Genomic DNA, 288,358 nt, shown 5'->3' with positions numbered 1-288,358 from the left:
GAAACTATTACCTTCCTGAGTAATTAATGCAAAAAGTGCTACAATATGCTGGAAAGGCACTTGTAAATCCTTGCATACAATTAAACTCTGCAAATGCTCTCTAAAGGAGAAACTTTTATGTGATTTATATTCCTCTAAATGATGTAAAGTATTTTACAGTAGTTTAATGACATTAAAATGCTATTTAACAATACTTAACAGAAATCAAGGGCTTTCACATGATGGGCTCAAAGTGGTAGGAAAATAGCTAATTTATTAGAACATTACAACTCTAATTTAAAATTGTACCCCATATTTTTTAACAAATTATTTTTAAGCATAACTTTGGAAGAGTTAAGCAACGATGAATATTAAAAAATTGCTAGACTTTATATATCACTAAGAATGAAAGTTTTAGGAAAGTAGGGGAAAGAAAATTATTATTAGCCTGTTACTCAGACACCCAAAACAAGGTTTTACTGATGCCTCTAATACTTAATTACCATTTTGTTTTGATAAAATATGATGTGTTTGAAAGAGAATAATTTTTTATGCCATGACAACAAAATAACAAAGAACGTTCAAAATATCTGTCACCTGCCATTTTCACTTATGTTTCTAAAAATTAAACTTTTCAATAAAACCATGAAAAATGAAGCTAAGTATGAATGTAAATACTCATAATAATGCATATTTGTCAACAGCAATGACTGATCATTAATCAGATATATATATGGTATTGGTATTAAAGAGGCAAGAGTGTTTTAATATAGATAATTGACTTAGTGTAAGAAGAAATGATTTAAATTGCTCACCAATTACATGACTTTGAGTAAGAAATTTAATGCCTCTGACCTGTGGATTCATCACCTGCACAATCCAACATACATTAGCTGAGCTTGAATGTAGTTATGTTGGCTAATGATATACCGTGGGTAACATCAATTTGGGCACTGCAAAGAGCTACACAAAATAGAATATTTTACCTATAATTTGTAAGAGACCATACAAATTTATAAAATAAGTATTATTAAATTATAATTAAATAATCTTGACCAATTTTTAAAAAAAATTATTGAGATTATTTTTTGAAAGGAGTTTTACATTCACAGAACAATTGAGAAGAAGGTATGGAGATTTTCCATATATCATTTGCCTCCACACATGCATACCCTTCCCCATTATTTACATCCTGTACCAGTGTGGTACCTTTGTGACATCTGACACATTGTCAATTGTACACTACATTGACAGATATAATCACCCAAAGTCCATAGCTTACCTTAGGGTGTACTTCTAATGTTGTGTATTCTATAGGTTGGGGCATGTATCTATCATGCTGTCATACAGAGCATTTTCACTTCCCTAACAATGTTTTGTGCTCCACTTATTCATCCCTCCCCCACCCCTAAAACTATGACAACAACTGGTCTTTTTACTGTCTCCATAGTTTTGTCTTTTCAAGAATGTCATGTAGGGCTTCCCTGGTGGCGCAGTGGTTGAGAGTCCGCCTGCCAATGCAGGGGACACGGGTTCGTGCCCCGATCCGGGAAGATCCCACATGCCGCGGAGCGGCTGGGCCCGTGAGCCATGGCCGCTGAGCCTGCGCGTCCGGAGCCTGTGCTCTGCGGCGGGAGAGGCCACAGCAGTGAGAGGCCCGCGTACCGCAAAAAAAAAAAAAAAAAGAATGTCATGTAGTTGGAATCATATGGTATATAGAGTTTTCACATTGAATTTTTTCACTTAGTAATATCCACTTAAGATTCCTCTACATCTTTTCATGGCTTGATAGCTAATTTCTTTTTAGTGCTGGATAATATTCCATTATCTAGATGTACCAGTTGATTTATCCATTCACATACTGAAGGACATCTTGATTGGTTCCAAGTTCTGGCGGTTATGAATAAAGTTGCTATAAACATCCATGTGCAGGTTTTTCTGTGATATAAGTTTTCAAATACTTTGTGTAAATACTAAGGATCATGATTTCCAGAATGCATGGTAAGAATATGTTTAATTTTTCAAGAAACCACCAAATTGTCCCTCAAAATTGCTGTACGATTTTACATTTCCATCAGCAATGAATGAGAGTTACTGTTGCTCCACATCCTTGTCAGCATTTCGTGTTGTCAGTGTTCTGGATTTTTGGCCATTCTAATAGGTATTTAGCAGCATCTATTGTTTTAATTTGCATTTTTCTAATAGCTATAATTTAGACATATTTTCATATGCTTATCTGCCATCTCTCTGTATATCTTCTTTAGTGAGGTGTACGTTAAGGTCTTTGGCCCATTTTTCAATCGAGTTGTTTGATTTCTTACTGTTGAGTTTTAAGAGTTATATATTTTGATAGCAGTATTTTATCAGATATACCTTTTGAAAATATGTTTTTCCACTCTGTGGCGTGTTCTCTCATTCTATTGGCATTGCCTTGACAGAAGTTTTAAATTTCAGTGAAGTCCAGCTTATCAGTTATTTCTTTCATGAATCATGCCTTTGGTGTTGTATCTAAAAAGTCATCACCATGCCCAAAGTCATCTAGGTTTTCTCCTTTGTCATCTTTTTATAGTTTTGCATCTTACATTTAGTTCTGTGATCCATTTTGAGTTACTTTTTATGAAGGGTATAATGTCTGAGTCCAGATTCATTTTTACGTGTGGATGGCCAATTGTCCCAGCACCATTTGTTGAAAAGACTATCTTTTCTCCTTTGTGTTGCCTTTGCTCTTTTGTTAAACATCTGTTGATTATATTTATGTTGGGGTGATATTGTGATTTATGATAAGAAATACATATTTGTTACTTGTTCACTGTCCTGGTCCTAAAACTCTTGTAGTTTCCTATATAAGAGCCATAATAGCATCTTTTGTTATATTTAGCTTTGTTCACTGTTCCTAAAATATCTCCAGAGTCATATCCCTTTCAACCACACCTGAATTTATGTTATGAGGACTTTTTAAAAGCCTCTTAGGATGGTGGTTGGTTGCCAAGGCAACCAACCATGTAATTAGAGGGTTGGAACTTTGAGTCCCATCTCAGACCCTCAGGGGAAGGACAGGGACCGGAGGTTGAATCAGTCACCAAATAAATGGTCAGTGATTTAATCAGTCATGCCTGAGTAATGAAGCCTCCATAAAAACCTAAAAGGATAAGGTTCTGAGATCTTCCAAGTTGGTGCACACATGGAGATGCAGGGAGAGTAGCACATGCACCAAAAGCATGGGAGCACTAGTCCCTTCTCACATACCTTCCCGTGTGCATCTCTTCCCTCTGACTCTTCCTGGGTCATATCCTTTTTATAATAAACCAGTAATCAAGTAAGCAAATGTTTACTTGAATTCTGTGAGCCACTGTAGCAATTTAATCTAACCCAAGGAATGGGTCTTAGGAACCTCTGATTTATAGGCAATTGGTTAGAAGCACAGATAACAACACGGACTTGTAATTGACATCTGAAGTGGAGAGGGGTACAATCTTGTGGGACTGAGCCCTTAACTTGTGGGATCTGATGCTAACTCTAGGTAGACAGTGTCAGAACTGAACTGAATTGTAGGATACCAGCTGGAGTTGCAGAATTTCTTGGTGTGGAATACTACCCACAAACACTTTTGGTGTTCAGAAGTGTCAGAAATTTATTAGTTGACAGTAGATGATATACAGGAGGACTGTTTTTTCTCTTCAGTGGGTCTACTTCTGGGGTCTCTATTCTATTCCAGTGGTTTACTTGACTACTTCTTCCCCAGTGCCACATGATTACTGTGATTACGGTGATTTTCATGATTACTGTGGCTTTATAGTAAGTCTTAAAGTCAGGTAGTGTCAGTCCTCCAAATTTGTTCTTCTCCTCCAATATTGTGTTGACTATTCTGGGTCTTATGCCTCTCCATATAACCTTAGAATCAGTTTGTTGATATCCAAAAAATAACTTGCTGAGATTTTGGCTGGGATTATTTTGGATCTATAGATCTAGTTTGGAAGAACTGATGTTTTGACAATATTGAATCTTCCTATCAATGAACATGGAATATTTCTCAGTTTACTTTGTTTTCCTTTTCAGTAAGACACATGGTATTTGACAGGTTTGGTACCTATACCAATATTTAGATTTGGAAGACACTTTCTTTAATTAACTGTTTTTGAATTCAAAATTTCTTTCAGCAGGCCTCAAATGGAACTCAAAAATAGGATAACACTTTTTTTTAAAATTAAGTAACATTTATGTTGACTGTTTACTGTAATTCAGAGGCATATTAAATTAGAACCTATGCTATTTGCCCAATTTCCATTACTCCCATTTGAACTTATTTACAATTGAGTATAGCTGCAATATATACCCCAGTGCCTCACTTATTATTTCAATGGATGCAAAATCAATATTTTCTGTAGTAAATCTGATCTAAATTAAATTGTTGTAGCTATTTGATTTGAGATATATCAGAATCATCTCAAATAACTCAAAAGATAAGTTGTCTTTTGTATATATGTTGACTTATTATGTTTTGTTTTTAAACCCTTTCTGGGATGCTCATGAATTAAAATGTCCTGTGGATATGATATTTTCAAGATGACAAACTTTAGATGAAATGCTCACTTTTTTTGATTGATCTACTCCTTCTTTGAGAGTGGTGATAATCTCTATTTATTTAATTGACCTTAGGATAAAGGCCAAATTTGGTCACTGTCAGTCAAAGTCTTAAAAAATTGGTTTCAATGAAAATTTCCTGCTGTTATCTAATGAAAATAATTTGCTTATGCCAGGTCAAATTCTACACTAAATTTCCAACATATCCTGCTCATTTCCTTTAATATAAGTAATGTAAAATTGGCTTAAATAATTTATTCAGTCTTTTTTATCTTAAATAAGACTTAAAATTCATGGAATATAAATAGGATATCTATAATAATCTCAATCATTTTTAGTTACATAGAATATATATGTTTATGTAATTCATATGTTATATTAAATATTTTTTCTAAAATTAAAAAATAAAAATAAACTTTTTTCTAAAAATTTAAGTAGCATGTAATTTTTTTTTCCTGAAAGTTATTATGTAGTATATTTGGGAGGAATGTTGTCATGATCTCAAGCATCAATAGCTCCTAGAAGTTGTTCTGTGTTTCCCTAGCCACCTCTTACTTTCTCCATGGAAACTCTGTCAAAAGATCTTCTGAAAAACTCTTTTCACTTCCCTCTCTACCTTTCCCTCATTAGTGATGTTTCTTCCTATTTCGCAGAGAAAATAGATATCTTGTATCTGTAACTTCCTTCTACTAATCTATTGCTGGAGGTTTCCTAAATTGAAAAATCATTATGTGAATGACTCATTAAAATCCTTTAATTGTGACTCTTTGTGGGTGTAGGTTTGTTGCATGTGCTGTAGATGGGATCATGCAAAACATGTTCCAACTACCTTGCTTGTCTGTATTGAAGAAGCTGCATCATTAAACATTAAGATTCCCAGTCTCCTTTTCAGATAAATAGCAATGTAACGCTCTTCTGGCCCATGAGATACAGGAAAATCCCGGGGTAGGAACAATGCTTCCTCCCTTCTGGAATGAAGATCAGGTTTTTGGGTAGAGGAGGATGTTTTCAGCACAACTCCCACAAGGTTTTAAAGTGTCCCTGGCATCGTGCTAGTGTATTTATATGCTATATCACACTACTGTCACACAAATTATAGAAAGTAGGGTTACTCTTATTTCACTTTTACACATGAGAAAATATATATTTGAAAAGAAGTTAGTAACTGGCTCAGGGACATGCAGTTAATAAGTAACAAACTTGGACACATACAACAATATAACTCTATATTATAGTGCACGCTTTCTCTCTCTCTCTCTCCCCGCTCTTTTCAAATAGTATTGCATATCTCTCCATTATTTCTATAAACCCTACACCACTCTCTTTTCTTTGGGATTTGCAGATAATCATTGTTCTTCCTCACCTCTTCCCTTTCCATCTGGTAACTTTCGTGCCGTGTCTCAAATTGCCTTACCACTTAATTTGCTTACCTGTCTTCATTTTGTACTCTCATATACTCTAATATTTCTCTTATCATTGTATTTATTATTTAAAAAAAGCTTAAGAAGCTGCCTCTGACACCAGAATGTGAGCTCTGTATACCATTGTTGTTGTATTCCGAATACCTTGCTCACAGGAGTGAAGGGAAATAGACTGGCTCAGAGGAAAGAAAACAATAATCTGGAAAATTAAGATTTAATCCCCAAATGAGGTAGTAACAAGATGTTTGTTCATTTTTCTCATGTATAGATTAAATAGATTGGCCCCAAATTTTCCATTTACTTTCCAATGTGCTGTATTGTTGGCACTATTTAATTGAAACGTAGTGATAAAATTACTATAACATTTAACATTGTCATACTATTTGAGATAAAACATATTTTAATACAATGATATCCAAAACAAGTCAATGGGATATATCTAGAATGATTGTCTTTCTCAAAAACATCATATATCTAGATCTAGATCTAAATCTAGATAGATAGGTAGACAGATAAAGTGTGTATATGTATGTGTGTATATAGTGTTATATATGACAGTTTTGTAAAACTAGAACTATATAATTTGTATGAATTAGAAATTATATGAACTACATAAATTATATGAATCTTTAATATTTGTAAATTAAAGACAAATGAAAGTAAAAGCCAGAATGGTTTAAAGTTGAAAATACAAATAAAACTTTTCTCATAGTACTTTATGGAACCAAACAGAAAAATAAGATGGGTTGATCACAGCTTAAAAAAACACTTTAGAAAAACCAAAATTAAAAAGGTTTAGTTCCAGATTTCTTATACTATTTTTATTTAAACATTAATTAACATGAAGAAAATCTGTTTTTATATTCCCTAGGGACTCAAGGTTAAATTGATTTTACCATCCAAATAATTATTTTTTAATGAAATAAGTAAAAGTAAACATAATAAAATATTTTTACATGCAGAAATTCATCCCTATATTAAGCAGATTAAAAATTAAGTGGGTCATATAAAAATATTTTTATGCAAAGGGTTAGAGTATTTTGACAGATATTAAAATTATGTGAATTGTAACAAAATTAGGATTTCAGTTATCTAAAAATGTTTTACATTTTTACAAAGTTAAATAATTTTACTGGTATGACATGTTATTTGAAATGTCACCTATAAAATGTTGTTAGTACTAAGAAATTCTACTTTATGAAATTCAAGAGATGCTATGAGATTTAGGTGTAACCCATGCTTTAAGAAAACATTGCATACCTCACAAAGCCATTAGAAAATAGTCTTAATGTACTTTTGTGTAATGGTCCCTATAATATGTCCTCAAGGAAATTATGAACATCATCATATTCTAGCTATAATGTGAGGTGATGTTTATTGACAGAAAAAAGTAGCTTTATTAAAAGGCTACATGATGAAAAATAATTATTTTGTTTGAGGTTTTAACTTTATTACAGTGTACTTTGGTATGACTTAAGAAAAAAATAGGTTAATTAGCTAATATTATTTTGTTTAAATATATTCCATTAAACTTCCAGGATTACCATTTATTAGTTGGGTGATATTGGCAAGTTCTTAAAACCTTCTGACCATCAGTCTTTTTTGTTTTGTTTTGTTTTAATTTGAAGGGGGGGGGGGCAGTCAGTTGAAAGAATATACAGAAAACGTCTACCACAGTAGGAAGCATGAGTCGGCCCTTAGTGACTAACATGGTGATACAAGCCAACAAAACAAAATAGAAACATGAATTTGATCAAACCATTTTTCTGTCTTTGGTTTTCCTTTTTGATTCTTAAAAAATGTCTACCACAGTATCTGTTCACAGTAGACACTTAATAATGTAACTATTTTTATTCTGGTCATACTAAAGTGATCTAGGGCTTTCCCCAGTGGTTCATTTAATAACTGTTCTACTCATCAATATAGTATAATATCAAGAAGTTACTTTTCAGTACCAACAACTCCAAGTGACAGAAAGAATCAGAGACTTTTATTAGTATTTCTATTCCCATAGCATAGAAAACATGATGGAATTTTGACCTATGATTTCTTGGTTATCATTTATCACCTACCTGAGAAATTTAGAAGCCCAGACTATATAGTTCAACTGTAGTAAACTCCCTAAGATTTTAGAGATAGCACTGAAACTATTATTCTGGAAAACTATGAGAAGTTTAATAATGGAGAGTAGTCAGTTGACATTGCCTCAAACCTCTAGAAATTACAAAACCGTTGTTTACATGGAAGCACTACTGGTTGGGTTCCATCATGGCCGAGGAACAATTTACTTGTTGTTCACCTTTATTTCTGCAATCCTAGACTACAGCCCTTTATAGAACTAGAATATACATTTTGTTTTCCTAATCCTGCCAGGCCACTTATAACAAAGATTCTCAGCTGCCTCTGTTGGGAAAGCAAATGCTCTCAGAAAAAAGCAACCCAGACAGCTGAACTCCACTTTCTTGGTTTGTATTTTCTCAATCTTAGGTTACAAGCAGCCTCCCATTGATCATTTTATGAGTTGTATTGGACAATCACAAGATTGATATTGTCTTCTCTTCTCTTATTCTGGATTAGACCATGTCTCTAAAGGCCCAATTTCATATACATTATGTATATCTATATACATTCATGATGGCCTCTATTGGTTCAGTATGTCTTATAGATGTATTTGTTGGGCTAAGAATATGTTTTGTTGTGTTTTGTTTGAGAGACTATTTTAAATTTTGGCTTTAAGAATCTGGCTTTTAGATTTTCTTTAAAAAGTTAAGAAAGATCTTACAACCCTGAAACCAGATTCCAGCATAGTGAAAATAGGACAGAACTGCAGAGATAAGGAATACCTGCCCTTTCAGATAAAAATATGCTCTTCTATTTGCCACTATGTCCATTTTACCTACATTCTCATCAGTCCAAAGGATAATTTCCAATTATCATTTTACATCACTCTTGCATCATTGCTTTCTTTTTTTGGTGAAGACGTAATTGTCTGTATCCGTGTTCATTGCAGAGATAATTACTTGGGCCCAGTAAAATTCAAAACAGTAGGAGGGAGATCGCATGATATAGATTATGTTAAGCTTTCCTTGTTCAAATTACTGTTGGTTTCTCTTTTCTTGTTGGAATAACTGATGTAGCAAGAAAGCAGGACATGATGAACAAGCAAAACAGTATGACTAGAAGGAGTGAAAGACAACAGGGGAAAACCAAAATTGGGATATACAATATCACAGACATGAATGAAACAAAGAGTGGTCCGCTAGAATATTGAATGTCACTCATGTTAAGTATGATAACTGGAAAATGTCTGTTAGATTTTTGCGAAATTAAGGTATCTTTGTAAACTCAGGGGGGTCATTTTATTAGAGTCTTGAGTGAAGTCAAAGCAGTTTAAATTGAAAAGTGATTGGGAAGTAATAAAATGGAGACACTAGGTTTGGCGTATGTTAAGTAAGCAAAGGCAACTCATAGGGGGTGTATACACAGTTTTCTGAAACCAAGTGTGTTTTAACTGCTATTGCTTTGTTTGAATCTACCTTTTAATAATCGGGAAAAATAAAAATAAGCAGTAGTGGAACGATAATGTTAAGCGTCAATTTAGAAAAGGATTTTGAAGTCATATAACATAGTTTCAAATTTTGACACATATAGTAATGAAATGAAAAAATAAAGATTTATGCACATACAGTTAATGTTTAAAGAAATGTTAAAAGACAAGTAAGAGATAATGGTAATTTCTCACTTGGATGACTTCGTAATATTTATGGACAGAATTGTAAGAATAGATATTTGCCTAATGGAATAAAAAGGGCAAAGGAAAACACTATCTGTTTTGGTTGGAATCCTTAATGAGAAGAAACATTAATCTCCCATTTCATAAAATAAAACAATAACTTCCAGTAATATCTTAAAACTTGAATTCATATATCTTATTCATAATAATTGTCTAATCTATAAATATTGTCTCCAAAGTGAATTCCATGTATAATTAAATCTTTGCTGATATATTATCTTTATCTTAAGGAAGGTGTTTTCAATGCACCACTGTATTTAAGACATTGAGATAAGCATACAACATAGAAGCCTACGGTCCTTCTAGATCATTTATTGCAACAACATTTTGTTTACAAAGAATGTTGCCCAGACTGATTAAGTGTCTTGTACAATGCCAAACAGCTGGTGAATGTTCTGTTTCTAATTTTAAGGATTTTTGTATTGAATAAGTAATTAGCACTTTATAGAAGAAAAATTAAATAAATAATTTCAATGCAAGTTGTCATAGAAAGAGTACCAAGGACCATGTTTTTATCCACACAAACTGAAAACCACTTGATGCAGAAACTATTTTATCTTCAGACTTAATCTGCCTGTTGCTTCTGATGTGTTCACAACAGATTTGGTAATGACCTTTTATTGCTACATATTTGCATCCTGTGTGATTGTTGTAAATCCAATCTCAAGGTATAGTTTAGTTTTGCGTGGCAATGAGTCTCGAAATGGACAGAGAGTAGAACATTTAGTGTAGAATTTGGATATTTTTAGGATCTACAAGATTAATTTGTTATTAACATTTCAATAAATATATTACTGTCTATATTTTATGCATATATTTAAGTTTAAGTAATGAGCAAATAATCTCACAGAATTAAGACATGTTTCGTAGTCTGAAAATATTAGGTGTTTGGATGAAAATAAATGCTTTATAAATTAAATTTGGAGACGTAAAGTTAAGATGAGATATTTTGTTTACTCTGTTTTTTCTTTGGGTGTTTGTCCTTTATATAGAACTCAATATTTGCGAAGTCGTTATTTGAAGAAAATAAGCAAGTGCCTTTACCTGGGTAACAAAGAATTTTTGGTAGTAATTTTAGTAAGGATATAAGAATGCTGATATACTGGGTGGCATAAGGAATATTGTCTTAGACCATGATTTCCCTGTATTTCTGGGAAAGCATGCTGTTTGTTATATCATATTTTGTTTTAACTTTTGGTATAGAGATTGAATTAATCAAATTTCTAGGTTTATGATGCACTGCTGTTGGTACATTTAAGTCTTTGCTCTTGTTCAGCTCTACCCCTTCATTTCCTCCAGCTACTTCCTTTCCTTTTCTTCCAAAAGTAGTCAATTTAATGTAATAGATCTATGCAAATATGCATATTTTTAACACAAAGGGAATATTTCCTCAAGCAGGAAACTTCGGGAGATTTTTTTTAATTGAAAATATTTACTGCTGTTTTAAAATTTCTCCAAATTTGTGAAGTAAATGAACTTATTTAATATAAAATATTTAGCCCATTTTTTATAAGCTTGTTAGAAAATGCGATAATCTTTTTTGTGTGTGATAACACATTTTTCTAAAGAATTGTGAAATCCAATTTATAAAATTATGTCTCAGAGTGGTGCTATCTAATAAAACTTTCTCTAATGATTGAAATTTTTATAATATGCTAGTTGTTGAGCATAAGAAATGTGACTAGTGCAACTGAAGAACTGAATTTTTAATTAATTTAATTTAATTTTAATTTTCATAGCCATAGCTGAACAGCACAGACTTAAAATACGGGTTGCTTAAGATGTACCTATATATTATTCACATTTAATTTCTGATAGTTGCATTACAAAGAAGGAAGGACATAATGTAAAATATTAATTTTATGTCATAAGTACAGCAGGATGTTGTGTATTGTGATAATAAACTAATCAGTAAGAGGAAGAGTTTGATATAGATTAATAGTTGGCTAATTTTTCCTTGGACTACATTCAATCATAAATTTTCAATCATATTTATTATGTACTGCTTCATAGTCAATGTGTGAATTGTTCAATAGTCTTCATGTTTGACGAAGAAAACTCATTCACATCATACACAAACAATGCATTGACTACAAAATGTGTTTATAATATGCTTGAAAAATTTTGGCAATTCTCAATTAGAGAAAGGTCGGCCTTATTTTCCAAACTGGAAAAACTAGGAATGTCTATGCAAAGGATAGGATTAATTCAAGAGAATATTTTTACCTGCTGGAAGAATCTGGAAAAGTCTTTTCTGAATAGCCTAAACCTTATGCCAGGAGTGCTAATTAGCAGACTTCTAAACAAACACCAATATGATTGATTTTGAGAAACACACTATCAACTGATTAGTTATAAACAAGTTGAAAAATGATGTGGCCTTTTTGTATTTGGGGATTAGTTATTAACATGTTTTTTCTTTTATAAACACAAAGTTTTAGATGCTTTCTATAGAAAAACTGAAAATGAAGAATAGTGGAAAGAAAAGAATCAGATTTACTTGTGTATATAAAATTTTCCTCTCATGGTTTCAGGCTAAGCATCTAAAAACTGAATTTTAAAGGTAAATTTTTCTGACCCTGGGTTAGATGGGTTAAGCATAATTCTTTTGATATATAGTCTATGGGCTACCATTAGCATTATTAAATTTGTTATGACCTGTCTGAAGAACTATTTTTGTAAGTTGTTCAGGGATCTACAAATGGAAAAAAAATGGTTAAACAGTAAATTATCATTGGAATTTAGATTCTCACTGGTTGAAATTTGGCATAACCATTGGCAGTCCTGGCACTAAACTTTCCTGAATTATTTTTTTTACCTAACAGAAATTGAAAGAATGCCATCAAATCACTTTCCAATATCTCATAGCTCTCTATGCCTTATTAGTGAAGTATTAAGACATGTAAATTCTAATTTTCTAACAATTCTGATAAAAATATTGTTTACCACTCAAATATTAAGTTATCTTACCTATCTACCCTTTATTTACCAATCTCTCAGTCCATTTTTTTGAAGTATTTGAACAAATCATTGAAACCGTGTTAAAAACATTTTCTCTAAGCACGTCTCCTCTAGAAGTTCTCATCACTGAGAGTGTGATTGTGGGAAGGAGAGGGATGGCCCTCCGCTTATTTGGTTACAGTGAGAATATCAAGTTTTTCCCTCTTTTTGAGTATCAAAGTTATCCATTCATCATTTCTTCATCTGTCTAATAACACCTGATTAAGTACTATGTAAGAGATATTGTGACAGGTATTAGGCAGACATAGTTAACTGAGCTATGGTACCACCTTAAGCAATTTAGTCTACTAGAGAATAGAGCTATAAAAATGAGTGTTACACGCATATGCCACGTGTGTAGTGGAGGGTGGTAGAAAAGTTATATTGACTAATATAAAGGGTTGTGTTTTATAACAGGCATCTTGAATGTATGATGGAACATTTATGATCTGTAATAGGTCACAAGGAGAGGTAGGTAGGGAGAAAGGAATGGGTGGGTGATGAGACTTGAGAATGATCACTCTGAAGAGACTAGTTGTAGCAGTGTTTGATGTTTTGTTAAAGCTTTTTGAATGTTCTCTACAGATATGTATGCCTATTGGGTGATTTTAATAAAATTGTTATATTATGAAACTTGGGTTCTGGAAATATCTCTCCTATGTTTTTATGGAAGATGAGAAAAGGGCTTTGTTAGGTTCTGTTGGAAGACTGAAAAGGCAGTTGGTAATATAAAGTATTGTATTGGGTGTGTTACTGAACTCAGGTCTGGCTGCTCTCCACTCAGAAATCTATAGTTGAGAGGCAAGTGCTGGTAGAAAGGAAAACATTGCTTTTAATCAGAAAGCCGGAGATCTAGGGAGAAGGTGGGCTCAGTGTCCCCCAGAAACCAACTCCGAAGATTCTGCTCAGCCATGAAAGTTTTTTTTTTTTGGTTTTTTTTTTTGTTTTTTTGTGGTACACGGGCCTCTCACTGTTGTGGCCTCTCCCGTTGCGGAGCACAGGCTCTGGACGCGCAGGCTCAGTGGCCATGGCTCACGGGCCCAGCTGCTCCGCGGCATGTGGGATCCTCCCGGACCAGGGCATGAACCCGTGTACCCTGCATCGGCAGGCGGACTCTCAACCACTGTGCCACCAGGGAAGCCCCATCCATGAAAGTTTTTAAAGAGAAAGGGGAAGTAATCTTAGTTAATCATTGAGATGGTGGTCAGAGTCGTCACCATCCTCCCCTGCGTGCAGGCTTGTCGACTTCCTGTGATCTTTCTTTAGATGCTGTCTTGTTCACACAGTTTGTGAGATTACTGAAGGGGAAGCTAAGGAAGAGATCTGGTCACCTGCTAATTACTTATTCTTCATTTCTACTTCTTTATCTATGGAAAGAACCAACAGGTTAGACAAAGTATTGTGTGATCAAAAGATTTGAAAGGTGTGCTAGGGCCAGAGATGAGTAGAGCATGGGGACACCTGATTTAAAAGTTAGTTACAATTTTGCTTTGCTAAATTGACAAAAAAATGGGTTTCCTGCTGAGGGTGTTTTCCTGCAAAGAACTGCTTACAGTAGAAACAAGAACATAAGAGGTTTGAATTGGAGTATTAACAATGCTGTGGTGGACAGATGCAATCAACAATAACCAAAACAACAATTCATACTATTCTCCTCCCTTTTCTCTCTCTCTCTCTCTCTCTCTCCCTTTTTGTCGTCCCTACTACAAAAAGTTCCCCCCAAAGCTACCAGGCATATTTTTGTTTCAGTGCCTTATTTTGTTCTCCATTCATTCCACTTTCTTACATAGCTGGAACAATAAGAAATTAGACATAAACACGATTTGCAAGAATATTTTTTTAGTTCATTAACAATAACACTATAACACAATTCTGTTAAGATACAAACATCCCAGCAGCAATCATATTCCCGTCTCAAATTTTAATTGACTTCTGTAATTACGTGTTTGTTCTACTCTATTTCTATCATGGTGATGTAGTATCATCTTACAGCTTTTTAAAATGACCTCTGATATCATTATAAAGGTAGCCAATTACATTCTCCTATATATTTTTTCATATTGTGGGGAACATTCTAGTAATTTGCTAATTTTATTTTAATATCTGTATGAGTTATGATCCCTACACTTTGCCAAAAGGGGTTTTCTCAACCACATTGTCAGTTAACATCTTTCTGATTTTTTTGAGCTACATTTCCTTTTTTATTCCTCATTCTTTCTCTATAGTTAATAACTGAAAAAATATACTGCTGTTAAATGATATTGATGTAGTAAAACCCCAACTTTCTATACAAAATTTGTTTTCCCTCTTTATTAGTAGATAAGAAAAGTTCTCAAAGTTCTGAAATTAAAAAGAAATTACTGTTTAAAATCCAAGTACCCTGTAAATAAATGATCTTAAATCTAGCATTTGCTTCTATCAATTTCTGATTTCCGGAAGTCTCTAGAGAGGAACTAGCATTTATTGGGTATTACAGAAAATACTTTTTCTGAATATTCAAATAACACGTACCACCTTTATTTTATGCATAGCAAACCTAAATTTAGAGAGTTAGAACAACTGGCACACTATGAAATAGTATCTATCAAAAAATGTTCCCTGAATCTAGTCAGTGAATTTTCCAATATATTTCATTTCACTCTGTTGGTTTAGATCTGTTAATTTTAGTCAAGATACAGGAGATTTACAGTCATGCTGGTTTAAGGTATGGTTCACTCACAGGAACCTTATATTAGGTAAGTTATGAGTTTCCTATCCCATTTCATTCTTGCTGGAAAATATTTAACAAGGAAATAACCAAAAATGAATAATAATTTTATACTACATATTTTCAGAATAGAATTAGGTAACTTGATGAGCAGAAATTACTAGAGAAAATGTTTAAAGTTAAATTATAATACAAAATAAGATATTTTGTGTTTTTTACTGGATAAGAATTTCATTTGGCTGAAGATTTCCAAATAAAGAACAATTCCCAGTAAAATGAAAGCTCATGATATTGGAAGAAGCATACTGGGAAATTATTGTGTGGAAGTATTAAAAGATAGACTTCAAAGTGTGTTGCTTAGAAATCAAACTGTTCAGCTTAGAAATCAATTTCGAGAGATCTTGCTTAAATAGATTGATATGCCAAATTATCTCTCATTAAGGATGGGATAGTAGATTCCCAGAAATTTGAGGTGATGTTATTGCCGTAGTATGAATCATCAGGGTCACAGTGATAGAGAAATTTCTTTCTAAAGTCAAGTCATTGTGTTTTGGAGGCAGTTCTACAAGGATGTGATCCAAAGGCATCAGTCAAAATTTTTTTCCTTGTAGCTGTCATGTTCCAATCTTTATTCTACCCACGAAGTAAATGAAGACTAACTTCAAACCCACATCTACATTAGCAAAACTCATCAAAATTTGGGAATTCCAAGGATCCTGTAAAAGCCCTGATAATTTTAAAACATCTTATTACATTCCTTCCAAATTATTTCTTCTCCAGGTTAAAGATCCTCAAATTCTTCAACTACTGTTTTAAAATCTCTTTCCCTTTCTGGACATACTACTCTGGATAGGTTTCAGTTTTTCTCTAAGCAGAGTTGCTGCATCTGGAATTTAAGACTATATCCATGGATTTTCATATTCTCAGAGAGTATAAGACTATTTTCTTCCTGTTGTAAATTATCTTAGTCTACATATGAGTTGTTATATTCCCTGTTTATCTATAAAGAGACCACTCTCAAGTCCCCATCAGAGGCAGTCATAGGCATTACACTGGTAGGGAACAATTAAGTTATCAAATAAGGTTAAGGGACTCAGATGGTAAAGTAGTTGTAATTAGCGACAGAAAGAAAACAGGTGTAATATTAAGAACTCTGAATTATAATTCAGGATACCTGTGTTTCACTCTGAGCTGTGTCGCAAAATTATTATGTGACCTTGGACAAATCACTTAACTTTTGAGACTAAAATGAGGTTTAGAAAGATCAGTGATTCTCATTCAGACAAATACTTGGAGAATCCCTGTGGGTAATGAGACATATTACTAAAGGGAAGATGTTGCATTAGTGCAGCAGTAGAGGCACATGTTGGGAAACACTGGACTGAATAAACTTTAAACCCTTCTGGCTTTTATTTACAGTTGGCTTTCCCAGATTCCTCAGGTACAACATTTTCAACCTGTATTTCATTGACTACCAGTATCTGCTAATAGATTAGTGTGTGTCTTTCAAAAGGTGTCAATGTAAAAATAATTTTGTTTTCCTCTAGGTACTCTTCCCAGCTCTTCGAATTCAGATGATCTGCATAAAGGAACCACTAAAATCTGTCCATTACTACTATTCTCAGAGGTGCTGTTCTCACAAAATCATTTACATCACGTCATCACATAGGACACCATGTGTTTTGTTGTCATCCCTAATGTATGGTCAGGCCACTCAAGATGGCTGTTCTCTTGCTCTCTGTCCATCCCCCTGCCCGACCAGTGCCTGCTTCACTTAAACCCTACGCACATGACTGACCTTCCTACCTACTTGCCCCAGCCCCCAGCTGGTGATTGTTCTTATCAAAGGAGCGGTGAGCTATCCCTCTACTGGTTTCCCTGACAACTAATGAGCCCACCTGACATCAATTCCCCTGTAACTGGTCATCTCCCCTTCCCCCCCGGGGCAAAGACATTCGGCCTGCAGCACACAGTGGAGTATCACTCCAGGACCTTGCTTCAGACGTGTAAGCCCCCCACCATCCCTTAGACCACTGATTCTCTGTTGCTGACCCTGGGCTCTTCAGTCTTGAAGTGGGGCAAGTACAGGACTTGTAGGTCTGTGAGGTGCAGCCCAACACCTATGTTACCAAACCACTCAGAATAAAGTGAAGGTAGTGCCTACATTAATCTAAGTAAACAATTTCAGTGCTTTCAGTGCTGGAAGATAAAAAAGAAACATATTCTCTCTGTTTGTATTTACACAGTGTAATACTGCTTTGGGATAACTATACATACAGATAAAATAAAAATGAGAGCATTAAGTAGTGTGTGCTAAGTGTCAGATAGATGGAGTGATAGGTCGATAGATCCCTAGATCGATTTTATATATATTTGTATAAAATTGATGTATCTATCTATCATCTATCTACGTAATGATTTTTCATCCAAAAAATAAGTAGCGGGCTTCCCTGGTGGCGCAGTGGTTGAGAGTCCACCTGCCAATGCAGGGGACACGGGTTCGTGCTCCGGTCCGGGAGGATCCCACGTGCCGCGGAGCGGCTGGGCCCGTGAGCCATGGCCGCTGAGCCTGCGCGTCCGGAGCCTGTGCTCCGCAACAGGAGAGGCCACAGCAGTGAGAGGCCCGCGTACCGCAAAAAAAAAAAAAAAAAAAGTAGCTTAGAAAAACTTCAAGTGTGTGATAATAGTTGAACCACATAAGAATGGTAAAGGAGTTTTTTTGAAAGCATTGCAGGTGGAACAAATTGTAAAAGGGAAGAAAATTCAAGGATTGTTCTTAGATTTCGGGTTTTTGGGGTTTTTTTTTACCATTTTTCTCCATGCAAAGCCTTCCTCTGGGATTTAAACACACTCGTTTTCCTGAAGTCTTTCCTAAATCAAAAGTTTTAAACTCATATTACATTAAGGATTTAGGCAGAAGGGACTGTGCAAGGTAGGAAGATTCATTGGTCCATACTTGTTAGTTGTGTTATGAGGAACAAATAATTTGTGAAAGGCCATGGGTTGACCATATAAAGTTACATAGGAGAGTCTGGCTCTTCCATAAAATGTTCTTCTCAGTGAAGCCCTCTGTTACTCATTGTTCCAGATCCTCCTAACTTCAAATTCAGGGCTTAGGTGCATTTTCTTCTTTCCCCTGCTTCCCTACTCTTTTCCTTTCTCACCCTCATGGACATTTTAAACTAAACTGATGAATCAGTAAACCGTTGCTTCTTATAAAGTAATGCAATTTTCTCAAACGCTCCCTCCCTCCTCCTCAAATTACCTTTTTTTAAAAACAAATTTCTGATCATTCCTCTTAATTAATTAAAAACCAAGATAACTGGCATATAGCTTTCCCTTCTACAATCATGGAAATCTTATTCTTGGTTAGTGATTTCAAAGAATAGATAAGTAACCCATCCAGGAAGCCATCCTCACAGTTCCCTGACCTGTTCAATAACTTCTCCCACATGACTTTTATGACACACATTCCCCTGGTCACACCTTTAATGTATTATGATAAGAAATATTTCTACTTCCAAAATCAGATATTTCTCTCATAACACTTATTTAATTGTTTCCCAAACTGTCCTTTGAAATAACTGAGACCTCTGCATTTTTGCATAATACGTCAACCATCAACTTGTCTTTATGGCTGCTTCTATGATGTCAATATTCCATGTTTTGCCCCTTATCCAGTATCTGAGTAAATCCCATCAGCCTGCTCCAAACACTCAGCCTGGCAAACGATAACATCTAAAGAATATTTCAGAGCTAGGGATATTTGGGTGACTATAAATTAATAGTTAGCATCATCAATGGAACCCCTTAACTTGCTTAATCATTGTTAATTCACGAACATAGTCAAAAATTTTTCCTGGTCTCTTCTTGAAATATTTTAAACATTTCCCTTCTCTCTTCAGTTACTTTGCATGTTACCTTCTTTTTATTTTTTTTAAATAGATCTTTACTGGAGTATAATTGCTTCACAATACTGTGTTTCTGTTGTACACCAAAGTGAACCAGCCATATGCATACATATGTCCCCATATCCCCTCCCTCTTTTAACTTCTTGAAGGTTAGCTTACTCCTTCATCTTTGTATAACAAGTCTAACAATGTATTTTCATCTGTATCTTCCCTGTATATAGTTTTTCAAGTAATTTTTTTCTTTACAATCTAAGTTTATCCTAGATCTTATTCCCATCCACAAATTAAGGAAATTTTTGTTGTAAATTATAATTTCTCCCAACTTCATCTCATAGTATTCTCACTCTACTGACTCCATCTTACCAGTATTTAAAATACTCAAGTCTTGGTCCCTTTAAAACACTCTCCTTTTTTTCATCACTTTTTAATCACTGCCACCATTTTCTCTTCTCATGCAGAACAAAATTTCCAAAATATATTGTGCACAACTGTTGTCTACAAATTCTGTACTTCCTACTCCTTACTCAGACATTTCCATTCTGGCTTATCCCCTCTAGCACCCTCCTGAAATTATTCATGCAATTTACACTTGGATAATCTAATGAACACTTTTAAGTCTCAAGTAAATACTCAGATATCTTTGAAATGACTGTCCTTTCAGATCACCTCTTCCTCATGTCTTCCAGGACAACACTCTTTCTATGTCTGCCTTTTATATTTCTGGCAGCTCCTTTTCAGTCTTCTGTGCTGGTTTCTTCTCCAGAATGTGAGCAATTTTCAGAATTTTATCCAAGGAACTCTTCTTGGTCCACACAAAGTGATCTCATGCATTCAAATTGTTTTAATTAATCTATATGCAGACAACATTTGATCTATCTTTTCCCAGTCTTTTTTCTTGAGTTATAGAAATGTTTAGCCATACCATAGTGGATATTTCCACTTGAATATGGGCAAACAAATCAAATTCAGAATATCTAAAATATACGCATCATAATACCTTCCAAACTTCTTTAGTATTGTGTATTTCATAAAAAAGCAACAATCAACACTCATTTTCTCAAGCCAGAAATCTAAGAGTTGCTTTTGTTGCCTCCTACTCCTAATTAATCATAAGTCATATTTCTTTACCGCTTTGTGTAAAACCCTTTCTAACCCCACTGCCACTCTCCTAATCCATAACACAATCATATATTTTCTGTATTATTACAACGTGGTTCTACCTGGTTAATCCCAAATCCACTTTATTTTATTTCTAATCTATTCTTCAAATTGCATCTTGAGTTATATTTTTTAAATGAATGTATGATTATGTCCTTTCTCCTTATAAAGCTCTTCAGAAGCTTCCCATTCTCTTTTGGCTAAAAGCAAAAAGTCCTGAATATTGCTTGCAATGTCCTGCATGATTTGTTCTCTGCTCACTATTCCTTTTTTATCTCCTGACAGGTAGAAAACTGCCTCACACGTTTACGATCGATTTTGAAATAAATGCATGTTCTCAGCTAGGAAGAGTTCAGTAATTTTATTTGAAGGAATTTTGTTCATTCCTGGAATGAATACTTTTCAAGTTTTAGTCATTGAAAATAAGTTCAGTAAAGATAGCTAAGGAATGACTTCATTTTTAAGACATCACTTCAGCATGACATTTCTCTAAGATGGAATACAGTAATTTAGCCTACTTATGACAAATTTTCTTTAAAGATATTCATCACTATAAAGGAAATTCTGTATGGGTCCTTGGTTTGAAGAATTCTCTCTATTTAGCTTTAGACTCTACTCAGTCACATTTAAAAGGAGCTCAAAAGATGATCTCAAATACAATTCAATCATGGAGAAAAGGGAACTGGACAGAATTGGTTAATTGGTTAATGCATGCTTGGAAATTTGTTTAGGTAGAACAACGTCCCACATATTCAGTATCGATTTAGAAATAAATGCATGTTCCTGACATGTAAGAGTTTAGAACTGTTTCTTGAAAAAAACCTCAGTTTTCTAATACAAAATGTTTAACATCGATAGATTAATTCCAATAAATATGTACTGACTGTCTAACTGCCTTAATATTTACTTTTCTTTTGTGGGAAAAGTAATTTTATTATTTTAACTACCATATTTAAACTCTTATATAAGGCACTTGTTAATCGTATGCAGTAATATGTAAACTAAGACATGTACACCAATAACTTTATATTTTAATATTTATTCTCATAAAAATTTTTCTTTTATATTGGAGTATATTTGATTAACAATATGGTAGTCTCAAGTGTACAGCAAAGTGAATCAGGTATACATATACATGTATCCACTCTTTTTTAGATTCTTTCCCCATATAGGTCATTACAGAGTATTGTATAGAGTTCCCTGTGCTATACAGTAGGTTATTAGTTATCTATTTTATACATAGTAATGTGTATATGTCAATACCAATCTCCCTATTTATCCGTCCCCTTTTCCTCCTTGGTAACCATAAGTTTGTTTTCTACATCTGTGACTCTATTTCTGTTTTGTAAATAAGTTCTTCTGTACCATTTTTTTTAGATTCCATACATAAGTGATATCATATGATATTTGTCTTTCTCTGTCTGACTTACTTCACTCAGTGTGACAATCTCTAGGTCCATCCATGTCGCTGCAAATGGTATTGTTTCATTCTTTTTTATGGCTGAGTAATATTACATTTTATTTATCGTTTATATCTTTATCCATTTACCTGTTGATGGACGTTTAAGTTGCTTCCATGTCCTGGCTATTGTAAATAGTGCTGCAATGAACGTTGGGGTGCATGTATCTTTTTGAATTACGGTTTTCTCTGGATATATGCCCAGGAGTGGGATTGCTGGAACATAGGGTAGTTCTATTTTTAGTTTTTTAAGGAGCCTCCATATTGTTCTCCATAGTGGCTGCATCAATTTACATTCCCACCAACAGTGCAAGAGGGTTCCCTTTTTTCCACACTCTCTCCAGCATTTATTGTTTGTAAATTTTTTGATGATGGCCATTCTGACCTGTGTGAGGTGATACCTTATTGCAGTTTTGATTTGCATTTCTCTAATTCTTAGTGATGTTGAGCATCTTTTCATGTGCTTTTTGGCCATCTGTATGTCTTCTTTGGAGAAGTGTCTATTTTGGTTGTTTTTTTTTTTTTTTTTTTTTTGATATTGAGCTGCATGAACTGTTTGTATATTTTAGAGTTTAATCCCTTGTCGGTTGGTTTGTTTGCAAATATTTTCTCCCATCCTGAGGGCTGTCTTTTTGTCTTGTTTATGGTTTCCTTTGCTGTGCAAAAGCTTTTAAGTTAGGTCTGATTTGTTTATTTTTGTTTTTATTTTCATTACTCTAGGAGGTGGATCAAAAAAGATCTTGCTGTAACTTATTTCAGAGACTGTTCTGCCTATGTTTTCCTCTAAGAGTTTTATAGTATCCAGTCTTACATTTAGGTCTTTAACTCTTGTTGAGTTCATTTTTGTGCATGGTGTTAGACAGTGTTCTAATTTCATTCTTTTATATGTAGCTGTCCAGTTTTCCCAATGCGACTTATTGAAGAGACTGTCTTTTCTCCATTGTATAGTCTTGCCTCCTTTGTCATAGATTAGGTGACCATAGGTGTGTGTGGGGTTATTTCTGGGCTTTTTATCCTGTTCCACTGATCTATATTTCTGTTTTTGTGCCAGTACCATATTGTTTTGATGACTGTAGCTTTGTAGTATAGTCTGAAGTCAGTGAGAGTGATTTCTTTAACTTTAAATAACTTTAAAAAATTAAAGGAAGATATAAAAAAGAGATACGTCACAGTTGCTCAGAGGAAATTAAAATCATGTTCACCATGGGTGGTGCATAGTTTCAGGAGAATAGGTGCTATGGGAGGTATTTCTTTCAAGACAGTGTTAACTATGTGGACAAAAAGACATATAACTGATTTTTATTATGCATAGAAGTAGGCCTATCTAAATGATGACCTTTCCAGCCTTCCTTATAGCTAAATGAGGTCAATGAAATGCATGTGAAGTTTTGGTTTAGGAGTTACAGGAAAGCTCCTCATCAGGAGACAGATATTGTAAGAGCCCTTTGCCCTGTCTCCACTTCCATCAGCCATAGTCTGTAATATGGACACATTAGATAGAACTCCAGCAGGTCTCTGCCATAAAGAAATGGCTTTTAGGGAATCCCCTGGCGGTCCTATGCTTAGGACTCTTCACTTCCACAGCCGACAGTGCAGGTTCAATCCCTGGTTGGGGAAATAAGATCACACAAGCTGTGTGGTGCAGCAAAGAAAGAAAGAAAGAAATGGTTTTTAGGTGGAAGTCACTTGCTAAGTAGGGAGAAGCAGAAAGAAAGTGTAGCAATTCACCCTGGGTTTCCCTCCCCTAAATTAATTTTTATGTTGAAAAAAAAAAACCAACAAAACTCTTCCCTCTCTTGAACCATCGTTATTTCTCATTTCTGTCAATGGCAATCAAAATAAGTAATACATGTGGTTATTTCAGAAATATTTGATTTCTTTAGTGTCTATGCATCAAAATAGATTTTCTTTGGGAGTTTTGACTAAACATGTATGCAATCCTACAGAAAGCAAAGAAGTATGTTTGAATTGCTAAGACAATATTTCCTCCGATTTTCTGATCTAGAAAAATGCACTTAAATTAGTTTTGAAAATAAACCACCTCTTTTTTTTTTTTTTTTTTTTTTTGCGGTACGTGGGCCTCTCACTGTTGTGGCCTCTCCCGTTGCGGAGCACAGGCTCTGGGCGCGCATGCTCAGCGGCCATGGCTTACGGGCCCAGCCGCTCCTCAGCATGTGGGATCCTCCCGGACCGGGGCAAGAACCCGTGTCCCCTGCATCGGCAGGCGGACTCTCAACCACTGCGCCACCAGGGAAGCCCACCACCTCTTTTCTTAACATGCTTGCTCTGTTTTTTTTTTAATGCCTTTGCTTTATTCTTATGGCAAAAATAAATGGTTGGGGCTTCCCTGGTGGCGCAGTGGTGGAGAGTCTGCCTGCTGATGCAGGGGACGCGGGCTCGTGCCCTGGTCCGGGAGGATCCCACATGCTGCAGAGCAGCTGGGCCCATGAGCCATGGCCGCTAATCCTGCGTGTCCGGAGCCAGTGCTCCGCAATGGGAGAGACTACAACAGTGAGAGGCCCGCGTACCACAAAAATAAATAAATAAATGGTTGAATTCAAATTTTAAATTCTTTTTAAGAGTTTCATCCATTTTTTTCTCATTGTTATAAAATGTATACACTACTTATTAATACTTTGTAGTAGGTGATATTAGTTTATCTTCATTGAACAATATCACATGTTTGATTATGTTCACATATTGAAAAAATAGGGCACAAGGTATATAATAAAGACAAAAGTATTTACTATAATATATACCAAGCACTGTGGTAAGTACCTGATATATATTAACTCCTGTAATTCTAATGATACTTCTTCAAGGTAGAAACTAGTTACACCAGCCACCATAGGGAGGTGAGTAAACTGAAGAACAGAGATTAAGTACCTGGCCCAAGGTCGCTCAACTGGCTAACAGAACTAGAATTTGAAATTGTGCATTTAGGCCTCAGAGTCTATACTCCTAAGGACGATGCTCTCTTCACTTTTTTTTCCTCACTCTCCTTTTTAGTTCACTCTGCAGAGATGCTTCTTCAATGGGTCCTAAATTATATCATAGCTAGGCCCCTGACCCATGTCTCATGGTTTAGGTAGTACAAGCATTGCCAAATAGCTCGAGAAGTAAGTACAGTTTTAATTCATGACAACATGAGTAGCTCCTCAATAATATCCAGAAAGTACTGGCCAGTTTACAAGTTAATTGAAGTGACTGTCACTAGAAAGTTCCAACAAGTTAAAAAAAAAATGGATTGAAACTGTATGCAGTAATCTGTCTAATACTGTAGAATAAAAGTTTTACTTTTCCTTCAGTTTCATTCATTTTTTGTTTGTTTTTTAATTATCAAATGGTAAAAGAGATTACCTTTAGAAAGGCAGTAGCAACAATTAAGAGTATTATAGAGGACTTATAGACCAATGAAAAAGACTGCACAACATCAAATCTAATTATAATTATATTCTATGGGCTTTTAGTGCCATATGTATGTAGATGGTTCAGAAAATCTAGTTTTTCTTTTCTTTTACTATTCTTTTGTATTGAAGTATAGTTGATTTAAAATATTATGTTAGTTTCAAGTGTACAACATGGTGCTCCAATATTATTGTAGATTATATTCCATTTAAATTAATTACAAAATAATGGCTATATTCCCTGTGCTGTACAACATATCCTTGTAGCTTATTTTATACATAGTAGTTTGTACCTCTTAATCCCCTACTTTTATCTTGCCCCCCCACCTTCCCTCTTCCCACTGGTAACCACTAGTTTGTTCTCTGTGAGTCTGTTTCTGTTTTGTCATATTCATCTATTTGTTTTAAGTTTTAGATTCTACATATAAGTGATAATAGCGAGTATTTGCCTTTCTCTTTCTGATTTATTTTACTAAGCATAATACCCTTTAAGTCCATCCATGTCATTGCAAATGGCAGAATCACATTCTATTTTCTGGCTGAGTAACATTCTGTTGTGTGTATGTATATGTGTATGTAAATATATACACACACACATACCACATCTTCTTTATCCATTCATTTATTTGTGGACACTTAGCTTGCTTCCTTATCTTGGCTACTGTAAGTAATGCTGCTATGAACAATGGGGTGCATGTCTTTTCCAACTAGTGTTTTAATTTTCTTCAGATACGTACCCAGGTGTGGAATTTCTAGGTCATATGGTAGTTCTATTTTTAATTTTTTGAGGAACCTCCATACTGTTTTCCATAGTGACTGCACTGGTTTACATTTTCACCAGCACCGTTCTAGGGTTCCATTTTCTCCACATCCTCTCCAACATTTGGTATTTTTAGACTTTTTAATGATACCTATTCTGGCAGGTGTGAGATTGTATCTCATTGTGGTTTGATGTACATTTCTCTGATGAATAGCAATTTTGAGAATCTTTTCATGTGCCTGTTGGTCATCTGTATACCTTTGGAAAAAAGTCTATTCAGGTCTTCTGCCCATTTTTTAATCAGGTTGTTTGTTTGTTTTGATATTGAGTTGTATTAGCTGATTATATATTTTGCATATTACCCCCTTATTGGTTGTATCATTTGCAAATATTTTCTCCCATTCACTAAACTGTCTTTTCATTTTGGAAATGGTTTCCTTTGCTGTGCGAAAACTTTTAAGTTTGATTAGGTCCCATTTGTTTCTTGTTTTTTATTTTTGTGTCTGTAATTTTTTTGTTTTGATTTGTTTGTTTGCTCTTGTTTCTTTTGCTTAGGGAACTGATGTAAACTATATAATATTGCTATGATTTATATGAAAGAGTGTTCTGTCTCTGTTCTTTTCTAGGATTTTTATGATTTCAGATCTTACATTCAAATCTTTAATGCATTTTGAGTTTATTGTTGTATAAGTGTGACATTGTTCCATTTCTTTATATCATCTTCAAATTCCTTCATCAATGTTTCATAATTTTCAGAGTACAGGTCTTTACCTTCTTGGTTAAGTTTATTTTTGGTATTTATTCTTTTTGATGCAATTTTAATCTTGATTGTTTTCTTGCTTTCTCTTAGTTCATTATTAGTGTATAGTTCATTATTAGTGTATAGTTCATTCTTTCTGATAGTTCATTATTAGTGTATAGAAAAGCAAGAGATTTCTGTATATTAATCTTGTATCCAGCAATTTGACTGAATTTATTTATCAGTTTTAACAGTTTTTTGGTGGAGATTTTAGGATTATCTATATATATTATCATGACACCTACAGATACTGACAGTTTTACTTCTTCCCTTCTGATTTGGATGCCTTTTATTTCTTTTTCTTGTCTGATTGATGTGACTAGGACTTCCAATGCTATGTTCAGTAGAAGTGGTGAGAGTGGGTATCATCATCTTGTTCCTGATTTTAGAAGAAAAGCTAAAAGTTTTCCATGGTTGAGTATGATGTTAGCTGTGGGTGTGTTATAAGTCACCTTTAGTATGTTGAGATATATTCCCTCTATACTAACTTTTGATGAGAGTTTTTATTTTGAAATGATGTTGAATTTTGTCAAATGCCTTTGCTTTTGCTTTTGAAATGATTAAGTGATTTTTATCCTTTTATTAATGAGGTATATCACACTGATTGATTTGTGAATATTGAACCATCCTTGCATCCCTGGAATAAATCCCACAGGATCATGGTTTATGATCCTTCTATATGTTATTGAATTTGGTTTGCTAATATTTTATTGAGGATTATTGCATCTGTGTTCATCAGAGATATTGACCTGTAGTTTTCTTTTATTGCATCTTTGTCTGGCTTTGCTATCAGGGTAATGTTGGCTTTGTACAGTCAATTTGGGAGTGTTCCACCCTCTTCAATTTTTTGGAGTAGTTTGAGAAGTATGTGTGTTAACTCTTTTTTATATGTTTGGTAGAATTCCCCTTTGAAGCTGTCTGGTTCTGGACTTTGTTTTTTGACTAATAACTGAATTCTGTTACTAGTGATCAGTCTGTTCAGAATGTCTATTTCTTCCTGATTCTGTCTTCAACACTTTAGATGGGCTCTGGTTGCCAATGGAGCCATACTAGTAATTAGAGAGTTGGAACGTTAGCCCCACCCCCAAACCTCTGGGGAGAAGAGGGCGGAAATATGTAGGAGGTTAAATCACTTGCTAATAGCAAATGATTTAATCAATTATGCCTACATAATGAAGCCTCTATAAAACCCAAAAGGACATGGTATGGAGAGCTTTCATGGTGGTGAACAGGTGGAGATCTGGGGAGGGTGTCATGGTTGGAGAGCACATGGATGCTCTGAGCTCTTTCTCCATACCTTGCCCTTTGCATCTCTTCCATCTGGCTATTCCTGAGTTATATCTTTTTATAATGAACCAATAATCGAGCAAGTAAAATGTTTTTCTGAGTTACCAGTAATTTAGTAAGTAAAATGTTTTCTAGCAAATTAACTAAACCCAAGTAGGAAGTCATGGGAACCTCTGATTTATAGCCAGTCAGAAGCACAGGTAACAACTTAGACTTGTAACTGACATCTTAAGTGTTTGTGGAGGTAAAGTCTTATAGGACTGAACCCCTAAACTGTGGGATCTGATGCTATCTCTGGGTAGATAGTATCAGAATTTAGTTGAATTGTAGGACACCCATCTGGTGACTGAGAATTGCTTGGTGTTGTATGGGAAACCTCAATCCCACCCAACCCCACACCACACACATTGGAATTAGGCCCAGGAATCCCCAAAGAAGTCCCTTTCTAAGTAATTTTACTTTGATCCTAATTGCCATTTTATCCAAGAAATTTGACTGCCTAATATTAATAAGTGTTCTGAATTAAAGTGAGGAGTGCCCAAAGCTACTCCTCTCCACTTATACTACCTAGAGCGATTTTTCAGGATACCATTCAATACCATGTCAAGTTTAAGTTGATGACAAATTTAGGTATAAACTTAATAAATATTTTTTTAGGCAATAAAATATTTTAAACATTTTATCTACTTTCATTGAAAAAAAGTAAATGTTTCTAATAACTAAAGACACTTTAGCTTGATTGTGACATCTAATAAAATCCTATACTAGATTACAAATCATAAGAGAAGTACACAAAATGATAAAGAATATGGAATAGTCATATTTTAAAGGGTATAGGAAAAATGTCACTGGACTCTCTTTACTCCAAAAGCATAAAATGTTAACAAGAAAATGAAAAACAGTCATGAATATCCCATTTGAAGAAAATGAGGAGACATTTATAGACGGAAATACATTGTAAGAGAAAGGAGTGTCATATGCAGTGATCTAAAAAGAATGCGTGGGAAGGAGCTATCTGAGGATGCCTGTAATCCCAGGTGTGATTAAAAAGTCTGTGAAGCCCACATGGCCAAAATATGTGAATATCACATGCTTAGGAGTAGAAACAACAGTCCTCTATTGGACATAGTAGGAAGAGGTTTTGACACTTAGTGTCAGGAAGCAGAGAATGTAGAGCAAAATTAAACATATTTTTTATATGTATTCTACTTTTGAATAGGGAGAGAATGTAGTAATCATCATGAAGAGCAGAATTAAGAAAACCAAACAAAAAGAAGTAGGTAAATAAAATTGAAAGAGAGAAAAAGTGAAAAAATGGAAGGTTAGCAAATGAAAGCCAATATACACATAAATGGGCATTTTATTTGGAGCATGGCTACCCATCCAGAGAATATATTTTTCACCTTCTCTTAAAACTTAATGTGGCCAAATGACTAAATCCTTGTCATGGAAATTTGTCACTTTCCATCAAAGAGAGAACTGCTTCCCTTCCCTTCCTGATGCAGGCATATAAATCAGCCAGTTTCAATGTCCTGAGAGATTCCCAAACAATAATATTAAAGGAATCTGGTTTTTGGATAATCTTTGGAAACACAACCCACTTATTCACCATGGAGTGAAATTTGGAAGAGAAATGCACCTCTACCTTCCTTCAATCACAGTGCCTTGGATCTCTCAGTTCAGTCTGTTCAGTTGGAATCCTAATCATAACAACTTGCTCATAATATTTGAAAGGTCACACCGTGTGCCAGGAGAAAATTCTCAGAAAGAGCAACATAAGGGCAGGGCGTAATAAAGTTAGGAAACCTTAGCGGTAAAGAAGGAATCATTATTTAGTTTGTTTTTTTAATGGATTAAAAACCTGTAAAGGAAAAATCAGGCTGGTTTCAAATGTCTTTGTAACAGTCAGTGTTCTTTATAACATTCAATGCTCAATGTTCTACAAAATTGCAAAGAAAGGCTGTGTAACTCAATAGAGTTATGCTTCTCCAAATGTTTACTTAAATTTTTTTCCTTTAAGTATAAAGGAAAAATAATTGATATAATCATATAAGATTTCATTTAGAAAAGATAATTTGCTCCTATGATAAAGATCCACAATGTTAAAGCGAGCCCAAAAGAGAGAATCCTCTATATCCAAACATACCATCCTCCCTGATGGCAATTAATATTATTTGTTACTTGTGTGTTTTTAAGCAGTATTACATGATATGTACAAACGAATATGTTTATGTTTCTATTGTTTATTTAAACATAAGATTATAGGAAGGTTAAAAAACAGTTTTCATCATTTACAATATAAAAATATTGAAATAGGAAGACATTTCACAATTCTTAGAGAAATCAGAAGATAAATAACACGGCTTTCTAGACTCTAATGATGGTGGAGAAATAGTGTATTTGAAATCTCAGATTGTCTATCTCCAAATGGCTATATCCTAGATGAATTTTCTCTAATTTAAGAATTGATGAGTGAAAAATACATTTCTAATAACTAAAATAAAATACTCTATTCTTAGTGATTCAATGAGAAGTATTTTATCATGCAGAATTTTACAATAAGGAATTATTAATGGAACTCATCTGTATCACACTGTGACGGCAGTAACATGATTTAATGCTTTTGCCAAACCCATAGAACTGTGGGCTACGAAGAACAAACTTTGCTTTATAAAAAATAATTTAAAAATGAGGATGTTGGCGGAACATAGTAATGAATTCATATTATGAAAAATGAATCTATTTTTTTAACATCTTTATTGGAGTATAATTGCTTTACAATGTTCTGTTAGTTTCTGCTGTATAACAAAGTGAATCAGCTATACATATACATATGTCCCCATATCTGCTCCCTCTTACGTCCCACTCTCACCCTCCCTATCCCACCCCTCTAGGTGGTCACAAAGAATGGAGCTGATCTCCCTGTGCTATGCGGCTGCTTCCCACTAGCTATCTATTTCATGTTTGGTAGTATATATATGTAAATACCACTCTCTCACTTCGTCCCAGCTTACCCTTTCCCCTCCTCGTGTCCTCAAGTCCATTCTCTGCATATGCGTCTTTATTCCTGTCCTGCTACTGGTTCTTCAAAACTTTTTTTTTTCTTTTTTTGGATTCCATATATATGTGTTAGCATATGGTATTTGTTTTTCTCTTTCTGACTTACTTCACTCTGTATGACAGACTCTAGGTACATCCGCCTCACTACAAATGACTCAATTGCATTTCTTTTTATGACTGAGTAATATTCCATTGCATATATATGCCACATCTTCTTTATCCATTCATGTGTCAATGGACACTTAGGTTGATTCCATGTCCTGGATATTGTAAATAGTGCTGCAATGAACATTGTAATGGGAATGTTCCATGTCCTGGATATTGTAAATAGTGCTGCAATGAACATTGTGCAATGAACTCTCTTTGAATTATGGTTTTCTCAGGGTATGTGCCCAGTAGTGGGATTGCCTGGTCGTATGGTAGTTCTATTTTTAGTATTTTAAGGAACCTCCAAACTGTTCTCCATAGTGGCTGTACCAATTTACATTCCCACCAACAGTGCAAGAGGATTCCCTTTTCTCCACACCCTCTCCGGCATTTATTGTTTGTAGGTTTTTTGATGATGGCCATTTTGACTTGTGTGAGGTGATACCTCATTGTAGTTTTGATTTTCATTTCTCTAATGATTAGTGATGTTGAGCATTCTTTCATGTGTTTGTTGGTGATCTGTATATCTTCTTTGGAGAAATGTCTATTTAGGTCTTCTGCCCATTTGGGGATTGGGTTGTTTGTTTTTTTGATATTGAGCTACATGAGCTGCTTTTAAATTTTGGAGATTAATCCTTTGTCAGTTGCTTCATTTGCAAATATTTTCTCCCATTCTGAGGGTTGTCTTTTTCTCTTGTTTATGGTTTCCTTTGCTGTACAAAAGCTTTTAAGTTTCATTAGGTCCCATTTGTTCATTTTTGTGTTTATGTCCATTTCTCTAGGAGGTGAGTCAAAAAAGATTTTGCTGTGATTTACGTCATAGTGTTCTGCCTATGTTTTCTTCTAAGAGTTTTATAGTTTCGGGCCTTACATTTAGGTCTTTAATACATTTTAAGTTTATTTTTGTCTATGGTGTTAGGAAGTGTTCTAATTTCATTCTTTTACATGTAGCTGTCCAGTTTTCCCAGCCCCACTTACTGAAGAGGCTGTCTTTTCTCCATTGTATATTCTTGCCTCCTTTATCAAATATAAGGTGACCATAGGTGTGTGGGCTTATCTCTGGATGTTCTATCCTGTTCCATTGATCTATATTTCTGTTTCTGTGCTAGTACCATACTGTCTTGATTACTGCAGCTTTGTAGAATAGTCTGAGGTCAGGGAGCCTGATTGCTCCAGCTCCGTTTTTCTTTCTCAAGATTGCTTTGGTTATTCAGGGTCTTTTGTGTTTCCACACAAATTATGAAATTTTTTGTTCTAGTTCTGTGAAAAATGCCATTGGTAGTTTGATAGGGATTGCATTGAATCTGTAGATTGCTTTGGGTCCTATGGTCATTTTCACAATCTTCCAACCCAAGAACATGGTATAGCTCTCCATCTGTTTGTATCATCTTTAATTTCTTTCATCAGTGTCTTATAGTTTTCTGCATGCAGGTCTTTTGTCTCCTTAGGTAGGTTTATTCCTAGGTATATTTTTCCTCTTGTTGCTATAGTATATGGCAGTGTTTCTTAATTTCTCTTTCAAATTTTTCATTGTTAGTTTACAGGAATGCAAGAGATTTCTGTGAGTTAATTTTGTATCCTGCAGCCTCACCAAATTCACTGATTAGTTCTAGTAGTTTTCTGGTAGCCTCTTTAGGATTCTCTATGTATAGTATCATGTCATCTGCAAACAGTGACAGCTTTACTTCTTTTCCGATTTGGATTCCTTTTATTTCTTTTGCTTCTCTGATGGTTGTGGCTAAAACTTCCAAAATTATGTTAAATAATAGTGGTGAGAATGGGCAACCTTGTCTTGTTCATGATCTTAGTGGAAATGGTTTCTGTTTTTCACCATTGAGAATGATGTTGGCTGTGGGTTTGTCATATATTGCCTTATTATGTTGAGGTAAGTCCCTCTATGCCTACTTTCTGCAGGGTCTTTATCATAAATGGCTGTAGAATTTTGTCAAAAGCTTTTTCTGCATCATTTGAGATGATCATATGTTTTTTTCTGCATCATTTGAGATGATCATATGGTTTTTACCCTTCAGTTTGTTAATATGGTATATCACATTGATTGATTTTCATATATTGAAGAATCCTTGCATTCCTGGGATAAACCCCACTTGATCATGGTGTATGATCCTTTCAATGTGCTGCTGGATTCTGTTTGCTAGTATTTTGTTGAGGATTTTTGCATCTATGTTCATCAGTGATATTGGCCTGTAGTTTTCTTTTTTTGTGACATCTTTGTCTGGTTTTGGTATCAGGGTGATGGTGGCCTCATAGAATGATTTTGGGAGTGTTCCTCCCTCTGCTATATTTTGGAAGAGTTTGAGAAAGATAGGTGTTAGCTTTTCTCTAAATGTTTGATAGAATTCACCTGTGAAGCTATCTGGGCTTTTGTTTGTTGGAAGATTTTTAATCACAGTTTCAATTTTAGTACTTGTGATTGGTCTCTTTATATTTTCTATTTCTTCCTTGTTCAGTTTCGGAAGGTTGTGCTTTTCTAAGAATTTGTCCATATCTTCCAGGTTGTCTATTTTGTTGGCATATAGTTGCTTGTAGTAACTCTCATGATCCTTTGTATTTCTGCAGTGTGAGTTGTTCTCCATTTTCATTTCTAATTCTATTGAATTGAGTCTTCTCCCCTTTTTTCTTGATGAGTCTGGCTAATGGTTTATCCATTTTGTTTATCTTCTCAAAGAACCAGCTTTTTAGTTTTATTGATCTTTGCTGTTGTTTCCTTCATTTCTTTTGCATTTATTTCTTATCTGATTTTTATGATTTCTTTCCTTCTGTTAACTGTGGGTTTTTTTTTGTTGTTGTTGTTGTTCTTTCTCTAATTGCTTTAGGTGTAAGTTTAGGTTGTTTGAGATGTTTCTTCATTCTTGAGGTTGGATTGTATTGTTATAAACTTCCCTCTTAGAATGCTTTTGCTGCTTCTCATAGGTTTTGGGTCGTCGTGCTTTCATTGTCAGTTGTTTCTATGTATTTTTTGTTTTCCTCTTTGATTCCTTCAGTGATCTCTTGCTTATTTAGTAGGGTATTGTTTAGCATCCCTCTGTTTGTATTTTTTTACAGTTTATTTCTTGTAATTGATATCCAGTCTCATAGTGTTGTGGTCAGAAAAGATACTTGATACGATTTCAATTTTCTTAAATTTACCAAGGCTTGATTTGTGACCCAAGATATGATCTAAACTCTAGAATATTCCATAAGCACTTGAGAAGAAAGTGTATTCTGTTGTTTTTGGATGGAAGGTCCTGTAAATATCAATTAAGTACATCTTGTTTAATGTGTCATTTACAGCTTGTGTTTCCTTATATATTTTCATTTTGGATGATCTGTCCATTGGTGAAAGTGGGGTGTTAAAGTCCCCTACTATTATTGTGTTTCTATAGATTTCCCCTCTTATGGCTGTTAGCATTTGCCTTATGTATTGAGGAGCTCCTATGTTTGGTGCATAATTATTTACCATTGTTATATCTTCTTGGATTGATCCCTTGATCATTATGTAGAGTCCTTCTTTGTCTCTTGTAATAGTCTTTATTTTAAAGTCTATTTTATCTGATATGAGAATTGCTACTCCAGGTTTATTTGATTTCCATTTGCATGGAATATCTTTTTCCATCCCCTCACTTTCAGTCTGTATGGGTCCCTAGGTCTGAATTGAGTCTCTTGTACACAGCATATATATGGGACTTGTTTTTGTATCCATTCAGCCAGTCTATGACTTTTGGTTGGAGCATTTAATCCATTTACATTTAAGGTAATTATAGATATGTATGTTCCTATTACCATTTTCTTATATTGTTTTGGGTTTGTTTTTGTAGGTCTAGAGACAACTTCCCTGTGTGTTCTCCCAGGTAAGTTTTCCCTGGATTATGGGACCCTGGCAGTGACGGGCTGCACAGGTTCCCAGGATGGGAGTTGTGGATAGTGACATGTGCTTCTGCACAGGTTTCTTGGTGGCTGCAGTAGCAACCTTAGCGTTTCATGCCCATCTCTGCTGTCTGCACTGCTAGCCGCGGCTCATCCCCATTTTGTCGCTGGAGCTCGTTTAGGCAGTGCTCTGAATCTCCTCTTTTTTGCACCCTGAAACAGTGGTTTCTTGCCTCCTAGGAAGTTCCATACTTTCCCCCAGACTCCCTCCTGGCTAACTGTGGCACAGTAGCCCCCTTCAGACTGTTTTCACACAGCCAGCCCCAGTCCTATCCCTGGGATCTGACCTCCGAAGCCCTAGCCTCAGTTCCCAGCCCCGACCTGTCGCGGAGGGTGAGCATACCAGCCTCTCAGGCTGGTGAGTGTTGGTCGGCACTGATCCTCTGTGCGGGAATCTCTCTGCTTTGCCCTCTGCACCCCTGTTGCTGTGCTCTCCTCCATGGCTCCAAAGCTTCCCCCCTCCTCCACCCACAGCCTCCGCCCACGAAGGGGCTTCCTAGTGTGTGGAAACCTTTCCTCCTTCACGGCTCCCTCCCACTGGTGCAGGTCCCGTCCCTATTCTTTCATCTCTGTTTATTCTTTTTTATTTTGCCCTACCCAGGTACATGGGGGGGTTTCTTGTCTTTTGGGAAGTCTGACGTCTTCTGCCAGCATTCAGTAGGTGTTCTGTAGGAGCTGTTCCACATGTAGATGTATTTTTGATGTATTTGTGGGCAGGAAGGTGATCTCCATGTCTTACTCCTCTGCCATCTTGAAGGTCCTCCCCTTAATCTAATTTTATTAAAAGTATTTGACAACCTCATGGAAAGTTATGGGAAAGAGACAGCTGATTATAACTTTTTTTAAAAGAAATACTTTTTATAGACTTTTTTTTAAAAAACTGGATATTTTAAGCCAAAGGCAAAAATAACTTTCAACAAATACAATACTCTAGTTGGTAGATTTGTTTCTCACAGGTTTATATTTTTGCAGTTCTGAAGCTACTTTGCATGTATATAACAATTGAACAGATAAGTAAGTATATGGATCATGATGATAGGTTTCTCACTGTCAGAAGGAAATTACAAATAAGCAAGAAGTGGACTGCTGGAATGAAACTTGTGGTTCTGGATTAAGTATGAATAGAAGTGAGTTAAGTATGGACACATATTTAATTCAGTATATATATGTCTACATATATATGTGTGTGTATATATATAGAGAGAGAGGTACAGAAATAAATGTAGATATATGTATATACATGGATTTGTATACATACATGTATTTCCTAGTTGGTCCACTGAGAGTACCTAGCACTAAGAATTTAGTTTCTAAATACCATTCTCAGATAGAAGAAAAATTAGGGTATTAACATTAATACTTAAAAAAATAGTCATGAATCCAAGCAGAGATAAATAAATGATTGAATATACAAATACATGTGGCAGAAGGAAAAGACCCTCCTTACAGAAAAATTTATACTTGAAGAAGAAATGAAGGAAGTAGAAAATCACTATTACAACATCATAGTAATAATTGCTGCAAGCAAGATCCACTGATTGATACTAAACTTAGTGAAATTTTAAGAAGAAATAGAGTATTTGAATAGCAGCAACATTTAATCCATATTATTTATTAACAACATGTCTGTTTGGTTTTAACACATTACTGGAAATTTTTAACATCCTCCTCTAGGAGATGAAGATTTATTTACCTCCCCTTGAATGTGGTCTAGACCTAAAAAATAAGATATAGGAAGGGAAAAGAGTAATTTTTTAGAAAAGAAACCTGGCTGATACCACCCTAACCAAGTGAGCAAGTTTAGCACCTACCGTAATAAGTCACACTGATCTATGTATTACTTGACGTGATGCAGAAAGAAGGCCCTTCACTTCTGTGATCTTCTACAAAATCTGTATTCCTGTAAAATATCAGACAAACCTAAACTGGAGGACATTCTACAAAACAGCTGACTAGTAAATTTCAAATGTTTCAAGGTTGTGAAAGACATTAACTGTCACAGAATGGAGGAGTCTAAGGAGACATGATAACAATGGGATATTCAGGATTAGATTTTTAAAAGACATTTTTAAAATGTCTTTTTAAGAAAAAGACGTTAGTGGATACCCCAATGAAATAGGAGTAAAGTCTGTAGTTTAGTTACTAATTATTGTATGAATGTCAATTTGATACATGTACCATGAATATGTAAGATCTTAATGTTAGTGAAAGTTAAGTAAAAGACATACAGGAGGGCTTCCCTGGTGGCGCAGTGGTTGAGAGTCTGCCTGCCGATGCAGGGGACACAGGTTCGTGCCCCGGTCCAGGAAGATCCCACATGCCACGGAGCGGCTGGGCCCGTGAGCCGTGGCCGCTGAGCCTGCGCATCCGGAGCCTGTGCCCCGCAACAGGAGAGGCCACAACAGTTAGAGGCCCACGTACCTCAAAAAAAAAAAAAAAAAAGACATACAAGAACTCTCTGTACTATACTGTAATTCTTCAGTAAATCAAAAATTATTTCTAAATATAAAATTTTAAATAGAAAATAAGTGAAGAAAAACAAGAAGGCTAATTAAGAAATACTCTTCAGTAAAAACATGGTGGCAGATTACCTACAACTTTTAATAAGTGGCACTTTCAAGAATTTTTAGGTAAAATATGTTACTATCTGAGCTTCATTATGTTTAACAGAGGGAAACACATTCATAAATATTTCTTTCTTATTTACTTAAAAATCTATAGTATGTATTCTGTACAGTTAATGATGAAAACTCTATTCAGAAATTATTTCTATTTCTAAAAATGTGTACATAAAATATTTAGGAACACGTTATTCTATTTCTATGGGTATTAATTTTAGCTCAGTTACATGTGCTAGATTTCCACACTAACCAAACATAGAGCGTTTCTATGAAACCTTACATAAGTTGAAAGGGGATAAAGCAAAGAAGCAATTGCCTTAGGACACATCTTGCTAATGGATGCGCAAAATAAATGGAGATTAAGCACAGATGCTCACAGACACAGTTCAAAGCTGGGGTGGCTCTACACTGAGATGCTGAGTGTGGTTCCCAGGGAAGGAGCTTGGTGGTGCTGCACTCACTGCTCCTGGTGTGCTGCCTCTATAAGGGCTCCTGCAAAACAAATGCTGAGAGCTGTTTTCACTTTGCCTTTTTTTGTAACAAAAAAAATCCTCTTTGGATTTATTTTTGTTAGCAAAAACAGGTACTAATGTAGTACGCCTTTCATAAAAGTGAAGTTGCATAAGGCAAACTTTCAAGAAGTGGAGGATACCTGTACTTGGAATCTTCTGTTCATAAAATGGAGAGACACACTGAAAATTATTGTGTTCTGCTCACCACATGCTGAGTGAAAAGGTGTCTTTCCCTATCTACTTTAATAGTATTTCTTTAATGAAAGACATTTAGTTCTATAATTTCACATGGTACAAAGGGATAGTTTTCTCCTAAAAGAGCATGCTTCAGATTATGTTTCTCAAATGAAATTATAATAAGTAAATATTCATAAACAAGGAGTGTGATTACCTATACAAAAGACATTATGATATGTACAATTATTTTTATAACTCCATAGATAATCCCACCAAAATATCATTTGATGTATATATTAGTTGTCCCTTATGTTTGGGTGCAAATGAGGGGAAATCGAGAGAAGTACAAGTATAAATAAATGTTCTTTTATAAATAGTTTAGCATGCTCTTGGATAGAAACATGCCATATATATTTGACATGTTTCAAATGATGAGTTGCAGGATTATCTATCTTATAAGCTTGCTAATGCAAGGTATTAAGTCCATATAAGGTAACTCACAGTTTAAAAATAATATAATGTCTTTTCTTAACCAAACGCTTAAGGAAATTTTAGCAATTATTCAGAGCCTGCCAGTTTCAAGGCAAATGAAATAGGTAACATCTGAATAGCAAGCAATTTGTCCTCAAACTCTGTTATTTATAGTCTAGCTAGAAATCAGACCTTGTTCTCTTGGGTAGAACATAGTTTACCACAGATCCAGAGACTAGGACAACTTTCCAAATTACCAATTACCAATCAGATATTATTCTGCAAGAAATCATTTTTCTCTGCCATATCTTAAAATTGATGAACAATCTCAAAAAATGTATGACCTATACTGTGTTACATGAGGACAATAGTGGAGTCATAAACAAGTTTTGGGAACAAGCTTTCCAAGTATACTTAATATTACATAACTATTTACAAACACGTTATTCATTTATACATAATTGACTTTTCAATTTTGACTTTTTTGACTTTTCAAGATAAGAGTATCTGTAAAGACTAAATTCTAGACAATATGAAAAGCAATATATTGAGGTGAAGGATTATTTTATATGTTCTATACCTGTCTCTCCAGATATAATATTTTTATTACAGATCATTTTTCACAAAATATGTTATAACGTTGTTCATTTCTGTTAGCGTGGGATTTAGAAATTCAATATGAATTGTACCAGTGAAGAATTTTACCATTTTGAATGTTGCTACCAACTCTATCTTAGGATTTTGTAAAATATTAAATGAAAATGAGGTTCTAAAATGGCCTTAAAACCACAGCAGAATTTGAGCAATATGAAAAAGAAATTTTGAATTACATGGATTAGCACAGGATCAAATAATGGTGGTAAAGAAAGTGGGTGGTCATCTTTCAGCTCTTGACTGGTCTGTTTCCTAGGAAACAAAGTCTAAATGATTGCACAAATGACCCTATGCCTGTGGATTTAAATTGATGAAATTATATAAGACTGTAATCTATGCAGAACAAGAAAAGTAATTGTTAGGATGACTGTTTATTAGGTAAAATGGAAAAAATTTAAATACTTATTTTACTTTCCAAGAGCTTAAAAAATAGTTAAAATCTTTTGTTTATATTACTGAAGTCCTTATCCTATCAAATCACAAGATTGTAATATAATCAGTCAACAAGCATGCTGATTAAACACCTTTGTTTAAACATATCTGTACAGGAAGCTATTCACTGACTCAACTCAAGCTCCTACCAGTAGAGGTAAACTTGATTCCAGCAGACATCCAGATGGTATCAGTAGGATATCATTTTGACTAGCAGCAAAGAGTTTATTAAATGGCCTTTGTCTTCTGGACTTCCAGCAAAACTAATCCTGCATAAGCAACCACAGAGTGCCTTCACAGAGTTCGACAAATACATCTCTCTCACAAATTTTACAGTATATAAGAGCCTGGTGATGCATTACCTATGATCACTATAACTCTCTGTGAAAATATCAAGTAGTCACTAAAAGAATAAAACCATTTGCCTCCTCTTGAGAAAATCACCTTGGACTCCTCATAGAAATTCTTGTAGCAATTTAAAAAGCATATTTTTTCACAGAGGTGATTTCCTTTACAGGTTTGTTGCTACAAGAATAGTTAATGTTTCCAGTACATTGTTTCCTCTTTGAGCTCAGGTATTTCATTATAAGGTAATGGAATAAAACCTCTTGAGTTGATGATGATGATAATGAAAATAATATTAGATGATAAAATAATTTATATCTATAAATAGAATCTTTAGAAATGTTAATAGATATATACTTGAAAGTAATGAGAGTAATAATATCTTATAATAACTACTATAAAATACAGGATGTATTTATTCATTCACAAGTATTTATATGGAAGACTCTGTTCTGGGTTCTGGAAGAATATATTGATACATCCATATCTGTATCTATCTATATCTAGCTAGCTAGCTATACATATATATAATTATTATCCATAACTGATTTAGAGATGAATATTGAAATGATATAGATGAATGAAATCATATAGAAATGATCAGTTGTAGCTATTGTGATATAGCAGTTCAATACTTGATGTAATTCTTAGACGAATATATTTTATCACACTGTGCGTCACTCAAAACACTCAATACGCCTGGTGAGCATCACTCTCTCTTCCCTTTCCACCTTTTATGTAAGAAATTACACTAAAATATTTGGAGGTGAAAATGACTGAAGAGAGGAAGGTGAAAAGTTGCAGTGTTTTTTAGAAGTTTCAGATTTATAGAAAAATTTCAGAAATAGTACATAGAGTTCCCATATGCCTCGTACTCAGTTTTCCCTGTTATTAATCTCTTATATTAGCATAATACATCTGTGACAATCAAGCAGTATCCATACATTATTATCAACTAGCATCCGTACCTTACGTTTCCTTAGTTTCTACCTAACGTACTTTTTCTGCTCCAGGATTCTATCTAGTGTACCACATTACACTTGGTTGTCATATCTCTTTAGGCTCCTCTTGGCTATGGCGGCTTCTCAGAATTTTTTTTTCTTTTTATAACCTTGACAGTTTTGAGGATTACTGTTCAGATATTTTATTTAATACTGCTCAGTTGGGATTTGTCTGATTTTTTCTAATTAGAATGGGATTTTGAATTTTTTATAGGAAGATCAGAGAGGTAAAGTTCCATTCTCATTATGTTCTATCAAGGGTACTATGAAGTGCTATTTCTACTTACACCCACACTTCTGACACTAAATGTGTGGTGGTTTTCCACACTGAACAATTCACTGATTCTTTAAGGACAGCAACTGGGTGTCCACAATTCAATCTGACACTAGCTACTTGGAGTTAGTTCAGATTCCACAGGTTAAGGGCTCAATCACAAGACTACCCCCAACTGTGGACATCAATATCAAGTCATGGGTCCCCAGGTTACATACACTCTTGTGTCTGGCTTGGCTACACATCTCCCTCCTCAGGTTTGATAGTTTGCTAGAACATCTCACAGAATCCTGGGAAACACTTTCTGTTTACTGGTTTATTGTAAAGGATATTATAAATGTTCCAAATGAACAGCCAGATGAAGAGGTACATAGCATGAGGTCCAGAAGAATCCTTATTACAGGAGCTTCTATTCCCTTAGAGTTGGGGTGTGTTACCCTCCTGGCACAAGGGTTCATTTACCACCTGGCAGATCATCAAATCTCCTTGTTCCAGAGTATTTTATAGAGCTCAATCCCCAACCCTTCCCTCCCCAGAGGTCTAGTGGATGGGCTCAAAGTTCCAACCTCCTAATTACTTGGTCTTTCTGGTGACCAGCCCCATCCTGAGGGTAAGTAGGGGCCCCACCCTTAGCATAAAGTCAGGTGTGATTCAAAGTGGATCCATGTGAATAACAAAAAATACTCCTATAGCTTAGACAATTCTAAGTGTTTTAGGAGCTCTGTGGCAGAAGCCAGGAGAAATACCAAATGTATTTCTCATTTTACCATAGATACTTAATATCAACATGACTTCACTCTTGATGTTATCCTTGATCCCCTGGCGTAGGTAATGTTTGTTGTGTTTCTCCGTTGTAAATTTTTCTCTGTTTTCTTCTTTTGCATATGGTACTCTTTGGAAAGAAGTCACTTAGCCCAGCCCACAACCAAGGAGTAGGGATTTTTGCTCTCCCTCCTTAAGAGCAGAGTATCTACTTATTGTTTTTGGAAATTCTTCTGCATAGAATATTTGTCTATTTCCCACATTTATTTATTCAGCATTTAAAAAATATCAGTATTGGAGCTCTTTCGGTGGGCTATTGTGTCTTATTGACACACCTCCATTATTTTCTGTTTACCACTCCCTTATTCTCTGGGACTACCAGATGCTCCACGCCCATCTTGGACCATTTTTTGGTGCTATTACAATTGACATTTTTAAAATTTCAAATTGTCCATTACTGGTATAAAGAAAAACAATGACCTTTTGCTTATTAATCTTGATTCCTCTGAGTTTGCTATAATCTCTCACTATTTCAAGGAGTTTGTGTGTTAATTTGGAGGATTTTTACATGGACAATTATGCTATCTGTTAAAAAATTCAACTGAGTAAACTTTAAAGATCTAATTGGCTTTATTAAACAATTCCTAAATCAGGCAGTATCCCATCTGGCAACTAGAAAGTAGCTCTGTTGCGCTGTAGAGAAGAAAAGATTTTTAAAGTTGGAAAGCAGGTGAAAAAAAGGAAGTTATTAGCAAAGAATGAATTCTTTCAGGCAAGGTTGCCCTTTTAAGGGGAACAGAGAGCCTCTTAGGTGCATTACCTCTCTAGTGCTGACTAGGTATTTCCAGGCTGACTGGTTGAAGGTTATATTCCTGGGGGGTTGAGACTAACTAGGTTAGGTATTAAGTCTTGGTTTGTGGACCTGGAGTTTAGTACAGGTAACTCCATTTTGGGCCTGTTGTCTCCTTCTAAATTATTTGCCCCTCTTGATCAGGCTCTCAGCCTAACATGAGAGATGTCATCAAAATTTAAGGCATTACCACCACTCTCAGCTACCACTCTAAAGTTTTCACAAATTCTGTGGATCCTTTTATGCTGTTTTTGCTTAATCCCTGTGATCTTCAAGTTCAGCTTGGCTTCAAGTTCACAATCTTTAAGTCTGTAATTCTCTTCGTTCCTTTCTGACATTCCAGTCTCGGGGAGATCATTTGCTAGGTGGTTAGGGGCTGTGGACATGAATTTGAAACTGTTGAGAGAATACAGCGTAATAGGGAGATTATTATGGTAACTATAAGCAGGATGATTCCCAATGTCTGGAATGTATTTCAAAGCCATGGTCCTCAAGATGCAAACCAATTAAAATTAAATAAGTCAAAGAAGGACCCCCTTGAAGGAGCCACGTTTTTCTTAAAGCAAGTGGCTTGCTTAGTAGTCTTATGTAATTGAGTTTCAATTTCCCTAGGAGTGTTCATCCAGGGGCAGCAGGTCGTATTGGCCACAGCACAGATACCTCTTTTCTCAGCTAAAAAATAATCAAAGGCTATCCTACTGTTAAGAAAACTTTGGCCAGAGAGTCTAAGGATTTTGTTTTGTAGCTATTGTCTTAGCAATAGATTCTGCAGTATCTTTGAGAATTAAGGAGAGGTTTCTGATCATATCCTCATTTACATTTATTCCTAACCAGGGAAATATAGCCCTGCCAAAGGAAGTGAATCAGAGTTATAATTGCCTCCTGGTAATTTCTTTCTAACTCAAGAATGTAAATCTAGGAGAGTAAACTAATGAGGGCTTTCAGTTTGTGAGCAGTTAGGGGCAAAGTTACATAACCTAAGAGGCATTGCTCGGTTATGCAGCAGGTATCTAGGTATTCACAGGTCCAAAGGGAATGACAGCCACCACAAAGATAAATCCTGTCAGGGCACAAACCATTTCCACTTAGGTGGCACTGTTAATGGATTCATTCAGAGGGATTGTTACATTTGTCCGTTCAAGACGGGTCAGTTAGGTTTTCAGTGTATTTGAGAAGTAAATCTTCCTCCCCTGAAATAAAGAGTTGTTCTAAATTCTAGAGGTTGCCCTCTTAGCAGTGGCCTGGGAGCTACAGATGATGATATTATCTTTCCAGATCAATGCCAGAGTAAAGGAAAGAAAGAGAAGAATAAAACGTTTCATGTTTAAAGTATGAAGTCTTGGTCTAGTGTCTTGGAAGGAAGGAGTCTACCTCAATGTCAGCTGCTTCTCTTCCTAGTTGATTTGATTTGGAGATCTCCGGTGTTTGTGCATGACCAGATGTCAGGTGGTACCTTCTTTGGCTATGAGATGTATATCCAAAATTCAAGTCCCTGAAGCTTATCTGACATCTGGTTAGTGAGGAGGACCTGATATAATCCCTTCCAAGGCAGTTTAAGGGCAGTCTTGGCTCTTAGTGATTCCAAACCAGAAGGGTGGGAGTAAATTGGATATATTAACTTGGAAAATTCCAACCACAGATATTTGAGGAAACTAGAAGATCAAGATCTAGTCCAATTTATAGATATATAACAAAACCTTAAAGACAGTTAAGAGTTCTAGAATCTAGTATAGACAAAAGTGCAAACATAATTTTTCTCTCTACAATTATTCCCATTTCTTTATCAAGGATAATCACAGTAAAACTAATTTGTTTGCATTAACTTGTCCTGATTATAACTGCAGCTCTTTTTAAGGCCGATTTGCTGGAATTTTCCATAAGGAATTTTATTTTATTTTGCGGTACGCGGGCCTCTCACTGTTGTGGCCTCTCCCACTGCGGAGCACAGGCTCCCAACGCGCAGGCTCAGTGGCCATGGCTCACGGGCCCAGCCGCTCCGCGGCATGTGGGATCTTCCCGGACCGGGGCACGAACCCGTGTCCCCTGCATCGGCAGGCAGACTCTCAACCACTGCGCCACCAGGGAAGCCCTCCATAAGGAATTTTAGATTGAACTCTTAAAAGCCTCTGAGGCCAGGACTTTATTGACTCTATAAAAATCAACCTTAGTTCCTTAATGCTGTCTGGTGATATCTGGTCATATCTCAAATATGACATTCTAGTCAAAGCATCGGTAATACAACCAATGTTTCCAATTGTGTCCTGTAATAAGAAGAACAAATTCTTCCTGAAATAACATAAATAACTATAATGCTATGAAAAAGATACTTAAGAGTTTCCAAATTTTGGAGGGATCAGGTAGGGGGGAAAAAGTCAATGTTTTACCTTTGTTTACAAAGACATATCTTACCAAACTGCTGATAACTTTAAGAGAAAAGATTAAAAGTTTTCTTAAATCTAGAAAAACAAAAGAACCAGCAAAAAGTCATAAAAATTATAATCATATTTTTTAGTTCATTTTAGTCCCATGTATTTTAATTCTTGGTCTCCTTGAATCCAGTTTTCCCATTAGTTCTAAAAATAATCAACCAGTTAAGTTTTATGATCTTAAAGTTATCAAAAATCTGAGTTCTAGAGTCCTATCAGAGTTCTGTCTATAAATCTCTTTAAAGATGAAGTATTTTTACAGGAACACCTTTGCAAAGCATCAGAGTAAAACGATAACAGTTGGCTAATGACAAAAACTTAAAAATGCCCATTGTTAGAATTCATTTGATAAAGAAATAGTTATTTCTGAAATATACAACATTTCAAGACCATAACTGGAATTATGATAACATTATACCAGGACATATCAGACTTTAGGAATTTCACATAATTCTTGGAACACTTTTAACATATACCCATACAAACACAACATGAAGAAAGCTTTTTGTTACTTTTTATTTGAAAATTCTTCCCATGTAATTTAACATATTAAATAAGCCGAATTAGTTTAATATCTCCCTTTTCATAAGGAGATAGAATATATTCTTTGAGATGTTCCTGGGGCCCTCTGGAAATTTTTTAAATTAGTTCAAAGTCAGACTTTATTTGAAATTTGATTTTTTACAAGTTTGTCAAAGAACGTCAAAGGTTTTAAAACACTTGGTCAAATAGGATCATCGGTTACTGTGAAACAATTTTTAGTTATATATTTAACCATAGTGACAATAGAAGATGTTAAAAGCAAATGAAGAAAGTTAAGTAGTTTTAAAAACTTAGCTTTCTTTTTACTAGAGAAGATTCAGCTTTCTGAACACAGAAAAATATTTTAATAAGAACGTAATTCTTGTTTTCTAGACAGATTATTTTAAAAGGTAAAAGAAAGCCTTTTATAGTCTCTTATCGAGAACAGACCAATAGTCCAATAAAACTTTGCTCTATTACCAGAGAGAAAACCAAATTCTAGTTTTGCAGTAGCTTACTTTTGATATTAGAATTTACTTATTAAATTTATTCCAAGTTTAGCCAGCCCTGACCATGTATAAAATTTCTTTCTAAAGATATCTTTTCCATAAAACCTTCTGTAACTTCCCTTTTTACATTCAGATTTTGTACTGTTTTCCCTCTTACCCAGCCTCTCTTTAGGACAAAATTACTTTCTTTTCCCTCAACAAAAAAAGTGTATCTCTATTTCTCATACCTTCTTTTACCAAAAACATACATCCTACTTTGCATGCATATGGAGATGTTTCCCTTGTTATTTCTAGTAGCTTCAATAACATATATTAGAATTTTTTAACCCTTAGAAGCCCTTAATTTCCAGTGAATGCTAAGAAGTAAGTAATTGTGAACTCTTCTTTATAGTAGTATTCTGTGACTTGACAAATTTATACTTTTTATAATTTCTAAAACTGTATACTTTTTCACAGTAAATTTCTCAATATGTCATAAAATATGTTTATTTACAGACATAAATATCCTAATATTTTTGGCAATTAAAAAGTCAAAAGTAGGGCTTCCCTGGTGGCACAGTGGTTGAGAGTCCGCCTGCCGATGCAGGGGACACGGGTTCGTGCCCTGGTCCGGGAAGATCCCATGTGCCGCGGAGCGGCTGGGCCCGTGAGCCATGGCCGCTGAGCCTGCGCATCCGGAGCCTGTGCTCCACAATGGGAGAGGCCACAACAGTGAGAGGCCCGCGTACCACAAAAAAAAAAAAAAAAAAAAAAAAGTCAAAAGTAGATAAACCTTTACTAAGTTCAGTAAATAATGTTTTGATATTTTCTCTTATTTGGAAATGAGCTGGATATTAATTTAACTTATCATTTAATTTAGCAAAACTTTAAGATTTTAAGTTACCAAAAAGATTGGGGAACCACTTTAATAGTTCACCTAAAAACATTTTATCTTGCTTACATCTATTTAATTTATGTATTCCTAAGAACTATATTTCGATAACCAACAAAAACTTTGTGAAACATTAAACAAAGTTAGTCATTATCTCAAGCTATTATCATTATTATTATTATTATCAAACTTTGTATAACATTAATCCATTAAGCCAAGGTAGAATAAAAGTACTATATTTAACGCTGATAACTCTAAAGATATGCTTGTTTTAACTAAATAAACAGTCTTTAATTTACCAAACATTAATCCTAGATTATATTACCTTGAAAAGCATTTGGGTTAGTTTTTTGTTATATTTCTTCAATTCATATAAGCACTTATTTCTTTTTAAACCAATTAAATAGAGCACTTTCACAGATTATTTTTGGCGATACCATTTGGAGGTAGAAAAATACTACATACCACATATCTACAACACATATATAGACACACATAAACATATGGACAGATGAATCTAGAGACCTTATAGTTTTGTTTTAAAATATTAGCCATGAGACAGGTACAAAAATGTAAAACTCACTAGTTATAAAAGAAGTTTGATCTAAGTGTTTTTTCCTCGGGATAGAATCAGTTAAGATTACGTGCTCAGATGGCTAAAGCCCTTCACTAAGATCTGTGGAGAAAGCTCTTAAAAGATTTTCCATTCGCCCAAGGTTCAAATGCCCTTTATCCCTATTTGTTCTTCTCCTGATAAGAAAGTTCTCCCCAAAGTTTGTACTTTAACTTTCATATCTCAGAGGCACTGGGAAAGAATGCAAGTTACATGCTTTTTATGATAAATAAGGAAATTTTCGGGATTCGTAAAAGGAATAGGTATACTTTGAACTGCCTCTAGAGCTGCACTTCTAGTTTTATAAAGATTTTTTAGATAACGATAGTTGTTTTTAATTCCTCAATAAATTGGGTCGAGCCTTGAAGATAAAGGACTGGCATACCCATCCACCTATGTTGGATTATATTTCTTTTTCTCTGGGTACATCTAGCATAGAGGAGAAAGCCTAAACTTTTTTTTTTTTTTTTAATTAGGCTCTGAATATCAGCTTACAGTTTGGCCACATTTCTATTGATGAAGTTATTAAATCCTTTCAAATATCAGATTTCAGCCAGGACAAACAGTAAATATTCTGGCAATATTATACAATTCCATGGACCCAACAGATGTCCTCAGAGAGGGTGCAAAAGTTACTTCCTTCACAATATCCAGAGTGATTCCCAAAGAGAGACAGAAGAAAACCAAAAGCCAAGCCAAGCTCTTAAGACACAAAATAAAGCAAGCAAGAAGGCAATAGTTATCTCTGGGAGAGAATTAATAACAAACGGGTCTGGATTTGGAAAGGAAGGTGCAATATTAATTTCTTTTTAACATCTTTATTGGAGTATAATTGCTTTACAATGGTGTGTTAGTTTCTGCTTTATAACAAAGTGAATTAGCTATACATATACATATATCCACATATCTCCTCCCTCTTGCCTCACCCTCCCAGCTTCCCTATCCCACCCTCTAGGTGATCACAAAACCCTGAGCTGATCTCCCTGTGCTATGCGGCTGCTGCCCACTAGCTACCTGTTTTACATTTGGTAGTGTATATATATCCATGCCACTCTCTCACTTCATCCCAGATTACCCTTCCCCCTCCCCATGTCCTCAAGTCCATTCTCTACGTGTCTTTATTCCTGTCCTTCCCCTGGTTCTTCAAAACTGTATTTTTTTTTTTTTTGGATTCCATATATATGTGTTAGCATATGGTATTTGTTTTTCTCTTTCTGACTTACTTCACTCAGTATGACAGACTCTAGGTCCATCCACCTCACCACAAATAACTCAATTTCCTTTCTTTTTATGGCTGAGTAGTATTCGATTGCATATTTATGCCACATCTTTATCCATTCATCTGTCGATGGACACTAGGTTGCTTCCATGTCCTGGCTATTGTAAATACTGCTGCAATGAACATGGTGGTACATGACTCTTTGAATTATGGTTTTCTCAGGGTATATGCCCAGTAGTGGGATTGCTGGGTCATATGGTAGTTCTATTTTTAGTTTTTTAAGGAACCTCCATACTGTTCTCCATAGTGGCTGTATCAAGTTACATTCCACCAACAGTGCAAGAGAGTTCCCTTTTCTCCACACCCTCTCCTGCATTTACTGTTTGTAGATTTTTTTGATGATGGCCATTCTGACTGGTGTGAGGTGATACCTCACTGTAGTTTTGATTTGCATTTCTCTAATGATTAGTGATGTTGAGCATTCTTTCACGTGTTTGTTAGCAATCTGTATATCTTCTTTGGAGAAATGTCTATTTAGGTCTTCTGCCCATATTTGGATTGGTTTGTTTGTTTTTTTGATATTGAACTGCATGAGCTGGTTTTAAATTTTGGAGATTAATCCTTTGTCAGTTGCTTCATTTGCAAATGTTTTCTCCCATTCTGAGGGTTGTCTTTTCGTCTTGTTTATGTTTTCCTTTGCTGTGCAAAAGCTTTTAAGTTTCATTTTTGCATCTATGTTCATCAGCGATATTGGCCTGTAGTTTTCTTTCTTTGTGACATCTTTGTCTGGTTTTGGTATCAGGGTGATGGTGGTCTTGTAGAAGGAGTTTGGGAGTGTTCTTCCCTCTGCTATATTTTGGAAGAGTTTGAGAAGGATAGGTGTTAGCTGTTTTCTAAATGTTTGATGGAATTCACCTGTGAAGCTATCTGGTCCTGGGCTTTTGTTTGTTCAAAGATTTTTAATCACAGTCTCAATTTAAGTGCTTGTGATTGGTCTGTTTATATTTTCTATTTCTTCCTGGTTCAGTCTCAGAAGGTTGTGCTTTTCTAATAATTTGTCCATTTCTTCCAGGTTGTCCATTTTATTGACATAGAGTTGCTTGTAGTAATCTCTCATGATCCTTTGTGTTTCTGCAGTGTCAGTTGTTACTTCTCCTTTTTCAGTTCTAATTCTATTGATTTGAGTCTTCTCTCTTTTTTTCTTGATGAGTCTGGCTAATGGTTTATCAATTTTATTCATCTTCTCAGAGAACCAGGTTTTAGTTTTAAGTTTTCAAATCCACCAATGATAACAAGTGCTAAAAACTATACTAAAAAACCCCCAAAAACCAAAGGACAGACAGAACCCTAGGACAAATGGTAAAAGCGAAGCTATACAAAGAAGCATACACATACACACTCACAAAAAGAGAAAGTGGGAGAAAAAAACCCCAAAACCATTGCTCCCAAAGTCCACCTCCTCAATTTGAGATGATTCCTTATCTGTTTAGGTATTCCACAGATGCAGGTACTTCAAGCTGATTGTGGGGATTTAATCCGCTACTCCTGAGGCTGCTGGGAGGGATTTCCCTTTCTCTTCTTTGTTCGCACAGCTCCCGGGAGGGGAGGTGTGGAGAGTGACCTGTGCTCCTTGATGGTGGCAGTAGCAGCCTTAGCGTCTCACGCCCGTCTCTGGGGTCCGCGCTGATAGCCGTGGCTCACCCTCTTCTCTGGAGCTCCTTTAAAAAGCGGCGCTCTGAATCCCCTCTCCTTGTGCACCAGGAAACAATGTTCTCTTGCCTCTTCGGCAGCTCCAGGCCTTTTCCCGGACTCCCTCCCGGCGCCCAAAGCCCGAGCCTCAGCTCCCAGCCCCGCCCTCCCCGGCGGGTGAGCAGACAAGCCTCTCGGGCTGGTGAGTGCTGGTCGGCACTGATCCTCTGTGCGGGAACCTCTCCGCTTTGCCCTCCGCACCCCTGTTGCTGTGCTCTCCTCCACGGCTCTGAAGCTTCCCCCTCCGCCAGCCGCAGTCTCCGCCTGCGAAGGAGCTTCTAGTGTGTGGAAACTTTCCTCCTTCACAGCTCCCTCCCACTGGTGCAGGTCCCGTCCCTATCCTTTTGTCTCTGTTTATTCTTTTTTCTTTTGGCCTACCCAGGTACGTGGGGGGGGTTTCTTGCCTTTTGGGAGGTCTGAGGTCTTCTGCCAGCGTTCAGTAGGTGTTCTGTAGGAGTTGTTCCCCGTATAGAAGTATTTCTGATGTATTCGTGGGAAGGTGATCTCCGCGTCCTACTCTTCCGCCATCTTGAAGGTCTCTCTATTAAATTTTATTTTCCTCTCTCAACAGGACACTACAGGCAGAGTTTCGGGAATCCTGACCCTGGTAAGAATTCTTACACTTTGTTGACTTCTGTCAGTTTTTCCAGGGTCCCACCTGCAGGTTCTGAGTGGGGTCTAATTTGGAGAGGGTAGCTCTATTTACCAGAATTTGACAAGGGGTTTTATTTATTTTTAGTTTCCCCTTGGCTGTTGAGTAGAATAATATAGCCATTTACCATAAGATCCCTCAGAAAGTAATCAGCTCTGGAGGGGATTATTTGGGGGCCCTACTTTGAATGTAGAGATGGGGGTGTGGAGTTGATGTTGAAAAATTTGCATAGGCTATTTGAAGACAATCTCTCTTCCAGAGTCCCAGTCGATTACAAATGAGACATCAATTTCTGGGCCAGCGTTTTGATGATGGATTGTTAGGTGGGTGTAATGGGGGAGGCATGCGTGTTCATTTTGAGGTCTCTGGCCTTGAAGCTTTTGTAGCTGTAAGGCTAATCGTTTGGCAGACTTTGTTTATGGCCTTGTGTCTTTAAATTGTCATTAGCCTTTTGCCACAAGTTTGTCAGTGAAGTTAGTTTGGAATTTTGAAGTCTTTTGGAAGTTTCTGTATACCAGTAAAAATAGGTATCCCATTCTGCTTGTTTGATATAGTAACCCTGATTTCAAGTGCGCTTCTTTTTTTTTTAAAGAAGATGCTGGGGGTAGGAGTTTATTAATTAATTAATTTATTTTTGCTGTGTTGGGTCTTCGTTTCTGTGCAAGGGCTTTCTCTAGTTGTGGCAAGCGGGGGCCACCCTTTATCGCGGTGCGCGGGCCTCTCACTGTCGCGTCCTCTCTTGTTGCGGAGCACAGGCTCCAGACACGCAGGCTCAGTAGTTGTGGCACACGGGCCTGGTTGCTCTGCGGCATGTGGGATCCTCCCAGACCAGGGCTTGAACCTGTGTCCCCTGCATTAGCAGGCAGATTCTCAACAGCTGCGCCACCAGGGAAGCCTCTCAAGTGCGTTTCTTAAATGAATGATCTTCTCTAATTGGAAGGCTCCCCATAGTGGCCATTGTAATTCTAGGTTGTTTGTATAAGATTTCTTCATCTTTGTATATATATACAGCTTCTGGAGCTGCAGTTCTTACATATAAAATAAGCAGGTGTGCCAGAAGATGACACTTCATGCTGGATTTTAAGGATCCCACTTTTATTATTATTTATTTTAGCTAAGCCTTTGGGTCTCTCAAAGCCAAACTAATACATAAAAGGGATGTGCTGCTAGATTGAAAATGGTGTGATGTTTTATAGAGTACCTCATTGCACTTGAAGTTGGTGGGTGACTTACTGTCAATGGAACCTGCTTAGTGACCAACTTATCCTAATAAGAGAGTCTTTGAGTTAGGTGCCTAATGCTCAAAAAAGCTCTTAAATGCTTGATCCATGGCCACCAATTTGTTTTTAGCAGCTTTTTGGCTTCAGAGACCCTTGTTAGCAATAGTTTATTTAAACGTACATATTAACAAACCAGCAATAACCAGCAGACTGGAGCTTGGGGAAAGACCTGAGCCAGTAGACCCAAAATAATGAAGACTTCAGACTGATTCCAAATAACAGAGAACTATAGCTGCTACCAGCAATTCCTAACATGGAATCTGGGGAATAATTACAAACAGACGGCAAGCTGCAGATAAAACTGTCTAAACTTCCCAGTGTGGGATCTGCAGACAGAACCGAGAGCTGGGGTTTAGAAGTTACTGCAGACAGACAAATAGAATGTCCTGCATGTATCAGAGCAATGACTGTGGTACTTGGGACTGGGGGAAAGGGCTGAACCATTAGACCTCGACCAATGGGGACTGCAGACTCGGGGCTCCACATAAATGTGGCACTGTGAACTGGAAAGCCAATCAGATCAGGAGCTTGACACAAAGAATGCGAAGTCAGAACCAAGAGAGAACTTACCCATGACCTTCAGAAAGGGTGAGAAAGACAGTGCATTCAAAGGGTTCACAGTCACCATGCCTGTCTTTCTTGTTGACCCTGAATGCTGTCAGAAGTCTGCCTCAGTCCCACCACTGCCACCAAATCTATTAAATAACAAAATTTCATGAGAGTAAATTTTACAGATCTAATTGGCTTTATTAAACAATTCATTAATCAGGCAGTATCCTGTATAGAAATAAATAGAAAGGAGCTCCATTGAGCTGTAGAAAAGTTTTTTAAAGGCAGAAAAGGGACAGAAAAAAGAAAATTATTAGCAAAAAATGCATTGTTATAGGCAAGGTTGCCCACCTAAGGGGAACAGAAAGACCTATTGGGCAGATTACCTCCATGGGGCTGACAAGGTAATTCCAGGTTGACTGCTTAAAAGTTAGATGGGGGTTTGAGACTGCAATTAGGTTAGGTATTAAGTCTTGGTTTGCTGATGATGGGAGCACGGAGTCTTAACCACTGAACCACCAGAGAAGTCCCTCATTCAATCTTTGAGGTCCACAAGTGACTCTGTTTTGGACCTGTTGTCTCTTTTTTATACATCTGAGAATAAAAGTGTTTTATTTCTTCCTTTCCAATTGATACCATTTATTTCCTTTTCTTGTTCCAGTATGATGTTTATTAGAAGTGGTGAAAGGGCATCCTTGCCTTGTTCCCAATATTAGGCTGAAAACACCCAGTTACTAAGATTAATTAGGATATTAGCTATAGTTTTTATTATATATGCTCTTTATTAACTTGAGGAATTTCTCTAATCTTGGCTGAGAATTTTTACTTTTTATTATGAAGTTATTGGATTTTGTCAAATGCTTTTTGGTATCAATTGACATGATTATATGATTTTTCTTTATCTTGTCAATAAGGTGGATTACATTATTTGATTTTCAAATTTTCAACTAGCCTTTCATACCTAGAATAAATCCCACTTAGTCATCATATATGATTTTTCATATACATTGTTGGATTCTGTGTACTAATATTTCATTGATTTTTGCATCTGTGTTCATGAGATATATTGGTTTGTAGTTTTCCTTTATTACAATGTCTTTACCTGATTTTAGTGTTAGGATAATGGTGGTTTCATAGAATGAGTTTGTAACATTTCCCTCTGCTATATATCCTGGAAGAGACTGTAGGAAACCAATATCATTTTTTCCATAAGTGTTTGGTGTAATTCATCAGTGAAACCATTTGTGCCTCTTTCTTTCTTTTTTCAGAACATTATTTTTTATGATTCAATTTATCATAAAAATTTGAATATTGCTATTCCAGATCTCTTTTCATAAGCATTAGCATGGCATATCTTCCTCTATCTCTTTACTTATAACTTGTTTGTGTTTTTATATTTGAAATGACTTTATTATAGAAAATATATAGTTGTGTCTTTATCTTTTCTAAAAATTGATGTCTTTTAATTGATGTATATAGATCATTAACATTTGAAGAGATTTCAAATACATTTGGATTAGTATCTACCATATTTTTAAAAGTATTCTAATTATTACAATTATTCTTTGTTTTTCTCTTCTCTTCTTTGGATTTAAATGAGGCTTTTATTTGATTTTTTTTTAATCTCCTCTCTTAGGACAACAATTATACATTAAAAAAAAATTTAGTGGTTATCTTTGAGTTTGAAATCTACATTTATAACTAATCTAAGTCTACCTTCCAGTAATACTATACCACTTTATGTGTAGTGCAGATACTTTGTAGCAGAGTATTTCTAACTCCTTCCTCCTGTCTTTTTTGACATTGCTGTCATTCATTTTACTTATTAATAAACTACAATTACCCAATAGCTTGTTACCGTTGTCACTTTAAACAGTTAAAGTTTAGATCAATTGAGAATAAGGGAAATAAAATATTATATTTTACCTTCATTTAGTCCTTCTCCAATATTCTTTCTTTCATTACGTAGACCCAGGTTTCTAACCTGGATTATTTTTCTTCTCCCTGAGGAACTTCTTTTAACATTTCTCACAGGGCAGATCTGTTAGTGATTTCTTTCAGTTCTTGTACGTCTTAGAGAGTCTTCATTTTTCCTTCACTTTTGAGGAATAATTTCTCTGCATATAGAATTCAAGATCTGCAATTGGTAATATTTTGCTGCCACATTATCTGACTTATTACCTGGCATTAGCCAAACTGCTGAGTCTGTTCAAGACTTTCAAAGCAAAAGCAAATTCAGGGGTTTCCCAAAACCACACTGAGATTTCATAATTTGCTGTAAAGATTCACAGTACTTACTGCAAACTTATTTTTATGGATACATTCATTATGGAGAAAAGGAACAAATTAGAACCAGCCAAAAGAAGAAATGCAAAGGGAAGAGACTAGGAAAGGACCAAACATGGAGCTTCTGGTCATCCTCTTCCATGAAGTCATAGACAGCATTATCTACCACTAGACATACTGTGTGACTACATACATCAAGTACTGCCAACCAGGGAAGTTCATTCAATCTTTTTTTTTTTTTTAAAGTATTTATTTATTTGGCTGTGCCGGGTCTTCATTGCGGTATGTGGGATCTTTAGTTGTGACACGCAGGCTCCTTTGGTTGCAGCATGTGGGATCTTAGTTGCAGCATGTGAGATCTAGTTCCCTGACTAGCGATTGAACTTGGACCCCCCTGCACTGGGAGCACGGAGGCTTAACCACTGAACCACCAGGGAGGTCCCTCATTCAATCTTTGAGGTCCAGAGTTTTTACTGAATTTTCACTACAGTCATGGTGATTGGTTGATTTGCCATTTGGTTGAACTCAGTCTCCAGCTTCCCAACTTAGTAGAGGTTGAAATGACATTACATAGTTGGGGAGCCTACCACGAGCCACCTCCTATCACTGTCAGGTGTGATCCGTAAATAATAGACGCTCCTATCAGTGGGGAAATTCCAAGGGTTTAGAGGTTACCTCCCAGGACATGGGACCAAGCCTAGACCTTTTCTTTTTGGTTGAGACGAAATTCTTCACTTTACAACAAAAAGTCTTCATAGACTTTTAAATTTGATTATTGAAAAAAATGTAGAGTATAAAAAGATTCATACATTCATTTAGTAATCTAGCTAAATAGTAATCAGTTTCAACTTGGAAATCCCAGTTTTTCAGGCGTATTTCCAAACAGTGGCACAGGGAAATCATGGAAAAGCAGAGGGCAGCTCTATCTGGGTGGAGAATATAATCATTGTTTGAATTGCTGAGTGCAAGTTTCTAGAGCGAATATAGCAGCAAAAAAGAAATCCCTCAAAAATCTACATTATTATTTCTCTCAGTTCCATACATGTTCAGTGCTCCAAAAGACTTATTTCAGAATACTTGTTTGTGAAGCTAGAGGGCCAGTAAGAGATTTCAGAGTCCTCCTGGTGATTGAGAGACAAATTTGGACTTTGAGCTCAACCAACATGAGGTGTACAAGATGAGAACTATGTGTCTTCATTGTAGGCACTAAAATGGACATGCCTGGGATACAAATGCTCTCTTAGTCTGGGCTCTCCAAGTAAACAGAACCAATAGGATATATAATAAATATAAAGAGATTTACTATAAGAAATTGGCTCATGTGATTATGGAGGGTAAGAAGTGTCAACATCTGTAGCCAGAAATTTGCAGACCCAGAAGAGCTGATGGTTTAGTTCCAGCCTGAATCTAAGGCCTGAGAGTCAGGAAAACAAATGGTGTAAATTTCAGTCTGAGTCAGAAGGCAGGAGGATGCTGATAGCCCAGGTTGAAGACTTACGGAGAGGAAGAATTCTTACTTACTCAACCTGTAATATTCAGGCCTTCAGTGGATTGGATGAATCTCACTCACACAGGGGAGGACAATCCACTTTACTCAATCTACTGATTCAGATGTTAATCTTATCCAGAAAGACCCTCAAGGACACACCCAGAAACGATTTTTAACCAAATTCTGGATACACCATGGTTCAGTCAAGTCCACACACAAATTATCCAACAGAAGAAGCATATCTTAGAAACAAGGGCTGCATCCCATGACTACGGGGAAAACTAAAACAGACCTACATCAGCAAAGATTAACAAACACCACCAAGACTTGACAGTGTCAAGGTGATCTGCAAGCAATTTACCTACTTGCTTTTAAAAAAAGTAAGTTTTAGAGCAATGTGACATAATTAAAAAAAACAAAACTACAGTGATCATCTACAAGAGCCAATATACAATAACAACATAATGCGAAAAGAAAGGTAGATCTGAGCTTAGTATAAAAACACTTAACGATAAAAGCATACCCAGACATCATCAAAGTATTGCGGTTAGTAAAGCAGACAATATAATTATGATTAGAGTTTAAAAAAGAGAAAGAAAATATAAGATAGAGGTAAAAAGTGTAGAATTTTAACACTAATCTGAATCTATAAAAATATAAAATCTGGGCTTCCCTGGTGGCGCAGTGGTTGAGAGTCCACCTGCCGATGCAGGGGACACGGGTTCGTGCCCCAGTCCGGGAAGATCCCACATGCCATGGAGCGGCTGGGCCCGTAAGCCATGGCCGCTGAGCCTGCATGTCCAGAGCCTGTGCTCTGCAACCGGAGAGGCCACAGCAGTGAGAGGCCCGCGTATGGGGGGGAAAAGAAAAAAAAAAATATATATATATATGAAATCAGCACTATATATCTGAAGGACAATATTACCAATTAATTAGATGGACAACAGGCACAACACAAGAGAATACTGAATTTGAGACAATGAAGACAGAGGACAGAGTACAAGAGAAAAAGAATGGGAGGGGGAATGAAAACGCTGAAGGAGGTAGGTAGTACCTGGTCAGAATGTCTAATACGTGAGAAATTTTAGTCCCACGAGAGGATAGAGAGGTGCTCAGAAGGAATATTTCAAGTAATGGTGACTGAGCATTTCCAAATTGAAGGACTCAGCAAATGAGATAAATGCCTTCAATGTACGACAAAAAGAAACAGTGGAGGAACTGCCTAGCCAACCCATTAAATTGTGATAAATAATAACATATTGTTGTTTTGAGCCATCGGGTATGGGGTGATTTATTACACAAGAAGCTGCCATTAAAAAAAAAAAATAAACCAACTGGTGTTGGCATCAGGTGTCACAGGAATCTGAAAGGGTGGTGAGGGGATGCTTAAGGAAAAAAGAAATTTCAGTTAGAGGCTGAAAAAGCTAATGAGTATTGTGCAGTGGCAGAACCAAATTCCCTGGTAACTTGAAAGATAGAGCCCATCCGAATGAAGTTGTGAATCTGATTAAGATGATTTCCAGGTAGAATGCTGAAAGGTGGCTTTTTCATTTACTTGCATATGATAAAATATGGAAAGAAAGATATGAACACAAAGAAAGAAACTGTTTAGTTAACACGCAGAATTTAGAGAATGTATTGAGAGACAAGAGCATGATCTGCTGTAAAACCAAACTATCCTAATGCCCAGGCTCTCAAGCTAGCAAAAGGTTCAAGTATTGTATAAAACAGCCTTAAGGTGAAGATCAAATTAAGGGTATGACTGTAAGACTTTTGTAAATATCTCAGAAAAAGTTAAGATGATGCTTGGAACCCTCTCAGCTAGACACAAGTGGTTCTAAGACTCATAAGGACGTTGTCCCACAGCAATCTGACACTCTACCCAAAGCAGCCACAGGTCTATGCTGAGAAGAAATATAAATGTGGCTTTAAGTGTCATGCAGTAAACCACAGCCACATTTCTAAGAAAAACAAACTTATTAAGAGCGATGAATCAGATTTAACTAAAAGGGCCTCTATTTTCTATAGGCAGGAAGCAGTCTTTGTGAGATTTTTAAATGTAAACATGGGCCATTTTTCATTGTACAGGAAAGACATTTCCAAGGGTAGAACCAAGAGCAGAGAAAATAGATTGTTATGAAACCATACTCAGACGGCAGGATTATAACTAATCAAGGGATAGTCGCTACACCCAGAATCAGAGAACTGGTGGCATGTGACTGACTGGATTTCAGGGCAGCTACCACCCAGTGGACATTATGCGTTTTCTTTTCTTCTCATAGTGGAAGTGACTGAGGTGAAGTAAGGGGAATATAAATTGTCTTTCTATTTCTTGAGACTAGGAGTCAAGATGAGCCATTAAGAGGGCCTTCTCGGTATTCAGGCCAAATGCAAACCACAAGATCCTAGCTTTGAGCCAGATACCATAATTATTAGAGTCTTTTGTGAGTCTTGGTAAGATTTAAATTAATTTTACATATAAATTAAAAATTGTGATCAGAGAGAATGCAGTGGTAAAAAACACAACCACATTCTTTGCAGACCACCCCCCGCTGACCCCCTATCACGGGGTAGAGTCTATTTTTCCTCTCCTTAAATGTGGTTAGGTCTTGTGACATGCTTTTCCCTAAATGAATGCACAGATATGGGATTGTGTGACTTGATTCTAAATATTAAAACACTTTAAAGCTTTTGCTATCATTCTGTTGAAACCCTGAGATCATCATCATGCTGTGAAGAAACCCAAGATAACAGATCACTTGAAGAGAGAGCCCAGCCATTTCAAACATGCCAGCTATGGCCACAAATATGTGAATGAGATATAATAGATCAATCAACCCCAACCAAGCCACCAGCTGAATACAGCTGTTAGGGAATTTGAACAGTCCTGTATATACTAAAGGGATAGAATTTTAAATATAAAAACATTACCCAAAGAAAACTGTAGGTGCAGATATCTTCAATGTTGAATTCTATCAAGTATTTAAAGAAGATATATTTTCAATGCTACATAAATTCTTTTAAATATAGAGGAGAAAGGACTTCCATATGCATTTCCTGGGGCTAGCATTTTCCAGATTCCAAAACCAAAGAAAGACATTACAAGTAAAATTTGTATCAGTGTGCCTCATTAACGTAGGCACAAAAATTTATACAATGTTGTCACATTGATTTCAGCAATAAATAAACTAGTAATACCTCATGACCAATAAGTTTATGCAAAAAACATAAGCTCATTTTCACATTTTAAAGTCAATCGAAATAATTCAATGTGTAATACACTAAAGTAAACATCGACCACCTTAATAGACGCAGAAAAGGCATTTAAAAATTCAACACGTTTTCATATTAAAAAAAAGCTATTTTCAAAAAAAAGGAATAGAATGGAATTTCTTCAACCTGAAAAAAGTTTATCTGTGAAAGTCCTACAACCAAAGTCATTTTTAATGATGAAAAAGTGAAATGTTCTCCCTTTGTGCAGGAAAAAGGCAAAAATGTCTCCTCTCACCATTTCTATTCAACATTTTTCAGGAAGATCCAGACAATACAGTAAATTAATAAAAAGGAAAAAAAATGGCATACATGTTTGAGAGGAAGAAGTAAAACTTTCTTTATTCATAGATGACACAAACATCTGTAGAAATCCTGAGGTCTATGAAACATCTACTAAAACTAACAATTGTAGCAAGGTTATTTAATTTATGGTCTATTTTTAAAAATCAGTTGTATTTCTGTATTCTGGCATCAAAAATTGGGAAATGAAATTAAACACACCAGAAAAAAAAGAAAAATCAATGATTTAATGTAGGTATGATAATGGGCTTCATCCACATGGCAAAAATAGCTACTTCCTCCTTAGATTCTAAATATAAAACCTATACTGTTTTCTCTGAAAAGGAAGACTATGCACTCAATTATCAACTATTTGATGAAATAACTTATTTGCAAACTACCACATTAGTTCTCAAGCGGCATAAAAAAAATAATTGCACGTAATTTCATGCCTTGGGGAACTTGCATCAGGTGAGCCAAGACACATGATCTACGACATGTAGGAAGTGGCATCATTGTGCCATTAATTACCTGAAGCAGCAGAAGCTGTAGAGCTCAATGTGAATTTATTGGCAGCCCTTGACAATGTGACTAAATCTAGGGGTCATGATGGTGTGGAGACCAGAAAATCAGAGCAAGTGGTAGGGAGGGTAAGGAGATGTGCTGGAGCATCAGTTGAGATACATGGTGTCAAACAGGGATAAGCTAGTGTCCACTAAGCTAGGAAAAGCTACTACTTGGTTTTCTGAACAAGTCTGAATAAATGGCCACCTATAATCTTACATGATTTTGCTTACTCAGCAAAATACTCTTTCTCCCCAAGGCTTTTTTCTGCTTTGTAAAGTTAAATTATCCTCCCTTGCCTTAGTCTTAGAGTTTTGAGCTAGACAGCCCTGCTGCTTGGAGTAACTGATGATCCTTGTGGCCTACACCTGTTTCTGTGCTATAAATTTAATGTATATCTTGCAATTTCCATAAAATAAAAATATTGTAAACAGAGAAAGAAAACTGGATAGACAGAAAATGTATCCAATTGAGGACACTTTATCAAAAGTAAGCATCTCCTCTAACTTATCTACAATACATGTAACTAACTTTAAAATAATTTGTGAGGTTTCTTATACTGTCCAGCTATCTTTACATCTGATTTTTCCTCTTAAAGAGCAAGATTGATATGCGTCTCACAGAAGAAATTGTGTCCCATAATCACCCCTATTCTTTCTTGCACTCCCACAGTAATGAGAACTATATTTAGAAGTCAATTTAAAACACACACACACTGTTATCCTGAAAGTTAAAAAGTCCATTTTCAAATTTCATTAATTAGACGTAAGAGAAACAGAAAGGAAAAAAAGCCAGTGACTGCTTATTTCATGTCTAAAATAATCTAACAAGAGAAAAAGTTATTCAGTTATTTTTTGTCTTTAACAAATAATGGCATGTAAATAATATCCATTTATTTAAACTTTTACTGACGTTCATCTTTATATGAAAATTGGTTAATTTTAATAAGCTTAAATCACAGTAATAAATTTAATAAACAATTTTAATAAACACAAATCACAATAATGCATTGTTAATATTGAAATCAGGAAAGTATTATGATATGAGAAATGAAAAAAATGAGTTAAAAAGTGTGAGCCCCAGGGAAACACACATGATATATGGCTTGGGGTTTTATTGTCTGCGGAACTAATGAATCAAGGCAACATGTAAAGCAGGTACCTGCATCTCTGCAACTGAATATAAAAGCTGCAAACTTATGACATGTTGATGATGGAATACTCAACTGCTGCGGATCATAACCTGAAAGAGAACCATGCATACCTTGCTATAACCAATAATTTTTATTCCAGATTCTGGATGAAGTGCCCATATTTATAATACCAAGGAGGTAAAGATTAGAACCAGTGATTTCCGTAAGATAATAATAGAACCAACTGCCAGATGAGAAGTATTTCACAAACCAAGCACGATTAAGGAATCCGTACAATATAAATTACACATATAAGTATACAGAAAAAAAAATTAGGCATTTGTTGAAGTACAATTCAGGAAAAGAAGTGAAACGTACTCAGTGAAAGAGAAAATACACTAATGAACATATGGAAAAATAGAGCAAATTTGGACTTTAAAATAATAAGAGATGTATATGAAAAAATACTGGAAATAAAATTTTAGTTTAAATAATATAATATTTATAATAATAATAATAGAAAATTTTAGCATGGAGGTTAAACATTATGGTAGAGATTTCTTTTTTTTTTTTTTTTTTTGCGGTATGCGGGCCTCTCACCGTTGTGGCTTCTCCTGTTGCAGAGCACAGGCTCCGGACGCACAGGCTCAGCGGCCATGGCTCACAGGCCCAGGCGCTCCGGGCATGTGGGATCTTCCCGGACGGTGGCACGAACCCGTGTCCCCTCCATCGGCAGGCGGACTCTCAACCATTGTGCTGCCAGGGAAGCCCGTGAATTGTATGCTTTAAAGAAGTTAAATTTATAATATGTAAATTATAACTAGATAAACTTAAAAATATGGTATATGGTATACACAGTTGGAGACAGAATTAGTGAATGGAAGGTTAGGTCTGAGGAAATCAGGATTAACTATAATGAGATAAAATAAAATTATGAAAGAGAAGTTAATATATATGAAGCACAATTTTTAATAACCAAATATACACACAAGTATTGTCATAGCCAATAAATATAATAAATAACTGAGATCAAGTAATTAAAATTTTAAGTGGTGAGAAATTTCCAGAATTGAAGAATGACATGAGATTTTAGTTTCAACCTATAATATATATCAAATTCACATCCATATATAGCCTAGTAATATTAAAAGTAAATTCTTAAAAATAACAGATAAAAATGACAAATATAAAACAACATAATCAAGTGATCGGAACACTTTTCACTCTCCCTCACTGCTAAATATACCAGAAACAATAGAACAATGTAATTCTATCAATGTTAAGAATAAATACCTACTAGGGACTTCCTTCCGTGGAAAATAATAGTTTAGGATGTTTTTATGTCTAATGTGTTCACCTGTCAGCATTTATTACAGTGATCTGGCTTTTCATATCAAAATTATGTTGTGAATTATTTTTCTGTTGCCAAGTAATAAATTAGTGTCTTAAAACAATAATACTTGTAAATTCTCAGCGGATCAGAAATTTAGGTAATGCTTAGCTTAGTCTTTAGGCTCAATGTCTACCACAAGGATGCAATCAAGATGTTGACTGTGAATGTACATATTTCAAGATTCAACTAAGGGAAAATTTTCTTCCAGAGTCAAACATGGCTGTTGGAAGAATTCAGTTCTTCACTCTTTCAGCAGCTAAACATGAAAGATGGATTCTGTCAGAGCAAGTGAGAGCAAAAGAGGGAGAGCATGAAAGAAGTTAGTTTTTTATTACCATTTTTCATATAATTCATTCCTTACGAGTGAATCAGTACTCACATGCAAGGGAGCGGATTACACAAGGGCATAACTAGGAGTCGGTGATCATTGAGAGCCATGTTAGAGGCTGCCTACCACCTGATAATTAGCTGTTTACCTATCTGTCGTCTCTTCATCTTCAGTCATGGGAATATAAAATAGCTGAGGTCATTCAGTTTCTATTCTGATTTGACCATGTAATTCCAAATTATCAAGTGGGAATATTGGATGATATTCCTGGGAGTCATGAGAACCTGACCACGCTCGTGCTCTGCACACTCTCTTGTATGTCTCGTGTTCTAGCTGGTGTTGGATGAAGCTATTTGTGTCTCCTTAGTTTCATTGTGATCTGAACCTGAATCGCTGTCAAGCAGAGCAGACATTTATATCAAATCAGCTTCCATTTATTTTATTTTATTTTTCCCACTGCCTTTGGAATTCATTATTTTTCCTCAATAAGTCATTTCCATAAAAAATAATTTTTCAAATCTTCCTAGATTAAATTGGAAGTTTAAAAATTCTCTTCTTTTTCTTGGAGAATGTTAATTTTTCATAGTAAGGAATGCAAAGAAATCAGAGCTGCTTTTCTAAAATAAAATTTCTTCTCCTTTCGAGCATGCCTTAAAAGAAAATTTTAAAAAAAGAAAAGAAAACTAACAAATCAAAACTAACTCTAACCTTAGTTATGTCTTTGTGGTGTGTGCCCACACGCCATTTCATTGCCAATTTCACTTATCTTCCTAAACGTGCACACTTTAAAAATAAGTTATTAGTTATATGTTTATTGAGAGCACCCTCCTGATCAGACACATATCTACTCTTCTGTTCGTGTTTTCTCTGTGCTGCTTGCACACTTGCACACTACATCAGAACCACACTAGACTTTCAGGAGCCTTTTAATGAAATCTTAAAGATAATCGTCTCACCCACCACAGCCCCCATCCGGAGCTTTATTTGTGCTGTTCTTTCTGTTGGAAATGCCTTTCTTCCTCCTCCTGTCACTGACCTTAGATCCACAGACCTTGTGAAACTAACTGCTACTAATCATTCATGTCTTAAATTAAACGTTTACTTGCTGGGAAAAATCCTTCTCTGGCATCCTTAGAGCCGTAAATTTCCTTGAATAATAAAATCTAATAACATCTTATATATATATTTTTTATTGACGTATAATTGATTTACAATATTGTGTTTCATGTGTACAGCAAAGTGATTCAGTTACATATATATTTTTTCAGATTGTTTTCCATTATAGGTTATTAAAAGATACTGAATATAGTTCTCTGTGTTATACAGTAAATCCTTGTTGCTTGTCTATTTTATATATAGTAGTTTCTGTTAATCCCATACTCCTAATTCATCCCTCCCCCCCACCAACATCTTACATTTTTGCTAGTCCATCTTACAGTCTCTAATTAAATATTTTTCTGTAATTTTGTTATTATCTACTTAGTAACCTGTGCATTCCATGAGGACAGAAGATGTGCTGCTGCTTTTTTTTTCTTAACCATGGCAAACAGAGTGTTAGGTCAGTATCTACAAAGAGTAGATTCTCCACAAGATTGGTGGAGTGTGTAAATTAATAAATGAATGGTAAGATATAACTAAAATTTAATAGAAATACATATAAACCTACACCTCTGTTGTTGCCATTCTGCAGAGGTGAGAGAGACCTCCACCCAAAATTTAATTTGGAGTTTGAGGCTCGTGGAGCCGCACACACAATACCGTATGAAAAGATTTATTAGTTACCTAATGAAGTTTTCCGAGGAGAGCTGGGAGACTTACCAAGTTGCCCTGAAAATGACTTGAGAAGGAAAGGAAATTGCCTTGTGGTTAGGGGACTGCGGGGAGGGGTTTTGTGTCGGAGCAGGGGCTTGTGTTTTTGGAACCTACGCTTGAGCCAAAAAGGGGAGCATCCCACTTTCTCATAAGCCGACCCAGATAATGAGCAAAGGGGAAGAAGGAGGGATGAAGCATGAAAGCTGTCAGCTGTCGGATATCCAAAAAGTGGGTTCCATGTATTGTGTATTCACTAATTTATTAGTCACTGTGTTGTGTTCTTTTTATTCATTTAATCCTCCTAACAAATTTAAAGTGGCAATAATATTACTGTATTGCACAGAGGAGTAAACAAGACAGGAAAATCATTTTAGAGGATCACACTTAATCTCAGCAGAGCTAGGAGTAAAAGACAGGTATGTCTAATTCAAAAACCTATTATCTTAAACATAATTTATTCTTCCTTCTCCTGACCTGAATATTTTACCCTCTTCCTTATTCTTCTAAGATCTACATAAATATGAATATGGAGAAGAAAAGGTTATTAGGGTTAGATATTTTCATGCATAAACCGCATTGAGATTGAAAACAATCACATTAAGATAATTGTACTTTTAAAGTAGCTCCTGAGTAATGTCTATAGACTCTGCCAATCAAAACAAATCTGTGAAATGATTTAAAGCTAATATACACATGGTCCTATGACATCCTTAGTGGGATTTAGTGTTTGTAAAATATTTTTGGTCTCTCACAAGTTACTTTTTCTTTTTATTATTCTAATACTGTGTCTACATGTCCATTAGTATGTGACATACAGAAAAAAAAAATAATACCTACCTCTACTACCCATCATTTCTACTTTTTTCACATAGGTTGTAGAGTCAGAGATAATTGAGTTTAAATGCTGGCTCTGCCATTTACAAATTGTGTTATGCGACCAATCTGAATAATGTTTCCTACCTAGTAGATGTGTTTTGAGGACAGAGAAAAAATAAGTAAATACCTAGCATAACAACTGTCAAAACCATATGGTCAATAATAATTAGTTCTCTTTCTTATCTCTCTTTTTAAGTTTCTCTTTCATTGTCTCTGTGGAGTTTTTAACTTACTTATTTAGATTTCAGAGCTTTTTTGATAGATTAAAAACAGTATATACAAAATTGTTCTGGCCGTATATCTTTAGACAAAATCATATTATGTTGGTACATTTGAATCAGTAAATAATATCAGACTGATATCCTGTTAGTTAGTATTTTGTTCTTTATCTAACAGTTTAAAATGCATCTTTATTGTATGGAAGATGAATTATTTTAATTATACCTCTAACGACTTATCTTTTAGTTTCTGTTTGAACAACCCCTATAAGTGTATGAATTTACATGCTATCCTTTGTAGTGTTTATGGTGGGAAAGTTCTGCATGGCATCTGACAAAATGGATTTTGCCTAACATTCCATAACAGACTCTTCCTAAGTTTATCATTAAGTCAAAGGAAAAGAGTAAATATAAAGTAAGCATTTTGGAAATTTATTGATGGCAACCACTGTCTGCAGGATTTGGGGAGGAATTTCAATTAATTAGTGAAGTTAGATAGGACACAGAAACATAATGTTGGGCAATGACAAATTTACCTTCGGAGGTTGTAAAAGAGTATAGACTTCTCTGAATTGTTATTTCTTACTAAAAGATGCCTGATATGTGCCACAAAGAAAACCAAGCAGGCTTATTTTAAACACAGACCTTGCTTTTGGAGACAATCAACTTTATTCCCATTACATCTACGTTCTTCTTCTTCTTTTGTTTTTTAATCATTACTCTTCTGTGTTTGTATATTTCTGTTTCCCACTGGTCTAATTGACATTGATCTTTCAATATCATCAATTCTCAAATATCTCGAAGTGATCTGAAAATGCAAATATGTTTACTATTTCAACCACTTGAATAAATGCTTACAATAATTTCCTACTTCTTGGGTAAGAAGTAAAATCTCTTTAGTGGTATATTGTTATCAAATGTATATGCATTTATTAATAACAGTTTATTATATTTCTTCTATATATTTTTAATAAAAGCAATGACTTTATCAAGTTCTTCCTATATAGACAGAAACATTGCTAAACACTTTAATATTTTAATTGCATTATCTCATTGAGCTTCGTAATAACCGATGAAGTACATGCTGTTATTACAATTGCCATTATAAAGGTAATGGAATTAAAGCTTATAGAAGTTAAACAAATTGCCCAAAGATATACAACTTTTAAGCAATAAAGCTGGTATTCAAACCAAGATGGCTATAGAGATACTATATAGAGATACATACAGACTGATTTCCTATAGAAGCTTAATATGCAATACTTCTCTTGTTGAAAAAAGTGAAATTGACAGTTATATAATTATGGCTAGCAAAGTTAGATAATTGCTCAGAATTATGGGTAGGCAGTCAGCAGAACAGATTTAAATGCATGAGTAACTCTTTCAAGGTAGGACTTGCTGCCCTTTGAGTGGAATGAGCATTTTAATACAGATAATAATATCTGGAAATTAGGAATAAGTATAGAATGTTGACAAAATTTACCAAGTTAATGTCAATTTGTCTCTTAATGAAAGTGAACTATTATAATGTATTAGTGCCTGTGCTGCGTTCAAGGGGCAGACAGTTTTATTATAATCCATTAACAGCTCTAATAACAGCTGAATTACTGCATTTCATAGTGTGATACGAATTTATCTCTTTTCACCTGGAGGAGATGTACAAATATGGGCATCTCACTTTGGAATAGTTTAAATGAGTCTGGACCAGCAACTTCTGCCATTTGTACATTTCCCCCAAATTAAAAAAAAAAAATTGTCTTAAAAAAATAATACTAACGATCAGGTTCCACATGTAAGGAACCCAAAAGTCACCACTCTGTCCTACTAACAAGTAAAAAGCTGAGCAGATTGAAAATCTACAGCTCTTCTTGGATCCTTGAGACAGGAGAGAATGCAGGGAAAACCACTGCCCCCAGGGTTGGAGAGACTGACAATTTGGAGAGACTGACGATTCCGAGAGACTGACAGGTGGATACAGGGAGCCCCAGCTTACTTGAACAGAAACTACCAGGAGAGTAAGGCCTGTGCCGGGAGAGCAAACCCTGACCTCTGCTTGATGAATTGCTGGAGGTCCGGTGTGGACAGCTCGGAGAGCAGAGGCTACAGGGAGGCCCAGTTGTAGGGGACCCCACAGTATTGTAAGATTTACTGCCAGAACCTTAACCGCACTCCCACAGTATCACAGAAAAATCCCCTCAGGCTTCTGGCAGGGGTAGGGGAAAAGCAAGCATTTTGAAATACACCAGAGCACCCTTTCTTCTTAACAAGACCTGCCTTGTAAAAAGTTAACCAGAGCCTGAAGTGATGGGGTATTTTCAAACCTAACTGACCTGGGGAAGGAAAATACCCAGCTCTAGGGCCACTCTAGCCGTTCTGTCCCACCTAAAGAAGGAGAAAAAAACATGAGAAATTCTTGTGAAATTCAGTCCAGAGGCACAAGCTTACTAACTAAAAGAGTAAGACCTAATTAAAGACTATAGAATGCTTCCCTTCCCCCCCACACCTCACCACCACACTATCAAGGCCTATTTACAGCAGTTCCTTTACCCAGTACATCATGTAGCCCTCTCAAGAAAAAATTAAAACACATACCAAAAAGCAGAAACATAATTTGAAGAGAAAAAACAGGTGCTGCAGGGTTGTTGAAAGTATCAGGCCAAGAATATAAAATACTTATGATGAATATACTAAAGACTCTAGTGGATAAAGTAGACAGCATTCAATAACAGACAGGCAATGTAAGCAGACAGATGGAAATCCTAAGAACCAAAGAGAAATGCTAGATTGCAAAACTATTGTAACAGGAATCAAGAATGCCTTTAATGGGCTTATTAGTGAACTGGACATGGTTGAGGGAAGGATCTCTGAGCTAGGGAATATAATCTAGAAACCTGGAGAAATGAAACGTAAAGGCACAGACTGAAAAAAGCAGAGCAGTATCCAGGGACTGTGGGACAACTACAAAAGATATAATAGACACATAATAGGAATAGCAGCAGGAGAAGAGAGTGACAGGAACAGAAGAAATATTTGAAACAATAATTACTGAGAATTTACCCAAATTAATGTCAAACAGCAAACTACAGATCCAGCGAACTCAAAAAAATACCGAACAGGATAAAACCAAAAAAAAAGCCACACCTAGGTATATAATTTTCAAACTACAGAAAAATCAAAGATAAAAAAAAATATTCTGAAAGAAGCCAGAGGGGATAAAAGCACCTTGCTTATAGGGGAACCAAAGATAAAATTACATCCAGCTTCTCAGAAACCATGCAAGCAAGAAGAGAGTGAAGTGAAATAAAGTGCTGGGAGAAAAAAACTACCAACCTAGAAAACTCTGTACCCAGTGAAATTATCCTTCAAAAGGGAAGGAGAAATAAAGACTTTCTCAGAAAGAAAAACTCAGAGAATTTGTTGCCAGTAGACCTGCCTTTGCAAAAATGTCAAAGTAAGTTCTTCAGATAAAAGGAAGCTAACGAAGGCAGGATAAAATGAGTCAGAACATGGAGGAAGGAATTATACCTTATAAATTGTACTTTATTTGCAACATTTCATAAGTTTGAAATGAAAATTTTAAAATCTCAAGTTTTTTTTTTTTTTTTTTTTTTTTTTTTTTTTTTTGCGGTACGTGGGCCTCTCACTGTTGTGGCCTCTCCCGTTGCGGAGCACAGGCTCCGGACACGCAGGCTCAGTGGCCATGGCTCATGGGCCCAGCCGCTCCGCAGCATGTGGAATCTTCCCAGACCGGGGCATGAACCCGCGTCCCCTGCATCGGCAGGTGGACTCTCAACCACTGCGCCACCAGGGAAGCCCCGAAAATCTCAAGTTTTTAATCCTTGTTTCTTCTTCTCAACCCAGGCCTTCTCCCAGGGTAATCTCAACCAGTCTTATGGTAGAAAATATATCTAAACTTTTTAAAAGTTTGTATCTTTGACACTGCCCTCATCCTGCCTGGTGCATTTAAATACAAAATAAATATCTCTGCTTGCATGCTAAATGGTCATGATGAAACACGATTTTCAACCCCTAAAAATTGATCAGAAACTGTCCCTCTGCAGTATCTCCTTCTCAATGAATGGAAATGCTACACACCCCAGAGCTCAAGCCAATACCTTGGTTCCTACTTACCTCATTCCCCTATTGGTACCACCTTGAACATGCATCTCAACTTTTCTCCATTTTGACTACTGTTTCCCTAGCTCTTGTCCCTGTCAACTCTACTCTTTTAATGCAATGGCCTCTTGTCTCCTACTTGCAGTCTTGTTCACCTAAAATTATTTCCCCACAGAGCAATCACAAATCATAGTTTGGATCATAGCCTTTCCCTGCTTACAGGCTTTTAAAGTTTAACATGCACTGGACTGTACAGTTCAATTTGGTCCAGCTCCTGCCTACCTCTTCATCACCATGTGCTGTAATTCTCCCTTCCCCACAGTCTACATCAGCTATTCTAGCCTCCCTTCTGTTCTTCTATCATGCCAAACTTTCACTAACTTTAATCTTTTATTTTAGGTAGCAACTCCCCATTCCTTAGTTAAACATTATTGCATCACAATTTTTATTTCTTTTACAGATTGTGACCCAAATGGAAATGATCTTTTTTACTTCTTGATTACTAGTTTATTGTTCATCTCCACCCACTCAAATTAAGCTCCATGATGGCAGCAAATTGGCTCTTCTGTTTGCCATCTATCCATTAAAACTAATGAACTAAGTCCAAAATGATCTTAGGAAAGTTTAAGTTTGGATGGATATAGGAACCTGTATCATTCTGAAATTAATTCCATATTTCTCTTGTACTATTTTTATTGACCAGTCGGTGATTCATTTTAAATGACAGACACATTGTTACATTTCCTTGTGAAGCATGTGAGGATATTACATCCAGAAGACAGAGAAAAGGGAAATTAGCTGGTTGTCTATTTGACTCCAATTACTCAGCATAAGTCAGAACACAGCAAAGTGATCCTGCCAAGAAAAGAGAGAAAAGGTACAGTCTTATCATTTCTTTGCAGGTGGTCATCATTCATAGCTCACCGTGACTTTCTTGTGCCTTCAGTGTGGATAGTTTCAGAGCAGTAGATATTGATGCACTATAGAAAAGCTCACTTTTTTTCAGATGAAGAAAAAAAGATATCAACTTAAAGCATTCATTTACAATCGCAAATAAATGTTATCATCCTTTAATGTAAAGAAGAGAAAAAAACTCACCTGCCAAGAAAAAGAGAATTATTATTCCTAGGACTGGTAATGATAGTGGCAGACAACATTTAAAGATATTTAACTTACACCTCTCCTCTTCTGGAAGCACCCTTTCTTTCGGAGGCCAAGGACAGACTGCCTGAAATAGCGGAGACTGAAGTAAACATCTCAACACCTTCTGTCAGGGCAAATGTAGTGACACAGAAGTGCCTTGAGCTGCTATTTTGCAACTAGTCTCTTTCCTCAACAAACCATGTTGGGCTAGACAATATTTGTTCCTTAGTCTATTCCAAAAGAAGTGCATCTACTGTTTTATTCCTATTGAAAAGGAGATCACATTTGTTTTTTCTGTTGATATTTGTTGGAAAACTCTCTGCACTTTGTAATAAGTTAATTCATTCATTTTTTAAGTCAATCATTGAGTCACTCATCAGATATTTACTGATGTTCTCATACTGTCAGATTCTCTAGAGATGCTGCGAATAAAATTGTGAGAAAAATTGTGCTACCATCATGAAGCATAGAGTTTAGTGTGGAGACAAGTATTGATCAGATCATCACTGACATTGAAGTGCTAGAAAATGTTTAAGAGCACATAATTGCTATAATTGACCCAGACAGATTTATCATGGTTGACATAGTTAGAAAAATTTATGCCGCCATAAAATGTACTAGTAGGGAATCTGGATGAAGAATTGAGGTCTATGGCTATATCCAGTTTTTTAAATGTACCAAAATAAGACTCATATTTTAACACAATAAGAGGCAGGCATTGTGCTAGATAAGAAGTTATGATAACAGGACAAATTCCTGGTTCCTGCCAGGTCATCACTGTATGTCTTATAATGCAAGATCATAAGAAAATTAAAATACATTAAGTGGCTCACTTTGCTTTTCATGTTTGCTTAATTGTATTTAGCATTGTTTCATTTATTCTACTGCAAGACAGGAAATATTTCATCTCTGAAGATGTCATAAAGAAGTAAAAGTTTATAGCCTCTGTCCTCAGGGACCTTTTGGGACATATCAGCTTATCTTAAAGAAGGACATTTTCATTTTATGCTAATATCTTACTCATTCTTTTCCTTTAAAGGAAAAAAAATAACAAATATCCATGTAATAGTTTAGGGCAGAAATATCTCTATTATATTTTCTCATAAATTAGTTTTATTTTAAATAGAGCATAGTATCCTGTTTTATTTGTTGTTGTTCTTCTTCTTCCATTCAGTAACTTTAAATGTCAGAAAGGAAGAGAATCTTGTAAAAATATATACCTTGATTGACCAAATTAAAAATTATGTTTCACAGGCATCCAAAATTGTAAACTTCTTTCTTTATTATCGGAGTTAATGATGACACTGCTGCTGATAATACAAATATTTCTTCTATATAATTTGGGAGTTTATTTACAGCTTCTGGCAAGGAGTATTTACCTACTCTTGACTGAATAAAAGTTTTTCTTTAAATTCGGTTTTCTTGACTGGGCAGAACTGGGAGGGATGGTTATGGAGTAGTGAAAGACATCTCCTAGCCAGCGAAATTACTTCAGTCAATCCGGAAATAAATTGGGTAACAGATGTTATAGCCTCATATCCTACATTTCTATACATTCTTATATCCTGCATTTGACTATTTACAAAGACATTTTCTTCGTTTGAGATTTTTCATCGAAAACAACAAAGCTATTACAATGGATATATGTGTCCACATTTTACAGATAAATAAGCAAGACTGAGAGTTTCCTTTACTTGCCCAAGTTGACAGTGCTTGCAAATAGAGGAGGTAATAAAAAGCCAAGTTTTATGAATTGAGATCTGAGGCTGTATGGATTAAGTCACTCTGAAAGATATGAAATCCAATGTGATCACTGCTAATTTTAATCCTTCAAAACTGTGACAATTATAGTAGAGAAGGAAAAAGCTCTTAAGCCAATAAATCCTTTTGAAATGTATGCAATACAAAGTGCTTATATCTATTACTTTGGAGAAGATATAATTATGTCAGATAAGTCTAAGCAAAACATAAAGCAAAGCAAAAGCTCCCCGTCATAATTGTTATGAGGTATGTACACTTATATGAATTCAGATTTTCCACTTTCCTATGGAGTTACTCAGAAAAGCATTATGATGTACTATAAAAGATTGCTTTTCAATTTCTCTTTGTGATACCCATGGTCATATCGTACTTAAATCCCTGCTGCTATTCTGAAAACTCACGTTTTCTGAGGTAGTTAGTAGATTATCCACTACATGGAAATTATTTGTGCCAGCAGAGAGATTGACACATACCTAATCTACTCTCAGCTACATGAAACCTCTCATTTTCTTCACCATGAGCTTTCTATCAAGTGAGCTCTGGCCATCTCTTCTAGACATTACTATTGAGTAAGCACAGTGGTGGAACGTGCCATAAAATTGCCAGCAGTACTCTTGACCTATGCTCAGATTGTTTTTAGTCCATGGATTCAGTCAGTGAACTGGAACAGTTTAAGAGCTGGAAGTCTTGTTTCTGTTGACAAGCTTGATGCCTCAGATACACATATTTTCCATTTTAGAGATGACTGCCACAAAGGAGCAAAAGTAATGATTCAACTCTTCAGATGAAAGTTTGAAACCTACTTTAAATAAATTACACATCTCTTGGTGATATGAGTCATTTAAAATGAACCAAGAAAATATGCTCAATTGTGAACAACTACTTCACTGTATAATAGGAATCTTACAGAAATTCTTTGAGCTTGAAGCAAGAAGCACTAAAGACAGTGTTACATGTAAAAACTTTAAAGGTATTATGTAAGCCTTTAGGAGAGCGTTCATCAAGCAAGTTTAAAATCTGTAGATTCAAGTTTTTTGTTTTTATTTCTTGATATATTTAAATGTGCCAGTTCTGTGTGTGTGTGTGCACATTAGTAAATCAATATGCATTATTAAATAACTTGTAACCATGTGTGCCACGTGATTTACAGCTTTATGGAACTCTTAATTGTCGTTGTTGTGGTGGTTTCTGTATCTTTCCTCTTAAACAAATAAAACAGTTCATCACGGATTGGGTTTTCTCCTATTCTTTTTATCCCTAATAATGAAAAACTGTTTTCATTTTCTTACTGATTAAATGAATGAATTACTTTTCCAAACTCAACATGTTATTAAGTTATTAAGGGGGAAGAAATTCTCAAATTGTCTGGAAGGCTGTGTTTTGGTAAATATAAAATGATATTTACAAAAACTCTTGTAGAAACTGGTACATTCTGTTGAGTTTCATTATGTCATTCATTCATTGTATGTCACTCATGACATGTTATTTAGTAGTAACTGTACATAGGAAAAAATAATTTTCTCTTACACTTCTCTCTAAAATAAGGCCATATATTCCATATCTCAGCATTGGGAAAAGCCTTAAACTTAAAATAACCCTATTCTTTTTATTCAATAAGAAAGGAAATGAAGGACTATAATAACTAAACCATTTGCTCAAACTCACAGATTATTAACAGGAAATGGAGTAAGACTATTTTTTTTTAATTTTTATTTATCTTTTTATTGAAGCATAGTTGATTTACAATGTTGTGTTAATTTTTGATGTACGGCAAAGTGATGCAGTTATACATATATATACATTCTTTTTTTATTTTTATTTATTTATTTATTTTTGCGGTACGCGGGCCTCTCACTGCTGTGGCCTCTCCCGTTGCGGAGCACAGGCTCCGGACACGCAGGCTCAGCGGCCATGGCTCACAGGCCCAGCCATTCCGCGGCATGTGGGATCCTCCCGGACTGGGGCACGAACCCGTGTCCCCTGCATCGGCAGGTAGACTCTCAACCACTGCGCCACCAGGAAAGCCCCCTACATTCTTTTTTTTAAATGTTCTTTTTCATTATGGTTTATTAAGGAATATTGAATATAATTCCCTGTGCTATACAGGGGATTATAGGGGACCTTGTTGTTTATCCATTCTGTATGTAACAGTTCGCATCTGATAACCCCAAACTCCCACTCCATCCCGCTCCCACCCCCTCCCCCTTGGCAACCACAAGTCTGTTCTCTATGTCTGTGAGTCTGTTTCTGTTTCACAGATAAGTTCATTTGCGTCACATTTTAGATTCCACATATAAGTGATATCATATGGTATTTGTCTTTCTCATTCTAACTTATTTTGCTTAGTATGATAATCTCTAGGTCCATACATCTAACTGAAAATGGCATTATTTCATTCCTTTCTATGGCTGAGTTGTATTCCATTGTGTTTCTGTGTGTGTGTGTATATATATCACATCTTTAACCATTTACCTGTTGATGGACATTTAGATAGTTTCCGTGTCTTGGCTATTGTGAATAGTGCTGCTACAAATATAGGGGTGCATGTATTGTTTTTGAATTATAGTTTTGTCCAGATATATGCCCAGGAGTGGATCTGCTGGATCATATGGCAACTCTATTTTTAGTTTTTTGAGGAACCTCCATACTGTTCTCCATAGTGGCTGCACCAACTTATGTTCCCACCAACAGTGTAGGATGATTCCCTTTTCTCCACACCCTCTCCAGCATTTGTTGTTTGTAGACTTTTTAATGATAGCCATTCTGACCAGTGTGAGGTGGTACCTAACTGTAGTTTTGATTTGCATTTCTCTAATAATTAACAGTGTTGGGCATCTTTTCATGTGCTTGTTGGCCATCTGTATGTCTTCTTTGGAGAAATATCTATTTAGTTCTTCTGCCCATTTTTCAATTGGTTTGTTTGGTTTTTTTTGGTGAGCTGTATAAGCTGTTTGTATAATTCAGAAATTAAGACCTTGTTGGTAGTATCATTTGCAAATATTTTCTTCCATTCTGTAGGTTGTCTTTTCATTTTGTTTATTGTTTCATTTGCTATGCAAAAGCTTATGTTTGATTAGGTCCCATTTGTTTATGTTTACTTTTATTTCTATTGCCTTGGGAGACTAACCTAAGAAAACATTGGTATGATTTATGTTAGAGAATGTGTTGCCTACGTTTTCTTCTAGGGATTTTACAGTGTCATGTCTTATGTTTAAGTCTTTAAGCCATTTTGCATTTATTTTTGTGTATGGTATGAGGGTGTGTTCTAAATTCATTGATTTGCATGTGGCTGCCCAGCTTTCCCAACACTACTTGCTGAAGAGACTGTCTTTTCTCCATTGTGTATTCTTGCCTCCTTTGTCGAAGATTAATTGACAATAAGTGTGTGGGTTTATTTCTGGTCTCTCTGTTCTGTTCTATGTATCCATGTCTGTTTTTGTGCCAATACCATGCCATTTTGATTACTGTAGCTTTGTAGTACTGTCTGAAGCCTGGGAGGGTTGTACCTCCTGCTTTGTTCTTTTTCCTCAGGATTGCTTTGGCAATTCTGGGTCTTTTATGGTTCCATATGAATTTTGGGGTTATTTGTTCTAGTTCTGTTGAAAATGTCATGGGTAATTTGATGGGGATTGCTTAAATCTGTAGACGGCCTTGAGTAAATCTAAATATTGACTTCTTTTGTATGCCTTTTCAACTATTCCAAACTGACCTATTTAGGGAAATTTATGAAAATTATGTAACATAGTCCTGTTGGGATCATTGTGAATACCAGAAGGCTTAGAGGTGCTGTTTTGCTTAGACTGAGAGTTTCTCACTTGGGTCTCTAATTGTTATATGTAGCTATTTAACTCATTCTGCCCATATATTTAATGAAGATTAGTGAAAATGGACTTTTGGCCAGAGCATAAATTTCTGTAAAAAAGGAAATACAGGGGAAAAATCCATATGCATGGATTTTTAGGTGTTCCCAAAACCTATTGATGAAGCTAATATAAAACTAAAGCATAGAGGCCAAACACACACACACACACACATATATATATATATATCATTCCATTCCACTTTTTCACTTCAATTAATTTTACCATACTTATTAAAGTTCACCACTAAAGAAAATGAAAGATGATCTTACTAGATTACTTTTCATACTTTGATTGCATTCACCACGCTCTCTCTTCAAGCTCATGCCTATTTTCTTTATCCCATTCACCTATATACTTTAAAATTCAATTTTCATCAACCATACAACAAATAAATAATCTAAAATAAAAATCTGTTTAGAGTTTACTCCTTTTAGATAATGTAGGTCTCTATTTTTCTTTATTATAAAGAGGTAACAAAATCTACCTCTCAACTTTGCCATGATAATTGAATGGCTTACAGTAGGCATTCAGCATATCTTCCCTCTCCCTCTCCCTCCCTCTCCCTCTCCCTCCCTCTCCCTCTCCCTCCCTCTCCCTCTCCCTCCCTCTCCCTCTCCCTCCCTCCCCCTCCCCCTCCCCCTCCCCCTCCCCCCTCCCCCCTCCCCCCTCCCCCCTCCCCCTCTCCCCCTCTCCCCCTCTCCCCCTCTCCCCCTCTCCCCCTCTCCCCCTCTCTCCCTCTCCCCCTCTCTCCCTCTCTCCCTCTCTCCCTCTCTCCCTCTCTCCCTCTCTCCCTCTCTCCCTCTCTCCCTCCCTCTCTCTCATACCACTTCCACCTTCAAGGAAGATATGTTATTTTTGGACTTCAGAAAACATTTCACTTAACATAAAACACTTGGAGTGAGGTATTTTCATTCATTCCCATTATACACATGAAATAGTGAACTTAATTCTTATTTAACTCTAGACTCTATGCAACGCAAGCCTATGTTGTTATGTGTCTTTAACATATTCCTCTATCTTGACTGCTTTGTCCTTCTCCACCAAAACCATCTGAAAACTCATTTTCAAGCTAACTCATTATACTTTCTGAAATGTAGTTTCCTTTACTGTAAAAGTTTTACAAAGCCTAAAACATCCTAGATTTTTGCTTTATTTTAGACACTCTAAGTCACAACTTGTCATAACCTGAAAAGAGAACTTATTCTTTCATGTCTGTCTAAATCCTTTGCATATTAAATGCATTACTAACTACTCCACCTTCTTGTACAAAAGATGTGTCAATTAAAAATGCCAGACAAACCATCCTATATATTGTCCTTGATTTGCCATTTGCCTTGATTTGATATTTCCTCAATTTCTAATTAATTTTGTAATCCACCAACATTGGGTCATTCCTCCTTATTTCTAAAGCATGTTGGCTTATGGCTCATTTTTGCTGTAATATAATCTGTCTTAAATTTTTGTCATTTCAATATGCATATAGTGGATACCTATAGAGGATTTTCCCCTTCCTTGCATCAATTTTTTTTTTTTGTCTCTTTGATTCATTGTTTTTGTCATGCTGGTAATTTCATGCTGGTATTTCTCCCATTTTAAAACCAACCAAGAAATTAATAAGCAACTAGCCAGGGCCTCATTTTTATTTTTTCTGGTTCTTCTATTCAAAAGCAAACAAACACAAATGGATTATCTGTAGCCTTTCTCTAATTCTTCTGTTCTCTTTTGATCTCTCTCCAAATCAAGATTTCATACACTTCACCATTTGATGTAATTGTTCTTATAAACTTTAACAGTGATTTCCACTTTGCTAATTCCAATGATCAGTTATCAGTTTTTATTTTAGCTAATTTATAATCCCACCTTCTTGATATGTTTCCTCCCATTTGGCTTCCAAGGTCTCACTTTTGTGCTTTTACTCCCAGTGCTTTTCAGTCTCCATCACTTCGTTTGCCTCTTCCCGATCCATTAACATGAACCCTTCCACCTTCCTCCACCCCACTAGACACTTCCAGGGCTCAGTCCTTCATTATCTTTGTCTTTATACTCTTGCCTTTTGTTGATCCCACCTCCCAACTAGTCTATGAGATTAAATATCATCTGTAAGCCAATAATTTACAATTTCAGCACAGACATCTCACCCAAACTCCAGACCTTTGTGTTAAATTATCTAGTTGACAGTTGACATTTTAGGCTTAATACATATCTCAAAATCCGTATTTTAAAGATGACTTTTGATGTGAACCCTCAAAAACATTTCCCTCCGTCCCCCACAAACACACACACATACTTCCCTCATTTTGATGGCAGCTTTATCGTTCTAATTGTTGGAGCAAAAAACACTGGGTTCATCACTGACCTCTTGCTTTATTTCACATTCTATATCTAATGTACCAGAAAATCTTACTGTCTCTAGCTTCATATATTAGAATTTTGCCACTTCTCAATTTCTGTTCTCCTCTCCACTTTACCTTGCAGACCTGAACTTTAAGGATTATATCAAAGAAAGTTGTGTAATGTAGTTGTGTGTGTGTGTGTGTTATGCTGTCTTGACTCAGGTTTGAGGCCCTAACTAAGGACTGGCCAGTTCCCCTTTTGAGCAGCTAATGAAATTCATAGACCAACCACATCCCTGGTTGGGCTCTCACACTCTGGGCCACTATGCAATTACCCTCGTTGCCATGGGTGCAGGTACCAGACAACTGGGGACAGCTCTTTGTTGTGGAGCTAGTGAAATTATTCAAATTATTCAATCCACAGGGAGCCCAGGAAACACAGCTAACCATACCCCACTCACCATACATAAGCTGCCCACCATAACTTCAGCTTGCTGTTATCCCCTCCCCAGTACAGTCATTTGTGTAGCTCTGCTTGGCATCCTTCTTTTGTTCAGACTGTAAGTAACCAATGGTTCAGCTTTTCATCTATTTTTTTAAAATTAACTTACTTATCTATTTATTTTTGGCTGCCTTGGGACTTCATTGCTGTGCGTGGGCTTTCTCCAGTTGCTGTGAGTGGGGTCCACTCTTCGTTGCGGCACGTGGGCCTCTCACTTCTCTTGTTGCAGAGCATGGGCTCTCAGTGCGCGGGCTTCAATATTTGTGGCACGCAGGCTCGGTAGCTGTGGCTCACCGGCTCTAGAGCGCAGGCTCAGCAGCTGTGGCGCACAGCCCTAGTTGCTCCATGGCCTGCGGGATCTTCCCGGACCAGGGCTCTAACCTGTGTGCCCTGCATTGGCAGGCGGATTCCTAACCACTGTACCACCAGTGAAGCGCATCTATTGAAGTTCCATCAAAAGAACCATTAAATCTCAAAAAACAGTTTGCCCTCTGAGTTCTTCTTACTTTCTTCCGAATAGAGAAACTGACAGAAGAACAGTGGGAGAAGAAATTGGTTGGAGCATTCATTTCCCAGTTTCATCCTTGGTGGAAGAGGTTCAGAAGTGGCTATGTTTCTCTACCAAAGGGCACAGCTCCTGTAATGTAGCCTTTTTCTATAACTGGAAGTTTCCCTAAGTTCTGTACACCACTCGTTCGCCTGATCTTTTAGGTGTGGGGTAGGTGTTTTCTGCTTGGTTCACCATACCTTGTTGGTTTACTTTAAAAAAGCAAGTAATATTGTAAAAGTTTTCTTCAATACATTATATTTAATTATTACTTTGAGAGTACTACTTCTTTCCTCTGTGGACCCCGACTGGTACTATTACTGGCAGACAAACTCGAATCACCATCATATGTGCCTGGATTATAGTCTCTCAATGGGCATTCTTGCCTCTGCCATTGGTCCTTTACAAGTTCTTCTCAACAGAGCAGGCATACTGATCGGGGGGAAGAGGAAGCTGGATGAAATGAGAGAGTACCACTGACATATATACACTATCAAATGTAAAATGGATGGCTAGTGGGAAGCTACTGCATAGCACAGGGAGATCAGCTCGGTGGTTTGTGATGACTTAGAGGGATGGGATAGGGAGGGTGGGAGGGAGACACAAGAGGGAGGGGATATGGGGATATATGTATACATATAGCTGATTCACTTTGTTGTACAGTAGAAACTAATACAACATTGTAAAGCATTTATATTCCAATAAAGATGAGGAAAAAAATATATATATCTTGGATTATATTACTCCTCTGCCCAAAGCCTTCCAGTGGCTCTCCATTTCGTTTAAAATAAAAGCCAGGGCTTCCCTGGTGGCACAGTGGTTGAGAGTCCGCCTGCCGATGCAGGAGACACGGGTTCGTGCCCCGGTCCGGGAAGATCCCACATGCCGCGGAGCCGCCGGGCCTGTGATCCATGGCTGCTGAGCCTGTGCGTCCAGAGCCTGTGCTCCACGACGGGAGAGGCCACAACAGTGAGAGGCTCTCGTACCGCAAAAAAAAAAAAAAAAAAAAAAGCCAAATTTAAAAATATCTTTATATGAAGTGGACTCTATTACCACCCTGATATTAGCTCCTACTATTTTTTCTCTGTTACTTAACCTACTCCAAATACACTGGCTTCCTTGACAGCATGTTTGTACACTAGGGACCCCATAAAATCAATCCAGATTGATTCCTTAGTGTATAAGCATCTTCTGACCCTAGACAAATTTAGAATTACTTGTATAAATGTTTAAGACAATAAAATTAAAATTAATTTCATTATTTTTTATTTTAAAGAATCAATAAATATGTAATTTCAATTTGTCATTTTTGATATGTTTAAGAGAATTTAAACTATTGAGATAATAGTTCAGTCTTTTAATTCTATTTATGGTATCATTGTGCAACTGAATTATATTTGTTTAAAGTGAAATTTATATAAAGTGAAATTTTGCTGATACAATTATATAATTTTATATGCATTTCTACAAATATATACCTTCTACACACATATATATATAATAATCAAGAAGCATCTTGCTAAAATTTTTAATTTATATATTGATAAATTATTTATGTATTTTTAAGATATTATAATTAAGTCATTAAATCAGAAACATATTTGTTAAGAAAATTATCTTTAGTAAATTTAAATGCAGTTAAGAGTAATTAACAGGGCTTCCCTGGTGGTGCAGTGGTTGAGAGTCCGCCTGCCGATGCAGGGGACACGGGTTCGTGCCCCGGTCCGGGAAGATGCCACATGCCGCTGAGCCTGCACATCCGGAGCCTGTTGCTCCGCAACGGGAGAGGCCACAACAGTGAGAGGCCTGCGTACTGCCAAAAAAAAAAAAAAAAAAAGTAATTAACGGTATAAACCAATTCAGTAAATAGACCAAACACTCATGTAAGAACTTGTAAAAGTAGTTGTAAATATTTACTAGGCTCATAAATAGAAAAATAATATTTGGAAACTGAGCTTAAAAGACTTAGGATGAATTGGATTTGGGACATATACCCTGAGTCAACTGATGGTACATTTATAAGACCTAAATAACTTCTAAAAAAATTTTATTTGTACATAGAATCTGCCCTTCAGGTTTAAGCTTTAGCTTGAACTGTACAAACCTACAAAGAGCACTGCCCACCTTTAAACAAAAATAGACAATCTAAAAAAGTCACAACTTTCCTGGATCCCGTTAGAGAGGGAGAGTTGAGAGACAGGCTAAAGCTTCCACAGTCGTGCAGGCATGGGGGAGAGAAACAAAAAACATAGCAGGACAGGCTCAAACCCAGATCATTCTTCTCATTTTCCCTATGGAACAAAAGCCTTCAGCCATTGGAGAAAGGGCAGAAAACAATTCACTGTAGGTGAAGACCCATTAGATCTGAAGGAAGGTAACAACTACAAAAAAATGAGCAAATACAAGTATTTCCTTCAATCACTTTTCTGTTTTCCCCTGGAAATAAAAACATGTGCGCATGTTCCTTCTTAAAACCTAAATGAAAACAAAAATATACTTCAAAACAAGACAAAACACTGCTCCTTTTCTCTTTTATCTCTCTCTCTACTTTCTTATTCCTCTCTATCCACTCCTTGATTCAATGCAATCTGATATCACTCCCTCAGCACTCTACTGGGAATGGCAATCCTAAATGCAGCAGCAACCTCTTGGTTGTTAAAGTCCTTTTTATGCCCTACACTTTCTGTAGCACTTTGCTTTATGGAAATATTTGTACAGTTTTATTTTTAAATGTCCACTCCTTTAACTTCATTAATAGAACATTTTTTCTTGGCTTTCTACCTATCCAGTGAACTACTCACTTTCCTTCATTTGCGTGGGATTCTTTTCCTCTGACTGTCCTTACTTGGAGTTAAAATCTTAACTGTCTACTGTTCTCAGACCAACCCCTATGTGAGCTTTCTCTTGCATTCATATCATTTCATCGGCCATAGTGTGCAGATTAATTCAAGACCTATCTGTTGTGCTTTCCTGTTTAGTGTATTAACTTTTCCAAACATTTTTTATTCAATGCCTGTTATGTATAAAGCAGTGTGTTAGGCAGAGGGCATAGAAAGATGAATTAGGATATAGTTAATGCTATATAAGTAAGCTTATGGTTTATAGAAAGAAATGTTTTAATATAAAATAATACAGTTGTGATGATAGATATCTATATAATATATAATAAAGGCACAAAGATAGATTTAATTCTTCCAAGAGGAAGAGTGATCAAGAATGGTTTTTAAAAGGTGTTGATTATGGGCTTGAGTTGTAAATGATGACCGTCTTTTGTTTCCAGGTGGTCTAACTGGGTAGGGACATTCTCTAACTGATCTTGCATTCTGAACACTCCTCAAATCATTATCCACATAGTAATAAGACAGCTCTTTTAAGAGTGAAGTTCTGATATCACTCCCCAGTTTACAATCCTTCAATGATGCCCTATTTCTTTCTAAAACGTAACAGGAAGTACAATGACCACATGGATTGACCCAGTCAAAATTCCTCTCCATCCTTCCTCATTTCAGAGATACTTTCACTACCTGAAATGTGACAAGTTCTTTTTCCTGGTGACCAGAATGCTCTCCTCTGATTTTGTCACCTAACTAACTGCAGTATATCCTTCAGATTAATGTTGGTTCCTCAGAGAAGTCTTCTATAGCTCCTTAGGTAATATCACCCTTATTTATGCTGTCTTAACCGAATGTATTTGCCCTTGAAAGAAATTGTTTCTATTGCAATTCAGTACTTTTAATTATGATTTGATTTTTCTGTCTTTTATTCCCTACTTTATGCTCCACAAAGACACTAGTGATTTAGCTCAACACACAACTCTCTATATGGTGTGTACTAGACACTTGATAAATGCTGATTGAATCAATAAGGTCACAAATCATCAACACTTTAGGTCCATCATTTCATCAGCCCTTTATATATTTCAGCTCAACTGTTAATGAGATAGACATTTTAATAACAGCCTTCAGAGTAAATAAAATGCTACAAATAACTATATATGTACACAAGGGCATAAGCACATGTGCATTCACCAATATTTGGTTGAGTGATACAAAATAGAGGGGCAACTTCTAAACTTGAGACATTGATCATATTTAATTCCATCTCGTATTCACTTTGCTAAAGAGAAAAATACCTCAGGGACAACATAAGAAGTAAAATAACCAAGGATACATCAATTTTTCTTGGATGTTAAACACTGGAGAAAATGTAGTAATTCACTTCTATTGTGCTAGAAGGCATACAGATATAAGTAGTAAATTATTATATTGATAGGCAAAACATTAAAAGAACTGTCTTGATTTTTACATTGGTTATGCTATTATAGCTTACCAATGGATCATAAAACTCAGAGAAGGAGAAAATGAGGTACCGTCTATGTCATAAAACCAATGCATATTCCTTAATTATGGCTTTATTGCTTATAGAGAATACTTGCAGCAAGGTAGAAATATGAATGTGAATTCAGTTACAAATGTGTTTTTACTTGGAGTAATAAGGGTCCTCTCCCAAGTATATGTGTACAGAATCGTGCATACTGTAGAGCAGAATAATATTCTTACAATAGGCACAAAGTTTAGAATCATATTTCCTGTTAATTACTGCTCTGTCACTTACTAACAGTGTGACCTTCGTTCAGTTACTCTAACTTCTCCTATTAACTTCAACCATTTTGTTCAGCTCCCGTCCCTTCTTCCTGGTAATCACCAATCTATTCTCTGTGTCTGTGAGCTGAGGCCTTGTGTTTTTCAGTTTTATTGTTTTTTTTTTTGATTCCACATATCAGTGAGATCATATAGTATTTGTATTACTCCGACTTATTTCACTTTGCATAATGCCATAGTCCATCCATGTTGTCACAAGTGACAAAATTTCACTCCTTTTTTATGGCTGAATAATATTTCCGTGTGTGTGTTGTGTGTGTGTGTGTGTGTCAGATTTTTAAAATTTATTCATCCATCAGTGGTCACTTAGGTTTTTCCATATCTTGACTATTGTAAATAATGCTGCAGTGAACATGGGGGTGCAGATATCTTTTCAAGTTAGCGTTTTTGTTTTCTTTGGATGAATACCCAGAAGTGGAATTGCTGGACTCTCTGGCAGTTCTGTTTGTAATTTTTTGAGGAAACTTCATACTGTTTTCTGTAGTGGCTGCACCACTTTACATTACTCTTACTAATGTACTAAGTTCATCAGAGTGAATGAAAGTTCATAATTTCCTTACCATGCAAGAACTCACACATGTGAATAAAAAATACCTGAGACTCATGCAGGTGGAAAACCAGTCTGGGAAAATCATCTGGAAGTGAAAACTTTTTGTAGATCACTAAATTTATCTTGAGTACAAGCATAATTATTTTATTAATCAGGAAATGTGGAACTCATATAAATATATTCAAAGTTTTTATATTATTTGATACCAAACTAAAGATAAAAACTTACAAGACTATAAGTCTTCTGTGTAAAGTGCGTAATTTTTTCCATGTTAAATAATTCAGGTAGCAGAGCAAAAATTCCATACATTCAAATGGAATAGGTATATAACAGAGTATAAATTACATTCCCTATTTTCTTAGTATCTTACTTTTAAACAACAAATTAGTAAGGACACATTTTTATGAGGGTCATGTACCACATATTATCAAATCAGAATTGCTACAAATTATAAGATATAACATTATTTTATGTACCACTAAGACTTTGTTTTTTAAACTCCCAATTAAAGTATGTCATTTCAATGATTATAAGATGCATCATGATTCAGAGATGTTGAAATGTGGGGCATAACTGCACCTTAAAGTTTTTCATCTACATGGTAATTCAGTAATATTTCGATAGGTATAGAGAGAAAGAGCATTGAATTTGAGCCCTAATTCACAAAATGAAGTCTTTCCCTCTACCAAAAATCTTGTGCTGAAATAGTGAATTTGAATTCTTTCTGTAATTTTGTGCTTTTGTTTAAATTTAATTTTTATTTTATATTATAGTTGATTTACAATGTTGTGTTAGTTTCTTGTGTACAGCAAAGTGATTCAGTTATACATATACATATATCGACTCTTTCTCAGCTTCCTTTATCATATAGATTATTACGTTACATAATATTGAGTAGAGTTCCCTGTGCTATACAGTACGTCTTTGTTGATTATCTGTTTTATATATAGTAGTGTATATATGTTAATCCCAAACTCCTAATTTATCTCTCCCCTTCTCCAACTTTCACCTTTGGTAACCGTAAGTTTGTTTTCTACGTCTGTGAGTCTATTTTTGTGTTTGTAAATAAGTTCATTTGTATCATTTTTTTCAGATTCCTCATATAAGTGATATCATATATTTGCCTTTCTCTGTCTGACTTACTTCACTTAGTATGATAATCTCTAGATCCATCCATGTTGCTGCAAATGGCATTATTTAATTCTTTTTCATGGCTAAGTAATATGCCATTGTGTATACGTACCACATCTTTATCCATTCCCCTGTCGATGGACATTTAGTTTGCTTCCATGTCTTGGCTATTGTAAATAATGCTGCAATGAACATCGGGGTGCATGTATCTTTTCGAAGTATGGTTTTCTCCAGATATATGCCCAGGAGTGGGATTGCTGGATCATATGGTAACTCTGTTTTTAGTTTTTTAAGGAACCTCCACACTGTTCTCCATAGTGGTTGTACCAATTTACATTCCCATTAACAATGTAGGAGGGTTCCATTTCCTTTACACCCTCTCTGGAATTTACTGTTTGTAGACTTTTTGATGAGGGTCATTCTGACTGGCGTGAGGTGAAACCTCATTGTAGTTTTGACTTGCATTTCTCTAATAATTAGTGATGTTGAGCATCTTTCCATGTGCTTCTTGGCCATCTGTATGTCTTATTTGGAGAAATGTCTATTATGTTCTTCTGCCCATTTTTTGATTAGATTGTTTGTTTTTTTGATATTGAGCTGCATGAGATGTTTGTATATTTTTTGGAGATTAATCCCTTGTCAGTTGCTTCGTTTTCAAGTATTTTCTCCCATTCTGTGGGTCGACTTTTCATTTTGTTTATGGTCTCCTTTAATACCGTGATGCATAGCAAAAGTCCAATTTATTATTTTGTCATGTTAAATTTTCTGGGGGAAGCTGTGGGCACATTATAGTAAAATGGTAAGAGGTATGAAATTAAAGCATGAAGGCTATGTTGGTAAAATGAATGAAAGGTATGAACTCACTGAGTTTGAGCATCTACGTTAAAGGGTTATGAAAGATTATATCCAAAGTATGATCTCTCCTAATGGAAATCACTAAGTATATCTTGTAACTTTTTTCTCTGTTAGAAACTGCACACACACACACAAAACCACTTTTTTTTGAAATAGTTTGTGAAACTCTAACTTACTTTACTCTTTATTAAACAAAATATATATTGCACAGATTGGGGTAGGTACAATAATGCCACCCTCCTAATTTCCACATTCTAATCCTCAAAACCTAGTAATATGTTACATTACATGTCAAGGGGGAATTAAAGTTGCAGATGGGATTAAGTTTGCTAATTATCTGACCTTAAAATAAGGAGATTACTCTGGATTAGACTCAGTACAATCACAAGAATTCTTAAAAGTATAAGTGGTAGGCAAAAGCAAGTAAAAGCCAGAGTGATGCAAGGTGAGAAAGGCTGCACCAGCCACTGAGGGCTGTGAAGATGGAAAGGGGCCACTAGCTGGAAAAGGCAAGGAAACAAATTCTACTGCAGAGCTTCCACAAAGAAACTCAGCCCTGATGACAGCTTGCTTTTAGCCTGGTGGAATTATGTCAGATTTCTGACCTACAAAACTTTAAGATAATTTACGTGTTGTAACCCCTTGTGTGTGGTAATTTGATACAGCAGCAATAGGAATCTAACGCAAAGATTTTTTCCAAAGTCCCTCACAAGCATGTATTGCTTAGAGTGGTATATTTATAATTATAGTAATAACTCTGTATTGGGAAAATATTATATATTAAGCACTAGATGTTTTGTGTGATTTCATAAATCCTCATAACAGTCCTGTAAGTTAAATATTTTTAATCTCCACTTTCCAATTAAGGAAACTTTTTCAGAGATGTTAAATAAATTTCTCAAAGTGATAGCGGTACTTGACAGAGCCAAGATTTGAAATTAGGCATTTGACTCCAGATCTCATAAACACATTTGATTGACTTTTACTCTTAGTGAAAAGCATTATTTAACATGTTAGAAGGACCTTCCACTCATCCCCTGTAGAAGCTAACTGTCCAAAATAGCAGAGCAGATATAAATTCTATCACCTTTGTTTACATCCTTACATATAATGACTTCAAGATACTCTTCAGAAATCTAATTACATTTTCGTGTCCTGGAGTGTTCCTTTAAAAGATAGAATGCTATATTTATATTACTATAATAATTGCAATAATATATAATTTACAATAATAAGCTCTAAAATTGGCAGTAATAATAACTGAAACCCAGTCTTCTGATTTTTCCTTTTCAATGGTATGTGTTAATTAATCCTAAAATTCCATTCTTAAAGCATCACATTCATTTATTCATTCAAGTGTGTTATGCAGTTCTATGTTTAAAGAATTTCATGTATTTTTATTTACCCGGATTAAAAAAAGAGAACTTCATACATTTTAACTGGAAAAACTATGCCTAGGATATGATTTTAGCACTGCATAGTATTGTAGTTTTTGTTACCAAATGTCAGACTAAGTTAGAGTCCTAATATATTAATATCATATATATATGAACATTTTGTAGTTGTTATGATAATTACTAATTTAGGTAATTAGAAATAATTATAAAAAATTATGATAATAGCTTTTTAGATTTCAATTATATCTAGTGTTTTTCCCTGTGGAAATAACCTTTGTGGCTGAATTTTAGTCAAAGACTCACAAACATCCAAAAAATCAGAAAGCAATGAAAATATTCAGTTTCACAGTTAAGAAGATCCAATCCCTAAATATTAATGTTGAAGTCAAATGTCTAGACTTTAATTTCACTTCATGCACCAAACAGTTTTCTAAAATTATGAACATTTATTATTGGAGAAGTTAATCTTTATAACATAATCAGAAATATCAAATTAAGCAAGACATGAAAATAGCTGTTTTAAAATTTCTTAGAAATAATATAGTCATTTTATTAAATGTTAGCTAGCAAAATAATCAAAGATAAAACGTCAAGAGAATATAGATATCTAATCTTAGCCACAAGAGAGGGTGCAGGAGAATCTGTGTTAAAAATGTCTAATCCGGGGGCTAACATGTTCATAGAAAATGAACTCTCACCCAAATAGCCTGAAGGGATATTTAGTTATAATATTTGATATTGAAATCACATTTGAAAGGAAGAAATTATTTCCTCCTGACACAAATGTCACAAATCAAAAGACTTAAAGACCTCTACCTATTTCTGGATCTTAAGTATACTCACCCTGTGATCAAATATTGCTGTGGCAATACAAATTCACTGTTTTCTAATGCATACTATTGGTCATGAATGTCAAAGGAAGAGAAATATATGACTCAGTTCAACGTTTTCAACTACCGCCAGTAAGCAACTAAGAGAATGCTGCTATTTATTTCAAGAACATATTTGCATACCTAGTTACACTGTGGAGTAAGACGCCTGCTACTTGTCAGAATGAAAGTTACATTAATAAACCAGGAATTGTTTATGATGATACATGTATATGGCATGGTAAATGGGAGTAACAGATGGACAACTGAAAATTATTCTAGGAATAATTTCTTTGATTGTCTGGAGTTTATATCTAGAACATCTTAACAAATATAAAGATCAAGGAAAATAGAAAAGGGGGAAAAAAAGCATTTCTTTCAAAATATGAAAGAAAAATGCTGCTTTAACTTGTTTGTGTGGTACTTGGTGTGATATGCCACTAAATATTTTCACAACATTCACAAGGGATCAATGTTTATAAAAGCTCTTTTAAATGGAAAATGTCAAGTTATTTTAGGGACCTTTATCAAATAAGCTTTCAAGATAATAGGTAACACATAGCTGTGTTTAATTAGAAGATCACCTATTCCTTTATGATAACAGATGATACTGTCTGATAGCTTGACTGGGACCTATTTCTTGACCTTTAGGGAACAGCGTCTTAAATATATTCCTGTTATTTCTTATGCTATCTGGTTAATCAGAGACTTATTTTAAGCAATCTTAAACATTATACCATATTCTATAAAGTTTTATGGAGAAGTTTAGAATAATATTATAGAATATAAATGAAGTCATTCTCATTTAAGTAGAGTCATAGAAAAGGTCACAATGGAGAATGGTATGTGAAAAGAAAATCTCAATATTGTCCTGAATTTATTGAGTTATTTTATATGCCCCTGAGAAACAAACAACCAAAAACAATCTACACCAGTAGCCTTGTCAAATGTCATTGATATTAGTATTATTCAATTAATAATATTGTAATGTTCTTTGTGATTTCTGTACTAAAGTTACGCTCCTTCATTGACTACCATTGATCACAAAAAAAGGGCAGACATGAAGTCAATAGTATTCCAAGATCTTTTTAGATCAAGTTGTATGTTTGTAATGTTTGTCTTTTTATGACAAAGTCTAGGTTCTTTTTTAACTTTTTCAGAGATTACTGGGCCCTAGAGCTACTGTATTTTTTATTTTATCAGATGTTACCAAGTTTTCTCTCTTTGCTATGAATAGCCAATTTGTCAAATCCAGTGTCTGCAGAAGATGCTAACAAGATTATTACATGGTACAGGTGTTAGTGAGCATCACATTATATTGCTTGAGATGAAACGTAATGCCTCTATTTGCTCAGGAAATCTTAACTGGAAATCGTATAAAGCTTTCCATTGCATGTTTTCCTCTGAATGTTTTCAATACTGGACACAGAAGCAGTCCCAAGGCATTCAGCTTATGTGTAAGCTTCAAAACCAGATAGCAGCCAACTCAATAGGAATGACTCTTAAAAAGAAGACTGATGTTAAATGAATCAATGCTTATACAGTTGGAAAGCATATTTGATCTTGAAATTCTTAAAAGTTCTCAAAGTGTAAATCAAGCAAATGAAACAAAATTATGCCAGTTTTGATGTCAGTGTATTACTAAACACAGAAAAACTATAACACGAATACAACTTTCTTCAAAAGTGTTTTGAAAGTATCTTAATTTTCATCCAAATGATTAAAGAAGATCTAATAATTCCCCACACATAACAAATAGAGTAACAAACGGTGTAAAGATCTTATGAAGTCAGAATACAAATGACTGAATTATTCATGATTCAGCAAAGGATACATATAAATACAAGGAGATTCTTTTCCTGAATAATGACAAGTTAAGCACAAAAAAAAAAAAAGCAAAAGCAAAGGGAAGTGGAGAGTTTAATAGTTATCTCCTCTCCACCAAGGGCAATCTACTTAGAGAGCTAAAGAAACATAGTAGTTTAAGCATGAATCTTGCATTTAAACTGCCTGGGTTCAAGCCTTAGATCCACCAACTTTACTAGCATTAAACTTTGGAGAGGTAAGTGAACTTCTATGTGCATCCATTGCCTCATGATAGGCAAAGTAGTGACAATAATATCACTACCTCATGGGGTTGTTATGAAAACTAAATAACACAACATTGCTTTTGTTTCCTTGTAAGTGCTCATTTAAGCTTAATTTGGTAGTAGTAATAGTAGAGGATAAAATAATGTGCATTCTGTGATTGTTTTAGCATACATCTCCCTCATTTCTCCATAAGGGTAACAATTCTATGTTTTTGTATTTCTAACTATTTTTCAATATAAATCATTTATTGGAGTCAGTTTTGTAACTTGAAAAATGTACTTATTAATATTATAATAAACTATAACTTAATTAGCTAACTAATTAAGTTATAATTATAGTTAATACTTTCATAAATGATACAAGAAAGGTGAGACAAGCATGTGCATTTATAGTATCGCATGTGAGTCATGCCAGATCCCTGTGGAGGAATTCCCAGCAAGACCTCATCCTTTCTTGAGGACACAGAGCAGTCCTTGTTTAGACATACATATTCATCTATTTGTCCAGTGTGGTCACCACTCCATTTCTTTTTTTTTTCTTTTTAATATATGTTTCCAGCTTTATTTTATTTTTTTTTAGAGTTATGTGACTAGTAAATGCGCAAAGACTTTTCAGATCAAAATGTACTTTTAAAAAATTGAAATATAGGTGATATACAAAGAGTACTTTTAAAATTGTTTGCCTGCACCGTTTTTTTGGGGAAAAAAAAAGGATTTTGTGTGCTTTGTCATTAATTATTCTTTTATCCTCTTTTATTTTAGTTTTTATTTATTTTTTAAAGTTTCGGCAGAAAAAATTTCTTTTAAATTTTTCTTTGGGTATACTTGATTTACAATGTTGTGTTGGTTTCAGGTGTACGGCAAAGTGAATCTGTTATACAAAGACATATACCCACTCATTTTTAGATTCTTTTCCCATATAACCATTACAGAGTGTAGCACTCCAATTTTGATGGTTTCCTCCTGCTGTGAATGTCCACATGCTTCTTTTTTTTTAATTTAATTTAATTTTTTATACAGCAGGTTCCACATGCTTCTTAGAGACCACATTTACCTTCCTCATCTGCCGGCCATTGGAAGAGGACCAGGGTCATGTAGATGATTAATTCGACCCACTTTTCTGGAGTCATAAAACAAATCATTTATTGGAGAGCTCCTTTAGATTCCAGGTAGCTTTCCTACATAATTTAATGATTTTAGGCAGAATTTAACTGGTTTAGGATTCATCAGAACAGGAGCTTGGCAAAGTCATGAAGATAGAGACCTTTCTTCCCACCCACCCTGCTTAGCTGACATTTGCCTGTGATCCTCTCCCACCTCTCTCTGCACTGCTCTCTCCCCTCCACCCAACCCGCCAGGCTATGTCATCTGCACCCACATATTTGACTTCCACTATCATGAACCTGCTGATGACACCACATCTGTATGATCTCTTTCTCTGATCCCCAAGGTGGGAGGTAGATGATGTTCTGACATGCTCCCTGAGCACATGTACTTACCTCTAACAAAGCACTTCACATACTGCATGGCCACAACTGATTTATTTTTCTTTTCCCAAACCAATCGGAATCTGAGTCTCTGAAAGCAAGACTATGTATGTCTTGGGATCCCCAGCACATCATAAATATGTAGCTCTGATTGGTCAGTTAGTCAGACTATATGGTATAGAACCAGCACCTCGCTCCTAAGATGGCAGGGTGTGGTGGTATGAGCGTGGGCATTGAGATTAGACAGACTTGGGGCCAAATCTTCACTTTACCACTCAGTAGCTGTGTGACCCTGGGCAAGTGTCTTAATCTCTGTTACCCTCAGTTGCCTAATGTATAAATGGGAATGAATGGGGGTGTGTGTGGGGATTAGGGTTTGGAATATATGATCTTGTGCTGCAGGAGTTTTAGGTAAAATCCTGTGCTGATTATGCTTCAAAATTTTTGATAAGACTGAACAAAACAAGAAGCCCACAAAAGAAACAAACAAACAAACAAACAAAAACACAAGAGTTCATGTTTTGGGATATACTGGCTCATGCCTAAATCCAGTGTTTCAAAAAATATATAACATATTTTAATTCACTCTCAAGGTAATTAGCTATGTATTAAGAGGTGTTAAATACTTTGCAATTTGTTTTTAAATTTTTATTTTTTAAATCCTTTTATTCTCTTAAGGATATAGCTCTCAGTTTGGTGCTAGCATGTCATAATACCTCTTTAATATTTGCTAATTTTACTTTTTTATGAAGAGAGAGAGCCTCAGGCTGAGAGCTTTGCTTTGCCACCTAGATTCGAAAACTACTTTTTAGTTAATTTGTATCTATTTTTACAACTTTGTTTATGTCATGTGCTACTAGTTTTCCAATTTAAGACAACTATTAAAGTTTCCTTTAAAAATAAACATATTAAATTTTTTTTAAAAGGTGAGCTTACTTAGAAAGTGTTAAGTTGTTAAGAAATTAATTACTAGAAAAATTAAAATTGGCAAAATATCATAAAGGTAGAAAGTAATTCAAGTCAGGAAATAGTCTTGTTTAAATATTCTTACTATGAATCACTAGGTAACTGAACTTGGTACTGTACTTTCTGCTCCCCATCTGTTTTGTGTTTTTCTGTGTGTTCACAGGGAACTCGGATTTTTAGGATCACATATAACATGGAGATACCTATTGGAATACACAGAGCTAGCCCTACTCATTTACCTTGCAGATTGGGCTGCTATATTTAAATTCTAAGTGTTTGGGGGCAGTTTTACTTTGAGGCAACTAACAATGCTTTTTATGCATACTGAACTTTCATTCAGAGCATCAGAAGGCATAATATTCAATCACTACAAAGAAGTCATATCATACAGGCATCTAGAAAGAAAAAAAGGAATAAAGTTCGCAATGTATCCATAGAATCTGACCTGTCTTAAAAGGACTGACTCTGAAAAGTTATTGTAGAGGTCCTAATAATTGGCTTACATTTACAAGTTTCTTCCACGTTTACACTGTCACCTATCAGCTTTGGTTGCATGGGGGTCTGATTTCCTTACTCAAGCTCATAAGCTTACATGTTACTAAAATCCTAGCAGGAGGGAACAAGCTTTATGTCTATGATCAACAGTATTCTACCATCCCTGCTTGCATTTTACAAGACTTTCCTTTTCCTCCTAAATATACACCTTTGGATTCTTTTGGAACCTCTCTACTTGAATTTACCAGATGGAACTTTTTCCAGTCAGCACTCTGAGATGTACATTCTGTGATAGAGTCTTTTATTTCAGTCAAGATACACACTTTTAATTTAGTCTATATTATTTGCTATATTTGAGTACTTAGAATATAGGATACTGTCTCTTTCAAAGGAGGAAGTTTACAAATTGGAGAAGAACAATTATCCAAGAGGAAAGTTACGTTACTAAGTGAATGAATGAATGAGTGAAAGAGTGATAAAGTGTGATAAAATGTGATAAATGATTTCTCACATTTTGAGAAATGTAGCTTAGAGCCACAAAGAAATTAAAGGGGTTTCAAGGGCTCAGATTTCTGGACAGTAGTTCAAGAGCAACTTGTCAGATAGTAACAAGCTATTGATTCTAAGATATAACTGCAAGGTCACAGTGGTATAATAACAACTGAAAAAGGTAGAAAACTAAGCTTAAATTCCAAAGTCAGTGTTAATCATCATCCCAATGCAAAATATTCTCAACTATCTTTCTCTTTCTCATTTCTTCATGCTTCCTTATTTAAACCACAGTGTTGGACAGTTTACCTGTCTTCTCTATGCTTAGCCTCATGCAGCTGAGTTTGGCTGGGAAAAAAATTACATATAATCACAGTTTCACTTCAACTTCATTGTTATTAATGTGAAGTGAGCTTGTGATTCTGCACAGAAATCATATTTTCCTTAAACCTTTAACTCCCCCACTAATTTTTAAAATCCCTTTCTCTTCTCAAACCATCACTTTCATCTGGTGAACATTATTAGTGCAAAAAAAAAAAACTTGAATCAGAAGTCTATTTCTTAGAGTTTTTTTCACTGCAAATATACATCCATCCACATCTTTGCTAATGAACTATAATTTGTTTCCTCATATAGATGAGGTGCACTTGATCCTCAATAGAATTAACCCCACTACTTGTGTACTTGACCCTCTTTTCTACTCAAAATCATTGCTTTAGCCATTCTCCAAGACATCATCAGTTTACTTTCTTTATTAATAAGTAATAATAATGTATTAATGCAAATTTATTAGCATTAATTTAAGATATCAATCATAATATCAAGGTCAACTACTAAAAAATCATGTCAACCTTACTGTTAATCTTAGATCTGAAGATCACCTGTATGTGATCTTCAGAGAATAGATTTTCTCTTGCAACTTTCAAGATTTTCTCCTTGTCTCCATCTTTCAGCAGTTTGATTATGATGTATCTATTTATGAATGTCTGTTTTCCTATTTTGAGTTCATTCGAGCTTCTTGGATGTGTAGAATGATCACTTTCATCAAATTTGGAAAATTTTTGGCCATTATTTCTTCAAATATTCTACTCATTTTTCTCCTTACCTCTATTTATATGTTGCCACTCTTGATGATTTCCCACAGATCTCAGATACTCTTCATTCTTTTTTTTTTTTCCTGTTCCTCAGATTGAATAATCTCTATTGAACTAAATTTAAATTGGCCTGTTTTTTCTTCTACCAGATTAAATCTACCAGTTTGTCCCTGTAGTGAATTTTTCTTTTCATATATTATATTTTGGAACTTTAGAATTTCTATTTTGTTTTTCTAAATATATAATTTCCACCTCTTTATTTATATTGTATATTTGGTGAGATATCATTGTCATACTTTTTTTCCCTAATTCTTTAAATGTAGTTTTCTTTAAATACATTTACATATACTTATAACGGGTATAGTCTTTGTCTAGTAAGTCCAACATTGGGCCTCATCAGGCATAGATTCTACTGACCAGGTTTAGTTTTGTTTTGCTTTGTTGTTTAATTCTCTGTTTGGGCCATATGTTCCTGTGTCTTTGCCTGTCTCATGATTTTATTATTGTTGTTAAAAACCTGACACTTTATAATATAATATGGCAACTCCAGAAATTAGATGCTGCTCCCTCATCTTTCTTTAGATACCTTTTTTCTTTTGAGCTGATTGTATGGTTGTTTTGTTTTTCTTTTATTTCTTTAGTGAAAATCCTGTTATTTTTTTCAGGGAAAAGTCTATATTCCCTGTTGTGTGCAGCCACTGCACTGCTATGTCTGCTTTATTGACTTAGTTGTTAGCTAATTATTGGCCAAAGATTTCACAAAAGAAATTGACATAATAAGCTTTCCACCATTTTTTGAGAAACTCTGTCTGTGTGGGCATAGTTTCAGGGCTCATGCCATTTACTACTCTGCCTAAGCTTTTTCTTCTTGCTTGTACAGGGCCTTAAGGCCAGCCAGATGTGAGATATTTGGACTCTTTCATGCCTTTCCTCACGTGCACAGCCCTGCACATGTGTTTAGCCTCTGGATTCCTAGTAATATGTCAGAACTTTCAAATTCCCTTGTGGACATTCTTCTCCTCAGAGCTTCCTTTTCAGTTTTTCACTGGACTCTTGCATGCCCCAGTTGTCATTGCAGCCAGCAGTGATGCACAGTAACTGTGGCTGATATTTCTTCTAGCTAATTCTTGGCAAAAGAAGATTCCCCATGGAGTGAGCTCCCTGTAAGGTCAAATGATGAAAACTCCCTGCAAATGTTTCTTCTCCAGAGAACTGCAAGTCAAGCCAAAGAGTAGCAGTATTCTGGGGATAGGCCTTTTGGTGGAAGTAAAAACCTGGCTTCAATGCTGCTAGTTTTCATAGCTGCTGTGGTTGCAAAGTTACTGGTATTTAAGGATGTCATAGATCTGGAGAGAGAGGAAATGGGAGTGGGCTGTGTTAAAATGCCATAAAATTCCACTGTTCAGCAGCTCAGCAGTTTCTCTTCAATAAGCAATCCTCAGATTGCAAGTCTGGTTAATTTCCATAATTCTGAATAAGTTGACAATTTCATCAGTATTTTTGTTGATTTTATGGAAGAAGAGATTTACAGAGGTACTCTCTCCACCATCCCAGAAGTTCTGTCCTCTATGATGTAGTTGTCAAAAAATAATAATAAATAACTGAAACCCTCCCTATATATTCTATTCCTAGTCTATGCAAAATTAGGAATATAAACAAAACTGAAGGATAAAAATGTGGCATTGTCTGTATTTAATTCTATACCATTTAAAATGTACTTTGTGTGAGATAAATATATAAATACTGGCATAATTTTTTTCAATAATAAATTTCCAGACAAATATATTTCAGGCTTAAGAAGCGATACATCCATGTGCAAGGTAATTCAACAAAATACAAGGCAATAGTGAATGTATGTGTGTGTATAGATATACACACATACACATTGGGTGGGGATACGGCAATAGTATCTAATATTCTCTGCTTTAGAGTTACTTTTTATAGAAAACAATAGTTACAGAAACATATCTATTTTTACCCAACAATTCAGATATATAAAAATTTTATTCTTTGTCTTTCTGTGGTCTTTCAGCTTTACAATTATTTGATAGCTCCAAATGTCTCTCATCTCCACTAACTCTACCTTGTTTGTTTCATTTATACCATTGTCACAATCTAATTTCATAAAAAATGTTTCTGCATTTGCTACGTACAAAATTAGATTATTAAGTTCTTGAGGATAGTTAGCTTTTTACCCACTGCTGTACACTCATTGCAGGAAAAATGTTACATAATAATGATTTATGAAATTTTGTGAATAAATTAATGAGTGAATAAATTACTCTTAATTATACCACATTTTAATATTTGATGCCTAGTAATATTTAACATTTATCAAATAATGTTTTGAATTTACAAGGTACATTCTGATAGGAATTTTGTATTAATAGGAATTGAGTGCAATATATTTTTCCATAGTTTATAATAAAAAATTGCTTTAACAATGTGTGGATTACTTAATTCTCCATAGTGTTATTAAGCAATATTATAAACCAAAAAATGGAATGTAAATGTAGTGTAAAAATATCCAATAAAGAGGAATGTTAGAATTAAAAACATACAATTGAACTTTGAAACTTTTCCAGTTATGTTTCTAACTGACTTATGGTTAGAAATTGAACTTCAAGGCAGTTTGTATTCATATGAAAATATAATAATCAGTAATAAAATTAATTTTACTAAATATATTCATAACACAAAACTAATGAACATAATGTTTCTTTTCTCATGAGTATTAATCATCAGTGTTGATGATATGCCCATATGTTAGGTAAATTGTATTGACTATTTCATCTCTAGTCCAAATGTGTTCTATTGTTTCATAACCAGTGATTCTTAAGAATATTCTCTGCAAGATTACACATTTAATGCTTCTCCTAAAAACTCTCATCAAAACACAAGCATGTTGTTTCAATACTTATTTAAATTTTAGGCTTTTTGCCTATAAGAGAAATAAGTATTCCTAATGTCTGTTATAAAATTCAACTAAAAGGATATTCAATTTATTATTATAACACTTAACTGACAAACAGTAATTGCCTTTTCTGACATGCTGTTTACTTTGGGAGATCACTATTTAGAGAATTACTTTTTCTGCAGCTAATATGCAAAAATCAGTAGATAGCAGCATGCAGTAAAATAAAATGCAATAAGTATGGCAGTTCTTACAATCCGCATTCTAATTTACTATGTTAAACAACCTAAAATGATTAGGTGAAACAATCATCTTTGCATGTAGCTGTGCTTGACTCTTAATATTAGAGGTCATTTTAACAACTTAATTCTCCTTTCCCATTTTTTATAATAACAATCTTATCTTGTTCTCTTTTCTTTTTAATTATTTTAAACAAAGAACTTAAACCCACTGGATTCCCAGCAGTTTCAGATAATTTGTGCTGAGTAAAGTTTATTGTTCTATAAAAAATAAGGGGAAAAAAAGTATCCCAGCCCATTATTTTCAGACTGTAATACTATTTCAAAGTTAAAAATTAAGAATTTCAAAGCTTGCAGTGTATTGTTCTTACTTGAATGATATAATTGGGAACCTTCTTGGAAATATTTTCTATTTGGTTTTAAGAAGACAATAGTAAAGAAGTTGATATATTTTTTAAAGACAATATCAGCTAAAGTTTTTGGAATTGTATTTATCTAAAATATGATTTTTACTTTATATGTACCTCTAGAATCTAGTTGGGAAAATGTGTGTCATATAGATGTTAATATTATTAATTTCTATTATCTTCTAAATTTATTTTGACCATTAGGCAATGCACATTAAATTTAAATAAAATTTAAACTTTTTTTTTTTTTTTTTTTTTTTTTGCGGTACGCGGGCCTCTCACTGTTGTGGCCTCTCCCGTTGCGGAGCACAGGCTCCAGACTTGCAGGCTCAGTGGCCATGGCTCACGGGCCCAGCCGCTCCGCGGCACGTGGGATCTTCCCAGACCAGGGCGCGAACCCGCGTCCGCTGCATCGGCAGGCGGACTCTCAACCACTGCGCCACCAGGGAAGCCCCAAAATTTAAACTTTTAATGCAACACAGACTCAAATACACTTATACAATGCTCTAACATGTTTTCTTGTTTCTACTCCAAATGATACCTCAAATCTATTAACTTTTAAAAAATTCCACTGCCACTACCTTAGTCTCTATTATCTTTTCTTCCCAGATGAGAGAATTTCGCTCCTCTTCTCTTCTCATACATTCTGTACCCAGATGTATGAATCATTTTTAAAATATTTAAATTGATTATCTTATTCAAGCATTATAATGCCTTCTGAGTGCACTTAAAGTCACATCTCTAGTCCTGGAAGTTATGAATCATTCTCCTGCCTTCCTCCCCGACTTCATCATGCCATGCTTCCCCTGGATCAGTATATGCTCCCGGCAGCACTGCCCTTCTTACAGTTCCTTCAGACTGAACATCTCCTCAATTCTGTTTGTGCTCACAGAATTCATCACCTGGCAATTTCTTCACTTTGACCCTTGTTCTCCTCCAGTGATGAATGCCCTCCAGTTTCCCCCACCCCATTATTCTCTCGTACTGTCTACTTTATAGCATCTATTAAAATATGCAATCATATATCTAGGTATTTTTTTATGATTTTTATGGTTTTACATCTTTTTCTACCAGTGCTTCAGGGAAGTAACATGTCTATTGTGCACACTGTTGTGCCCTAGTAACTAATGCAAGGTTTGGCAGACATGCTTGTGAAATGAGTGAAAGTATGAATAAGGAAATTAATGACAATTTCTGTGACCCCCATCTTCTCTTGTGTCTTTTCACTAGGACTAGCAATTCCTTTTCTTAAGTGAATCAATCATTTTCTCTCTCTTTCATTTTGTTTTTGAAGTTTCAGTATCTCCCTCTCTAATGAATTTTTCATTAACCTTCACTCTACTTTTTAATCAAAAGCAATAAAGAAAAAAACCCACCTTTTCACTAAACCATGAACAAATAGCATATCTCCTATGATATCTAAACTTATGAAAACATCAAGCTCAACTAAAACTTTTATTGAGTTCTACTCTCCAAACTAAGCTTCTAGATTTTATATATTTCCTCTGAGTGTTTTCAACGTTGGAGATTGTTTTCTTCCATCTGTCTGCACACAGCTCACCTATTCTCTCATGCCAATCCCAAATACAACCAACTTCATAAAATTATTTCTCATTATTACAGGTAAAAGTTATTTCTCATTTGTTTTTCCATAAAATTTTTATCTATATAAATATATTTACTCTTCTATTACCCAATAAAATATGTCTTTTTGTTCTTGTAACAAAAGGGAAAAAAATCAGAATCAAAAAAAATCTTGTAGTAATTGAAGGCCTTGACACAACAGAACCAGAACAAAACTCTCTAATTACCTTCTTCAAATATCTCTCCCCCAAATCGGAAATTCAAAGAGTTTAATGAAACTATTTCTCACCCCTTGGTTAATCTGCTTATTTATTCTTTTCTTTTTTATTGAGATATAATTAATATATAGCATTATATTAGTTTCAGGTGTACAACATAATGATTCAGTATTTGTATAGATTGCAAAATGATCACAACAATGTCTAGATAAGATTCATCACCACATATAGCTTTTTTTTTCTTGTGATAAGGTTTTTTTTGTGATATACATTTTTTTTTCTTGTGAAATAGGTATTTTTTCTTGTGATAAGAACCTTTAATATCTGCTCTCTTAACAACTTTCAAATATACAATACATTGTTACTAACTATAGTCAGTGTGCTGTACATCTCCAGAACTTTTCTTTTTAATTTCTTTTCTTCCGTGGGGCCTTATTTCAAAATCCAACTGTATCGGTGTGATTTTGTCATCTTTTGAAGATCTTGGGGAGTATAGGCAGTCTCTTCATCTAATGACAGTTGTAATTGCTACACAGATATGTAGATGAAAGTCCTATCACTATTACTATATTGTTAGCTTACTCAAAACAAAATTTGACCTCATCATTGTTTCTCAAGCTCTCTGTTCAATATCAATTCCAGAGCTATAGGAGTAAAATAATCCAGTACGTTTTAATGAGTGGTTAACATTTGGTTTTTCCCAAACTGTGTATGCTTATAAACTTACATAGACCTTCCAGACCTTATAGACCTTCCAGAAAGGAAGCATTTTTTTTTTGCAAGAGAGGAAATCTTGATCTACTGTCATGAAATTTGTAAAGAAAATATAAAAGTATTAATTTCAGAATCCATACATTAGAAAAATTAAATTTCCCCAAGGGAGTACTTAATTCAAAAAGCTGATTAAATTCCTTTCACACAATACTCTATGTGTATACAAGAATAGATATACTCAAACCACCACAAAAAGTTGACAGTATTAGGAAGTACTCATGGTATATAGTTATTCTTGCTTGAATTGTTTTGGAAATTAATGGTCTTCTTGTTATTCATGTATTGAATAATGAAATTTTGTAGCCTGACCTTAAAAATCAGTAATATTTATTTTTTTGAATTTCTGAATTTTATTTTATTTATTTATTTTTTATGCAGCAGGTTCTTATTAGTTATCTATTTTATATCTATCAGTGTATATATGTCAATCCCAGTCTCCCAGTTCATCTCACCCACCCCGCCACTTTCCCCCATCGGTGTCCATACATTTGTTCTCTACATCTGTGTCTCCATTTCTGCCTTGCAAACCGGTTCATCTGTATTATTTTTCTAGATTCCACATATGTGCGTTAATACATGATATTGTTTTTCTCTTTCTGACTTACTTTACTCTGTATCACAATCTCTAACTCCATCCACATCTCTGCAAATGACCCAGTTTTGTTCCTTTTTATGGCCGAATAATAGTCCATTGTATATATGTACCACATCTTCTTTATCATTTGTCTGTCGACGGGCATTTAGGTTGCTTCCATGTCCTGGCTATTGTAAATAGTGCTGCAGTGAACATTGGGGTGAATGTGTCTTTTTGATTTATGGTTTTCTCTGGTTATACGCCCAGTAGTGGGATTGCTGGGTCATATGGTAATTCTATTTTAAGTTTTTTAAGGAACCTCCATACTGTTCTCCATAGTGGCTGTATCAATTTACATTCCCACCAACAGTGCAAGAGGGTTCCCTTTTCTCCACACCCTCTCCAGCATTTGTTGTTTGTACATTTTCTGATGATGCCCATTCTAACCGGTGTGAGGTGATGCCTCATTGTAGATTTGATTTGCATTTTTCTAATAATTAGTGATTTTCAGCAGCTTTTCATGTGCCTCTTGGCCACCTGTATGTCTTCTTTGGATAGATGTCTATTTAGGTCTTCTGCCCATTTTTTAATTGGGTAGTTTGTTTTTTTAATATTGAGCTGCATGAGCTGTTTATATGTTTTGGAGATTAATCCTTTGTCCGTTGATTCATTTGCAAATATTTTCTCCCATTTTGAGGGTTGTCTTTTCATCTTGTTTATGGTTTCCTTTACAGTCCAAAAGCTTTTAAGTTTCATTATGTCCCATTTGTTTATTTTTGTTTTTATTTCCATTATTCTGGGAGGTGATCAAAAAAGATCTTGCTGTGATTTATGTCAAAGAGTGTTCTGCCTATGTTTTCCTATAAGAGTTTTACAGTGTCAGGTCTTACATTTAGGTCTCCAATCCATTTTGAGTTTATTTTTGTATATGGTGTTAGGGAGTGTTCTAATTTCCTTCTTTTGCATGTAGCTGTCCAGTTTTCCCAGAAACACTTACTGAAGAGACTGTCTTCTCCATTGTATATTCTTGCTTCCTTTGTCATAAATGAGTTGACCATAGGTGCATGAGTTTATCTCTGGGCTTTCTATCTTGTTCCATTGATCTATGTTTCTGTTTTTGTGCCAGTACCATATTGTCTTGATTACTGTAGCTTTGTAGTATAGTCTGAAGTCAGGGAGTCTGATTCCTCCAGCTCCATTTTTTTTTCCCCTCAAGACCTCTTTGGCTATTTGGGGTCTTTTGTGTCTCCATAAAAAATTTAAGATTTTTAATTCTAGTTCTATTAAAAAAATGCCATTGGTAACGATAGGGATTGCATTGAATCTGTAGATTGCTCTGGGTAGTATAGTCATTTTCACAATATTGATTCTTCCAGTTCAAGAACATGGTATATCTCTCCATCTGTTTGTGTCATCTTTGATTTCTTTCATCAGTGTCTTATAGTTTTCTGAGTACAGGTCTTTTACCTCCTTAAGTAGGTTTATTCCTAGGTATTTTATTCTTCTTGTTGCAATGGTGAATGGGATTCTTTCCTTAATTTCTCTTTCTGATCTTTCTTTGTTAGTGTATAGGAATTCAAGAGATTTCTGTGCATTAACTTTGTATCCTGCAAATTTACCAAATTCATTGATTAGCTCTAATAGTTTTCTGGTGGCATCTTTAGGATTCTCTGTGTATAGTATCATGTCATCTGCAAACAGTGACAGTTTTACTTCTTCTTTTCCAATTTGTATTCCTTTTATTTCTTTTTGTTCTCTGATTGCCATGGCTAGGACTTCCAAAACTATGTTGAGTAATAGTGATGAGAGTGGACATCCTTGTCTTTTTCCTGATCTTAGAGGAAATGCTTTCAGTTTTTCACCATTGAGAATGATGTTTGCTGTGGGTTTGTTATATATGGCCTTTATTATTTTGAGGTAGGTTACCTCTATGCCCTCTTTCTGGAGAGTTTTTATTGTGTGGAATTTTGTCAAAAGCTTTTCCTGCATCTATTAAGATGATCATATGGTTTTTATTCCTTAATTTGTTAATATAATGCATCACATTGATTGATTTGAATATACTGAAGAAGCCTTCCATCCCTGGGATAAATCCCACTTGATCATGATGTATGATCCTTTTAATGCGTTATTGGATTCTGTTTGCTAGTATTTTGTTGAGGATTTTTTCTTCTATATTCATCAGTGTTATTGGTCTGTAATTTTTTTTTTTTTTTGTAGTATCTCTGTCTGGTTTTGGTATCAGGGTGATGGTGGCCTTGTAGAATGAGTTTGGGTGTGTCCCTTCCTCTGTAATTTTTTGGAAGATTTTGAGAAGGATGGGTGTTATCTCTTCTCTAAACATTTGATAGAATTCACCTGTGAAGCCATCTGGTCCTGGACTTTTGTTGTTGGAAAATTTCTAATCACAGTTTAAATTTTGTTACCTGTGATTGGCATGTTCATATTTTCTATTTCAGCCTGGGTCAGTCTTGGAAGGTTTTACCTTTCTGAGAATTTGTCCATTTTACTGGTATAGAGTTGCTTGTAGTAGTCTCTTATGATGCTTTGTATTTTTGCAGTGTCTGCTGTAACTTCTTTTTCATTTCTAATTTTATTGATTTGAGTCCTCTCCCTCTTTTGCTTGATGACTCTGGCTAAAGGTTGATCAGTTTTGTTTACCTTCTCAAAGAACCAATTTTTAGTTTTACTTATCTTTACTGTTGTTTTCTTTGTTTCTATTTCATTTATTTCTCCTCTGAGCTTTATAATTTCTTTCCTTCTACTAACTGACTTTGGCGTTTGTTTGTTCTTCTTTATCTAGTTCCTTTAGGTATAAAGTTAGATTGTTTATTTGACATTTTTCTTGTTTCTGGAGGTAGGATTGTATTGCTATAAACTTCCCTCTTAGAACTGCTTTTGCTGCATCCCATAGGTTTTGGATCGTCATGTTTACGTTTTTATTTGTTTCTAGGTATTTTTTGAATTCCTCTTTGATTTTTTCAGTGATTTCTTGGTTATTTAGTAACGTATTGTTTAGCCTTCATGTTTTTGTGTTTTTATGTTTTTTTCCCTGTAATTGATTTCTAATCTCACAGTGTTGCGGTCTGAAAATATGCTTGATATGATTTCAGTTTTCTTAAATTTACTGAGGCTTGATTTGTGACCCAAGATGTGATCTATCCTGGAGAATGTTCCATGTGCACTTGAGAAGAAAGTGTAATCTGCTGCTTTTGGATGGAATATCCTATAAATATCAATTAAACCTATCTGGTCTATGTGTCATTTAAGGCTTGTTTTTCCTTATTAATTTTCTGTTTGGATGATCGGTCCATTGGTGAAAGTGGGGTACTAAAGTCCCCCGCTATTATTGTGTTACTGTCAATTTCCCCTTTTATGGCTGTTAGCAGCCTTATGGGGGAAAGCAGCCTATGTTTTGAAGTGCTCTTATGTTGGGTGCATATATATTTATAATTGTTATATCTTCTTCTTCTTGGATTGACCCCTTGATCTTATGTAGTGTCCTTCCTTATCTCTTGTAACATTCTTTATTTTAAAGTCTATATTATCTGATACGAGTATTGCTACTCCAGCTTTCTTTTGATTTCCTTTTGCATGGACTATCTTTTTCCATCCCCTCACTTTCAGTCTGTGTGTGTCCCTAGGTCTGAAGTGGATCTCTTGTAGACAGCATATATATGGGTATTGTTTTTGTATCCATTCAGAGAGCCTGTGTCTTTTGGTTGTAGCGTTTAATCCACTCACATTTACGGTAATTTTCGATATGTACGTTCCTTTTACCATTTTCTTAATTTTTATGGGTTTGTTTTTATAGGTCCTTTTCTTCTCCTGTGTTTCCTACTTAGAGAAGTTCCTTTAGTATTTGTTGTAGAGCTGGTTTGGTGGTGCTGATTTCTCTTAGTTTTTGCTTGTCTGTAAAGCTGTTGGTTTCTCCATTGAATCTGAGTGAGATCCTTGCTGGGTAGAGTAATCTCAGTTGTAGATTCTTCCCTTTCATCACTTTAAATATATCATGCCACTCCCTTCTGGCTTGTAGAGTTTCTGCTGAGAAATCAGCTATTAATCTTACGGGAGTTTCCCTGTATGTTATGTCATTTTTCCCTTGTTTCTTTCAATAATTTTTCTTTGTCTTTAATTTTTGTCAATTTGATTACTATGTGTCTCGGCATGTTTATTCTCGGGTTTATCCTGCCTGGGACTCTCTGCGCTTCCTGGACTTGGATGGTTATTTCCTTTCCCATGTGAGGGAAGTTTTCGACTATAATCTCTTCAAATATTTTCTCTGGTCCTTTCTCTCTCTCTTCTCCTTCTGGGACCCCTATAATGGGTATGTTGTTCCATTTAATGTTGTCCCAGAGGTCTCTTAGGCTGTCTTCATTTCTTTCATTCTTTTTTCTTCTGTTCCATGGCAGTGCATTCCACCATTCTGTCTTCCAGGTCACTTATCTGTTCTTCTGCCTCAGTTAGTCTGCTATTGATTCCTTCTAGTGTATTTTTCAGTTCAGTTATTGTATTGTTCATGTCTGTTTGTTCTTTAATTCTTCTAGGTCTTTGTTAAACATTTCTTGCATCTTCTAGATCTTTGCCTCCTTTCTTTTCCCAAGGTCCTGGATTATCTTCCCTATCATTATTCTGAATTCTTTTGCTGGAAGGTTGGCCATCTCCACTTCATTTAGTTGTTTTTCTGGGGATTTATCTTGTTCTGTCATCTGGTACATAGTCCTCTGCCTTTTCATTTTGTCTGTCTTTCTGTGAATGTGGTTTTCATTCCACAGGCTGCAGAATTGTAATTCTTCTTTCTTCTGCTGTCTGCTCTCTGGTGGATGAGGCTATCTAAGAAGCTTGTGCAAGTTTCCTGATGGGAGGGACTGGTGGTGGGTAGAGCTTTGAGTTGCTCTGATGGGGAAAGCTCAGTAAAACTTTAATCAGCTTGTCTGCTGATGGGTGGATCTGGGTTCCCTCCCTTTTGGTTGTTTGGCCTGAGGCGACCCAGCACTGGAGCCTACCCAGCTCTTTGGTGGGGCTAATAGCAGACTCTGGGAGGGCTCATGCCAAGGAGTACTTCCCAGAACTTTTGCTGCCTATGTCCTTGTCCCCATGGTGAGCCACAGCCACCCACCACCTCTGCAGGAGACCCACCAACACTAGCAGGTAGGTCTGGTTCAGTCTCCTATGCGGTCACTGCTCCTTCCCCTGGGTCCTGATGCGCATACTACTTTGTGTGTGCCCTCCAAGAGTGGAGTTTCTGTTTCCCCCAATCCTGTCAAATCCTGCAATCAAATCCTGCTAGGCTTCGAAGTCTGATTCTGTGGGAATTCCTCCTGCCATTGCCAGATCCCCAGTTTAGGAAGCCTGATGTGGGGCTCAGAACCTTCACTCTAGTGTTGGACTTCTGTGATATAAGTGTTCTCCAGTTTGTGAGTCACCCACCCAGCAGTTATGGGATTTGATTTTATTGTGGTTGCACCCCTCCTATCATCTCATTGTGGCTTCTCCTTTGTCTTTGGATGTGGGGTATCTTTTTTGGTGAGTTCCAGTGTCTTCCTGTTGATGATTGTTCCACAGTTAGTTGTGATTCTGATGCTCTTGCAAGAGGGAGTGAGTGCATGTCCTTCTACTCCACCACCTTGAACCAATCTCAAAAATGCAGTGATGTTTAAGTGACAGACTCAACAATAGGGTTTCCTACTGATAAGGTTAAAGACCAGACAATATTATTTGGTTCCCACTAAATTACAGTTTTCTAACAATACTACTGCTACTAACACACTAGTATACAGATACTATTATAATTTAGCATTCATTGTGCTTATTCTAAAAGTTATGTAGTATTAATTCTTTATGGGTCCAGTTTTTCTCCTCTCCCATCAGTTCTACCCATTAGAACCAGATCTCTCTCCATAGAGGCAGGCTTTGGTCATAGTTATGATATCATACAAAACACTTCTTTGAAATTCAAATCCCTGTAGGAAAAAAGGTAAATGAGATATCAAGCTTTCCTAATTCTGCCATTCCTCATATCCACAGAAGATTAGAGTAATATCCCATTGTTACCTTTTACTTGTTCTATGTTCCAGCTCTTTACATAACTTTTTCTGCCTTAACATTTTTTTTTTTTTTTTTTTTTTTTGCGGTACGCGGGCCTCTCACCATTGTGGCCTCTCCGGTTGCGGGGCACAGGCTCCGGACGCGCAGGCTCAGCGGCCATGGCTCACAGGCCCAGCCACTATGCGGCATGTGGAATCTTCCCAGACCAGGGCACGAACCCGCGTCCCCTGCATCAGCAGGCGGACTCTCAACCACTGCGCCACCAGGGAAGCCCTGCCTTAACATATTTTTGTCAATTATTCTCCTTTCAAATGACTACCTTTCTGCATCATGTCTTCATATACAAATATCACCCAACTTTCAGAGAAAAATACGCCAATCTCTTCATAATGTTCTTGTTGATTCTATAAGAAAACAAGGCTTTTTTGTCTTCAAAACTCCTCGGATATTTATTCAGTGTTTCTCTTACAACACTTGCCACATTCTACTCAGTTTTCAGAATTTGTCCCCCAAATAATCTTTCCCATTAGACAAATGCGATGTATATTGTGAGCATTTTATTTCATGTTTTTGTACTTTCTAGTTCCCAGTACATTGTACATAAAATTTCTTTATAAATGTTTGTTGAATAAAGGCATAGAAATATAAACACATTCAAATAATGAGAAAGTGTTATGACATATAAGCCTTATTTTTTTCTCAGTTACCTTTTAATTATACTGGTGTATCCCTGTTGAATTAAAAAAAAACTTCAGCGTATCTAAATTTAGCCAAATATTTCTTAGCTCATGGAAGGCTCATCAGGTCCCCTTAGGGATGTTTCAGTTTCAGGTAACACAGTACCACAATAAACCTTCCATAAAACTCAGCAGAGCTGCTTAGAGAGACTCAGAGCTGTCATGCCAGGATCCAGCTCTGAGCAGAATGGCCGGCAGCTTTCTAAGCAAAATGCTTTAGCACAGAAGTGTAGCAGCTTTTCTTGGAGAATAAGCAAATGCAGCTCTCATTTTCTTCTAGTACTTATTTCCTATGCTTAATATTTCAGATAATAATTGACAGCACCACTTTTCTGTCTTTACCACTCTATTGTAAACTTCTTAAAAGGGTCTGTGTATCTGTATCATTGATCCTGAGCACATGGTAGGTTCTCAAAAAATATAAATTGAATACATGAATACTCTAGCAGAATACATTGAAGAAAAATGCAGCTTCACAAATGCCATCCTACATGGGTCTGACTAGTAGCTGGAATTTATAGAAGTAGAGTGGTTGAAGGCAAAAAAAGAAAATTGTTCAAGGGGTCAGCAAATCCAGTATAAAAATTAAGAGGTAAGATAAATCATTAGTTCAGAACACACAAGAGAATCCCCATATGAGGATAGGAAAAGAGAGAAAGAGAAGGGGACAGAGAAAGAGAGAGAGGGACAGGAAGAAAGAGGGAGAGGACCCAAACAATTTCAAAACCAATACATTTTTTCTTAATTTGATGTGGATAAAGCCTTCACTGATTCTTATTGAAGAAAGACTTAGTTATTATTTGAAGGAATTGTATAGCATATACAGATTGCTAGGAAAATTGATCAGTAATAACTATTGAACTAATAGTAAATTAAGCAATCTTTATTTTGATTTAAAGATTCTTTTGGGAATTGTGTGGACATTTCCAACAAAGGTGGACTGTAAATGATATTTGATGGCAAAATTTTGCTGCCTTATTTTATATTCTTATTATACAAGGCCCATTGTTTCTTTATGTGACATAAATTATTTCATCTTGATTGTTTGAGACTTGACCTGAATGTCCATAAATCTGCACCATTTAGAAATTCTGCTTTATAAATGTTTAAATTATCCATATATCTCAGACTTTATGTTTGGCTTTTACTGAAAATTAATTAATTAACTAATTAAAATTAAATAAATCTAAGGGAAAATTAAGTGTGGCATTATGAAAATCAGCATGCACAATTAATTCATTGTCTACTTGGCTTATAAATTTCTCCAAAAATAACCTTTATTTTCTAGTCTTCATGAGTCTAGGAGGTATATTCTATATCATAGCCATATTTCTGTATTATTAGGATTTAGAATTCAAATATATCTGTGTTAATTCTGCATAGAAGTAGATCATAAATTTTTAAATATGCTAATATTTGAACTCAAAACTAAATGCATATTCTAAGACTCAAAATAAATACCTAAAGGAGGTAGAGAATAAAAGTGGTTTCTGATGATTCAAGGCAGTAAGCCATCTAGTATGGAGGGTGAAAGAAGAATGGTCAATAACACACAAGGAGATGAATAATGGACACATATAAGCTTACACATATCACTGAGTGTATCACCTAGAGGTTCTTTCATCTGCAAAAATCATTAACTTGCCCATTTAATCGTCATGGAAATAAACAGGAGTGTTATTTGTTTATTTTTGAGTAATAGAAAGCTGAGGATATGTGTTCTTGCCAGTGGCTTAAAATTGTGAGAACCAACTTTTCTGTGATTCTCTCACCTTCTCTTTATGATAGCAAATGATTGCTAAATTTCCAAGTATTATTAACATGTTCAATGCAGGAGGAAGTGTTAAGGTACAGAGCTAGCTTAATGAGATGCCTCCTAAGGGGTAAAAATTTTTAAATGGCCTTTCACAAACCCATGATCAGAGTTGAATTTCTTAGTAATGGGTCTGGGGAAAATATTTCTATGACTCAAATTCACATATAATAGAAGCATTGTACATTTTTAAGTGGGTGAATTATATGGCATGTGAACTCAATAGAGCTCTTACAAAAAATAATGAAGAACTCTATGAACTGTTATGTAGACATTTTCCTGCTATATCATTAAGAGAACAAAAAATGGCACCTTTTTTTTGCTTTGTATATATTATAATATGCTATATTTGATTAAGAAAGAAGAGGAAATAAGAATGCACAGATTTTTTTGAAACCCAGAAGTATATAACAGAAATTAAGGAAAGCAAATACCTATAAGAGTTGAGTGGGAATTGGGTATAAGAATGGGAAAGAAATGGGAATACTCTCAGTAAACCATATTCATAGATTTTAAATGCTATTAATATAACCAAGATAAGAAATATAATACAAATGAATAGAAATAGAAATTAGGAAACCTAATATCTTGTTGATATCATTACCCCACATACAAATGGATAATAAGAGCATTATTCCAAGTAAATTTTGACCACACTACTCTTATAACTGAAAAGTTGTATTGAGTTTTATTAATAGTTTTGTCTGTGGGAGTGATGTTGTTATTTTATCTGCAATGTAAGATTCAGTATGTGAGTAAGTATCAGTATATTATTGTTGTTGAGAATCAATCTTTTAACTGTGAGTTAATTAGAATGATAATACAGAATGAAAAGAAACAGCGATGCTTAATTGGATTTGGAAGCTCATGATTTAAAGTATTTTCTGAGATATATCCCCTGAGAAATTCTAGTATCAGTGACACCCCAGTTTTTCCAATAGCAATATGGACACTTAGTCTATGTACCCTTTTCCACAGAAAAGGAATCATATATCTGTGGAAAATAGATGATTCCTGGACTGGGCTAAGAAATCTCAAGGTAATTTTGGAGTCAGAAGATAAAGTGCTAAAAATATATAGAAACAAAGGAGATAGCTGGAGGAGTGCTCGCTAGTCAAATGTGCAACAGGTTGAAGATCATCATGAATAGAATGGATTATAAAGCACTGACTAAAAAACAGTTTCTGAGTTCTTAAAGTATTTTTTATAGACTGTTTTTCAGAGCAGTTTCAGGTCCACAGCAAAATTGAGTGGAAAGTATAAAGGGCTCCATGTGCCCCCTATTCAGCCCTCACTCCCCCCACCCCACAACCTCTCTGTCACATCCCACACCAGAGTGGAACATGTTATATCAATGAACAAACATTGCCACATTATTATCACCCCAAGTCCATAGGGCACACTTTGACAAATGTATAATGACATATACCCACTATTATAGTATCATGCAGAATACTGTCGCTGCTGAAGAGCCCTCTGTGCTCCACCTATTCACCAACGCCCAACCCCCAGCAAACATTGACTTTTTTTTTTTTTTTTTTTTTTTACTGTCTCTATACTTTCAGCTTTCCCAGAGTACCATATAGTTGGAATCATATAGTATGTAGGCTTTTAGACTGGCTTCTTTCACTTACTAATACACAGTTAAGTTTCATTCATGTATTTTGTGGCTTGATAGTCCATCTTTAATTAGTAATGAATAATATTCCATTATCTGGATTTAGATAATGGGGTATCTGGATGTAGTACAGTTTATTTATCCATTCACCTAACTGAAGGACATTTTTGTTGCTTCCAAGTTTGGCAATTATGAATAAAGTTTTGGCTGCTCTAAATATCTGTGTGCAGGTTTTTGTGTAGACATAAGTTTTCAATTTACTAACTTGGGTAAATACCGAAGATTGCAGTTAGTGGATCACGTGGTAAGAATATGCTTCGTTTTATAAGAAACCACCAAACTATCTTCCAGAGTGGCTGTACCATTTTGCATTCCCACCAGCATTTGGTGTTGTGAATGTTCTAAATTTCAGATATTTCAATAGATGTATAGTAGTATCTCATTGTTATAATTTGCAAGTTCCCAGTGATATATGATGCCCAGCATTTTTTATATGCTTCTTTTACATCTGTGTATCTTCTTTGGTGAGATGGCTGTTAGGATCTTCTGCTTTTCCAATTGGGTTATTTGTTTTTATCTGGTTGAGTTTTAAGATTTTTTTGAATGTATTTTGGCTGAGAGTCCTTTTTCATATATACATTTTGCAAATATCTTCTTCTAGTCTGTGGTTTGTCTTATTTTCCTGATAATATCTTTGCAGAGCAGAAATTTTTAATTTTAAGGAAATTTAACTTATTCAGCTCTCTTTCATGGAATGATTCAAAGATCAATTTACTATATTTGTGTGGATCTATTTCTGGGCTTTCTATTCTTTTCCGTTGACCTATTTGTCTATTCTTTCACCAATATCACACTACCTTGATTAATGTAGATTTAAGTCTTGAAGTCAGGTATATCAATTTTGCAACTTTGTTACATTAAATTGTTGCCTCTTTTATATTTATAGGTTGATTCTTTTCCTAACATTATAAGGAGGTTGTAAGTCAAAAAAATAGGACAACAAAACCTGTTTTTAGTCTACCCTCTTAATTAGACACTCAAATATTATAATATATAATGTTATCCAGCAGATTGCTATAATGAACATTTGTAATTTTTTTACAATTTTTTATAATTTTTTTCCATTTCTTATTCCAAACAGCACATTTTCCTGAGTAGAAATGACCATTCCTTCATTTATAAGTCTTAGTGGTACTGTCAGAGGTTAGAGGAGTGATTGAAAAGATATCTAAATATCTTTTCTATGAATAGAACTACATAAGAATGAATAAAGGAAACTCAAACCAAAATATGTTGAAAACCTTGCATTCTAGTGATGACATTTCAAAAAATATGTCTACTGTCTACTCAACTGAGATGGTATTGTTCTCATTCTGTTTCCAGGCCTACTTTTCCTGCCTCTTGACCATTTTAATAATTGTTAGTTTTACTTAGTCAAATAGTCATTTACTGTTACTTTCCTTAGACATTCCTGATAGAACAAATGTAAATATATCTTATGAATTTGATATGCATTTATAAGTTAAAAAACAAAATGGAACATTTAATATATTTGTAATTGCCTTTATGCTAACTGATAATTCATGCCCTATGCCAATATATATGTTGGATTTTCAGATTTTTTCTTATATGTTTCTTAAAATTTAAGCTCATTGAAAAGACTTTTTTTCTTCCAATCCTATTTTTTTTAAAAATAATGGGGTAATTGGGCTTGTAGCATAGTGGCTAAGATATATTATTCAAAAACAAGTACGCTAGGAATACAAATTCTGATATTTCTGATTTCCACTTAACAGGAATGAATTTGCTATTGCTAAGGTTTTAAAATATAGCTAAATATAGTAAATGTTCAATGTGAGTTGAATCCTCAGAATTTGTCAGAGTTGAATAGTCACAGCCCAGATGATAAATGACTAAAGAAGTTTTTAATAGGACAAAGATAAAAGGAGAACTTAAAACTGTTAACGAAACAGTGAACCATTTTTAACATTTACCTGGACTATATTTGTTAATGGACTAAGGAAAAGACCTAAATATATCAAGTAAATGCTGTAATTATCTATTATTTGTATTATTAGCATCTGGGGACATTTATTTCTGGGTAACAGAAGATATCATCAAGATCTAAATTTGATACTATGTGTTTTTCATCACAATGTTGAAGATAAAACAATATTAGCTGGCATAAAATGTATTTAAATTTATTTAAATACAAGGATCTACCACAACAATGAGGAATTGTAGGACCAACAACTAGAAGAGACAGAAAGCATAAATATGTAGGTTATTTTGGGGTCCTCCTCTCCCCTATTGAGGATTACTCTGAATCTCTTAGATGCTGCTGGGAAGCTGAGGAATTCTGATAGACTCATAAGGCTACAGGAGACAAGAGTTGGAGTTCAGGGCTTGCAAAGGAGAAGCATCTCTGATAAACAAAGCAGATTTTAGAATGGGATCCCAAAGAGACACACCTTATAATCATCTCAAACCTTGACTACATACATCTCAAGCCTTGTGGGATGCCTTGTACCTCTTCTACGGCTGACTGTTTTTAATTGTGTTGTCCAATATGGTAGCCACTAGCTACACATGGCTGTTTAAATTATCTAAAATAAAATATGTATCCCTTTCTGAAACTTTAGAATTTGAAAATGTAGAATCTGAACATTGCTCATGTTTTTTTATTGTCATTAGAAATATCATATCATTCTGAACAAAGCCCAGTAGTTGATTTTTACAGCTGGCGCTTACTTTCTTAGAATTATGTCATGCCCTCAGAATGTCACAGAAAATTCCAATTATTCTTCCCTGAAAGAGGCTGGTATTGTCTCTATTAGATCATCCTTAACTGCAAGAATGAATGGGTTGCTTCACAAAGCATTGCTTTTACCTACTGTCCTTTTTCTGTTCCAGGATGTCATGCATGATGCCGTAACTACATTTACATTTCATGTCTCCTTGGACTCCTCTTGGCTGTGGCAGTTCCATCTGACTTTTGCAGAAGCCATAGAGGTAAATTGAAAAGGGATTTGATAGAGAGTCCAGGTCTGCATCCTTTAAATCTTTGGTGATGTCTCTAAACTCTACAAATCTTCCCAGGGTATGCTACTGCTTTGGATTTATTATCTTCATCAAGGATTTGGGGACATTTAAGAGATTTCCACTTGGGCCTTCCTGTCATATGGGTACATGCTTTTCTTTAAGTCAAATCCTTAGAGAATTTGTTCCTGCCCTTACTCTATCTGATCATTAACCAAATATATTCTCACATTTTTTCCTACTTAAAAAATGGATTAGAAAATTGTCGATGCCTTAATACTGTTGGAAACATAGAAATTATAGTTACATATTTAATCAGGGAAAATAATACTGTAAAGTAGAAAGACTAATTTTTTTCACAACTTGTTCCCTATATTTTGTTCCTATCCTATAGTAGAATACACTGAAGCATAAGCCTTTCATAAAGAATAAGCTAACTATGCACACAAAACAGTGTGATTAGATCAGCACTTAAACTATTAATGCACGTAATAATAATACTAAAGTTTTCTTTAAAAAGGATATTCAGTGTTCTAATTTTGGGCAAAAACAAGTTAAATCAACTTACAGTGGTTTGTTTACCTCAGAAAATTCCATAATATTTAATATAAGAATGTAATATAATAATTATATGTGTTTGTGTGTGTGTGTGCGCACATGTGTGTGTGTATACAAGTGTGTCCAAGTTGGGCATACGTTAGGCAAAATCTTTTAAAATTTCTTGAAAGTAATACTTGCTTTAGTTTTAATTCACAAACACATTCTTTTATAATCATTGAATTAAAAAATATTTTGGGTTTTAGTGCTTGTTTTTAGGTATGCTCATTTAAATAGGTCTCAAAATGAATATTAGCACCTTCAAATATGTGAGAATTGCTTTAAATTTTTCCATTGTATTCTAAATTTCTATATATGACGGAGTTTAGTTTTGCTGTACTTAATTTAGCCTATAAATAACATCTTATATTTGATAATTGTTTTTACCACTTTATTAAAGTTATTTTTTAATCAGAAATCACTGAAATCAGCAACTATGATAGATCTCACAGGGTTAAGAATGAGTCTCTACGTATTATTGATTCAAAATTTTGTAGAGTAATATATAAATGTTTATTATTATTTTTTTTTTGCAGTACGCGGGCCTCTCACTGTTGTGGCCTCTCCCGTTGCGGAGCGCAGGCTCAGCGGCCATGGCTCACGGGCCCAGCCGCTCTGCGGCATGTGGGATCCTCCCGGACCAGGGCACGAACCCATGTCCCCTGCATCGGCAGGCAGACTCTCAACCACTGAGCCACCAGGGAAGCCCAAGAATGTTTATTATTTTAATAACAGATGACAAATATTTAATACATTTACTGAGTCAAGTCTACTTAGGGAACCCAAGGTATAAAGCATAATTTTTAAGCACCACCATTATAATATTATTAATTCTTATTTATGTTATATTTATTATTATTAATGTTGGTAATTGTGTTAGGAAGACCTCTTCGACAATCTAATAAGTGGTTAAATTAATTAGGTTAGAAAGTGAACCCCATTTAACATCCCCTCCCTCAAAATGAATAATTACATAAATAAATGAATAAAATCATATTTTATCATACCTACAGAATTTAGCATTTGATTTCAAGGTGTTGGCACATTCCTCTGAAGACCAATCTTGGACCTCAGTTTAATTTTGAAAATATATCAGAAGAATGGCTTAGACATAGGAAAATAACATTCTTTGGATACAAAATAGACAGATGTTAGTACTCCATGTAATATACATATTTTTTCGTTATTTTAAGTTTAGATCATTAGAAACCTCGATATTTTAAGACTTCTCATTCACAAGTACATTCAAAATCAATTATTGAATAAATGTTACAGAATATTCACAGGATGGGGACTCCTTAGTAACATAGAAAGAAGTGATATCTATGTCAGTAGACTTTATAATCTAACGGCTCATGCAACCAGCCAGACTATAGATTTTAACTGTTATTTCAATTAAGTATTAAGCATTTCCCTCATAGTCATAACAATGATCACAAAGTAACATTCGCAGATTTCCTATGAATTATTTAACATATAACTATTTTTAAAAGGGGCTCTTAGTTCAACACAAACATACCTGTTAGCTCTCTAACTTTTCTTCTCTTTTAGTTTTGTGTTTCCCAAGTGCCAAAATTAGAAGTTTTACAATACAAATAGTAGCATGAGGTAATAATCAGATAAGCTTACAAATTTCTGTTCCACCACAAATTGCCACGTACAGATTAGACCTGGATTTATGAAAGACTAAATGTACACTTCACAATTTTGCTTCAAAGAGATTCACTCACTTAAAGTAGAGTGAAGCAAAAAGTCAAGACAGTGTTAAAATAAACACCTGAACTTAAAAAAAATCTAGAAGAAAATGAAGTAATATGTTTATAAATATGAATTAGGCAAGGCTTTAATCAAAACAAAATGCATACAGGAAACTGTTAATAAATACATTAAACACTAGTGAGAGTTTTTTGCCCCAACATATACCTTATATAAAAATAACTTACTCAGGGCTTCCCTGGTGGCGCAGTGGTTGAGAGTCCGCCTGCCCATGCAGGGGACGCGGGTTCCTGCCCCGGTCCGGGAAGATCCCACGTGCCGCGGAGCGGCTGGGCCCGTGAGCCATGGCCGCTGAGCCTGCGCGTCCGGAGCCGGTGCTCCGCAACGGAAGAGACCACAACAGTGAGAGGCCCGCGTACCAAAAACAAAAAACAAAAAAAACCCTTAAATTTGTAAGAAAATTATACTTCATACTAAATAATAAAGAACAAAAGATGTGTACAGACTCTTCACAGAAGAAATGTATATGGGTTATACTAATAGAAAAAAACACCACCACTAGTAACAAGGAAATGGGAGTTACAGCAGAGTAACATGTTTTTGTACATCAGACTGGCAAATGTGAAAAAAAATAACATCAAAGCTTACTGAAATTTTAAGGAGAGAGGTATTTTATATAAACGCTTAGGGATATAAACTAATGTAGCAGAGTTTTCAAAATCTATTAAAATAAATAATATGTGTACTCACTGACTCAGCAATCCCATGTCTATATATAACCACTAGCAAATCTCATTGATCACTCCAATACTAGTAAAAGAGAACTGTTGGAAACAATAAAACTGTTCATCAATACAGATAATTTTAAATAAATTATGACATATTCATATTATACAATGATATTCAGTCATTAAAAAAGTGAGAACTGATAAGGCTAGGTTTCCAAAATACTTTGTGAAATGAAAAATGCATATGGAAGGACAATAGACACAGGATCTTATACTTTTTGAAAGAATAGATACAAAAATAGCTACATATATGTGTGTGTGTATATATATATATATACACAGTTAGTATAAATTTTTGCCTTACCTGATAAGAATATTGAGACTATCTCTATGTTTATTTTGAATTTATCCACTTCAAATGATTATGACTTACATTTCACCTTGATGGGATACAAACTCAGTCATTTAAATTATGATCACAGGATCAGGAGACTGTGCAGCTACTATTTAACTATGTAATCTGTGGACATTAATCTTTCGGTACTAGAGTTTCTCATTTATAACTTAGATAAAATTGCAGTTGTTGTGAGGTTTCTATAATATACATAATGAGCTTCAAAAGAAGTTATTAGTATATATTAATTGTTCAAATATACTCTTTTTGCCGTTGTTACTGTTATTGACCTTTTAAATATTAACGTTTTTAGGACTTCCTCCTTTTATTCTATCCAAACAATAGAATAACCTCTCAAGTTTTCTTTTGCCATGGAAAGGATTCTAACCAATCTGGTTCCTACCAAGATGCTCACTGTCTAAGACTGCATATTCCTTCCAAGTCCAGTAATTCTTTTGCTTCCATCACATGTTTCAGGGATCCACAATCCTTGAAAATTTGAGAACCCATTTCCTAAGTTCAGTCTCTCTAGGAAATCCAATGCAGCCATTCCCTCTAAGGCATTACTTGTCTCCAGAGGTACTGCCATAGATGGGGCTGCAGACCACAGCTTTTCTGTGGACCAATGGACTTCAATACACTTTGAAGTCTTATTTCATCACTTGCTGCTCTTTGGATGCCCTTCAATACACTTTTCACTTCTCTCTCTCATTTTTTCTTACAAATTTTGTTGAAAAAAACTGGATCACTTGTATTATATCATTTCTCATAATCTGGATATTGCAGATTACATTTCCATAGTTTCTTTTGATACATTCTTTGATATTTGTATTAATTGTAAATTGGTACTTTGACCCAGAGCTCTGCTGGCAAACATATTTGCCAGTAGCTACATGTGACCATTTAAGTCTAAATTTAGGTTATTTAACATTAAATGCAATTAAAATTTCAGTTTCTCGGTTACACTAGCTATGTTCGACTACTCAGTAGCCTCATGTGGCTAATGGCTTCTATAGTGGACAGTGTGGATATAGAATATTTCCATCATTACAAAGCCACCTATTTTATTGCAATGCGAGTGGCCTAGGAATATAGACAGAACAAAAATATATACTCAACTACATTGAATTCATAACAGTAGTTATATCTGAGAAGACTGGAATTGCAAAGGTATAGGAGGAATGCAGCTTTATCTATAGTGTTTAAATTTTTTACAGAAAGTTTTAAAATAATGAATTATGTAAATAGACACCTATTGCCAAATATTTGATTAACCTTATATTTAATAGATATAATAAATTCTTCGAATCAGTTTAAATTGAAGTTTATCAATCATTAAATTATATCTCTACATAAATAGCATTTTTTAAATGCTAATGAATTATACAACTAAATAATATATGCCATATTACATGATTTGGAAAAGAAAAAAAATAGAAGAAAGAGTTAACAGACATTTGCTACCAAGAGGCATAATTAGGTTAAAGGCCTCTTATGTCTGACAGGATTTGGAACGGTCATCAACTTTACCATGTTCTTGTTGTGTAAGCCAGAATCAGTTTCCTCATGACTCAAATGATAATAATGAGAGCCATCTCACAGAATTAAGATTAGCTAGTATAATGAATCTAAAACACTTAGCACAGTAACACTTTCATATAATAAGGGTCAAATAATTAGTATTGATATTGATACTCAGAAATACTAAGGGTCATTAATGTTTTATTACATACACTATAATAAATTGTCTGTAACCTAAATTGAAAATGACCAAATTAAAAAGAATATGTACATGAAAAAATATACTTTTGATGGCACGGTATAATTTTTATAGCCTTTTAAAATGTGTGTAATGTTTTCAGATTGGTTTTAATTAAGAATATTTATGGTTGAGGAAAGGACACAAAAATAGGAGTTGTGGTGATTGCAATGACCACCTTAATATATTTCAAAATCTCGCATGCCAAACAGGGTTTGTCTTCATACAGTATTCTATTATAAAAAAATCTTTGAAGTTAATGTGGCTCCCTCTGTGTCAGGTGAAATCAATGTCAGTACTATTCCTAGGACAGGCATCATCCCTATCTTGTTTGTGATTCTGTATTACTGAAATGAAGCAGATTCTTCTCTTCTTCTTCATTTGTGCGTCACAGGAATGGACAGAGCTCTAATATAGTAGAATATAATGAATAGGAGTAGTTTTATATGGTGAAAAAATATAATTAGAATTTAAGTAGCTGATTTTTAGAAATTTTTTTGGTGTCCGGCAGATTTAAGTAGAAAGGGATTTTGCTATTCAGCAATTCTCCTTTATCTCAGGACAAGTGATAAAGTGCAGTTTATTGTAAATTGAACATATCTCAAACACTAGTTGCAAGGTGGGCAATTAATAATACTAAACTGACGGGTGTTAAAGTAAATGGGTAAGAGAGGAGGACTGGGGTTCAGTAATTGGTTAATGGCCACAGTTCTAAGGTATAGAACCTGATTTATTAGGTCTTATGGAGAGAAATGTTTTGATGGACACTATAACAATCATCCAGTCTCAAGATACGAGACATTTAACCTCATCCTAAAAGAATGCATTAAACTGAGAGCTCTCCAATAAAGTGATGTAAGTGTAACTGACGTCAAAAGCATATGTCCCTTATCACCAAATGGTATTACTCTCATTAAATCCAAACATATTTTTTGAAAGCAGTGGTTCCTCACCGTTTAAGCTAGAGTTTAAGACCCAGAAATACCAAGTTTACAGAAATTCTATTTCCTCAATAGGCAAACTGTGGAAATTATTTACTTATAATTTAATAAAGACCATTTTCTACACTGTTCGATCACACTCAGTACCAGAATTGGGGCTTGTCCTTTCACAATGACACTATTCATTTTGGGAAAAGAGATACCAATGTTTGGAAGAGTTTGCTTCTTAGAGTCTTGGGCTATTAACAAGGAGAGGACAGGTTGAACAGAGGACTTTGAGACACAGGTGACAACAAGAAAACCATGGCTGAAGGAAGGTGACTTGGTGGCTTGCTCACTTGGAGTCTCTGCTTCCATTTGGTTTCTTGGCCCTATTTCTAGAAAGTACAGTGTATTCTTTGAATTGGGTTATGAGCTGCACTGCGTTCTCCCAATATTTATATGCTGAAGTCAGTACCTCAGCATGTGACTGTAGTTAAAGGTAGAGTGTGTCAGAGTTAATTAAGGTAAAATGAGATCATATGGATGGACCTTAATCTAACAGGATTTGAGACCTTATACAAAGAGATATTAGGATACATGAAGACACTGGAGGAAGATAGCCACCTACAGACCAAGGAGGGATATCTTAGAAGAAACCAACTCTCGTGACACCTTCTTCTTACACTTCAAGCCTCCAGAATTGTGAGAAAATAGATTTCTGTTGTCTAAGCCACTTGGTCTGTGGTGCTTTGTCGTGACGACCCTAGCAGATGAATACAAACTCTGAGTCCTTTCCCTCACGGTGATCTCCCCAAATCAGAAATCTTATTCTCTAGCCTCTGACATTTTTCAAACTCAAAACCTCAAACTCTTTGTTTCCCCTTACTTCTAATCCAGTAAATATTATCTAGTCTTTTTAGGAGAGGGTCGTCGTCTTCTCTCCCCACCATCCTCCCAATTTCTTTTAAAGCCATATACTCCTATTCTGCTCTTTAAAACCTGCTGTTTTGATTCTCAGCATAATTTGAAAACAAGCAGAAAGCCTGAATTTTAACAAATCTAATTCTCATTTAGACTTTGTGGATGCCTCAAACTGATGAAAAGGAGGGAAAACATTGGTGGAGGGGAGACAAAATTAGCATTTAAAGACCTTAAAACTCATTACAAAATAGCTCTTTAGAATTATTTCTTTAATTTATTAAAATTTTATTTTCTGCTTTCACACACACATAGCACATACAGACTATGATTTTGCAAGATATGATTTGATATTAAGTGGTAGGAAATGACCAAATGTTGTTTAGAATAGTTACAACTTCATTAAGAGGAAGAGAACTCCTTCGTTTGTTTTCTGTTCAAAATGTTATTGCTCTAGAAATAATGCTGTGCAAATACCCAAGGTGATTGACAGTCTGCCTGATTTCATGAACAGGACATGCTGCATCTCATTGTAGTGCATTTCTAGTAGCAATTATTCTCCCTTGTCTATAGAGACTGTTGTGAATGATAGTATTTCTCATATACTTCAATTTATGGCTTGTCAGGCCAGTATATCTGACACTTCTTTTTTTCCTAGAAACATTTCTTGGTGGTGTTGCACTTTTCCTTTATTTTCTTGAATAAAAGCCATATAATTCAAATGTTTCATTAATGTAACTGCTAAGTCTTTTTTTTTTACTTCATTAAGACAATACTCTAAATAGGAAAATTAGAACTAAGGCTTCATGAAGAATAAAAATCCTAAAAATGTACATTTGAAATACTAGAGCAAATAGGAATTAAATGTTTACTCTGAATGTAGACTCTTATAATACTTATTCCAGTGTCAGCCATGAAGCTAAGGACCCTGGGTTACCTCTGAGGCATAAAGTAATTCCTGTGGCTCAAGCCACAGTGCAAACGCCTGAGGAAAATGCATAATTGTTCTCGTATACAAACATTTTCTTCACAACACAGAGACGTATATTCCCTTAAGATAAAGAAAAACCAAGAGCAATAATAAAGCAAACAGTGAATGAATGCTTTGTAACATTTAAAATGTTAAATAGGCTCTCATAACTCAATTTTAGCTAATATACACTGTTGCATTATAGCTTGGAAAATTTATTTAACAAATTTGAAATGCAATCTGAATTGTATCCAAAATACAGTTATTTTAAGTTTTCTTTCTATTTATATTCACTTTATGGATTTCTCCCCATCCTTATTGATTTAATTTTATTGTTTAAATATGTACAACACTAATCTATTTCCAAAAGTCAGAGCTATCACAAAAAGTGGACAAACAGATCAGTGAAACAAATTAGGGGGTCCAGCAACAGAACCCCACAGACATTTTCAATATAAATTTGGCAAAGGTGCCAAGGCATTTTAAAGAGTAAAGGAGGGAATTCTCAACAAATAATATTGGACAGACTGGTTATACACATAAAATAAAACACTAATCATAATGCTAACCCCATACTACCTGTGAAGATGAATTTGAGATGAAACATGGATATACATATATAAGCTAAGAAAGCAAGCCACTAGAAATAGGTTTTTTTTTATGTTCAAATCCAGTTTTATTAAAATTATTCGGCAATTCTGGCAGCAGGATAAAGTTTTTGACCACTGGACACATTAGACATGAGTTTATAATTTTGGTTTGTTGTGGGTTTGGGTACATGTACTTTTCTAAATTTTCTGCCCTTCATTACCAAATGCCAAAGCGCCTTAAGTTTCTTTATCTACAATGCCCTGTTATTTATAGAATGGGAATTTGTAAAATAAGATTGAAAAAACAAAATGCACAGATTCAAAAATATTCAATATTTTTGAATATTGAATATTCAAATTTCTTCAACTATTAAGAACATACAAAGTATATTGAAGACATCTACATTTAGTCCTCCAAGTAACAAGGTGGGGGGGGGGTTGATGTCTTGTTTTTATTGATTCTTTGTGAACTTGAGGTAGACAAAAAATTCTTAGGACACAAAAAGCACTAAGTATAAGATTTCAAATAGTTAAACTGGACTTTATCAAAATTATATACATATATACAAAATTATATATATAATTATATACAATATTATATACATACATTTATATTTGTAAGTATGTAAATATTTAGGAAAACACTAGCATCCAGTGTGTAAAAGACTTCTAGAAATCAGTTAAAAATAAAAAAATAATAATAAAATAGGCAAGCGACATGGATATATATTTCTTAACATAAGATTAGGAATGGTCACTAATAATGTAGAAAGGTATGCTCAGTATCACTAGTCAGCAAGGAAATGCAAATTAGAATCACAGTAAGATATATGTCACACCCACTGAAATAGCTGAATTTTTAAGACTGACAGTACTATGTTTATGAGGTTGTGAAACAATTGGAACCATCAGTCACTGCGGGTGGGTCAGTGTAATTATTCAACCACATTGATAAACATTTTGGCAGTTTCTCATACATTGAAACATACAGCTCCCTATGCAGGAAGGAGATAAAGGAACAGGGGTTAGAATGATGACTGCAAGGGAAGAAGAGAAGAAAATTGACCCAGTCTAAATTCCTTTCAACATGATAACTGACCCACAGGACTTGAAGTGAAGTTTTGCTAGGTGGATGGTCTTCATCCATGGATTGTTTTTAAAAGGATATTCCCGTTTAGAGAAGGTTTACACAAATATACCCAGAATCTGTGTATTCTTGAAACATGGCTCCTTGAAAATATGTGAGCTAGAATATAAAATGGAGATGTTTCAAGGATTAAACTCTCTCCTCCAAAAGCTGCAAAAAATCACTTGGAGTCTGCATCTATTTTTCTTGGGGAGAGAGAGATGCCTGTGTAGAAAGGAAGGACTTGGGACAGTTGCCACTGATGTTCCAGACCCCTTCCTACTGATTTGTCTGTGTCTTTGAAATTATTAGAAATGCTTGATATTAAGTATGAATTCTGATTTATTTGAATCTGATTTGACTTTCTATCATTTGATCCTTTGTAGTGAATCAGTAACCTAGGCCAGCAATTCCATTCCAAGATTTTTAAACAAGAGGAATTAAAACATAGCATTATGACTCTTAAACTAGAGGTGAAATGCCCTCTGCTTCGGTTGCTGAATGCATGGCTCCGACCTGATTCAGGCACTCCCCACCCTTCCTTCTGTGTTCTTTATTCTGCTGGTCCTTTTCATTGCCCTTTGGTGTTCTTTCCCCCATTTGCCATATTTTGGGGCATGTGTGTTTCAGTACCTTATCTTAGTTTGTATTTTATACTTGAAATTGCTCAAACTTTACTTTGTGTGACTTTATTGGAAAATGGCATCCTGTTCTACACATTTCGTAAAATGTTTTACTATTTAGCATGGTAACAATTTAAAAAAATACCTTTCATCTTCATGTTTAATGCTGTAGTTTTCTTTCTTTCCTATTTGTGTTCTTTAGATCCTGATCATTGTTCACTGCTTAATGTATATATAGAAACAGATTATAATCCCCTGTTGGAGGATAAATTAATCACCTTAAAAAAGATTCCTGCATATTGCCATGCTATTTCAGCTATATTTTAATGTTCTATCATCCAAAGTCCTAGATACTGTTATTTTCAAGTGAATCTATGATAATATCTCCCAAGATGTAAAATTACTTATTAAGCTTTAGTTGTGCATTTGCGTTGCTGTCTTTCCAATAGAAAATCATGAAGGACAAGGATTATACTTCATTAATTTTTTTTTTCCCCAGCGTCCTTAAATCATAGTAGATGTAGAGGGTATCTGGTCTCTTTTTCCTTCCATCCAATTTTTCTAGAATGATTGGAAATTTTTTCTTTGGAAATCACTCCTCTCTCTCAGCCTGTGCTATCCATAGTCACTTGTTCCTAACTTAGTTCTGGCCAATCAGAATATTCCATGTCCCTAGACACAATCACTGACTCAGTATTAGCTACCGGATTCAATCCAGACCACTAAGATTTATTATGCAAATATACTCTTTTCTGAAAAGAATGTCAGCCATGATTTTCACTTTTATGAACCAATCAATTCGTTGTTTTCTTCTGTTTAATTTAATTTTAGTTGTTTTTCTGCAATTTAGAGTATGAGCCCTATCTAATCTAAGTTTATACATTATCATAATTAACATACTTTTTCCACTTTCTATTATAATGTTTTAGTATAAAAGATAGTATTTATAATGAAACAACACCAGGTTTTCTCTCAACACAATTGCCTTTGAAAAGTCTACCTTTCTTCCAACATATTGATAGAAACTTTCTACTGAAAAGTAAGACAAATCCTGGTTGTGCATTAGAATAATTTTCGACCTAGTTGGGTGGGATGGGGGTGGGGTGGGAGGGAGGTGCAAGAGGGAGGGGATATATGTATACATATAGCTGATTCACTTCACTGTACAGCAGAAACTAACACAACATTGTAAAGCAATTATACTTCAATTAAAAAAATAAATAAAATTAAAAAATAATAATTTTATAATTGACCACTAGAAAAAGACTCAGTTGATTTCATGTTCTTAATAGTTTAAAAATTTATCTAAATGAAAGCATCTATATGTGGAAATCTATATTTATAGCTTAGAATCTGTAAACAGAGTGAAAGTGGTGTGCTAAATTTCAATTACATTTCAGTAGAAATTATTTTAGAGAAATAGAGCATTTTAAAGAAATTTGTATATTTATAAATGTCACCAATTAACCTACTACATGTTAAAACATTATTATTTGGCAATGTCCACATGAAATATATTTAGGTTGCATCATATTAAATTTTCTCCCTTCTTCTGTAATGGGAATTGTGCAGAAAACTTTTGTTGTATGTCATATAGATAATCATGCAGAGAGTAACAAATTTGTTTTAATAGTCTGCTATTTATTTAAAGGAGGAAATTCCAATAATGCTGAATGCATATTTCCCCCACATGGTCTATAGCTTTCTTTTTAACTGAACTGAGAAACTTACATGATTATTAAAATGTTTTATTTACTGAAATAATTATTTGAGATTGAGTGAATCGAATTTGTGTTTGCACATTTAAATCATGTTTGAATCTTTGTTTCTTAGCTAAATATACACAAGGAATTAAGGGGAAATTTTAGTTATTTGGAGGATTAACAATCAAATATTTTTTGTCCTTTATTTTATAAGAAATCATGAAGTCTTCAAACGTAGCAAGATACTATTATGTATATTTGTCTAAACTCTGAATAGCAAAACACACTCAAAAATATTAACCATGCCTTTTTGCGTATACATTTTCTTATTTTTCCATTAACAGCAAAATGCCTTAATACAGATTTGTACTGTATTTCATTAAATAGAAAGTTTAATATACAGTGTGTACCCTATTAGGAAAATGGGTCAAGTGAGAGAAGTCAGAGATTCGTGATTTTTAACACAGTACATATAAGGCAAAGAGGCTTACAGATTAATCCTTTCAGTGATTTGATTATTACTTTTGGAAGCTCTAAATCAAATGTATTAACAAAGTCAATAATAGATGACATATACAAAAGACTTCGGCCTTATCAGACTCATGAACTGAGAGATCCTCTGACTTATTTTTCAATTTTACGACTTTTATCTTGTAAGGAGTACAGTATTTTGTCAGTAAGTAATTAACCTCAAAGTATAGGTATAGTTGGTCTCATTCAAGAGAGGAAAAGCTGACCTTTGCTCCCTTAAAGCCCTGAATACTATTACAGATACAGGAAGAGTTCAGTTCTTTATGTGATTTCATTCCAAATGAACAATCTTAAAAATTTTTCTTACTAAAACACCAATTCAAATCTATTTGGGGGAAAAAAAGTAGGTCTATTGAAACATGCTCTACATAAGCGTGATTAACTTGAAAAAAATGATGACCTGTGACAAAATAGAGAGTATTTTAAAATGAGTATTACACAAAAAGAATCTGTAAGAAAGAAATAATTGGGCACGAATGGGAGTTTTAGTAAATCTTTAGTGGAAATTAATCATGGTTGGCAAGCTTTTCTTCTTTCAAAGTGTTAGAGATTAAGTCAATAAAGTATCAATATAAGGCAAGATATCTAAAATAGTGGAGGGGATTCCTTTTCTACATTTTTGAGAAATTGAAGTATATTTAACATACAATTTATATTAGTTTTATGTGTACAACATAGTGATTCAACATTTGTATACACTGTGAAATGATCACTACAATAAGTTTAGTTACTGCCTGTCACCATACAAAGTTAATGTAATGCTATTGACTATTTCCCCATGCTGCACATTACAGCTTATTTAATTTATAACTGGAAATTTGTATGTCTTGATCTCATTCACCCATTTTGCCCCCTGCCCCAACCACCAATTTGTACTCTGTATCCATGAGTCTGGGTTTTGTTTTGTTTTGTTTGTTTGTATGTTTTATTTTTTAGATTCTACATATAAATAAAATCCTGCAGTGTTTGTCTTTCTCTGTCTGACTTATTTCACTAGGCATAATACTCTCAAGGTCCATCCATGTTGCTGCAAATGGCAAGATTTTTTTCTTTTTAATGGGCTGAGTAGTATTCCATTGTATATAAATATACCACATCTTCTTTATCTATTCATCCATCAATAGGCACTTAGATTTTTCCCATATCTTGGCTATTGTAAATAATACTACAGTGAGCACAGGGGTACATAATATCTTTTTCAGCCTATATTTTTGTTTTCTTCACATAGCTACCTACAGGTGGAATTGCTGGATCATATGGTAGTTCTATTTTTCATTTTTTAATGAACCTCCTTTCTGTTCGCCGTAGTGGTTGTACCAATTTACATTCCCACCAACAGAGCATGAGTGTTCCCTTTTCTCTGATTCCAGACAACATTTGCTAGTTCATGTCTTTTTGCTGATAGCCAGTCTGACAGTTATGAGATGATATGTCATTGTGGCTTTAGTTTGCATTTCCCTGATGATTAGTGATGTTGAGCATATTTTCATATGTCTGATGATCATATGTATATTTTCTTTGGAAATATGTCTATTCAGATCCTCTGCCCATTATTTAATTGGTTTGGTTTTTTTGTCATTAAGTTGTATGCCTTCCTTATATGTTTTAGATATTAACCCTTTATTGGATATATGCTTTGCAAATATCTTCTTCCAGTCAGTAGGTTGCCTTTTATTTTTATCCTTTAATTTTATTTTTATTTTTTTGCTCTGCAGAAGCTTTTTAGTTTGTTATAGTCCAATTTGTTTATTTTTCTTTTGTTGCCCTTGTCTTTGGAGTCAGATCCAAAAAGCATCACTACAACCACTGTCAAGGAGCTTACTGCCTGCACTTTCTTCTATGATTTTTATGGTTTCAGGTCTTTTTTTTTTTTTTTTTTTTTTTTTTTTGCGGTACGCAGGCCTCTCACAGTTGCGGCCTCTCCTGTTGTGGAGCACTGGCTCCGGACATGCAGGCTCAGCGGCCATGGCTCACGGGCCTAGCCGCTCCACAGCATGTGGGATCTTCCCAGACCGGGGCATGAACCTGTGTCCCCTGCATCGGCAGGCAGACTCTCAACCACTGCACCACCAAGGAAGCCCCTGGTTTCAAGTCTTATATTTAAGTGTTTAATCCACTTTGAGTTAATTTTTGTATGTGGTGTAAGGTAGTGGCCCAGTTTTATACTTTTGCATGTAGCTGTCCAGTTTTTCCAGCACCATTTATTGAAGAGTCTGTCTTTCCCCACTGTATATTTTTGCCTCCTTTGTCATAGATTTATTGAACATATGTGTGTGGGTTTATTTCTGGGCTCTCTATTCTGTTCCATTGATCTATGTGTCTGTTTTTATGTCAGTACCATACTGTTTTGATTACTATAACTTTGTTGTATAGTTTGAAATCAGGGAGTGTGATACCTCTAGCTTCTTTCTTCTTTCTCAAGATTGCTTTAGCTATTTAGGGTCTTTTGTGACTCCATACAAACTTTGCAATTATTTGTCTGGTTCTGTGAATAATGCCATTGGACTTTTGATAGGGATTTCATTGTATGTGTAGATTGCTTTGGTTAGGATGGACACTTTAACAATATTTATTCTTCCCATCCACTTCTATTTTTAAAATTTTCTTTGTTTCATCAATGTCATAGATTTCACCTCTTTGGTTAAATTTATTCCTAGCCATTTTATTCATTTTGATGTAAGAGTAAATGGTATTGTTTTCCTGATTTATCTTTCTTATAGTTATTAGTGTATAGAAATTCAGCAGATTTTTGTATATTAATTTTTTATCCTGTAACTTCACTGAATTTATTAGTTCTAATGATTTTTTGCTGGATTCTTTAGGATTTTTATATACAGTATCATGTTATCAGCAAATAGTGATAGTTTTACTTCTTCCTTTCCAATTTGGATATCTTTTATTTCTTTTTTTTTTCTTGCCTAGTTTGTGTGGCTAGAACATCCAATACTATATTGAATAAAAGTAAACTTCCCTCTTACGACTGGTTTTGCTGCATCCCATATATTTTGGTATATTGTATTTCTTTTCATTTGTCTCTGGGAAGTTTTTGATTTCTCCTTTGATTTCTTCCATGAACATTGGTTGTTTAGTAGCATGTTATTTAATCTCCACATTTTGTGGTTTTTTTCCAGTTGTCTTCTTGTAATTGATTTCTAGTTTTACACCATTCCGATCAGAAAAGATGCTTAATATGATTTCAGTCTTGTTGAATTTATTGAGACTTGTTTTGTGGGCTAACATGTGATTTATCCTGCAGAATGTTTCATGTGCACTTGAAAAGAATGTGTATTCTGCTGCTTTGCAGGAGATGTTCTATATATATTTATTAACTCCATATGCCCTAATGTGTCTTTTAAAGCCAGTGTTTCCTTATTGATTTTCTGCCTTGATGTAAGTGGGCTGTTAAAGTCCCCTACTATTATTTTGTTGCTGTCAATTTCTCCCTTTAGATCAGTTAATATTTGCTTTATATATTTTGATGCTCCTGTGTTGGATGTATGTATATTTATAAACATTATATCTTCTTGCTGGGTTTAGCTTTTTATCATTATATAATGCCCTTTTTGTCTTCTATTACAGTCTTTGTTTTAAAGTCTATTTAGTCTGATATGAGTATAGCTATGCCTGCTTTCTTTTTGTTTCTGTTTTCATGGAATATCTTACTCCATTCTTTCACTTTCTGTCTGTGTGTGCCCTTATTTCTGAAGTGAGTCTCTTATAGGCAGCATATAAATGAGTCTCTTTTTTTTCCCCATTGAGTCGCTACATCTTTTGATTGGAGAATTTAATCCATTTACATTTAAAGTAATTATTGATAGGTATGTATTTATTGTCATTTTGTTAATTGGTTTCTGGCTGTTTTTGTAGTTTTTCACTATACCTTTCTTCTATTTCTCTCTTCACTTTTTATTTGATGACTTTCTTTACTGTTATGTTTAGATTCCTTTCTTATTTGTGTGTGTGTGTTTTTACTGTAAGTTTTACCTTTGTGGTTACTGTGTGTTCACATATAATATCTTATGTATATAACAGTCTATTTTAAGTTGTATTAGGCAAAACAGCTGCCTTTCCCAGTCTTGGATGAATCACCTTGTATAGGAGATGGCCCATTGTATAGGAGATGGCCCATTGGGTCCAGAAGCGTAATCCTCTCTAGCACCAGAGCCAGGCACTGAAGGGGTGTCCCCTCTGTGGGCAGTGCTCACCCAGCCAACTGTGGCATGGTTGCAGCATAGAGTGAACAGGGTGTTCACCGTGACTGACTGTGGCATGGCTGTAGCATGGGGGGCAGAGTGTGGGAGAGAGCCAAAATGGCACCTGTTCAGTGCTGGCACAAACAAGGTAGAGTGTGACAGCAAAAATAGCATCCACCAGTGCCTCTGTCCCCAGAAGAGAGTCCCAGCAGTTTCCTGCTTCTCTGGCAGACATTTAAGATTAGTAAGTAGGTCTCCTTCACTTATGGTCCAGGCAGTTTTCAACCTGTTACCTTTGTGCTGGGTCCCAGGGCAAGTGAGTCTGTGTGTGACCCCTTTAAGTGTGGGTTCTCTATTCCCTATAGTTCTGTGGGTCTCCTGGACAAAATCCCCATTGGTTTTTAAAGCCAGACATTTTGGGGGCTTGTCTCTCCAGTGCTGGACCCAAGGATTGGGCTGCTTGATGTGGGCACAAATTCCTCAGCTCCTCAGGGAAAAGTCCATATTTTTGAGATCTCAGTTGTGGGTTTCCATTCCTGGGGTGTGTTTCTTGGTAAGACTGTGTATCTCTGTCTCTCCTACCTATCTCAGTATGACCCTTTAATCTTCTGTTGTTGTGGTGCTTCTCAGGTACTTTTCAAATCTTTTTCAAAGGAAATTATTCCAGGTATAGCTGTAGGCTGGTTGTGTCTGTGGGAAGAGGTGAGTTCAGGGTCTTCCTATGCTGCCATTTTGAACTTCCTCTCTGGGGGGGATTTGTTTTTGTTTTTTTTTTTTTGGAAATAGGCTCATTTCAAACTTTGACGAAAACTACAGACCCTCTTCCTCAGGAAAAAAAAATGTGTGCATCCCTAAATTTCTCAGGGGGACCTCTCCTTACTTGTTTTCACCTCAGTGATTTTGGTCTAAGGAATGTGAAGTTTTGATAGTAATGAAGAATTACCTATTTTTTAACAAAGGCTAGGTTTTTAACATGAATTCTTCATTAACATCTTGGGAATTTATTTACTTTAAAAAATAGAAAACTGAATACTAAAATACAAAATACACTTACTTTGATCTAAGTGGCTATTAAGAACAGAAGAATGGATATAAAACAGTATAATCATGAATATATATATAGTATATGCCCTGTGGGTGTGGGGTCTGATACTTGGAGAAAGGAGTTCTGAGACTTGGAAGACACTCAAACTTATTTACTACAGCAATCACTGAAGAACATCTTGTTTATTTCCATTTAAACACCATAGTGAATCTTAGCAAGTTTAATTCTTTTGCCTATTCTTTACAATGTATACAGTCTTAAATAGGATAAGTGAAATTGTTATGGCTTTGTAAAAAAAAAAGAAACTGGAATGAGTTTTGACAAAATTTTATAAAATGTTAACAATATTTAAACCTAGAATGGTGTTAACTGTCACTTGTCTCTTAAATGAATAGTGGTTGGTTAGTTATTTATTATACATTTTTCCATTTTGTTGACAATGTACCAGGATGAGGTTTGCACAAGGAAGAGATGACAAATTATTTTGCAAAAAATAAGTATAGCCATGATCTATGATCTACATAAAGATGGAAGAGAGAATATGAATGGCACATGGGATGGTGAAAAATACAGCTAGGTTCCTTCATGAACAAAGCATTATTGGTGTGGGGTTCTAAAGAAAGTAAGCTGAAAAGTTAGAAGGTGGTGGTCAGAGTTCTAGATTCATAAAATATAGCCGGTCAAAATAGTGTATAGATCATATTGCAAAGATATAGAGTAGGATCTTGAGAATAAGTGTTTGAGGTGGAATGATCCAAAGGGTCAGTGAAATTGAAAAAGTAAAAGCATTGTTAGGGGTTTTATTAGTTATCTAGTCAAATGCAGAATTACCCAGAGTGGAGGTTGTGTAAAGAGATGGCTATTGTACTGAAAAATATATTATTTTCAAGGAATTGATGTCCATGGCAAAAGAAGCAAACATAAAATGGGTTTTGGAGCAAAAGAAGTAATTGTGAAAAAAAGGTCAAATAGCATATAAATTTCATGGATAAGAGATCAATAAGCCAGATGTGAGAAAGATTGACTAATAAATACTGCAAAATCTGTATTCATTTTGGTCATGTAAATCAATGAAAAAGAAGTCTGAAGTAGATCAGGGATACTCCTTCTTCTCAAGGTGTTTATAATCTGTGAGTTAAAGGATCAAGGGAAGGGAAACAAGAGTACACTTCTAAGACAGAAAAGTAGAAGAGACATCAATGTCATCATTTAATTGCTTAGTTTAAGAATATACACCTATATTTGCTTCAAAAATTGTATCTATCTATAGAGTCTCAACTTGATTAAAAGCATGTAATGGAAAATACACCTTAATTTGATTATAAAATTCTATTTGTATTATGAAAAAGAAACTGCACATGCAGAGATAGGGCATGTGATAAAGAATATGCACACATATAGCTTGATTATGTAGAAAAAATAACCACATTAAACATATAAAGCATTTTTGCAGTTAGCTCTTCTATACTACAAAGGTATTCCCTCAGAATTTTAAAAATTAAGAATTTATAACTCTAAGACTATCTCTACATATATACTCAAAGTTTTGAAAAATTATATTTTTGTTAATAATACCTAGAGATAATGCAACCACCATTGTGCTTATATATTTTGAAGATAAACAGTATACACTATTATGATTTTGCAATCTTTTTCTGTTTTGATATATTAAAATATGTAGTTATGTGAATGCTCTTATGCTCTTCCCGAATGTATCTTATATGTTCTGGGGTTAGAACACTTGGAGATTTCAATAATAGAAAAATTACTAGAAAATGTGCCAGGTGTCACAACAAATGGAGATTGCAGAGACAAGACAGAAATACTTGTCTTGATATCTGGATCAAACAGTTGGAATAAGAAAAAAAATAATAATGAACAGAAGAATCTACTTTCTGAGAGATTTTTCAGTGACCAAAAAGTACACAAGATCATGACAAATTCATATCCTTTTTCAGTATATGGAACAATATTCACTTTATCAGAGGAGACATTTAGGACCAAAGAATTTGAAAGTAGACTATTTTCATAAACTGGGCACGAGAAGATTCAATGAGAAGTTGAAGCAAAGCTCAAAATTCAGCAAAGTTATAAATAGTGAGTTACCATATCAAGAAGAAATTAGTCAAATGAATGCTGCTGAGTTATATGAATTGAGAATGGTCTAATGTTGAGGCCTTGTACATAGATACTATTCAACAGATGATTATATCAAAATGAGTAATTTTTTAAAAATTGTAAACATAAATTACATAGTAGCAACGCAATAATTTATCTTGTATCATTTAAATACTATGAGTGTTTGGAATAGAGGACTGTTGGACGTCATTGGTTTTTTTAAAACATCTTTATTGGAGTATAATTGCTTTACAGTGTTGTGTTAGTCTGCTGTATAACAAAGTGAATCACCTATACATACACATACATCCCCATATCGCCTCCCTCTTGCGTCTCCCTCCCACCCTCCCTATCCCACCCCTCTAGGTGGTCACAAAGCACCGAGCTGATCTCCCTGTGCTATGCGGCTACTTCCCACTAGCTATCGGTTTTACATTTGGTAGTGTATATATGTGGACATCATTTTAAAAAAGAAAACAGAGTAGGAAATCCAGGAAAAAAATTAAAATACCAATAATAACAAAATATTATTTTCAGAGGGGGTACTTTTCACCAAATGAGGAAAACTGTCTTGTGTGACTCTTGCCAGGACATCACTCACATTTCCTCCACATCCACCATTTCAACTGTAGTTTGTGCTTGAAATCTGCTCTCTCGTTTGTCACAGTGTTTTCCCCCCTCGCTTAACCCCATTTATGCATTTAAAAAATCAACATAGAATCAGAATGGAAAATAGTTTGTATAGATACCTTTTGATCAATCCATTATGCCTGGCTAGAAAATCCGGTTGAGAAAAATCCTGAGACACAGTAAGAAAAACAGATGGAGATCACAAATTTCTGTCTGAATCCCCTGCTTTCAGGTTTCCATCTCAGACTGTTCCCACGTCAGGCCCAAATGTGGAACTGATAGAGAAGACACAGTTGAAGCAGTTGGAGGGAGTTTCATTGAGAAAATACTGTACATAATTTACTAACTTGATCACTTAAGATGTCAGTAGTTTTAATATTTCCTCTATAATTAAAAAATAAAATCTAGTAACCAGCCTGAAAAAACTCTTTTGATATAGATTGAATTGTAAAAATAGTTGAATTAATTTGAATAAGCAAAATCTATATATCGATAAAAGAAAAATAAGATTATTTTTGTCCCAAAACAAACCTCTGTAGTGGCATAAGTGTTATATAAATGCAAAATACATTTGAACCTTGAACAACACAGGGGTTAGGGGGTGCTGACCCTCCATGCAATTGAAAATACACATATAACTTTACAGTCCTCCGTCTGTACCCGTGGTTCTGCACCTGCCGGTTCAAGCGACTGCAGATCATGGAGTACTACAGCACCTATATAGTGAAAAATATCCACATGTAAGTGGACCTGCATAGTTCAAACCTGTGTTGTTCAAAATAAAAAATGGCCAGAAGAAGATCCAGAAAATAAAGAGTTAAGACCAGGGATTAGGAAAGCAAAGTTGTCAGGAAACAAATATACAGTGTTATGAAAAATTAAAAAGGAAAAATAAGGATTATGAAAGTGGCAATTTAATGTGGCAATTAATTTATTCATTCAAGGTACATTTATTGACCACTCTGTAGAAGTCACTGTTCTAGTTGTTTGGAGTAAAAGATGTTAAGATAAACTTCTTGATCTCAAGGGGTTTATGAACTAATTTAAAAGGATATTTTTAACCTCAACAAAAAATATGTCACTTTAGTGAAGGAGAAAACGTGACATATGAAGAGGTGCAAAATAAAATGACTTTGTAAAGACAGTAAATATAGACTCCTCATTCATGGTGTTTGTTTAATCAGGAGATTTAATAAAATAAAATGAGAGTTAGAAGGTAATTAAAATTTTAAATGGAACTTTCTATTACTTTTAATATTGGAAAAACTTGAACATAAATATAAAGTGAGAGAAGGGAAGGAGATTAAGGATAAAAGTGAAATGTGGTTCATTGATGAAGCAAAGTCCTAAGATAGGGTGCGAGATAGTATGGGCAACAAGGTATTAGCCTTCTTTGGAAAAGAGCTCTTTCTTGGAGAGAGACAAAAGGTGTGTCAACTTGTAATAACCTATAATGGAAAAGAATTTGGAAAAGTTCATACACATATATAAGTTTATATATAAGCTGAATCACTTTGTTGTACACCTGAAACATTTTAAATCAATTATGCTTCAATAAAAAATAAAGTAAAAAGAGTGTCTATCTCAAAAGATAAATAAAAATAATTTAAAAAATGGAAAAAAGGTCTATCAATAGTACAGACAAAAAGCGGGTAGTCGTAAGCTAAGAGATTTTTGCAAAGAAGTGATTGATGGTCTCAGTATTTTCTGTGAAAGACAAGGGGCTAGATTATGGAGAGTTCATAAAAATTGATGATTTGGAAAAAGTTGTTCTGAGGATTAGAGAAAGAAAACCATCCAAAGTTTTATAAGGGCACTGGCAAGAAGTAGCAGACAGCCAACTAACTAAGACATCAATCTTTTTATTTTCAAGACTATGCACATATTCATAAACATACCAGATTAATAAAGCTTTGCATTCAAAATGCAATAATAAGTACATTGCTGAGAATAAATGTATAGATTTGGAGAATAAAGAGCTCATAAGAGAAAAGAGATACAAATTTATATAAAGAAAATTACCATGAAAACTGGGTGATAAAAGTATTGTAAAAAATAATGTGTGTTTGCACGTGTTTGTGTTTTTATGTGTTTATAGACACACAAACGCACACGTATCTAATAAGAGAGATTGGGAAAACATATTTGCAAGACATATGACAGAAAATCCAGTAACAATAACAAGTAACAATTGTTAATAATACTACGTGTCCAGGACAGTTCTAAGCATTTTAAAATTTATCCTCTATTCAATGTTGATGAGAAACACCTGGGTAGGTACTGTTTTTACTATAATTGTATAATAGAGAAACCATGTCCAAGATCACAGTAAGAGGTGGAGCTCAGAGTTGAACTCTGAAATATACTCAAGCACACTGCCGTGTACTGGTTGTTCATTTTAGTATTCGGTATCCCTCATGTCTCTTGAAATTGAGAAGACAGTGGTTTAGAAAAGTAAACAAATGTGTAAAGGATATATAAATGAAACACAGAAAAAATTTAAATAGTAATCTATGAACAAATACTTAATCCTATTAGTTCTTAAGAAATACAAAGGACTAAAATGATATTTTTGACTATCAGACCTAGAAGAACAAAGAAGGAGATAATATTTGTTGCTGATAAATATAGGAAGAAATGGACACACATGGTTAGTGGGAAAGTAAAGTGTTAGGACTTTATTTAAAAAGCAATTAGGCAATAGTTTTTAAAATAAAGGTATGGATAGATATTTGATCCAACAGTAATATTTCTGAAGTACTAATAAATATTGAGGTAAAAAGTAGTGGAGATGAATATATACACAGGAATGATATATGCAGTATTGTTTATATAGCTTAATTTGAAAGTGACCTGTATATATGTCATTGGGGAACTAACTGAATTAACTGTGAAAATTCAAGAATATGAAATATTTAGAAGCCATTAAATGTTTTACTATTAATCTTAAGAAATTCTCCTAATTTTTTATTTATTTATATTTATTTATTACTTTTGGCTGTGTTAGGTCTTCATTGCTGCATGCGGGCTTTCTCTAGTTGCGGCGAGCGGGGGCTCCTCTTCGTTGTGGTGTGTGGGCTTTTCATTGCGGTTGCTTCTCTTATTGCGGAGCATGGGCTCTAGAGTGTGCGGGCTTCAGTAGATGTGGCACATGGGCTCAGTGGTTGTGGCTCATGAGCTCTAGAGTGCAGGCTCAGTAGTCGTGGTGCACGGGCTTAGTTGCTCCACAGTATGTGGGATCTTCCCGGACCAGGGCTCGAACCCGTGTCCCCTGTATTGGCAGGCAGATTCTTAACCACTGTGCCACCAGGGAAGCCCAAAATTCTCCTAATTTTTAAAAAACATGAAAAATAAATTATAAAACAGCAAGGGTAATATGATCTAATTGGTGTAACAAAATAAAAGTAGGTAACCAATAATTAGTGGTAGTTGGAGAAGCAATTATTTGTGTGAATACATTTGCCTTAGGAGAAATATTAGAGGACCAATGTAGTGAGGGATTCAGACCAGACTCTTCAGTGGATTACAACTGATTTACGAAGAGAAAGTGAAATTATCAATCTTTATAGAATATACATTTGTATTATTATCCTAGTTTGAATGGATATAAATTGCTCTTGTAAGTTAATAGAATTTTAAAAATCAAGGCAAAAGTGATGTCCGTCCCAGTGAATGGAATTGCACAAGGAAATAGGTGGTATTGAAGGAGTGTGGAACGGAGTTTAGGAAACAATGAATATGTCAGCTTCCCTGAAGAAAAGGGCCAATTTAGACACAGAGTAAGTGCTAAGGCTAGAAGGTTGAGACAATACTGGAGAAAGCATTTAATGTCATGCAAGTAAATTTAAGCTCTTTCTTATAGGCTCTTGGGAACCCCCTAAAGTATTTGACCAGAAAAATGACATAATCAATGCAGTTATTTAAGAATATTACCCTACAGTTATTTAAGGAAATCATTTTGACCAGAGAGATGAAATAATAAATACAGTTATTTAAGATCATTGTGAATATGTACATAATAAATTGGAAACTAGACACTAGTGAGAACAAGTAGGAAGCAAGAACTGTTGTTCCTACACATGAGGTGACAAAGACCGTTCTTTTCAGGAATATTTAGTGTCTGATATCAACTGAAATTATTTACCTTGCTAAATTATAAATAGCTTTATAATTTCTTCAAAATATACTTTTAATAACAGAACAATTAATGGTATATTGATATATGTTTTACTCTAGTCTTCTAATTCAACTAGTTCCTGAATTTTTATATTCTACTTGGCAGGGACAATTAATAAAGTGGGCCTGGACTTGGCAGATGTGGAATTGTGTTCTGGTCTACTTATCACTGAGCCATTGGAAGTCTTGATAAGGAGCATTGGATATTCGTTTTATTCAGTTGTTGACATCTTATTGAAGAAAAGACAGCAACAGTAGTTTTAAGTCAACATAATCCTGTCACAAAGGACAGGGATGTTGACTCTGCTTTCATGGTTTCCACACATATGAAAGCGAAATAGTACAAGAATTATGCAAGTTTCCATTGAAAAAGGTATTGAATTTGAGGCTGGGATATTAGGTAGACAGCTGTTCTATCCTAGATGAAAAGGAGACTTGGAGAGGCATAAAATTCTGATCCCTGTTCCTCCAAAAGGTCTGTGGTAAATCACAAAAGGTGTCCTTCAAGTCCTCAAAGTCACAGATAAAATTCACTTTCTAAAATGTGCTCATTTGCTCATTTCATTATACCTGTTGCTAACAAATGTTACTTTTGAGAAAAAAATTACAATTTTAGAACACACATTTTACTTTACTATAGACATTATAATGTGAATGAGTATAGATATAATTACTCTCTCTACCAGATGTTCTTTCTCCATTTTTGCATTTATAAGTATGAAAATATTTTCTATTATTCTGTATAAAATGTGTATTTTAATACCAAACTAAGCCCTATACTTTATATGCAAATCAGGGAGATTTTCTAATACAAAATATACTGAATCCTTTGCCTAATCCTTAAAAGAACTTTGATTTTTCATCCTTACTCATTAAAGTCCATGAATGGAAAATCTTTTCCAGCTTCCACTATTAAAGCATTGGACTGTGAACATAATCTAGGCCCGAGACATGAAAAAATGGATATATGAATATTCCAAGTGTGTACTGTGCTAAAATAACCGTTTGATAATCTAAATATAGAAGATATGTAATACACACTGAAAGGTAAAATAAAAGTGCAATTTTGGCCACAAAACAGACACATAACAGTAGAAACTTCATCTTTACCGAAATACTCAAGGATGTCTAAGCCTAGCCCTGTGAAAATACGAGGTACACACAGTGTAAATAATTGTCATAGCCTGCAGTTAACAATATAAGAAGATTAAGTGGCTCAGTTCCTTTCTTTCTTTTTCATAAGCTGAGTTTATCTTCCTTCACAGAATTACCACAGAACAGTATGGACAAACTACAAAGACAAATGTAACTGGGTTTTGAAATTTTTCTCTTGAGCATTATTTTACAAAATTAAGATGATTGTCCCTGCCAAGTGAGTATAAAAATTCAGGAACTAGTTGAATTAGAAGACTAGAATAAAACATATATCAATATGCCATTAATTGTTCTGTTATTAAAAGTATATTTTGAAGAAATTATAAAGCTATTTATAATTTAGCAAGGTAAATAATTTCAGTAGATATCAGACACTAAATATTCCTGAAAAGAACAGTCTTTGTCACCTCATGTCTAGGAACAATGGTTCTTGCTTCCTACTTGTTCTCACTAGTGTCTAGTTCCCAATTTATTATGTACATATTCACAATGATCTTAAATAACTGTATTTATTGTTGAGCATCTTTTCATGTGCCTGTTGTCCATCTGCATTTCCTCTTTGGAAACATGTCTATTCAGTTCTTCAGCCCATTTTTTAATCAGGTTGTTTGTTTTCCTGATATTGAGTTGTATGAGCTATTTATATATGTTGGATATTAATCTCTTATCGATCACATCATTTGCGAATATTTTCCAGTGTTCCAATATTTTCCCAACTCAGTAGGTTGTCTTTTCATTCCGTTAATGTTTTCCTTTGCTGTGCCAAAACTTTTAAGTTTAATAAGGTCTCATTTATTTATTTTTGCTTTTATTTCCTTAATTTAGGAGATGGATCCAAAAAGATATTGCTGCAGTTTATGTCAAAGAGTGTTCTGCCTATGTTTTCCTCTAGGAGTTTTATAGTATCCAGTCTTACATTTAGGTCTTTAATCCAACTTGAGTTTATTTTTATTTATTTATTTATTTATTTTTAATATTTTTTGGGGGGTGGTACGCAGGCCTCTCACTGCTGTGGCCTCTCCTGCTGTGGAGCACAGGATCCGGACGTGCAGGCCCAGCGGCCACGGCCCATGGGCCCAGCTGCTCTGTGGCACACGGGATCCTCCCAGACCCGGGCACGAACCCGCGTCCCCCACATCGGCAGGCAGACTCTCAACCACTGTCCCACCAGGGAAGCCCTTGAGTTTATTTTTGTATATGGTGTTAGAGAATGTTCCAATTTTTTTCCAGCACCATTTATTGAAATGACTGTCTTTTCTCTGTTGTATATTCTTGCCTCCTTTGTTGTAGATTAATTGACAATAAGGATGTGGGTTTATTTCTGGGCTCTCTATCCTGTTGCATTGATCTATGTGTCATTTTTTGTGCCAGTACGATACTGTTATGCTTACTGTAGGTTTGTTGTATAGTCTGAAGTCAGGGAGAGTGATTCCTCTAGTCATTTTTGTGTAGAAGCCTAACACTGACTTACAAGGTTATTTTTATTATCCAAAGGAAACAAAACTCAATTAAATTGACTACTTACCAAGTATCTATACTTAAAATATTGAACTAAATATTGAGAATTAATGTGAGTGAGGAGTATTGTTGGAGTGAATTGGTATTTAATCATGCCTATGCAATGAGAAATACAGCTACTTTCCAGTCAGTTATTTTCACTCAGACTCATAAACTGAACCCCAGGTTCCATCTCTGAAGTGCAAGGAGTTAGCTTCATATCATTTGTCACTGTTCAAATACTTCTCCTCTCACCTCCAAGAGAGGGATGTTATGTAGATTCAATAATTACACATTCTCTAAATACTAGTTACTTTATATGCATGTCCTCATTTTTTTTTATAACAACACCAAAAAAGAGAAGATATAGTTTATATTTTATATATGAGAAACTAAGATTCAAAAAATTAAGTAAATTTCCTAAGGACAGATAATTAGGAATATCAAAATTATGTTTCAAATCTAGGCATTCTCACATTAAAACATACACTTTGAATCTCACCCCAAAACCAGGGAAAATAACATTTTAGGTATAACCTTAAGGAAGAAATAAAAAAGTTCTAAGGTTCATAGAAACAGAAGGTAAAGTGTTTCTATAAAATACATCTCTAATTATATTTGATGTCCCTGATTGTACCAGATAAAGTTTTAATATTTAATAGGTTTAAATTTTTTAATTAAAATGTATATTTTATTAACATTACAGTAAAATTTTATTTACATATTTAGGGTGTTATTGAGCTCTTACCTTAATTTGTGGAAACCTCCAGCTGTAGTAGCAAACATTACTTTTTCATTAAATGCTGAGCTCACAATAAAGTAATTGAAATTTACAGGTACACTGATGAAGGAAGAAGTGGAAAAAATTGAGATTTAACATATACAGAGACAAGACTCTAGAATTTGCCCTGCATGAGGTCAGAGTTGTTGCTGAGATTCTCACAATCATCTATAATCTTTGATGGGATATGCTGCTATAGAAAGATAACTATACAATAATTCCAGTCAGTGAAAAAGAAAGAACACAAAAACCTTTGATTTCCCTGCCTAGAAAATAAATGGGAAAAAATAACAAGAAACAAAGAAGGAAGGAAGGGAGGGAGGGAGAGAGGAAGGAGGAAGGAAGGAAGGAAAGAAGGAAAGAAGGAAGAAATAGGGTGCAATGCAGAAGCAGAGCCCAGGAAAGAAAGAAGGAAAAGGGAAAGGGAAGGAAAGAGAAGGGGGGAAAAAGAAAAAGTAAAAGAACAAGCAAAAAAGAAGAACAGTTCCCCACATGAATTCATAGCTATCATTTTGGAGCTAACTCCAAGCTGAAATTGTGGTTCCAATTTAAATTCAAACTAACATTTTAGAAAAAGAATAATTAAGAAAAAACAAATAATTAGCAGAGTTTAATGATTAAAAGAATAATAGCAATGCCTAATGCAGATGTACCTGTAATCTCAGGAGGGGAGGGGCTAAAAACAGGAAATGATGACTAAAAATTTTTCAGCATCAATGAAAACTGTAAAGAGAGCCAAGAAGTTAAATGGGCCCCAAGCAGAATAAACACACACACAAAAAGCAGAGACATTATAAATTCCCCCAAATCGGTTATAATTTGGCTTTTAAGAAGAAATCTTAAAAGCAGCCATATAAAAAGTTATTTAAAGTCATGTAAAGAATATTAATATGATGCCAGATTTTTCATCAGAACTTGTCCAAGCTAGAATACAATGGAATGGCATTTTTAAAACACTGAAAGGAAAAATAAGCTGCTAACCTGCATGAAGTGAAACAGAGATATTTTGAGAAAAACAAAAGCTGAACAAATTTGTTGCCAGAATACATACATTATAAGAAATGTTAAAATATTTATTTTTTAGTTGGGGAAAATACTATCAGATGGGATCTTGTAATAATAGTATTTCAAGGTGGACAGTAATAAGTTCTTTAACATATCTTTATACATATTATAAATTGAAGAGCAGCCACTTAAAAAAGATAATAAACCAAAAATAGAGTTAATATAGAATCATTAAAAATACCCAATTCCAAGAGAATATGAAAAAAAGGTAATAAGTCAATAATGAAGATAAAATTAAATTATTTCAAATAACTCAAAAAACATCAAAAAAAAGAGGAAAGAACAGATGGGACAAATAGAAAACAAATAGCAGAACAAAAGATTTAAACTCAATTGTATAGGTAATTATATTAAATGTAAATGATGTGAACCCTCCAATTAAAAAGTAAAGATTGATATGAGAGAAAGAAATGACATCCAATTCTCTATGCTGTCTACAAGAAACTGACTTTAAAATAAAGACCCAATAGGTGATAAGTTAATAAATGAAAGATAATATACAATGCAAACATCAAAAGAAAGCTGGGGTAGCTAGATGAATATAAAGTAGAACTCAGAACAAGAAATATTACCATGAATAAAGAAAGACATATTATAATGTTAGAGTGATGAATTTTCTGAGATGATTTCACAATCCTAAATTTGGGTATACCCAATAAATGAGATTCATTTACAGGAACAAGGTTTGCAGACTCCTCTTTAACAAGTCAGAAAAGAAAAACAAATTAAACCCAAAATAAGTAGAATGAAAGACATAATATAGATATCAGAAATAAATGGAATATAAATTAGACAAAGAATAGAAAAAAATCCATGAAACAAAAAAACCCCACATTTTTCCAAAAAGATAAATAAATATGATCAACTTCTGTGTAAATTATTCAACAAAAATATAGATAACAAAAATTATTAATATTGGAAAGAAAGAGGGGTAACTCTATAGATCTTAAACACATAAAAAGAATGACGTAGTATGAACAATTTTATACAAATGCATTTGTCAACTTAGATGAAGTAGACATATTTCTTATACCATAACTGACCAACTGACTCAAAAAGAAATAAATGCAAAATCTGAACTAGTCATGTGTAGTGCAAAGTTTAATTAATAATAAAAAAGAAAAACTTTCCCATTAAAAAGGCTTCAGGAACATATGATTTCACTGGCAAATTCTATCAAACATTTCTCAAGGTTTTACATGCACTATCAGGAAATAAAAGAAGATGGAACACATTCCAACTCATTCTATGAGTCAAGCATAATCTTATTATTTATTTTTAGTATAAAACACATTACTAAAATATACTCCCTACCTTCATGGAGCTATATCTTAATAGGCAGATTGAAAAATATGTCTAATTGTAGAACTGTTTTCCTGAGTTCTCTCTGAATAGTAAACCTTAGCAAATTAGTCTATACCTCAATGAGATAAGAGTAAATTCTATCTGACAATTTCCTTATTAGGTCCCTGTAGTAGTCAGAATAATGGCTCTTCTAAGATGTTCATGTTCTAAATTCTTGAAACTTGTATGTATATAGCCTTACATTGAAAAATGTGATTAATGATTTTTGATGTGGGGAGAGTATACACTGGATTTTCCAGGTGGTCCCCATGTAATCACAAGTGTACTTACAAGCAAAAGGGGGAGACAATAGGGTCAGAATCATAGAATAGATATGACGATGGAAGAAGAAATCAGATTGAGCAAAGGAACGTGGGCAGCCTCTGGAAGCTGGAAAAGGCTAGGGAAACTATTCTCCCTTAAACCCTCCAGAGTACATATAACCACACTAACAACTTGTTTTTAGCGCAGTGAGACACTTTAACACTATAACTATAAAATAATAAATTTGAATTGTTTTAAACCACTAAATTTGTAGACATTTGTTACAGCAGTAATAGTAAACTAACACAGTTCCAATCAGAACCAAGCATTCCTTGGTTTATAAAATAATATGTTAAGGCTTCCAAAGGAAACATCAGAGTCCTCAGTAAAAAACAAAAACAAAAAATAAAAAACCCAGAAAACTATGTCTGGGCATTGCTCTTCACTAAGCAACAACGAACACTACCTATTGCCCAATGTCTGACTTCCTTGTGTTGATAGCCACTGTATTTGTTTTGAAATTTTCTCCAAAAAAAGCCTAAATATAGAGTCTTGCAAAGAGACAAAAACACATTTAATTTGCCTGATATATACTAAATATAGTCTTATAGAGTTACAAGAATAACTATAAATAAAATGATTCATAATTTTTAGGAAAAACATAATTTCTATATCATTTTAGTTAAATGCATACTACCCTAAGATTCGGTTATTGAAACATACTTTATTATCACTTGTAAACACCCACTGAAGGGAATGGAACCAAATAATTTGTGATAATTAAGAATCCCAAAATGACTATTGCAGTGTAACTCTATCATATCACCTGTGGAATTAGTTCTTGTGAATCTTTCTTCTATCACCATTGTAGTAAAATTGGACAGCAGGGCTACACAGATACTAGGTGGGTGACATTAAATTTCCCTCAATTCTAATGTAACATAATGGGATTTAAGCAATAAATGATGATAGAGTGATAGATGACAGATATATCCATCTATCTATCTACCTACCTACCTGCCTGCCTGCCTATGATAGGTAGAGTGGTGAGTGGGAAAGTAAGTCTTATTTGTAAAACATTTTTAGCTACCTACATTACACATTCTGGTATAATGACAGTTTCACAGAGGAGCAATTCTCAGACTTTATTTACCATAACTCTTTGAACTGGATTTTCAAATATGTTTGCAACACAAATATATAATGTTAGGTACAGCAGTATTCATTCAGTAGATTTTAACTGGATACTAATTATGTGTTTGTCAAGCCTTCTGGTAGGTTTTGAAAATACATTAATGATGGTACCTTCCATCAGAAATCTTACCTTCTAACTTGTGTGTGTGGAACTGAATTGGAAATTCCATACCCAGGAAATAGTGGTCAATTATAGAGGCACCACCCAATAAAGGTTCTGCTTAAGTTTCAAAATAAAAACCATAAAGTGTTATGAGAGTGACAGAACACCTAAAAGGAACCTACATTACTAGGACATGAAAAAATAGTCTCAAATTTGTGACCTTCTAGGAAAACTTAAAATTCATAAAAAGCCCTATGGGTATTGTCTGTGAATCAAATAACCAGTGGAATCTCATTATTCTAAAGCATCTCTGTTAAGTAGGTTTATTTGTTCTTCTCCTGAGTGTATTTTCTGTTAGATCCCTATTGCAAAAATCTCATACTGATTATTTGCCTTCAGAGTAAAATATTGAACTGGAAATATTCTCACAATCCACTCTTGTTCTAAATTGGGGTTGACATTTATGTACTTGGCATGGCATGCATAATTGGCCTAATCTCTTTCTAGACCCCCTAAATGTCCTGCTGGATGTTAAATTTAAACTGAATTTAAAGTACATTTACTTCAAATGCTGCTGTACTTCCTAACAAGTTTACCTTGACACCATTAGTGCCTGCCATAATATTTTTGATAAGCTATTTTATCAAATATATTCAACAGTTTTATTTTTGTGATACCACAGAACTATATTGAAAATGTTTATCTCCTTCTAAGTAGAAATAATAATACATATATTGATATGTGTATTATAATTTTTATTCCTTATATTAGTACTCTAATAGCATTTATATTCTCATTCTAGGATAATTTTTGATTGGATTGATAATGAAAGAAATCCACATTAAATTTTTATTTTCCAACTTTGTACATTTAATTGCTATTTACCAGTGAGCAGCTTTACTGGTTTTAAGAGTTACCTTTTGTTTTCAAATACTTTTAATGTGGCCAATTATTGGTTTTATGTTTTTATTATGCCCACCATTTCTAATAACTTTCATAAAATACAAATAATACAATTTTAAATTTTAGAAGGAAAGAAAATTTATGGTCTCATTTATAAACTAAAATTCTTTTAATAAGAAGAGTTATTCAAAGAAATTAAAAAACATAAATTATCTTGCCACAACTAGGAATATTTATTTATAGTCTAGGAGGAATGTAGAGGAGAAGAATAGAGTAGAGAAGGTAAGTGTGATACCTAAAACAAAGAAAGAATTCGGGAAGTGCTTTGCAGAAGAAAGTGATTGGGAAGCTTTTAAGCTTTGTTTGGTATAAATTTCAGAGTGATTCCCCTGCTTACTAGATCTGCTACTCAGCCTGCCACCTGTTTTTGTATGGTCCACATATCACAATGTTTTTTTGTTTGTTTACATTTTGAATGATTAGAATACATTGAAAGAATAACATTTTATGACATGTAAAATTTTTGATTCATATGTCAATATCCATAAATTAAGTTTTATTGGAACACAGCCATTCTTACTTCTTTCAGTATCACCTATGGCTATGCTTGAGCCCCAGTGGCAAAGCTGTGTAGTTGTGATGGAGACTCTATGGCCTGCAGAGTCTAATTGTTTATTTCTCCATTTATATGAAAAGCGTGTTGAGTCACATTTTGGAGTACAAAGAGGACTGTTTCCTCTTGCGCCTTCCCTTTGGTTTGAAAAATATAAACAGAATCCAACTTGACCAAGCTAAAGTGAGAATTTATTTTAAGGTTACAGGAATGGTTCATAAAATAAAAAATAAGTAAAAAGTAAAAGAATGGTTCAAAAAGTCACTGGGGTCTTAGTTTAAATGGCCACCTTAATGCTTTATCTTTCTAACTCCCTGTTCATCTCTTCCATTTCTTCTTCTCAATTTAGAAAAGATTCTTCTGTTTCTTCAGTCAACATAGATGTTTCTTACATGTATAGACACTTATACATATTCCACATCTCACATATCTATACTCCTTATATCAGGTTCCTAAAACCTTGTGTATTACTGGTCAAGCAACCCAAATGTACATTGATTCTTTGTCCCAATTCTAAATCCTGAGAACAATACTGATTGGACCAAATTTAGTCAGGTTTCTTCCTATAAGCCATGCTTAAGGAAGGTAGTCATGTTGTAGAAGCATCGCTGGCCTTAACTTTCCCCCATGGCACGTCACTATCCATATAGATGGGGGCATTCCAATATATTAATGTAAGTATATTCATATATATATTAATGAAATAATATATGAAACAACATGTATGTTAAATTAATAGAGGGGATAAAGATATCAAATTATTTTGAGATGCCTTGAGCCCTTTTTCTTTTCCTCAGTCTGAAATCAAGCAAAGTTATGAATAACCAAAGTACATTTGATCAAAGCAGAAGCACACATTGGAAAAAATAAATAAATAAAAAACTACAGGGCTTACCTGGTGGTGCAGTGGTTGAGAGTCCACCTGCCAATGCAGGGGGCACCTGTTGGTGCCCTGGTCCGGGAAGATCCCACATGCCGTGGAGCGGCTAGGCCCGTGAGCCATGGCCGCTGAGCCTGCAAGTCCGGAGCCTGTGCTCCGCAAAGGGAGAGGCCACAACAGTGAGAGGCCCGCGTACCACAAAACAAACAAAAAAAACCTACAAAAATACACTCATGGCAGGAATAGTAATAGTGTATAATGCTTATTAGTCTCTTACATTGTACCAAATATTTCTCTTGCATTATCTTATCTAATCCTCTAATCTTATAGGGTAATAATATTGTGACCACCGTTTTACACCGAAAGATTCTCAGGCTTGGTTAAGATACATAACTTGACCGAGGTCACACAACCTTAAATGGTAATGTATCAAATCCAATAGCCTGCTTTTATCTCTACTAATCTGCTTCATGGGATGAAAACTTGAAGGAATTAAAATTCATCAAATACATATTTGAAATTAATTACTTCTGATAAACTTGTTTTCTAAAATATTTATGTGATAATTATTATAATATGCATTTTCTCAAAATAGAGAATTTCTAGTAAAATTGATTAGAGGCCAGACTTTAAATTCCACATGCAATAGTGTAAATTATTATTGGATCTGTGAATAGAAGACTAATGATTTTAGCTTGACATTTTTTTCCCTCAGTCTGATTTAATTCAGAATGAATGGGCAACATTGCAAATTTCTGAATAATATTAAAATTGATATCCAATATTGATAACAGTAGCCAAACTTCTTCCTAAAATTATTCTTTTTTTGAAAGTCTGAAAACATAGCATTACATATTAATAAAAAGTATAAAATTTTAAATTAGGTATCTAGTTTGCAAATTATGTATCTTTAACCTTGATTTTGTTATGATTCCAAATAGGTTTTTTTTTTTTCCACTTTTAGAATCAAACTCAGCTCTTCCTCATATTTACACTAGAATGATTTCTTTCAATTCTAGAATTGCATGCAGTTCTCTCAATTTCATTCCCATGGGTTTAACACTTCCCTTAGCAAACTTCATTCCAGGGACAGTTTGGGCTTTGGCTTATTTTGAAAGAAAGAGATATGAGTTTTGTGAAGGAATCAGCTACCTTTCCAGATAGCATAATTAACTATTAAGAAGATGTATATCACAAGATGTTTACAACTTAACCATAATGATGCTTGCTCTTAATAAATTGTGTATACATACATATACACACATAAGAAAATGTATATATTAACTTTTTATTTAGTGTGATTCAATATAGTAATTTTAAATATCTGAAGAGTTTCTTATGCAGCAAGCAAGAAGAGAAATAGTTCCCTAGGCTGTCTTACATTTTCTAATTCAGACATAAATTTACTTTCTTGGAACATTATGTAAATAAAAACTTTATTTGTAATACTTCATGTTGTTCATGCAAGTGCTTTTTAACTGTGGGTATTATTTGTAAAATTATCTCTGTTTCACTTACTATATTAAACAGAAGTAGTTCTCAGAAAATACAAACTTGATGAAGAAATTGGAAGCTGTGTATATTGTTTAAATATATCTTGTCAGATGCAGAATGCCCTTTCTGATTTATTTTAAGCCTAATAGGCAAAGGTTATAAATATAGCACAATATATAAAACAATGACAAATATTTTTGCCTTGTACAACTCATACAGTTCATGGTGAGAACATAGTTTTACATTAGGACACAGAGCATACACAGAGTATTTACACAGAGTATAGATATGTGTGCATGTATAAACTAAGAAAACGCTGTTTTAAAAGGGATACTGCTACATGTGAATACTGTAATTTAAATTTTATTCTATTACATACAGTTCTTTTCTATCATTTTTTATTTTTCATTTTCTAATGCTGGTTGAGGCCCACTGAATAGATTCCCATGACCCAGTTTGAAAAACACTAATCTAGAACCATTGATCTAGAGGCCTAGATATTGAAACATCACTGCCACCACTGCCTCTAGTGTCAATTATTATTATTTTTTAAATTTATCTTCTAATTTGTGTAGTTCATATTTTAAGAAGAGAATAGGTACAAATAGCTTACTATCTGTAGCAAAGGCTGTCATTCATACAATAGTCCTGACGATTGTGACTGTGGCATTTGAAAGGCAATTTATTTAACCATTAGAGACTTGACCCAGCCTCCTGGAAATATTGAAAGCTCTATGCTTACTCCAAGAGAAGGGCCAGTGACATTTTTCAGCTGTAGGATTTTGAGCCTAGCTCATCTATAAAGCAGATAAAACTCAGAGAAAATCTGCTATTCCCATTCAACTTTGAAGAATACAAATTTTAATAAGAAGTGAAATTTCAAGCCAAAAATGATGGGTAGTGTAGTGAGAAGGATATTGCTAATTTATTAGACCTGTCACCTATATTTCCCCTCCCACCGTGACACCATTTTAACTGTCAGTGAAGCACGAGGATGAAAGACTTTTGAAACGGTGAAAGAAAAATAAGTTCTTTGACATAGAGTACAGGTACCTGAATTTAATATTTTCTCAGCTTTCACTTTCAATGCTCATTCATAAGATACCATCATTTATTAATTAAACTAACACTTTGGGGAAAATAATTTTAATTACTAAACCATTTCTGATTCAGCCGTTGAATAACACATAGATGCAAAAATGGTCTAACAAATGAAACAGATAAATTTTGTAAGTTAAACACAGTTAAAATCATTGAAATATGCATATTAAATTGAAAGTAAAATTTTGATATCAATGCTCAGTTAAGATATATAAGTTTGCAAAATCTGGACATATTAAATTTTCATAAAATTGTATGTTTAAAAATAAATTCTAGTTTGATATATATAGTCTGCCTTATTTTTTAATATATACTTCTCTGAATCTTATTTTTTTCAAAACAGAGTGACAATACATCTCAAAGCCATTACTCATCCAATGGCTGTTTAAAATAGTACACAATAACCACAATTTATTCAATCATTCACCTATGGATGGACATTCATTTTGTATCCACCGTTTTGCCACTATATGTATTGATTCAATGATTATCTTTACACAGTTACATTTAAGTAGTTGCTTTGACTTTGTGGAATAGATTTTGAGGAATGAAATTGTTAGATAGAATAAAAAATGTAGGTGTGCTCAGTTAAATATTACCAGACTGCTTTCTAAAGAGGCCTTGACAATTCATATGTGTATCAACAGTTTATGAGAATCTCCTTTTCTCCACAATATTTCTAGCAATGCATATTATTTCTTTTTATATTTTTGTTAATTTTATGAGTTTATATTTATTTACCATTGATACTTTAATTTGCCTTCCTCTGGATTTTGAGACTGTTGATTTCTTTTTCATGTTAAAACCAGGTTTCCACAGGACATTTTTTTTCTCTACACAGTCTAATATTCTTTGGCTACGTTTTTCCTATAATCTATTTTATTAAAGTTTCAAAAAGTTTAGATTCTTTTTTCATTAATCCTATGATTTTCATAAATGAGACAAGTATTTCCCTATCCCAGACTTCTTTCAGTTACATTACACATATACTTGTTTGAAAAGTTTTAAATTTTTACATATTAACTATATGCTTTTTTTCCCTTTAGCTTTTGGGAATAATGTCATCATGAAAATAATCAACTCCAAACCTGTATATTCTTGTTTTTATTCTAAAAATATTTTTAACTACTTGCATATGGTATGAAGCAGGAATCCAGTTTTTTATTCCTGAAGATTGCTATTAGCTTTTGCATGCATCATTTATATAGATGATTGCACTTAATTTAAGTAACTATTTTACTATATACAAAATTTTTATGTATAACATCATTAATTTTTGTGTTCTTTTATTCTGTTTTACTGGTAAATGTGCATATTTCAATGACAAATAAAATGATTTCATAGAATATTTTATTATGTAAAGGAAAATACTTTCTAGTCTCATTGATTCTCATTTTTGGTTTAAAGTCATCTTTTTTCTAAATTAAGAAAATTAGCTTCTAATTATAATTAATTAAACGTAAAAATTAATTTTGGAAAAATAGTTATTTTATGGTAATAAGTTTTCCTTTTGAAAAATAAACAAAACATAGTATATCTTCCTATATGTAAATACGTTGTCTGAAAAATTTATCACTATTATATGATCTCTGCAAATTCCTTGTTAAATTTATTCTTGGATAGGCGATACGTCCATTATCAATGTCAATGTGCTATATTTCTTCACTTCTATTTTCAGATGCTTGTTATAGCATGCAGAAAAAGTATTTTTGTCTGTTTTTCTAACTATCATATTTCCTTTTAACTTCTAGAAATTTTTTCCTTAATGAAGTCTCTGGTTTAATACATATAAATTCATTTCATAAAAATGCTTTTTTCCTCCAATATAATACAGATTATTTTATTTTCTTTACTTTTTAATTTGTTAGAACTTCCCAACAATATTGATTAATGGCATCTTATTTTGTTCTTTCTTTCTAATACTTACAGTACCTAAGTATATGTCAGTGTTATAAGAGTGATTTAACATAGATGAAAGAAGATGCATAGTGCAGGTCTGTAATAAATATTGCTGTATAATTATGATATATTTGTTTGGATTTTAATGAGAAAAGCATCTTGGCTTAGGATGCTTGAATAATACTTCTTTGAAGGATGTTTTGTTTTCCAAACTTGCATTTATGTAGAAAGAATATCTTTATAAATTTCTGCCTGTTTGATCTATCAATTACTGACAAAGAAACATTGATGTCTCTTAACTGTTAGTAGTGGATATGTCTCTTTCAAGTCTGGTAGTTTTTGCCTTGTGTATTTTTATGTTCTATTGTTATATGTGTATACTTTTACAATTGTTACCTCTTATTGGATAATTGAACCTTTTATCATTATGAATATCCCTCTTGATTTTTGAAATGAATATGCCCATTCTAGCATTATTTTCATTAGTGTTAGCATGGTATATCTTTCTCCATCTCTTTTACTTTAACCTAATTGAACCTTTTAAAAAAATCCACAATGTCAACCTATCTTTTAATGGATAGACTATTCACATTTAAAATGATAGTTGATATAGTTGGATTAATAGTTGCAATGTTTGGATTAATAATTGCAGTGTTTTACTATTAGTTTTTTCTTTGTTTCTTATTTTCTATTATTTTTTTTTTACTTCTGTGGCTTTTAATTATTTTATATAATTCTTGTTTTTCTCTTCTCTTAGCTTACAAATCATACTCCTTTTTAAAAAAATTTTGTTTGACCTAGAGTTTATAATAAATATGTTTTGTTATTTAAGTCCACCTTTAAATAATACTATAGTACATCACATGTAATGCAAATATCTTATGACAAAGTGTTCCCAAATCATTCCTTCCTGTCCCTTATAAACTTGCTATCATTAATTTCATGTATCCATTTGCTGGAATCACCAGTATATTGTTGCTATTATTGTTTTTGGTTTTGGTTTTGGTTTTTTTTGCAGTACGCGGGCCTCTCACTGTTGTGGCCTCTCGCATTGCGGAGCACACGAGGCTCCGGACGCGCAGACTCAGCGGCCATGGCTCACGGGCCCAGCCGCTCCGTGGCATGTGGGATCTTCCTGGACCGGGGCACGAACCCGTGTCCCCTGCATCAGCAGGTGGACTCTCAACCACTGCGCCACCAGGGAAGCCCACTATTATTGTTTTAACAAACAGTAATCATTAAATGAATTAAGAACAAGAAAAGTATTTCTTGTTCCTTCATTTTTTCCTTTTCTTAAACTCTGTCTTTCTGTGTGTAGTTTCTACTTTATGATTCATCTTATTTTCTTTTGGCTAAAGAACTTTTAAAACATTTCTTGTGTGGCAAGTCTGCTGCTGGTGATTTCACTCACTTTTTGTTTGTCTAAGAAAGTCTTTATTCCCACTTCACTTTTGAAGAATAATGTTGCTGAAGAGAGAATTCTAGGTCGGTTTTATATTTTTTCAAACTATTAAAGATTTTATTCCATTCTCTTCATATCTGCATAGTCTCTTACAAGACTTCAACTGTAATTTTTGTTCTCCTTTAGTAAGCTGTTCCCCTCATCCCCACGTGGTTCATTCCAGAATTTTCTCTTTGCCTTTGGTTTTCTGCAGTTTGAATATGGTATATTCCAATGGGTTAAATTGCATCCCCCAACACACACACAATTCACATGTTGAAGTCCTAACCCCTGGTATGACCTTATTTGGAGACCTTATTTGGAGAAAGAATTTTTATACAGCTAATCAAGTTCAACTGAGGTCATTAGGGGGGACCCAAATTCAATAAGAAGGATATCCTAATAAGAAGGGGGGATTTGATCACAGACATAAAGGGAAGATGATGTGAAGACACAAGGAGAAGACAGCCTTCTGTAGGTCTGTCTCAACCACCTCCTCACCTCATGCATCTCAGAAGGAATCAACCCTTCTGACACCTTGAGCCTCCAGAACTGTGAGAAAATAAATCTCTGTTATTTAAGCCATACAGGTTTAGTACTTTGTTGTGGTGGCCTTATCAAACTAATACATATGCTTAGCTTAAGTGTTTGGGATTTGCTTGTTTAATTTGCTTATTTGTTTTTGCTATTTATTATGCTTGTTTGCTTGTTGTTCTCTGAGCTTCCTGTGTCTGTTGTTATTTTGGAAAGTTTTTAGCTATTTTTACTTCAAATATTAGTTCTGATTTGCCCCCTTTTTTCTTTCTGCCATTCCAATTAAATGTACCTTAATTACACATTTTAGAATAGGCCCATAATTCTTGGATGTTCTGTTTTTGTTATTGTTTGCAGAACACGTTTTATTTTGAAAAGTGTCTACAAGCACACTGATCTTTCCACATTTGTGCTGAGTCTACTAGTGGGCCTTCAAGTGTATTTTTATTTCTTAGTTTTTTAATTTCAAGTATTTCCTTTTGATTTCTTCTTAAGGTTTCCATCTCTCTGCTTACATTACCTATCTATTCTTGTATGCTGTCAACATTTTCCACTAGAGCTCTTATATTAATCATAGTTATTTTAAATTTCCTATATGATATTTCCAAAATGTGTCTATACACTCTTTTTTCTTGCTTTTTGGCATGCCTTGTAAGTTGTTATTGAAATTGCACATATATCTATTAACAGGAATTGAAATAAATAGGCCTTTTGTGTGAAGATTTATACTACTTGCTTATGAGTTGGTCTGTGTTTAATGTTTCTTACAACCATATGTATCAGAGGCTTCAAATTCTTCTACTATCATTGTTTTTGTTTCCCCTCTTGATTTTGAGTTTTCCTAAGTTTTCCTCCTCAGGGAGGGTAGTATATGGCAGCTCTTTCAGCATTGATCCACTGTTATTATATTGGAGCCCTGTTCATGTGATGGTTAGAGGTGGAGGAATGAGAACATTCTGTAATCTTCAGATTAAAACTCCATCTTTTAGGGGCCCCGTGCCTTGGTACTGTGATCTTCGAGTGTTTCTCCCATGGAATGGATTTTTTTTCTTGCCAACCCTTTCACCCTCTCATAGCTGCCACATTTTGATGTACTTCCTTGAAGCCCTAGTCCTTGTTGATTATTCTCCCCTTCTTAGATGATACAGGAAGGCTAGAAGTGTTTTAGTGGGAGGGAGGTCCTTCCTCCAGCTGGAATAAGGCTCACCAAAGACTTTTCTAGGAGAGCAAGCTTTTGCTGTGAAGAAGTCACCTAGCATGTTTCAAAATGATTACAACTCCCCTGCTCCTATCAGAGATATGGGGGGATCATCTTCAGATCTTCACCATGGGAAACGCAGTGGACGTCCAAGAGATAATGTCTACTAGTGTGTTGCCTTTGCCTAAGACTGTGCCACTTAGGAGTTCCTTATTCTCATGCTAGTACACACTCAGCCTCTAGAAGTTTGTCTACATTACTGTTTTGGTCTTCCTAGAAATTTATGGCTCTTGCTCTGGTTAAGAATATCTTGGTTGTGATTTTCCATATGCACCTAAGTCTCCAGATTTGATTGGCAGTTTCCCCAGCCGCCTCTGTCTTCTAATTGGCCCAAGGAAAGTCGCTGATTTTTTTAATTTGTCCATCTTTTTGTTGTAAGGGTGTGAGTGATTGCTTTCAAAGTTTTTACAGTTTTCAGCTGAAAGTTTAATCCTCCACCTCTGTAGAATAAATAGATAAATACCATCATCTCGGAGTTAACCCTTTTTTAAAACTACGAGATTATTTTGTCTTCACCCCTCTGCTCTCATCCCCATTCTGAACTGGCATATGATGAGTATTCAAAAATGTTGCTTGGAAATTTGATTGAGTGAATGACAATGATTAAGTGGCAAATTTGAAAATAAAAATTATTTTACAGTAAGAAAAGAATGACTTAAAATATTAATCTAGGGAGTGTTGGGTGTCACTTGCTCAATGTCCAAGCTCAGATAAGACCTCTGTGTCTCAGCCCATATTATGAATTCAGTGCATTACGTTTTACCAGTCCAACTTGTAACAGAAAGTATAGTAGAAATGGCCAAGTTAAAGACTTTTTTTAACAAAAGCCTTAAGATTCAGAATTTACTTAAGCTGCACACGCTATCGTTGTCCCAGTTGATTCCAGGGCTTTTAGTATTTCTCAGGTGAGTCAAGTCCTCCCAAACAGTGTGGCAGCCCATCCTCTAAAACAAGTACCTACAAGGAAGAAAAGAGAGTGATGCAAAAGTGAGGCTGCACATAGAAGAGTTTTATTTATGTAGAAACTCATACTTCCAGAACCATTATTTAATTATGTGTCCTTTGTTTTCCCTTTAGACCCTTGACCCATATATGAGAAATTCCTTCTTTGTGTTAGAATACGGCAAAAAGTTAAAACTTTCACTTAGTGTATCCAGCTAATATCCTGTGTCTTCCAAACAACACCACATGCAGTTAGAAAGCAAACATGTTCTTGAGTCCTAATTAGATTCTGGAATTCTTTTTCCATGCTTCTTCAGTGATTTTCAACCCTGACAAAAACTCTCCCATGTCTAGTCCTTTAAACTTTCAGTTACCTCTACCTAGTATGACATTCCCTATAAACATGGTTCTTCACTCCTTCACTTTCTATTTAAATACCAACTTATTAAAAAAGACATTATCAATCACTTTGTAAAATAGTATCATACTTATACAAAATCATTAATATACTATAATAGTGCTTTCCCCATTATATTTTTCAATATAATGCTTCTTATCATCTGACAAACTGCATGTTTATTTATTCTAGGGTACACACAAAAAGAAGAGTTTCCATTTTCCATTTGGAAAGAAAAAATAAATTTACCTCTCTGGCAATATTGTTTGGGACATTTTCACAAATCAGGAGCATACTCCACTTTCTCCACTTAGTAACCTCCTTTTTTGGTTTACAGAGACTACTACTTCTGGCCAGGTTTTCTGCATCAGCTATGCAAGAAAACATAAGGACTTTTATTCTAGTTGTCTGTCATTTATAAATAAATAATCTAGTTAACTCACAATTTAGAAATATGTTTAAAGATTCTAATTTAGTAAGATTCACAAAAAGTCATTCATGTTGATTTTGCTTCTGATTTTTGCAAATATGGATGTTTTTGCAAATATTTTTTGATGGATGCTCCTTTGGTGTAGCTAACCTGTGGGTTCCATGTGAGAAACAGAGTATTATACTGTCTTAGTTTATCTTTCTTTATTTCTTGCTTTTTTCTTTGGTATGACTATATATCATTTCCAAAATTGTTTTTAAATTCTGTGCATGTTGTTATAACTTGCATTTTACTTTTCCAGACTTCTCATAGTCTAGTTTTATGTGAGTGTGCTTGAATACAGTGTACACTTTCCTGAAGTCTCATATAAATCCCAAGTCTCTGATTGTTGCACTTGAATTTCAATGAACTGTTGCCAAAAAGAAACAGAGCTGTGATATATATGACTTTTCAGTATAAATTTTCTTCTTTTACCAATAAATGCCTATTTTAATATCTGGTATTTATACCCAGTGTGGCTGTTTGGATTATATTTTTCTAATACCCACAAATCAGTTGTCTGCATTGCCATAGTGACACTTATCCCCTGAACATTGTCCTTGTGAGAAATGAGTGTAGACTACACTGACTGGCTTTGGTTTTTACAATATTTTTTTTCATTTTAGTCTCTGCCACTGAAGGGCATAATGACCTATCAACCCTAAATGGAAAAAAAAAAATGGAGGCAAAAGAGGGCCACAGGGTGGAACAAATTAGTTTTTGGATCTTGATTTCAATTTTACTGTATGTCAGGACAATTATAAGGCCAGTATCTAAAGGAACTTTCTCCAGTGACACGGAAAAAAAAAAAAAAAAAAAAACAAGTCAGAGTGTCAGAGAGCAGAAGAAACTTATGGCCAAAAAGTAAATAATTTACCAAATACTTTTGACCAAGGACACTAATTTTCAACACCATTGTCCTTGACATAGAGAGCACGTAACTAAAAATGTATGAAAAGCTTTCCTGTAATGCGGACTAGAGTAGAATACTACCTCTAAGGTAATTTCATAGTGAAAATAATAAAGCAATAAGCACAGCGGTTGGTAGATTAGAGATTGTGGGAATATGCACTCAAAGGAAAACCTTCTTATCTAAATGAAGAGAAATGAGGGAACAGCACTGCAGACAGACATTCCCAGTGTAACCAGATCTGGTTTGACTCAGCTTATTTTCCCCATCACTGAAAAGGGGCAGCTATGCCATCAATCATAGTCAGATCATTTTTTCTCTGTTAAATAGACAACATGTCAGGTAGGTAACTAAATGTGTGTTATGCTCCAACAGTGTCACTTAGGAGCAGAATCAACACTGAGTATGACTGTCACAATACAACATTTCCTTACAAAGATGGTAGCAGCTCCAAATAAATCTCTGAGGGCAATTTCCCAACAGCCGTTCAGTGAAGTCAATGTCAGTTGAACTTTAGCAGAATGGAAAATGTTACTTCAACAAAAAAGTCAACCTGAGTGAAATAGTTTCCCTAGTACCTTATTTACTCAAACAAAATAGTTAAGAGAGGGTACTCTGCATTGTTTAGACTAGAAGATCAGAATTATTAAATCCATACTTTAAAACTAAGCTATTAAACAAGATAATTATATCTTAAAAGCAAATGGTTTTACAGATTAGTATGGAGTGCAAACTGTGTTATACTGGAGAGACATTTCCAGGAAGGGGTCCACATTAAGGTAGGTTTTGTTGCCTAGAAATACATGAGAAATGGCAGTTCAATATTATCACCAAACTTGGGGGTAGAGCATCTTCTCCATTACAGTTCTAAGTCAGACAGCTTCAGATTCTCTCAGATATCCTTACTTGAATTAGTGGATGGGATCCTATAGCTCTTGAGTGTACTTTGTAGTCTTTGGAAACTATAAATATTTCAAGAACTTTTTGATTTCTATGGGAAAAATGACATTTTGGTATTGAATATATTGTCAAAAGATATTTGCTTTGGGGAAGATATGATGCAAGGAGGTTAAAATCTTTAAAGGAAACTATATGATACATTCAAGGCATTCATCAAAGTTTCAAAAATAATGAATCGAAAGCACTACCATATCAATTAATTAAATAATAATAATAACCTAAGGTGACCACTAACTGGGTGCTCCAGTTAGTGGCAGGGCAAATTGAATCTGATGGTATTATTCAAATGTTTTATCTAAGCTTCTAAGCAGCAAATTTTATTCTGACTGATAAGACAGAACCTAACGTAAGGGACATATTTATTTCTCTTGATCTCTAGATCACCTTCTCTCTCTCTCTCTCTCTCTCTCTCTCTCTGTGTGTGTGTGTGTGTGTGTGTGTGTGTGTCTTTTCCTCTCTCTCTTCAGAGAGAAGGAGAGAAAAGACAGGACATTGGAGAAAACAATTAACACACACTCCCTATAACTATTGTAATCTTCTGTCTATATAACCATCCTTCTACCTACCAACCTATTTATCATCTATTTGTTGAAAACCATCTGTTTCCTTTCTTCTATAGGTTAATTTGTAAATGATTTTACCAACGAATATTTCAATTTAAAATATCTAGATGGGGGCTTCCCTGGTGGCGCAGTGGTTGAGAGTCCGCCTGCCGATGCACGGGACACAGGTTCGTGCCCCGGTCTGGGAAGATCCCACATGCCGCGGAGCGGCTGGGCCCGTGAGCCATGGCCGCTGAGTCTGCGCGTCCGGAGCCTGTGCTCCGCAACGGGAGAGGCCACAACAGTGAGAGGCCCGCGTAACGCAATAAAAAAAAAAAAACCTTGAAACAAATGATAATGGAAACAGGACGACCCAAAACCGATGGGATGCAGCAAAAGCAGTTCTGAGAGGAAAGTTTATAGCAATACAATCCTACCTTAAGAAACAAGAAACATCTCAAATAAACTACCTAACCTTACACCTAAAGCAATTAGAGAAAGAAGAACAAAAAACCCCAAAGTTAGCATAAGAAATCATAAAGATCAGATCAGAAATAAATGAAACAGAAATGAAGGAAACTATAGCAAAGATCAATAAAACTAAAAGCTGGTTCTTTGAGAAGATAAACAAAATTGATAAATTTACCATTAGCCAGAAACATCAAGAAAATAAGAAAGACTCAAATCAATAGAATTAGAAATGAAAAAGGAGAAGTAACAACTGACTCTGCAGAAATACAAAAGGTCATGAGAGATTACTACAAGCAACTATATGCCATTAAAATGGACAACCTGGAAGAAATGGACAAATTCTTAGAAATGTGTAGCCTTCTGAGACTGAACCAGGAAGAAATTAGAAAATAGGAACAGACTAATCACAAGCACTGAAATTGAAACTGTGATTAAAAATCTTCCAACAAACAAAAGCCCAGGACCAGATGGCTTCACAGGCGAATTCTATCAAACATTTAGGAAAGAGCTAATACCCATCCTTCTCAAATTCTTCCAAAATATAGCAGAGGGAGGAACACTCCCAAACTCATTCTACGAGGCCACCATCACCCTGATACCAAAACCAGTCAAAGATGTCACAAAGCAAGAAAACTGCAGGCCAATATCACTGATGAACATAGATGCAATAATCCTCAACAAAATACGAGCAAACAGAATCCAACAGCACATTAAAAGGATCATACACCATGATCAAGTGGGGTTTATCCCAAGAATGCAAGGATTCTTAAATTATGCAAATCAATCAGTGTGACACACCATATTAACAAATTGAAGGAGAAAAACCATTTGATCATCTCAATAGATGCAGAGAAAGCTTTCGACAAAATTCAACACCCATTTATGATAAAAACCCTCCAGAATGTAAGCATAGAGGGAATTTTCCTCCACATAATAAAGGCCATATATGACAAACCCACAGCCAACATCATCCTCAGTGGTGAAAACCTGAAACCATTTCCACTAAGATCAGGAACAAGACAAGGTTGCCCACTCTCACCACTCTTTTTTTTTTGCGGTACGCTGGCCTCTCACTGTTGTGGCCTCTCCCGTTGCGGAGCACAGGCTCCGGACGCGCAGGCTCAGCGGCCATGGCTCACGGGCCCAGCCGCTCTGCGGCATGTGGGATCTTCCCGGACCGGGGCACGAACCCGTGTCCCCTGCATCGGCAGGCGGACTCTCAACCACTGAGCCACCAGGGAAGCCCTCACCACTCTTGTTCAACATAGTTTTGGAAGTTTTAGCCACAGCAATCAGAGAAGAAAAACAAAATTCATTCATTTATTTTGTTTTATTGGAAATAAAGTTGAGTTACAATATTGTATTAGTTTCAGGTATAAATTATAGTGATTCAGTACTTTTGCAGGTTATAATTCATTATAGGTTATTAAAATATAATGGCTATGATTCCCCGTGCTATACAGTGTATCCTTGTTACATACCTATTTTATACATTGTAGTTTGTATCTGTTAATCCCATACCCCTAATTTGTCCCTCCTTCTTTCCCTCTCCATTTTGGTAACAACAAGTTTGCTTTCTGTATCTGAGTCTGTTTCTATTCTGCATATACATTCATTGTGTGTGTGTGTGTGTGTGTGTGTGTGTATGTGTATATATATTTAGATTCCACATATAAGTGATATCATACAATTTTTTCTTTCTCTATCTGACTTACTTCACAAAGCATAATATTCTTTAGGTCCATCCACGTTGCTGCAAATGGTAGAACTTCATTCTTTTGATAGCTGAGTAATATTCCTCTGTGTGCGTGTGTGTGTGTGCACTTTCTATAGGAACAGTACAAATTAGACTTTAGTAACAAAGTATATGATTTTCAGACACTACTCCTTCAGGTTATTAGAAGATCCCAAATAGAATATTATTATTTGGTTATTTTAAAGTGATCTATTGAACATTTATCTGACACAATATTCATATAATTATAATAATCATCAAAATTATATATATAGTGAGTTTTTATTCTGCTATGCATTGATACTTCTAATATACTTCCAATATCTTCCTTACCTTTCACAGGTAAATTTTTAGGCGAGAATTAGAAAGGAAAATTAGAGGTACTGAAGTCATTTCTTTAATCACAGAAGGAATGCTTATTTTAGAATAATATAGAAAGAAAATATTCAAAAAATTATAGGAAACACATATTATCCCTCCTACCCAATGACAGCCATTGTGGCCATAATAATGCAAAAGATTATTTAATAAATGAGCTCACAAAATAGGTTTTCAAAACTAATTTTCAGTCAAAATTTGCTTTATTTTTTTTAATAAATTTATTTTATTTATTTATTTTTGGCTGCACTGGGTTTTCTTTGCTGCGTGTGGGATTTCTCTAGCTGTGGTGAGCGGGGACTACTCTTCATTGCAGTTCGCGGGCTTCTCATTGTGGTGGCTTCTCTTGTTGCGGAGCATGGGCTCTAGGTACGTGGGCTTCTGTAGTTGTGGCGCGTGGGCTCAGCTGTGGCTCACGGGCTCTAGAGCACAGGCTCAGTAGTTGTGGCGCACGGGCTTAGTTGTTCCACAGCATGTGGGATCTTCCCGGACCAGGGCTCGAACCCACGTCCCCTGCCTTAGCAGGCAGATTCTTAACCACTGTGCCACCAAGGAAGTCCCAAATTTTGCTTTCAATCAGTATATATCTACAACTTAAATTTTAATAGATCCCTTGCGTATTTATAAGAGTTTTTTCTCTAATAATATTGCCTAACAGACTTCTAAAATTCAGTAGGTTACAGGCATAAATATTTCATTTTTGCACCCAGGTTTGTGGACCATTTGATCTTGAGCTAGGCTCGACTCTAGGCTATAGGTCAGGTCTGGTTATATCTGTTCCTCATATCTCCTCATTGTAGAGCCCAGTTGGAGAAGTGGCCACCCTTTAAGTTTTTCTCATAGTATCTTGAAGTTAATCGAGAAGGGGAAGAGAAACATGAATTGCCTTTTAAATCTCTGCTCAGAGTGGACACAGTGTCACTCCCAAATTCATCCCTTTAATTCAAATGATTGTTATGTCCAAGTCCAACATCAATCAGGTGTGGACCTGTATTCTGACCATAGAGTAGTGGTGGGGAGAACATTCATTTGAAGATCTAAAATATATAACATTATATGGTTTTACACAACTTGGTTTTGTTAATGGATATTAAGGATTATTCTGCTTTCTCATTCCTATGAACAGATAAATATTTCTATATATCCTTATTTCTTGAAGGTAAGTTGCTTAAATATGAGCACTCATGCTTTCGTGGATAGTAGCAGTGTAGGTACCCACGGCCACGGGCATACCACCTGTTTCTGTGAACAAACTTTTATTGAGACACACCCACATCCATTCATCTCTGTATTATCTGTGGCTGCTTTTGTGTCATAACAGCAGAATTAAGTGGTTGTGAGTGACAGAAACCAGATGCTTGCAAACCTGAGATGTTTACCATCTAGTCCTTTAGGAAAAGAATTGTTGACCCTAATGTCAACAATGGCAAGAGATGCTTGCAACTGCCCCTCCCATCTCTGCCCTTCCCATCTCTGTGCTGCTTTTTCCTTTAAAGAAGATGAATCTGTTTCAACTTTCCTTGAATTTCCCTCTGAGCTCCCTTAACTAGTAAAATATGGTGGAAGTGACAATTTGACAGTGGGCATTAGAAAAGACTGACAGTTTCTGTTTTCACTCTCTTAGATTTCTGACACATAAAGACTTCTTGGTTATTCTATTGTGAGACCATTTGGAGTAGAAGCCAGGTGTTTTAGCTAACAGCCAATTCTAGGTGATCTCCCAGATGAATACAAACATATGAGTGACCCTAGCCTGCAATATGTGCAGCAGAAAAACTGCCCAGTTGAGACCAGCTAACCCAAAGAAATATGGAAAATAGTAAATTGTTATTGTTTTAAGCCACTAAGTGTTGATATTCACCAGTATGTAACTGATGCATAAATTACTCCATAGAATTGAAGTGTTGCCAGAAAAAATTCTGAAACATTGACTTTGGCTTTACAGCTTGGCAATAAGCAGAGGCTAGAAAGCAGTGGGTAGACTTGGAGAAAACTGGAGAAGCAGTGCAGTAAATGTTTCTGGAGGTTCGGGAAAAAGTGACCATTTATAGATAATGTTCCATACTAGTAAAACCCTTCTGAATGCTCCTTGATATTTCCTAGTCGTAAACTAGCTTTTTAAATCTTCTTCTGTCCTTGCTTCTCTTGCATTTCTGGAATGTTTTATTTTAAAGTTGGTTAAAATAAAGAGATTTGAATTTCCTTCAAAACTGATGGTAATTTTTATTTTCCTAAATGTTCTTGGTTATGATAGACTGGTTCTTTCATATTTAAAATCAAAGTCTACCAGTTCTATGATCTCAGCTCTCAGTGCTATGGAACTTTTTCTTCATCGTATTATTTGTTTAGTAAAGCTGCTCAATGTAGGGTCATTTTTCTTAATGAAATTATGTTTGACTAAGCTGCAGATTCAGATATGACCACGTGACTATTTCTGGTCTTATTCCAAGACCCTGGCAAACAATGGAAGAACCCTTCTAGCTGGGGTGGGAGGATTGTCAGTCTGTCAGCTGGTTTATTATTTTCTTCCAGAGGGTGGTGGGTTGTTCTTGCCTGAAGCCTCCCAGGGTAGTGAATTTCAAATTCTAAAATGCTGCTTTGGTGAAGGGATTCCAATGGAAATGCTCCAAATATCCCAATAAGTTTATACATATTTCTTCAAATGAAGTCCTACCATTGGGTTTGCTCCATAATCTGTCTTACTTATATGTGATATGATGATTTTGTACCGTTATGACTTAGCTAAGATTGAATTACATTTCTCAGAAGTTCCCTTTTTTGCGTAGTTCTAGGTTAGCATGGGCCACAAGAAATATTTGCATGAAATTTAAAAGAAGGTGAAGTTGCAACCATTACATTTTCAAGGTCGATATTGGATGCCAGGCACTGCTGTAACTTGCACACATTGTTACAGAACTGCAGCCTTGCCTGGCAGGCTTGGGACAGCAGCTGGCCCCTCAGCTTTCCCAGCTGTCACAGATCTCCTGCTTTAGCTTCCTTGATCCTTAAGTCAGAAGCATGAGGAGCTCCATGTAAAGGGTGCCAGCTCCTTCTGCTGGTGCCACATACATAGTCAAGGTTAGAGGCAGGGAGAGAATGATATGGATTCCATTGTGTTCTCATGGGTGCCTCATACTTACTTTCTTCACATCCACATTTTCATTTCATGACTTCTACTGACCTATAGAGACATCAGGCCCAGCATCAGACCCAGATGTAACAATCTTCAATAGAATTACTTAACAGCTTCCACAATCGCCTAAAGTGTAATCACTACTTCTATTGAGTCTCTTCTTCCCTATCATAATCATTCTGCTTCCTTGATCAAACTTATACTGGGAGGCATATACCACAATGATTAAGAGTGCAGACTTTAGGATTCAACTCTCTGAGTTCGTATTCGAAGCTCAGCCTCTTCCTGATCCTGTCTGTGGGATAGTTCTTTACCCTCTCTATGCCTCAATTTTTGCATTGGGAAAGAGGGATGACAAACATTACAGCCATAGGGCCTGTTGCATCAGTTAATATGTTTAAGTACTTAAAATGCCAATTAAATACAGTGAATGTTATTGTTATTTACTTTTCATGAAGCTATATTGTTTCAGGAAGGAGAGATATGAACTCATCCTTGCTGCTTTCATTTAATTTGTTGACATTTTCCTAATGTTCGTGTAATATAAATGTGTCAAAATCCTCATTTCCAAATCCAATGAATATTGTGTCCTATAATTTCATATTCAGTTATTTATTTTTATCAGCTTTTGGGAGAGAGAGATAAGCAGTTGAGCTAAATTAGTTATCTATCCCCAAATCAGAAAACCTGCTCTTTCTCTAGTAGGCATTCAACATGTTTTTGAATAAATTAATCGATTATTTTGTTTAAAACTTTGTAATAATTAATTTATATTAACATTTTCTAGTTAAGAAAAATTATGGAACTATTAAAAAATCCTTGTTCAAAGATAAAGTTTAATGATCATTACTCACTGTCTTAAGTGACAAAAAAATCTGCTGTGTTTGTTTACATCTGTATGTCATTCTCTATGCCTTTGAAATGACTTGAGCGCACTTCAAATTCTGTAGCACAGATATGAAAGGCACAGAGCTTGTGAATACTGCTTCTGAAATCAAGAAGGATAATTATATTCTTATTTCTAGCCTGAAGATATCTCTAGAAGCTCAGTTTACTAAATTAAACATACATTTCCAAGAGCTAATTGTAGAGGTAGCTACAAGCCATTCCAAGCCAACTGATCAGCTAGGCAAGATTCCAGTTCTTTTTTAGTCAGAAAAAATGCATTTAATTTCAAATATTTGTTAATATTGAATAGTGAAGTCTAATATACATTATGCCTGTCTTAACTGTATATAAAGGAAGTTTCTTATCAGTTTATTGAACAGCCTTCATCAGTTATTTCCAGGAACAGTTGTCCTCCTGTAAGACAGTAATAATGCCCTAGCTGACAGATTAATTACTGGTGAGGATGGGTCAATAACTTAATATACCACTCTATGGAAGAGGAAAGTAAAGCTTAGTGGTTTAATGGTTAGATTACTGTTGCAGCGTATGCTTTTTTGGTTTTCTCCAGTGAGGAAGGAAACCTGAGGATAAAGTTTTCTCACATGGCAAAGCAGAGTAGAAGAATCAGCTCTACACAGAGCTGCCACTCTGATGACAACATTGGCCCCCGAATCACTTGGTCTGGAGCCAGCCTTCCTTTGTATTCTTTAGGACATTCAAAGTTCCTTTCTCAATTTTTATTTGAAATATATTGTGCCTGTTTTTATCTTGTTTTACCAGTTTGAGTGAGTTTTCTTCTTATTTGCTGTGGTAGGCAGAATAATGGCCCCATAAAGATATTAGGTTCCAATCTCTGTTACCTATAAATACATCTTAAGGAAAAAAGAGCTTTGAAAATATGATTAAATCAAGGATCTTGAGATGGAAAGATTATTTTAGATTATCCATGCAGGTCCTAAATGCAATCACAATGTCCTATGACAGGCAGAGGGAATTAAATACAAGAGAAAGTAATGTGAAAACAGAGACAGAAATTAAAATGATACACCCAGAAGCCAAGATTGCATGCAGCCAACAGAACCTGGAAGAGGCAGGGACTGGATTGTCCCCTAGAGCCTTCAGAGAGAGTGTGGCCCTGCAGGCACCCTGATTTTGGCCCAGTGATACTGATTTCAGATGTCTGGCGTCCAGAACTCTGAGGCACTAGATTTCTGTTTGTGATAATTTGTTACAAAATTTGTGCTAATTTATATGGCAGCCACAAGAATACAATACAAATAAATTATTTCTAATTAATATAGAGCCAAGAATCAAACATAGGTCTGTCTAATACCAAGGACTTGGTTCCACAATTCATCAGTCAAAAGATATAGGATACAGACAACAGGGACAAATACTGTTTAAAATGGTTCTTTCTATCTATCTATCTATCTATCTATATCTACCTATCTATCATCTCTATTTATCTACCATAATCTATCTATACATTTGTATACATATAATACATATAAAATATAATGTTTATATATATATATATATTTAAGAAATTTCTTTGTTTCTGATAAAGAGTTCCGTCTAGTTTTTTGTTTTGTTTTGTTTGATTTTTAATACAAAAGAAATATTTAGGGCTTCCCTGGTGATGCAGTGGTTGAGAGTCCGCCTGCCGATGCAGGGGACACGGGTTTGTGCCCCGGTCCGGGAAGATCCCACAAGCCGCAGAGCGACTAGGCCTGTGAGCCATGGCCGCTGAGCCTGCGCATCTGGAGCCTGTGCTCCACAACAGGACAGGCCGCAAAAGTGAGAGGCCCGTGTACCGCAAAAAAAAAGAAAAAGAAAAAAGAAATATTTAAAGGCAAGAAGTTTTCTGCCTCGGCCTCACAATAATTTAGTTTTGTCTATAAGCTATTCTGATGTCCTGCTATTGTCCTTTTAGGATTTAAATCTTCTGTTTTATTCCGTCTTATCTTTGTTTCTCAGTGTTCAAATTATAGTTTTGACTTACATCAAAATTTGCAGCTCTCCAAATCCCTAAGAGATCAAAAGAGTTCTGTGTTTGTTTACATCTCAATATTGGCTCTCCTATACACCATTCTTTTTTTTTTTTCATACACCATTCTTGATGCTTCGGAACGTGCTTGAAGCATACTTCAAATTCTGCAGCACAAATATGAATTTGAATACATTTACATGGAAAAGAGGAGCAAAATTCAGCACCATTTCATTTCATTAAAATACATGCACAAACACTGATTTTGGATGAATTTTCATTAGCGTTTTTAGCACCTATTAGTTATATTTTTATAAAAAGTTGGGATGGATAGCTAACATACTGAATTGAAACAGTAAATTTTTGGTAAAGTTTTTCTAACTTATATATCATATAAAAGTACAGTGAAAACATGTTAAAACACTTCTTATTTGGTTTGGGGGAAAATAAAATACCAAACTGTTTCACAAAATGAAAGTCCTCTGGTTATAATAAGGGGTGTATTTTATGTAACTATTATTTTTTTTTTTCAAGAAGCTAAAATGTGCTGTGTTTGTTCATTAAAAATGACAGTTTTAAATTTCGGAAATAATTTCTAAAATGTGGCATGTAATCATTCCTGCCACACTGGCCTCTTTCAGGTTCCAGTTTCTTGAATATAATAAACACATCCTCTTCAGAACACTTGCAGTTGCTGTTCTCTTTATCTCAACCCCCCTCCCCCAAGCTTGCCCCTCATTGCCTTCTTCATTTATAAAAATGTCATTTTTCTCACAAAGGCCTTCTCTGAACAACCTGCCTACAATACTCTTTATTACACTGTCTCCTTTTTTTTTTTTTTTTTTTGCGGTACGCGGGCCTCTCACTGCTGTGGCCTCTCCCGCCGCGGAGCACAGGCTCCGGACGCGCAGGCTCAGCGGCCATGGCTCACAGGCCCAGCCGCCCCGCAGCACGTGGGATCCTCCCGGACCGGGGCGCAAACCCGTGTCCCCTGCATCGGCAGGTGTACTCTCAACCACTGCGCCACCAGGGAAACCCTCCTTATTTCTGTTTTATATATTTTTTCTACTTACCACCTAACACATTATATATTTGTTATGTTTCTACAGCCCATCTGCTTCTCTCCTCCACCCACCCATCCTTCCCTCTTCGCGTGAACCATACAGGCTGCCCTTCAGGCAGAGTCAGCTGTTTTGTATACTGTTGTGTCCCTAGAACTTAAAGCATAACTGGGACGAACTGGGGGCTTCATCATTTTTGTTCAATCAATTAAATAACGGCTACTTTAGAAAATGTATTTATATTTAAATATTTTAACATGAATGTATGTGTAAAGATCCAGACAGCAAATTTACTCACGTCCCTCAAGTTATTAGATTTTCATATCACGTATGGTGTTGGGGTGGCCTGAGGTCCTGCCCAGTAGTTTCAAGCTCCATCCTCCTCAGTGAAAAACACCCACCTTAAATTTATATTTATCCTTCTATGTATGTTTTTATGAGTTTAATACATATTTCTGCATCCATACAATATATAGTACCCTCTTGCATGTTTTTCAATGTTATAGAAATAGCATCATGGTGCATATGTCATTGCGTTCTTCCCTCTACTTGCATTTTCCCTTAAAGATTTTTAGACTTTATCAGATTGTTTTTGAAAGTGGTTATACTGGTTTATAACACTATCCGTTTCTATTGTTTTCCATCCTGTTATTATCAAATTTTAATGTTGCCTACATAATAGCATTAAATGCTTTTTAAATTTACATTTCTCTGATTACTAGTGAGGTGAATCTTTATGTTATCGTTTTATTTACATTTTTTCTTCCAAGATATAGTTCTAAATCAGCTATATGCATTGATCATTTATTTTTATTTTTTCAAATTGAAGTATAGTTGATTTACAGTGTTGTGTTAGTTTCAGGTATACAGCAAAGTGATTCAGTTATATGTATATATATGTATATATAGACACACATATGTGTCTATATATACATATATATATATAACGTTCTCTTTCAGATTCTTTTCCATTATAGGTTATTACAAGATATTGAATATAGTTCCCTGTGCTATACAGTAGGTACTTGTTGTTTATTTTATGTATAGTGGTATATATCTGTTAATCCCAAACTCCTAATTTATCCATCTCTCCCACTTTCCCTTTGGTAATCATAAGTTTATCTTCTGTGTCTGCAGGTCTATTTCTGTTTTGTAAATAAGTTCATTTGTATCTTTTTTTAGACATAAGTGATATTATATGATACTTGTCCTCTCTGTCTGACTAACTTCACTTAGTATGATAATCTCTAGGTCCATCCATCTTGCTGCAAATGGCATTATTTCATTCTTTTTTTTATAGCTGAGTAATATTCCATTGTGTCTGTGTATATGTATGTTTATATATATATATATATATATATCACATATATATATCACATGTTCTTTATCCATTCATCTCTCAATGGACATTTAATTTCCTTCCATGTCTTGGCTATTGTAAATAGTGCTGCTGTGAGCATTGGGGTGCATGTATCTTTTCAAATTAGAGTTTTCTCCTGACATATGCCCAGGACTGGGTTTGCAGGATCACACAGTAGCTCTATTTTTAGTTTTTTAAGGAACCATCATAGTGTTCTCCATAGTGGCTGTACCAATTTGTATTCCCACCAACAGTGTAAGAGGATTCCTTTTTCTCCACACCCTCTCCTGCATTTATTATTTGTAGACTTTTTGATGATAGCCACTCTGATCAGAGTAAGGTGATAGCTCATTGTATTTTTGATTTATATTTCTCTAATAATTAGCGATGTTGAGCATGTTTTCATGTTCCTGTTGGCCATCTGTATGTCTTCTTTAGAGAAATGTCTATTTAGATCTGCTCATTTTTGATTGTGTTGTTTGCTTTTTTAATATTGGGCTATAAGGGCTGTTTGTATATTTTGGAAATTAATCCACTGTCAGTCTTATCATATGCAAATATTTTCTCCCATTCTCATTTGTTTATTTTTGCTTTTATTTCCATTACTCAGGGGATGAATCCAAAAAAAATATTGCTGCAGTTTATGTCAAGGAGTGTTCTGCCTGTGTTTTCTTCTAGGAGTTTTATAGTATCAGGTCTTACATTTAGGTCTCTAATCCATTTTGAGTTTATTTTTGTATATGACGTTAGAGAATGTTCTAATTTCATTCTTTTACGCATAGCTGTCCAGTTTTCCCAGCACCGCTTATTGAAGAGACTGTCTTTTCTCCATTGTATATTCTTGCCTCCTTTTTCATAGATTAATTAACCATAAATGACTGGGTTTCTATGTTGTTCCATTGATCTATGTGTCTGTTTCTTTTTGCCAGTACCATACTGTTTTGATTACTGTAGCTTAGTATTACAGTCTGAAGTCAGGGAGCCTGATTTCTCCAGATCCATTCTTCTTTATCAAGATTGCTTTGACTATTCAGGGTCTTTTGTGTTTCCATACACATTTAAAAATTTTTTGTGCTAGTTCTGTGAAAAATGCCATTGGTAATTTTATAGGGATTACACTGAATCTGTAGATTGCCTTGGGTAATTAGGTCATTTTAACAATACTCATTCTTCTAATCCAAGAAAATGGTATATCTTTCCATCTGTTTGTGTCATCATCAATTTCTTTCATTAGCATCATATAATTTTCATAGTACCAGTCTTTTGCCTCCTCAGGTAGCCTTATTCCTAGGTATTTTATTCTTCTTGATGCAATGGTAAATGGGATTTTTTTCTTAATTTCTCTTTCTGATATATTGTTGTTAGTGTATAAAAATGCAACAGATTTCTGTATATTAATTTTGTATCCTGAAACTTTACCAAATTCATTGATGAACTCTAGTAGTTTTCTGGTAGCATTTTTAGGATTTTCTAAGTATAGTATCATGTCATTGCAAACAGGGACAGTTTTAGTTCTTCCTTTCCAAGTTGGATTAATTTTATTTCTTTTTCTTCTCTGATTGCTCTGTCTATGACTTCCAAAACCATATTGAATAAAAGTGACGAGAGTGGGCATACTTGTCTTCTTCCTAATCTTAGAGGGAATGCTTGTTTTGGTCATTTTTAAGAGATCTTTTATATTCTGGGTAATCCTTTGCTGGTGGTAAATATTGTAAACTGCTGCTCTGAAATTGTGTGTTGTGTTTTAATTTTGTTTACAGTAGCTTTTGTTACGCTGGATAATTTGTTACTGTAAATATATTAAATTTGGGGTTTTTTTCTTGGGTTTTTTTTGATATGCCTAAGAAATCCTTGCTTATTTCACAGTCAAAAGATATTCTCATATAATTTTTTCTAATTTTAGTTTTTCTTCTTAGTTTCTTCAGTATAACTGCAATGTATAGTCAGGTTTGGTGTGAAGTAGGAAGCGAACTTTTTTTTTTCTTTTTTTAATATAGACAACTAGTTCTCTCAGCACAACTTAATGATTTAAGGAATAGTCCCAAATGACCTACTGATTTGTAATGCTGATTTGGAAATGAATCAAATGTCCATATATGTGTAAATCTGTTTCAGGGTAATTATTTTTTTCCAATGGTTGAATTATGTATCTCTCTGTTAGTATTACTAGACTTAAATGTTATGACTTTATAATATTCTTTAATGGATCAAATTCTACCATCTTCTCCTCCATCTCAAAAATTATCCTGGCTATTTTTTTCCCTTATTCTTTCATGTGGCTTTTAAAAGTTTTGTGAAGGTCCATTTAGTTTGAATTCATATTAAATGTTTACCTAAAATCTTTATAATACTAAGAATTATATTCCATAATAACAAGGTATGTCTTTTGTGTATTTAAAAATATTTTGATAAAGTAATATAATTTTCCTCATAACTTTTCATCAACTTTTAAATTTTAGGTTTATACTAAAATGATAAAGTCAAAAGTAAAGAAACTGGATTAATCCAGAATATCTGTGTCCAAATCTTAGCAGTACCACTTTATGTTAAACCTTGGAAAAATTAACATCACTGAAAAATTGACTACTCATTTATAAAATCAAAATAATAAATGCATCTACTCATAGCTTTGTTGTAATAATTAAATGAGTTAATAATTGTAAATTGCTTAGAATATCACTTACCACATAGCAAGCACTCAACAATTATTAACTATTATATGTCCATGTTGACATTCAGATGTCCACCACTCCCACCTCTATAAATGCCCATTTTTCTGCAAGATGTCTCCACGTGCAACAACCAAAGTGGCTTAGGACTCTATTCCTATGATAAGGCTGGTGTCATTGTGATTAGTCAGTGCCCAGTTAGAATGTTAAGGATTTGAGTCTTCTGTTGCTATTGTGAATAATCTTTGAATATTAAAGGATGTATCATGACACCATAGATTATTTTATGCTGATCTTTAAGCAACTAACAGTTGAAATATTATCTTATTAATTACTAAACTCCATCTATATATATATTCACAGATTTTTATGACAAAATTTTGTATTTTCAAATAAGGACAGTTTAACTTCCTTTATTGGTTCATATATCGCTATTCAACTATGCATTTATTTTCATCTGAATGGATTAGCTACAATTCCTAGTATAGTGTTTAATCAGAACAATTCTAGGGAGAATTTTTGTTTTTTTCCTGACTTCATTTGGGTTGGTTAATTGATATATTTTAAGTAGGTTTTGATAAGTTCACTTATATATATTTTTAAAGAATTTTTTTTTTGATGTGGACCATTTTTAAAGTCTTTATTGAATTTGTTAATATATTGCTTCTGTTTTATGTTTTGGTTTTTTGGCCACGAGGCATGTGGGATCTTAGCTCCCCAACCAGGGATCGAACCCTCACCCCCTGTACTGGAAGGTGAAGTCTTAACCACTGGACCACCAGGAAGTCCCATGTTCACTTATATTTTTAAGTGAATTTTCTTTTCATGATTGAAAATTCAGTTTAATTAAATGTTTTCATTGGCATCTATAGACTCACTCATGTAATTTTCTTCTATTTTCTTTTAATATGTTATATCAAGCCATCCTTACATTACTTAATTCTTTCTGTATAAACATATGCACACACTGCTGAATTCAACTTTCACATAGATTTTTTTGAGACTTTTATATCTATATTCATTAGTGAGTGTTAATGGGTTTTTTTTGGTTTGTTTTTGAATAATGGTTTCATTTGCATTGTGAGAAAAGTCAATCAGCTTTTCCTTTTTTTCTGCCTCAAAAATTGTGTGCATGATGTTGTGCTTAAGACAACAACCAGGCATTTATATAGTTCTATTGATCAGAGCCAGGTTTGGTTAATCTTATCTGGGCTTGCTTATGCATCTGCAATCAGATGAAATACTGGCTACAGTTTGGCTGGGACAGGATGGCTTCAACTGGGGAAACTTGGCTCTGCTAGTGTTTCTCATATTTCACCAGTAGGCTAACCTGAGAATATTCTCATAGCAAAGGCAGAGGAGCAGCAGAAGAAATAAAAGTATGCAAATGCTTTTTTAAAGATGCTACTTGAATTCAGTTTGTCTTGTCCCACTGGCCAAAGCAAGTCACATGACCCAGACAGAGTCAATGTGTGAAGTCATTACCAAAACACATAGATAAATAAAATTATGATAATTTGGTTAAAATCCACTCATAAGTTAAAAGTATAAGACATAAAATATGTGAACATAGGATCATGATCAGGATGCTATAGCTCTGATACAAGTAATGAAGAATAAATGATTTATTTAAGCCATATGATCAAAATAATTATAAAGGTACTAATGTTCATGGACACAAGAAGCTAATTCAATTCTATATTTATAAATATTTTTAAATGATAAAAGTCATAGTAGATATCATATAAATTAGGAGATTTATTACAATAAGATGCCTTTCCTTTAAAGAGAATTAGCAAAACATTTCTTCAAAAATGAGATTTTGGTGTTGTAATAGTGCCATAGGAGTGGGGGGATGGTGGAAAATTAATTCCAATTGAGTGATCCTGGGAAGAAAATAGGAATTGAAGGTGACATTGAGAGATGGTGTGTCACATCTTGAAAGTCATCTATCTGGTACACATTAATCTCATATTCTTTAAGATAAGAATCACAATTTGATTCAGAGTGAGCATGTTCTGAAAATAAGAAAAAGAACACTTTGTAGTATTCCTGTCTCTGTGGGTGCCTGTGCATGACCTAGTCTTACCTAATTCTTACCTAAGTCTTACTTAATTGTAAGTGGAAGTGGACGTCCACAATGCTGAGGCTTCAAGTAGCTACTGATTTTCAGTTAAAAAGTTACCAACAATTACATTTACAAAAGCACCAAAAACACTTAGTATTAAACTTAACAAAAATAGCAAACCTATTCAATAGGGAATGAAAAGTCTTTGCAACAAATGAAACTGAAATAACTGGATAAATTTAGGGAAAAAAATGCACTGGAATCTCTACATTATACCATTCACAAAAATGAATTCAAGATATACATAAACATAAAGCTGAAAGTATAAGATTTCCAGAAGAAAATACAGAATATTTTTGCAACCTGAATGCAGGCAAAGACTTTATGAAAAAAACACTAAAGTATTAACCATATTCAATAAATAATTAAATATGATAAATTGAAATTTAACAAAATTCCCACCTATTAGTGTGTGTATCAGATTGATAGATTAGATGGATATAGATATTAGAGATATGTATCCAAAATATATAATTAACCTTAATAATAAATAAATATAAAAGTTGGCAAAAAACTTTGGACAGACACTTCACAATAAAGATACACAGATAGCCAATCAACACATGAAAACTTGCTCAGCCCCTTATAGTCATCAGGGAAATATGAATTAAAACTATAATGATACACCTTTACCTTCATCAAAGAATGACTAAAATTACAAAGATTGAAACATTAACACTTGTAGAGGATGAGGGATAACTGACATTCTCATACATTCCTGATGGGACTTAAAGAAAAGTAGTAAATTAGTAAGTGGGCCACTAAGATAAAGGGCATCATGGTGGCCATAATGGAAAAAATTCAGAGGACTAGAAACCTATTTCTTAGTAATGTGCACTACAAAACGTGTCATAAAATCAATTAATGACTTGCTCAGTGATCAAAATAAAATCTAAGTTCTAACCATGACCCATAATGTCTTTGGCAGATGAATCCCCATATGACTAGCCTCATCTCCTATTACTCTTTCCTTAATTTACTGTATTTTAGCCACACTGATCTCTGTTATTTCCTTACACACATTATTTTTTTCCCTGACTCAAGATATCTTACAATATATTCTCTGTCTATTTAATGCTCTTTTCCCAGATCTCCTTATGGCTTAATTTCTGATTTTATTTATCTCTCTCCTTAAATTTCACCTTTACAGAAACAACTTTCCTGACATTCATTCTTTATCATATGATAGACTAATTATTCTCCATAAACATAATCACCACTCTTATCTATTATATAATCTATTTTATATTATCTGTCACATATGCATGTCACATATGCATGTCACATGCATGTCACATATGCATGTCACATGCTGCATGAGAGATTGTATCTCTTTTGTTCACTGCTGTATTTCCAATGACTAGAGTGGTGCCTGGCACATATTAATCACCTATCAAGTGAGTTTTGAAGAAAGGGATAAATGGTAATTAAAAATTTTGCATCTGGGGGAGTTGTTCTTCTAAAACATATGGTTAAGGCTTTGTAACCATCAATATCTGTATTTTTAAAATCATTTTGCACATTTGATTTAAATACAACATTTGCCTTTCCACAAAATCCACAATATGGCCAAAGTAAATTATTAAGAAATAGCATCTGTACCATTTGTACTGATGTTAAAAAAAAATCATGAATATTCACATATTTTACCAAGGTCCTTAATTATCCTTAGCAGGCGTTTTCAACACAAAAATACTTTGCCATCACATATTAGGAATTTTATGGCTACCTATACACTAGTAAACATTTGGAGAAACTGATTACCACAGGGCATGCATGGTTGTAGCTCTTGGGGCTTTATTTGAGATCTAATTGTATTCAGAATTGTCAAAAAACAAATGGCCTCTGATTAAATTTAGGCCAATATTCCAGAGACATACTACTTCTTAATTAGAAAAAGAAAAATAATGCACACTTAAGAAATTATGTTCTATTTACACAATGGAATTTGTAACATTTCCACTTATAGAACAGTTTAGAATATTACGAGTATGGCATTTGATATATCGATAGCTATACATATAGATATCTCTTACTTGAAAGGAATAGAAGGTGACTTCTGCTGATTAATATGAAAAATTAATTAAAGAAATATCCAGTAGCCACAGAAATTTGAAAAGAAATGAAAAAGCAGGCCCAAGAATGGGATCCTGTATGTTGACATAGAAGCTTTGGGAAGATCCTGGTGAAACTGGGGACAATCAGCCTTTAAATTCTGATGAATCTTCTCTGTCACTGGAAGAGGGCCCTGCATCCCCATCTACAGAAGTGGGTTCCCTATCCTCAGTGGTATTGACCTTTTTACCCACAGTACATGTTTCTTTACACTTGTGTCTGGGGGGCCAGAATGTATTGGTCTCCCCTGAGGCAGATGCCATGCAAGACACTGCTGATTCTTCTCATAACCCGGGGCCAGCACTCTGTTTTGCTTCTAGACTTATATAGCTAGACACAAGTCACTGCAGGTCCCTAAATTTGAGGTACAATGTGAGACCCATGAGTTAATAGTTCTTCAAAAGAACTACTAGAATTTTCTAATTTATACAGACAAAAAGCAGAGAACATGTGTGAGAATGGATAATAAGGGTATGGGATAATGGTGTTAGAAATATACAGTTGGACAGTAATTAATAATACAGGCTCACTAAACAAAGATTCTGAGTTCAGTGTTGCAGCTCAGGGGGTCAGAAAGGGCTCTAACAGTTTGGTTGCTTGGCTGAAACAAGGACCAAAATGTGGCCCACAGTGAGCGAGTTGGAAACACCCAACCTATCTTGGTTGAATGGAGAGGAAGGAATCCAGAGGCTTAGGGAGACTGGAATTTCAGAGTGTGTTTGTCACTTCAGACCTACTCACTCCTACTGAGATGGTCCAGAAGACATAGCTTTTACTCCTACTGCTGGGGGAGCCCTGGCGTCCTTGAAGAGCTCTGTGATTGTTCTCTGTATGCCAGTCCAGGCAATGGGAACTGCAGTCACTGAATAGGGAAACCTAAAACAGTGGGAGTAGCTGGGTACCTGGGCGGTGAGGGCCAAGTGGTGGCACTCAACTGCCAAAGGTCAGCTGGACATGGTTGCAGTGGTAGAACTGTCAAACAGCAATCAGATGAATCTCATTCATGCAGATCTATGGCATTGGCTTGTTGATGCTGGTGTTCCTAGAAGTTGTTGCATCTGGGCCTCCCGACAACTGAAAATGAGGCCCAGGGCCTAGTGGACCTCTTTGGCCTTTGAAGGCAATAGAGTCCTCATTTGGGTGTGTTACATCTGTGACACTACAGACCCCTTTTGGAACATCCCTGAAGGACATGGTGAAGGGAAATCATCTCAGTGAGCAGAACTTGAAGCAGTGCACTTGATTGTTCACTTTGTTCTGCAGGAGAAATGGCCAGAGATGTGATTATACACTGATTCATGGGCTGTGGCCAATGGAATGACTGACATGCCAGGGATTTGAAAGGAACATGATTGAAAAATTGGTGACAAAGAAATTTAGGGAAAAGTAACGTAGATAAGCAACTCTGAATGGGCAAAAATATGAAGATATTTGTGTTTAATGTGAATGCTCAACAGACGGTGACCTCAGCAGAATATTTTAATGATCAAGTATATAGGTTGACCAGTTCTGTGATACCAGTCACTTCCCACAGTCTCCCTTGTCATTGTCGAAAGGGCTCCCGAACGAGGTGGCACTGGTAGCAGGGAGGGAGGTTATTCATGAGCTCAACAACATGGACTTCATTAAGGCTGACCTGGCTGCAGCCATCACTGTGTACCCAGCCTGCCAGCAGCAGAGACCAGTGCTGAGCCCTCATACAGAACCAACCACTGGCATGATTAGCCAGCTGCCTGGTGACAGGTTCACGGCTTTCATCATGAAAGGGGCAGCATTTTGTCCTTACTGGAATAACACTTACTTTGGATATGGATTTGCCTTCCCTGTATGCAATACTTCTGCTAAACTCTCATCTGTGAATTTACAGAACTCTTTATCCTGGTATTCCACAGATCGGAAACACTGCTTCTGATGAAAGAGCTCACTTCACAGGAAAATAAGTGTAGCAATGAGTCCATGATCATGGTATTCACTGATCTATGTTTCCCATCATCCTGAAGTAGCTGACTCGATACAATCGTGAATGACCTTTTGAAGACTTAGCTGTAGTGTCAGATATGTGATAAAAACATGTAGGGCTGGGGCAAGGTTTTTCTAGAAGGCTGTATATGCTCTGAATCATTATCCAACCAGTACTGCTTCCCCCACAGCTAAGATTCACAAGTCCAGGACTCAAAAGGTAGAAATGGGATTGGCATCACTTACTATTACATATACAAATGAAGACTTATTCATTTTCTAAGTCTGTGTGTCTGTTCCTGTTTTGTAAATAAGCTCCTTTGTATCTTTATGGTTACCAGGGTGGAAGGGTAGGGAGAGGGATAGATTGATATCAGTTCTTAGTTTTACGGAACAGAAGGTGACTTGTGCTGATCAAACAGAAAATAATTAATTAAAAGGATATTGAGGGCTTCCCTGGTGGCGCAGTGGTTGAGAATCTGCCTGCCAATGCAGGGGACACGGATTCGAGCCCTGGTCTGGGAAGATCCCACATGCCGCGGAGCAACTGGGACCATGAGCCACAACTACTGAGCCTGCGCGTCTGGGGCCTGTGCTCTGCAACAAGAGAGACTGCGATGGTGAGAGGCCCGTGCACCGTGATGAAGAGTGGCCCCCGCTTGCCACAACTAGAGAAAGCCCTCGCACAGAAACGAAGACCCAACACAGCCATAAATAAATAAATAAAGCAAACTGTCAACAAGTAAAAATAAATAAACACTATTATAAAAAAAAAAGATATTGAGATATAAAGACAGAGTCTTAAGGCCAAGCTTCAATTACAATGGCACAATCATGCTATAGACTTGATCTGATAAGAAAAACAGTATTGCTGCCCAGAAGAGTCTTCCACCCACCCCAGTGCTGCCCTTCCAGGAATGCTACCTGTTAACTTCCACTGTCTCTGAAAGCTAGAGGCCTCCATCCCATCTCTGTCAATAAAATGGATTCCAATTGAAACTTCCTTCTTTCTCTTCTTTTATTTAAAGTCATCAGAGGAAGCCTAAGAAGGTTTCTTCCTTCTCTTTTACTCCTTGCAGAAGTCAGTCCAGTTGGTGGATTCAGATCCCCAGCAGGTGACTTGGCCACCTAAAGGACTGAGGAACCATGTTTTGTGGATTCAGTTTTGGAGAGAATGGACCGATAGTGTAGAAATTATTACAAATAAAAGCAGGAGTAATGGAAAGGTAGAAAACCCTACCACCAGGGCTGTATCATTTTTTTAATTGAAGTATAGTTGACTTACAATGTAGTGCTAATTTCTGCTATACAACAAAGTGACTCAGTGATACCATATATACATTCTTTTTTTCATATTCTTTTCCATTATGGTTTATCCCAGGAGATTGGATATAGTCTTCTGTGCTATACAGTAGGACCTTGCTGTTTATCCATTTTAAATGTAATAGTTTGTATCTGCTAACCCCAACCTCCCACTGCATCCCATAACTCCCTCTCCCTTAACAGCCACAAGTCTGTTCTCTGTGTCTGTAAGTCTGTTTCTGTTTCATAGATAGGTTCATTTGTGCCGTATTCTAGATTCCACATATAAGTGATATCATATTGTGTTTGTCTTTCTCTTTCTGACTTACTTCACTTAGTATGATCATCTCTAGTTGCAATAATGCTGCAAATGGTATTATTAGATTCTTTTTTATGGCTGAGTAGTATCCATTGTATATACCATATCTTCTTTATTCATTCATCTGTCAATGGACATTTATGTTGTTTCCATGTCTTGGCTATTGTGAATAGTGCTGCTATGAGCATAGGGTTGCATGTATCTTTTTGAATTAGAGTTTTATCCAGATATATGCCCAGGAGTGGGATTGCTGGATCATACAGTGTTTCCATATTTAGTTTTCTGAGGAAGCACCATACTGTTTTCCATAGTGGCTGCACCAACTTACATTTCCACCAACAGTGTAGGAGGGTTCCCTTTTCTCCACACCCTCTCCAGCATTTGCTATTTGTAGACTTTTTAACGATGACCATTCTGACTGGTGTGAGGTGTTATCTCATTGTAGTTTTGATTTGCATTTCTCTAATAATTAGTGATGTTGAGCATCTTCTCATGTGCTTTTTGGCCATCTGTATGTCTTCTTTGGAAAAATGTCTGTTAAGGTTTTCTGCCCATTTTCTGATTGGGTTGTGTTTTTTTTGTTGAGTTGTATGAGCTGTTTGTATATTTTGGAGATAAGTCCTTGTCTGTCGTATCATTTGCAAATATTTTCTCCCATTCTGTGGGTTGTCTTTTCTTTTTTTTTTTTTTATGGCTTTCTTTGCTGTGTAAAAGCTTGTAAGTTTGATTAGGTCCCATTTGTTTATTTTTGTTTTTATTTCTATTGCTTTTGGAGACTGACCTAAGAAAACATTGATACGATTAATGTTGGATAATGTTTTGCCTGTGCTCCTTCTAGGAGTTTTGTGGTGTCATGTCTTATGTTTAAGTCTTTAAGCCATTTTGAGTTTACTTTTGTGCATGGTGTAAGGGTGTGTTCTAACCTCATTGATTTACATCCTGCTGTCCAACTTTCCCAGCACCACTTGCTGAAGAGACTGTCTTTTTCCCATTTTATATTCTTTTTTTTTTTTTTTTTCGGTATGCGGGCCTCTCACTGTTGTGGCCTCTCCCGTTGCGGAGCACAGTCTCTGGACGTGCAGCCTCAGCGGCCATGGCTCATGGGCCCAGCCGCTCTGCGGCACGTGGGATCTTCCCGGACCGGGGCACGAACCTGTGTCCCCTGCATCGGCAGGCGGACTCTCAACCACTGCACCACCAGGGAAGGCCTATCTACCACTTTTTAACCCTAAATTTCACTCTCTCATATCTTATACCTTGTCTTATATTATTTTTGTAGGTTTCTAATTTGATTATTATGATCAATACACAATGGAATTCCTGATCTTTAGTTGTATTTACCTCATATCTGACTTCCACACTTTGGCTGAATGATTTATGTACAAAGTAAATCTGCATTTGTCATCATTTTTCTTAAAATTCTCTTAGGACATGGCATGAGCCCATTTGCAGGATTTATCAAGCCCTATCCACTCTCTCCACCATTAGCTCTCACCTCTATGTCACATTTTTGCTTTGATGTTACCAAACTACTAAAGTTTTCAATGCACACATCCACTTCCTTGTCTCAATTTGTTCTCTTTGTTCCCTCTTTCTGGACAACTTTTAATCAGAACACTAGGTTTTGTCATCCTTATTCTTTAACACTCAGCTAAGTTGTTTCCAATTGTAATGAGATGTCTTTGGCAGCTCTGACCTATCTTAGACTTCCCAGCCAGTAATAAGTGCCTCTTCCACAATGTCACAGTGTACTGGACGTGTCTCCTACGTTATATAGAGCATATTTACATCTGTTTTCTGTTGCTTTGCCTGTTCCATGTCATATGACAAGCTCACTTGGAAATGCCCATTTACTATATATACAGAATCAGCTGAAGCAATGTCAGTTGTCATGGTTCCACAGTTAGGTTGAAAGGAACTTCCACCTTATTCCTGTTTTCTCCTCATCCTATTCCCTCACTTCATTGTTACCACAACATGTTCATAACATCCCTAGGTCTTTCTCAACCCATAATGTCTGACTTTTGATATGTTTATTTATTTTGAAAGATGTACCAACTTTTCCAAATAAATTGTCTATATAAAAGCAAAGAAGGCCATATATGTAAACTTTTACTGCTTTAAAGATAAAAAGTGCTAACATTTTAACTTGAAACTGTGGATTAGGTATAAATTTTTAACTAGGATAAAAGTAGATTATAAAATATTAAAGTTGTGTCAAAATGACAGTTAACTAATAGTCCTTAGAGTTAAAAGCTATCGGTTGCTAGCTATATTAAGAAATTATATGTCATTGAAACAAGTTTCTGGTGTCAAGTACAGTATTATTTAATCAAAAAGAAAATTCTCTCACTTAAATTCAGATGTAATAATGAATTACATTCTCTTTTGCATAACAAAACACATGTTTTATTCTGTTCGAACATGAGTGACACATACTTGAAATATGTTAAGTATAGGTAAAAGAAAGGATAATACCAGTGACAAGAAAAGAAGTTGGCTTCCTTTTCCTCAGAATAATAATGTAAAAGACTACCTAGTATAATTTTAAAATATTTATATTTTTCTAGTTTTTATTAATGAAATATTGTCAACTATTTTTTCCAATTTTTTTATTGTGGTGAACTATGCACAACGTAAAACTTACCATCTAAACCACTTTTAAGTGTACCATTTACTGGTATTAAATACATTAGTAATGTTCTATTATCACCACCATCCATTGCCATAGTTCTTTTCATATTGTAAAACTGCAACTCTATACCCATTAAAAAATACCCGCCTTCTCCAGTTTCCCCCAGCCCCTGACAACCACCATTAATACTGTTGTGGACATTAGTGTGCAAATATTTCTTGGAGAACCTGCTTTCAATTCTTTTGAGTATATACTAGAAGTGGAATTACTGAATCATATGGTAATTATATTTTTAACTTTGATAAATCACCATTCTGTTTCCCACAGTGGCTGTATTATTTTACTTTCCTACCAGCTGTGCATGAGAGGTCCAATTTCTCCACATCCTCAATAACACATTATTTTCTGTTTTGGTTTTTTGCATGTTTATTTGTATTTTTCTTTTAGTAGCCAATGTATTGGATATGAGATGTTAGTTTTGATTTGTATTTCCCTAATGATTATTGATGTTGAGCTTCTTTTCGTGTGCTTATTGGCCGTTTATATATTGTCTTTGGAGAACTATCAAGTCCTTTGCCTATTTTTAAATTGGGCTGTTTCCTTACTTGGTGTTGAGATTTAGGAGTTCTCTATATATTTTGGATATTAACCCTTTACCAGATACATGATTTACAAATATTGTCTTTCATTCTATGGGCTACCTTTTTTACTCAGTTTATAGTGTAATTTTGAAAATAGGTTTTATTTTTTAGAGCAATTTTAGATTCACAGCAAAACTGAGCAAAATGTACAGAGATTCCGCATCTACTTCCCGACCCTACTCACGTAAAAACTCACTCATCAGCAACGTCTCCCGCCACAGTGGTACATCTGTTACAGTTGGTGAACCTACATTGATACATCATTGATACATCACACATCACGGAAAGTCCATAGTTTACTTCACAGTTCACTCTAGGTGCTGTACATTGTATAGGTCTGGACAAACGTGTAATGACATTTATCCATCGTTATAGTATCCTACAGAGTATTTTCACTGTACTTTCCTCTCTTCTCTGCCTATTGATCCCTTCCACCCCCTACTCCCTGGCAACCACTGATTTTTTTTTTACTGTTACAGTAGTTTTGTCTTTTCCAGAATGTCATATATTTGGAATCATACAGGATATAGCCTTTTGAGAGTGCCTTCTTTCACTTACTAAAATACATTTAAGTTTCCTGCATTATTTTTTCATGGCTCGAGAGCTCATTTCTCTTTTAGCTCTGAATAATATTCTATTATCTGGATGTAACACTTTTCACATGAATTCACCTACTGAAGGCACATTATTTCTTCCAAGTTTTGTCAGTAACAAATAAAGCTGCTCTAAATACCACATGCAGGTTTCTGTGTGGACATAAGTTTTCAAGCCCTGTGGGTAAATACCAAGGTGTGTGATCTCTGGCTGGTGTGGTGAGACTATGTTCATTTTTCAAAGAAACCTCCAAACTGTCTTCCAAAGTAGCTGCACCATTTTACATTCCCGCCAGCAATGATTAAGAGTTTCTGCTGATCCACATTCTTGCCAGCGTTTGGTGTTGCCAGTGTTCCGGATTTTGGCCATTCTAATAGGTATATGGTAGTATCTCATTGTTGTTTTAATTTATCTGATGACATATGATTGGAACATCTTTCTATATGCTTATTTGCCATATTTGTATCTTCTTTGGTAAGGTGTCTATTCAGATCTTGTGCCCACATTTTAATTGGCTTGTTTTCTTTTTCTTACTGTTGAATTTTCGGAGTTCTTTGTATATATTGGATAACAGTCGTTAATTAGATGGCTTTTGCAAATAGTTTCTCCCAGTCTGTGGCTTATCGTCTCATTTTCTTGTCAGTGTGTTTCACAGAATAGTTTTTAATTTTAATGAGAGCCAGCTTACTAATTCTTTCTTTCATGGATCATGCCTTTGGTGTTGTATCTAAAAAGTTCTTATCAAAAACTAAGATCATTTAGGTTTTCTCCTATGTTATCTTTATAAATTTTATAGTTTTGCATTTTACATTTATGTCTGTGAATGATTTTGAGTGAACTTTCGTGAAGGGTATAAGATCCATGAACACAGGATGTCTTTCCGTTTTTTAGATCTTTAAAAGTTTCTTTATTTTAAATTAATTTTTATTGGAGTATAGTTGATTTACAATGTTGTGTTAGTTTCTGCCATACAGCAAAGTGAATCAGTTATACATATATATATATATATCCACTCTTTTTTAGATTCTATTCCCATATAGGTCATTATAGAGTATTGAGTGGAGCTCTGTGTGCTATACAGTAGGTTCTTATTAGTTACCTATTTTATATATAGTAGTGTGTATACGTCATTCCCAATCTTCCCATTTATCCCTCCTGCGCTCTGCCCCTTGGTAATCATGTTTGTTTTCTACATCTGTGACTCTATTTCTGTTTTGTAAATAGGTTCATTTGTACCAATTTTTTGGATTCCACATATAAGTGATATCATATGATATTTGTCTTTCTCTGTCTGACTTACTTCATTCAGTATGACAATCTCTAGGTCCACCCATGTTGCTGCAAATGGCAGTATTTCGTTCTTTTTTATGGCTGAGTAGCATTCCATTGTGTATGTGTACCACATCTTTATCCATTCCTCTGTCAATGGACATTTAGGTTGCTTCCATGTCCTGGGTATTGTAAATAATGTTGCAATGAACACTGGGTACATGTATCTTTTTGAATTATGGTTTTCTCTGATATATGCCCAGGAGTAGGATTACTTGATCATATGGTAGCTCTATTTTTAGTCTTTTAAGGAACCTCCATACTGTTCTCTATAGTGCCTGTCAGACAGAGAAATATGTTGCAAATGAAGCAACAAGATAAAAGTTTCTTTGAATAGGGCTTCCCTGGTGGCGCAGTGGTTGAGAGTCCGCCTGCCTCTGCAGGGGACACAGGTTCGTGCCCCGGTCCGGGAAGATCCCCCATGCCGCAGAGCGGCTGGGCCCGTGAGCCATGGCCGCTAAGCCTCCGTGTCCAGAGCCTATGCTTCGCAACAGGAGAAGCCACAACAGTGAGAGGCCCACGTACCGCAAAAAAAAGGAAAAAAAAGTTTCTTTGAATAATGATTTGTAGTGTTCAGTATAAAAGTCTTGGGACTTTCCTGGCGGTCCAGTGGTTGAGACCCTGCCTTTCCAATGCAGGGAGCCTGGGTTCAATCCCTGGTCAGGGAACTGAGATCTCACATGCCGTGTGGTGTGGCCAAAAACAAAAGCACCTTACAATTATTTAAATTATTTCTAATTATCTTATTTTTTATGCATTTATAAATAAAGTTATTTTCTTTTTTTTTTAATCTAATGTGCATACCTTGGATAAATCCCACCTGGTTATTGTGTGTAATCCTTTTTTATTTTGATGTTCCTGAATTTGGCTTGCTGGAATTTTTTTAAGGATTTTTACATGCATATTCATAAGATATATTAGTTTGTACTTTTATTTCTTGTAATGCCTCTGGTTTGATATTAGGGTAATGCTGGCCTGATCTAATGTGTTGGGAAGTGTCCCCCCTTCTTCTGTTTGTTTGGTTGAGTTTGTAAAGAGTTAATTTGTCTTTAAATGATTGGCAGAATTCACAAGTGAAGTCATTAGGAACTAGGCTATTTTTCATAGAAAATTATTTGCTTTGAATTCAGTTTCTTGTAGTTCACTTCAGATTTTGTATTTGCTTTGGGGTCAATTTTGGAAGTTTCTGTCTTTATAGAATTGGTCGATTTCACAAGGTTACTGAATTTGTTGACATACAGTTATTAATACTGTTCACTTTAATCTTTTTTTTCTTTCACTTTTGTAAGGTAATGATGGCCTGTCTTTCATATCTGAATTTTTTAAAATATTTTCTTTTTTTTTCTAATCAGTCTAGCAAGAAGTTTGGAACATTTTTGATCTGTGCTTGTTATAACTGATTTTCTCTACTGTTTTCTATTCTCCAGTTTATTAATTCTGCTCTTCGCTGTTGGGATGTCATCATCTACAGCCTGCTAGGCTGCTCTGCAGTTGTTCCTCACAATTGCATGTCCCCTGCACAGGTGGCTCTAGTTATTTGAGGGAGAATAATCCCAGTCCCCAGCACCAAGTTCAGACCAGAATATTCCCTGCTTTGGTACTCTTCCATGTTCAACCATTGCTCCTCTAAGCACAGGGATTCTGTTACGTGACAAGGTTAGAATAAGTTTCCTGTAACAACTACTTTCTTTGTCCAAATTTGTCATTCTTCTCAGATCCTTAAGGCCTTTTCTTAACCTAGAATTATCTGTTTACATTATTACTTTTCTTTTGGCAATTTTATTTTTAAGAGATTTATTACCCACCTTTGACACTGTGCCTGAGTGGAGCCAATATTTAGTCCCAGGACACAGGATTTTGTAAAGAATTTTCTTTCCACTCAAAATACTCTGAACTTTTCATGCAGATTAGTCAGACCCCATCACTTAAATCTTTGCAAACCAGAGATTTCAGGAACTGGCGATCATAAAAGAGTCATATTAGAATCCATTGTGCCCTAATCTCTTATTAGTATTGGCCTAAGAACTTTAAATTTGCCTAAAGAATTATCATAGGTCAGCTTCTCTTGATTAAAACAAAGGAAAAACAAAAGCATGCAAGGAAGTTAGACCATTTTTCTCTCCTGTTATTCTTGAAACCTGCACTCCTGGATGTATATTGCTCACTGGGCTTTCCAGTGTCATGGACTACCATGTTTAATACAAGAGTCTTAAGTGAAAATAGATGAAAGAAAATAATCTCCTCACTTATTTTCACACTGCATATTTTTCCTGCCCTAAACTTAAGCCCAATGAAATTTTTAACTAGAGTTTTACTGAATCTCTGTCATTTGGCCTACACTCCCTCTGGAGCTAATTGGTGACTATTCCCCACCAGGAAATTTAACTGCAATTCCTGAAATGATGATATACATTCATAGTGCAATCATTAATTCTGAGTCAGTTTTACTGGGAATCGATAGATGAGAAAACTCAATTCTTTTTATTTATTTTTTAAATTTTTATTGGAGTATAGTTGCTTTACAGTGTTGTGTTACTTTCTACAGTACAGCAAATTGAATCAACTATATGTATACATATATCCCCTATTTTTTGGATTTCCTTCCCATTTAGGTCCCCACAGAGCATTCAGTAGAGTTCCCTGTGCTAACAGTAGGTTCTCATTAGTTATCTCTTTTATATATAGTAGTGTACATATGTCAATCCCAATCTCCCAATCCATCCCACCACCCCTTCCCCCCTTGGTATCCGTACATTTGTTCTCTACGTCTGTGTCTCTTATTTCTGCTTTGCAAATAAGTTCATCTATACCATTTTTCTAGATTCCACATATATGCATTAATATACGATATTTATCTCTTTCTGACCTACTTCACTCTGTATGACAGTCTCTAGGTCCATCCACATCTCTACAAATGAACCACTTTCGTTCCTTTTTATGGCTGATTAATATTCCATTGTATATATGTACCACACCTTCTTTATCCACTCCTCTGTTGACAGACATTTAGGTTGCTTCCATGTCCTGGCTTTTGTAAATAGAGCTGCAGTGCACATTGGGATGCATGTATCTTTTTGAATTATGGTTTTCTCTGAGTATATGCCCAGGAGTGGGATTGCTGGGTCATATGGTAGAACACTCTTTGATATAAATTACAGCAAGATCTTTTTTGACCCACCTCCTAGAGTAATGAGAATAAAAACAAAAATAAACAAATGGGACCTAATTAAACTTAAAAGCTTTTGCACAGCAAAGGCAACCGTAAACAAGACGAAAAGACAACCCTCAGAATGGGAGAAAATATTTGCAAACGAAACAACAGACAAAGGATTAATCTCTAAAATATACAAACAGCTCATGCAGCTCAACGTCAAAGATACAAACAACCCAATCCAAAAATGGGCAGAAGACCTAAATAGACATTTCTCCAAAGAAGACATACAGATGGCCAAGAGGTACATGAAAAGATGTTCAGCATCACTAATTAATTATTAGAGAAATGCAAATCAAAACTACAATGAGATATCACCTCCCATTGGTCATAATGGCCATCATCAGAAAATCTACAAACAGTAAATGCTGGAGACAGTGTGGAGAAAAGGAAACCCTCTTGCACCGTTGGTGGGAATGTAAAGTGATACAGCCACTATGGAAAACAGTATGGAAGTTCCTTAAACAACTAAAAATAGAACTATCAATTCTATTTTTTTAAATTTTAATATGTAATTACATTGTGCATGAAGCTAAACATTTTCCCATGTACCTTTATTATTTTCCATTACTACAACAACTATTTATTGGAAATCTACTATTCTTAGGAATTATCTTAGGTAGCAGAAATATAAAGTCATGTATGCTGTCTCTGACAGTTAATACCTTTGTGAAAATAAATGTGTATTCAAGGGGACAATAAGTATGAAAGAAACACTCCAAGCCTTTGTGCTTTTATATTTACCATATTCTTCCATTTTAACAAAAGATTACTAAAATTAAATTTTAACCATTAAAATTCAGGAATGATACTGTGAATCAGGCATAATTTGAAATTGGTAAGAATTCTTGCAAAGAAAACTATGCATTCTTTATGCTCTAATGGCAATACCGTTTAATGATAACAAAAATATTATTACTGGCAGAAAAAAAATGAGTTAACATTAGTGTTTTAAAACCACTGACATGTTTAATTCTACATATCCAGGTCAGTTAATTCACTGATTTACTATTGTTTAAATATGGTATAAATTATTTAAAGTGTTGTAGGCTTTTACTCATATATTATTTCATAATAAAGCCACAGAGAGTATAAAAATTGTTATACCAATCAATTAATGAGCTATGCTGATAAGATTCAAATGTATGTACATAACCTATAAAAGAGAAAGTTAAGTTCATTCTGTATGTTGCCTATACCACTTCTAAAATATTAGCTTACCAATTTATTATTTTAAACAAATTGATCATGAAAATGCTAATACTTTTTTAGTGTGATATAAAAATAATAAAGGAGTGTATTGTTTATAAGTTGTTTTTTTTGTTTGTTTGTTTGTTTGTTTTGCGATACACGGGCCTCTCACTGTTGTGGCCTCTCCCGTTGCGGAGCACAGGCTCCGGACACGCAGGCTCAGTGGCCATGGCTCACGGGCCTAGCCGCTCCGCGGCATGTGGGATCTTCCCGGACCGGGGCACGAACCCGTGTCCTCCGCATCGGCAGGCGGACTCTCAACCACTGCGCCACCAGGGAAGCCCTGTTTATAAGTTTTTAAAACTTGTTTTATAAGTGTACTTTTAAAGTTCTTTTCTATTTCTTTTAAAAGTGAAACATCAGTACCATTGTCATTTTCACATTTAAGGTCCACATGGACTTTTTTTTTCCTACTATTCTGTAGAAAGTCAAAGGTTCTAGAAGGGCGACCCATACTTCCTGCTGTTGCTCTTGAACCAATGGCAATTATTTTCATTGTAGGTTAATACGGCACCAACATCTCAGCATATATTTTGACAGCTGCAACTTTGCCATTTAAAGGTTACAATCTCTTTTTTGAGAGGAAAACAGAGAAGCTCTTCCATCTTACAAGACATTTTCTAACTTTCCAAAATATGTGAGAATATCATTAAATCATAAAACCCTTCAATTTAAGGTATCACAATTTGGGTTTTTTTTTTTTTTTCATCATGAGCCTAATAATTAATCTATGTCCATTGTCGAGTTGAATGTAAGATAAATGATTTAAAAAATAACTGAAAACTTAGAAAAATACTCAAAACACTAACCACTGTATAATGAGATACTCAAAATCATTAGTATTCAGGGAAAAAAAGGAAATAAATTCAATACTGAGATATTATTTTATCCTTGTTGGACTGGCAAAAATTCAAAAGCTGAATGGCACTAAGTATTTCTAAGGATATAAGATCTTACATATCTTATAAGACATGTAAGATCGTTCATGTACATCAAGTAAGAGGGAACGTTTTAGAGATAACAATGAATATGTTAATTAGCTTGACTGTGGTAATCGGCACACCGGTATACTTCTATCAAAACATCACATTGCAGGGCTTCCCTGGTGGCGCAGTGGTTGAGAGTCCGCCTGCCTATGTAGGGGACACGGGTTTGTGCCCTGGTCCGGGAAGATCCCACATGCCATGGAGCAGCTGGGCCCGTGAGCCATGGCCACTGAGCCTGCACGTCCAGAGCCTATGCTCCGCAACGGGAGGGGCCACAACAGTGAGAGGCCCATGTACGGCAAAAAAGCAAACCAACAAACAAAAAAACACATCACATTGCACAACTTAAATATATTCAGTTTTTAATTTGTCAATCATCCCTCATTAAAGCTGGAAGAAAAAAAAGAATAATGTGCCTTGAACTGAGTGGAATGAGTAACTTAACTCTTGCTAATTGAGATCCAGGAAAAAAAAGTGCAAAAGAAGGAAAGGAAAATTAGTTGATTAGAAAATACAAAATTATAAGTAATACATTAGACAGCACCCAAAATCATGCTACCAAGAAAAAATTAAAAGAAACAAATATTATTTGTTAAATTCTTTCCAACATGTAGTTTTAAGTGTCTCTATACATAGCTGTCACTATCTCTATCTCTACCCATCCAGCCATACCTATAACTGTATATTTTAGAGCTTTATACAGATACTTTTATATACATGACTCTTAAGATGATGTTCTCCCATATGGCAATAGACTTAGAATTATCTTTTCTTGATGAGCAAGTTGTCCTTTGGGGATATTTTGGAGAGTAGGCAATTTCTATCTTGGTGTTTCCAGTAAAATCCAATAGAGAAACTTTTGCCACTGTTCAGAAACAGTGTAATCCCCTAAGGACCCTTGACTTAAATATGAGGATCTCTCTGTGTTGCAGCGTTGAGGCAAATTTCACAATAGATATGGGCTCTGATTTCCTTTCATCAGTCTTCCAAATGCTAAGTTTACTTTGTCTCCTACAAATTATAAATCCCATCTCATTGTGACCATCACACAGGGACAGGATGGACCCCCATCCAAAATTTGGTTCAGATATTGAGACTAAATATGCCACACACACCAATAGGGCATGAAAGGTATACTATTTACATAATAAGGTTTTCCAAGAAGGACAAGGCAAGCCTACCAAGCTGGTCCAAAGGTAGCTTGAGAAGGTAGTGAAAGAAGACTGACTTAGGTTTTTTATTGTGATTAGGGGATGGGGCTGGGATCTGTCTGTGGGCAGTGGCTTGCACGGTTTAAATCACCCACTGGTGTCAAAGATGAGAGCATGCAGGGAGAGGAGAAGAGAGAGGAGTGAGGCTTAGAAGCTGTCAGCAGTTGAACATTAATAACTGGAGTCAGACTTTATTACAAATACTGTTTTTCTCCTCTATCTTTTCAGTTTCTAGTGTAAGACTCTAAGATGAAGTGCCTAAAGAAATGAACATGTATAGTGTCTGATAAGTCATCTCTTGATCCAGCTAGACGTTCTCCCACCAGTGTCTTCACAGGACAAAACTTACCTTGGGATACCTATTGAAACCTTATGAGGGGAGTCAGGGAATCTTATAATTCCATGGCCCGGAGAATGCTGCTACACACCAGCAGGAACCCACATGGGGAGCTCAGTTCCTAAAACTCTTCATCCAAGGAACATAAACATATCTTTGCAAAAAGTTATTTTGCAACTAATTCCAAATTTATATCAAATGGCTTTCTATTCTACTCCAAGTAACCAACTCAGATTATATAGCTTCACCTACTTCTAGACCGCTATCCAGATTTGTTTGAAAAATCTATTCCAGAGGGCCAGGGCAGAAGAATAAATCACTGGACTACCTTATATTGACCAACTTCATGGTCAGAATGAAGCCTTTCTTATTTATAAGAAACCCAAGCTTCAAGGACTTGGACTTCCCAGCGCTGGTGTTATATGCTGATGCTGATTTTTGAGAACACTAAATGAGAAAATATTATCGAGAAATATAGCACCTTTGTAAAGAATATATAAACAATATCACATTATTGACTGGAGACATTATCAATACGTTTTTAGAGAGAGATACAATTAACATCACTGTTTTAAGTTGTTAGAGCCTAAAATTGATCAAGCGTTCATTATACAATTTATGATTGTCGTTATCTTTTCACATTTTGCTCCGTTAGGTTTTTGTTGCAACCTTGTGTATACAATAAACACAAGCTTATTATTGTAAAATTTTCAAAAACGATGCATCGCAAAATTTTGAGTGAAGAATTTTTCGGTGAATTTTATGCAGATACTTTCTCTGATTGTCTGAGTGACATACATACTAGTCTCAGAAGATGATAGTTCTTCAGAATATAGTTCTGATTCAGACAATGTGAATATTGCACCAACAAAAGGACAAAAAACCTTAGTGATTGATTCTGATACATACGGAAAGTGAAAATGAAACTCACGGTGCTGGAGAATGCTCCTTTGCTTCTACAGAAAAGTGGATTGAAGACAATATTTCACTAAAATTAGAAGACGTCATAGGTGTGTCACAGGTGTAACTATTGCATGTAATAACCTGCAAAGTGTTAGTGAAATAACAGAATTAATTTTTGGTAACGACTTTTTCTTTATTTTATTTTATTTTATTTTTTAACATCTTTACTGCAGTATAATTGCTTTACAATGGTGTGTTAGTTTCTGGGTAATGACTTTTCTGAGTTGGTCACTTCTCAAACAAACTTTTATCAACAACAGAATGAAAAATCATCTAAAAAGTATATAAGGCTTTAAAATGGACTGATGTAACCAATAGTGACAGGAAGAAGTTTCTTGTATTAATAATTTTGATGGGACAAATAAAGTCACACTGGAAAGGATATTGGTCGACTGATCCCTGACTTGAAACACCTATCTTTCCAAAGATTCTGACGAGAAGAAGCTTCAAACAAATAATGACATTTCTTCACTTTGATGACAACTCAGAAACTCTACTTCCTGCAGACAGAATTTCAAAAGTTAAACCTCTTTTGGATTATTTTCCACCAAAATTTCAATCGATCTATATACCCGAACAAGAGCTATCACTTGATGAGGCAATGATAAAGTGGAGAGGATGACTCAAAGCCTATAATCCCAGAAAACTTACAAAATATGGAATTTTGGTCAGACTGGTTAGTGAAAGTGAAGCTGGATATGTATGCAACCGTGAGATTTTCATGGGTGAAGGAAAGAAACAATATTGTTGGTCCAACGACCTTATCCTGGTTCATGGCACCATATTTATCAAGACAATTATTACAGCAGTGTGTCCACATCTGAAATATTGTTGAAAAATAAAACCAGAGTTTGTGGGACTATAAGAGAGAATCGTGGTCTACCAAACCAATTAAAGGAGAAACCTAAAAATCTACAGAGGGAAGAAATGACATTCTTATGGAAGTGAGAAGTGATTCTTCTTATATGGAAAGACAAGAGGCTAGTCCACACGGTGACAACTACTCATGACACCTCCATAGCATCTACAGGAAAGGAAGACAGGAGGACTTCAGATAACTAAGCCCATTTGAATATTAGAGTATAATAAATATATGAAAGGAGTTGATGGATCTGATCAATATCTGGCAAACTTCAAATATCCTCTGGAAAACTCAAAAATGGTATAAGAAAGTGTGTTTCTATTTGAGTAATTGTGGTTTATTCAATGCATTTAAAATTTATTTTTTTGAATTTTATTTTTTTTCACACAGCAGGTTCTTATTAGTTATCTATTTTATACATATTAGTGTATACATGTCAATCCCAATCTCCCAGTTCATCCCACCACCCCCCACCGCTACTTTCCCCCTTTGGTATCCATACGTTTGTTCTCTACATCTGTGTCTCTATTTCTGCCTTGCAGACTGGTTCATCTGTACCATTTTTCTAGATTCCACATATATGCGTTAATATACAATATTTGTTTTTCTCTTTCTGACTTACTTCACTCTGTATGACAGTCTATAGATCCATCCACGTCTCTACAAATGACCCGATTTTGTTCCTTTTCATGGCTGAGTAATATTCCATTGTATATATGTACCACATCTTCTTTATCCATTCATCTGTTGTTAGGCATGTAGGTTGCTTCCATGACCTGGCTATTGTAAATAGTGCTGCCATGATCATTGGGGTGCATGTGTCTTTATGAATTATGGTTTTCTCTGGGTATATGCCCAGTAGTGAGATTGCTGGGTCATATGGTAATTCTATTTTTAGTTTTTTAAGGAACCTCCATACTGTTCTCCATAGTGGCTATATCTATTTACATTCCCACCAACAGTGCAAGAGGGTTCCCTTTTCTCCACACCCTCTCCAGCATTTGTTGTTTGTAGATTTTCTGAAGATGCCCATTCTAGTCGGTGTGAGGTGATATCTCATTGTAGTTTTGATTTGCATTTCTCTAATAATTAGTGATTTTGAGCAGCTTTTCATGTGCCTCTTGGCCATCTGTATGTCTTCTTTGGAGAAATGTCTGTTTAGGTCTTCTGCCCATTTTTGGATTGGGTTGTTTGTTTTTTTAATATTGAGCTGCATGAGCTGTTTATATATTTTGGAGATTTTATTGTAGCCTTAATGCACAGAATAAAATGACTTACAAGCAATTTTTGCTAGCAGTAGCTAGAAAATGGGTAACTGACCATTCTGGTGAATGTGGTGGTAGTCCCACACCTGGACTTTCTTGTGGCATTTCTAAAAGAGCCCCCCACAAAGATCCACCTTGTCGACTATCAGGTAAAATAAAAGAACATATTCTAGAGGAAATAATACCCACAGGACTAAAAAACATTGCCGCCAGAAAGTGTAGAGTCTGCTTTTCCAGGGGAAAGTGCAGTGAAATATGGTATGTTTGTAATAGATGTTCTGATGTTCTGTTCCCCTGCACAGAGGTGCCTGCTATACCACCTATCACACTCTAACAAAATATTAGAATGCTTTAGTAAGATGTGTACAAAGTTTCAAATAAATACATGAAGTGCAGAAAAAGTTGTTGATATTTCCTCAAATACGGGTGTTTCAATACTCACAGTACAAATCGCCGGCCACGGGCATTAGTTTCTGCAAAAATCCCCCTCTCAATAATGTGATATCGTGATGATCTGGTGTTGGTCTGGGGTCTCTGACTTTTGGAAACTGGGAAAGTGTTATCACCCAACCATTTTTCCCTACTCTGCTCTTACCTAAAGCTTTATGGAACTTCAAAAGCATAGCACATGTCTTTATGTTTTGTCACTGTCTTTCTTGTTTATTTATGACTATTTTGTAAAGTGTATTTGCATTTGCTTAATTTTCCACTTTAGTCTTCCCATTTTTTCCCAGCATTTTATTTATTTTTTCCATATTTAAAAAAATTTTTTATTGGAGTATAGTTGATTTACAATGTTGTGTTAGTGTCAGGTGTACAGCAAAGTGAATCAGTTATATCTATACATATATCCACTCTTTTTATTTCAGTAAGTGTTATTGGTGCCTGCTTTGAACTTCTCAGATACTTTTGGTTTGACAAGAGCCACAAATTTTATTAACTACTTCACCCATAAAACCTTCCTATATATTTGTCTTTCTTTCCCTTTTTTATTATTTTTAAAGAATTTTTTGTTTTGTATTGGAGTATAGTTGATTTACAATGTTGTGTTAGTTTTAAGTGTACAGCAAAGTGATTCAGTTATACATATACATAAAAGATAAACAAAATTGATAAACCTTTAGCCAGACTCATGAAGAAAAAAAAAGGAGAGGGCTGAAATCAATAAAATTAGAAATGAAAAAGGAGAAGTTACAGCTGACACCACAGAAATACAAAGGATCATAAGAGATTACTACAAACAACTATATGCCAATAAAATGGACAACCTAGAAGAAATGGACAAATTCTTAGGTACAATCTCCCAAGACTGATCCAGGAAGTGATAGAGAATATGAACTGACCAATCACAAATACTGAAATTGACACTGTGTTTTAATAACTCCCAGCAAACAAAAGTCCAGGAGCAGATGGCTTCACAGGAGAATTCTATCAAACCTTTAGAGACGAGTTAACACCTGTCTTTCTGAAATGCTTCCAAAAAGTTGCAGAGGAAGGAACACTCCCAAACTCATTCTATGAGACCACTATTACCTTGATACCAAAACCAGACAAAGATACCACAAAAAAAGAAAATTACAGGCCAATATCACTGATGAACATAGATGCAAAAATCCTCAACAAAATACTAGCAAACTGAATCCGGCAATACATTAAAATGATCATATTCCTCTTTGTTCACCTGTGCCCTCTGACTTGCCTGGGCATGAATTGCCCTCCAGGGCTCTCAACCAAATTCTGCCACTCAAGCATGAAGAAAAGATAACAAAGTGGCTCAGGAGAATGCATGTAACTCAAGTGGGAGCCTTCCGAGCTGACAAATGGAGCACAAACTCCAGTTATTTTTCCTTTATATCTATCAATAAACTTGTGGCAAGGAGAATTTATTATTTTGTCTTAGAACTAAAGAACCTGGTTAAAATAATAATAATAAAAAAAAACCTCCCAAAATCTGACATTCCAAAGTTCAACTCTCTAACATTTAGGTTTTGTTCATTCTGGCACTTATTAATGTGCTACTCTGGCCTGATCTAAATATCTTACCCAGTGATTTTCAGATGACCTTTAAGGAGTGGATCTGTGTATGCTGGAAAATAATAGCAGAAATATATTTTTTTCACTCCTATTCAAGCTTCAAGGAAAATTAACTATAATAAAGGAAGAAAAATACCTGACATTGTAGAAATGAAGCATTCCATTGCAAGAAGCCTGCAGGTATGTGATTTGACCTAGTAAGAATTCCTGAACTGAGTCTGTGCATTGTATAGGCACACAGAGAAAAGAGCTCAGGGCTGACAGCGTCTCAGAAGACAAACTTAGATTTCCCTTTATTCTTTGGAAGGCGGATATGAGTTTTTGGTAACAAACAAAAAATATGTTTTACAAATTTGTAAAATATATAGGACAATGTGTAATAGTTTGAAATAAAAACATAATGAGTTATTTATCCCATTCTCATAAAAGTTAAAGAAACATTAAAAATAGTAACACATTAGAACCTTTCTCAATCATATTTATTTTGTTTGAGATAATCTAGTTCTAAAAGAGATTTTTTTTCTCTAACCCTTCTTTCATTGGGATTGGAAAATGTTTTGGGTCTTCAGCTGGAGCAAGTGAAGCATTAAACTGTGACTGAATATGTGAGTTATGCAAGCATTATATCTCCTGAACACTGTCAGATGCTTATGAGCTCTTCTTAGTCTAGGTCATTTGGGCCAGACACCGGCTTCTTTCATGCACTTACAGTGTAACTCTAATCTATGTGTTTATCTGTCTAAACTGCATAATTTTACCAAAAATAATTTAGAGTTACAGTTGTAACTTTAGGGAACATTTGATATGACAAAAATTGTTCATTTCAATAGAAAAGAGGAAAAGAACATCACAAACTTCCAATGATGTTAATGCAGTTCATTTTTTTGATTAGTCTGAGGAAGCTTCTAAAAGAAGTCCCTTCCTTAAAAGACCCCTTAGCCAACTGCAATAAAAATGTAAAGTCTTTACATCTATCCCTCTTTTAAATTATGCCAAATCACAGCTTGAAAATAATAGCCTCATCCCCGTTACTCATCATCTGTCCTATGCTATTCCTCTGAATTCTGCTCCATTTCACCCAAGGCAACACATAGAAGCTCTTAAATATATGACATAAATATTAAATATATTCAACTCTGAAAGGTTTTTTGACAACAAACGTCTTACACAGAGCCAAAAGAGCAAAATACATTGGAAAAATATTTGTGCATCATAAAAGATAGGGTTTGGTCCTATGGGTATCATTTAAGGAGAGCTCCTAATTCAATAAGGAAAAGTTTTCCTTTTCCTTTAGTTAAAATATTGCTTTAGTTATATATTGCTGTATAGAAAATTACCCCAAAACTTAATGTTCTAACAAAACATTTAGTTTCTCAGGGTGTAGTGGCTCAAAAATTCAGGAGCATCTTAGAAATATAGTTCTGACTGAGAATCTCTCACTTGGTTTCAGGTGGAATGTTGGTAAGTGCTGAAGAGTGTGCTTCCAAGATGGTGCACTCAATGGCTTTTGGCAGAAGGCCTCAGATTCTCACCAGTTATTAGCAGGCACGTCAGTTGCTTGCTAACTGAGCCTATCCATAGGCTACTTGACTGTCTTCAGGGCATGACAGCTAACCTCCCCAGAGTAAGCAATCCCAGATAGAAGAATTCCCAGTACTTTTTGTGGCCTAGTTTCTGAAGTAGAACATCAGCACTTCCACATTACTGTATTTGTCTGTAGTCGGCCACTGAAGTCAGTCATACTGAAGATGAGGGGAATTAAGACTCTGCCTTTTGATGCTAGGAACGTCAAGGACACTGTGGATATATTTAAAACTATCAGGGGGCTTCCCTGGTGGCGCAGTGGTTAAGAATCCGCCTGCCAATGCAGGGCACACGGATTCGAGCCCTGGTCTGGGAAGATCCCACATGCCACGGAGTAACTAAGCCCGTGTGCCACAACTACTGAGCCTGTGTTGTAGAGCCTGCGAACCACAACAACTGAGCCCGTGAGCCACAGCTACTGAAGCCTGTGCACCTAGAGCCCGTGCTCCACAACAAAGAGAAGCCATCGCAATGAGAAGCCCATGCACCACAATGAAGAGTAGCCCCCTCTCACCGCAACTAGAGAAAGCCCGCACATGGCAACGAAGACCAAACACAGCCAAAAATAATTAATTTTTTAAGAAAACCAACTACCAGATAACTGATTCATAGTCTTGGTAGCACAGGTATTGATATACCCAGGGTAATATAGAAGAAAGAGAAGGACGTAACCCGGAAGCTCTCTTCCAACCCATTCCAGCCAGTTTCGTTTCTCCTCCTTCTTGATCTTTTATTCTATTGTCTGTTTTCCAAGCTTTTTCAGTCCAAAGAAGTTCTTAATGATTTTTACTGCAGGTTTGTATACATATAGTTCCTTCTCTCTTTGGTGGTATCTCTAAGTCTTGGTTTAGGAATGGTTGCCAGAAATCCATGTTTATTAACTATCTTGTGTGGAATCGCATTCATTTCTCTATTATAAACATACAAAAATAGTGATACAACTCAATATATTCTTCTTTGTATTATAAATATTTATGACGCTTATCTTCCCTATTATTTCTCCAAATTTTGGATCTGTGAGATTTCCGTTAATAGAGTAGATTTTCAATGACTTTTTCTTGATGAATAATATTTCCTTAAAACAAATATAGTAGATGTTCCATTAATATTTCTTGAATAATAGTAATATTTATCCAATGAGCAATTTATCATTTTTTAACCAAGGCTTAATAAATTATTTCCAATGCATTGAATAATTTAGAGCACCTAGAATTTCCCAAATCCAAAGCTCAGAACTTCTACTGAAATCTTAAAGCAATAAAATACATTAATGGCAAGTGGATGAGTCTAGAAATGTCAGGTGGTTGTGATGTGTTTGAAGAATATATTAATGGCTGTTCAACCTTGTGAGGGTGTCTTTTTTTAAAATTTGTATTGTGAATATCTTAGCTGCAGTGAGTCAGTGTTAGTTATCATACTTGAAAAATCATATATATCTTACTTTTCATTGTTTAAAAATGTCTGTCAATAATGGGTTTTTCCAGATCACTTGTTTTACATTTTTGTCTCTGCTGGGACTAATTTCAGCATATTCAATATACAGAACAGCATTTCTCCAGCTTATACAGTTGGAAGAAAATTAAAATGGAAATGTATGAGTTCATTTTATGTTTAGAACAGATTTAAATGCTCAATAGGAAGCATATTTAGTATTTTATTTCTCATACCTTACATCCTCCAGGTTTCTGATATTACATCCAAATTGTGACACCACTATGTAACTCAATTGTCATTTTTTTTGCAGTAAAGTTCATGAACTGAAGTCTAGTAAAGCATTTCCTTTCTAGTACACACTCAAGAAGTCTACAAGAAGTATTCCAAAGTTCTGCTTGGTAATAATATTTTATTGTCATTTTTAATGCCAAGTTCATGCACATTTTTTACTACATTGCTAAATTATATATTCCAGTTCAGTCAGAGATTTAAACATTATATATCCCAGATTGCAATTCACACTGTGCTGCAAACAGCATTATGCCTAGTGCAGCTGTCACAATGGAAATATTATAAAGTGTTGTACAGATATAAAATGTAAACTTAAGCTCTGAAAAATTCACAGAAATTAAGGATGAGTGAGGAGAAAGTTTTACTATAATGTATTTATATATATATATTGCTGATAGACTAACATATATTTAGAGAGATTTTATATGTATTTGTCAACCTAGTGCATGCTTTATTCATTCATATATTAAATACCAACCATTGACTACATACTCTTAAATTTTGGGCATACAGCAGTGAATAAAATAGTCAAATTCCTCCCCACATGCTGCTTTATGTGCTAGTAGAAGGTGACAGACCTTAAATAAATAAACATGTAAATATATAACATGTCAAATACTGATAAATTCTATGAAGGATAATAAAATTGAGCAAGAATGATAGGGATTTCAGGAAATGAGATGGGGAAAGTTTATTTTACCTGTGATAGGTTGGGAGGCTCTCTCTTATGATGGCATATTTGAGCAAAGACATGAAGAACTGAGGATTTGAGCTAAGCAGTTATCTGTAGAAAGAATGCTCCAGGTAGAAGTAACAGCAGGTATGCACTCCCTGAGGTGGGAGTGGATATAGCGTGTTCTTGAGGACCAGTGTGGAAAGTAGTGTGGCCGAGGCCAACTGAGTAAAGGGAAGGCAGTAGAAGATGCACCTAGAGAGGTAGCACTGGGTCGGTATTACAGAGGACTTTGTGGGCTATTGTAAGGCCATTGAATTGTTTTACAGATTTATACTTTACAAAAGTTTCAGATTAACAGAACAATTGAGAAGATAATAGAGTTCCCGTATAACTATCCCTCAATTTCCATTCTTATTAATCTCTACGTTAGTATAGTACATTTATTACAATTGTTGAACAGATATTCATACATTATTCTTAACTAAAGCCTATAGTTTATTCAGGTTTTTTTTCAGTTTTTACCTAATATCCTTATTTGTTTATTTGTTTCAGGATTCCACTCAGGGACCACATTACATTTAGTTGTCTCCTTAGATTTCTGTTGTCTATGTGAGTTTCTCAGACTTATTTTCTTTGTTTTTCCAGCTGTATTGAGATATAATTGACATATAACATTGTGTTAAGGTGTAAAACATGATGATTTGACACATGTATATATTATGAAGTGATTACCACGATAATGTTAATTAACACATCCTTCACCCCACATAATTACCTTTTTTGTTGTGGTGGTGAGAACATTTAAGATAATTCTCTTAGCAACTTTCAAGTATACAGTATTGTTAACTATGGTCGCCATGCTGTACATTAGATCCCCTGAACTTATTCATCTTATAACTAGAAATTTATATCCTTTGACAACATCTCAGACATCTCTCAGACATTTTTGATGACGCTGAGAGTTTTGAGGACTATTGGTCAGAAATTTTGTAGCATAAATCTGTATTGAAATTTGTCTGACGTTTTGCTCATGATTAGACTGTAGTTATGTGCTTTGGGGAGGGGGGCAGGAGAAGTAAAGTACCATTTTCATTGCACCATTAAAGGGAACATAGTATCAACATGATTAATGCCTGTTGCTGTTGACCTTGATCCCCTGACCTAGGGAGTGCTTGTCAGGATTTTCTACTGTAAAGTTACTCTTATCCACTTTTTCTTTCCATACTGTACTCAGGAAGGAAATCACTGTGCATCTCACAGGGAGGAACTTATGCTCTCCCTCCTTGATGATGGAGAGTCTACATAAATCATTTGGAATTCTTCTGCATGGAAGATTTGTCTCTTCTCTCTCATTTATTTGCTTATTTGTAGAATCATTTATTTATATCAGTATGGACTCATGATATGTATATTAGACTTTGGATTACAATCCAGTACGGCATTAATTTATTTTCTTACTCTGTTTCATTACTGACAATTTGATGCTGTTTGACTTGGCTCTTGTGCCTCTTTGATGTGCTTCTATCAGTGTTGGTATTTTTGAAGTATTTTTGAGCATTTCCTTATTTTCTGGCACTGCAGTGCTTCAGTTTCATCTTGTATATTTCTGGACACAGTCCTAGAATCAACCATTTATCTGAGGAGCTCTGGTTCATTTTATTCAAAAATAATATTAGAAAGCAAGATCTGGATGCTAAATTGTACAAGTCCTACTGAAGTGTCTTTTCCTTTATACCCTCTCAGTAAACTTATCAAAGAAATATATGTGTATATACTAATCCATATATATTTACATTAAAAATATCTGTAATAACCTGTATCTATATTAATCTAATTGTCTGATGTTTCCAACTCTAAATTATGTCTTCCTGATGTCTCCAACATCAATCCACTATCAGAGGAATCATTCTAGCCTCCTACCCTTGATTTTATGTAAATTTCTACTCCAACAAAGAAACCGGGTTCTTCTTTGCTATCCTTTTATTTGCAATCCTTTTAATTTATTTGCTATCCTTTTAATTCATTTTTCAATTCCAGTACAGTAGAAATATTGGAATTTTTAACAGTACCCCAGTGGGAATAACTTTATCAGCTAGAATGCAATGCTTTGGGGAAGCCCATTTTGCCTTCAGTCCTACATATGCCCCTTATTTCCAAAGTTACTTAGTTCATCACCCACCCACCCCCACAACTTTCACTGAGGTTGTTTCATACATTTGTAAATAGAGTGACGTGCTATTGTCACAGTCCACATTGCTTCCTGGGATCCCTCTACTTCCTAAATAATTTTTTTATTTGTGAACCTTAAGATTCATTCCATGCAGTAAACTCTATGCATTTTAACAAACACAATCCCATATTTTCACCATTACAATATCCTACAGAATGGTTTAACTCCCCTGAAAATCTCCTGTTTTTCCCTTATTTATCCCTGTCTTCCTTTCCCCACACTCCAAGCACTGTTTCTGTAGTTTTGCCTTTTCTAGAATATCATATAATTGGAATCATATAATATGTAGCCTTTTCTGACTAGCATTTCACTTAACAATATGGATTTGTGGCTTGATCACACATTTCCTTTTATTCCTGGATACTAATTCCATTGTATGGATCTATTGTTGTCTATCTATTCATCTATTGAAACTTATTTTGGTAGTTTCCAGTTTTTTGACAATTATGAATAAAGCTGTTAAATATATCAACCAAGTGTGAAGGAACTGACATCTTAATATTGAGTCCTTCAATCCATGAACATGAAACATCTCCTCATTTATTTATTCTTTGATTTCTTTAACCAAAGTTTTGTAGTTTTCCACCTGTGGACATTTCTATCTGATTTATACCTGAATATTTCATCTTGGTATTATTATAAACAGTATTTTGTTTTTAATATCAAATCCCAATTGCCATTGATGGATAAGAGAGAAATTGACTTTTGTTTATTATCTTGTATTATATGCAGTGACCTTGCTGTTTATTAGTTCCGGGATGCTTTTTTCTTTTGATTATTTGATTTTTGATTATTTGGGATTTTCTTCCTAGACAATCATGTCATCTGCAAATAAAGACAGTTTTATTTCTCCCTTTCCATCTGTATACTTTTTCTTTCTTTTTGTCTTATTGCACTAACTAGGACTTTCAGTATGAGATATAATAGGAGAGATTAGAGGTGATATTTTTACCTTTAGTCTATCAATACACTGGATTACATTAATTGATTTTAAAGATTAAAGCAGTCTTGGGTACATGGAATAAATTCCACTTCGTCATGGTATATCATTTTTTTAGTATGTTGTTGGATTTGATTTGCTGATATTCTACTAAGGATTCTTTAATCTATGTTCACGAGAGATACTGGTCTGTAGTTTTCCTTTTTAAAATATATTTATCTGTTTTTGGTATTAGAGTAATGCTGGCCCATTAAAATGAGTTAGAAAGAGTTCCCTCTGCTTTTGTTTTCTGGAAGAGATTGTAAAGTATTAGTTTGATTTCTTCCTTAAATTTTTGGTAGAATTCAATAGAGAAAGTATTTGGATCAGACACGTACTTTTTTGGCAAGTTACTACATATTGAATTAATCTGTAATAGTATTGTACTTAGTCATTTTATCTATTTCTCCTGTGTGAGTTTTGGTAGTTGTGTTGTTAAAGGAATTGGCCAGTTCATCTAAGTCATCAAATCTGTGGACAAAGAAAGTGTTATAGACTGAATTGTGTCCTGCTTAAAATTCATATGTTGAACTCCAAATCCCTAGTACCTCAAAATGTAAACTTATCTGGAGATAAGGTCTTTAAATAGGTGGTTAAGTTAAAATGAAATCTTTAGGGTGGGTCCTAATCCTGTATGACTGGTGTTCTTATTAGAGGAGAGAAAATATGGACCTACAAGGAGATACCAGTGATACATTTTAAGAAAAGACTATGCGGGGACACTGTGAAAAGGTGGCCATGTGCAAGCCAGGGAGAGAAGCCTCAGAAGAGACCAAATCTGCCAACATCTTAACCTTAGACTTCTAGCCTCCAGAACTATGAGAAAATGAATCTGTTGTTATGCCACCCAATCTGTGGTATTTTGTTATGATAGCTCTAGCAGACTAACACAGAAAGGTTTACAAAATTTATTAGTCTTTTAATGTTCATGGGATCAATAGTGATGATCATACTAGTCCCCATTCAGCCTCTAGCAATTCATCAAAATTAAATTTAACTGTTCTTATCAGTAATCCTCCCGTGGCTTCAGCTCCAAGTAACCTGATCTCAGCTGTGACTTTCTGTGTTCCTCTGTCGCCCTAGAGATTTTAAGGTGGTGCTTTGTCTTGCAACTTCATTTCTTTGATGAGTCCACTAAGAGTTACCAACTTTTAGTTTGTTCTGTATTTTCTTGTTGAAAGGATAAGAGTCATGATTTCCAGACTCTTTACATGTTGGAGCTGAAACTGAAACATTAATTTATTTACGCAGTGGACTGAAATTTCTTTATTAGTTCTAACAGGTTTTTTGGTGGAGTCTAGAGTTTTCTATATATAATAACATGTCATCTGCGAACAGAGACATTTTTAATTATTCCTTTGTGATTTTGATGCTTTTTTTCTTTTCTTGACTACTTACTCTGGTAATGATTTCCAGTTCTATGTTGAATAGAAGTGGTAATAGTGGGCATCATTGTCTTGTTCCTGATCTTAGAAGAATAGCTTTCAATTTTCACCAGAGAGTATGATGTTAGCTGTGGGTCTGTCATATATGGCTTTTATTATGTGGAAGTAGATTTATTTATATCCCATTTGCTAAGAATTTTATCATAATATTAGTCGGTATGAATTTCAAATGATACCTGTAGGGTGTTTGCATTTTTCAGTTATGATCATCTGCATGGAAACAGATTGGGTTGTAGAAAAGGAGTTGTACGTATTAGCACATAATAGATAGTAATTTTATTAATGAATATATTACTGAGTGAATAAAATGATTGGTTGTGATGTATTAGATTATATTTTGAATTTATTACTCAATTTTCTTTGATTAGTCACTTTATAATGTGATTTATAAGACTGTTTGAAAAAATATTTACCATAGAAATTTTTTCCTGGATTACTTATATGTTCTGTTTACAAGTTAATTTTACTGGTTTAATTAATTTGGAACAATGGATGAAACAAACATAAACAAGTTTTATTACTGCAGAACTTCTTGGTGATTTTTAGTAAGGTAGAAAATGTGAATTTCCGAAAGAGATCTATTTTGCTGGATTTTTCACAGTTATATGACCAACGAATTCTTCATTCAGAAACAGTTTTGGAGTCATGTAGCACAAGGAACTCTGGTCAGAAGGGTTGGGTGTGAGGCCACTGCATGTGGCCCCCTCTGAGCAAGTGAAATCAGACTAAGCATCAAGAAAAGGAAAAAAGTGTCCATCGTCAGGAGGGAAGCATCATCCTTGAGGACAGGAGTCCTTGAATCTGGCATCAGAGTCATTTTGGAGAATTGGTTAAAAACACTGCCCCATTTTCTCTGGACTCAGAGACTTTCAAGATGGCAGAGGAGTAAGATGTGGAGAGCACCTTCCTCCCCACAAATACATCAGAAATACATCTACATGTGGCACAACTCCTACAGAACACCTACTGAATGCTGGCAGAAGACCTCAGATTTCCCAAAAGGCAAGAAACTCCCCATGTACCTGGGTAGGGCAAAAGAAAAAACAGAGACAAAAGAATAGGGACAGGACCTACACCTCTGGGAGAGGTGAGAGCACACAGCAGTGAGAGGCCCGCATACCGCAAAAACAAAACAAAACAAAACAAAAACTATATGGTCCAGATGGATTAAAGCCAACTGTGAAAAGCAAAATTTTTAAAGTTTGCATAGAATACATTAAAATCTCAATGCAGGAAATGGTTTCTTAAATAAAACATTAATAATGTAACTATGAAGAATAATTTTGAAAGATTCAATTAAAATACTTTTAAAGTGACTGTATGTAAAAGGACTGTATCTCCTTCAAACGGGGTGGCAATATTTGGAACGTATATAACAGACAGATATTAAGATGATCTAATCTATCTATCTACATATCTGTGTATCTAAATCTGTCTCTATCTAAAGAACTACAAAGTGTTAAGGGGAAAAGCATGAACCTCTGAGAAAATGCATAGAATCTGTGGACAGTTATTGATGGAAACACGAGTGGATCATGGTGCTCATCCTCTATGGTAGAAACTGCCAGTTGTGGACCCATTTCTCCCCTACGTCAGTTCTCCCCTCTGTACTGTCCCTAATGGCAAACACAAGGTCAGAGCCTCAGAAGAGTCATGAATATTCATCTGAAAGCCCCAGCCATTCTTGTATCATGCACAGTCACGAGACTGAGGCATCCTGACAGAGATGTGAGTGGAAGTAACATGTTCAAATTATGGGTCAACTCCTTGAAATAGGGGCTCCCTATCTTTTTTACTTTTATTCCTTTTCCTCAAACTGGAATTCAGATGGTATGCTGGAGATTAGCTTTCAACTAAGGCTGAGAGAAAGCCCTAAGAAATGATAAGGTCACAAGGTAAAAAGAGCCTGGATCCATGTATGACCTCAGGAAACAAACCAACCTTCTTTCCATGGGCTAGCCACCTATCAAGTTTTGGCAGAAGGCATTAATGCCTAGCTTGTTTGAGGCATTGGATACTTTTGTTATAGCACCGTACGGTAATTAATAATCAGAATTGGAAGTGAACTAAAAGATTTTGGCACATTTTATGCTGTCATGAGAAATCACTTTCACTGAAATAACAGGGGAGCTGGACAAGATACCTACAAAGCCTGCAAATAAAAGTCTCAATATTGATATTTCTTTTCAATTCCTACCTGCTTTAACAAGGTAGTACAAACCAGATTAACAAACCAGGGCAGAGAAGGAGGGAATACCACTCTACTAAATAGGGTTTCTTTGTCGGCAGCTGCAATCTAAATTAACTGAGAATCCACTAACATGGAGTCTTGCAGGGTTATAAAAGCCAACTGCTTCTGTCCACTGAGCAGCTGTTGATAAGATTATGGAGGCTACACATCAATGTGCTTGGACATAAAGTGGTAACCAGCCCAGCTGCAAGATCAGATTATGTATGCTGTCTGTTCACGCATCCTGTTATTTCACATGGCCTTGAGGTAGCTGCCATTAAAATTAGTATAGATGTCAGTAAATAATAGTTATCCAGGCTTAAGAACTAGTCTGGGTAGATGTCTGATTGTACTGTAATTTCTTTCACAAGGAACTGAATGGAAGCAAATAAATCAGAAACCTCCTGAGTTTTTGAGGAAACTGTTTGGCCCAGGAAAACTTTAGCTTCAAAGCCTGTGATTGGGACTTCCCTGGTGGTCCAGTGGTTAACCTGGTGGTCCCCTTCGCCTTCCAATGCAGGGGGTGTGGGTTCAATCTCTGGTTGGGGAGCTAAGATCCCACATGCCTCGAGGCCAAAAAACCAAAATGTAAAACAGAAACATCGTTGTAACAAATTCAATAAATGATTTTAAAAATGGTCCATATCAAAAAAAAAAAAAAAAAAAGCCTGTGATTGTTCAGGCAAACCTAACTCTGAAAATCTCAACTAATAGGGGATTGGCTATTAAAATTCCGCCACACCAAGGAAGGTGTAATCTCCACTGATGGAGCAAATCTGTTACAGAGTAGAACCAGGTTCCTTTAAAGAAGTTACTCTAACATGGAGAAAGGGGGGATTCATAATATCCACCCAGGAGACTTTATAAGTGACCAGTGACTATGTTCCCCCTCCTCCCTTTTCACACTTGAGTTTCTTTTACAGTTACCTTATACTTAAAGGGAGGAAGGTGGTGGTTAGGGGTGAATATCTTTGTTACTGTATTGGTCACCAAGTCATGAGGATTTATATCTAAACCTTGGGCTAAAGTATATCATAAAAAGATCAACATAATTAAAGTGGAGTAAATTAGGTAGAGGGTAATGGCAAACAAGAGCATAATAAGGTAAAGGGTGTCTGATGCCAATCACAGAAGGCCCCACTGTCAGCTGCTTGGCATATAAATTCTGAAAAGCTGGGGAGAAATTAATGAATACTGAAAGAGTTGAAAGCTCCAAAATTCTCCTGTAAATTTTCAGGTGTTTAGAAGCAATACCAATGCTATGCCAGTTATGGCTACTTTAAGCTGAACATAGCTTCCACTTTCATAGCTGTCTTGCAGTAGATACTAAGTTTTAGGTCTCAAGTGCCAATTCTGTCACTTGCTAATGCATGAATGAACTCAGGCAAGTTAATCTTCTAAACTAAGTTGCTTCATCAAAACAGTTGGATAATAATACTAACTATCCTCTCAGATTGGTTGTAAGGATTAATTCATCTAAAATATTTCCCAGAGCTCTGCTATGAAAAACATTAGTTGCTAGAGATCCCCTTTGGAAAAGGCTAAAGTATTGCGTATCCTTAGTCCTACTTGGCAGTTCATAGTGGATATTTGCCTAAAAATAAGCTTTACAAATTCCTACTCAATATAAACATGTTTGAATTTATTGATGAACTTTTTTGAAAAGTTGAATACACATGAGCCCTCAGTGAATAATTTGTTGAATATGTGAGTGAATAAATGCTTCATTTTCATGGCTCATTGAGACCGCTGTTGTCTGCTGATTCATAAACACCATTCAAACAACCTGTTGATAAATTTGAGTTTATTGTTTGCCCCACGGGGACACCAACACCCTGACACAGTCTTAGTAGCCTGTAGGAGCATGAAAGCCAAATACACACACGTCATTGTCACTGAATCTTAGTATGGTAATCAGACTGTAACATCTCACCTTTTCATTGCTCTCATCCTGCATATATATATACTTTGTATTATGAAACTGTTGAAAAATTCAGCAACCTATCTCTTGATTTCCTATTATACTAATTTTTGCAACTCTCCATTCTAGGAAATACATGCATGGGGAAAAATTGTGATTCTAATTGTGCAGCAGTAATACACTTAATTCATTATTCTTTCTCTTATTTTTCAATCTTTTATAATATTTGACCATTTTCTAAAATAAAAAAACATAAAATAAAGCACTAATATAAAGTTTGAAGATTATATTATATAGCAATTGTATTACAGAACTCAGGGAATAATTTTGGTATTTTCCCTATCAATTTTCCCAAGGCCTGTTTATTTTATAGCAGTTGTATTACAGAACTCAGAGAATAATTTTGGTATTTTCCCTATGAATTTTTCCAAGGCCTGGTTATTTTATATTGCAGAAAAAGTGTAAGTGCAATATCCCTGCAACTGGCTAAAGAAAATAACAATACATTTTAATTTTGCAGCATCATAAAGTGTGTCACACATTTAATCTTATATTTCTAAAGGCAGATGGTTTAGCTGCTTTAGTTGAAACACTTCAGGCTCTGGTGACTTGTCCACTCTATACTTACCCCAAGGATAAGGTTTTGAGCCACCGTATCAGTCATCCCCCGACATGTTTCCTTCACTCTCACATGTCCAATTTACTTTATGAGTTTATTGTTGAAAAACCTTTTATCACACCTTCTTCAGAAAAAGCTTCTAGAACAACTTTCAAAAATTTTGATGGATTTGTTACTTTTTGTTAAGTCACTCTATATGCACATAAATGATGTTGAAAAGGCTGTTTCTCTTACTGTTGAAAACTGAAATGCCAAGGTCAAGGTGGGCTCTACTTAGGCCGAGGTGTATTGGCATTTGTTGTCACTCTCCAGTATGTTTCTCTCCAGGAGGTGTGCAGGATACTTCTGTAGAATTCTCTTCATGAGGCTTTACAGAAACCGAGCTTTGTCATTAGCTGGGATACACTGAAGTTGTAGAACAAAATCAATACCTAGGATTAACATACGTCAATGATTGTGACTGCTACATGCCTTGGATTTGGTGCAAATCAGGATTTGCCTTTTTGGAAGATTTCTTACTTTATTTTTCTCTCAAGCAAAACTGTAGTAAAAAATTCCAACTCTTTCTCACTTCAGACAATAAATATTTTAGAATTAGAAAAATATCACATTCCATTATTTAACAATAAATTATCGAAGCCACCTGTAATACTTAAAGCAGAATTTTGGTGCCATTTCTTGAAAAAAAAAAAAAAGTATGCTTTAAATTTCACAACTGGTACTATAGAAAATGACACCATAACATGAGAGCACCACAGTTACTACATGAAGAGATAACAGTTCATTGATTGGCGGCTAGTCAATGGCAATATTTATTAAGGAGAAAGAAAATAATTTAAAAAACACAAGCAACTAAACATTATTTGACATTTTAATATCCTTAAATTATTTGAAAAATATCTAAATTTAATTTCTTACACTGGAGATTCAAGGCACACAAGTTCCAGACTGCTTGTAAACATCTGAGATTTAAGAAATCCAATCATTCGGTAAAATATAATAGCATAAATTAATGGTTATAACATTTAGATATGGCATATTTAATAATTAAAAATAGAATAAATTGAATAGAAATTAAGTCTAAAATATAATAGAAATAAAATTATTATTTTAAGATTTATTAAATGAAATATAAGGTATTAAGATATACCTTAAATGATATGTAAGGTATTGAAATAAGGTAATGAGCTTCCTTAAATGAAAAATAAATTGAATCTGTAATTGAGGTGGCATAATTTATTCTAACATACACAATCATCAGTGAAGGATACAGTTTTAAATAGTTATTGATCAGATTGCTAAATCCAAAGTGATATGAAGCATTTCACAGTCATTCAGGAAGTAATACCATAGACATGAGAGAAAAAAACAATCTAAATATTGAAAGGAACAAACAGGTTGGACACCAAACTTACAAGGCAAGATTTAGAAAAGAATTGAATTTTGAGGCAAAATAGTGTGACCTCAGAATCCTTTTTGAAGGTAAATTGCCTTTGAGTAGGGAGACAAACGATATTATAAAAACTCTCAGGGATCTGGATGTGTTTTATCTATGGAATTTCCTGTAGTATAGGATTTGTGTTTACTTATTATGCATTATAATATTGAAATATGGTTTATGTCTTGTATGTAGTTTGAAAAGAGTATTTTTAACCATTTACCACAGTATCTTCTACTAGATTATCTTTAATTCCTAAAGAATTAATTTATTTTTCTTTAGTGCCCAGAAGAAATGACCCAGCTCTCATTCCACAGACTGTGACATCTACACCATTACTGTCCTCAAGATTCCCAAAATTAGTTGTTGGGGAAAATTATTATATAAATGAATTCTCAGAGTCATGATTTTTCCAAATACTGGGAGGAGAGGCTCTTACCACAGAAAAAAATTTAATGCAGTCAACATTTTTTCCTGGCATATGGAAAAGGGGCAAAATTTCAAATTTGGCTAGGGAAAAAGAGATCATCTTTCAAACTTACATTAACATAAGAGGACCAAAAGAAACCCTTGAGGCTCTTAGGTGGCCTAATTTTACTTACTGGACAGGTAGGGGTTTGAAAGCCATTCTAATTATACAAAGTTTTCCATTGATGTCCTCCTTATTTACCTTTTCCTGTGATTTAGTAGGAAAATCTGTGCCTGTCAGTATGAATTCAAATTCTGACTATACTCTCAGAACAACCTAAATTAAGTGTTCGTATATAATTATATGTAACATATAATTATACAATATTAATATAATTAATGTTATAAATGAATATACCATGTATGCCATATTTATATAAAAAAGACATTTTAGAAACCTTTTTTTAGTCTGAATCATATTACCCAATGCACACATCAGATAAGATTATTGTCTATTTTTTAAATGCAATTAAATTTTTAAAATCCTATTGAAATATGATACAAATCTAGGAAGAGGTTAAATGAGACTTGATCCTTATCAAGCTTAACTCAGTAAAAGGGGCTGTATTAGTCAGGGTTATCCAGCGGACAGAACCAATAGAAGATTATATATATATGAGAGAGAGAGAGAGAGAGGGAGGGAGGGAGGGAGAGAGAGAGATTTATTATAGGAATAGGCTCCACAGTTATGGAAACCACAAAGTCCTGCTGTCTGCAAGCTGGAGATCAGGGGAGCTAGTTATAATTCAGTCTGTGTCTGAAGGCTGGAGAACCAGGGGAACTGATGGTGTAGCTCCCAGTCTGAGGCCTAAGGCCTGAGAAGTGGGGAGAGGTGGTCCCATAGTCCAGAGGTCCAAGAACCAGGAGCTCTGATGTCTGATGGCAGAAGATGGACGTTCTAGCTCAAAAAGAGAGGGAGGTGGAAAGAGAGAGAGAGAAATGGCTCTTTCTTCACCTTTTTGTTCTTGATGGATTGGGTGGTGTCCACCCACATTAATGAGAGTGATTGTTGCTATTCAATCTACTGAATCAAATGCTAATCTTTTCCAGAATCACTGTCATAGACACACCCAGAAATTATGTTTTATTAGCCATCTGGGCATTTCTTGGCTCAGTCAAGTTGACAGATAAAATTATCACAAGGGTATATTTGTTGTGGAAATAATTAAGAAATTCTAGGGAAAAAGTAAGAGTTAGTACTTGAGTAATTATATTACTCAAATAACAAATGACTGTACATACTTAAAAGATCTACTGATCATGGCATTAGGATACTATTTTTTTAACTCTTTTTTTTTTAGGTAAAGGGAGGGCAGATTTTTTTCACGCTCATAATAGTTACATCTAGGTAAATTTAAACTGAAAACAGTGTTTTAATATTGTATCTTCAATAAGCTAAATGGCTTGCTAAGATAGTTTGTAGTTAAATTGTAACTCTGGTCACTAGCATGTTTTGATTCATATAAGCTTTTTTGTTTATTTTGTTAAGAACATTCCTAAAACTTTCCTATGCATTTAGACTCATATTAAGTGTTATCAAACAGTTACTTTTTTTTCTTTTTTCCTATAATGGCAGGTCTATTTGCTTTGTTATCAGAATAGTCACTCTTTTGGTTTCTTTTAACCACAGATTTAGGAGTTGGATCCTTACTATGAAAGTATCTTTGTTTAATTTCCTCATGGAACATCTCGGGAAACCATATGTAAAATGACTTGTCTAAATCCAAGTTTTGGCCAATGCCAGATGCCAGGTTTCCTACCTATTCCGAATCATGCTCTGTCAAATCACTCTTAGTTCCTTGCTTAGGATTCCAATGTCAATGAAATATAACCCTATGAGAGTTGTACGATGACTGTAGCTCCCTCACAAACACAGGTCTCAAAAGGAAAAGAGGCATGGGGATAAAAGTCTTTTTCCTCTTGTATTTCCTTTTTTTTTTTTTAATGAAAAGCATTTATTACCCCCTGAAGCACAAAGCATTCCTGACCTTATATCCTATTGACTAGAACATGCTTAACTGGATATCTGTAGTTATAAGAGAGGCTCAGAAACTTATCAATATGACAATGGGACGATAGTGTCATGATTGGCATAAAAAATCATGATTCATGCCTGAGGCTATGCACTAAGAAAAGTCAGAATTCTGACAGCAAAGAAGGAAGGAAAAATAACTTTAGAAACAGCAAAGAACATCTCCTATACACACTTATTTTTCTTAAAATCCCATAACCAAATATCAAATCTATTTGTACAAGCTTTTTTCACCTAGAAAATGAGTTAGGAATAAATTATTGTTGTAACTGATGACCTTTCTCTGTAAATCATATGTTCAAATCACATCCAATGTAATATTTAAAATAATGTTTTAAATTTTACCTGAATAATGTTGAAAATGTTGTTAGTGTTATGTTGCTGAATATAATTCATACTAAGTTATGGAAACTATGGCTAGTGGAAAATCTGTTGAATCAAGGCAATTTCCACTTGTGAGGATAGACCCATGATTTCTGGGATTGGTATTTTCAAGCCCTCACCTTTTGCAAATGATATATATATTGCATTGCAAATTTGATCAATGAATCCTTTAGTTATGTACAATTAAATTGCAAATACATACATGGCTCATACTGATATGGCAGTTTAACTCAGTGATAATTAGATTTATCTGTCAACTGAAAGACACACAAACATGTACTTTTCTGTCCTCCTCTAGGGAAAAAAAAATGTTTCATGTCAAAATACCAACATTTATTAAACTTAATGAAAACCCTGAAAATGGTTGTATGCTTTTAAAGAAAATTACTCTTCCTTTAAGTGCTTCAGGTGGTCATGATGCATATTAAAAAGATCATTATTAGCATCATAAATTTATATGATATATTTCTAAGTATACATTTAATTACATAGGTTCAAGGACAATTTGGGGTTCCATATAATCTGTGGATTATAGGGGCAATAAATCGATTGCCTCCATAGACGAGGTGACATTTTAGCCAATGAGGGATTGGATGGTGACAGGACATTTCTGCCTTCTGTTAAGATCAAAGTGACAACTATGTGCTTTCAACTGGATTTACAGACTATAGGTAGGTGGTGATCCTTAACATCTATGCATTATTTACACTGAAAAGTGCTTGTAGATAGATGGTAAGATGACTCTGCTTGTTGATAGATGTTGCTGCATCTGAATTTTCTTGGCATTTCCTTAAAGTAATTTTACACTTTATTCTTTCAAATTAACTTATAATTATAGAAAACACAGTACTATTCCAAGTAACAAAGCATCTTGTGCAGTTTCATCACATATTTATTCTTTACCACAGGCCTATATAGTTCTTAAATGAATTTGATAAGAACCTAGTAATTAGAATCAGAGAAACTAGATACACATTCACACTCTAGCATTTTACAGCTCTGAAAGTTGGGAAGTTTAACTTCTTGTAAACTCCCTTTTTTAAATATATAACTTTATTTAGTCTGTTTATTTTGGGCTGCGTTGTGTCTTCGTTGCTGCCCACGGGCTTTCTCTAGTTGCGGCGAGCGGGGGGCTACTCTTCATTGTGATGCATGGGTTTCTTACTGCAGTGGCTTCTCTTGTTTCGGAGCACAGGCTCTAGAACACAGGCTCAGTGGTTGTGGCGCACCGGCTTAGTTGCTCCATGGCATGTAGGATCTTCCTGGACCAGGGCTCGAACCTGTGTCCCCTTCACTGGCAGGCAGATTCTTAACCACTGCACCACCAAGGAAGTCCCTAAACTCACTTTTTTAGAATGTGGTTAATGCACATAACAAAAAATTTACTATCTTAATCATTTTTAAGTGTTCAGGTCAGTGGCATTTAAGTGCATTCAGGTTGTTGAACAACTATCACAGCCATTCTTCTCCAGACACTTTTATTTTTCCTTGCATAATTGAATTTTTGTACCTGTTGAATGGCAACTCCCCATTTCTTTATCCCCGCCACACCTGGCAGCAACCATTTTACCCATTTCTAATAGTTTGACTATTTTAGATACCTCATATAAGTGGAATCACTCCCGTATCTGTCTTTCTGTGACTGGATTATATCACTTAGCATAATGCCCTCCAGTTTGATCCATGTTGTCACAAATGGCAGAATCTTCTTTTGTAAAGCTGAATAACATTGCCTTGTATGTACATGGCACATTGCCTTTATCCATTCATTCATTGATGGACATTTGGGTTGTTTCCATGTCTTGGCAATTGTGAATAATACTGCTGGAAATGTGCAGATATCTATTCAAGATCCTGATTTCAATTCTTTTCAATATATTTACCCAGAAGTAGGATTGCTGGATCATATGATACTATTTTTAATTTTTTGAGGAATCTCTGTAGTTTCTTCACCATTTTACATTCTCACCAATAATGTACAAGAGTTCCAATTTCTGCACATCCTCACCAACACTCGTTTTTTTTGTTTATTTTTCCCTGACTTTTTGATAATAACCATTCTAACTGCTGTGAGGTCATGTGTCATTATAGTTTTGATTTTCATTTCCTTTATGATTAGTGATGTTGAGCATCTTTTCATATACCTGTTGATAATTTGTGTGTCTTCTTTGGAGAAATATCTATTCAAATCATTGACCCATTTTTAAATTGAGTTATTTGTATTTTTGCTATTGAATTGTAGTAGTTCCTTATATATTTTGGATATTAGCCCCTTTATCATATATATAATTTGCAAATATTTTCTCTCATTCCTAGGTTGCCTTTTCACTGTGTTTATTGTTTCCTTTGCTTTGCAGAAGCTTTTTAGTTCGATGTATCCCCACATCTCTATTTTTACTTTCGTTGCTTATGCTTTTATTAAAAGAAGGACATCCAAAATTTCACGCATAGCCTGGAATTGTCACTCAGTTGCCTCTGGCAACAACTGAAAGAGTTCAGGCACTGTAAAAATATACCACGGCTATAGACTAAGCCTCAGTCAATAGAGTATGTCGTTGTGTCTTTAGCAATAAAATTTTGTTGATCAATTTTAATTATGATGTCTTAGACCTCCCCACACCCTTTATCTTTCTCTGTTTCTTCTTCTTTTGCAATCACTAAGCACCATAATTTTATGAGGTCTTTTTTGCTTTATGGATTCAGTTAGCTTATAATGTTTAATTGTTAATAACTGTCTTTTGTGTATAGCCTTTCCTGCTGCTGCCATCTTATGACATATTTCAGATCATCTTTTCAGTCTAAAATGTCCCTATAAACTGGTAATGACTTTCATTACGAAGTTCAAATTATGCAGAGAAGAACTGAGATATTTAGTACCGTTTCTGTTTGTTTGGAAATCTCCCTGTCTAATTAAGTCACATGAAGCTGAGTAGGCATTAAGTTGCCTTTGTGCAGAGCATAGCCATTTAGGATGGTTACTCTTAACTAGGGATTATATGCGTGGTATTAACCTTGATTTATCTATACTATAGATTTATGCTTCTGGGTTTTCTCTGGGTTATTCTAGAATGGATGAATGCATGGTTGCCAGAGACAGTTTTTCTCTTTCCTGTTGTTATATTATTGATACTACTATCTGTGTTACTTTGCTAGGCCTGCCATAACAAAGTACTGTAGACTAGGTGGCATAAACCACAGAAGTTTATTTTCTCACAGTTAAGAAAGCTAGAAGTCCGAGATCAAGGTTGCAGCAGAGTTTCATTCTGAGGTCTCTCTTCTTGGCTTGTAGATGGCTGTCTTCTCTCTGTGTCCCCACATGGTCGTTCCTCTGTGCACATGCGTACCTGTGTCCATGTTTCCTCTTCTTATGAGGACACCAGTCATGACCCTCATTAACCTTAATTACCTCTTTAAAAGTTCTGTCTCCAATTTCATCAATCTGAGGTAGTAGGGGTTAAGACTTCAATATATGAATTTGGGAGGAACAAAATTCAGCCCACAACATAATCCATATCAAGTTTTAAAGTAAATATAAAATAATTTTATGTGTTATACAGTTGGAAGTAATCCCAAAGAATAACTTATAAAAAGAGGAGTGATATTAGGGCATTTTAGAAAACTGTTCATAACTTTCTTAAGGGAAAAACAACTGCCTTGAAAGGAAAAAAATGACTTTGAACACTTACTCCACATTGTTCCTAAATTTGTTTTGGACTCTGACAAATACTGATAGCTTTGTGTATACTAATAAAGTGTAATTAACACTGAATTTGGAAACAATGATAATGAGATTTCAGCAGTAAAAAAGACACAAGAGACTTGGGGAAATAGTGTTCTCTAATTCAATAAAAACTGAATTAAATACTTCCCTTGGGATTAGGGTTCCCCATTGTGTACCTTATGCATAAAAATAAAATTTTGGAAAGCAGGCTGCAGCACATTGGGACCTATGCAGTATTAGGAGATCTTACATAATTAATGAAAAACAAACACAGGCATAAGGAAGCATCATAAATATAGTCTTATGCTAACATTCTGTGCCATTTAGTTCATAAAGATTATGGGTATGCATGATTCCACAAGGCCTCCATTGTAGTTACTTTTCCTCAATGTAAAATAAAAATGCCCTTTGCATTTTTAATTTTGTAAAACAATCTAAAACAAAAGTGATCTAAAACAATCTGTGAATAAAATATCATCAGATTATTCTTTATCTGTATTAATGATAACTGAACTGGAATCCACAGTTAGTTCCAAATCAAGTGCCGTTCCATCTTTCCCAAATCTAGGGCCTCTAATTATACTAATCCTTTTGTGACATTCTGAATGTACAACTTCCATCTCTGCTGTGAATATTCTCACAGCAGTTATCCTAGATTCTGCTTAATTTCACTCCGTGCTCCCTTTCAGCGCGAGGCATTGCTTTTCTTTCCACATCCCATGTTACCTTTCCATCTGATCATAGAATTTAGCTTTTTTTTACTGCAACCATGTATCCTTCAAGAAATGAAGGCTTTTGCGGTAGATGTCATTAGCGGTCACAGCTATTTGCCGTTCTATGTCCGCATCATAGATGGAGTCTACTTCTCTTTCCCTTGTCTTTAAGCTAAGCCACGGGACTTGCCTTGGCCAGGGATAAATGTGCAGAAGTGACGATGTGCCGTTCTGATCCTAGGCTTTGGGAAACCTCATTTATTTATTTTTTGCATTTCCCTTCTAGAGTCACTGCCCCAGGAGGATGAAAGGAATATGGAGCCAAACTGGTCCCAGCTTCTGAAGCCTGAAACAGAGTGGCCTGCAGACCTGCAGTGAGGAGCATTAACTGTCAGGCTGAGCTCATCCCAGATCAACCAAAGGTGAGATACTTTAGATATTAGGCAACAAGTGATTGCCGCTTGGCAGTGGCTTGCTATGCAGCAATAGCTAACTGATACAGGTTGTGTTACGGCCTGAATTGTCCCAAATTTCATATGTTGAAGTTATACACTTTACCTCACAATCTGACTGTATTTGGATGTAGGACCTTTAAAGAGGTAATTAATGTAAAATGAGATCATTGAGGTGGACCCTCATCTGACATAACTGGTGTCTTTATAAGACAGAGAATTGATCAGGACACAGACAAAAACAGAAGGAGGGCCATATGAACGTAAGAAGATGGCTATCTACTAGCCAAAGAGAGAAGCTTCAGAATGAAACCAACCCTCCCAACACCCTGATTTGAACTTCTACCCTCCAAGACTATGAGAAAATAAATTTCTGTTATTTACATCCCCCATCTGTTGTACGTTGTTATGGTAGTCCTAGGAAGCTAATATAGGTGATGTTCACTCTCTTTACCTCCTTAGATATTTTGTATAATGAACACCTAGCTTCTATACATGATCCTACCTGAAAGTTAAGCTACAGGGCTAATGTCCTGCTCCCCCAGTATTGATGAAATATATCTAAGGAAACTACACTATGACCATGACCTTAGTGGGTAACTTTGGTAACCACTAGCCACATTTGGTTAGTTAAATATAAATTTAAATTAATTAACATTGAACAAAATTAGAACTTCAGTTAGTTGCAGTAGCCCTATTTCAATTACTTAATAGTCAAATATGGCTATTAGCTAATATATTGGAGAACACAAATTTATGGACATTTCTATCTTCAGGAAACTTTTATTGGCAAGCCTGGGCTAGAGAATCAATAGGCATTCAAGTACACTTAAAATTATTATTCTTAGATTTTGGGGCGGGGGGAAGGGGAGAAGGAAAGATTTATTACTTGCAGCAAGGAAGAACACAGGGAATCTTTTCCCAAAGCAGTGTCTCCCTGAACAGGAAAGTTGGGGAAGTTTTAAACTAAGGGTACATGCATATACACAAGGGGGCCTGAGGAGAGGAGAATTTGGCATAGAATTGGGGCAAAAGTCAGCAGAGTCCAAGCTTTAGTTGATTGAAGTCACGAGGGTCCACATCTTCATTCCATCCTCCACCTGGGCAAGGACCTTAGTTCCTGGCGTCATGACTTACTGAAGCTCAGGTTCTATGTTTCATAGAAGAAAGAATTCAGAGAGACAAAGTGACAGGTAAAAAGTGGGTTTATTTAGAGAGGTACACATTCCATAGATGGAATGTGGCCCATCTTAAAAGGCAAGAGCAGCCTGGGAGAAACACACTCCACAGGCATAGTATGGGCCATATCAGAAAGTGGGACGCTATTCTTAAGAGTCTTGATGGCCATGTGAGTGATTCATCTTGGAAATGGATCATACAATCCCAGTTGAGACCTTCTACCTATTGCTCAACCATAACTTTAATACCCATGTGAGACAAGACACAATCTTGGGCATTTTAGCCCCAGCACACATCACATGGAGAAAAGGTAAGCTGCCCTGAGATGTCCTGTCCAAGTTCCTGATTCATGGAACAGGGAACAAATGAAACAGTTCTTTTATTAATCCACTAAGTTTTTGGTTACTGTGTTATAAAAGAATAGATGACCAAAACATTCTGACTAGATTCTAATAATATTAAATCATATATTATTTAGATTAAAAGGACCAAATTAAGTAAGAAAAACAGTGAGTAAAATTTCTCAGGAAATTCTAGAACTTTGCAAGGCCACACTAATAAAGAAGGATCGATGGTTTTCAATTATTTTATTTTTAATTCTTCTGTTTTATTCCCTTCTGAAAGGATTCAGAAGGTAATATTTTCTGCTTGGAAAAAAAAAAAGCTTCTATTGGAATAAAATTATAGATCCATTAGCTTTTATTTCAGTCCATCTAAGATGTATACTAGTGTCCTTCTGGATAAACTAAGCTGAGCTATTCTAATAGGACAAGCCTTAGACACAACTATTCTACTATAGACCAGTATTATATTCTTCATCACCTTAAAAAATCTGTTAAGAACAGCTACAGTTGTTCGCAGCTTTTAAATATATAACTTTTTTGCTTTGTTATTTTTCTTCTTAAACTTAGATTAATAATTCAGATCATCTTTTGAAAGTATAGGACCTATGTTATGGAACTTAAAAAGATACATGTATTCTATATTTTGAAGATAATTGCCTGCACTCTGAAATCAACTGTTACATAATTAGAATACTATCAACTAATGTAAGCATATGGCAGAGTCTCTCAGATTGAGAACCAGAATATACATTAATGAAGCTTCATTGTGGGTTCCAGTATACATCTAGGGTTGAGAGTCACTGCTCTAGATATCATAAAGCCTATCCTTATTCCAAGCCATATTAAGATATGTTTATGTCTATAGTAATTCTCATTTGTACCTCACAAAATTGGTTGATTATAAACATCAATATATCAATAATAATATTAGCATCAATTAAAATATCTAGTATTGATAAGCACATAATACATAGCAGTAATTCTGGAGAAAAAAGTAGATATTTCCTTGCATTTAAGAAGCTTACAGTCTAGCGGATAAGAGGGAGGAAATCAATTTTCTAAACAAATGTAATACAGTAGATACTAGTATAAATTTATATGAATAATTAAAGAGGGGAAAACTTATTTTTTAGGGATTGTAATAACATAAGAAATTGGCAAGGAATGAGACGAGATGTCTGATATTTAAAATAATGCACAGAAAATGAAAGGGAGAAGTCGATAAGGTACTAAATTTTAATTGAGAAGAAAAAATATGGATTTTATACTGTAGTCATTAAGAATTTTATTGTCATAGAATTAATGCATGCATGAAGTGTAAAAATGTCATGATAGAAACCAAAAAAACACCTGCTTTTGCCATTATATTACTTTGATTTCAAATTAAAGTACATATATAGTACATATATATAAACAGATAAATATTGATACCTATAGAGATGCACACAGAGATATAAATATTGTGGTAGATCCATTGCATGAATAATCCCATCATTTCCTGCCTCCAAGTATCCATACCATTTGATATTTCCCTTCTACACTGATTCTGGGCTTGATGAGCGAATTTCTTTGGCCAGGCAGAAGACTGAGAAATCACTTTTGTGCTTTCACTTTCTCTTTTGCTCTTCTCACCACCATGACAACATGCTGGGAGTGGATTGCTGAAGGAATGTGAATAACATGCGGAGTCATCCCAGCTAGGTAATCCTACAGCAGCAAGCCATGCCCAATAGCTAACTTCTTGCAAATGCTTGAGTGAGCCCAGTCCCTGTCATTGCAACCTCACACTGCACTGTAGGCTCAGGCATAAACACAAATTTTGTTGTTGTAAAGCACTAAGTGATTTGAAAGCACTAGGTAGTTGGTAATGTGGTGTTACTGCAGCAATAGATAAATGAGCCCAGAAGTGAGAGAAGAAGTTCACTAAAAAAATGAGTTGACAGAATAGTGTGCTAGGGAAGAAGAATAATTTGGGGGGAAGATTCTGACTTTCATAAGAGAAAAAACTTGATGTGCCTTAGGAAAGAAGCCTTAGGTGGATCATATTAAGAGTCTTTTGGTATTGGGAGAGAGTCATGGCTTTAATGTTTAGTTCACTTTAATTTAGGGTTTGGATAAAGCCATTTTTGTTCCCAGGAATATAACAGCCTGTTAACCGCTTGAATCCCAAGTTTTTAGTATTGTACTTACCCTGATTCCATTTGCTATCAACATTTCAAACATAACAGGAACCGAAAATCTAAGTAAAAGAGTTTATTTCTCTTAGAAGACCACCATTCTCTGCTTTTGGACCATCAAGTGTAGGAGAAGTAATTATTTATAAGGTCTTTCAGAGGCAACAGCTGTCCTCAATGAATATTTGAAGTTCTAATTTGAATTTCCCGAACCTCATACAAGTAGGCTTGGGAAGCTACATAAAACGTTGACGGAAACTGAATTTTCAACTAGCATAGAAATTATTCTCCGTTATTCCTTGTGATGAAGATACTGATGATCTAGAAAATAAATCAAAGTATTCTTCCAATAACATAAATGACTTAACAATAACCATTCTTATTATACCTTTATTAAACTATTGTTTACTTATTCTTACATGTTTAGGCATTATGGTAGATACTGGAAATACAGTGATGAGCATAATCAATGAAGAATAATTACTGTGAACAGGTTAACTTCATGTATATTATCCCTTTTGACAATCACACAATCAAAATGGGGTTGTAAAGTCATTAAAAATGAAAATATAATTTTTAGATTTAGGGAACAAAGACAGTGTACCTCTTGCCAGACAATCTTAGACATAAATTGTAGCAATATTTTTTTGGGTCTGTCTCCTAAGGCAAAAGAAATCAAAGCAAAAATAAACAAATGGGACCTAATTATATATAGAAGCTTTTGCACAGCAAAGGAAACCGTAAACAAAATGAAAAGACAACCAATAGAATGGAAGAACATATTTGCAAATGACATGACTGACAAAGGGTTAATATCCAAAATATATAAACAGCTTATACTACTCTGTATCAAAAAGAAAAAAAAAAAAAACCCAATCAAAAAATGGGCAGAAGACCTAAATAGACATTTTTTCCAAAGAAGACATACAGATGGCCAACAGGCATTTCAAAATATGCTCAGTGTTGCTAATTATTAGCGAAGTGCAAATCTAAACCACAATGATATATCACCTCATACCTGTAAGAATGGCTATCGTCAAAAAGTCTACAAATAACAAATGTTGGAGAGGGTGTGGAGAAAAGGGGACCCTGTACACCGTTCGTGGGAATGTAAATAAATTGGTGCAGCCAGTATGAAAAACAATATGGAGGTTCTCAAAAAAAAAAAGCAAAAATAGAGCTACTGTATGATCCAGCAAGCAATTCCACTCCTGGGTGTATATACAAAAAAAAAAAAAAAATGAATACACTAATTTGAAAAGATATATACACCTCAAAGTTTATAGCAGCACTATTTACAGTAGCCAAGTTATGGTGGCAACATAAGTACCCATCAACAGAAAACTGGATAAAGAAGATGTGGTATATATATAAAATGAAATATTACTCAGCTATAAAAAGAATGAAATTCTGCTATTTGTGGCAACATGGTTGGACCTAGAGAATATTGTGCTTAGTAAAATAAGTCAGACAAATACTGTATTATATCACTTATATGTGGAATAAAATAATACAGGGCTTCCCTGGTGGCACAGTGGTTGAGAGTCCGCCTGCCTATGCAGGGGACACGGGTTCGTGCCCCGGTCCAGGAAGATCCCACATGCCGCGGAGCGGCTAGGCCCGTGAGCCACGGCCGCTTAGCCTGCGCATCCGGAGCCTGTGCTCCGCAACGGGAGAGGCCACAACAGTGAGAGGCCCGCGTACCGCAAAAAAATAAAATAAAATAAAATAAATGAATATATATATACAAAATAGAAACAGACTCATAGTTATAGAAAACATACTAGTGGTTACCAAAGGGGAGAGGGAAAAAGGAGAGGGGCAAATTAGGGGTATGGGATTAAGAGACACAAACTACTGTGTATAAAATAGATAGAGCAACTAGGTTATATTGTATAGCATGGAGAATTATCACCATTATCTTGTAATAATGCAGTATTATCTGTAAAAATATTAAAACATTATGCTGTACATGTGAAATTAATATAATATTATAAATCAACTACTTCGATTAAAATTTTTTTAATCTATTTAAAAGAAAAAAATTAAACATAAAATTCCTTTTATGTGGACTCTTGCCATTTTTTCTATTAAGCTGTTTAATCCTTTTCCTATTGTTTTATAGAAACTCTTTATATTTTAGAAAGAGTAGGCCTTTATTTCAATGTGAGCTGCAAATAATTTATTCCCACTTTGTTCTTTGAGTTTTTTATTGAGATATAATTGACATGTAACATTGTGTTAGTTTTAGGTGTACAGTGTGTTTTGATATATGTAAATATTGCAAAATAATTACCACTCTAAGATTATTTAACATCCATCACCACACAGTTACAATTTTTTTCTTGCAATGAGAACTTTTAAGATCTACTCTTCTAGCAATAAAATATACCCACTTTTTAAAAATAATTTATTTTTATTGAAGTATAGTTGAATTACAATGTTGTGTTAATTACTGCTGTACAGCAAAATGACTCAGTTATATACATATATATATATTCTCTTTCATATTCTTTTTCATTATGGTTTATCACAAGATATTGAATATAGTTCCCTGTGCTATACAGTAGAATCTTGTTGATTATCCATTCTATATACACCAGTTTGCATCTGCTAATCCCAAACTCTCACTCTTACCCTCTCCCAGGTCCCTCCCCCTTGGCAACCACCAGTCTATTCTCTATGTCCCCCATTTTGTTTCTTTTTCATAGGTAGGTTCATTTGTGACATATTTTAGATTCCACATGTAAGTGATATCCTATGGTATTTGTCTTTCTCTTTTTGATTTACTTCACTTAGTATGATAATCTCTAGTTGCATCCCTGTTGCTGCAAATGGCTTAATTTATGTAAAGAACAATGAGTTGTGTTATGATAGACATAAGTTTTATCTTGCTATGATTTTAAAAACTTGTTATATCAAGCATGGCTTTGATGGTATCTTTAATCATGAAAATGATAAAAACCATATAGTTGAGTGTTTTGTGTAAGAAAAAGAGAAAGAATTAGAAGGAAGACTCATCACAGCCAAAAAAAGATTAATAATTAACCTCAAATTACAGAAAAATTCTGGCAGCACAGTAATAATACCTATCAGTGAAAAAATTAATTAATTCATCTTATTCTGTGTGTTGATATTTCACTTCACTGTTGTCAGAATAAGTATTTATTTTTAAAAAGTGTGCATAAATTATATCATGAGTTCCAATAGTATTTTTTATCTTGCTCTAGCCTATTTGGAACAGTGCAGTTTAGAAGAGGGCAAAATAAGCATTTATCATTTATTCTTCGCTGCTACATTGTTAACTTATCCATTAGTCCTTTTTCTTAGTCATATACTTGCAAGCATTAAATGAAATGATAATGAGGAAAAATGTCCTTGCTTTGGTGTAATACTGCTTAAACAGAACTATGAAATATGGCATATGCTATCAGCAGATTTTTTTTCCATTTGTTTCTCGAGGGATAATCAATTCTTCTTTAAAAATAAAAAAAGTAAAGATTTTAGAACAGTTTTAGCTTTACAGCAAGACGGTGAAGATAATACAGAAAGTTGTCATATACTGTACATCCAGTCTCCTCTGTTGTTAACATTTTAATTTAGTATGGTACATTTAATACAATTAGTGAAACACTATGGATGCATTATTTTTAACTAAAGTCCAGATTCTTTTAGTTTTTTGGGGTTTTTTTTCTCTTAGTTTTAACCTGATGCCCTTTTCCTACTCCAGGATCCCTGCCGAGATGCCATATTAAATTTAGTTATCATGTCTCCTTAGGTTCCTCCCAGCTGTGACACTTTCTCAGATTTTCCTTGGTTTTGATGACTTTGACAGTTTTGAGGTGCATAGGGCAGTTACTTTGCAGACATTTCAGTGATTTATTATTGAGGTTGACTTTGATTACCTTATGGAAGTACAGTTTGTCAGGTTTCTCTACTGCAGTGTACCACGCACACATAAGGATTGAGAACTTGTTTGCATTTAGACCACCGATCCATTTTTACTTAATTTTAATGAAAGGTGCAATGACTGTGTCTATGTTCTTTTTTTTTCATATGCAAGTCCAGTTTTTCTGACACCATTTGTTGAAATGACATCCTTTCTCCATTGAAATACTTTTGCTTCTTTGTCAAAGTGTATTTTTGTGGGTCTATATCTTGATACTTTATTCTGTTTCATTGTTCTCTATATCTATGTTTTCAACCAAGCCGTGCTATCTTGATTAATGCAGTGTTGTAGTAGGTCTTGAAATCAGATAGGATGCACCTTCCAGTTTGGTCTTTTCATATTGTGTTGACTATGGTAGGTTTTTTTGACTTTCCTTATAAGCTTTAGAATCAATGTATCTATTGATTTATAGATAGATTTATTATAAGATATCTATCTATATATCTATACATCTATACATATATAGAGAGAGAGAGGGAGAGATCTTGATGGATTTTTGAATGGGATTGTGTTGAATCTACACATAAAGTTGAGAAGAATTGCATCATAACAATATTGAATATCCTGATACACGAATGAAATATTCCTCCTTTTATTTAGATCTTTGATTTCTCTCATCATAGATTTGTAGTTTTTACATATATATACATCCTGTGCATATATTGTTATATTTATCCTTACCTATTTCTTTTTCTGTGTGTGCTGTTGTAAATTTTTTAAAATATCAAACTCTTAATTGTTCATTTCTGTTGTATAGGAAAACGATAGATTTTTGTATATAAATCTTGTATCCTATGATCTTACTATATTCACTTATTAATTCCAGAATTTTTTTGTCAGTTCTTTCGATTTTCTATATAGATATTTTTTCATTTTTCTTTTCTTATCATATTGTACTAGCAGAACTTCCAGTACATTATTGAATAAGAATGGTGTTAGAGAATGTCCTTGAGTTCTTCCTAATCTTAGGGTGAAAGTATCATATTTCTGATAATTATGACCTTTTTGGTAGGTATTCTTTATAAAGTTGAGGAATGTCCCCTCTATTGCTATTTTGTTCATCTGTTGTTAGTTTGTTCATCGTTTTTTGTTTTGTTTTTCATAAATGGGTGTTGGATTTTGTGAATTTTTTTTATCAGTTGATATTACATGATTATTCTCCTTTTGCATTGATGTGGTAGATTTTGCTGAATTTCAGATTTTGAACTAATCTTGCATAGTAGGAATACATTACATGTGTTTGTGTGTATAATTTTTATGCATTGCTGGATCCAGTTTGCTGATAGGTACTTTTGCATCAGTATTCATGAGAGATACATGCCAATAGTTTTCCTTCCTTATAATATTTGTCTCTGGTTTTGATACTAGGGTAATTTTGATGTTATAGAAGCAGTTAATGAGTTTGTCCTGTGCTTCTCTTTTCTGGAAGAGATAAAGAAGAATTTATATCACTCCTTTATTAAAATTGGGTAGGATTCACCAGTCAAACCATCTGAGTCAGGTGCTTTCTTACTTGGGAGGAATTAATTATTGAATTTTTTTTTTTAATAATAGTTACAAATCAATTCGAATTATCTGTTTCTCCTTGTGTAACTTTGTCTTTCTAGGAATGTATACATTTCATCTAAATAATCAAATCTGTGGACACAGAGTTGCTTCTGGTATTCCTCTGTTATTCTTTTTTTTTAAACATTTTTATTGGCGTATAATTGCTTTACAATGGTGTGTTAATGTCCACAGAATTAGTAGTGATGACTCCTTTTCATTTGTTATATTGTTAATGTGTGTGTGCTTTTTTTTTCTTGGTTACCCTTCTGAGAGTTGTTTCTATTAATCTTTAAAGAAAAAAGTCTCTTGATTTTGTTGATTTTTATCTGCTGTTTTTCTGTTTTCAATTTCATTGACTTTTAATCTAAGATTTATTATTTATATTCATGTTCTTTCACTTCATTGAAGCCTAAATTGCTTTTTTTCTTTAGCTTCCTGAAGTAGATTTGTTGTTGATTTTAGATCCTTTTTATCTAATATATGTAATCAATGCTGTAAATTTCCCCTAGGTACTGCTTTTGCTACTTCCCTCAAATTTTTATGTTATATTTTTATCTTAATTTAAGTCAAAATATATTTTAATTGCTTTTGTGACTTATTTTCTGACCCATTTATTTAGCTATGTGTTGTTTAATCCCCAAGTATTTGAGAATATGTTTTTCTATTGTGTTTGTTATTAAATTCTTGATTAATTCCATTGTGACCTGGCAACATACTTTGTATGGTTTCTATTCTTTTACATTTGTTTAGGTATGTTTTATCACTCAGAATATGGTCTTTTCTTGGTGAATGTTCAGTGAGGGAGCTTGAGAGGAATATGTTTTCTCTGTTGTTGGATGAAGATTTTATAAATGTCAATTAGGTTAAATTGATCGATTGTGCAGGTCAACTTTATCTTTACAAATGATCTGTGTGCTTGATCTATCAATTACTAAAAGAGGGTTATTAAAGTTTTCAAATGTAAAAGAATATTTTACTCCCAATTAGCAGAAATTGAGAATAAATATGTTAAGAAAAATCAAGCAAAACAATATATAATTATACTATTATAAAAATTATTGTTATTTTCAGGAAAAATTACTAAATTAATAAATATCACACAGTCTGGTCCAAATGATGCTAGAGTGTGAACTCTAGATCATGTTTGCTTAAGAGAGAACAGATTGACTCTGCCTGATATTGGCGTATGACCTCTCTTAAATTGTTTGTGATTGTACTAAGTACATATTGATAAAGAAGTAGAAATGTATGGATGGAATAATTATTACATTTATGATGTACTGAGCATCTTTATCATGGTAAGCAGTATTGTTGAATCTCAAATATTATTATACTCCTTGTTTTACAATGGAAAAACTTAATCTTGTTTATAGTAACATCCAAACTTGCTAACTAGTTTGGAATTGCAACTCTTGACTCTGATTCCAGTGTCTAGGGATTTTTTTTTACTAGTGGCTTAAGATTTTAAATTTATGTTCTGAATATGGGTCACTTAGTGTGAAAGGTAAAAAAAAATTACAGTAGATATTTAGGTTAAATTATTGTATTATTATACTCACTTTTCATTGTATCTCTACTCAACAGAGTTTGTGCTTTAAAAATTGTTGGTCAAGTTAAATATATGAGACAGTCAAGGAATTTATCAAAATTATTGACTTTGTTCACAAATGCATAAACGATTTGTGGGACATTTTAAAGAATACGAAGCCAATTACAAAATATTAGTACACTTTAAGACTAAGGTAGCAAACTAAGGGAAATGATTAAAGAGATAATATGAACCTCTTCCTAAGTTCAAGGTTGCTTTTGCTTTAGTTTTCTATTCAACAAGCAAAGAACTAGTGCCAAGGTTTTAATGACATTATGAACACATGTGAGCACATATAGCTACCTAATATCTCCCTTGTTTTTCAGACACAGCTGGATTTTTATGATGAATGAATCCTGCACAGACTTGTAATCCTTTAGGTCAAAAAAGTATGAAACTGGCAGTAACTGCCTTTTGAAATCACTGACCTGAGAAAAATGAGAGGGGTCATATTGATACATGAAATTCTTTTATTATCTCATAGGGAATATCCTGCTGCATTACAATTACACATTTTGTGTTCTATCTATTATTGACAATTGTGCCTTCTTTGAGATTTTAGTGTAGCTGAACTGGACTTGTCCTACACAACCAAAATCTCATTTTGTTGATTAACATTAGAACTATAAATATATATTTTTGTAAATATAATTGATTAGTTTGTATTTAATGTTTTGAATTTATGATAAATTCTATAATTTTAGGGATTAACAGTTCATACTTAACCATATATTTTTTTAATTTGAACAAATATTCTCTGTAACTATCCAGATTTCTAATCATAAGATTGATTTTTTAAAATTCTAGGTATGCCTTTATTTCATTCAAGAGGCTATGTCATTACTCTCCTATATCTGAGGAATGCAATCAAAATATTATAGTTTAGATTAAGATTGGACTCATACAATAATTCACCCAAATCTTGCATAACTTTAAGAATCCTTGTCCTGAATGATTAAGAAAATACACATTGAGGAGAAAAACTTTTGGAAAGAAAAAAATCAGTGAGTATAGTCCCAGATGCTTTATCAAAATATATATCATCAATGAGTAAAGCAAGAATGAAAACATAGAATTCAGGAAACAGAGGAATTTACTAAATATGTAAAGAAAATCTCAAGAATGACATTTGTGCAGAAAATCTAGAGACCAACCCAAGTCAGAGTGAGGCAGGGAAAAGAGGGGTCCTGGACAACTAAGGTAATCATACAAGGTAAAATGATTTGAAGACATTTATGACATGTACAATTCTGAAAGGAGTTTAAGAATTTATTATTGATAGATACTTATGGCAGAAGGTGTTAATTGCCACCAGAATTATTGTTCTTATTCTTCATAAAAACAGAAAATTTAGATAAACACTTGATTAGCTCTAGTTTGACTGGAGACCTAAACTTCAGATTCTAGATGTAGGTATGTGATTAATTTCTAGTCACTGAGATTGAACAAAAGTGATGTGTGCAACTTCCACCTTTAAAAGGAGGAGAAAACTCTCCATTCCTGCTGTACAGAATACAGAGAGGATCCTGGGAACTGGAGCAGCATCTGGTGCAGTTAGATGAAAATAACATATTGAGACCAGCTGAGCAAAATCAGCACACTAATACCTACTCAGACTGCTACAGAAGACAGACATAAACTCCCTCTTGTTTGATCCATTATTATTTTGTGTCTCTCTGTTAGCGCTGCTGAGCTCATATCTTAACTGATATGGCAGTGCAGTGGTTCTCACCTTTTACTTGAATCAGCATCATGTAGATGGCTTGGAAAAGTAGAGAATGGTGGTCCCACCAGCAATAGGTGTGCGGTAAAGGTGAGAATTTGCTTTTCTGTTAAGTTCCCAGGTGAGCCTAATACTGCTGATTTGGGAACCACAGTTTCTAACCACAGTGGTAGTGTACTAGGGCAAGAATAATTTCATCAGCACATAATGGAAAATGGCCAATTTTGCTTCATCTGTGATAGTATCTATTACATACATAGAAAGAAGTCATCAGTTAGGCAGTCCTGGTTTGACCTGGAGATTCAGTGACCTAGAATTATTAAAAAAACATTCATGTATAATTTTTATTGATTCAACAGCATTTTCCTTCAAAACTAAAAAAAAAATGCCTACATGTAGAGCTATAGTATTTAAAAATATGAATATACCTACTAGAAAAAGAGAGCTATTAGAATTGAATGTATTTAACACTAGATAATGGGAATTATGGGTAGGGAGACCAGATTCCATGAAACGTTCTTTTTCAAATATAAACACTTTTCAAGAATTTTGGTTTTATTTGCGCATATTATAATTTTAACACAATGAAATAACAGAAAATAATAAAAGATATGTAGTTTTAGTGGGAGAAGCATGGCTTTGGAGCTCATTCTGGTTTTGCCTAAACAAAGACTCAAGAGTTCTAGCCCCCTTTTCCCAGCTGTTGGAGCCCCCTCCTCCTAGCTGTAAGGATCACACTCAAGCTTAGTTTTTAATAGGACTGGAGTTCTGTGATAATTAACTTTTCCTGATTTTAAAAGTAAATACTTAAAAAAATAAATATACTGAGGGTACATTTAAACTATCTATAATTCTACCACTCAGCAATTGTGTTTCAGCTTCTCTTTCTCTCTCTAATAAATATATATGTTTACAGGGATGTAGAAAGAGTATACTGAATTACATTTTAAAAATAATTTTCACTTAATTTTTAAGTTTATCACATACCGTTAAATATTTTAATAGACTATTTTTTTTTTTACAGCAGTTTTAGGTTCACAGCAAAATTGAGAGGAAGATATCTATCATACCCCCTGCCCTAGTGTATGCATAACCTCCACAATGTCCCCATCAGAATGGTACATTTGTTACAGTTGATGAACTTACATTGACACATCACAATCACACAAAGAACATAGTATTGAAAACCCAAACGAACTTTTTGGCCAACGCATACATTTTATACTCTTGGACAAATGTATAGGGCATGCATTATATAATGAGATGCTAATATACAAAAGTCAATTGCTTTCCTATAGACCAGCAATAAACAAGTGGGATTTGGAATTAAAAACACAATACCATTTACATTAGCACCCCAATACTAGGGAAATACTTTGGTATAAATCTAACAAAATGTATACAAGACCTGCCTGTTTGTCAATGTATATAACACATTATTGCTACTTACATTTTTATTGTATTTCTTTAATCATTATTTTGATTATACAGTATCCCTTGTGAATTTGTGTGTTTTCATGTTTATGCACTTTTGAATACTTTAACAAGAAACTTAATTATAGCCTGCACTGCTTCCAGGTTTCTAGACTAAATTGTGAATGTGTGACATTTGCCTTAAGTTTCATTCCTAATAGTTTATCTGCACAAACTTCTTGTATATTGCATAGTCTCATTTTGCCACCAGGCTACTGATGTCCCTACAGCTGCAAGTACTAGAGACCCCACAAGATAAGTGATTTTCTTTAATAACAGGAGGCAATCAAAAAGTTTGTCCATCAGAATGATGAAATATGAATGATTCTTAAATTTTTAGCCTGTGTTATAATGAAACCTCAGTGTTTAAAGCAGCTGAAGGAAGTCAGCACAGGCCTGCCTGAGCAGCTGGGAAGCGTTAATTGGAGCTAATTGCTCATTAGAGACTGGCGATTACTAATTATTCTCACCTGTAAAAATTGGCCTATAAAGAAATGTTAGGAAAGTTAAGTAGAAGGATACAACTTAATAGTTTCTTATAGTGAATCTTAGAGCAGACAAAGCAAGTGATCTGATGCCATGGGATAAGAGAAGAGAGAAAACAATAATAAACAGTAGCTCTCATTTAATGGTGTAGTAGCTGAGTGTACAGTTACTGTGTTGCCTGTCGGGCATACCTTTGTTTTAGTGCACAAACTAGTTCCACTTATGTGCTTACTAAAAGACACTAACTCTCCCAATTTAAGAAAGAATATTTCAGAAAAGATGAAAGCTTTTTAACTGTATTGGAGAAAATACAGTTGTAAAAAAAAAAAATTACAAAAACCTGACCTGAGAAAGATATTTTCTTGTCATGTCATTTACAACTTTCTTTTGGAGAGAAACTAATTCCTACTAGCATTATCAAGTGATTTTTCTTGTTCTTTTAGAAAACTAGTTTTGTACCAAAAAAGCTGACTATCATGCATGAGCCTAATCATCTTTATCAATACATATATTTTGTCTCATACACAATATAATAAAGAATATTCAGTGTGATTTTTTTTTTTTAAATTATAGTTGATTTACAGTGTTGTGTTAGTTTCTGGTATACAGCAAAGCGATTTTGTTCTTTATATATATATATATATTCTTTTTCATATGAAACAGAGTCACAGACATAGAAAACAAACTTATGGTTGCCAAAGGGGAAAGGGGGTGGGGAGGGATAAATTAGGAGTTTGGGATTAACAGATGTAAACTACTATATATAAAATAGATAAATGACAAAGTCCTACTGAATAGCACAGGGAACTATATTCACTATCCTGTAATAAGCCATAATGGAAAAGAATATTTAAACATTTTCTTCGTCTATATAATGACCCAATAATATTAAATTTTTGAACAAGCTTAGTCAGAAGATTCTTGCCTTGTACAAGCTTGAAAAGGAACTTTGGCTTGTGTCCATTACTAAATTTTCTAAAAGATTTTTTTTAATTCTCAAAGAAAAAAATGTGTAGGGCAACCAATTCTATAGAGACTGACACATCATAATTGGTGATACAAAAAAGTAGTAAGTAGAATGATAGCCAAGAAGAAAGGACCTATAAAACAGTAAAGTGACGTTATTCTTTTATGTGGCCATCTTCTTGTAAAGAGGCAAAATCCCATGCTCTAGAAAGACACAAGAATTTCCAGTCAGTAGTATACTTGGGGAAACACAGGTACCCAGGGGAAAAATATGAGTGGTGAAAAATTAGAATTGTTGTGGAGAACAAGATTTTGGAAAACAGTAAAATAATATTCTGTATAAGAAAGAAGTCAATTTAATTTTGACTGGAATATCTCTAGTTGGAGATGTGTACGTATCCAATGAAAAAAGTATTCAATTATGTGAGGAGGACAGGAGAGAATGACCAGATAATATCACCAAATGCTTATTCTGAAAGAAGCTTTCACAGAAAAATACAGTATTCCCCCTTAATCGGAGGTGGATACGTTCCAAGACCCTCAGTCGTTGCCTGAAACTACTGATAATACTGAACCCTACATATACCATGTTTTTTCCTATACCTATGTTAAAGTTTAATTTATAAATTAGTCACAGTAAGAGATTAACAACTAGTAATAAAATAGAACAATTATAACAATATACTGTAATGAAAGTTATGTGAATGTGGTCTCTCTCTCTCTCCTCCTCCTCTCAAAATATCTCATTGTACAAGTTGAATGCCTTTTCCATCTTAACTAAGCCCTTAACACCCCCTTTAGCCATAACTTTTGCAGTTTCAGGTCAACAGCAAAAGTAGCACAAATTTCTTTTTTCTTCTTCACAATTTCAAGGGTAGAAGATTAGTACTTAATGGTAGATCTTAGCAACCTCAGCATACAATGTTTTTCTATCCTTATTAATTTGAGAACTTTCACCTTTTCACTTGAAGGAAGCACTTTACCACTACTTTGTGTCTTTTCCAAATTGCCAGCATCAATACTCTTGCACGTTGGGGCTATTATTAAGTAAAATAAAGACTACTTGAACATAAGCACAGTGATACCTTGATAGATGATCTGATAACCAAGAGGTGGGATACCCTGGAAAAAGATATTATTTATGTTCAGAGTGGGACAGAGGAGAACAACATGAGATTTTTCATCACACAGAACAGCACAAAATTTGTTTAAAATTAGAAATTGCTTGTTTCTAGAATTTTTTATTTAATATTTTTGGACTGCAGTTGACCACAGGTAACTGCAACCATGGAAAGCAAATCGCTGATAAGGGGGGACTACTGTAAGTGTGGCATGAGGTGTCCTTGGTAACACACAGGACCCAAAAAAAATTGTGGGAAGAGAAAAAAGCAATTAGTGTGTCTCTACTAATGATACACCAATAGTTAGATCATCAGTCATAACATAGTCTTTAAAAACTAAGACACATTGTTGAATATTTCTCTCATATGGGTTGGACATATGACTGCTTTATGGTTATGGAGGGGATTACCTTACAGGATATAGTTCTATCCAAAACAGAAGAAGAGTTTCCTTATACATTCAAAAATGAACATAATTTCTGAGGGTAAATGCACCTGAGTGAACAGTTAGTTAAAGGTAAATGGAAACACAAAAGTTAAAATCATCATGGGTATATATTGAAGTTCTTCTGCAAAATGCAGGAAATGTCTTCTTTCCAGATAAATAATCCTATGTGTGCCTGTGTCTGTTGTTATTATACAAAGCCCTTTTTTGTTGAAGTGTAGGAAAAACCCTATTCAAACAAGCCTTATTGTCTCATGTAATACCTAACAATCACTGTGTCCTTATGTATACTAAGCAGCATTCTAAGTACTTTACATATACCAACATGTTTAATCTCTACAACAATCCTATTAACCTTATTATTTTCTCTTTATAGATTAGGAATACATGACACTCAACAACTTACATTAATTTGTCAATATTCACACAGATTTTAATTAACAAATTATAATCCAGTACTAGGTGACTATTCCAGAGTCTGTGCTCTGAAGTACTCTACTATATTTTCAATCCCGTATTGATAATTCCAGTGAGCTGAATTCACACATCACTCTTGCAGAGACTTAAACAATGGAATATGAACACTGTTCATCTCACAACTTCACTATCTTATATATTGGCTCTATTTACGGATAAATCCTAGAATTTGAAGGTTTATATGATCTTCGGTTCTTGTGATAACAGAAGGAAGACAGTACCCTTTCAGAATCATATCAATAGTACCCAAAAGGATTATAACTGAGCCTTTTGCCTACCTGCTCTCACTGCTCAGTTCTTTGTTCAGGGAGATGAGCCCTTTGCACTAGGCCTGGGTATTCCAAAGGTGAGGTTGTGAGATAAGAAGCATATAAACCATGTCATCTGACTGCGGTCACTACAGACAATATTAATCAAATGTTATCATAACAGGTCATTAGGAATGTTTGGAATAGTAGGTGACTGTTGAGTATTTAAAAGAAAGATAAAGGAGCACAGTCTCAGTATTCATGCTATAAATTGATATATTGATTTTACAATTCTAACTGGATTGTTATTCTAAAATAAATGAGACTTTGAACTAAAACCTATAATAGAATTTATCATGCAGATGAAAGGGAAAAGAAGGATATACTACCAAAAGAATGACATATGAAGTGAGAAAATAGATCATTAGAGAGAAAAATTAAAATTTTAAATGTGGTTCTATTTTTAATTTGGGGGTATATACCTAGATGAGGAATAGCTGGAACATATAGTAGGTCTAATTTTAATTTTTTGAGGGAACTCCACATTGTTTCCATAGTGGCTGAGCCAATTTACATTCCAACTAACTGTACAAACATTATCTCTTGTCTTCTTGACATGTGATCCAGCAATTCCACATCTGGGTATATACCCAAAGGAAATGAAAACAGGATATTGAAGACATATGTGCACTGCCATGTTTATTGCAGCATTATCCATAATCGCCAAGATATGGAAACAACCTAAGTGCTCATCAACAGATGAATGGATAAAGAAGGTTGATATATGTATACAATGGACCATTATTAGCCATTGGAAAGAAGGAAATTCTGCTATTTGCAACTACATGGATAGACCTTGAGGGCCTTATGCTAAGTGAGATAAGTCAGACAAAGAAAGACAAATACTGGGTGATATCACTTATATGTGGAATCTAAAAAGCCAGCACATTAAAACAGACAGTAAATGGTTACCATGAGCTGGGAGGTGGGGGAATAAAAGAAATGTTGCTTCAGGGTATAACCTAGTTCTAGTAAGTCCTAGAGATCTCATGCACAGTATAGTGAATATAAACAACAATATAATATTATAATCATCAAATTTGCTAAGAGATTAGATCTTAATTATTCCAACCTCAAAAAAGAAACGATAATAGTGTGATGCAATAGAGGGGATAGATATTGTATTGTGATACAATAACTACAATGGCAATCATATTACAATATATGTGTATTAAATCAACATACTGTACACATGAAATTTACACAGTGTTATATGTCAAGTATGTTTTTAAAAATATGCTTCTACATTTTAAATGTCTATAAGAGGTTTACAATATTTATATATATTTGTAAACTTCATTTGAGCTAATTAGACTGTATGCTTCCTTTCTCTATAAAATTTATGATATAGTCACAGTTTAAAATATTACATTATTGAAACATATTTAAATGATTGAGATTTTAAGAGAAGACAGAATACCTTTCAATTTTGTGTGTGGAAAACATCATAATCCTAAAATTCTTGGTTAGGTGAGTTCATTTTGGTATATTGACTAGGAAAAGATCCATTAGACATTGTTAACTAGGTATAGATGCTGTACAAGAGAAGAATAAGCATGTAAACATGCATGTGATAAATTTCCCTAAGTTTATGTGTTTCTTGTTTTAATATATCAGTTTATAAAGATTTCAAAATGAATAATAAGCATAATTTTTGAATTAGTTCGAAGGTGTAATTCTTTGAAATAACTACTGCAGCTAGAAAAAGAAAATCTAGTATGAAGTCATCTGTGTGTGTGCTAGCCAGCTTCCTATATTAAAACTTCAAAATAAAATGAATGATTTATGGTCTCTAGAAAAATGCCATGTTTAGATTTGAAATGTCACTTATGCTTTTCTGTCCATGCAATTTTTCCCACTTTTGCACTTAAATGTATTACTCTTCTTACCTCAAACTGCTGTAAATTTTATCATTCTATACCATCATTCCAAGCAGTTTCACAATAATATGGGAATATCTTTGTAAAAAAATATTTTAAGAAAACTACTGAATTTACTTAAAAGATTGAAGTTTTTCTCAGCATAAACAGGCTTGAGTATAGAAAGATACTGTTTAATCGATCTAGGTCTATGTGGATTTTACAAAAAAAGGCAGCTAGAAAATTATTTTTCTCTTCCATTACTTTAAATCTTTTATATATGAAAGTAATTACTTTTATCAAGGTACATATCAGTGAAGTCATTGGCTTCACTCATACGTATTTTCATAAAACAATACATCTTCAAAATGCAAGATGTTTTGGTTGCTAATGGGCTAGACACATACAAATCTATCCTGCTGATGTTATTGTACTTGTTATCCTTTTTGGTTTGATTTCATTTTTTAAAGTTAGTGGATTCTGAAACTTCTCTTATCATGTTAGATTAATTTTTGAAAGTGTAAACATGTGTGTGCATGCACATATGTGTACTTTCCCAATGAAGAAAAAAAAATTAATAATGATAACACCTGAACTTTAACTTTCAGTGTGATATTGGCCCCCATGATCATTTGTAATATTGCACTACAGGATCTAGAGAGAACATTTTAAAATTTCAGTTGAAATTTTAAATTTTTTCACATTTGAGCTGGTAATATTTCAAAACAAAATTGTACTAGTTGTTAGTAATTCTGAAGTAAATAACAGAAAATTATTAAAAACCTTCAAGTGGATTTATGACATTTGTCAATATAGTCAGGAATGAATAATTATTTAGCCAAGAATTCCAAAAATTTTAAGCTAACTCTTCACAAAACAACACATTAAAAGTCAAAATAATTCCTGAAAAATTATCCTTGAGAAATCAAGAAATGAAAAATAACTCTTCTACTGTTGGACAACCCAAGGGCAAGGGCTTCAGCCAGAGCAGAAGGAATGAACGCTTGAGGGCACAGCACTGGTGCTTGTGGACGGCACCAGGCCCAGCAGCCATGCTTCTGGGAGGAACCACTTCACGTTTGCATCTTTCATCACCAATAGGACTTGAGTCATTTGATTCAGTTTCCCCAAATTAACAAGTGTTTGCACTTGACCCCTTGAGATTTATAACTGACAACTTCTAACCATAATTGCTAATATGTATGCTTTAACCTTGTTACCAAGACTGAGGATCTGAAGTAGCCTTCCTTGTAAGGAGGTAGAATCTCAACGTGTGTTTATTTTTTACTGACCTATTCAGAATTATATTTTACAAAATGCTTTGTCTCGTTTGTTATCATTTCTAGAAACAAATGTATTCACTTGTCATAGTTTGAATACAGAATAACATTTGTTAATTGGGATTTATTTTGAAAAGTTGAGTTCAAATGTAGGCCTTTAAAGTAATGTAACATTCAGAAGTAGTTGTTTCTATTTTATGTATGGTAGTATATCTAGGTTAATCCCAAACTCCTAATTTCTCCCTCCCCTCTCCCCTTTACCCTTTGGTAACCATAAATTTGTTATGTCTGTGGGTCTATTTCTATTTTGCGTATAAGTTCATTTGTATCTTTTTTTTTTTTTAGATTCCACATATAGGCCATATCATGATATTTGTCTTTGGTTTACTTCATTTAGCATGAAGATATCTAGGTCCAGCCATGTTGCTGCAAATAGAATTATTTCATTCTCTTTTATGGCAGAGTAATATTCTTGTGTGTGTGTGTGTGTGTATGTGTGTATATATATATATATATATATCACATATTCTTTATCCATTCATCTGTCTATGGACACTGAGGTTGCTTCCATGTCTTTTCTATTGTAAATAGTGCTGCAATGAACACATTGGGGTGCATGAATATTTTTGAATTATGATTTTCTCTGGATATATGCCCAAGAGTGGGATTGTTGGATCATATAGCAACTCTATTTTTAGTTTTTCAAGGAACCTTCATACTGTTCTCCATAGTGTCTACACCAATTTACATTCCTGCCAACAGTGTAAGAGGGTTCCCTTTTTTCCACACCGTCTCCACAGCATTTATTTTTTGAAGATTTTTTGATGATGGCCATTCTGACCAGTGTGAATTGATACCTCATTGTAGTTTTGATTTGCATTTCTCTAATAATTAGCAATGTTGAGCATCTTTTCATGCGCTTATGGGCCAACTGTATGTCATCTTTGGAGAAATGTCTATTTAGGTTTTCTGCCCATTATTTGATTGGGTTTTTTGTTTTTGTTTTACTGAATTGTATGCACTATTTGTGTATTTTGGAAATTAAGCTCTAGTTGGTCACATGGCTTGCAAATATTTTCTCCCATTCCATGGATTGTCTTCTCATTCTGTTTATGATTTCCCTTGCTGTGCAAAAGCTTTTTAGTCTTATTAGGTCCCATTTGTTTATTTTTGCTTTTATTTCCATTATCCTAGGAGAGGATCCAAAAAAATACTGCTATGATTTATGTCAAAGAGTGTTCTGCCTATGCTTTGCCTATGCTTTCCTCTAGGAGTTTTATAATATCTGGTCTAGTTTATATACTTTATGTACTGTTCTCATATACTTTAGCAGAAAGTTAATTGAAAGTGAATTATAGCAAAATAGGGGGGGAAATTACAAAAAAAAAAAGAGAAATATATAAAAGATGCTGTAATCCATGGGTTCATAGGAGCAAAACTCTGCAGTAGACATGTGAATGAAGCAACAATGAGAGGGCTTTGACAAAAAGGGAGGTTCTAGGCATTAGATGATCAGAATATGGTAAAGGTGCATTATCCTTAGGTTGATGAGGAAAAAAGAAACTATTAAAACTCCAGGAAGGGAAAAATATGAAAAAAAATATGCCCCAAATATAAAGCAAAATATACTGTGACATTAGATCAAGCAATTAATTATATAGAGAATAAACTATTTCTGTCGATACTGATAGTAACATTATTCTCTTTTGAGTTGCATGGAAGTTCTACATTATGTACACAAAGAATTAGAATTAAAACACACAATTTGGGTGTTTATGGCATCATTATAATGTTGTTTCTAATATTTGTTATGTTGTTGTTAGAAATATTATTAATTGATTTTTAATTCCTTATCAGGCTCTGAGGTCTTTTTGATATGACTTCTTTGTTTCTTTAAACCTTCACCACCTGCCATAATCATCTCAGCTTCTTTTTCTCTAGAAATATTGACCTTCTTTCTGGCCAAGCTTGTTTCCATCTTAGAATTTTCTTCTAGCTTCTCCTCTAGAGTCCAGTGCTTTTTCCCAACTTTTGCAGAGTTGCTTTGTCCTGCCAATCAAGCTTCAGGTTAAAAGTATCTTTATAGAGACCTTCTCTGACAGCCATATCTAAAGCAGAGATACTCCATTGTATGGTATATAAGCTTTGTGTGGACATAAGTTTTTATGTCTCTTAGGTAAATATCTGGGAGTCTCTGGTTGTTTATAAATGTAAGTTTTTAAGTTGTTTTTAAGTTCATAAGAAACTGCCAAACAGTTTTCCTCAATTAAGTGTACCATTTTATATTCCCACTAACAATGAATAAGAGGTCTAGTTGCTCCACATTCTCAATAATACTTAGTATTAATAAACTTCATTTTGGCCATTCTAATGGGTATGTAATGGTATATCTTTATGGCTATGGTTTGAATTTTTCTATTGATTAATGATGTTGAGCATCTTCCCATATGCTTCTGCATTATATATATATAAATATATATTTTATATATTTATATATATTAGATATGTATGAAGTGCTACTTAAAACTTGGCACATTTTTTTTAAAAATTCAAGTTGCTTATATTATAATTGAATTCAAAGGATTATTTATATATTTTAGATACAAAATATTTTCTTCCAGTCTGTCTCTTGCCTTTCAAATTTTGTATCACTGACTTGGAAGAGTAGACATTTACTATTTTGACTGTCAAATTTATCAGTCTTTTTCTTTCACTGCTTGTACTTCTGTGTTCTATTTAAGACATCTGGCCTTTATCAAGGTAACAAAGATTTTCTCTTGTATTTTCTTCAATAAGTTTTAGAGTTTTATTTAGATCTCTGATCTATTTTTAGCTGTTTTCTGTTTGTTTGTTTTGTTTTTAAATGGTAAGAGAGAAGTATTGTGATTCACTTTTTCCATATTTTGTTTTTCTAGCACCATTTGTGTATAGTTAGGGGCTTTTTAAAAATAACTTTATTTTCTGTTTAAAGCAATTTGAATGGATTCTACTGTTTTCAGCTAAGAAGACAGCCCTGTATATTGATATATGGTTTATTGAAAAGAGTAAAGGGGCAACAGAAGATAAAGCAGCCAGGTCAGAGCCTTTATTTAGATGTTTTAACTTCATCCTGAAAGATAGGGAGCCAATGAAGACAAGAAGTGACATGGTCATATTTACACTTTAAAACACAGTTTAGTTTCCGTGAGCAGAACTCTCTCATTTATAGGACAAAATATTTCTGTACTCCTCAATCTCAATAAAGAAATATAAAAGCATTTAAAGAACAGTTGAAGAACTGATGGTTATAAATGTATCCTTTCGTTCTGAGCATTAATCATTGCCGTGTTACTATGTTAAATACTCAGTAACTTAATTCAAGAGCTGAAGTTCTACATTTCCTAGGAGGTAGAGCTGAGGAGAATAAATGTAGACTGCTTTACTAGAGAAAGTAAAACAAACTTTCATATGTTTGCTATTGGTAATATTTTACTTTGATAAAGAATGAACCATTAAATACAGACCATATGCTGTATATTTATGTAAGTAAATACAAGCAAACTTCTGCTTATATGTACATGCATGCTATTTGGAACCAGAGCCAGATAGTAAACAATACTTTTGTTAAATGCGGACAGAGATCATTCCACATTTCCATAATGGGTAATAATAAACCTATCCCAAGTAGTCAGTTAATGTGTTGACAGAGAGACAGAGACAGAGACAGAGAGAGGGAAAGAGGAGAGAGAGGGAAAAAGAGAAGAACAGAAGAAAGAGAAGAAGAAAGAGGAAGAGAAGGGGAAAGAAGGAGAAGGGGAGGGAAAAAGGGAGGGAGAAAGAGGTGACTCTTTGTACGAGGTGAATTATGTGAGCTGGTCTCAACTCCAAAGGATAACCAAGTTCAAAAATATTTAATGTACTTAATGTTCCCAATGTATGTTCTAAGAATCAGTTGCACACTTGCACAGGAGGACCCATTATTTAATTTTAGGCAAATTTATAAGTCGACAGAACATGTACTGTTTAAGTATGAAATCACTAATAATTGTTGTAGAACATGTTGAAGATGTTTTACATAATATAAGTTCATTATCATGAACTAAGATGTGTGCTCATCAGGCAAGGGTAAGAACTAAGATATTATTTGATCCACCAGAAGATGTTAAGGAAACCTTTGAAGATATATTACTTTAATCATCATTTTTTCATATGTTCATTACACTAAGTTTATACATTAAGTTTATACATGTTATAAGTTTATACATTCTTTTACATATGATTTTTCACAATATTTAATGATAAGTTAATTTAGCAGAGATTTAACAGAAATGCCAACTCTGTAAAGTTTGAGTTTTCAAGAATTGAATGTTATTAAGGAACATAGAGATTGTAGTTTCAAGTTTTCATACTTGGAAAAGTTTGGAATGATATTTTCATTGAACATATCAAAGAGAAAATAGTTTATATGGTTTATAATATACTAAATATTTTTGTTATTTTGTTCAGAGTTATGCATAATCCTAAAGCATCACCTTAATAATTATCAGGTTATCTTAGTTCTTGTCCACTTTCTAAATATACTATCTGTCAGGTTTTGGTCAAGAATAGAATTCAGTAGGACTTTGGGATTTACAAAGATATTGGAAGAGATTAAAGTTCAGAGATTTCATCACTACTATCTCAACTAGGGGATAGAGCAGGTAGTCCCCAGCAACTCACTGGGGAGTCACTACAATTCCATAATCTCTGGAGGAATGTGTGGATCTTAACAGCTGGCCAGGAAGCTGATGTGTTTGCTCAAAACTACCTCTGAAAAATAATGACTTGTCCTCCTTTTGTGACCTTCCTAATCTTGCATCAGTGTCTTTCATTGGCAAACTCTAACCTGAACCTGTGGGAAATGGCACCTGAGCAATGTAATTCTCACCTTCTCTTTGGTGATAAAGAAGAGATCTTTAAGAAGGTTTGAGTTAAAAGAGGTGATATTGGTTGAAAATAATCTCAAATACTATTATTTCTCTTTCTAAACAGTGGAAAAATTAAACTAAATTACAATACCTAGAAGAAATAATTAAATAATGAGATTACTATTAATAATAGAATAATTAAATGATTAATTAATAAATTATTGAATTATATCTTACCCATTTTAATATGCAAATGAAATTATTTACAAATTAACCTTTCTCGCCTCATATTCAAATCATTCTAGAAAGCAATTTATCCTATTTTCTTAAACTTATCTCCCATTATTTCCTAAACTCTACTGTACTGTCAGTACCAGGTTTCCCTGCTCAGATATGTTTGTTCATGCTAGTCCTCTACTTGAATTAGCCTTACATAGTCATCTTCAGTTATCAAAGTTCTACTTATACATCAATGTATTGTTCTTGGCTGGCTTGACAATGGTGAGAATCTTATTTAGTTGCTGATTTGGGGGCTCCTGATGGCCATTGTAGGAGGTCAGCAGTGCAAACTCAAATCTGGCCTTTCCAAGTGTCCCTCTACTTTTCTTTATACTTGTGGCATAATCCCCAACCAGTACTTATTGAGTACCACAGTGCATCTCAGGCATTCTTATTGGGATTAGGGATGCTTGCTGCCTGAATGTGACATCTGAAAGACAGGAATTCAGTGGTTAAATCTTAAATGATGTTGATGAATGCCCCAGTCTAGAAGGTTGTATATGATTACAACAAGGAATGGTGGTATATTTATTCTTTCATGATTCTCTGTTACATAGGTGTAAAGTTTCAAAGGCTATTTCTCGTAAGTGGATTTTATTTCTTGATTTCCTCTGAATTGGATGGGATGTGAGATAGTTCTCTCACAAAATTTCAGCTTGACAGACCAGAAGATCTTGAAGTTTAGATGTGGATTGGGCTTAGGGAATGGAATTTTGATTTCATTCTCTAATTCATCTTCATGAGAAAACAAAACAAAACAAAACTGATATTTTATTTCTTAAATGACTCCAGAGTACATTTCTTAGTTGGTTAAATACTTGGAGTTGAAAGTGGTGTTATTAATTAGGGGTCACAAATTAGTAACATTTATAATTGCAGGAATTATATGTTCCCTCCTATGGTTAAAATACTTTATACTGTATTATTTATATTTATTTAGATAGTATGAAAGCACTTAACATACTATCTATAATTCATACATCTATATATAATATAATATAAAGATTATATATATTATATGTAATATCATAGCATATATACTATATAGTGTAATGCTGTATCATGTATGTATGCAAATATAAAACTTATATAAATATTTATACTCTGTATTCTTTTAATATCATACCCTGTATATATATAAATATTAAATTTCTCTATATAGTTTATATAATTGGATAAACAACCACGTTGTGTTTTGCTTCTGTAAAGATTAAAGTCTTCCAAGAGGCCTATTCAGTTGTTTGAATACTTGATACATTGCTTGAGAAGCATAGTTAATTAGCAATAAATAGTTGCTGAGCTGCTTTTAGAGGAACTTAAGTTCAACTATTAATGGTGAGTTTTCATTTTGCTTAATAGAATATGCACAGTTTATAGAATAAGCACAGTTTATTTGCTTAGGAAATAAGTAGTAATGGAGAATTTTTACATCACAAATGAAAAAGGAAAAGGAAGGTGATGTGAGTAGAATTTAGAAATAAAACAATTTCGTTTAATTTTTCTGAATGTTGTAGAATCCAAATCTCCAAAATGTATAATATAAATTTTATTAATTATGAATGAACTATGATGTTTTTCTTTCATTTTTCACGTTTTTTAGAGGTCATTGGGGCAAAATTACACAAATGCTAAGTGCTGCTTCAATGTTAAATGAGCCGATCATAGAAAATGCCCATTCCGATCCAGTCATTCCTGGTTTAGTCTATGTGACAAATGAGTACCCTGAACATACACATTTATACATATAAAATAATTTTAGTTTTCTCTAATAACTGCCACTAAATGTCTGCCTAATTTCCTTTTCAGTCCGTTAAAACTATTTGAACGTTACCTCATTAGATGTTTTGCAATGAAAACACAGGGATATAAGATATAGGGTGTGAAATATCTTGTTCAATCAATTCAATTTAAAACTTCAGTTTCACATACAATCCAACACTAGTCTTCCCTCTGCTCACAGTACCTGCCAGACTCTCCCTGGAGGCTTTGAGGCTGTCATGCCTATTTTCACTTCTCCTTTTCCTTCACAGTCTTCTGCCTCTAACTACTCCAGTGTTGGGAGTGGGGAAGGAGAAATTGATTTCCTAAGGCTGCCGTAACAAAGTACCACAAACAAGGTGGCTTAAAGCAACAGAAATTTATTCTCACAAATAAGGCTAGAGGCTAAAAGTCTGAAGTAAAGGTGTCTGCAGGGTTGGTTCCTCATGAGGGCTCTGAGGGAGAAGACTCTTAGTTTCTGGTGTTGACCAGCGATCTTTGTCATTCCTTGGCTTGTAAATGCATGATTCCAATCTCTGCCTTTATCTTCACACGACTTGTTGCCTGTGTCTCTTCATCTTCTTATAAGGACACCAGTCAGATTAGATTAAGGTCTCATTCTACCCCAATATGACCCCTTCTTAATTAATTACACCTACAGTGACCATATTTCCAAATAAAGTCACATTCTGAGGTACTGAAGTTAGTACTACAACATACATTTTCCTGGGTTCACAAATTAGTCCATACAGCATAAATGCACACAAACATACAAGCAAAAGTCCTTTTGTTTAGGTGGTGATGCTATAATAGTCTCTGGGCTCTCTACTGAAAAGCACACATGATTCTCTGGGACAGGATTCAGTGTCCTCATTGCATGATTCCCCAACACAGGAAATTTGTTCATTGACTAACACCCTCCTTAGCACCTACCTCTTTGGTCTACTCTGCAGCATTTCTTGTTGGAGTTTCTTTATCTGATAGATCACATTCTGGGTAGGGGACCATATAGTTAACCATATCTCCTAATTTCCCACCTAAACTATAGGAAGCATATCCCTTGCCTGAGCAAATCATGGGACTATCAGCTGATCTGTTGTTCTCCCTTCATTCTGCCCTGTCTCTCAGATTATTTTTCCATTCACTCAAATTCCGACAGAAGCCTGGACAACAAATTCTTTCATTGAATAATAATCACTGGGGAAGACTGGCTTTCAAATAATTATTTCCAAAAGTGTTTATCTTTTTTTTCAAGTTCTTTTCCCATTTAGGTTATTACAGAATACTGAACCGAGTTCCTTATGCTATACAGTAGGTCCTTGTTGATTATCTATTTTAAATATAGCGGTGTGTACATGTCAATCCCAAACTCCCAATCTATCTCTCCACCCCACACTTCTGCCCTGGTAACCATAAGTTCTCTAAGTCTGTGAGTCTGTTTCTGTTTTGTAAATAAGTTCATTTGTACATTTTTTTTTTAGATTCCGCATATAAGTGATATCATATGATATTTTTCTTTCTCTGTCTGCCTTCCTCACTTAGTATGATAATCTCCAGGTCCATCCATGTTGCTGCAAATGGCATTATTTCCTTCTTTTTACTGGCTGAGTAATATTTCATTGTATATATGTACCACATCTTCTTTATCCATTCATCTGTCAATGAACCTCTAGGTTGCTTCCATGTCTTGGCTATTGTAAACAATGCTGCAGTGAATACTAGGGTGCATGTATCCTTTCAAACGATATTTTTCTCTGGGTATATGCCCAGGAGTGGGATTGCCGGATCATACCACAGCTCTAGTTTTAGTTTTTTAAGAAACCTCCATACTGTTCTCCATAGTGGCTGTACCAATTTACATTCCCACCAACAGTGCAGGAGGATTTTTCAGGGGTACAGCAAAGTGAAATTTCAATCTTTTACATGTAGCTGTCCAGTTTTCCCAGCACCACTTGTTGAAAAGATTGTCTTTTCCACTGTATATTCTTGCCTCTTTTGTTGTAGATTAATCAGCCATAATATGTGGATTTATTTCTATCCTGTTCCATTGATCTATGTGTCTGTTTTTGTGTCAGTACTATACTGTTTTGATAACTATTGCTTTGTAGTATAGTCTGAAGTCAGGGAGCCTAATTTCTGCAGCTCAGTTTTTCTTTCTCACAGTTGCTTTGGCTATTTGGGGTCTTTTGCATTTCCATACAAATTTTTAAATTATTTGTTCTAGTTCTGTGAAAAATGCCATTGGTAATTTGACAGGGATTGCATTGAACCTGTAGATTGCCTAGTCATTTTAACAATATTGATTCTTCCAGTCCAAGATCGTGGTATATCTTTCCATCTGTTTGTGTCATCTTCAGTTTCATCATCAGCGTCTTATAGTTCTCGGAGTAAAGGTCTTTTGCGTCTTTGGGATTTTCTATGTATAGTATCATGTCATATGTTAACAGTGACGGTTTTACTTCTTCTTTTCCAATTTGGATTACTTTAATTTCTTTTTCTTCTGTGTTGCTGTGGCTACAACTTCTAAAATGTTGAATAAAACTGGTGGCATCATTGTCTTGTCCATGATCTTAAAGGAAATACTTTCAGCTTTTCACCTTTGAGTATGAGGTTAGTTGTGGGTTTGTCATGTATAGTCTTTATCATGTTGAGGTGTCTTCTCCCTACGCCCATGTTCTGGGGAGTTTTTTTCATAAATAGATGTTGAATTTTATCAAAAGCTTTTTCTATGTCTATTGAAATGATCATATGGTTTTTATTCTTCAGTTTGTTCATGTAGTGTATCACAATGATTGATTTGCAGATGTTGAAAAATACTTGCATCCCTGGGATAAATCCCATTTTATCATGTTGTATGAACATTTTTAATGTATTGTAGGATTTGGTTTACTAGTATTCTGTTGAGGATTTTTGTGTCTATATTCATCAGTAATATTGGCCTGTAATTTTCTTTTCCTTGTGGTATCTTTGTCTGGTTTTGGTATCAGGGTGACAGTAGCCTCATAGAATGAGTTTAGAAGTGTTCCTCCCTCTACAATTTTTGGAATAGTTTCAGAAGGATAGGTTTTAACTCTTCACTAAATGTTGGGAGAATTTGCTTGTGAAGCTGTCTCATCCTGGACTTTTGTTTCTTGTGACTTTTTGAATTACTGATTCAATTTCAGTACTGGTAATTTGTCTGTTCATATTTGGTATTTCTTCCACTACTACTGTGTAATTGTCAATTTCTCCTTTTTTGTCTGTTAACATTTGCCTTATATATGGAGGTGCTCCAATGTTGGGTGTATATATTTACAATTGTTATATCTTCTTGGATTGATCCCTTGATCATTATGTAGTGTCTTTCTTTGTCTCTTGTAACAGTCTTTATTTTAAAGTCGGTTTTGTCTGATATAAGTATTGCTACTGCAGCTTTCTTCTGATTGACATTTGCATGGATTACCTTTTTCCATCTCCTCACTTTCAGTCTGTATGTATCTCTAGATCTGAAGTGGGTCTCTTGTAGACAGCAAATATGCCAGTCTTGTTTTTGTGTCCGTTCAGGCAGTCTATGTCTTTTGGTTGAAGCATTTAGTCCATTTACTTTTAAGGTAATTATAGATATGTATGTTCTTATTACCATTTTGTTAACTGTTTTGGAGTTGTTTTTGTAGGTCTTTATTTTTCCTTGCCTCCTCAATTGTGATTTGATGAATATCTTCAGTGTTGTGTTGAGATTCCTTTTTCTTTTGTATGTGTGTATTTACTATAGATTTTTGGTTTGTGGTTACCAAGAGATTTTTGGTATAGAATGCTTTGTGTGTGTGTGTGTGTGTGTGTGTGTGTGTGTATAGAAGGCTGTATATATGTGTGTGTGTGTGTGTGTAAAATTGTTTTAAGTTGCTGATCTCTTAATTTCAAATGCATTTTAAATATCTTACATTTGTACTCTCCTCCCCTCATGAATACTAGTTTTGATATCATATTTTATATCTGATTGTTTTATGTATCCCTTAACTTCTTATTGTGGATAAAGATGATTTTATTACTTTTGTCTTTTAACCTACCTATTAGTTTTTTTATTGATGATTTCCTACCTTTACTGTGTGTTTTGCCTTTAATGATGGGCTTTTGCATTTTGTAATTTTATAGTTTCTAGTTGTGGCCTTTTCTTTTCTGCCTGAAGTTATTTCTTTAGCATTTGTTGTAAAGCTGGTTTGGTGTTGCTGACTTCTTTCTTTTAGCTTTTGCTTCTCTGTAAAGCTTTTGATTTCTCCATCAAATCTGAACAAGAGCCTTGCTAGGTAAAGTATTCTTGATTGCAGATTTTTCTCTTTCATCACTTGAAATGTATTGTGTCACTTCCTTCTGGCCTGCAGAGTTTCTGCTGAAAAAATCAGCCAATAGCCTTACGGGAATTCCCTTGTACATTATTTGTTGCTTTTCTCTTGTTGCTTTTAATATTTTCTCTTCACCTTTAATTTTTGTCAATTTGATTACTATGTGTCTTGGCGTGTTCCTCCTTGGCTTAATCCTGCATGGGACTCTGTGTTTCCTGGATTTGGGTGACTATTTCCTTTCCCATGTTAGGGAAGTTTTCAGCTATTTCTATCTTGAAATATTTTCTCAGGCCCTTTCTCTCTCTCTTCTCCTTCTGGGACCCATATAATGTGAATGTTAGTGCATTTGATGTTGTCCCAGAGGTCTCTTAAACTGTCCTCATTTCTTTTCATTCTCTTTTCTTTATTCTGTTCCACAGTAGTGATTTCCACCACTCTGTCTTCCAGCTCACTGATTCCTCTTCTGCCACATTTATTCTGATATTGATTCCTTCTAGTGTATTTTTCATTTCAGTTATTGTATTCTTCAACTCTTGGTTGTTGTTCTTCTAACACTTTGTTAAACTTCTTGTAACTTCTTGCTCTGTGCATCCATTCTTCTCCCGAGTTATTGAATCATATTTATGATCATTACTCTGAACTCTTTCTCAGGTAGATTGCCAATCTCCATGTCACTTTTTCTTCTTCTGGGGTTTTATCTTGTTCTTCTATCTGGAACATATTCCCTTGCCATCTCATTTTGTCTAAATTTCTATTTGTATTTTTATGAATGTGGTAGGTCAGTTACATATCTCGACCTTGGAGAAGTGGCCCTCTGTAGGGGATGTCCTATGTGTCCCAACAGTACAGTCCCCTCTTGTCACCCAAGGGCCAGGGACCAGCTGGTCCCACGATAGGTTCTGACCTATGTTTGTGGACTCAGTTCCACATGGGATCATAGTTTTCTTGCTTCTGGTGTCTGCCCCCTGGTAGGTGAGACTTGTTAGAGGCTTGTAAAGGCTTCCTGGCATTAATGGCCAGTGCCTGCCCACTGGGAGGTGGAGCTTGGTCTAGGCCCTCTGGTGGGCAGGGTCATTCTAAGGGGAATGTCTAGAGGGGCTGTTTGCTCAGGAAGTTTTTAAGTAGCTTGTCTACTGATGGGTGGGGCAGTGTTCTCTCCTGTTGGTTGTTTGGCTTGAGGTGTCCCAGCACTGGAACCTACAGCCTCTTGAGTGGGGCCAGGTCTTGGTGCTAGTGACCCAAGCAAGATGTCTGCCTCCAGCGAGAGTTCATGTAGATGAGTACTCCCCGATAGCTCTGCTACCAGTGTCTATGTCTCCAGGGTGAGCCACAGCTGCCCCCCCACCTCCTGAGGAGACCCTCCAAGACCAGCAGGTTGTTCTTGTGCAGGCACCTATGAAATCACTCCTTTTTCCCTGGTCCCAGTGCTCACATGGCCTTCTGTATGCCCTCTAAGAGTGGAGTCTCTGTTTTTCCCAGTCCTATGTAGCTCCTACAATGAAGCCCCTCTGTCCTTCAAAGCCAAATGCTCTGGGGGCTCCTCCTCCCAATGCCAGACCACTAGGCTTGGGAGCCTGACTTGGGCCTCAGAACTCTCACTCCTGTGGGAGAACTTCTGTGATATAATTAACCTCCAGTTTGTGAGTTGCCCACCCAGATGGTATGGGGTTTGATTATATCACAAGTGTCCCCCTCCTACCATATTGTTGTGGTTTCTTTATGTCTTTGGATGTAGAATATCTTTTTTGGTAGTTTCCAGTCTTTTTTATCAATGGTTGTTCAGCAGTTAGATGTGATTTTGGTGTGCTCGTCAGAAGAGGTGAGCTCAAGGTCCTTCTACACCTCTTGGAGACAAGGTCCGTGTTGTCTCCTCTCCTGTCTCTCTTTACTTTAAGGTCATAAAAAAAATTCTTTTTTAATTAAAAAGTATTTTAAACATTCAGCACAATAAATTTTCCTCAGTGTTCTTTGCTTTCTGGAAACTTTTTTGACAGGGGAGACAAAAAACAAAACAAAAATAACAGATCTTCCTATGAAGCATTCTTATTGAGATATTATCACTTATAGAATTAATACCATACAACATAACTTATTCTAAAATATCTCAGCTATGTCCATCCTCATAGAAGTTTAATATACAGTTAAGTAAAGATGAGCAATATAGGAATTTGATCTTTGATGGAAAGATTGAAGAAAATACAGTTTGTCATAAGTATATGAAAATAGATAACCAGTATGACTGATGTACAATAAAATACAACTGCAAAAAGTTATTTCTGATCAAGGTGGGACTCAGGAGCATGTGAGAAGAATTGCACTACCACAGTGAGTGTTCTTTGGCTGTGGCAGGCATACCTACCACAATACATATCAGAGCTAGGTAGAAAATGGAAGGTGTGGTCACCAATAATGATTTCATTGAAAAATTATAAACCCTTTAAAACAAAATACATACCATTGTAATTTTAGATTAAGATGGAGTATGTTAGCACAACAATAACTATGGCAATAAATTAAGTCAGAAAAGTAGGGCAATAGGAGTTCTATGGAGAATAATTGGAAAATCTTTACTGAGAAGATCATATTTGGTAAAGATTTGTAGTATTCCAGATGGAGGGAACAGAAGAGCAAGTGTAAAGACCTTAGCATGGATACCTGACTAATTAAAGAAAGGAAGGAGGTCAGGATTCCTAGAGTAGAGGGAATGAATGGGGAATAGTTAAGGTGAGGTCAGAGAGAGAAAAGAAAGATGTATCATAGAGGTTCCATTGAAAGAGCTTTGATTGTCATTATGGGGAAATTAGACACCATTGGAAGATTTTGAGAGGAGGAGAGACAAGTTACATCTTTCAGGTAAATAGGTGAGAGTAACCCTGTGAGATGTGTAACCCAGGTGAAAAATAGGGTTGCAATCTGATGCATCAATCAGAGTGCTCTTAGAGGAGATGGTTAGAAAGATTCAGGGACTTTTGAAGAAACAGCTAGCTGTGTTTGCAGATGAATTGCATGTGGGGTGTAACAATAAGAGGAATACAAAATGACTTAAAGTTTCTTGCTCAGACCAGTCGTTGAATTCTATCTTTGATTAACTATGGAGAGAAAGGCTGTAGGAGGAGCAGGTTTGGTGGGACACAGGAGAGATAAATCCCAGAAGTATGGTTTTTCAATATATTATATTTCATGAAGAATATTTTAAGTGGGCTTAATGATAATGAATGAAATTAAACTTGAGATTCTCTTTAAAGAATCATGTGTTTTCAGGGACTTCATTTTAGCATTAGGGCTGCCTTAAATGTATATACTTTATTATATCAAAGATTACACTTTTCTAATTTATGGGTTTCCTATATCACCTGAAAATATAAATATACTTTGCTGGATATTTTAGACAATGATTTCATATTATCTACATCAGTTTTCTATTGCTGCATGACAATAGAAAACATAAAGACAATACAGGCATAAAACAACACTCATTAATTATCTCACAGTTTTCATGGATCGTGAGTCCAGGCATTGGTTAACTGGATCTTCTGCTCAGGGTCTCACAAGGCTGCATTAAATGTGTTGGCCATGTTTTCAATCTTATTTAGAAGATCTTACTATTCTTGGAACGATCTATTTCCAAGCTCATTCATGGTCTTGGCAGGATTCAGTTAGTTGAGGTTGTAGGACTGTTTTCTTTTTATCAGTAAGCAAGCAACCACTCGCAGCTCTTAGAGGCTGCCCACAGTTACTTGGCATGTGCCCCCCATAGTCAGTTCCCAACACAAATATTGCTTTCTTTCAGGCCAGCTGGAGCACATCTGATGCTTCACCTTCTTTCATAGGCTCCTCTAATTAAACCTGGACCACGATAATCTCCATTTTGATTAACTCACTCTACTGATTAGTAACCTAATCACAGGAGTGATAGTCCATCATATTCACAGGTAATGCCCACATTCAAGGGAAGGTGATCACACAGGAGTTACACACGGGAGCTGTAATCTTAGTGGTCTTCTTAGAATCCTGACTCCCACATCTACCCTAAAAGTCCTCATCTTCTTAATGATAGTACCTGTAGAATAATGCTACTGGTAACATCAGTGTATCACATGAGTCTGTGGATCATGATGTTCCTTCATTTGATTCAATCCATCTGCAATATTTCTGGTGGTATTAAGCAATGATTCAATAAATATACTTAGTAATGGGATTGAGTAAAATAGGCAATTATTAGACATCAGAGAAAAACTTGATCTTTGTATAATTTCCATTGCTGAATAACATTAAGTAACATTTAGGACATAATGCATCATTGGTTCAATCTTTTCCTTGAAAGAAAGTTAAAAACAGGAAGTAAAATTTCTTTATTGAAATCCAATATGCACTTATATTTTTCCTATAACCTAAAATTAATGAGCATATGAGATTTTGATAAATGGCCTATTAAAACAGAAAAATTTCATAGAAAGAATAAATGACAGCTAGTACTGTGAACAAGCAGATGTTTTCTTTTCATATTATACTTCAGACTTTCATCAGACACTCCTAATTATAGTCGGTACACTGGTATTCCTGCAATTCAAACCAATAGCCTTCATCTGAAGCAATAGTGTCTGCACAAGGTACATTGTCACTGCAGTGCTCTTTCTGTGTGAAAGCGGACGCTTGCTTGCAGAATGAAAAGACTGTTGAATGGAGTTAGGGTTCGTTTTCTGTTCCAGTACAAAAAATAAAAATCCTAATTCTCCCTCCCCAACAGCTCAGAATGAGGCATAAGCTATTTAGCCATTTTCAAGGAGAAACACAAATCTCTTAATTACAGCATCAGTAATGATGTATTGCTGAGAAATAGTTTGGCTAAAAATGAAGAGAAATACAAAAAGAATTAGAGGAATAATTAAGCAGTTCCAAAAGGAATGATGTGTAATTATAATGTACAATTAGATTCAAGGCTATTCTTCACACACAAAAAAAAGGAAAATGACATGCCCAAGTATCAGATGCTTTGTTTACAATGTAGTTTTGGTTTTCTTAATTACCACTTAAGATGCAGATTTTCCATTTAGGGTTATAAGAGCAAATAATCACTAGTTCCTCTCATTTCTATAATGTAAGCTTAATAAGATGGTATAATACTGCATATCACAGTTTATGTCTACTAGATAAGTCTAAATAAAAACTTAAGCAGAAAAATTACTTGATTCATGTCTTCTCTAAATTAACCCTTTAAATGCTATAAGGAAGGAATGATGACAATGAGATCAAGGCATATTTAGAAAGTTTTCTAGCTAAAAAATGTTGTATATATCTATTCTGATAGTACCCATAGAGGAAAAAAAATTAATATATGTAAATGACAAAATATCTTCTCTATGATGAACCTGATACAACCTATTTAGTATATTTTTTCGTGAAATGGAAATAGTTTCATTTGTAATAGGTTTCTTTCAACATGTTCAAGGCAAAATTCTTTCAGACACATTTACCTCAAACATCACAAACCAATTCCTCAGATAATAAAGTATATTTGGAAAATACAAAGTAGAATTTAGAACTTAAAGGGACCTCAAGAATCATCTAAGACCATTCTTTCATTTAAATTATGAGTTTAGTTAGCCTCTAAATATGTTGAGTAATTCTTTTTTACATTTATTTATTTATAATTGAAGTATAGTTGTTTTATAATGTGTTAGTTTCAGGCATATAGTACACTGATTCAGATATATATATGTATTATATATAATTAAGTTTTATATATATGTGTGTGTGTGTGTGTGTGTGTGTGTGTATATATATATATATATATATATTCTTCTTCAGATTCTTTTCCCTTATAGGTTATTACAACATATTGAGTATAGCTCCCTGTGCTATAAAGTGGATCCTTGTTGGTTATCTATTTTATATATAGTAGTGTGTATATGTTAATTTCAAACTCCTAATTTATCCTTCCCCCCACCTTTCCCCTTTGGTAACCGTAAGTTTGTTTTCTGTGTCTGTGGGTCTGTTTCTGTTTTGTAAGTAAATTCATTTGTATATTTTTTTTAAGATTCCACATATATGTGATATCATATGATATTTGTCTTTCTCTGCGTGGCTTATTTCACTTAGTATGATAAACTCTAAGTCCATCCATGTTGCTGCAAATGGCATTATTTCATCCTTTTTTATGGCTAAGTAATATTCCATTGTATATATATACTACATCTTTGTACCACATCTTTGTTATCCATTCACCTGTCGATAGACATTTAGGTTGCTTCCATGTCTTGGCTGTTGTAAATAGTGCTGCAGTGAACAATGGGGTGCATTTATCTTTTTGAAGTATAGTTTTCTCTGGATATATGCCAAGGAATGAGATTGTGGGATCCTAAACTCTAATTTTTAGTTTTTTAAGGAACCTCCATACTATTTTCCATAGTGATGGTACCATTCCCACCAACAGTGTAGGAGGGTTCCTTTTTCCCCACAGCCTCTTCAGCATTTATTGTTTGCAGACTTTTTAATGCTGGCCATTCTGACTTTTGTGAGGTGATACCTCATTCTAGATTTCATTTACATTTCTCTAATAATTAGCAACCTTGAGCATTTTTCATGTGCCTGTATGTCTTCTTTGGAGAAATGTCTACTTAGATCTCTTTTCCATGTTTTGATTGAGTTGTTTGGGTTTTTTTGTTGTTGTTGTTGCTCTTCAGCTGTTTGAGCTGTTTGTATATTTTGGAAATTAATCCGTTGTCGGTCACATCATTTGCAAATATTTTCTCCCATCCTATAGGTTGTCTTTTCATTTTATGGTTTCCTTTGCTGTGCAAATGCATTTAAGTTTAATTAGGTCCCATTTATTTTTGTTTTTATTTCTATTATACTAGGAGACAGAGCCAAAAAATTATTGCTGTAATTTATGTCAGAGTATTCTGCCAGTGCTTTCCTCTAGGAGTTTTATAGTATCCAGTCTTATATTTAGGTGTTTAATCCATTTTGAGTTTATTTTTGTGTGTGATCTTAGAGAATGTTCTAATTTTACTCTTTTACATGTAGTTGTCCAGTTTTCCCATAATCACTTATTGCAGAGACTGTCTTTTCTCCACTGTATATTCTTGCCTCCTTTGTCATAGATTAATTGACCATAAGTGTGTGGGTTTATTTCTTTCTATCCTGTTCCATTGATCTGTATGTCTGTTTTTGTACAAGTACCATACTGTTTTCATTACTGTAGCTTTGTAGTACAGCCTGAGGTCAGGGAGGCTGATTCCTCCAGCTCTGTTTTTCTTTCTCAAGATTGCTTTTTATAACAATTGATTGACTTTTATAACAATTATCAAAATAAGTAAATAAAATAAACTGATTTAAAGTCCCTAATTAGCTAGTGAACAAGTAGAGATTTCACAATGACGCAGTTTCTGGATACCAAGTCCAGTACTTTTAATGTTAAATAGTTAAATTCCATTAAGAACTGGCTCTGTGACTATTTTCTATAAACTCGATATATGTTATTTAGAAAATTAATTTTTTATTGAAGTTTAATTGGCATACAGTATCATACTGGTTTCAGGTGTACATCATAGTGATTAGATATTTATATACATTTCAAAATGGTCACCATAATAGGTCTAGTTACTGTCTGTAACTGTACAAAGTTATTACAATATTATCGACTATATTTCTTATGTTGTACATTACATCAGCAGGACTTATTTATTTTGTAACTGGAAGTTTGTACCTCTTAATGCCCTTCTTTGCACTTTTAATGCATTTTTAATGTGAAAATTTCAGTGGTGTGTTTTTGGGCAAAAGTTAAACTTGATAGTTTATTTCTCAGTGGAATTTGGAAATCTGGGACCCTAATTTCATTGAAGTTATTGAGAAGCCACCATTACCTTACATTGGAATACATAATCTCAATAATGTTGCTATAAAATTATTTCTTTGTTACCTCAAATTCTCTTCTCCATATCCTAAAGCATAAGTTTGAGTTTCATAGAAATGTTCAATAGCTGTCACATACTCCCCTCCTCCCCCATATTGTATTAGTCCAAAGAAACTAAATGAGTGTATTGTGCTTGACTGAAATGGTAATTATAACACTCACTATTAAGATTGGTGGACTAACAATGAGAAAAAGAAATGTGTATGTGACAGCTATTGAACAAGCTTCAAATAAACTTTGAGTATTAGGAATATTTGGTTTCAACTATTAGTATAGTAAATAATGTTACTCTTTTTGACTTTACAGCATTTAATATTTTACTCTAAATTTCAAATTGTAAACTATCCCTTTATATACTTAATAATTATATCTCATTCTTAAACTTGTCATTTCCATTTTATAACAAATATCTCCTCATCATTTACTGGTTTTTAGCACTATGTGGGCAAAATGGAGATGACAGAGCAGTTTTAAAACAGTAATTCTCAACTACTTTACATTGTAGCCAGGGTATATATGGAAAAAGAATCATAAACAATAAGGTAATAAAATTTTAGATTTTTAAACTGGGTCAGTAGTAGAGTCTTCTCCAAAGATGGCTGTGAGTATTAAGTGAATTAATACATGAAAGTAATTTAGCTTAATTCCTTGCATAAAGCAATCAATCATATCATCTCTTATAGCAATTAAATCTGATAATATGGAAAGTTATTCTGAATTGGAATATTTAGTTCTCCAAGTCTTTTACTGTGTGAATGTACTTATTAGCCCATCAATCTTGAAAACTAATAGATTAAAAACCAAATCAGCTTTATGTAAGTAAATTTAGGTTTTTTTAAATCAAAGACTAAAAGTTGTCAATAAATCCAGCCACTTTTACAGTAATGTGTCAATAAACAGAATCCGTTTTTTTAGATAAATGAGGCAAAAATTCAGTTTCTTCAGAGTGATGGAATTTTCTCACTTCTGTGAGTCATGGACATGTCACAGATCTCGTACTTACTGTATTGAGCAGTTTTTGTATCACAAAGCATGAGTCATAGCACATACTTTTAAAGAACGCTTTCATACCACTTGGTACAGTGTATGTTAGCAGCACTACCACTAGCATAACACTGAGATCTAATTACTTAATAAATGTGTAAAAATGAATGATAATTGAGTGTAAATATGTAAATGAAAATAAGCATTGTATGTGTCAACACAATGAAACATGATAGAATGAATGAAAAGAGTAAAGCATTTTAAAATAATACAACAAACATTTTGGTAATATCAAAAAGTTGAAAAAAAGTAAATTTTGTGGACAGTGAACTGACAGTTTATAGAGCAGAGCACTACTGTGCCATAACTTGCTTCCATGCTGTCCTGTCCCCCAAACTTAGAACAACAATGAACACTCATATAGCTCTTGCTCTAAGTGTTTTGCATATATTAACTTAGTTGGTGTTGTAACAACCTATGAGACACATACTATTAATAGTGCTCCATTTTACAAATGACAAGTTATATAACGTACCTAAAGCCACAGAGCTCAGAGTTAGCAGAACTAGATTTAAGCTTGAGCATCTACCTCACAGTTTGAGATTGTAATAACCACAGTCCTCTTCCTCTCTAACATTTCTTCCTTCTCTGTCTGATTCCAACCATTTTACAAGATCCTGTGCATTAATTAGGTCTTCTTAACTCCAGCCTATGAATTCAAGACCCAAATCAACACTGAGTTCCATGATTGTGGATTTTTTTTTTTAATTTATTCTTTGACATTCTCTCCTATACCTATCTATCTATTTACCCACCTATCTGTCATCTATCATTTCTATCACCATCATCATCATCACATTATCATCATCATCCATGTACAGTTACATCTTCAACTAGCCTGGAAGTTATAAGGGAAAACGCTGTCCTAATTTTTTTTTCTGAAATGTATTTTTGTCATACATTATGCTAACTATTTTAGATACATCATTTTGGCTCACAGCAACCAAATAAAAAGGCCATTTAAAAATCACTTTTAGTGGAAGATAATAATCCCATTTATCTTACTTAGGAAAATTTGCATAGACTGATATAGATCACACTATGGAAATATTTACATTGAGGTTTCAGACATAGCTCAGTTGTGCTTTACTCATTCTGTTATAATAGGTCAAAATATATTTTGCTCCATTAGCTTTCAGCTTTCAATTCAATATTACTCAATTTGACAAAAACATTAAGCAATTACTAAATTTAAGTTATAAATGCTGCAAATTAGGTTATTTTAATATCAGAGTCAGATTAATATTCACTGATAACCTTTTGTGAAGACTTCTCATATAGTAGTAGGGCAAAATTAGAAATAAATAGAAAGTCATGAAACTGAATCTCCTACAACAGTTTATTTTCAATATGTGTAGAGTCCTTTCCCAAAGTAGATAGCAATTATTATACCCTGTTTAATACACTTACAGTGGTTACTTTTACATTATATCTCTTTTAAGTAAACCTTGAATTACTTATATAGTTTCCATATATTCAATAACTATGAAATGTGACCATAAAACTCCTTTACATTTCTGAGAAAACAAGTATTCATCAAATTGATATTATAATTTTAATTTTCTCCCTGAATTATAAAAAAATACATTTCATTCATAAATATTTTGAACCCTTACTACTTACATAAGCAAAAAAACAAAAGAATATACATAACTTTGACATACATCAAGAGAACACAATTTATGTCCTATTTCTATCTATTACATTAATTTAAATTTAGGGTATGTGCTGATCAAAATGATGAACTGTTTGCAAATATATAGATGTCCTCCCATTTTTTGCAGTCTTTTCTCCCCATTCTTAGTGCTCCATTATCCCATTCCAGAAGCAAGAATTGCCTTCCATTCCTCTTAGGGTATTATTTCCAATTAGTTGTCAATTTCCTTAAAATTCTAGATGAAATCGATTTGAAATCTATCTTTTTTCTACTAGTATTTTCAATTTCATAATGCTCCTGAAACCTAAATGATATAGACCCAGAAGGGGACTTTACTCTCAAATATTTAAAATTTCTGATATGCAGATGCGAAATACATTAGTGATATACAGATACTTTAGACAGAGATTTCTGTGTTTCTGGAATTATATATCATAAGTGGTGACCAGCTCCATCTACTCATAATATCGCTGTTGTAGGCAAAATTAAAACACCGCCAACAAAACACATTTGAAATAACCAGGTTTTAAATAAGCAACTTGAAAAGACAAAAACATATAAGAATTACAGTGCAGTAATTTAAAGGAAGTTAAAGAGATAAATAAGAAAAATAATCTATGTAAGAGAAATCTGTACTAATGGTTTTATTTTTTTATTGTGATTCCAATGATCTTTTACCTTTCCAATGGTAAGTTTTTTTTTTTCTCCATGGGTCTTTGTTTCAAAAAGGCAAAGCAAAGCAAATCCAAACAAACAAAAAAATGCCCCTAGAACAATATACTTTAAGTGCTGGATATGCCTTCTTAGAAGGTCATGCTGGATATTTTTCCCCAAGTGACTCTCTTGCCTGGGGTTTTCTCTCCAACAGCAAAACGCTATTTTTAAATCTTCAAGTGCTTTAGGGAAGAGAGACACTACAGGAGTGCTCAGGTTAGAGTTCATGAGCATAATGTTACAAGTTATACTCTTTTTTTTCACATCTGTATTGGAGTATAATTGCTTTACAATGTTGTGTTTGTTTCTGCTGTATAACAAAGTGAATCACCTATATGTATACATATATTCTCATATCCCCTCCCTCTTGAGCCTCCCTCCCACCCTCCCTATCCCACCCCTCTAGGTGGTCACAAAGCACCGAGCTGATCTCCCTGTGCTATGCAGCTGCTTCCCACTAGCTATCTATTTTACATTTGGTAGTTGTATATATGTCTATGCCACTCTCTCACTTCATCCCAGCTTCCCCTCCCTCTCCCCGCATCCTCAAGTCCATTCTCTACATCTGCGTCTCTATTCCTGTCCTGCCCCTAGGTTCATCAGAACCTTTTTTTTAGATTCCATATATACGTGTTAGCATACGGTATTTGTTTTTCTCTTTTCGGCTTACTTCACTCTGTATGACAGACTCTAGGTCCATCCGCCTCACTACAAATAACTCAGTTTCATTTCTTTTTATGGCTGAGTAAGATTGCGTTGTATATATGTGCCACATCTTCTTTATCCATTCACCTGTCGATGGACACTTAGGTTGCTTCCATGTCCTGGCTATTGTAAATAGTACTGCAGTGAACATTGTGGTACACGACTCTTTTTGAATTATGGTTTTCTCAGGGTATATGCCCAGTAGTGAGATTGCTGGGTCATATGGTAGTTCTATTTTTAGTTTTTTAAGGAACCTCCATACTGTTCTCCATAGTGGCTGTACCAATTTACATTGCCACCAACAGTGCAAGAGGGTTCCCTTTTCTCCACACCCTCTCCAGCAATTACTGTTTGTAGAATTTTTGATGATGGCCATTCTGACTGGTGTGAGGTAATACCTCATTGTGGTTTTGATTTGCATTTCTCTAGCAATTAGTGATGCTGAGCATCCTTTCATGTGTTTGTTGTCTATCTGTATATCTTCTTTGGAGAAATGTCTGTTTAGGTCTTCTGCCCATTTTTGGATTGGGTTGTTTGTTTTTTTGATATGGAGCTGTATGAGCTACTTGTAAATTTTGGAGATTAAACCTTTGTCAGTTGCTTCATTTGCAAATATTTTCTCCCATTCTGAGTGTTGTCTTTTTGTCTTGTTTATGGTTTCCTTTGCTGTGTAAAAGCTTTTAAGTTTCATTAGGTCCCATTTGTTTATTTTTGTTTTTATTTCTATTATGCTAGGAGGTGGGTCAAAAGGATCCTGCTGTGATTTATGTCATAAAGTGTTCTGCCTGTATTTTCCTCTATGAGTTTTACAGGATAGAAAGCCCAGAGATAAACCCACGCACATATGGTCACCTTATTTTTGACAAAAGAGGCAAGAATATACCATGGAGAAAAGACAGCCTCTTCAATAAGTGGTGCTGGGAAAACTAGAGAGCTGCATGTGAAAGAATGAAATTAGAACACTTCCTAACACTGTATACAAAAATAAACTCAAAATGGATTAAAGACCTAAATGTAAGGCCAGACACTAGTTATACTCTTGACTTTACATCTTAGCCTGGACATGTATTAGAGGAGAAAATATAGGGAATGAGGCCAACTGGAAAATAGAATTTCAAAGGAATAAAAGATACAGCTATTCCCAACAAAAAATAGTGCCCTTTCTTAATCCACAAGTAGAAAAGCATGGAGTTCAGGGCTGAATATTATAAACAACATAAACAGAACTTTTGGAAAGACAAAAGATTTACTGAATTTAAATTATCTTAAAACCTTCAATCCACATTTTAAAAAGAAAAGCTTAAAGTAATTCTTATGATGAGTAAGTGGTGAAAACATGCAAAATACCAGAAAATGATATTTACTTGTTTAAAGAGGTTGCATAAACAAAGTTCAAATTTTAATATGCAGTTTATAAACATTGAACACCTTATCTTGGTGTGTGTGAAAACACACAGACCAGAAAAATAAATGTTGCCTTGGTTTACTTTTGAGAAAAAATGCTGAGTTGGGGAAAAATAATGAGTAAAATTTATATACCTAGAATTCAGTGTTTTGCATATTTAAAAATTTTTCAATCTGCTTACACATTTTCTGTTAATACAACATAATCTACAGTGTCAGGCATTACATTTTTTATTGTTATTGTTTTTCTGTGTTATAAAATAGAGTTAGTTCCTATATATTTTTCTCAAATTAATTCAATTCATAAAAAATCAAAATTTATAATATTTCTCTTCAAATACTATAGGAAAACTAACCTTATGTGGAAAATATTAGGTGTATCTGTATGTGTTATCTTTGTTAGAAGCAGTGCATAAAAAATTAGGCAATTAACACTATGTTTTCAAGAGAAATTGTTCCAACTACAGGTATTTTAAATTGTCCAGTAATACCAATAAAATTTCAAATTTTCATTCCAGAATATTATGAAAAACTGAAACCAAATATAATAAACACTGTATGCTCTCTAGAAATGAAAAATAAACCTATGTTTGTGACAGAAATAATGCTTCCCAATAGATTTAGCACAAAAATGTAAAATAACCCACATTATATATTTCTTCTTAAGAATACCTTTCATTGAGTCCATATTTCCCTCCAGCTACTGCTCCATTTCTCTGTTCCTCTATGTGACAAAACTTCTTGAATAATTATGGTATCTCCATCCCCTCTCAACTTATTCTTTCTTGAACCTACTCTCTTCATTGCCAATACTCAAGTGAAACTTTTCTCATTAAATTTCTTAATGAAATCTATATTGCTAAAGCCAGTGGAGAACTCTTAGTCCTTATCTTACTAACCTCTTAGCAGCATGAGTTATAGTGGTTTACTCCATCCTTCTGTATGGGCTATCTTTATTTGGTTTAGAGATGGCAGCCTATAATAAATTCCACATTAACTTTTCTAGACATGTAAAGTTCTAACTATAGTGTTCTTTCTGTATTGAATAATTGTTATCACAGTCTTTTTTAGTAGTTTCTTCTTTTGTTCCTGATCAGTACAAAAGGCATTCCATTTAATATTCTTTTCACTTCTCTTTGTAATCTTATCTCACTCACATGCCCTCTGCCTGCTGTGTTTTCCATATATATGTTGCATGCCTTGATTTTCTTCTCCAAAACCTAAACCAATTTATCCATCTTCTACTCTACCTCTTTATTTGGATTATATATGTATGTATACATATATATATATAATATAATATAATATGTATGATATACACTAGGTATGAAACATATATAATATATACACTATTATATATAGATGTAGATCTAGAGATCCAGCCTCAAGGACAGAAGAATATTTTTACCATTTAGATTTTTTTCACCAGCAGTTAGAAGTGCTTACAGATTCTAGGATAACTAATGGAATTCAGTTAGTTCTCAATGGGGAAAAACAACTAGAACTGAAGATAAAAATAAGAACAGATTAGGACAATTGAAAAAATGGAGCATATGCCAAATGACATTTTTATCCATGGTGAATAACTTAATACTTTAATAATTTTTGTAATTTTTCTTCCCTAATTTTTAAAGTTAATTAAAAAAACAATTTCAACTAAGTATTTGTTCCTTAACATCAAGTTTTTTTCCAAATTAATGTCCATAGATACTGCTTTCTTTTCTTACTTAAATTTCATTCATATACTTATTATTGAATTAAATTACAATAATAAAATTGACACAGAGAGGCAGGAGGTCAATGATATGTCAAACTTATAAGTGCATGCCTCAAATGGTGGAAAAGGGATTACCTGGGAATTTTAGAATGTATACTATTTGATAAAAACATTTATTTTTCTGTAGGTGTCAATCAGTATACTTCATATAAGGATTAATGACTTGTCAGGCAAAACACTTAAGTGTAAAGAACTTCTACAATGTTGTACTTCTCAATATTGAGGCAGTTATCAAATTATATATGATATTCTGTACCTTTAAATTATTGTGGAACAATACAAAAGAAGGAGAAAATGGAAAAGGAGGAGGAGGAAGAGAGAAAAAGAAAAAGAAGAAAACTTAGCAAAACACAGATCTGCAACCTGTCCTCTTTAGCATAATGCAAATAACAGTTATATATATGATTGCTTAAATTTCCAATTAAAATACTGCCTGATTTTATCTTCTAAAATAAAAGCTAAGATTTTGAAATATGTCTTTAAAATATTCTAAAGTACACGTTATTTCTTATTAGTAGAAAATATAATTAGGGTTGATCAAGTATACTTGCAAACGACTTAAAACAGTTTGTATATAAGTCATTTCTTTGGCAGATTTTTGGTTTATTAAAACAGAAGAAAAGTGTTTGAGTAGAATCTGTCAGAGATCAATATTCATTTGGCCAAGTAAACCAAGATTCATTTATGGGCAATATTAATGGTATAATGATACGACTCCTGATTCTTACACCTTAACAGAGCTCACAGGGATACTGTGAATATTAGAGAATTCTGATTTCTTCCATCTAACTTTCCAGATCATCTTGTATTGCATTTCAAATCCACTGATATCAGTCTTGCTGATTTTCTTCTGTCATACAAATTTTGTAACAAATGCCTTTGTGTTTATTAGAAATAGATCACATGCTTTTTCTTTATATTTCTGACATACAATTCATGTGATTATTGGCAGAAATCAGTTTTTAATGTTTCACATTTTATGTGATCAAGAGTCAGAGCTTCTACTCCTAACTTAAGTCTCTGTACACAACCAGAAGTAAAATATACCCCTCACAAAAATGTCAGTGCTGTTCGTTGAGGTTGATAAATAAGACTAAAATATGAAGTTGTTCTAATCTACCTTTTTGTTCATTGCTCTTTCCAAAAGTATAAAACAATAACCAAAAAAAGAGCAAAAATTGTGAAAACAAACACATTCTCCTTGTAGAAAACTGGGGATGTGAAGTTTTAAGGCCAACTTTTAACTAATATTACGTCTTCTGAACCTCACTGTGTGATCTAACAAGAGCTTTTTTACATTACTTCTGTGTTTTTCTTGCAACCTTGTTTTGTTCTCTTAAGGCATTAAAATGTTATGGATAATGATTTATCTTTCAGAAGCCCCAGAAGAGGAAAATGAGCTGAAGTGCACTTTAGAGCCTCAGAACTTCCTCTAGGCAGAATAAGGTGAGCTTCTTCGTGTGCGTTTTATCTATTCTGCACTATGGAGCTACATTTCACTTTAGAGTATAAATGTGATATCATTGCAAAATCACAATGGAAAAAGGTAAGTTTTTCTATGTATAATGATTATAAATTACAAATGAGGACACCAAATATAAATAATTTATTTAAATGAGTAAAAGTAATTCTGGTATTCTTTCTTAAAATCAACATAGGAAAATGTCTAAAAGTCATTCCCTCCAAATTAAATAAATATGTAAATAAACTTTAGCTATTTTATGAAATATCAGTAATATTTCAGCCAGAAAAATTATATCAAGAACTGATTTCTTAAATTACTGAGATAACTAAGGGCTTCTTTAAAGTCTAAGGTTGCAATAATGTGATACTATATTAAAATTAAATATTTTATTCAACCAGTTTAAGCAAAGTTCTGTTAAGTTTAATACAGTAACATATTAACTCAATGTTGTTTCTCCTTCTACCCTTTCCCAAATAAGAATGTCTGCATTTTTATCTTCTGCGCTTACTTGGTTTTTTATCCACCATTTTTTTTTAACATCTTTATTGGGGTTAATTGCTTTACAATGGTGTGTTAGTTTCTGCTTTATAGCAAAGTAAATCAGTTATACATATACATATGTTCCCATATCTCGCGTTTCCCTCCCTCCCACCCTCCCTATCCCACCCCTCCAGGCGGTCACAAAGCACCGAGCTGCTCTCCCTGTGCTATGCGGCTGCTTCCCACTAGCTATCTACCTTACGTTTGGTAGTGTATATATGTCCATGCCTCTCTCTCGCTTTGTCACAGCTCACCCTTCCCCCTCCCCATATCCTCAAGTCCATTCTCCAGTAGGTCTGTGTCTTTATTCCTGTCTTACCCCTAGGTTCTTCATGACATTTTTTTTCTTAAATTCCATATATATGTGTTAGCATATGGTATTTGTCTTTCTCTTTCTGACTTACTTCACTCTGTATGACAGATTCTAGGTCTATCCACCTCATTATAAATAGCTCAATTTCATTTCTTTTTATGTCTGAGTAATATTGCATTGTATATATGTGCCACATCTTCTTTATCCATTCATCCAGTGATGGACACGTAGTTTGTTCCCATCTCTGGGCTATTGTAAATAGACCTGCAATGAACATTTTGGTACATGACTCTTTGAATTATGGTTTTCTCAGGGTATATGCCCAGTAGTGGGATTGCTGCGTCATATGGTAGTTCTATTTGTAGATTTTTAAGGAACATCCATACTGTTCTCCATAGTTGCTGTACCAATTCACATTCCCACCAGCAGTGCAAGAGTGTTCCCTTTTCTCCACACCCTCTCCAGCATTTATTGTTTCTAGATATTTTGATGATGGCCATTCTGACTGGTGTGAGATGATATCTCATTGTAGTTTTGATTTGCATTTCTCTAATGATTAATGATGTTGAGCATTCTTTCATGTGTTTGTTGGCAGTCTGTGTATCTCCTTTGGAGAAATATCTATTTAGGTCTTCTACCCATTTTTGGATTGGGTTGTTTGTTTTCTTGTTATTGAGCTGCATGAGCTGCTTGTAAATTTTGGAAATTAATCCTTTGTCAGTTGCTTCATTTGCAAATATTTTCTCCCATTCTGAGGGTTGTCTTTTGGTATTGTTTATGGTTTCCTTTGCTGTGCAAAAGCTTTGAAGTTTCATTAGGTCCCATTTGTTTATTTTTGTTTTTATTTCCATTTCTCTAGGAGGTGGGTCAAAAAGGATCTTGTGATTTATATAATAGAGTGTTCTGCCTATGTTTTCCTCTAAGAGTTTGATAGTTTTTTCCTTACATTTAGGTCTTTAATCCATTTTGAGCTTATTTTTGTGTATGGTGTTAGGGAGTGATCTAATTTCATACTTTTACATGTACCTGTCCAGTTTTCCCAGCACCACTTATTGAAGAGGCTGTCCTTTCTCCACTATACATTCCTGCCTCCTTTATCAAAGATAAGGTGACCATATGTGCATGAGTTTATCTCTGAGGTTTCTATCCTGTTGCACTGACCTATCTTTCTGTTTTTGTGCCACTACCATACTGTCTTGATTACTGTAGCTTTGTAGTAGAGTCTGAAGTCAGGGAGCCTGATTCCTCCAGCTCTGTTTTTCGTTCTCAAAATTGCTTTGGCTAGCCCGGGTCTTTTGTGTTTCCATACAAATTGTGAAATTTTTTGTTCTAGTTCTGTGAAAAATGCCAGTGGTAGTTTGACAGGGATTGCATTTAATCTGCAGATTGCTTTGGGTAGTAGAGTCATTTCACAACGTTAATTCTTCCAATCCAAAAACATGATATAGCTCTCCATCTATTTGTATCATCTTTAATTTCTTTCATCAGTGTCTTATAATTTTCTGCATACAGGTCTTTTGTCTCCTTAGGTAGGTTTATTCCTAGATATTTTATTCTTTTTGTTGCAATGGTAAATGGGAGTGTTTTCTTGATTTCACTTTCAGATTTTTCATCATTAGTGTATAGGATTGCCAAAGATTTCTGTGCATTAATTTTGTATCCTGCAACTTTGCCAAATTCATTGATTAGCTCTAGTAGTTTTCTGGTAGCATCTTTAGGATTCTCTATGTATAGTATCATGTCATCTGCAAACAGTGACAGTTTTACTTCTTCTTTTCTGATTTGGATTCCTTCTATTTCGTTTTCTTCTCAGATTGCTGTGGCTAAAACTTCCAAAACTATGTTGAATAATAGTGGTGAGAGTGGGCAACCTTGTCTTGTTCCTGATCTTAGTGGAAATGCTTTCAGTTTTTCACCATTGATGATGATGTTGGCTGTGGGCTTGTCATATATGGCCTTTATTATGTGGAGGAAAGTTCCCTCTATGCCTACTTTCTGCAGGGTTTTTATCATAAATGGGTATTGAATTTTGTCAAAAGCTTTCTCTGCATCTATTGAGATGATCATATGGTTTTTCTCCTTCAATTTGTTAATATGGTTTATCACATTGACTGATTTGCGTATATTGAAGAATTCTTGCATTCCACGAATAAACCCCACTTGATCATGGTGCATGATCCTTTTAATTTGCTGTTGGATTCTGTTTGCTAGTATTTTGTTGAGGATTTTTGCATCTGTGTTCATCAGTGATATTGGCCTGTAGTTTTCTCTCCTTGTGACATCCTTGTCTGTTTTTGATATCAAGGTTCTGGTGGCCTCGTAGAATGAATTTGGGAGTGTTCCTCCCTCTGCTATATTTTGGAAGTGTTTCAGAAGGACAGGTGTTAGCTCTTCTCTAAATGTTTGATAGAATTTGCCTGTGAAGCCATTTGGTCCTGGGCTTTTGTTTTTTGGAAGATTTTTAGTCTGTTCATATTGTCTATTTCTTCCTGATTCAGTCTTGGCAGGTTGTGCATTTCTAAGTATTTGTCCATTTCTTCCAGGTTGTCCATTTTATTGGCATAGAGTTGCTTGTAGTAATCTCATGATCTTTTGTATTTCTGCAGTGTCAGTTGTTACTTCTCCTTTTTCATTTCTAATTCTATTGATTTGAGTCTTCTTCCTTTTTTTCTTGATGAGTCTGGCTAATGGTTTATCTATTTTATTTATCTTCTCAAAGAACCGGCTTTTAGTTTTATTCATCTTTGCTATCGTTTCCTTCATTTCTTTTTCATTTATTTCTGATCTGATTTTTATGATTTCTTTCCTTCTGCTAACTTTGGGGTTATTTTGTTCTCCTTTCTCTACTTGCTTTAGGTGCAAAGTTAGGTTGTTTATTCGAGATGTTTCCTGTTTCTTAAGGTGGGCTTGTATTGCTATAAACTTCCCTCTTAGAAACTGCTTTTGCTGCATCCCATAGGTTTTGGGTCGTCGTGTCTGCATTGTCATTTGTTTCTAGGTATTTTTTGATTTCCTCTTTGATTTCTTCAGTGGTCACTTTGTTATTAAGTAGTGTATTGTTTAGCCTCCATGTGTTTGTATTTTTTACAGATCTTTTCCTGTAATTGATATCTGGTCTCATAGCGTTGTTGTCAGAAAAGATACTTGTTACAATTTCAATTTTCTTAAATTTACCAAGGCTTGATTTGTGACCCAAGATATGATCTAACCTGGAGAATGTTCCATGAGCACTTCAGAAAAATGTGTATTCTGTTGTTTTTGGATGGAGTGTCCTATAAATATCAATTAAGTCCATCCTGTTTAATGCATCATTTAAAGCTTGTGTTTCCTTATTTATTTTCATTTTGGATGATCTGTCCATTGGTAAAAGTGGGGTGTTAAAGTCCCCTACTATGTGTTACTGTCAATTTCCCCTTTTATGGCTGTTAGTATTTGCCTTATGTATTGAGGTGCTCCTATGTTGGGTGCATAAATATTTACAATTGTTATATCTTCTTCTTGGATTGATCCCTTGATCATTATGTAGTGTCCTTCTTTGTCTCTTCTAATAGTCTTTATTTTAAAGTCTATTTTGTCTGATATGAGAATTGCTACTCCAGCTTTCTTTTGGTTTCCATTTGCATGGAATATCTTTTTCCATCCCCTGACTTTCAGTCTGTATGTCTCTAGGTCTGAAGTGGGTCTCTTGTAGACAGCATATATATGGGTCTTGTTTTTGTATCCATTCAGCCAATCTGTGTCTTTTGGTGGGAGCATTTAGTCCATTTACATATAAGGTAATTATCGCTATGTATGTTCCTATTTCCATTTTCTAAATTGTTTTGGGTTCATTATTGTAGGTCTTTTCCTTCTCTTGTGTTTCTTGCCTAGGGAAGTTCCTTTAGCATTTGTTGTAAAGCTGGTTTGGTGGTACTGAACTCTCTCAGTTTTTGTTTGTCTGTAAAGGTTTTAATTTCTCCATCAAATCTGAATGAGATCCTTGCTGGGTAGAGTAATCTTGGTTGCAGCTTTTTCTCCTTCATCACTTTAAATATGTCCTGCCAGTCCCTTCTGGCTTGCAGAGTTTCTGCTGAAAGATCAGCTGTTAACCTTATGGAGATTCCCTTGTGTGTTATTTGTTGTTTTTCCCTTGCTGCTTTTAATATGCTTTCTTTGTATTTAACTTTTGACAGTTTGATTATTATGTGTCTTGGCGTATTTCTCCTTGGATTTATCTTGTATGGGACTCTCTGTGCTTCCTGGCCTTGATTAACTATTTCCTTTCCCATATTAGGGAAGTTTTCAACTATAATCTCTTCAAATATTTTCTCCATCCCTTTCTTTTTCTCTTCTTCTTCTGGAACCCCTATAATTCGAATGTTGGTGCGTTTAATGTTGTCCCAGAGGTCTCTGAGACTGTCCTCAGTTCTTTTCATTCTTTTTATTTATTCTGCTCTGCAGTAGTTATTTCCACTATTTTATCTTCCAGGTCACTTATCCATTCTTCTGCCTCAGTTATTCTGCTATTGATCCCACATAGAGTATTTTCAATTTCTTTTATTGTGTTGTTCATCATTGTTTGTTTTATCTTTAGTTCTTCTAGGTCCGTGTTAAATGTTTCTTGCATTTTGTCTATTCTATTTCCAAGATTTTGGATCACCTTTACTATCATTATTCTGAATTATTTTTCAGGTATACAGCCTATTTCCTCTTCATTTTTTTGGTCTGGTGGGTTTTTATCTTGCTCCTTTATCTGCTGTGTGTTTTTCTGTCTTCTCATTTTGCTTATCTTACTGTGTTTGGGATCTCCTTTTTGCAGGCTGCAGGTTTGTAGTTCCCGTTGTTTTTGGTGTCTGTCCCCAGTGGCTAAGATTGCTTCAGTGGGCTGTGTAGGCTTCCTGGTGGAGGGGACTAGTGCCTGTGTTCTGGTGGATGAGGCTGGATCTTGTCTCTCTGGTGGGCAGGTCCACGTCTGGTGGTGTGTTTTGGAGTGTCTGTGGACTTATTATGATTTTAGGCAGCCTCTCTGCTAATGGGTGGGGTTGTGTTCCTGTCTTGCTAGTTGTTTGGCATAGGATGTTCAGCACTGTAGCTTGCTGGTCGTTGAGTGAAGCTGGGTGCTGGTGTTGAGATGGAGATCTCTAGGAGATTTTCGCTGTTTGATATTATGTGGAGCTGGGAGGTCTCTTGTGGACGGGTGTCCTGAAGTTGGCTCTCCCACCTCAGAGGCACAGCACTGACTTCTGGCTGCAGCACCAAGTGCCTTTCATCCACACAGCTCAGGATAAAAGGGAGAAAAAGTAGAGAGAAAGAATTAGTAGAAGTAGGAAGAAAAGAAAGAGAGAGAGAGGGAGGGAGGGAGGGAGGGAAGGAAGAAAGAAAGAAAAAGAAAGAAAGAAGATAAAGTAAAATAAAATAAAGTTATTAAAATTAACATTAATTATTAAGAAAAAAATTAAAAATAAAAAAACGGACGGATAGAACCCTAGGACAAATGGTGGAAGCAAAGCTATACAGACAAAATCTCACACAGAAGCATACACATACACACTCACAAAAAGAGGAAAAGGGGAAAACATCATAAATCTTGCTCTCAAAGGCCACCTCCTCAATTTGCGATGATTCGTTGTCTTCATGTATTCCACAGATGCAGGTACATCAAGTTGATTGTGGAGCTTTAATCCGCTGCTTCTGAGGCTGCTGGGAGGGATTTCCCTTTCTCTTATTTGTTCTCACAGCTCCCAGGGGCTCAGCTTTGGATTGGCCCCACCTCTGCGTGTAGGTCACCAGAGGGCGTCTGTTTTTCGCTCAGACAGGATGGGGTTAAAGGAGCCGCTGATTCGGGGGCTCTGGCTCACTCAGGCTGGGGGAGGGAGGGGCACGGAGTGTGGGGCGAGCCTGCGGCAGCAGAGGCCAGCATGATGTTGCACCAGCCTGAGGCGCACCATGTGTTCTCCCGGGTAAGTTGTCCCTGGATCCCGGGAACCTGGCAGTGGCGGGCTGCACAGGCTCCGTGGAAGGAGGGTGTGGATAGTGACCTGTGCTCGCACACAGGCTTCTTGGTGGCGGCAGCAGCAGCCTTAGCGTCTCCTGCCCGTCTCTGGGGTCCGCTCTTTTAGCCACGGCTCGCGCCCGTCTCTGGAGCTCCTTTAAGCAGCGCTCTTAATCCCGTCTCCTCCTGCACCAGGAAACAAAGAGGGAAGAAAAAGTCCCTTGCCTCTTCGGCAGGTCCAGACTTTTCCCCGGACTCCCTCCCGGCTAGCCGTGGTGCACTAACCCCTTCAGGCTGTGTTCACGCCGCCAACCCCAGTTCTCTCCCTGCGCTCCGACTGAAGCCCGAGCCTCAGCTCCCAGCTCCGCCTGCCCCGTCAGGTAAGCAGACAAGCCCCTCGGGCTGGTGAGTGCCGGTCAGCATCGATCCTCTGTGCAGGAATCTCCCCGCTTTTCCCTCCGCACCCCTGTTGCTGTGCCCTCCTCCACGGCACCGAAGCTCCCCCCCTCCGCCACCCACAGTCTCCGCCCGTGAAGGGGCTTCCTAGTGTGCGGAAACCTTTCCTCCTTCACAGCTCCCTCCCAGTGGTGCAGGTGCCATTCTTATTCTTTTGTCTCTGTTTTTTCTTTTGCCCTACCCAGGTACGTGGGAGGTTTCTTGCCTTTTGGGAGGTCTGAGGTTTTCTGCCAGCGTTCAGGAGGTGTTCTGTAGGAGTTGTTCCATGTGTAGATGTATTTCTAGGGTATCTGTGGGGAGGAAGGTGATCTCTGCGTCTTACTCTTCCGCCATCTTCCCCTCCTTACCCACCATTTTTATTTAAGGTGTTTTCAAGTAAACTCCTTATGCAGCCTTAGGAACCTCATCAAGACCCAACAGAAAGACATGTCAAATTATCTGGGATCCAGAATTTGGATCTGGACTCAGTAGATGCATGAGATCTTTTGTCGTACCCTTTGGCAAAAAAGACAAGTGATTTTAGACATGTATGCAGTGTCATTGAATTATGAAAATGAGGAGTTTCTAACATATTGCATAAGAAGAAACATGAGTGGACTTGGGGATCCACTGCCTCTCATCTTCTAATAATACCAATCTAAGCATATGCACTTCCTTATTCTTGCTCCAATGGCCTAAATAAGGAAACAAATCTGTGATTCTCGGTGTTACCGATGATATTGACCTAAACCACACACGGTATTACATTTTCCTGAGCCAAAGTAATATCTTTAGGGAAGGACTTATGATCCAGGTAGAGGGAAGGATATTCCATAAAGACTTTTCTTGGGAATACTAGTTCAGACCTTGCTTCTGACCTTGTTACTGGGCACGAAATGTCTTGTCCTGCTGCCACACCTTAACACAATGTAAAGCCTTAAAATGAAGCAGAACAGAAGTAAGATAACCTGATTGATTTACAGTTATAGGGCTACATGAACATTATTTGAACCTTGAATCAAGTTGTATCAAAGCCTAGGCTATATACCCATGGACTTTGTGGTTTTATAGGTCCCTAGATCTGTTTCTTTCCCCTACATACTGCCTCTCCCCCCACTATTTTTCTTAAGTTTTTGTTGACTTTTCTGTCATTTGGGATTTATAAAAGTCCCAGCTGATCAAGAAAGATAAAGTAACTGCCCAGTGGTATTTCCTTCTTTGGGGGACTACACCTCTTCTTTCTGACCATGTTGTTCACATTTGGCTGCAGGTACAACTAGACATTGTTGACTTGCCTAGAGATGGGAGTTTCCTGGCTCATTTGAAACCAGTAACACCCTTTCCCCAGACCAAGGAAGTCAAATATCTCTGATGCAAAAAATCATAAATTATAGACAATGAAAGCTAGCAACAGTTGTGTTTCCAAAGTTGTTTTGAAAGCCTACTTCCAATGAGATATTTGCTATGAGAAAATGGGATTGTGAATGCTAAAAAAAACCTAATAATGGTACATGGATTTAACGTTATAATATTCAGAAGTGGAGCCAAATAAGACTATTTTTAAGTGCTCAAATGTCAGACAATAGGATTAATTTCTTTAAACTTAGTGGGTGGTATGATTCGATTCATATTTTATTTTTTATTGGAGTATAGTTGATTTACAATGTTTTGTTAGTTTTAGGTGTACAGCATAGTGATTCAGTTATGCATATACATCTATTCATTCTTTTTCAGATTTTTTCCCATATAGGTTATTACAGAATATTGAGTACAAGTTCCCTGTGCTATACAGTAGGTCCTTGTTGGTTATATATTTTATGTATAGTAGTGCATGTATGTTAATCAGAAGCTCCTAATTCATCCCTCCCCTCCATGTTTCCCCTTTGGTAACCCTAAGTGTCTTTCCAAAATCTCTGAGTCTCTTTCTGTTTTGTAAATAAATTCATTTGTATCATTTTTTAAATTAGATTCTACATATGAGTGATATCATATGATATTTGTCTTTCCTTGCCTGACTTACTTCATTTAGTGTGATAATCTCTAGGTCCATCTATGTAGCTGCAAGTGGCATTATTTCATTATTTTCTTGGCTGAGCAATATTCTGTTGTATATATGTACCACTTTTTTTTTTTTTGGTACGCGGGCCTCTCCCTGTTGCGGCCTTTCCCGTTGCAGAGCACAGGCTCTGGACACGCAGGCTTAGCGGCCATGGCTCACGGGCCCAGCCGCTCTGCGGCATGTGGGATCTTCCCGGACCGGGGCACGAACCCATGTCCCCTGCATCGGCAGGCGGACTCTCAACCAACAACTACGCCACCAGGGAAGCCCCTGTACCACTTTTCTTTATCCATTCCTCTGTCAGGGACATTTAGGTAGCTTCCATGTCTTGGCTATTGTAAACAGTACTGCAGTGAACACTGAGGTGCATGTATCTTTAAGAATTATGATTTTCTCCAGATATATGCCCAGAAGTGTGATTGCTGGATCATATGGTAGTTCTATTTTTTAGTTTATTAAGGAACCTCCGTACTATTCTCCATAGTGGTTGTACCAATTTATATTCGCAACAACAGTGTAGGAGGGTTCCCTTTTCTCCACACCCTCTCCAGCATTTATTGTTTCTAGACTTTTTGATGATGGCCATTCTGACCGGTGTAAGTGGTACCTCATTGTAGTTTTGATTTGCATTTCTCTGATAATTAGTGATGTTGAGCATATTTTCCTGTGCTTTTTGGCCATGTGTATGTCTTCTTTGGAGAAATGTCTGTTTAGATATTTTGCCCATTTTTTGATTGGCTTGTTTGCTTTCTTGACAGAGCTGCATGAGCTGTTTGTGTATTCTGGAGATTAATCCCTTGTTGGTTGATTCATTTGCAAATATTTTCTCCCATTTTGAGTTTTGTCATTTCATTATGTTTATGGTTTCCTTTGCTGCACAAAAGCTTTTATGTTTAATTAGGTCCCATTTGTTTGTTTTTGTTTTCATTACTCTAGGAGGTGGACCAAAAAAGATATTCCAGAGATTTATGTCAAAGAGTGTTCTGCTTATGTTTTCCTCAAAGAATTTTTCAGTGTCTAAATCAAAGATTTAGATCTTTGATCCATTTTGAGTTTTTGTGTATGGTGTTAGGGAGTGTTCTAATTTCAGTCTTTTACATGTAGCTGTCCAGTTTTCCCAGCACCACTTATTGAAGAGACTGTCTTTTCGTCATTGTATATTCTTCCCTCCTTTGCATTAGATTAATTGACCATAGGTGCATAGGTTTATTTCTGGGCTTTCTATCCTGTTCCATTGATCTACATTTCTGTTTTTGCACCAGTACCATACTGTTTTGATGCTCTGTAGTACAGCCTGAGGTCAAGGAGCCTGATTCCTCCAACTCAGTTTTTCTCTCTCAGGATTGCTTTGGCTATTTGAGGTCTTTTGTGTTTCTATACAAATTTTAAGATTTTTTTGTCCTAATTCTGTGAAAAATGCCATTGGTAATTTGATAGGGATTGCACTGAATCTGTAGATTGCCTTGGGTAGTATAGTGATTTTGACAATATTGATTCTTCCAATCCAAGAACATGGTATGTCTCTCCATCTGTTTTTGTCATCTTCGATTTTTTTTTTTTCATAGCATCTGATACAGTTCTGATACCATCTTCAGAGTATAGGTCTTTTGCCTCCTTAGGTAGGTTTATTACTAGGTATTTTATTCTTTTTGATATGATGGTAAATGTGACTGTTTCCTTAATTCTCTTTCTGATCTTAGTGTATAGGAATGTAAGAGATTTCTGTGTATTAATGTTGTACCCTGCTACTTTAACAAATTCATTGATTAGCTCTAGTAGTTTTCTAGGAGCAATTCTAGGATTTTCTATGTATTGTATCATGTCATCTGCAAATGCTGACAGTTTTACTTCTTTTCCAATTTGGGTCACTTTTATTTCTTTTTCTTCTCTGATTGCCATGGCTAGGACTTCCAAAACTACGTTGAATAAAAGTGGTGACACTGGACATCCTTGTCTTGTTCCTGATCTTAGAGGGAATGCTTTAAGCTTTTCAGCATTGAGAATGATGTTAGCTGTGTGTTTGTTATATACATGGCCTTTATTATGTTGAGGTAAGTTCCTTCTGTGCCCACTTTCTGGAGAGTTTTTATCATAAATGGGTTTTGAATTTTGTCAAAAGCTTTTTCTGCATCTACTGAGATGATCATATGGTTTTTAATATTCAGTTTGTTTATGTGGTGTATCACATTGATTGATTTGTGGATACTGAAAAATCCTTGCATCCCTGGCATAAATCCCACTGTATCATGGTGTATGATCCTTTTAATGTATTATTGGATTTGATTTGCTAGTATTTTGTTGATTGATTATTATTGAGCATATGTTCATCAGTGATATTGGCCTGTAATTTTCTTTTTTTTGTGGTATCTTTGGTTTTGGTATCAAGTGATTGTGGCCTCAAAGAATGAACTAGGGAGTGTTCCTCCTTGGAAGAGCTTCAGGAAGGTGTTAACTGTTCTCTAAATGTTGATAGAATTTGCCTGTGAAGCCTTCTGGTCCTGGACTTTCGTTTGTTGGAAGATTTTTAATCACAGTTTTAATTTCAGTACTTGTGATTGGTCTGTTCATATTTTCTGTTTCTTCCTGGTTCAGTCTCAGAAGGTTGTACCTTTCTAAGAATATCTCCCTTTCTTCTAGGTTCTCCATTTTATTGGCATGTAGTTGTTTGTAGTAATCTCTTATGATCCTTTGTATTTCTGTCATTTGTAACTTCTTTTTTGTTTCTAATTTTATTGATTTGAGCCCTCTCCCACTTTTTCTTGATGAGACTGGCTAAAGGTTTATCAATTTTATTTATCTTCTCAAAGAATCAGCTTTTAGTTTCATTGATCTTGTGTATTGTTTTCTTTGTCTCTATTTATTTCTCCTCTGATCTTTATGATTTCTTTTCTTCTACTAACTTTAGGTTTTGTTTTCTCATCTTTCTCTTGTTGGTTTAGGTGTAAGGTTAGGTTGTTTATTTGAGCTTTTTCTTGTTGCCTGAGTTAAGCTTGTATTGTTATAGGCTTCCCTCTTAAAACTGCTTTGGCTGCTTTCCATAGATTTTGAATTGTGTTTCCATTTTCATTTGTCTCCAGATGTTTTTTATTTCCTCTTTGATTTCTTCAGTGACCCATTGGTTGTTCAGTAGCAGTTTGTTTAGTCTCTACATGTGTGTTTTTTACAGTTTTTGTCTTGTAGTTAATTTCTAGTTTCATAGTGTTGTGATTGGAAATGATGCTTGATATGAGTTCAGTCTTCTTAAATTTATTGAGGCTTGTTTTATGGCCTAGTATGTGATCTAGCCTGAAGAATTTTCCATGTGTACTTGAAAATAATGTGTATTTTGCTGTTTTGGTGTGGAATGTTATATATAGCTATAAAGTCTTTCTAGTCTAGGTGTGTCATTTAAGTTCAGTGTTTCCTTTTTGGTTTTCTATCTGGATGATCTATCCATTGATGAGAATGGGGTGTTAAAATCTCCCACTATTATTGTGTTACTGTTGATTTCTCCTTTTATGGCTGTTAGTATTTGCCTTATATATTGAGGTGCTCCTATGTTGGGTGCATAAATATTTTTTGAAATTAATTAATTACTTATTTTTGGCTGCATTGGGTCTTTGTTGTGGTGCGTGGGCTTCTCACTGCAGTGGCTTCTCTTGTTGCGGAGCATGGGCTCTAGGTGAGCAGGCTTCAGTAGTTGTGGCTCTCAGGCTCTAGAGCACAGGCTCAGTAGTTGTGAGAGCACAGGCTCAGTAGTTGTGGTGCACGGGCTTAGTTGCTCCTCGGCATGTGGGATCTTCCCAGACTAGGGCTCAAACCCATGTCCCCTGCATTGGCAGGGGGATTCTTAACCACTGCACCACCAGGCAAGTCCCTAGGTGCATAAATATTTACAATTGTTGTATCTTCTTCTTGGATTGATCCTTTGATCATTTTGTAGTTTCCTTCCTTATCTCTTATAATAGTCTTTATTTTAAAGTCTATTTTGTCTGATATGAGTATTGCTACTCCAGTTTTTATTTCCATTTGTAACAGTCTTTATTTTAGAGTCTATTTTGTCTGATATGAGAATTGCTACTCCAGCTTTCTTTTGATTTCCATTTGCATGGAATATATTTTTCCATCCCCTCACTTTCATTCTGTATGTGTCCCTAGGTCTGAAGTGGGTCTCTTGTAAACAGCATATACACGGTTCTTGTTTTTATATCCATTCAGCTGGTCTGTGTCTTTTGGTTGGAGCATTTAATCCATTTACATTTAAGGTAATTATCAATATGTATGTTCTCATTGCCATTTTGTTCATTGCTTTAGATTTGTTTTTGTAGGTCTTTTTTATTCCTTTCCCTTTTTATTCTCTTCTCTTGTGATTTGATGACTAGCTTCAGTGCTGTGTTTGGATTCCTTTTTCTTTTTTGTGTATCTATTGTAGATCTTTGGTTGGT

At 34.9% G+C, this 288,358-nt stretch overlaps 1 long non-coding RNA gene across 1 annotated transcript; it reads left to right on the top strand.

Moving 5' to 3' along the window:
• The first annotated feature begins 51,960 nt into the window (after positions 1–51,960).
• Positions 51,961–274,600, top strand: LOC137212207 (uncharacterized). Its single transcript, XR_010937399.1, has 4 exons — positions 51,961–52,008; positions 117,721–117,819; positions 225,608–225,743; positions 274,529–274,600. It is a non-coding gene; the product is annotated as an uncharacterized lncRNA (long non-coding RNA).
• The last annotated feature ends 13,758 nt before the right edge of the window (positions 274,601–288,358 follow it).

The sequence above is a fragment of the Pseudorca crassidens genome, chromosome 2, assembly GCF_039906515.1.
Source record: "Pseudorca crassidens isolate mPseCra1 chromosome 2, mPseCra1.hap1, whole genome shotgun sequence".
Classification (NCBI taxonomy): Eukaryota; Metazoa; Chordata; class Mammalia; order Artiodactyla; family Delphinidae; genus Pseudorca; species Pseudorca crassidens.
Note: the sequence above shows the minus strand (reverse complement) of the source record. Positions and strands in the feature narration are given on the sequence as shown.